This window comes from Sceloporus occidentalis, unplaced genomic scaffold (genome assembly GCF_023333645.1).
Source record: "Sceloporus occidentalis isolate IW3139 unplaced genomic scaffold, rSceOcc1.0.p SCAF_432, whole genome shotgun sequence".
In the NCBI taxonomy this organism is placed as follows: Eukaryota; Metazoa; Chordata; class Lepidosauria; order Squamata; family Phrynosomatidae; genus Sceloporus; species Sceloporus occidentalis.
Genome location: NW_028317412.1, coordinates 38,287 through 326,644, shown reverse-complemented (window position 1 = coordinate 326,644; position 288,358 = coordinate 38,287). Strand labels below are relative to the sequence as shown.

The 288,358-nt window shown below is 40.6% G+C and overlaps 4 protein-coding genes and 1 pseudogene across 5 annotated transcripts; 4 read left to right on the top strand and 1 right to left on the bottom strand.

Moving 5' to 3' along the window:
* The first annotated feature begins 3,096 nt into the window (after nucleotides 1-3,096).
* Nucleotides 3,097-9,981, top strand: LOC149272615 (upstream stimulatory factor 2-like; annotated as a pseudogene).
* A 7,341-nt stretch (nucleotides 9,982-17,322) lies between these two features.
* LOC149272614 (NACHT, LRR and PYD domains-containing protein 12-like) lies at nucleotides 17,323-30,142 on the top strand. Its single transcript, XM_089506900.1, has 9 exons — nucleotides 17,323-17,420; nucleotides 17,491-17,554; nucleotides 21,383-21,451; nucleotides 24,902-25,229; nucleotides 25,592-25,678; nucleotides 26,791-28,591; nucleotides 28,936-29,022; nucleotides 29,292-29,459; nucleotides 29,827-30,142. Exons 1-9 carry the CDS (start codon nucleotides 17,323-17,325, stop codon nucleotides 30,140-30,142), a joined length of 3,018 nt encoding a protein of 1,005 aa, XP_089363026.1.
* A 6,569-nt stretch (nucleotides 30,143-36,711) lies between these two features.
* LOC149272613 (lens fiber membrane intrinsic protein-like) lies at nucleotides 36,712-39,040 on the top strand. 2 transcript variants are annotated; one of them, XM_089506903.1, is made up of 4 exons: nucleotides 36,712-36,886; nucleotides 37,317-37,466; nucleotides 37,928-38,062; nucleotides 38,979-39,040. In XM_089506903.1, the coding sequence occupies exons 1-4, from the start codon at nucleotides 36,712-36,714 to the stop codon at nucleotides 39,038-39,040; spliced, it is 522 nt and encodes a 173-aa protein (XP_089363029.1). The 2 variants fall into 2 exon arrangements, with proteins under 2 accessions (XP_089363029.1, XP_089363028.1); XM_089506902.1 differs by having other exon boundaries at nucleotides 37,233-37,466.
* Nucleotides 39,041-55,307: 16,267 nt separating this feature from the next.
* On the top strand, nucleotides 55,308-67,100 carry LOC149272612 (electron transfer flavoprotein subunit beta-like). Its single transcript, XM_089506901.1, has 7 exons — nucleotides 55,308-55,361; nucleotides 58,370-58,528; nucleotides 63,068-63,226; nucleotides 63,443-63,505; nucleotides 64,062-64,220; nucleotides 64,385-64,563; nucleotides 67,029-67,100. Exons 1-6 carry the CDS (start codon nucleotides 55,308-55,310, stop codon nucleotides 64,553-64,555), a joined length of 765 nt encoding a protein of 254 aa, XP_089363027.1. The 3' UTR covers nucleotides 64,556-64,563; nucleotides 67,029-67,100.
* An 18,009-nt stretch (nucleotides 67,101-85,109) lies between these two features.
* LOC149272611 (igLON family member 5-like) lies at nucleotides 85,110-201,677 on the bottom strand. The gene is made up of 9 exons (XM_089506899.1): nucleotides 201,561-201,677; nucleotides 171,746-171,890; nucleotides 118,925-119,003; nucleotides 98,014-98,246; nucleotides 95,218-95,337; nucleotides 89,428-89,559; nucleotides 88,620-88,740; nucleotides 88,206-88,357; nucleotides 85,110-85,210 (listed from the first exon to the last, which is right to left on the bottom strand). The coding sequence occupies exons 1-9, from the start codon at nucleotides 201,675-201,677 to the stop codon at nucleotides 85,110-85,112; spliced, it is 1,200 nt and encodes a 399-aa protein (XP_089363025.1).
* Nucleotides 201,678-288,358: the final 86,681 nt, after the last annotated feature.

The following is a 288,358-nucleotide window of genomic DNA, read 5'->3' as shown; positions in this document are numbered from 1 at the left end:
ATGATGTGCCATAGGAATGTTTCATCTACTAAATAGATCATTTCAATACAAGGGACAAAAAAGGAGAAAATAAAGCCCCCCACACATTATTATTTATTATTAATGTTTATTATTATGAATTATTTTTTGTGCAAACGGTCAACATCCCGACCAATCCCGTCAAGACTCCAGAAATAACGTCTTGGACTGGTGTATCAAGCTTCTGTTTCTCTTTTCCCCCCTCAAAACACACAAGAAATGGACAATTATTCGTGTAGCTAAAAGACGCAGTTGGTCCAACACCGGCGCTGAGTAATAGAAGTAGATAATGTTGGTTGCCATGGGGGACTGCTTCACTTTTTACCATCTAGCACTAATATTACTCTCTCCCCTCTCTCTCTATTAATATATATGCTGGAACTTAAGTGAATAGACCTGCTTGGATTATATTTTTATTATTATTATTTATTTATTTATTTATTTTTAAATAGCCAAAAAATAAAGAAAATAAACTGGAGAAGAAAAAAAAAAAATGAGAATTTTTATTACTTCCCTATAAACAGAATTTAAATGTAGAAATAAAATATCTACAAAATCCTACTTTTTAAAAAATTCTCAATGAATTTGGTATTTTTATTGAATTTTGGCCGAGAGAGTCAGTAACTCACCTGCCGGTACCAGCCGCGACCACCACAAAATCAGAACGAATCCTGGCATTTGTCCTCTGTGCAGAACCTCACCGAGCAGACACAGGGACAAAACTTTATATCTGCCTCTCGGGGGGGGGGGGGGGGGGGGGGGGGGGGTTAGATTTAGGGAAGGGGGAGGGGCAGTTGATAGACAGAGGCTTTTTGCTGCGTCCGGCAACCTATCTCATCGTGGTTTCAGTGATTTATCCTGCAGCTGATGCTATCGGTTCAAAGCTTGAAACAATGTTACTAATTAGGTTTGTAAACAGAAATGAAATATTCTGGCTGACTTCATTGCTTAATCACCACACTGAGCTGATGCTTTATGGCAATGCTAATGAAGTCCGTTCCTCCGTGGACATTCATTAGTAAGAGAGTCCGACTGGGTGATTAAAGACTGAGTCATTCTATTGTTCCCCACAGGCAGTATGATAAGGAGTCGGGGTGTGTTTGTCTAGTAGATTGGGTTCAGATAACAGAGGCGAATCCATATTCAGCTGCCTGAAAATATTATATTGCAGGGCAAAATGAAATAAAATATTAACGTTCACCCCATAAGTGCTTGGGGGGAGGGGTGCCATGTTTTGCACAAACATTCTCGTTTCCTCTATATGGCCTAAATAAATTAAATGTAAATGTCTCGTTCTCACGGGGAAAGACGCACTTTGTGGTGTGGCACAGATGAGAAGATAAGGGTATAATAACCCCAGTAGTAATGGCCCTTGTGGGCCGGTGAACGTCGTGCTTGTGAATCGAGGGCAAAAACCTGCTGACTGTGAAGATATTCGGGGTTAGCGGCTTCTTTGTGAGACGAAAAACGTAGAAACCTAGACTGTGCCGGCAGATCAGGTCCATGCATGGTGATGACCCCTAGTGGGCAGAATACGTACTACAGGCAAACACACAAAGTGTGAAACATCTTAGAAACATAGAATTTGGCGGCCCCCGTCGGCCCGTCTGGTCTGCCCATCTCTCCTGCTGTAAAGACTCAAACCCTTAATCAGTCGTTGGTCTTGTCTTAGATTCAGGAGCCGTATGTCTATCCCATGCATGTTTAAAATCCCCTTGCTGTATTAACCTCTACCCCTCTGCTGGGAGGGCTGTTCCCCTTATCTACCACTCTAATGGCAAAGTTAAACTTCCTTGATGCACCTAAATATTCCAAAATAGAAGCAAGTAGGAGATCAATAAACATGATTACATGTTATATACTGCCTGTTCCCTGGATCTGCACCATTATTACTCCCCATTGGACGATCTCTCTACTAAGTTGCTGATTGCTGTACAGGCAGTAAGGGGTGGAGAGGATATCAGGGCAGGAAGATGTCCAGCGATCTCAGCCCCTCTACGGCGAAGTCATCCTTTACTTTTAATCATTGCGATTTTAAAGTTAATGGGGTAAATGAGCATAATAAGTCAGTTGTTGGGACTCTACAAGGGAAATCCAGGACTGTTGGCGGTGTCATATACAGATTTTGGCCACTTTTCACACTTCCAGAGCCCTTCAGCAGCCCCTGACATATGGAACATCCTCGGGGCAAGTATGGTAATAAACCAGTTTTTAGGACTGTCTGGGTCAATTCTGGACTGCTGGCAGCTATTTGTGTAAATCCTCCATGAATTCCTTTGTCTGTATGCACCAGGCTTTCTATATATAAAATAAAGGATGCTAAATGTTGAGCAATTGACAGGAGCAGTTCCATGGTTGCCATGACAACTGCCCCACTTTAAGCACAAGTTGGTCTTTATAATCCGGGTCCACATGCTCAGCCCGCCCGCGTCTGCATATAGTAAATGTTTTGTTTAGGGCCGTCCGCCCGCACCAATCCGCGAGGGCTTCCACCTAGTTCGCCCGCCCGCACTCATCTGCAGACGATACCCAGGCTGTGAATGTGGGTTTCGTGCCCGCCCGCGCCTCTCTGCCGAGCGTACACTGCTTGTGAATGTGGGTTTGGCGCCCGCCCGCTCCTGTCTGGACAGTGTACGCTGTGTGTGTCGGGCCCGCCCGCGGTGCGCCAAGTGTGTGTGTCGGGCCCTCCCGCATGTGCGCCAAGTGTGTGTGTCGCGCCCGCCCGCTCCAGGCCCCGCCGCCGCTGTTGTTTGTGTGAGGGATCCGCCCGCCGATGTTTGTCGGGCCCGCCCGCTCGTGTGTCAGCGCTGCGTTCGTTCGGTTGGCGCTCGGTGTGTCGGTGCTGCTGGGCCGCGGTGTGCCAGGTTCTCTTCTCCCCGCCTCCATCCTCCTCACGTGTCCCGGCGGCGGTGCAGGGAGGCAGACAGGGGATCTCCTCACATGACCCGTGTGTTTGTCCCCGTGATCAGCTCCGCCGGGCCTCCCGCCTCCTCCACCCCCCCGGGCCGTCTCGGGCCTCGGCCCCGCACCGCCCTGACCCGGGGGACACGGGCCACCCCGAGTACCGACACATGGACCATGCTGGATCAGGGCCTCGACTCCTCGCCAGGTCAGAACTCCAGCCCGAGGCTGCGGCCTGCACTCTTGGGGCGGACTAAGGGGGTACTTTAATGCGGAGTTACAGCCATACTAACGCAGGGCACTGGGGCAAATAGCCAGGCTGGTGGTTGGGGGTATAAGGGTAAATGGCCTTTCAGATAGAGGGCATTGGGGGTAAACAGCCATAGTAATGGGGTGCACGGGGGGTAACAGGAGTAATTATGGGGTAAATAGTGATACTAACAGCAGCACAGGGGTAAAAAGCCACACTAAGCAAGGGCAATAATATGGGGGGGCGCAGGGCAAAATTGGGATGAATGGCTGTACTAATGGGGGGCACTGGGATAGGAATGGGGTAAATAGCCACATTAAGGGGGGGCACTGGGGTAAGAATGGGATAAATAGCCACATTAAGGGGGGGCACTGGGGTAAGAATGGATAAATAGCCACATTAAGGGGGGGCACTGGGTAAGAATGGGATAAATAGCCACATTAAGGGGGGGCACTGGGGTAAGAATGGGATAAATAGCCACACTAAAGGGGGGCGCACTGGGGTGAGAATGACATGTAATTGGCCCTAATAACTGTAAATGACTTTAGTGTGGCCGGGTATAAATGACCGTAATATACGCTGGTGTAATAATGGGTATTAAGAGCAGTAATGACAGTGTTTGTGGGAGGGCAGGGGCAGAACGGAGGGCTATTAATGACAGTAATAATATAATCCAGTGAGCGGGGGGGGGGGGGTTGGGGTAATAGCATATTGTACGGTGCCACGTGGGGGACAAAAACATCACAATGCAATATTAAACGGCGTGTGCTTTACAAAGAACTTATTACACATTCCAGGTGTTATAGAATAGGCGCTGACCTATGGAATAACGTATAGAATATGCCGGCCCCCTGCGTTTATAATATATACGTAAACATATACATATAGGCCGGGAATAGATATAATAATAACTTACATTGGCCGTTTGTCGAGTAGCTGATGTCACTAGTATGGCAATATAATAATATTTATACAAAATTACATATATTTATATTGTTTTTTTTTATAAACATTATACAAAATTAAAAATAAATTGTATATAATATAATTATGTATATCATTTATAATTTTGTATAAATATATATAAAAAAACATAATATATATATTTTGTATAATTTAAATGTTTTTTTAATAAATATTTATACAAAATTCTGAATACATTGTTGTATGTAATGTTTATATATCATGGTTTTTTAAAAAATAATTATTATTTTGATAAAATATGTCGTAAGCGTGCCTTGTGTTTGAATGGAGGGACTGTGATAAGCGCGGCGGGGATGGTATGACAGGTGCTATGAGGTTATTATACCATCCTGTGATATATCTGCGGGTCGGGCGATATGTCGCGTAACGTTTGCAGTCTGTTGTATAACGATTTCGATTTGTGTGTTTTGGTTATTTTGGAAAGTTTCCTTTTGGCGTGAGAGGAGAGAATGTTCTTCGTTGGGATAGCGCGGGTGACAGCTGATTTGCATAAAGGGCTGTTAGGGTACGCTCGCCCGCTGGGGGGGGGGGGTTAGTGCTGTCGGGGCCGCTGGCTAACTCTTTCCTCCGAAGACGATTCATTGTAATTGTCAGATTGTCGTTAAAAAAAAGTGAAGGTTGCCGCGCGGTCTCCGGGTGCTTTATGTCCGGTCAGATCCCCGCTGCTGGCGCCGACACCTGTAATGCCTGCCGGCACGGAGAGCAGGGCGCTTCATAATGCAAGCTCCCCGCTTAGTGAATAGACTCCTATGTGCGTGACGGTGATGAACGAATAACCATAAACGGGCTTTTCTTTCTGCTCAGGAGATGCGGATAATCGTCAGATATATTGTATAAACGGTAACTATTATCAGGCAGGGGCGGGGTCTGTGCGGCCCCTGGGGGCCACGCTCTGTGCAGCTTGCAGAGAGTGGATTGGGTTAGCTGGAGAGGACGCGACCAGATGTTCAGCTCCCCGCCGGATCTTGGGAGATGCAAAACTTGCAGATATTTGGCTAAAGCGTAACCTTCTGTGCCGGCTTCCGGTATCCAAACGACATCGGGGAGGGAAGGCGGATCGCTTGTTACTGGAAAACAGGACAGCTTTCGGTGGATCCTGCGATACCTGCTTGCTGGGCGAAAGCGTTAAAGCACTATATGCTTAAAACAATGCCTGCTTAAATTCCCCCTACCACTTCTGCTGGGTGGCTGTTCCACTTATTAACTACCCTCTCACTGAAGTGAAACTTTCTTATGTTCCAGCTAAGCCCCTGACTCCTTGGTTTTAGATTATGGCCTCCTGCACTTTGTGGAGCGTGGTGTCGGGCTGGTGGGGGGATCTCTGTGGCACGCGGCTGTGTGTGTCCTGGTTACGGGGGTCCGCGTGGGTGAGGTGAAGCCCCCCGTGCAGTGCTTGGAGTCCCAGGCAGTGTGGTTGAGGCGTGTGATCGGGTTCGTTCTCTCCTGCGCTCACTCTTTGCATTGAGAGAAACCTTTGGAATGCGATCAGCTCATTTCGGAAGAGGAGACGTTTGACAGCGAGAGGTCGCCATCCTAAACTAGAGAGTCAGAGGCATTAGGAAGTTTTACTTTACTGAGAGGGTGGTAGATAAGTGGATCAGCCTCTCGGCAAGAGGTGGTAGAGGGTAATACAGTGTTAAACAACGCATGGGATCGGCATATGGCTCCTGAATCTAAAGACGACTGATTAAGGTTTGAGTCTTTACAGCAGACCAGACGGGGGGCCGACGGGGCCGACCTGCCGTCAGGTTCTATGATTTGATTCGCTAAAAAATGTGCGTTAGTCAGCGGCCCCCGATCGGCCCCGGCTTTGTGAGAGTTTTCCTCCCGCCACGTAGAGCTTCTGCTTATCTATTTATACGGTTTGAGGTTAACAGGAAAGTGCAGCCGGCAGCCGTCTGGAAGCTGCAGCGCGGGGCTTTATTCGCTAAATGCGAGTTGTGGTTTGAACCCCCTCGCTTCACTATTCATTATGAAGGGCAAAGACAGGCAGGTTACTCTGGCGATGGGGCCTGAGCTAGCCCTGTATAATGGATAGTTCAATGAGTAAGGAGACACTCGGAGTGTTGATTATACTTTCTCAGGGCTGGCCAAGCTCTTCTTGCAGCAGAAGCTGGCTTGGCTTGGATTAGTATTGAAGCCAAGGAGCTGAAATGAACTCTGTCTTTAGTGAATAAGCCCCGCTGGGCCTGGTCTGCTGAACGCAGCTTTTTGTAGGAAAGGTTTCGTGGGGGCTGCAGCTTCCCGCCTGTGACGGTTTATCGTTAAAGATAAGAAATGGAAGCCCTGAGTGTTTTAAGTCACAGGATCCGTTTCATAAAAATACTAAACAACGAGCCCCGAGGGGCCTTACGGCAGACACGGCTCACACATAGGGTTAACAGATCCGGGACGGGTCATAAGACCAGATATTAACAGAGACGCCCCGATAATTACTCTGTGAGCGATCCGCAGACTGCTTCATGCTCGTTCGGGGCAGTTTGGGGCGCCCGCGTAGTCGTTACAATGTCCTCAGGGTACTATAGGCGAGCGAGCAGAGGAATCGTCTTCCATTACTTGATGGTATCTGTAGGGTTTTTTGTAGCGGTGTGATGTCTGCCACCGGCGTAATAACAAGACCTCTTCGTCCCACGGGGGCCGTCGTCGTAGACCGTAGGGAGGACGGCTCCGTAGTAGACAGTGAGGGCAGTAAAGCTCTGGAACGCGTTACTCGGGGGGGAGATGTTGGAGACGCTTGGATGAGCATGAGCCGTCCATCCATCTTTCCCACCGCCGGTCACATCGCTGTAGACAGGGTTGTTCTTGATGGTCCTATGTCTTCATTGAGTCCAGTTGACCGTGGAAGGTGACGGAGGTTGACCCGGCAGAGCCGATTCCGTGCAAGTCATTGAGTAGTGCGCGTCGGCAAACGCATAAATTGATGAGGCCTTTTAGCGTTTGCCAGTTCTTGGGTTTTGCTGGCCGGTTGCGACCTTTAATGAAGTCGAGCTGCTGCCCTAAAGCGATCGACTAGAAGCGATCCGTTTCCCTGGATCAGATGTTTCCGGGCCGGGGTCACTTGGTCTCGAGTTGTCGTTTATGTATTCATTTTAATCTTTCTTCTTGTTTTCTTCTTCTTCAGTCACGATAAGGGACAGGACGACGACGTTGTCGAATTACACGAAGGTAAGAGCTTTGAATGTTTTGTTTTCCGAAGTAATTTGCCTGCCAGGATTCTCTTGTTTGATCAGGAGTTATAGTGTGTGTGTGTTAGTGTGCGTGCGTGTGTAAGTAAGTGGGTGGGTGTGTGAGTGTACGTGTGCGTGAATATATATATAGTTATTAACAATCTTGTACTCTTGGCTGTTCCAGGAGAGGAGACGAGTGCCGACGAGCATACAGCGGTGGCCATCGCACTGTCCAACAAGCCGCATTCACAGACCACAATATCCAATACCAGTTCCGCACAGAGAATAATGGAGGACAGGTACTTTACTTTCAATAGAATAAAACCCCAACATTGCCGGTGCTATAAAATACCCCAAACCCTTCCCACAAATAACTCCTTAATCATGTAATATCCTGGCATATTTGTAATTATTTTCCGGAACACTTCATGTGTTGTTGCCATAGAAACTTAGAGTATCTCCAAAGTTTCAGTCCGAGCTTAAACCTTCAGAGGGTTCAATAAAAGATCCGTAAAGGTATTCTCCAAAAGAGGGTGCGTATTGAGCAGGGCTTTAAGATGGAGAGCAGATATGCCCGGGAGAATGGCGGATCTCTTAGCGCACACAGGACCGGTGTAATGGAAGCTGCCCCGCCGTTCCTCACCCTGCGGATCTTAACGCTCCCCTTTTGTGTTTCTCGCCCCGCAGGTGACGTATCGCGTTGTCCAGGTGACAGATAGTCAGTTGGATGGTCAGGGGGACGCGACCGGAGCGGTCAGCGTGGTGTCCACCGCAGCCTTTGGTGGTGCGCAGCAAGCCGTAGCACAGGTACCGGCCGTGGCTTTTTCAGAATGTCTCGCGTTGGGTTCTTATGGTCTGAATCATTGCAGCAGATAGGATTTCTTTCCTAACCCGACTGGCTCTCGATGCGTCTCTCGGCTCCGCGGCTCGTAACGGGGTTAAGAGGAGCTTCTCACACGGAGCATAACGTGATCGCCGCGCTTCAGCGACTAAAGTCGTGTTATCGCTCTGGTTTGTCCGACAGGCCGTCATCCAGAACCCTTTCAGTAATGGCGGAAGTCCTTCTACGGACGCGGTCAGCGGGGAGACGCGCTTCGCCTACTTCCCAGCTTCCACAGTTGGCGACGCGACGCCGGTGTCCGTACAGACGGCTGACCCGTCCTTGGCACAAGCAGGAGGTGAGCGAGGGTGACCAGCCCGTGAGACCTTACAAGCATTTCATGGACTCCTTCTGTGTACTCCTATTGTACGGTCCTGCCCACCATTTAAAAAGTATCTTTTAACCCGCGAATTCTTGTTTCCGCGTGTATTTTCTGTGCTCAATACGATCCCTTCCGTTACTAGGTCAATTTTATGTCATGATGACCCACCAAGACGTGCTTCCTGCGGGAACCCAGAGGACGATCGCCCCGCGGACGCACCCCTACTCACCGTACGTACTCGACGCCTGACAAGTGAAAACATACTTCTAAATACTTGGGATTTACGCAAAGTTCTACGTGACTTTAAAGATGTTTGAGATGATTTGTTTTGTTCTCTGATCCTGTTAGTAAAATGGACGGAAACCGAACTCCGCGGGACGAGAGGCGCAGAGCGCAGCACAACGAAGGTAACTGAGAAATGTTCATGTTTTCTCCGACCCCCATATCGGGGGTCTCCACGCACGTTCTCATTGCCGCTTATTCTTCCGCAGTGGAGAGGAGACGGAGGGATAAGATTAACAACTGGATCGTCCAGCTGTCCAAAATCATTCCAGACTGCAACGCGGAGAGCAGCAAAACCTCCGCGGTAAGAGAGTCCTCTGTCCCCCTCTCTCCACGCCTCTGTCCCCCTCTCTCCACGCCTCTGTCCCCCTCTCCACTCCTCAGATGAGGGGACACTGATCGCCGTGCGAGCCCCTCGAATGTAGACTCTGGGATACACGCAGCTATCATCGTCTTCTATTTTCACATCTTGGGGGTCACAGAAATATCGCTTGTAACAACATCAATAACGGGGGGGGGGGAAACCCAGCTGGACCCTCTTAGTCTTTATTCTTTAGGATAGTTTTATGCACATTCCATTATTTTGTGAATTCGTGGTTTTCTTTAACTACTTCCGCTGAAAGGCTATTCCGCATATCCACTTCCTTTCTGTAGCATAGAGTCTTCTCCCATCTAACTTTCGCCACCGGGTGTCGCTGTGAGACTCGATAACCAGCGTCTGCCTCTGCCACGCGCGGAGCAGAATCCCGGTGGCTTTTTGGGAAGCCCCGTTGAGCACTTTAGCGGTTAGTTATCACTCTGCTCACGCTTGGCTCTTTTAAATCCCTCTAGCAGAGTAAAGGTGGCATCCTCTCTAAAGCCTGCGACTACATACGTGAACTGCGCCAGACCAACCAGCGCATGCAGGAAACCTACAAAGAAGCCGAGCGGCTCAACGTGGACAACGAGGTGCTGCGTCAGCAGGTCAGAGACTCGATAGCGGGGGGCCGAGACTCTCCAGATACTTTCATGGAAACGTTTCTTCGTAAAATGCAAAAAATTTTGTTTTTCTTGATCTGATTGTCCGTTTTCTTCTTCTTTCCTTCAGATTGAGGACCAGAAGAATGAGAACACCCTCCTCCGAGCTCAGCTGCAGCAGCACGGAATTGAAGTTGTAGATGATCCTCCGAGGCAGTAACTTTTTATCTTTTTGGAGTAGGAATATTGTTGTGTCGGGTGAAAGGCGGAAGATGACCCACGGAAATCCTTCTCTATATCATCTGCCTCCCGCCTGCCCCGCGTGCCCGAGCCACTTGCCACATCCTTAACATTTACCCCTCTTCCCTTTTATCTCCTATGATCTCACGGTGTCAAATCCATGTTTATTTTCTTCATGTATAAAGTATATTGCGGATTGCAAGGCACAAACGGGAGTAGAGGACAGCCGGCCCTCCGCCTCGAACACCGGGCGGTCGATATAAAGGCCTTCTCGCCCAAAATTACGTCTCCCCCACCCCGCGAAGAAGGGCTCTGAAGCCAAGGGTTAAAGAGTTGCGTTGCTTTCTTTTTTTTTTTTTTGTTTTCTTCCTTTTATATATATGTATAAATATATAAATATGAACATAACTTAGACTTTTAGAGATGGCGATGTCACTCAAATATTTTTTTTAATTTTTTTTTTTTTTTGCTTTTAATATTTTTAATGCTCGGCGGTGCGAACGAACGGAGGGTTTAGTGTTTTGAATAACCCCGTCGGCTACGTGGCGCTTCGGGTTTCTCTATCTGTAAAGCGTCGTGCGCAGCACACAACGGCATTTCTCAGCGAGGCGCTCCGGCAAAACCACCCCAAAAAACTATTTCTAAATACAGACTTTGGAGGCCGAGCTGCTGCTTTTCTATTCGTTTATCTGGTAGACAAACAAAAACTACATGTAGCGATCGCAATACTTGAGAGGAGCCGTTTTTTCCGGGGGGAACTAGAAGAAGCATTCTTTTCAGAGACCGCTGTGCTACCGGGAAAGACAGGCGTCCTCTTTTGTTCTGCTGTGGTGACCGGCCAAAAAAAAGAGAAATCTCTCTGCCTCGGCAGCTTTCGACCCTGTTACAAAGCGATGGCGCCCGGGACAGTCGGAGAGGAGCGACGGATCAAACAGAACCCGAGAACCCACCGCTTCTCTATGCATACGAGGGTCACGTTAAATCCAATTCTCGTGAGGTGTATCCAATCTATGCACTTTATTATCGTTTGAATAACTCGCTCAGCTTGGGCCCCGGGCTCAGCTGTTATTTCCATGACCCCGGGCCGCGTCCGCCGAGCGCCGGCGTGGGAGTACGTCTGCTCGGCGCATCGCTCTTCTGTAATATCTTGTATATTTCAATACAACGTAGGCATGTTGCAGTAGCAAATAGTGTTTTTTGTTTTTTTTATTTATTAGCTTAGGAATTTAGTTCTTTATATGAAACCAATTCCAGATTACAGCAAACCCCTGCTTCGTATTCCATGAACACGAGCCGAGCTGAATTATCCATAATGGGGGGGGGGGGGGGGTCGCACTTTCGTCGCTAGAAGCTCACCTACCTCTCCCCCAATTGGTTGCCGCCACGGTAAATAGGACGTTGAGCGCAGCGCCGTGAAATAACATGCAGCCCTTCGCACGTTTCCAAGATAAGCCAATTTTTTATATATATATATTTTATTTTCTAACCGTTTCTATCAAGACTTAGAAATAGTTCTTTGTAGCCGGTTTGCCCGCGGACCGCGTGGTGCGATCCCTTTGGATACGGGGCCACGTTGTTACTCGCTTTTTGTTCTCCTTTTTTTTCCCCTTCTGTTAACTTTACCCGAAGTGTTTACGTGCGCCTCGTTCCACGGGGACTTTGGTTCTTTTGCTTCTGCCAAGCAAGCGTCGATTACAAACGATCATCACCTCGCGCCCTCGGCATCTCGCGATATATTCCCTCTATCAGCCGATAGTTAATGACAGATATTCACTCGCGAAAATAAAAACGTTTTGTACCAAGGTTTCCGCTTTGTGCTGATACATTTGTCGTCGCCGCTTGCTAATACCACCCAACTCTCTCGGAAGAATTTGTTCTGAAATAGCAGGGGTCCTGAGCTTAATGCGCATGCGCTGTGCGGCTTCCCTTACATTCAAAGGAACGGCAGCCAATCGGACGTATCCTATCGGAGCGCTGCGATTGGTTCCCGCCGCTCTCGTTGTACAGGAAGTGTACTTAAGTATGCTTCCTGGTTTTAAGAACAGGCCGCCGGGAGGGGATCCTTCTCACTCTCTGAAGTCGTTCAACAAATTTCATGCTGTAAAATGCATAAGGAGCCCCCCAAAAAATGCATTTTACGTTAAACTGGGTCTTCGAGCGTTTCCTTTGAGCTACCAGATCGCTGCATCACTTTTTAAGAGGTATTTTGACACAAAGTAACAAAAAAATTGATGGCAGACTCTTTTTTTTAGGTTGAGATTGCCCTGTAATGCTGGGACCTTTTAATGTAAAAGAGTAACTAGAAAGTGTTATCTAGGCAAACATGCGCGTGCCGTCAGCCGGGAACCGCTGTCCGGTCCTGATCTCCTGCTTCCTTCTGTTAATTATTTCATAGCATATGCAAGACGGGTGAAAATGTAAATAACGCATTCAAGAAGGGAAAAAAAAAAAAAGTTTTATGTAAAACTTATGCTTTTTTTTCGTCTTTTCTTTTTATTCTTAATAAATCGGAATTTTGTGGGGTAACATTCTAACAAATTCTGGAAAAAATCCTAATTTAACTTTAAAAAACATTTTTTCTTCTAAAAATGTAATTAATAGAAGAATAAAGGAGGTCGCTGGAAAACGAAAGCGCCGCTGAACCTGTCGGCGTTCTATAATAGATAAATAATTATTATCATTATAGAAGTTACCTTTCAAAAGGTTTTTGCTATAATGATATTTGGGTTAGGTTTCAGAAAATTGTGCCCCTTAAAGCTCGGATGTTATTTCACCCCCCGCATTATGATGTCATCCCTGCTACAAGAGAGGAGTTGATGTCGGTGAGAGGAGAATCGGATATTCCTTCTCAGTATATCTTCTGTAATAATCAGCGATTTCAGAGGGCAGAGATAATTTATTGGGGAGGAACAATGCAGGCTGAGATACCCAAAAACTGTGTTTTAATAATCTAATTGACCCAATAAAGTCCCTTAGGGATGTTCATTCGCCGCGCCCGCGTGGCGGGAGACGCGGGTTCGTAGACATCTGATGTATAGACAGCTTTTTAGCGGAAACGGCCGCTTGTGCGGTGCCCTGATGTACCGTGAAGGGGATGAACGGTTATGCCCAATCCGACGCCAAGCCTGAAAGGGTTAATCAGTAAATTTTTTTATTTATTTTTTTTGTCTCGCTCGTCCAGCCTGGCGGACGCCGGCCCGAAACAGGCGCCACAACCTGTATTTGCAATGTGTGAACTTTAACTGTGCCCTGTTACGGTGTCACGGATATGTCGAAACCTCCGGGAAGATCTCAGACGCGATCTGCCCGGCAGCCGCTGCCCCTGACGGCTAAAAATTCCTTTACTCTCAGAGAAGGCGATACCCAGAACCCCCGGCGCCATCCTTCATTGACCCCACATTTCCTTATAGAAGTCCATCCATTTCTATTGGGGGGGGGGGAGTTTAACCCCTTCACGACAAAGCCTGTGCATCTACGGGCTCGAAACCCGAATATTGATACATTTTTTGTAAAAGACATTATGTGGCAATGAAATAATGCGCCACTCTTGCTCATACTTGTACACTTAACCCTTATCGGGTTAATGGGTTAATGGTGTTGCCGAGAAGTTACCATTAATGATACATTTTTAATTTTTGCTACCCAAAAAAATGAACTACAACTAAAAATCCAAGTTTCCTCCAATACCGATGCGCCAAATAACTGATCGAAAAACGTAAGATTGTCACAGGAAGGATCATCCGCCCAGCGGAGGATGTCTGGGTGTTTACGGCTCAGCCGGCGCCTAAGGGGCCATCTGATAACTCTCTCTCTCTATATATATATATACAAATATATTCAAGGTTCCGAACAAATAATCCATCGGGTACCAAGTTGATCAAGAAGAATGCAGGAGGGGGGGCGCAAGGTCAACGAGATCTATCCATTCCGACTATTTATTTCGCAAAAAATGCAATATTTCACAAAATAATAATAATGGAAAACGGTTTAGGGGCAGAAGAGGCTTTTTAACGAAAGAATAAAAATTGATTTAAAATATTATTTACTAAAGCGCGAGACTTTGTTACAAGAAGCAGCTGCTTTCAAATTTACAAAAAATCGACGATTCTATTTAAGATTCATGTTAATACCATAAAGTGGGACGGTGAATGCATCGTTATTATTTCACCCCAGCGATCCCACTGCCTGCTAGATCTATGAAACTGTGAAATGCGTCGGTCCCATCCGTCCTTCTCTCTCCTGCTTACAAAGTATAATAAATTCTTACTAAATACAAATTTATAAAACAATTATAGAACCTGCCCCATCCGGCCCCTGTCTAGTCTGTAAAGACTCGAACCTTAATCAGTCGTTGGTCTCGTCTTAGATTCAGGAGCCGTATGTCTATCCCATGCATGTTTAATCCCCTCACTGTATTACCACTTCTCCTGGGAGGCTGTTCCATTTATCTACCCTTTCATTAACCGTCAAAATCTCAAGAATATTATCATTTTAAACAATAGTTTCCATTTTTTTTTGTCTGCAACTCCTATCATTCATGACCAGCCCGCTAGGCACGCGGATACGAGCCGCTGATTGATTTTACAAACCGACCAACATGAAATACCTCTCCCCCCCGGCCCCCGCACCCTGTCTCCTGAGTGAGGTCACTGGCTGTCCTGGACATCTGTGGCGCCCTTGGGTCTGACTCTGCCGGACTCCCGGGAGCCGCGAGCTGCTGGACTTCAGACCAGTGCATACAGAGTGTCTTTTTTTCGCAGAATGCATCCCGTAACGAATGCTTGTGACGTCATTGAGATTTTAACGAGATACGGTCAAAAAAATATGTAGAATTTACCAATTTGATTAATTTTGTTACTTTTAACTCATAAAACAGACTCGGCAACGCTGCGGATAGTAAATGCCTTTAAGCTATTTGTGGCTGGAATAGAACAGGTTAATAACCTATTTTCATATTAATTACTCAGAAAATCTTGACTTGCAAAGAATTAATCTCAGCCTTCTGACAGTAGAGATTATCCAGGCCAGGGGCGTAACTAGAAACCACGGGGCCCTTTTGCAAAAATTGCCCCGGGGTCCCCAACGTCAACAGCTGATCTGTGCCATCATTGCCGCCACACAACTCGTCTGCGCCCCCTTCTAACATACAACATATCTAAACACACACAAATCACACACTCATACTCACTAACACACACAGGTACACATCCATCCATCGATACATTTTTATGGTGTATACAGTAATAACCCCCCAGTGCTGTATACAGTAATAACCCCCCAGCACTGTATACAGTAATATAACCCCCAGCGCTGTATACAGTAATATAACCCCCAGCGCTGTATACAGTAATATACCCCCCAGTGCTGTATACAGTAATAACCCCCCAGTGCTGTTTATAGTAATATAACCCCCCAGCACTGTATACAGTAATATACCCCCCAGTGCTGTATACAGTAATAACCCCCCAGTGCTGTTTATAGTAATATAACCCCCCAGCACTGTATACAGTAATATAACCCCCAGCGCTGTATACAGTAATATACCCCCCAGTGCTGTATACAGTAATAACCCCCCAGTGCTGTTTATAGTAATATAACCCCCCAGCGCTGTATACAGTAATATAACCCCCAGCGCTGTATACAGTAATATACCCCCCAGTGCTGTATACAGTAATATAACCCCCCAGCGCTGTATACAGTAATATAACCCCCAGTGCTGTATACAGTAATATAATCCCCAGCACTGTATACAGTAATATAACCCCCAGTGCTGTATACAGTAATATAACCCCCCAGCGCTGTATACAGTAATATAACCCCCCAGTGCTGTATACAGTAATATAACCCTCCAGCGCTGTATACAGTAATATAACCCCCCAGCGCTGTATACAGTAATATAACCCCCAGTGCTGTATACAGTAATATAACCCCCCAGCGCTGTATACAGTAATATAACCCCCAGTGCTGTATACAGTAATATAACCCCCCCAGCGCTGTATACAGTAATATAACCCCCAGCGCTGTATACAGTAATATAACCGCCAGAGCTGTATACAGTAATATAACCCCCAGCGCTGTATACAGTAATATACCCCCCCAGTGCCGTATACAGTAATATAACCCCCAGCGCTGTATAGTAATGGTGTCACGTTGAGTTTCTTTGTGTTCTCCTTAGCCGTAATTTAAAAGATTTCCAAAAGTAAAGGATAACGGGTATATTACAGAAACCTAGATTGCCGGTAATTTTTTTTTAAAATAAATAAACAAAACGGATAGTGGATGTAGAGATAAGGAGAGATAACAGGTTGGCCCCATGACATTATCAGTTAGGTGACCTTCTGCGCTCGGCTCTCCAGATGGGAGCAGCCCATAAATACGGCTCTGTCAGAGTAGGTGAAACAGCATCGGAGTCTGAACTCTTCCACGGGACGGACAGAAACCATTCCAGAGACACCAGAACCATGAAATCCTTCATCCTCTGTGCGCTGCTTCTTCTCTCTGTCTTCTACAACCGCGGCCTCGGCGCTTCCCTGAAAACGGTATGTCCATGGTTTCATGTTCTACCAAGGAGTAATACAAGTGAAAAAAATGGAGGCCCGAGGGTTTATAAAACGTTAGTAAAGTTTAATTCTTCTTTACATCTTCATGAATCAGAATTTAGGTGTAGCTCAGCTTCACCAAAAATGGCGGGTCAATATTTCTTGGGCAACCAGTTGTCCTCCAAGGCTTACTAAAAGTTAATTTATTGACCACTGATTATGGAGCCTTGGGAGGTCTAAGCAACCAGACTTTTTAACTCAAAAACCTTCTAAAAATCCATATTATATAGAGGAAATCTATCCTAAGTCTTTACCTGATTGTTATTGTTCAAATGGAGGGGAAAATATTTGAGGTCATCATCTAAGCCAACTTGGTTTCTTTTTTTGATACCCCAACGTATCATCAGGAGGTATCTGCAGGCCTTTAACCAAGTCATGTAACACAGCAGGGTTTCTTCTCGTTCATGGTCCTTATATTGAAATATTTTCTAGTTATAGGGCCAACGGTAGGCTTGAGGGCCAGTGTATAGAAAAGTAGTTCGGCAAATAATTATTTTCTTTTCCCAATACAGAATGAAATGATTACTGCGGCAGACCAGAGCTCTGAACCACACATGGAAGACTCAGATATCCTGGTGAGTCCCGTTCTTTTGCTTAGTTTGAGAAGAACATTTTACGCACGTAGATATGACAAAGAGTAAAATTCCGGCATTGTACACAACCTTCTCAACTATATTTACATAGGGGTTTATTCACTAAAGAGTGAGTGGAGTTGCGATAAGATGAGGCATTCCATCTCGCTCTTTAAGGAAGCATTACGTAGGGCCGACATTGTCCTTCTTACAGAAGATTCTCGCTGGTGTTGGCCATTCATGAGGTGGTGAGATTAGAAGCTATCGATGTGTAAGTGAGAAATGGTTTTAACCAACATCTCTTTCTCTTCTCTTTAGGAGCCCCTCCTCAGGACCAAACGCCATTCCCCCATCTCCATCTGTACCTACTGCTGCAAATGCTGTAAAAACAAGGGCTGCGGGTTCTGTTGTCTGACATGAGGAGCTTCCGATCCAAAGTGTGATCATCTTAACCAATTTGCTGCCTACGGGACGAGCAGAGATCCCCTTTGCTCCATAAAATCGATGATCAAACCCAGAAGGGCAGAGAAAGAAAGACTGCTTCATGTTTAACTTTATGGTTAACTTTATTTCCCACTCTGTTCCCGTCACCTTAAGTTATACCTATTTTTTATGTCATTACTAAATGCCTTTTTTTGTAAAATATATTTTTGTACTGTATTTTATTCAAAAATTATATATTTTGTGTCTAATTTTGGCAATATTTCAGGAAACAAGTGCAGTTAAACCGATACATAAAAAAAAATTATAGGCAGATGTTTCTAAATATTGGAAGAAATTAGGTATTGAATTATTTTTTTTTTTTATTTCATTTCTGGGGGGAAGTATTTCACCTCTGCACACTTCACTTCCTGTACAAGCGAGTGATCACAAGCTGCACTTATGAGAATGTGCGACTGGAATACCTTCCCCCTGAACTAAGCTCTTTAATAATATCAAATAATTTAAGCTCTGGCATTGTACAGGAATTTTAATGTAAATTTTATTTAAAAATACATTTTACTAAGTAAAATTTTAGAAAAAAATCATTGTTCCAGGTTATTATTTTGAAGTGTTTTTTTTAATTGTTCAAAAAGTTCTGGACTGATGTGGAGATATATGTTGGAGATTTTTCTCCTAATTAAAACAAAAAATTAACATGAAAAAAGTAGCATTGTTAATTTTCCAGGTTTAAATGTTGCCGATTGTTTCAAGAGACTAAAATTACAAAATCTGTCCTTTTTAACCTACAACTGTACTTGTTTCTGTTGAATAAATTTGAAATTTATAAAACGTACCTCTGTCTCGATTAGTTGTTTTAAAAAGCCACCGGTTTAAATCATTTGATAAGGATGGAGAGTATGTTTCAATATGATGTAATAATCAAAAAAAGGTTGGGTGGGAGGCTTCATGGAACGTGACCACGTCGGTATCAACAAGAAGAATGGAAAATGTTGGGTTTCAGCCCAAAACGAGAGGCTTTTACCCCAGAATGTTAATAAAAATCTGACTTGCACCGGCCACAAGTCGTACTATCATCTTAAAGCACATGTTGTGCATTAGCGGTAACTCCCGGAGCATCATGGGAGATATAGCTCTACTGCAGACGGAGAGCTAAGTCTTGGTGGCCCCTTGTCTATTAAATTGAAAGAGAATGGATTACTGTGCTGGGAGTTGTCCTTCTCTTCATTTTAATCTTCTCTTCCGTGTGGTGTATGGAATCTGTACGTTATGAATTGATGATGTCATTGAACGCCGCCGTAAATGTCACAAAACGGGGATGATGCAGCTTTTTAGAGCTACGTGTTCCGTTATCGATTACGAATGATTTGACTGGTAAACAAAGCATCAGAGCTAAATACACAGACCGGGAGAACGATTGAGCCATCAGAGCGAGAAGAACAGTTTACTCTAATTCATTGTACCCAAAATCAAACGAGCGGCCAAAGCAGCACCCAGAGCCGTCCATGAACCAGCCAGCCATGTAGAGACTACAACTGGCTAAAAAAAGGTCAATAGGTGGGAGTTTCTGCGGAAAACCTCACCGTTTAACACCCTCACTGTATTACCCTCTACCACTTCTGCTGGGAGGCTGTTCCATCAACAATGATGTCAACAAGATGGGAAGTCTAGGAGACGGTTAACATGCCAACATCGAGAGTTTATCATTTCAGCATCTCATGAATTATCTATCCATATTGCAGATAAGCATAGAAACCCTAGAATTTCTGCAAATTTCAATATGATTTGGAAACGTTTTGATTATTTTAAAGATTTATTTGACGAGACGGAGAAATACAGAGAGGGTTAAAAGGGAAAAATAGCTTGAGAACTCTGACCCCTAGTGGCCCAAATAAACACTACATGCAAACACAAGTAATCCATTTTAGAAACATAGAACCCGCCGGCAGATCTGACCCATCCGGCCCCCGTCTAGTCTGCCCGTTTTTCCTGCTGTAAAGACTCAAACCTTAATAAGCCCTTGGTCTCTGTTTAAATTCCATCACTGAATTTCAGTACCACTTCTGCTGGGAGGATGTTTTACTTATCCACCACCCTCTAGTTAAAGTAAAACGAAGGTCTCTGATAAAATGCTTCTCAATCTTTCAGCTTCTGCCATTAACACTTTTCATTATTCCAATGTGTTGGGACGAGAGTATCGGCAGACATCTGACGTGCGGGTCTGTAACTCCGCGCTTCTGGCCAGGAATTCTTCTTATTACTACTGTTGTGGTACTACAAAGCATTTAGATCAGCCATGAATGTGTCACTTTTTTACGGGTCGAAGGTCTTCTTTTTAATTGTCTGTTGTCTCTCGCCAGTCGTCTGGTTACGAGGCAGAAGGACGCTTTTAATTAAAATGTGCTCCTGCAGAAATTCCTGGGGGTTTGCTAGACTGTATTTGACCTTAATACTGCACAATGAGCGTGCAAAGAGATGATATAAGTGAACGGAATGATAGTTTTTGCTACAATTCTAGTATCTCATTTCGTAATTTGGTGTAAAAAAATGGCAAATTCAAGAGGCTCCAGCATCCTTCATTAGATGCATCCCATTCTTTATCATATAGTCATCATACTTTCTGCAGAGACGTCGGTGGGGTCTACTGAGACCAAGCAGGAGATCCATGCCAAGAAATCTATGTTCCTTCCTCCACCGTACCATCAGTGACCCCAAGATTGATAGATCCAGATCAAGGAGCCAAATCTTAGGCTAGACGCCGGAGGAAGACCTTCTTTGAGAGTCATGGTCTTCCCTCGTGATGTCCTTCTTTAGAACCTTTTCTCCGACGCATTCTGCGTTATTAGAAATGTTGTCACCCGAGTGTTCCATCAACCTGCCTGTCAATAACATGACCTTGTATTGGCACCTCTCTGTCTCCCGGGACATACCTTTCTGGTGCCCTTTATTAAACTCTTTAATTGCGATCCATATTACCACATGTTAAAATCCCCCCCCCCCCCCAAAAAAAAACTTTCCAGACTTAGGGGAGGAATATTTATCGGAAACTCGGGACTGCCTGTAACAAAAAAAAAAAAAAGAAAAAGCAAAACAGATAGTTGGTGGAGAGATAAGGAGAGATAAGAGGTTGGCTCATGATACTATCGGGAAGGTAACCTTCTGCGTTTGACCCCAGAGCTGCGAAATAAATACGGCTCTATTAGGGCAGGTGAGACAGCATCAGTCCTCGGAGTCTGACCGCATCTACTGGACGGACAGAAGCCATTCCGAGAAGAACCAGAACCATGAAGTCCTTCATCCTCTGTGCGCTGCTGCTTCTTCTCTCCGTTCTCTGCAGCAGAAGCCGATGCGCCTCACTGAACGTGGTAAGTAAATTTTTTATAAAGCTATTTTAACTTTTTCCCGTTATTATTTATCTTTGAACAAATAGGAGAATTATGAGGTAAAGCCTGGCTCAATTTTGGCTATTTTATTCTTTTTTAGAATTTTTTTTGACATTTTTAAAAAAAATTTATGAGGATTTTGTTATCAAGGCAACCTAATTTAGAAGAGGAATTATGGAAAAGATGTCTATAATGTTTTCAAGGCAACTCCATGATTGGCTCAGTTATTAAAACTTTCTAGCAAAATTGAAAATAGCTACCGCTTTTACTTAATAATTGACACAAATTAAATTTTATAAAAAAGGAACATTTACACAAATCTATCAATTTTTTATGCATGTAACTAATGAAAAAAAATTCATTTTTTTTTTTACTTCTTCAAACAGAATGAAATAACAAATTCCGAAGATCAGATCCAACGCGTTTTTGAACCGCATATGGAATCACATATTCTGGTAAGGTATATCTTTGAATTTAGCCAATATTCCTAAATTATTACAATCTGGAAAACCTTAATTTATCCCTCAAGCTAACTCTCTGGACAATCTTTCTGTCAACATACCAACTTAATGTATTCAGGGATGTGAGATATATAATAAAAAATAAATTATTAGAATTTTATAAAATATTTTCAAAAACTTTTAAATTTTTTTTTTTTAAACTATGTTCATTTTTAGTGCAGCTGGTAAAAGACATAGACACTGAGTAATTTAGATGATATTCACTTATTATTAATTATTTGTAATCCTAATTATTTAGATTTTTCCAAAATCTTTCATATTCCTTTTTTTTAATTTAAAATGTATTTTTATTGGATATTTAGTGCTGGTAAAATATATAGGCACTGAGTATTTTATATTCACTTTTATTATTTGTAATTCTAATTCTAATTTTAGTATCTTAGATTTTTATTTCCCAAAATCTTTCATATTTAAATTTAAAATGTATTTTTTTTTCATATTTTTTTTTTTTTAACTAGGAGCCGCTATTGCGGACCAAGCGACAGTCTCACCTCTCTATCTGTTTATATTGCTGCAAGTGCTGTAAGAGACAAGGCTGTGGGTATTGCTGTCGGACCTAAGAGATCCTCAACTTCCCAGAAGCCATGCATGTTCCTACTACTCGCGGTTAAATTATTCCTCTTCTTCGCAGCCCTCTGCTGCTCTATACTTTCCCTCGTATATTTATATCTAGTTATATATCATTAACGTATTTTTATATACTGTTTGCATAAGACTTTTATATAGACATTTATGTACGAATGATCGTGTATAATAATACTCTCTAACGGAAAATATTTTTTCAAGTATATCTATATATAGATGTTTTTTTATCCAGCGTTATCCTTCCTGATCTTATCACAGTAAAAAAAAAAGCTATGGAAACATTTACTTATATATTTACTATGTAGGGAAACCCTTACATATATATATATATATATATATAAATGTGTGTGTTACTACACAGCTATGCACACACACACACATATATATATATATATATATATATATATGGCCTTTGCCTGGTAGAAGCCAAGAAACCTCAGATTTGTTAAATTTGTCCCAGGAACTGTCAATATGTTTAATAAACCAGATTGTAAGACGTCTCGCCTCTTGTCTTTCCTTATTAAGTCTTGTCTTTACGCGACTTCGTCCTCCCAAATCTAGCAAAGCCGGCGCCAAGCCTGTAAATGCCAAAGGGGCAACTTGTATAGTCTTTATACTTTCCCAACAAGTGGGGTAGATGAAGGGCAGCAATCATAGTTTATGGAGGTCCTGAAATGGTTAAGTGGTGAGGGTAGTATAGGATGCGTTAGTGGTAGCACAACTAGTAATCAATTGATGCTTTTTACTTTACTAAGAGGGTGGTAGATAAGTGCAACAGCCCCCCAGCAGAAGTGGTAATACAGTGCGGGTATTAAACATACATGGGATAGATATATGGCTCCTCAATCTTAGATGAGACCAACGACTGATTAAGGTTTGAGGTCTTTACAGCAGGAGAAACTGGAAAACAGAAAAACAAACGGATATAGCTGTATTAGCCCCAGAGAAAACTGAGAAACCTCATAAGTCTCTTTCTCAGATGGATTTTTGGGTAAAAGCTGCATACATGCAAAGTCATAAAGTAGGCTAAAGGTATAGTCTTAATGAGGGGTGGAGGTGCAGGCAGAGCTAACACGTTAACACGTGTTAACGGCGTGTGAAAAAAACATGGGGGGGGTGAAAAAAACGCGGTGTGTTAGATGACGTGATGCCCGGCAAAAATGTTTTCTCCCAGTTGTGCTGAGCTTAAGCGAGGTAGAATAATGACATCGATAGATATTAACCCTATAGAGTGTAAGCTTTCAAGGACAGCACCCTATTTTCCTTCTCTGTAAGTGCAATGTAAAGAAAACTACTGACCCCTACTGGTGTTACTGAGAACCGCATACTGTCTGTACCACGGTCTCCTGGTTAATTCATTATTATTATCTTTCACCCCAACAATTTACGCAGCACATATATTCAAGGGGTATTATTTTTTTTTATATGGCACCATCATATTCTGTAATGCCATACAATGGGTAAGCAGGACCTATTCTGCTGAGAAGCTGGTCCACTTAGGCACCACCCTCTCAGTAAAGTAAACTTCCTTCTACTACATCTAAGCCTTTTAGATTATGGGCTCTTGCTCTAAACAACTAAAGGCTCGCCAAGATACGCGAGAAGGGAAAATAAAAAGGTGGGGGTGATAAGGAGATAACAAGGATGTTGTTACTCTATGTGATTCGGATCAGTGTTGGAGGAACCGAAGTAGCCATGGGCCGAGAGCCACCCCAGAGAGCCGAGAGCCACCCCTTTTAGAGGCAGAAACGCGGCTGGGTCTGAAGATAAGCCGGGATCAGTCAAAAGATCGCAATCAACATGAACCAAATGGGAATGGCGTTTATTTCTTTATTACGCGCTCGCAGAGGTTAAAGTCACACTGGGTGCAGTCTGATTTTCTTTGTGGGTTTTAAGTTAATAATTAAGTCGTCAAGCACAAGTCTACGTGCGAACTTAAGAAGAAGTCCATATGGAAGTAGAGATGGTATTCGCCCCAGATTAACGGGTGGACAAGGTAGGTTAAACTATTTGGGGAAAGCAGAATGCTATGGAACCCAACTGCAATTAGGGATACCTTGGAAAGTTTGATGGACCTATAGGAGCCGTAGAACTGGCCGGCGTATTGGCCCCATTCGGCCCCCCGTCTAGTCGCCTGTTTCTCCTGCTGTAAAGACTCAAACCTTAATCAGCTGTTGGTCTCGTCTTAGACTCAGGAGCCGTATGCCGATCCCATGTGTGTTTACATCCGCTCGCTGACTTATACTTGTATCTTGCTGTAATTATGTTACAAATCCTTTATCCAAATCTGTTATCCTAAAAGTCCGTGTTTTAGACATTTTGTTGGCCGCAGCTGTTTCCGTTTTTAGCGATTTTAGGCTTTTGGTAGACTTTTTCAATACAATGTACCTTTATTTATAAATATGAATAATAAATAATATATAACATATGCGTCAATTAAAATATATGTACATTTTTTGGCATGGAGGGAGCTTTCCCGCTTTATCGTAACTAATAACTTACCTGTTATTGTTTTAAGGCAGCTCCTGGGCAAATGCTCATGTGATTAAAATATATTGGCCATTGTACAGCGTTACAGAATTTGATGGCGCTATATAAAACAATAAATAATAATATTAATTAGCCAATGGGCTAACGGAAACTGCTTATCCAGAAACCGCTTGTGGCTTTATGTCCAATTACAAGTAAAACACCCAAAACACTATGTATGTGGCCCAAAAACAGGGACAGCCCTGGGGGGCAAGAAGGTAGGATGTGGATTATCTCGAACTTCAACTCATGGATTTGGATTCTTTTTAGATGTCTCAGGATTCAGACCGGTGTCTTGCTCGCGTCCGGTCCCGCAGGTCGGATTTAGCCAAATGGATAGAACAGAACCCGGTGGTTGTACTGAGGTGGCTGTACGAAGCTGGGGCTTTTCCCCAGGAGAAATATCACAGTCTCCTGAAATGCAGCCCGCAGAGCAACCAGGTGATATCCCTTCTGGAGGTGGTCACTCAGGATGAAGAGATATGCAAAACTTTCGTCCATGTCCTACAGCAAGTGCAGGAATATTACAGCTTGGAGTTACAAAAGTGGCTTAGGAATACGTTCCCATCCTACTTCAAACAGCCTCTCGGTTCAATTGGTAAGTTCTTTTATGGCAAGCGAATAGGAGCAGGCTTTATTTATACTTGTGTCACATTTAGCTCCTCCCCCGACTGCCTCTGCTGAAACCAGGAAGCATACTCACGTACACTTCCTGCACATGCTCAGTAGCATAGCCATTGAAACCCAATAGAAGCAGTAGCAGCCTATCAAATGAATGCTAGCAATGCTCTGGAAGCATGATAACAGGGCTGGAGCGGACCTTTAAGGTCATTATATTTGCGAATGGAGATAAACATTTCATATAATGAAACATCGAAACATACTTTCAGAATATTTCCAGATTTCATAGGCTTCCAAAACATAATAACCGTTTTTTGTTTTTTTTTTATATCATTACAGAAAAAGAGAAATGTGATAAAAATGGCTCTTGGAGCTGGACCAAAATCAAATCAAAGTTTACGAAAAAAAGTGGATACAACGTGAAAGGTAACTGTTTTCTATCCTTGTAGTAAATCCCCCGCCGTTTATTTTGTATGTTTTCTTTGTTGGCGGCCCATTCTCAAGCATTGTATGATACTGTAACTATTGTATGGCATACAATATATTCTAGATTTAGCACAAGGACTCACAGTTTTTGGCAAAGAGCTTGTGCCTTCTCCACCCGTCCCGGGTTCTACAGCAAGATGTCCTCTCTAGAACTTAGATGTGATGCAATCCTTGAATATCTCTTATGCGCGTTTAAATGGGGGGTGCCGTTTAACTCCCGTTGGGCTAGAAAAAAAGTAAACCCCCAATTAGTAATTTTAACTAATGTTGAAAATATGCATCATGGCACCGACAAGCTAAAATATACTATTTTTCTCTTAATAGTTCCCCCATAAATACAAAAAATTCCATAAAACCTCCCAATTATGTTACCAATACTTGGCGCACAGCTATAGTCTGTGCTAGGCTTCTAGGCCAGCCACTTCTAGACTTCGTTATCAGTATCTGAAAGCTCTATGCACCTTGGACTTATCCATGCGCGGGGATTTTTATGAACCCTTTGGTTGCCCCGATTGCAGCTCAAACAGATAACCACCAGTATCGCAATGTTAGGTCTCAACAAAAATTCCAACTAATAAAACAGATAAAACGCATAACAAGGTGAAAATACATTGATTAAAAATGTTCTAAAGCTATAAAAATACCATAAACAAGAGGTGTTCTTTTTTCTATGTTGCCCCCCCCCCCCCAATGTACTGAAATTTATTTATTTTTTTTGCAGGCGAAGAAATGATCAAAATATGTCCCCTAAAAGGTAAATTGGTTAAAGGATGTTTAAAGGGGATCTAGAATTCTACAGTTTTGAGGCTGTTCTTGTATCCAAATCTGTGGGAATTATGCCCCAAAAAATATGTTCATATATATATGGTATGTGATGGACCAGAAAAAAAATTTTTTTGAGGAGGGTAACAGTTTCTACTGGTTATAGACCAGAAAAGATCAAAGTGTTAAGTATAATAGGTATGTTGATAGAAGATATGTAAGGACCACAAAGAGAATTCAAGATTTTCTTGGAAAAAGGTTAAATTATTCCTTTTTTTGTTTTTCTTTAGCTTCTTTGCAGAACCACAAGCAATCTCTTCTAAAGCAAACTTCTAAAGTCCAAGGGAACCTGGGAACTTCATATTCCTGCTGCGAGATGCTTGAAATCAGGTACACCGAGCTCTTTATAACTAACGATGAACCATCTGGAACTCCACCACAGCACGAGTACATTGGGCTGGCCAATCGTCGGGCTCGAATCTTCGAACACAACAAGCATCAGAAAATCAGTCTGATGAAGATCGTTTCGCCACTGGAACCAGATCTGCAGCAACCACGTAAGGTTCTGGTAACAGGTATCGCTGGAATCGGAAAAAGCTTGGCCATGAGGAGGTTGATGCATGAATGGGCAATAGGAATGGCATGTAGAAATGTCTCTTGTGTTATACATTTTGCATTCCGCAAACTCAATTTGATAGAGTATCCAATCAGCTTTCTTGATCTCATCAAACAGTACCACGCACATTTGCAGAATGTGGCTGAGGAGCTATGCAAGGACCCAATGGACCTTTTGGTGATACTAGACGGTCTAGATGAATTCAAGCATCAAGTCAACAATGGGAAACATGTGCATAGCATCACAGAACAGGTCTTCATAAAAGACCTTATTCATAGCCTCCTAAAAGGGACTTTATTATCCAGGGCAACTATTGTAGTGACCAGCAGGCCCCATACTTCCATTCCTCTGGAGAACTTTGACCGGAAAGTAGTTATACTTGGGTTTGAAGACAAGCAGGTGAAAGAGTTCTGCTCTAGGTTTTTCAAAGACAAAGTAATATCGGAGGAAGTCTTCCAGTATATCAGACAGAATGATACTCTGTCAGGATTATCCTTTATTCCGCTTTATTGCTTTATCATTTGTACAGCACTCAGTCATTACTTCCCCGGTGGTGAAGCAGACAACTGTAGCGAGCAACCACCTCAAACCATGACTGAAGTCTATCGTTCCTACCTGTGTACCATCATGCATCACCACATGAGGAACATAGAACCCAAGATAGGCAATTCAGAGCAGGAACCCATTGCGTTCTGCAGTCCACCGGTCTTTGCCGAAATGAAAGATGTTTTGTACCAACTAGGGAAAATGGCTTATTATTCATTGTTAAACAATAGGATTCTTTTCTACAGAGAAGACCTCAAAACATATGGGTTTGATCCTTCGCAATTACCAGACTCATTTTTGCACAGGGTATTTGTTCATGTGGACGGTTTGGGGCAGACAGAAATGTTTTCCTTCTTCCACATGACTCTTCAAGAGTACTTTGCAGCTCTGTATTGTGTGATTTCGATGTCCTCTGCGCCTGAGGAGCTGTTGCAGTGCTTGGACCTGTGGTGCTTGGGGGCCCATCCGAGAGAACCGGTGCAAAGTCAACTCCTCTCTTCCACCCTGAAAACCATGACTGCCCATTGGGAGAACTTGCAAATGTTTTCACGATTTTTCGCAGGTCTTCTCTCCTACAGGATAAAAGGGAAATTACGAGGTCTGGTTGAGCCCTTGAGTGAGGACATATTGAATCCTGTAGCCGACTGGTTTAAAGGAAAAATCAGATACGCCGTCAATCAAAGCCTCTTAAATCTCTTGCATTGTCTACGGGAATTAGAGCAACGTACAGTGGTGGAAAAAGTGGCACCTGATATCGATGAGGTCAATTTGTTCAAGGTGACCCTAAACCCTTCGGACTGTGCTACCCTATTTTATGTGCTTCAGCACTCCACCACTAGACTGAAAATCCTCAATCTTGGATATGCCAATATCGGCATGCAAGGACTCAGGCGGCTGCAGCCTTTACTCCACCGCTGTCAAACACTTCAGTGAGTACCACACACAGTGTAGTTAAAAGGACTTATTAATGTGAATCATTGGCATTCGATTGTTGACTTTGTCACAAATTGCTTGTGTTTAGCTCTTCAACCTTGTTTATATACTTAACAAAGCTGACATGTGAATGTAGATGAGCCTCTCAGATTAGTTAAAAAGAAGTATAATAGCTCCAGGCACTTGAAACTCTATAAAGAAAACTCTAAAGAAGACTTGCTGTAAGATGAGACCTTCATCGTTTTCTTTCTACTTTAGAGTAACTCGGAACTCAGAAGTCAACTGCAATAGTTTACAAGTTAATCCTTTTCACTGTTTTTCTTTAATCTCCCTCTTTTAGCCTTCGCTATAACTCTCTGGATAAGGAGGCTGCCATCATGGAGGCCAACGTGCTGAAATCTCCTACTTGCCAAGTCAAATGTTTACTGTGAGTTTTTATATCATACAAAGTCAACATATTAAAATATATTTGTTGATCTCTCCGACATCTGATCGTCCAATGATGCATATTAAGTGCGGTTATTTTTTTTCATAAGCCGAGCGTCTGTCCTTTTTTTTCATTGCTGTTAACTTTACAATAAAACGGAACATTAGAGACCACCTCAAAAGCATTAAGTCCCAATAATTTGGGGGTTGGATACCAGGGTATAATATGAAATAACCCACTGCTTCCTTGTTTTGATTGTGTTTCTGTAGGATGTGCGGTAACAGCATTGGCTCAGAAGGAGCACAACATTTATGGGAAGCGTTGAGTTCCAACCAGACACTGGAAGAGCTTTACGTGGACATCACAGGGATAACGGATAGTGGTCTAGACAACTTACTTCCCTGTCTGACAAACAACACAACGTTAAAAGTAATAACGTAAGTAACTCTGCAGTAAGTAAATAGCAGTAACTCGAGAGTCGAAGAGACAGTCTACAGCACATTCAAGAGAAAAAGAAGCATTATAGGTAATATGATACACCCAAGGGCATTATATAAAGAAGTACATAATGAACAATCAATAGGCAATAGCATAGAAAGGTGCTGAAGCTCAATCACACAAACATGTTTTAAAAAAATATACATCTCCTCATGTTTACACACTTTGGATCATCCTGATGGCCATCTTGAGAGGTTCTGGGCACCTTTGGTGGTCGGCAGACCATAGTTAGCAAACAGTAGCTTTAAGTACACATTATGTTAGCATTTTAGTGTACTCACTGACCTATCCTGTTTAACCCTAAAGGATTGTGGGTAACAACCTGAGCGGACAAGGAAAAAAGATGTTGCGGGAATTGCAGAGGCTCCGACCCACTTTGAAGATCCTCAGCACCTTTTTGGGTGACATGGGCCTTTTACAAGCCTACATAGACTGGGTGCAGGACCTCAAAGAAGACCCCCGGCTCATGGATTCGGCCAAAAACGCAGATGCCCTGCGCAATGTCTTAAAAGAACTCAACAAGGAGGAGAGTGGGGAGACAAATCAGGATCTTGAAGAAAGGAAGGAGAAGTTGAAGGATGAGATAAGCAAGCTCCTGGGAGACCCTTTAATGAGTCCTTGACTCACTGCACCATATCATGGCCATCTCCCTTTTCATAACGCCATAATGAGGTATATTCACAAAGAAGACCCCTGGAGGCAAGATGGAAAGTGTGGTGAAATCGCTATGGCAACTGACGGGATTTAGTCATCCAGATAAGTTGTTGCAGAGACGGCCCATGGACCTTTGAATAATAGCCTCGGTGACCACATGTCTTTTTATGAGAATAATACATTAAATACACTCCCTGGGTAATACTTGTACATACTTATGTGTATCTAAACAAGCAACAATTACTTCTACTGCACTTTGCTTTTGCTGATTCCGCAAAATACAAAAAAATGGTATTTCTCGTTAAATCAGACATCCCAAATATCAGGAAATTCTTTCCACTAGACGCTGTATCTAGCCCTTTCAACACTATATTTTGAATTAAAAAATAAATTAAAATATGTTATCACATTTTGCTGCTGTGTACCCAGTATCTTGAATTGTTTCGTTAAAATTTTAGTGTATTTTTTTTTTTTGGAGTGTTTGCATAAAATCCAATCAATTCATTTTTTAATAGTTCAATAAATGGCCTACAAATTGATTTAGTCCACAAAGTTTAAATACTATATTATGATTATTATTATAGCACTTTATTACGTTGCATTTTTGTAAAATGATGTGGCTTTTCACCATTCGATCCTCAAATCTAATAATATATTATTATAATAATTATTTATGTATTATTTTAATTATTATTCATATTTTTTTCACATTCCCGGAAGGATTTCAAATTTGAATTAGAATTCAAGAAAATGTATCTCTTATTAAATTTAAGTAATCATCTCAGTTTAAGGTAATTGGAATGTTCACCAATCCTTCGTTATGATAAAAAAAATACAATCTTTTTATAATTCCACATACCGGGTATATTATATTTTATATGTTTACAGAAAATATACATTAAATGAAATTGAGATCTGTGTATGATATTTTCCATAGATTACTTTATATAATATTTTTTTTAAAAATGCCATCATGTTTCAGATTTATACGACCTTATTATAAAATAATTAGTAAATTATTAATTATTATAAAATAGTTTTTCATTTTTCCCTGATAAATGGAAAAGATTTGTCAGTAAAGCCCATAAAACAGGAGATCTCTACAGTCTCCATAAGGGCCTGTCATATAGGGCAATATAGGCCCTGACACTTACCTCATTAGGGTGCTGTCATATTCATCTATAGGGGCCCTTGGCAGCTGCCTATGTAAAAAAGGACCTCCTCTTGCTCATATGGGCTCACATAGCACACATAGCTCCAGAACTGGAGGTAATATGGGTCCCACAACACGGGGTCCCAGGGGGGGGTTTCTGTAACTGCCCCTTTGGACTAGCTTTATACAGAGAGTTCCTGGCGCGGAATGATACACTCTCAACAGGTAGGGGATATCAGATGGACCTGAGAGCTTCAACTGGCGGAAGAATATAGATGGCGCGGTACCTGATTGGCGGAAGGATAACAGAGGAAGGCGCGGTACTTAACTGGCGGCAGAGCGCGTGACCTGCAATATGGAGAGCGGCCCGTCTGTAACCGTCGAAGAGAAGTGCGTGGTGTGACATTATACATCATAGAATCTATACATTCACCAAGAGACGATGCATCCCATAATGACCGGCATTTATAAATGCCATATTGAAACAGCACATTTTATACTAATCTATACATGACGTAGTGATATATATATATATCATAATGATATGTAAATACGACGCAGTGACCTATAGAGCATGGGATATGTACATCTTAGATCTATAGAGCATGGGATATGTACATCTTAGATCTATACAGCATGGGTTATGTACAGTTTATAGATCTATAGAATATTTACAGATTATAAATATATACAGTATGGGGTATTTACATTTTATAGATCTATACAGCATAGAATATTGACAGATTATAAATGTATACAGTATGGGGTATTTACAGCTTGTAGATCTATACAGCATGGGATATTATAAATATATACAGCATGGACCCTACTGACTGATACAGCATGGTATCCATAATTCTCATAATGACCTGAATTGCATCTCTAGATCTGATACTGATCTATACAGCATGGTATCAATGCTTTCTACGGTATATAGATCGATTGAAATATAGGTGGATAGATACAGATATATATATATGTATGTATATATATATATGTAAGTATAGATTAATATATGTACACCTGTAATATATACACCTAATAATAAGCTTGTGTGTATTACATTCCCATTTAATGTATATATCGCATACTAGTATATGCAGTACTCGGCTTTAGTGTGAAACACCAAGTAAATAGTTCAATTTGGAGGAATCTACAGCACCGATTTTAATTTTATAAGTGAATTGTTCCTCTGTGGCATCAATATAGTTATGATAAATACTCTTTAAATAAACGGATATTTGAGTGAAAATAAATAATTATATTATCGTTTGCGTTAAAGGATTTCCGAGGTGGAAGAGATGTCTTTATCCCAAGATGGAGCTTACAAGGAAAGCGATTGCGTTGAAACTCGTAATGGCAACGCAGCTCCAGATGCCTCCAGACCTCAAGAAAGAAAAGCGCACCACGTTTCTTCAAGATCAACTACTCCAGGGTCATCTAATGAGAGGTCATCTCACTCTTCGGAGAAGTATAGTCAAGCGTCTCCTACTATCGGGTCTCTGGAGCTCCAGCCTGCTGCTATTGGTCGCTCAGGCTCCGCTCTCTCCGGGGTGACTGTCCCGATTCGCTTGGATGCCTTGTCTTACCTGCTTAATAATGCTCTTATGGGAGCCTATAGGATGCCGCCTCAGGTTCCTGTCTACGGCCCTCAGTATATGCCGAGTATGTGTCAACCGTGTCCTTGTACTCAAATGGGCTGTCCACCTTATGGATCATGCGTGAACCACGGCCCTGTCCCTTGTTCAAATCAGCCTGGTTACCTTACTTGTGCTAACCAACAGGGCATTCAAACATACCTACCCCAAAACACAAGTTACATGCCCTGTATGAGCAATGCCCCTGCAGGCCCTCACAAGAACGCATTTGCAAGCAGCTCACCCCAAGGTGGAGTGGTGTGGAATTCTAGCGGAATGACCTGTGCGCAAGCAGGTGCCCCCAACTTCCAGCCAGATGTTAGCAACTGGCCTAAAAAATCTAATGAAGGATATGCAAACAGCTTCGATTCTTTGGAAAGTGAACAAAGTAGGGCTTCACCGCAGAGTAGTTTTGGGAGGTTTGGAGATAACCAGAAGGAAGACAGCTGGTCTGGGAGACAACAGAGAGATTTTTACCGACCCCCAGGAAGAGGAAGAGGGAACTCTTCTGGTCGTCCCTGGCAAAATAGCTCCAGAAGTCAAGATAGAGAATGGAAATTTGGAGACAGATCACGAAACACTGATTTTTTTCCTGATAAAAGGGGCTTCAGAAGCCCAGAAAGATCCCCCGGCAGAGGGCAGTATTCTAAACGTGGCCGTTGGTCTGGGGGAAGAGACCAAGGAGGAGACAGTGGAGATACTTGGAAACAGAGAAAACAACAGGACAGTTCCTCAGTATGGTCTGGAGCCACAAGTACGCAAACCAGATTTGAAGCAGGCAGCGATATAAAACTAGACAACCAAGCTGATGGGAAAAAAAACGGGGGAGATGAAGATTGGGAGACTGAATATTTGGAAGATAAAACTGCTAACAGCCCTGCCGGGCAACATGCTAGCTCGTCTTTGCATGCTTCACTTGCAAGCGATTGCAAGATGTCTGACGAAAGGGAGTCAACCCAAAATCCCAGTCTATGTGAAACCAATGATCATCAGAAACCTACCCTTGCCGAGGTAAATGAGGAAAAAGAAGATAAGGAAGAACCAGGCAAATCCCAAGACGATGCTTTTGATAAGTTCATGCAAGGTTATGTGTCCGATCTGGTTTCTGGTAAAGACCAAAATATATCGTCCACAGCTGAGCAGGTAGATGTTGAGATCTCTGATGTTACCATTCCTCTTGAAGAAAAAGAGTGTGCTTCATCTTCTTGTGTTCCTTCCGCAGCCATTCTTCCTGAAACACAACCAGTGAATCCCTCGCAGCCGGTTAAATCAAATGAGGATGCTGGAGAAAGGGATCTGTACACGTTGGTCTTCTCAGTTGACGTTGAAGAAAACAAGGCAATTGTACTCGAGTTGGTAGATGACACCAGTGGTTAAATTCACCAAAGAATGTTTTGTAACCCTGCAAAGTTTCCTATGTTTACTGTCTTTGCACAACATTACTGTGCGATTGAATGAGTTACTTAATGCTCCTAATATAAAGCTAAACCTGTTGTAACTATTGGGGTTCCCGTGTTAAGTTTTGTTGAGGTCATATTCCCACATCTACGATTTGATCCATGATTGGCGTGCAAGCTTCATTCTAAACACGTTCTGCCAAATCGCAGTTTCCTAAGAATTCCATTACACATCGTTTGCTGTGATCGTATGGGAACCAGTAGCCAATAGTTACCGTGGCGTATTTATGTGGCTTGTATAATCCGCAATATTAATCCAAGTTAAAATGTAACAAGGAGAACATTAGAAATAACATCTAAGATTTTTCTGAAGCTTTTGTCCTAATGTTTTTTTTCATTCATTCGCATTTCTTTGGAACGTTTAAATTGGTTGAAGTTTGGAAAAAGTTAAAGCAGAGGAAAGCTCTGACAAAAAATCATTGAATTGTGTTTAAAAATATCTTCAAGTGCATCGGCTATTAAAAGCTTCAGTGATGTCACTAACACATCATCCTGGCATAATTTGTTAGCACATATACACTCAAAATAATATGATACTGTACGTGCCGCAGCGTGTAAATGTTTGATTCCTATTAGGAATGGTTTAAATGTTTATTCACCTTTGAGATGTATTTGTTTTTTTTAAGAATATGCCCTGTTGCTATGGTACCTGTTAAAATAAATGTTTAAAAAACACCTTTGACGTGCCGTCTGCTTTTAGTGGCTTCATAGGGGCGGTTTTTTCTTTGCTGTAGGTTATATATGGACTAAGACATACATATATGGTTGAATGTGGGGCAAGATAAGAAGTTAAGTGGAACGGCTTCTCAGCATTGTACATTCACACCTAATCCCTGTTTCAGGCCGTTCCTAGGGACCTCCTCTATATCATGTGCAAACCATGGTTCAAAAAAAGGTTTAGTATAAAAATGGTTAACGCAGGACGTTATTGTTCAAAAGGGCCTTGTTCTATAGAAAAAAAAACAAAAAACTGTCGCCCTCATCAGATCCATTCACAGGCAGAGAGTGCCAGCTAAGCACATAGCTTTATGACAAACCCAACCAGCTCGGAGCTTCTGCTGGTGGTTGGAGAGTGAAAGGGAGATCTATCGGCTGGGGGGGGGGGTGGAGTATGCTGAGCGAAAAAAAGGATTTTACCTGCGTCAACAGAAACCATCCAAATCGAGGAGCGGGGGTATGAGCATCGAATGGGGGTTTTGGAAAGCAGCCTAGTGTGGGTCTTTTTCGGAATTGCTCGGTGTAGAAGGCACATCTGGCAGCTTACCTCTAGCTTGGACAACTAACAACAGGTAACTTACTTCATAAACTAGATAGGACAGGTTTGACTATACATGGTAACCTTTGGTAAAAAATGTCCAGAAAATAAACAGATAATTAAAAAAAAAATGTCCAAAACGATATTAGATTCAATTAGAACCAACAGGAAATGAAAATTCTGTCGCAAATTATTACTCAAATTATTTCATTATAGAAGTATTTTTTATTACGTACAAATATATTGGGAAGCTTCCATAGCTTAAAATTCAAATATACCTAAAAGTAAATTGTGATGTTCTAGGGTCTTCTTTTTTATTTTGCATCATTTTTTTTATATTAAGTTTGGAAACAACTTTTACAGACAATTTAAGATTAAATTAATTTTAAGATTAATGGCATGTAGGCCTGCTTTGAATGTTTTTGGATATAGTTTTAGATCTATAAATAGAAATGCTAAAAATATTTGCCACCTTTTGTCATAATTAAAAAACAATAATTTTTGGTTCAAAAAAGAAAAAAAAGGTCAAATTTTCACCATGTATAATAATAAAAGGATTTCATACAAAAAAAAATACTACATTTAAATCGTAAAATATTTTGCTTATTGATGTATTAAACAGGGAATATTTTTGTAATTCATGGTTTGCAAAATTATGTATTAAATTTGTACTAATTTACTATCTTGAACCCCACTGTCCATTAAAATACTTTTTGGAGAACATATGCGGTGGGTCACCCTCTACCCAGGTCTTAAAAATTAAATATATGCTTGGAGTGACTATAGATGGAGCTGAAACACTCCAGTTTATTGAGCCTTAGGGCTTAGCTGGTCCAGTTCCGCAGTTGGGACTGTGATGTAGAGATTTTGAAACCTCATCCTCAAATAAAGATGGACTCGTCAACAGTCATTTAGTTGACTATGAAGAGTTTTTGGCCAGTTTTTGGTGTATGTGGGCTTAATCTGTCATGCATCGCTCAGGTCTTTTCTCCTCTTCTCTCCAGGCACCATACTTGATCCTCACTTACTGTCGAGATGTACAGTTTCATGGGAGGAGGCCTCTTCTGTGCCTGCGTGGGCAACATATTGTTGGTCGTCTCAACTGCAACCGACTACTGGATGCAGTATCGATTGTCGGGGGCCTTTGCACACCAGGGCCTTTGGAGATACTGCGTGACCGGAAAATGCTACATGCAGACCGAAAGCATTGGTACATGAACCTTCTCAACCAACCCATCTTGGTGTACTGGCCAATATCTTACCCAAGTAGCCAGGTGCTTGTGGACCTCAGAATGTATGAGTCCATACCATTCTTACAAGAAAAGGTTGATGCTGAAATCGGCGGAGAAACATTTTCAGTAATTATTTAAAATAATGTACATTAAGTAATCGACGATGAGGTCTACTCAAAAATACTTTAGTGGTAGCTTCTAAATTTGTTGTCCTGGGGGCAGATGAGGGGAAACTTGGTCTCAGTCTCATGGTTGATCATGGGCCTTTGTCTGCCACTTAAGATATCACAAGTTAACTTACTATTTAATATAGAGACCGGTTAGGCTATTCTCCATGTCATGGTTCCTTCATGAGATTACTTACAGAGTTAGGTGTCTTTACCTATAGCATTTTAAAATATCTTGCAGCTTACTGGAACGCCACGCGGGCCTTCATGATCCTGTCCACCTTATCCTGCTTTGCTGGCATCATCGCTGGAATCCTCTCTTTTGCCCACTTCTCCACTTTCCAACGATTTAACAGATCCTTCGCAGCTGGGATAATGTTCTTTATTTCAAGTATGTATCCTAAACAATAACACAACTCATATAGCAACGCACAACAGCTTCTCAACCTGTCAACGCTTCCCAATGTCCGTCTTCAACAGTACCAGGTGTCACCCCTCTGCAGCGCTTTAAGGCTATTTACTGAAAAATGATGTTTCTTTACAGTAAAAAAAGTTATGCATAAAAATGTCCACCATTTTGGAATACTTGAGGTTTGCTTTCAAAGGTTACCATTGACCACCGACTCTGTCTTACTTTTCCAAGTATCTGTAATGTTGGGTTCCAGAAATTGCAACAGATCACCGCACTAATAGAAGACAAAATATCACCCTATTAGTACAAGACCCTTCTAGCTCATTAGATAACCTGTCCCTTCCAATGGTGGCTCATCTGTTGAAGTCGTTACTTCTTCTACAGGATGCCCCCAATCTACCGTTTCCCTCCCTGTCTTATTTATCTTTTTCCATCCCCAGCCCTGTTCATTCTGCTAGCCATGGCTATCTACACTGGAGTAACGGTCAATTTCTTGGGAAAGCGCTTTGGCGACTGGCGATTCTCCTGGTCCTACATCTTGGGTTGGGTGGCTTTGCTTATGACCTTCTTTGCAGGTAATTATATATGCACATTTCTTTGGAACGCTCAAAAATTCACTTTAATGTGTGTGGGGGGGTAATTTATAAGCCACCGTTTCACTTCCAAGTTAATAATATGGATACAAGCAAATACATATTTGGCCATTTACTAAATCTAGACCAGAAGAGACGGCGTCTTTAGTTAAAGACGATACCACTTATTGGACCAACATAGAAAATATAATTGAATCCATATGAATGGAGGAACCATTGAGGTTCCCAAAGCTTATGGAACGTTACATCTTTTTCTGTGTCAGCCCAATAAAAGATATCACCAGCTACAGACCCCGAAGCTCGGTCCCTGCTGAATTTAGCCTCAGATCTATGGTGAGCTTCATCTGAAACCAGTGAGAAAATGACACCACCGGGCACGCTGCCTGGCTGAAGTTTCTAGAGCTTCGACAAAACAGCGATGGAGGGAATATGTCCAAATCTAGCTAAAAATCCGTCTTTGCCGAGCAAAGTAACGTAAAGGATTTAGCTCTGTAATCCATTCTTTTGGCTTTAAACCAGCAGAGTTCTTGTGAACCAGAGACATTATGTTTTAAGCACAGAACACGGACGTTAAATGCTGGTTGACATAATGGTTACTTTTCTGAGATTAAACCATATATGTTGCATAAAAATATTCTAAAGCCGTGATGTGCTGCATAACTCAGCTAATGACTTTACTTTCTTCCTCTGCCCTCGGAAGTATTCAGATCAATTCGGAAATTAAATATAAATATCTTTTATATTATATAAATATGAATTAAAATACACAGCCGGGCTCATTTAATTTTTTGTATATTTTTTTATGAGGATGAATTGTTGAAAATATTTGTGTTTTATTTCTTTAACCCTTTGCCCTCCCTGTGGTTTTTCTGATCATACCCCGTTCCCGTGTCCGCAGGGATTTTTTACATGTGCGCTTACAGAATGCACGAGTGCCGGCGAGTGTCTGGACCACGTTAATTCACCAAGGTCATGGACAAAGACAAAAAAAACACCCAAAAATGTCTCAATCAAGAAAAAAGAACAGGAAAGTGGCAGCTCGTATCGACCCATTCATTATACTTTTTAGTTTGGACCTTCGGCAGTAAGGTGACCCTTAATCATGAACATTGGATGAAAAGTTTGAACAACCAAGCAACTGATTGAAATCGATTCCTATAAGCCGCTTCACTTTTATTAACAAGGAGCTATCGCTCTGATCCAACACTGCTTCAGTTGTTCCTTGATATAACCCGAGCATGATGTAGCGTTAACGGGCAAGTGTAAATGAATAATTAATAACGAATGCTACTGAATGATGAAATAACACATTCTTGTTTGGAGTCTTGGTGCTGTGTGCTACTTAAAGCTTCTGTTGCTTTAATTTGAGCTCTCAAATATAATTTATTTTTTAAATCAGACAAAATATTAACATTATAATGGTTAAACTCGGCTTGGATTCGGCAACATCATGTAATTTCACTTGAAAACACAGATTACCAGTCCCCATCATAAATGATCCATTGAAAATAAGACAACGTGATAGGTCAACGCCACAGTGGTATAAAGAATATAGAGTAAAAACAGATCACAGTTTATTTATATCATTTTAAGGGGGGTGTTGTGTTTGTTTAAGCTATGGAATCGTAAGACACTCGGTAATATTCTTGTGGCCTGTTTTTCCTTTTGGGTAAAATAATTGCTTTTTTTCTTAGAAGGTGTTAATCGGGAACCGCAGAAGACGTTATTTAGAAATTAGTCTCTGAAACTGGCCATTAAGACTGCTTTCCAAATAGCCGAGACAGGCAGACCGCAATGTATGGGTTAATGTTCTGGGCTCTCGTTAAATTTAACAGCCTATAACCGATCCACTTCTACGTGGTCTTCATACAAAGTTAGAAACAGCTTCATGTTCATGTAAAACCCATACGGAGGCATTTCATCTCACCGTGTTTTTTCCCCCATGGAAGACTCGAGATAACCCTGCTTGATCTGAGCAGTAAGATCTGGGTCAGAAGATTCATAATGGATGGATGGGTCTGCACTCCCTGAGCCGGACACAAATTACGCATCAATAATTAAAAACCTTACAATTTTAAAAAAATATGACAAACAATAAAATTTCTTAATTATTATTGCCGAACAATATTGGTTGTGTAGTCCTTTGCGGTCCGAGATGTTTAGAAATGTTGGGTCTTATAGGAGAAAAGGAGTTTGATCTCCAGGCTGTGAACTTAAGGCATAACCGAGTAGGGTGGAGGGCTTTCCATGGTGGTATCTATTATAGTTGATGGTTCTTCTATTTCTGGTTCAACTGTGGCGTGCCAATAGCTCACAATACCTAAGGAAAGAACAGGAGGGATAGTTAGAAAAGAGCATCAAACCGGGGCTTCTCGAAAAGTGTAGAGGGATATCATCAGTTGGAAGCTGAGCCATGGTGGTGGTGGATCACAGACGTTATACTATAGGTGACAGCCGTACAACAAGTCAGCTGCTGAGCTTATTCCATTTTCATGGGCAGACTAGTTAGATCTGAATTGTATATTCCGTGCTTCCTACTTTAAACATGGTCGGACCTATCCCTTGGCTGACATGCATGGATGTACGGTCCAATAAGCTTTAAAGACCTCGGAGACTTACATTTACGAAAAAGGATTTCTGGGTTCTTGTGACTACATCGTGCTGTATAAATGACTTAAGATTAAAAAAAAATACTTACCGGCAGCGAGTGCCATGGCAACAGCGATCCATCCCATGAAATACGCATAAGCCAAGCTTTCATAAAAGGGGGAGAGAATGAAAAAAATGCTCGCGTTGATCATCCCGGTAGCCTCGAAAAATGCTGCAGAGAGAAAATACAAAAAAAATTATGTTTTAGGACACCAACCTCTTCTCTAGACCTATACACCTCATTGCTAAGTCGCAGCCACTTTACACTTTCCTCCTCACACCATAGCTATTAAATAATCAACCTTGGATGGAGAAGACTACACGTTCCATAGTATCACCGGGTATTTCAGTTCAGTAAAGCTTGAGCAAAAAGTTAAACTCGGCCTCATACTCACCCATGACCAGCATTACTTGGCCGAGACTCTTCTTGAAGTTCGTAATAGTAGAAAAGTCATAGATGAAGTGCAGCACGGCAACCACATTTACCAAGAAGGAGATGATGAAGCAAACAATGAAAACGGCCTTCATGTAGTCTAATCAGAAAACCAAAGTGAGGATTAAAGGATGATCTATAGACAATAGCATACCTCCCATTTGCCCTTGCTAAATTTAACCAGTCCCTCTTAAAGAACCAAACCCTGTTCCATTTTCCATCTCTGATGCACCTCTTTTCTATATATATATATATATATATATATATATATATATATATATATATATATTTAAAGACTACTGTTTAAATGTTTATGATCCGTGTCATGTTATTTAAATGGACCAAATTTCAATTTCTTTCAATAAAATATACATTTCTAAGTGACCCCAAACTTTTGACCTCTAGTGTATTTTTCTTATATATTATAATAGCATATAAATTGCCCCAAAAAATTCTGCAATAGTTGGACAAGATCATTATATGGACCGGGATGAGTCCTAAAGGGTCAAGTGATAGAAGAATGGAACGAGCTCCTGTTCTCTGGTGAAGATTGGTTCTGAATTATCGACTAGGGTTACCACTCACATCCATTTGGCTCTGGTAAACATATCGCAGCACCACAAAATCTCCATATGCCAAGATAAAGGATCCCATTTCTTTTATTTCCAAAGATCCACTGGTCGGACACCAAGGCGATGAGAAGAAACAGGTTGTTGAGGCTTACCAGGGAGGTCAACACCACTCTTAGTCTGAAGGACACTTCTTTACTGTATAGAACCAAAAAGCCCCAAAAGCGTGTTATTCCAAAAAGGTTAGCAAGATTCACTTCTGGAATTTTATCACATCTTACTGTTAATTTATGCTAAACATAGTATGGAAGAAGTTAGTGACATGATACATCACCCTAAGCGTCTGATACATCTTCTCTAGACGTCCTATTACAAGATACCCAAGATTAAGTAAAAAACGAGTTACGATACCTTGGTCGATTCATGTTTAGAGTTCCTTCTGAGCGCTGAGCTTTACACTGATGTGTGTGCTGGTTGTGTAAAGCTTTTATCCCAACCACAAATATTTTTTTATGTGTGTGTGTGCGCAACAGTCTTACGAGAATGGGAAGTTGTTTCTTGTAGTTCATTATTGCGACTTGAGAGAGGATTTGAGAATTAAGGATTATGGTACGCCACGTTCCCGTTTTACTTTGGCCGTAATATGCTTTCAGGAGTCAAACGCTAACAGTGGATAGTGGCTCCCAATCTGGACATTGTCCCCTGTAAACAAGGACGTCTGGGTCAGCTTGCCCTGTCGCAACACCTTCATTTTCCCAATACTCAATGATCTTATGCGTCAGTGTGACAGTGTTACCAGAACAGGGTGTGCAGGGTTCCAAATCCCATGAGGACGATTCTGTACACTCGTAACCCTCTACTGGGGAGATGCGTGACTGTTACTAGCCTATGAAGAATGAGGGGTCCAGGGTATTATGTCTTAAACCCTATGGCCAGTCTGTGCCAACATACGCACCAGCAAGAAAGAGGGAGACCTGACCCGATGGAGATACGAGTCCTCTTCTTGGTAGCCCACTAGATATATAGACACTGGTGCCGAATGAGGATGTGGTATGGATCCTATAAGGAGTTTCCTGATGTATTTGGTCAATCAAATAATGCACCATTTACCTAAAGTCTCTTACAACAAGTCCCTCCTCTTGTAAAACCCTACCATGCTGGTGGCACAGCCGGGGGGGGCCTCTGGTTCTTCACCTAGTCTTGCGTCCCTCTTGCTCTGCATTATACATCCAACCGTCACTCAGTAACAAAAAAAAGGACCTTTTCTACCAATAGGAAATTGCGTAAGACAATGCAGTAAATCTAAAAAAATGTACGAAAGCTCTGACCTTTCAGTGTCTTCTTTACATCATTGTTACAAAAATTTCACCATCAAACCTGCAATCTGTTTCAAAATGTTTTTTTTTTTACTTATTTTTACTAAATCCAGTAAATTTGAGCTTTAAACAGCGATCACCTATAAATATGAACAAATACAGCTAGTGAATAAATATATTTTACTGGAATAAAATCAAGGGATTTAATTCCACACAAATTTTGATAAATGCAAAAATTTCAGTAAATACTACAAAGGTCATATTATGAAGACACGTGTCACGGGTAAATATAAAAATGTATGCTGAAGGACGGGGAACATTGTATTATTTCATATATATATATATATATTGGGCATATATTTTATTTTATTTTTCTCTTTATATATTTTGTGTGCAGTAAAGCATTGTGTGGTTGGACCTGGCCTCACAAACCCTAGGAACCCTTGGAATGTTCTGCAGCTGGTGTGTTTGTTCACTTTATATACAATGTATCTTTTCTTTATTTACATTGAAGTTACTTTATTGCATCAAAGTTTTTTTTTTTACTCCAGAACAACATTTCTTCGTCTTCTGAATCCATGGGAGGACATCAGACAACTCAATGGGAAAATACTTTAGAGATGCGATTGAAATGCATGGCCGTTTGCCCCGTTGGGCGTACGCCGGTCTGGGTTCCAGTTTCATCTCCCCCTTCAGGTGCCGGGGTTGGTGGTTCCACTCTGCTGACGTAAAAACTCAGAGCGGCTGTAAAGAGAGAACCCAGATTGTTTGATGGAGGAGAAGACAATGATGGGCAAACTGGCCATGGTGGGGTGAAGGCCCAGGCACGCATAAGCCAAACGCTTGCTTTACAGAGCTTCCTCGATGAATCTGCCCATTTCCCCTTGAAGTCTTGTTTCTGATTTAGAAGCAAAGAATTCTTACAACGTTTATGCTGAGTGGACATCAAAGCACCTTCATCAATCCCCATAAAATAATTACATGACACATTACATTTGCCTCCAAAATCATGTCTTTTATTTCCGGTTGGTAACAATCGTAAAGGTGATGACAGATAGACATGAGGCTGAACACATTCACTCCGGTAACTTAGTGAATGGTACCTTTAAAAGTTTTCCTGCAAGCTATGGCAATGCTTAGAACAATCAGGAAGACTAAGCCTAAGACGACCCCAATCATCATTTTGTCCATAGGGTTATCAAACAAGGCCTCTGGCTTGTACTGCATCTCATTGAAGATCACATTAAACCTCCCGGCCAGGCGGTGGTCCACGTAACATTTGTAAATTCCGGTATCTGATTGGTTGAGAATTGGAATAAACAAGGATCCGCCGCCGGTGGTGTTATCCAGAATATACGGGATGCTGCCGCGGAGCTGTTGTAGACGCGATATAATGACATTTCCACGTTCCCAGTAAACAGGTCTGCAAAGCAATACAAAGAAAGAGAAATCAAATATCCTTCATTTCATTTTAGTTCCTAGTCAATACAATGCTGGGGGGTTATTACTGTTTACAGCTCTGGGGGGTTATTACTCTATACAGCATTGGGGGACTTCATGATGAGATGTAGATTCTTACCTGTAAATGGAGGCCGTGGGGCATTTGAGTAATGCGTCGGCGTGGAGGTTGGTGTAGTAGTTGTCTACGAGAAGAAGCTCAACCTCATTTTCGGAAGATGTTGGTTCCTTGCAGCTGTCTTCACACATCTCTATCCTGAGCTCAGGTTTGTGAGCGGACGGAAGTTCTTTGAAGACGGCTCTCAGGAGGCCGCACGGCCAAACCTTCTCTTCCAGATCCAAGCTGCTGTTAATCCTGGCGTAACAAAAGCCAAGCTTCTTCCTCTCTCCTTGAACGCCGCACCGGTCACAGGGCTGCCATTCCTCCCAAACCGTGAACATTTCCCCCGAACCCTTATCTCCAAGGTCAAAAGTGGTATTAGGTTGCACCATCTGCCCCAGACTTGCATGAGAAATGTAAATGTCTTCTGCGTTCTGGACATCTAGCGTGTAATGAGCTAGAAGCGCCCCTCGATCTCTGCAGGTGTAGATTCCGGTGTTTTTCACTTCCGGGGAGAGAATCTTCAGATCGCCGGATATCAGCGTCGGGCGTTGCATCAGCTCCAGAAGCTTTGTCGGGATGGTGGAGATGGAACCTTGACTTTGGACGAGGGTAACGGGTTTAGCGCTGGGATTGGAAATATCCCGATACTGCCAAGAAATTGACGCGTCCGTGGGCCTGTTCACACAGGTTAGGGTGATGGGATTACGGGAGGCAACGGCTATTTTACAGGGATTGTAAGCAGCGCAGGCCGCAGTGATCCCTTCCTCACCAAGTGAGATAGTGGCTTGTGCTAGAAGCACCAAGCCCATCACAAACGTGATGAGTGACACCCGAATCATGGCGTCACCCGATAGTTCGTTTTCTTGTTTCTTTCTCGAAAGAAGAACCGCAGAAAAAAATCAGACCAACTCCTAGACTCCTCTCGCTTGTCTGTTAGCCGGTTTGTCAGTTACCTGGGTAGTTATAGACATAGCCAATGATGTCATAAACAACACAAACATTCTAGAATGTTACCCTCGATGATGTCACTCTTCAATGTTACCATCTATCATATCATGAACAATACACATCACTCTACAATATTACCATCGATGATGTCATATAGAATCCAAAGCTTTCTAGAATGTTACCATGTAGAAAGATAGCAAATAAGTACCATCTTAATTTTCCCAAACATATGACATGAAATGACCTGTATTCAAGCAGGGTTTCCAGCTGTGATATCGCAGCGAGAAAATGCAGCAATTGTGATGTTTAAATCTAATTCAATCAGAGGAGCAAATATAGGAATCGGCTCCAGACTGTGTTACCCAGAGAAACTGCCCCTTCACCCCCGACACCCTGAGACTTTCCGTATATGGTTATATATAAAACGTGTTTTGCAAAATAACCAATAGGTGCAATCTCCATAGCAACCAACAGAATGTCAAAACACATCTAAAATGGCATTAATTCTTAATATTCTTAATATTTTATTTTATATTTTTCTCTTTATATATTTTATGTGCAGTAAAGCATTGTGTGGTTGGACCTGGCCTCACAAACCCTAGGAACCCTTGGAATGTTCTGCAGCTGGTGTGTTTGTTCACTTTATATACAATGTATCTTTTCTTTATTTACATTGAAGTTACTTTATTGCATCAAAGGTTTTTTTTTACTCCAGAACAACATTTCTTCGTCTTCTGAATCCATGGGAGGACATCAGACAACTCAATGGGAAAATACTTTAGAGATGCGATTGAAATGGATGGCCATTTGCCCCGTTGGGCGTACGCCGGTCTGGGTTCCAGTTTCATCTCCCCCTTCAGGTGCCGGGGTTGGTGGTTCCACTCTGCTGACGTAAAAACTCAGAGCGGCTGTAAAGAGAGAACCCAGATTGTTTGATGGAGGAGAAGACAATGATGGGCAAATGGTCAATGGTGGGGTGAAGGCCCAGGCACGCATAAGCCAAACGCTTGCTTTGCAGAGACCCTTCATTGAATCATATTTCACCACCAGGTAGACACGGTCTTCAAGTGTGTCCCTGAGAACTCTAAACATAACCCCAAAACACCATGACCATTACTATTAGCTGCCTCAACTCTGTCATGTATCATCCACCATGGACAAAAACAAGGAGACCCTTCCCTAAGTGTTACCACAGTCCTGTTTATTGAGGAGTTATTGAAGATTACCTGAAGCTGCAGCTGCAATAACTGAAATCCACCCCACGGCGTAGGACCAGGAATAACGATACAGGGGGTACGCCTGATTTAAGACCTCCGACAGCAAAATTGGTCCTTGAACCATAGCGGCTATTCCTAGGATTACTGTAGGGAGAAGAGTGTTTAGCTCGTCAGGTCGTCTGACCCAAGAGTCCCGCAATTTATGTTTCTAAATGATCTTACAATCTATTTAATGGCTTCCAGACATTTGGCTGCCTGCTTGTTGAGGGTCACCTACTTTCTTTATTAAGACAAACTTTTTGTTTCAATATAACCTCAAAACACCTTACCCATAAGACACGATAGCGCCCCCATGTACATAAGACATCCATAGGCGCCAGCACGGGCGTAACGGACTTCTAAGATGGAGCACGGCCAAATGAAAAGCAACCCGATGAAGAAAATCGATAGCAGGATGTTTTGAACGTGTTCTGAAGGAAACGAGAGTTTATGAATGAAAGGAATGTGCATTCTCACTCATTAATCAAGATTAAGGCATACACTTCTTCCATACATTCTTCTACCTGGACCAGGTGTTTAGAAGAAAAGATATTCTCAGTACGAAACAATGATACCTGTTATCTGTAAGAAAAGTACCAGTTGGGATGCTCAGATATGAAGGAGCCGGCTAAAGGCTGAGTGACCCTGAGAATCTGCCTACCCCCCACCCAGACCCTTAGACTGGGGTAAAAACCCTGAAAGTAGACAATTTATGCTGAGTAGACAATTCTTTGGAGGGACATCAAAACATCTTCATCAATCCCAGTAAAATAATTACATGACGCATTAACTTTGCCTCCAAAATCATGTCTTTTATTTCCAGATGGTAACAATCGTAAAGGTGATGGCAGATAGACATCAGGCTGAACACATTCACTCCGGTAATTTGTTGATGGCATCTCTGACAGTTTTGCCTGGGTAGTTACAGCATTGTAGCCAATGATGTCATTCTAGAATGTTACTCTCTGATGTCATAAACAATACACGTCACGCTTCAATGTTACCATCTATCATATCATGAATAATACACATCACTGTACAATATTACCATCGATGATGTCATTCAGAATCCAAAGCTTTCTAGAATGTTACCAAGTAGAAAGTTACCAAATTGGGATCATCTTAATGTTTACATCTATGACATCACCTGTAGGCAGAGATTCCAGCTGTGATGTCGCAAGGAGAAAAGCATCAGATATCATTCAATATCCAGACTGAGAATCTACCCTTTTACCCCAAGACCCAGAGTTTCCATATATGGTTATATATAAAAATATAAAAAATATGGTGCAAACAAAAAGGTACTATCGCCATAGCAACAATGGAATGCGGAAACAAAATATCATTAATTGTAAAAGACAGAGTCCCCGTTTTATGGGTGTAAATGTTTGTAGCGGCGTACCTGTGTTGTATAAACTGGAACAACCATCGTTAGTGCATATCCTATAGAGCCCAACATGTGATAATGAAGGGATAGCAAGCCAGTAGTCGGTCACCATGGCCACCAGCGCCAACACGCCGCTAACCAGCAGCAAAATCATAATCGCTGACTTTAAACCACAATACATCTGTAAAAAAAAAGTCAAAAACACATAAACTGAGACACCCATTTATTCCTAAATTCAATGTAAAGTTTACTGAGAGGGTGGTGGATAAGTGGAACAGCCTCCCAGCAGAAGTGGTAGAGGGTAATACATTGAGGGGTTTTACACATACGGCTCCTGAATCTAAGACGAGACCAACGGGCTACTAGAAGGGCGGACAGGGGCCGAACTGGCGGCAGATTCTAGTTAAAGTTTCTACAATACATTTGCCCCATTTTGATGTTAGTCTTATGATGTTCAGCATTTTTGAGGGTCTTTTGGGGTCTAAGGAACCCCCCCCACGTATCCTGCCTGGATTTTAGTAAATTGCTTACCGTTGGTGGGCTTTAGATCTTCTGGCCGTTCCAAGACCCCGTGAGAACGTCTTGAGTCGACCTTCTGTCTCTTAAGCAACAGCAGCTTTTTGCGATGAGCTGACCGTGTCTGTGCCGAGGGTTACGAAACGTACCGGCCGCTTGTCGAAACGATCATGGAGGATGTGACTGCTTCCCAAACACTTGGAAGTTGCAGCTTTAGACATTCTTGACGGTTATTTGAGAGGAACAAAGAAACTTTTACCAAACTCATCTCGTTGAGTAACGACCGATAGGAAGCCTCGATCGTCCGGCGTTCCAAGAGTTAATGTCCAATAAAGTCAATTTTCGGTCACTTTTTAAATACTGTTACAATAAAATAACAAAAATAAAAGACAGAAACAGAAAATGGGGGGGGTCCTGACAGCCCTAATATAGAAAAATGCGTATTAACCGATAGAAGCTTAAGCCCTGCTGCAGCTCCTGTCCTCCTCTATGGCCCGACGATTCCTGCTTGAAGCAGCCAATCAGCAGCAGGGAAGCACTCCCATGGAAATGACTCTATGCAAGCACAGGGGGTATGCTGGGCAAGTTTATCACATGCAGGGAGATTTGCTCGGCAGGCACATTCACAAAATAATGGGGGAGGGGGAGAGGGGCAAATGCATATGTGGCAGTTCTGGGGCAATCCCCCAATTCACTTGCAAAGGGGGACACCATGGAGTATTAAAGGGGGCCGCGCAGCCAGCAAGTGTACGTTGGCTGCAGTGTTCAGCATTATTATATATATTATTAGTATTATTTATTGATATATAGCACCATCATATTCCATAGTGCTGTACATCGGATACATGTATCAAGTTACGAATTATATTATCCTTTTGGGGTATCTGTATTCCATGGGGTGGTTTTTAGTGGGTTTTTGGGGAAGGGGTTTTAAATGAACCTATTTATTTTTATTTAAAAATGGTTGTTATTAAAAATACTCATTATTAGCACCAAAAAAAATAAAATGTAACACCCAACCCCTAAAAAGTTCTTTTTTAAAAAAAAAAATACCAACATAATTTCTCGCACGTCTCAGTTTCACACCAGTTCTAACAGTTTGTCCCAATCTCACCAGTTAGTTGTATATCGCGCGTATCCTGTTTGACTCATCAGCCAGACCACAAGAAAGTAACTGTATCTGTATCTCATTGTGGGGCATTTAGAAAAAAGAATTATGGGTTTTATTTACCCCGTTTGATGTATAAAGCCATTTCCCTGCTGTTTCTATACACATTATCGGGGCTTTTAGGGCTGGAGAACCCTGCGATCCCCTCATACCCAGCAAACATTCTGACCTCCTAGAAAAGAGGGGCATCAGGGGAGGAAAGAGGGGCATCAGGGGTTTGGGGTCCATGGAGGGAGCGATGAAACTATAGAGGGACCCTGGTGGAGGATGCATGGGTATTTCTTCATCCTTTGTAATACTCCATTATATGTTCCTTGATCATCTTGGGCGAAAAGCCATTGGTGGTGCCTTCAGACGGTCACTCGATGAGTGCGTTTATGGAACGTTACAGCACTATTGCTTTTCATATACAGTTTTCTTATTAGTCTGATATTGTAGGACCCCAACATTCTGGGGGCTCGTCTTTGGGGAGAGAGGCGCCATCCGTCGCCCCCGGTGATGCCTTTCACGCTTGGACGTCCAAATGGGCCCTCGGTTGACATCTCTGACCAAACACGAGTCTGATGCTGACGCCATGACCTCCCATCCCCATCCATCCCACCGGTGGATCCGTCTCATGCTTGGACAAGTCGGACCCTCATCAGAAGGGCGTCAGTTAAAGCTTCCCTTCACTCCAGACGGACCCTGGGTTGACATCTCAGAACCAGACACAAGTTCTACCCGCATCCCAGACGCCATAATTAAACCATAATCATATTATCCAAATACAAGGGTCCACGAGTGTGAAGGCAAAACCAGAGCGCTTCTGAAACAAGACCGGGCGCGATCATTAAGAACAATCCGCAGTTGCCCCAAATTCAGAAGTTTGCCCCAAAACGTGTATAAATACGGCCAGATATTTCTTTGTAACCAGGAAACTGTGTTTGCGATATACCACGTTATTGTTTCCATCGAGTCGCTCGAAGGAACTTCTTACTAACACCTTTGAGGGGCAGAGGATGGGGGTGGTGGTGGGGGGGGGCATTTCTTTCCTCTGGAGCCCTTCTGATAATCTCCATTTGAACACAAGCTGGGTGGGGTGGGGGGGACATAGCTTAAAACCGATAGTTTGTGGCTGGTTATGCGCTGGGACTTCTTTAGAAGCTTGTGGTTCTGACACAGAACATTCATCACCCAGACCACACGGGGAACGAGACAGCGTTCATTCATACATCAACCCGTCCGCGCTACCCTTCTTACCACTCTGCGTCTCGTCGCATTAACCTCACCCCCGCTTCTCTGCGCTCTACGTGGGGCTTCGTGACAATAGATAAAAGATCGAAAAATCAGATCCCCTGCCCCGAAATCACGAGGGAACCTCCAACAGATACATTTGATTTTTAGCTGCTGGACGTCGAGGGTTGAAAGCGGTCGGTAAGAAGCATCTTCTGCGCGGTATAAAAAAAGAGATATAAGTAAAAGGATGGATTTTTTTAAATCGCGTTTTTGATTGTTGGCAATTTATAATTTGCTTTTTTTTTTTAGTTTCTTAAAAGAGTGGTAGATAAGTGGAACAGCCTCTCAGCAGATGGCTGGATGGGACTTCTTCATTCTTGCACTTTTCTTTAAACGCTGTTTTATTTTTAGGTATTTGTCGTTTCCGTAAAAATCTAGTAACTGCTTAGACAAAAACATATAAAAATGCCTGTCTGTCCACATACATGACATAAACACATGGGATCATCCCACCTGACATGGTACGTCACCTTTATCTCCTTTATTCACTAAAATAGATGTTCAAAACATGGCAGTTTTATTCTGCATTATTATGGACTGACTCCGTCGAGCTTTTCCTGCAAGGGTCGATCCCTGCACGCTGTATAGTTTATTCAGTTCATATTATTGTTGAATGATGCAAGGTGCCCCACCAACACGTCAGGTGCCCATATTAGACACCTATGTTGGAGGGTGTGGCTTGAGGTGGTTAGGGGAGTGGTAAGGGCCAGGAGGGGGCATGTCCAGGGCCACTGGCTCTACTGCATGGGTGGTCTTTCCTCACACTGCTGTTCTTTCCGCCAGCGACTGACTGTCGGAACATTGTGATCGAAGATGTTCTGTGGCAACGTCGTTGGGACGATCACGTCCTGTCTGGGTTTCGTGCTCGCGCTCACCGGAATCCTGACCGATTTCTGGCTGGTCGATTTCGGTGCAGGATTGTTCCACGAAGGGCTGTGGGAGAGATGTTCCAAGGGAGACTGCGCGAGGCTCTCAGGAAGAGGTAACCGCTCTGTTACTCTAGAGTATTCGGGACTGCTTTTGGTCTTGGAACTGTATTCTGAATAAACGCTCTACAATAGAGCCATCAGTATCGTATATGTGCTTTTGAGGATGTGGCCCATAGGGCCAATATGATTACAGCATCCATGATCTGCAGGTCCAAGACTATGGAGGTCTACATCATCTATAAGGATGGAGCAGAAGATGATCTGGATCTTAATGGATCCCTTAGTGGTCTTCAGCCTTAGCCTTCCCTTTAGTCTCCAAAGTTTCTTAAACCGGTTGGATGGTCTCGTAAACCTCATGGCTTCTTTCCCATGGTTACTTTATCTTTGGGTTTTTCCTCAAGCACAGTAGGCACCTTACCAGTTCCTGCAGAACCAACCGAAAGGGCGCCGTCGGAAATGAGTGAATGGGATTTGCCGGTCACCATTTGTTTTTAATGACATGTTTCTACTCACCTAAACTGTTCCTTGCTTGGGACGGATGCTTTGGGTACCAGCGATAGGTTTTGACTTTTGTTTCTTCTGCAGAATATCTTGATGCCACACGTGGCCTCCTGATTGTCTCGTTGGCCTTCCTCGCCTTCGGGGTGCTGTGTTCCAGTCTTTCGTTCTTTAAAGTCTCGGTGGGAACAATCACAGCCTCCTTGATAGCCGGCATCATGGAATTCGTTTCAGGTATGGGGCAGTCCTCTGGTTTTCATAAGTAGGACTGCAGAAACCCAACATGGCAAAGGAGTAGAGCGGCCAACGGTAGGGCGACAGCATTAGGGCTTTGGTATCAGGGGCAGCTGTTGACAACTGGGGGGCCGATGCCAAAAGGGGGATCTAATGATGCAACCCCAGTAATAATACCACTCCAATCGATTAGACATTGGCTTGATGCTCACCATCACCATAGGCCCTGACAAGGTCTACTCGGTGGAATGTTTTGAGGAGCTTAAGCTGGACGCACGGTCACAAGAGAACATCCTTTGGGTTCCCAAACACCGGTCACTAATTGTAACCATTATGCTGTTCTAGCCATCTTCCTCCTCGTCGGGATGTCGGTCTACACCGGGGAGACGCAGTACGGTGTCAATAACGGCTCCTTAAACTACCAGTGGTCATTTTTCCTCTGTTGGGCTGCAGTCCTGTCTCTGCTCGTAGCAGGTGAGTTGGCTTCCAGCACGGCCTCTGAACATAAGACCTCTGAGATCTCTGAGGTCTTTGAGGTTTACATTTAACCCTATAAAGGTTCATCCACTAAAAGGTGCCACAAACCATTGGTTACTCATATTTACACGTTTTACATATTTTGTAGCTCTCTCTCCAGCACACAGTAGACTTGGGTATGGACTTGTGCTGAAGTACCACTTCTTTCTCTCTTTCTCTCTAGGCACATCCCATACTTTTGCCCACGTATCCTCGCCCACCCCTGGTTATGAATCGGTTTAACCCTTTCTGAAACGTTTCCTCCGAAGTATGATACTCGCTTAAGCCAGAAATCGATACATTAAGTAGCAGCCAAAAGAGGGCCTCATGTTAATGATGTAATAATGATGTAATATCCCAGTACCTAGTTATTCCAGATAGGGGGCCACAATTGGCCTCCTAAACGCCGGACAATGCTCTACATGCTTTTTACTCACACGTAGAAGACGAAGAATGAAAAATGATTTGTTTAAAAAATGATACATTTGTTTCAGATAGAATGCAAAACTTTATAGGAATTCCATCGTTTTGTACTCGTATGTTATGCTGAAAAACACGTTTCAGGCTGATAAAAGCGTCATGGATTCTCGAGGCCGGCCGGTTTCATTATTGTCCCTGAAGAGTTAATACTTCCGTGATCCAGAATTGGAAATTAAATATTAAAAATACTCAAAATAAGGTAATAAAAAAAAATATAGATTTTTTTCTTCGTGAAAATAAAAATTCCTTACAAGCGTGGCTTTAATGTGTTTTTTATTAAAAATAAAACTTTAATACAATCCATAAATCAACGATAATACTCATTAACACGATCGTTACAATCAGGATGCAAATGGAATGTTCGGAAATGACACTAATTGAATGAATGAAAAATCAACTGTCATGGATTTTGGTTACTCTCAGCCACACAAATCACACTTTAGAACACACATCACTCTCAGCCACACAAATCACACTTTAGCACACATATAACTCAGCCACACAAATCACACTTTAGCACACACATCACTCTCAGCCACATAAATCACACTTCAGCACACACACATACATCACTCTCAGCCACACACATCACTCTCAGCCACACAAATCACACTTTAGCACACACATCACTCTCAGCCACACAAATCACACTTTAGCACACACATCACTCTCAGCCACACAAATCACACTTTAGCACACACATTACTCTCAGCCACACAAATCACACTTTAGCACACACATCACTCTCAGCCACACAAATCACACTTTAGCACACACATCACTCAGCCACATAAATCACACTTCAACACACACACATACATCACTCTCAGCCACACTTTAGCACACACATCACTCTCAGCCACACAAATCACACTTTAGCACACACATCACTCTCAGCCACACAAATCACACTTTAGCACACACATTACTCTCAGCCACACAAATCACACTTTAACACACACACACCACTGTCAGCCACACAAATCACACTTTAGAACACATACACACATCACTCTCAGCCACACAAATCACACTTTAGCACACACCACTGTCAGCCACACAAATCACACTTTAGAACACACATCACTCTCAGCTACACAAATCACTCTGTACGTAAAACAAAATGGAAATGAAAGTTTGTTAAAATAAAAGTAGAGTCATTCTAGCGAAGCACGTGCTGAGAGGTGAGGACACTTCCTGAGTATAAAGAGCTCTGGCTGGATAAGCGTACTGTGAGTAGGGCATACTTTGCCCACACTCAAGATGGCGGACTGTACATCCCGCAGGGCACTCTTTATTCGACGCACATGTTCTAGGGGCGGATCTCACTTACGATTGGTTGTTGTAGCTGGGCCGTGTGACCAATTACACGTTTCTATTGGTCGAGCTGACTCTCTCCCTCCCGACGTTTCTGCACTTGTATTGGCTGAAGACATTTGGTATTATCTGATTGGCTGAGGCTGGACGTCACTTGCCTGGGTCAGTCGGAAAGATGGCGCTGAGGGCTCTGGTCGGTGTCAAGCGGGTCATTGACTATGCCGTGAAGGTGAGGCTAGGATAAAGTGACCCCAAACCTGCGGGCTCTGTGTGATCGTAACCCTCCTAATGTCATAGAGAGTAACAGTGGGGTATTATGAGGGGTAGACTAGCCTGCAGGGGGGGTACTTTTAAATCCTTGGCTACATTGCCAAAGCCAGCACTCTTTTACTGAAAGGGTTAACACTGTCTGTGCCAGGATATGTGAGAGTACTCTCGCTCTGAAAGGGTTACTACTCACTCCCAGGAGAGGTTGAGGCTCTGTCACCCAAAGAGTTAACTTTTTGGGGGCGATGTCATAGTTGGGAGCACCTTCTGGCAATAAAATGGTTAATCCTCTTATTAGCAAGCACTGAGCCCCTGTCTGTAGAAGGGTTAACCTGTTTTGGTGTCAGAGGTCAGAGCAACACGTTGTACAACTCGCCTGGCATTGAAGGGGTTATGGTCTGACTAGTGTGTGGGGGTTAATACACATTACTCTGGCATCACACGGGTTAAGCCATTGCCTTCCTGGGTGCGAGTAATACATTGCCTATCTGCTGGTGCTGAATGGGTTAAGACCCTGAACGCTAGGGAGACGAACATCAGGCCTGTCTCTCTGGCGTTGCGGTGGTTAATTGACCGCTGCACCCTTTTTATGAAGCGCTATAAGAATAACCCGTAACCTAGGAGACTGGGGCGTGGGGGTGTAACTGGGAGAACGTCCTCGTATTGGGGGTAAAAGTAATTAACCCTTTGAGTCAAACCCAACACTTCTTATCACTTCCACTAGAGGCAGCACTGAGCCCGACCGGCACCGAATTAAAGGGGCCCTATCGTAATCCAGAGTGTCTGTCATGTGATAACGGCCGCCTATCGGTGGGCATGATGGGGGGGGGGTGCAAATACCATTCCCACCCCAGTGAGGGCAGTCAGTTATATATGCGGGTGGTTTTAGGCTCCGTCTTCCAGTGCCGCGGAGACCCAGATCCCGTAGCGAATGCCGTTGTGTGATTGGCTAATATAACATTAACCTAATCCTAGAAAAAGCACGTTCGATGTTCTTCGTCGCCGCGTCCATCTCCGGGGGGCTGTATCCCCCACTCACTTATTTACCGATGAGTTGAGATGATTCCATGAGACCCCCCATGGATTTTATTAATAAAGAAACCTTTTTTTATTTATTTTTTTTATTTAATGTGCGCCAAAATAGGATTGGTCCATACATTAAAATGGGGCTGCCAATCAAAAACGGCGGCTGATCCGCTTAGAATAATAGAACTAGAATTTTTTTTATAGCCTGGGTTCCGCCCGTTGTGTTGTATTCCGCTATAGAGGAGCATTATTTTTATTTTTAAAGAAAGTGGTGTTATCACCATAGCAACCAACAGGCATGTTCCATCTGTTGCTATGGCGATAAGTCCTCTTTCCAAATAACCCCCCGTGTTAAACGCCTGTCAGTAGGAATGGGTAGAATCCTGTTTCGATGCAATCCTTTTACGAGATGGATTACAGGAGCGCCCTATGTCATGACGCGCGGCGCAAATTGCTTTCTGGGCCCCACACCGTGACTCGTGTTGCTTCATTACGAATGAATGAGTTTCTGAATGGGAAACCAGGGCACGGCTGTCGTTTTCATGTATTCTTAATAAACTGCAGCACGAAAAACACATTAATTCCTAATAAACCGTGAGCTGCAGACTGATTCTTAGTCGCCGGCCGGAATGACGATAGGTGCAGATCACCGTTTGGCCACTAGAGGGCTCCAGCAGCTCAATGGCGGAGAGAGAGAACGGCTCTTATTATTTGATTTCTTCTTTCTTGTCTGAACGCGATTTGAGTTACATTTCCCTTATCTTTATTGTGTCCGTATCCGAGGAGGTTCACGGGAATTTGACAGAAGAGGTGTTTTCCCTCCCCTCCCCTTCTCTTGTCCGAGTGTTCAAATGCCGCATGGCTCTGCAGCAGTGGGGAGGGAGTTAAAGAGCCCCGGCGATCGACGCTGCCTGCCTCCTGGCATCCTTTCAATCGCAAAGCAGCTGTGTCCTTGGGATGCACTTCAGTGTCCAGAGCGAATGAATGTTTAACCTCTGCCGCAAGAGCGAGGCGTGATTTCCCTCCTTTCCGTTAACCCCCGTCGCTGTATGTCGGAGGGTTTGTGAGACCAGTGCGTTAACAAAGGGTTAAAGTAGAATAAGGTTTAGTGATTATTAATAATATATATAGGGTTAAAAATGCAGCATTGGCCCTTTTTTGGCCCCTAATACTATATCAAAGAGAGGAGCTGACCAAGCATTATGGTGGATTGACAGGCTAGCCAATAAAGGGTTAACAATGTAATCGCATAGCCGTGCCAAGCGGCGCCCGCTGTCCGTTCTGGTGTCGGCCGATGCAGCGGCATCCGCGGGCATAAAATCCTTGCGCTCCGGCGTGGACTTCTACTTCGGCCGGATTCTTTATGGGGTGGAATAAAGAGATTTTAAGATTCACGGGGAGGCGGGCGTCAAAGCTCATTCTGTATAATAAAGTACGGCGAGTTCGCGGTCAGGATTGGAGCATTACGAAGACAACGCTAGGCGATCGTTCTGCTGCCAAAAAGGGAGTCCAAAAGAATTAAATAAAAATGGAATTTTCTGGTATAATATAATGAAATCGGTCAACATTGAAAGAGCAGGGGGGGTGATTCTGCCCCAGAAGAAGCAAATTTGGTAAATATGACCCCCCCCCCCCGAAAAAAACCCCCCCAATTTTGTGCTCCCCCTCCTGCGTGATGAATGTGGCCCTCGGATTATATTAATTCCATCTTTATGACACTGCTGCCATCTAGTGGTGGAAGTGTGCAAGTGTGCTTTACACAGACTTAGTCCTAATTCTACTGAATGGGGATGAATATGATTTAATTACGTGGGGGGGGTTGTTGGTTAAGGGGGGGAGGCATCAGAACCTTGATATTTTACAATATCGGCTGAACCGGGAGAGCATGGAGAAACGTCGTGAGCGCTCGCTTTATCCCTCAACCCCCTGCTTCCTTGTCCTCAGGTGCGCGTAAAGCCGGATAAGACCGGCGTGGTGACCGATGGCGTGAAGCATTCGATGAACCCTTTCTGCGAGATTGCGGTGGAAGAGGCCGTCCGGTTAAAGGAGAAGAAGATTGTCGGGGAAATAATTGCCGTAAGCTGCGGACCCCAGCAATGCCAGGTACGGACCCCCCACCTCTTATATCCCTGAATCTGGGTTACCTGTGACCCGAGCGATGCGTCCGTGATAATAGGAGGACTTCTTACCCCGTATTCTCCCCCTCAAGCAGTTCCAGAACCTCCTTCCCCATCCCCTGCCCAAATATATATAATTTTTTGTTTTAATGTCCCAAGTATTTGCCTTTTCTGTCTGGGCATCGATTTCTCTTCCAGTCCTCGCTTTAGAAGAGCGCCTCCCGTTCCTCGCTTTCAATTCACACCTTCCTTCGAATCCAATGTGCGGCAAAGAAATCTGAAAGCGATGGCTCTGCGAAGGGTTAATGTAATCGTCCGCAGTCACAGAACATCAGATAAATAGCGGCACAATTTTCACTCGGTGTCATTCCGGAAATATTTCCATCCCGCCGCGGGTTTGATGAGACGCGTTCTGCATTATTTGGGTGATTTAGACACGGAGGTTATTGTCTCGGCTAAGAGATACTCGGAAGAAAATATAATTAACTAGGAGCAGGTCCCGCTTCTCGTCCGTCTAGTGCTCCTTATCTGTTATTTGTCTTTCTCAGGGTGTAAAATATATATTCAGGCGCTAACGGTCAAAGGTTTGGGGTCACTCGGCTGTTTTCATGGAAACAAAGACATTTCTGGCTCTACCATAATTACAAAAGGGTTTCTGACCATCGATTAGCCTTTTAAACTTAAACTTGGATCAGCGAACACAACGTGCCATTGGGACACAGGAGTGATGGGAGTGATAAAGGGCCATTGGGACACAGGAGTGATGGGAGTGATAAAGGGCCATTGGGACACAGGAGTGATGGGAGTGAGAAAGGGCCATTGGAACACAGGAGTGATGGGAGTGAGAAAGGGCCATTGGGGCACAGGAGTGATGGGAGTGAGAAAGGGCCATTGGAACACAGGAGTGATGGGAGTGAGAAAGGGCCATTGGAACACAGGAGTGATGGGAGTGAGAAAGGGCCATTGGAACACAGGAGTGATGGGAGTGAGAAAGGGCCATTGGAACACAGGAGTGATGGGAGTGAGAAAGGGCCATTGGAACACAGGAGTGATGGGAGTGAGAAAGGGCCATTGGAACACAGGAGTGATGGGAGTGATAAGGGGCCTCTGTACGCCTATGAAGTGATTCCAGTAAAACTCAGTTTCCAGTTTACAACATTAACCTCGTCTGCGCTGGAGAGAGGGAGAAGGAAGGAAAGAGAGACAGACAGAGGGGGAGAGAGAAATAAAGAAAGAGAGGGAGAAGTAAGGGAGAAATAAGGAGTGCCTATGTTAGGGTAAGTGTGAATGTGTGTTGTGTGTGTGTGTGTTGATAGTGTCTGCACATAACCCCCATAGATATCTTATTGCTGCATTCATGACCTCCTCAAGGCCGCCCCGTCCCCAGGTTATCACATGGCGTCACGGCGCTCTTCGTAGAACCCGGTTAAAGGATTTTTGTAAGCGGGTCGCTGCAACCACATTCCCTATCCGTAGGAACCATCGGCTGCGATCGCCTGGGTTTCCTGGGGGAATAAAATAACTGCAGAACAGATACTATGAGAAATGGGCCAGCGCTGCGCACGATAAAAGCTCTCCCCGCTTACAGATATTCCCTCCAAAGAACTGTTTACTTTATCATTCTTTGGAAAGGAGAGAGAGCTTATCTTTCTCAGAGCTTAAGTGGAACAGCCTCCCAGCAGAGGTGGTAGAGGGAAATGCAGTGAGGGTATTAAACATGCATGGGGTAAACACACGGCTCCTGAATCTAAGATGAGACCAATGACTGATTAAGGTTTGAGTCTTTACAGCAGCAGAAACGGGGACTAGACGGGGGGGCGAATGGGGGGCCGATCTTGCATATCCTTGACAACCTGTAATGTGCTGTTGCATCATGGGAGTGGTTCTAGAACCGCTGGTGAGCTACCGATTGTCTACTTGGCAAAAAAAATGGCTGCTCCTGCCTCGTTTGACCATCCGTCTTGGTATGCAAATTATGTATGCTCATTTGCATACCAGGCAACCTGATATAAACATGTTTTAAAAGGCCAGTTAGTCCCGTGATCAGTAAATGTATGGATCAAAAGACAGACAGGTGAAAGGATGCAGCGTTCCGGCTTCAGTCTCTAATGGCCTGTCGGGGCTCAATCTACTTCACGTGCGCTTAGCTGATAAACGGCTATCGAGAGCTACTTTTCTGGATTTCGAGTACATTTGCCCCGGAAAAAAAACATAAAACTGGTCCTGCGGCCGTACAGGAATCCGCAGCATAAAGCAATCGAATGTCCCCTCCGCAGAGCGTTCTTTTAGACATGCTCCGGGGCTCTGTGAATGAACCCCCGGCCGTCGCCTTCCCACTGAGTGAAAGGTGGACGGCGAGGAGGGGGTTGGGGGGCCGCTGTCACATCTCGTTACGGTGAAGGAGCGCATGAGCTTTGGCTGCCGGCTTGGGGCAGTAATTGGCATTATTGATGGATTCGTCTGCAGATCAGTCAGAGAGAGACCGCTGAGTCCTGGGGGCTGGAAACCCCGCATACAGACACGAGACGTATCACACGCGGGCCGGCTACATATCAATCACGGGCTGCGGCCGGGCGATGGTTAAAACCGACACGCATGGCAGCGACGTTCTGTGTTTTATATAAAAAAAAAATTGTAAAGCAGAACTCAAAGCTTCAGATTCAGGAGCCGGATGTCTATTCCATGCATGTTTAATCCCCTCACTGTATTACCCTCTACCACTTCAGCTGGGAGGCTGCTCCACCCTCTCAGCAAAGTAAAAGTTCCTGACGTTCCACCCGAGCACAGAATACCCCGCTGGGATACGTTATCCCCTCCGCAGAAGCAACAGGAAATATAAGAGGCCAATCTTTAAACTATTGCCCCGGCTGGGGGTGAGAAGGATACTTTATGAAATGTAAGCAGTACTCTGTTTGACCACCAGGTGGCTCCGGTGGCTATTCCCGGTATCTACTATGTTACATATGTACATATAAAGCATAATTACCCTTTTTATTTCTCGCAGTGCACTCGCGTGTTCGGTGGGTTCCGCCGCGTCTCCCCTCCTGTCATGCGTGTACGTCGTTGGCGGGCCGCACGTCCCCCGTGTTTTTGTGTCACCGATTCACTCCGGCGCTGTCACGATCGCTCTCGCACGGGAACGCGATTCATTAGCCCGAAAGCTCTGGCGTTTCCGCCTCAGTCGCTCTGCCGCGCCAGACGGCCCCGGATAGGCTGTCTGTCTGTCACTAACCCGTTGTGTTCAGGAGCGCAGATACGCGCGCGCGCGCGGGGGGGGGGGGGGGGGGGTCAGGGGTGTTTAAAGCGGTCTCCCCGCATGGACAGTCTGGTCCCTTTTTAGGGACGACCTGGCAAGGGTGGCCATTGGAGATCGTCAGCGTCGCTCTCCTCTGCCTCTCGCACTCACAGCCAGAGACCCCCGCACCGAATGACAGCCCCAAATCAGGTGGCCCAATTCGCTGAAAAAATAAGCCCGACATGGCTCCCATGTTTAGGTTAACCATTCGGCTTCTCACTGAAGGGTTAACTGACCCCAGACACCCAGCTGCCCGGCACTCAGGGGGTTAAAGGGGATGGTTACGCGTGTTCCGGGATGTACGCCTGTATTCTCAGCATTGCACGCCAGCGCTGCTAAGCAGCCCTGCAGGGCCAGGCTCAAAATCTGGATCCGGCCATAAAGCATTAAGTTCCGGGGCTATCGTCTCCATGTCCTGCCCTCCCCGCAAGGACAAAGCCGCACTGCCCCACCCCCCACCGCTCCCGGCGCATGGCTCCGCCAGCCCGTCCACAGACCTGTCAGTTCTGCTTTTCTGCTCTGGTAATTCTCTCCACACTTTGATTTTGTTTTTTATTTATTCTTGTTTACCAAACCCGGGCAGGATGAAGGCGCTCGCGGCTGCTACGTGCGTTCCTCTCCACCCCTCGCACTTCCTACCCAAGGGGTTCGCGCCCTCCGATCCTCCAACCCCAGATCCCTTTCTATCGTCTTCCACAACATAGTATTTCTAATTGCCCCAAACCAGCCTTTCTCCCTTGATTGTAAGCTCTGCTGATCACAGCGCTCAACCCCAGAGGGAAGAGAGTTTCTATGGCTTCAAAGAAAGAAAATTAACGGGAGTCTGTGTGATGGGGGGGGTAACGGGAGTCTGTGTGATGGGAGGGGTTAACGGGAGTCTGTGTGATGGGGGGGTAACGGGAGTCTGTGTGATGGGGGGGTAACGGGAGTCTGTGTGATGGGGGGGTAACGGGAGTCTGTGTGATGGGAGGGGTTAACGGGAGTCTGTGTGATGGGGGGGTAACGGGAGTCTGTGTGATGGGGGGGTAACGGGAGTCTGTGTGATGGGGGGGTAACGGGAGTCTGTGTGATGGGGGGGTAACGGGAGTCTGTGTGATGGGAGGGGTTAACGGGAGTCTGTGTGATGGGGGGGTAACGGGAGTCTTTGCAAATGTGGTTCGGATTCACAGTCTAATAGACGGGGCCGCCCTGTGTCCGGTGACGTCCTTCTGTCCCGCTCTGTATCACCAGGAGACCATCCGGACGGCGTTGGCTATGGGGGCCGACCGCGGAATTCACGTGGACGTGCCCTCAAAGGACTTCGAATCCCTCGGACCCTTCCAGGTCTCCAAGATCATCGCTGCCTTGGCCAAGAAAGAGAATGCGAACCTCGTGCTGCTGGGGAAGCAGGTGGGTAACTCGGGTAATCTAGCGAAAAGCGGAGGGGGGAATTTAACCTCTGAAATGTTTTTAGAGGACCCCCACGCAGACCACCTTTTGATGTTCTATACATTATATATAATCTCGTTCCTTCTGCCCTCCCGCCGCCTGTCTCTGATAACGTGTCCGGATCGAGCAGACGTGCCCCCGAGCTCACCGCCTTGTACCGCTTCCCTTTTTTTTTAGGCTATTGATGATGATTGTAATCAGACCGGACAGATGACCGCTGCTCTGCTTGACTGGCCTCAGGTAACTGGCTTTCTTTTTCCTCCCCATTGCAAAGTGAGAGAATTAGCTGCGCTGATGAGGTTTAACCCCCTATCCCCCCGTGGAGTAACGTGGAGCACAGCTTAGAAGTCCGTGTTACGCCGCTATGGAGCCGCACATCGCGTTTTACAGGGTTTCGGATACATTGTTGTGTTCGGAGAGAAATGAGTTTTATTGATTCCGCGATCTGACCCATTTTCTTACAAAAATCCCCTCGATAAACAACAGCAAACGTTAGGGCGGGGGGGGGGGGCGGTGGTATATTGGTAGCAACAACAAAAGCAGTGGCTAGCATAGGTGGAACTGCAGCTTTAAACAGAAACAATTCTTGATTTGGGTCAAATTTTGTCCAGTTCGGTTTTTTGGTGTAGAAACCCAGTGTTTATTAGATTTTCCATGGATTGGACTAATACCCCAAACCCCCCCCCATTTGATGTTACATGGACTGTGTAGAAGAATCGGGAGGTTGTCTCTCATTGCGGGGCAACAGTCCGATTATTCATCATTTTGGTAAAGTTTTCTACTTGTTTCCGTTCAGGGGACGTTTGCGTCGGAGTTGAAGGTCGAAGGGGAGAAGCTGACCGTCGTGCGGGAAGTAGACGGAGGGCTGGAGACCGTCAGCTTGAAGCTCCCCGCCGTGGTGACCGCCGACCTGCGGCTGAATGAACCAAGATACGCCACCCTGCCGAACATCATGGTGAGACGGGGCTGCCGAGGAACGAATTGTTTGGTCGTGGCCGGTGAGGCCACCGCCGTTTAGAACCTAAGGGCTTCTCCTGCCTTCGTGAACGGTCACCTTGCTTTATGAACTTGGCTCACGATTTGGGATTTTGGGGGGGTTTCTTTCTCTCGAAACCACAGAAAGCCAAGAAGAAGAAAATCGAAACTGTGAAGCCTTCGGATTTAGGGGTGGACACAACGAGTCGCCTGAAGATCTTGAGCGTCGAAGATCCTCCTCAGAGACAATCCGGCATTAAAGTGGAGACCGTGGAGGGTCTCGTAGCCAAACTTAAGGAGACCGGCCGGATCTAAGCCGCAGGGTGAGTGGCGGGTCCATTGCAAAGAGCCCCAGAGGCTGCATCAGTTATATAGATAAAGTTATATTCATGGCGGTCTATAAAATAATTTATGGAGGGGTCAAACCTGGCTCCAGTCCACCTAGACTGAGGCGTATTGTCACGTAAAACTCTGAGGTCAAAAAGGGGCCTATGTGGTGATTGGTCATCTGGTTCTAGGTTGACCAATGAAAGGTATCATGACCTTATATGGAAGTTTTCTAGTAAATATATAATATGTAATAATAATTATATAGTAATCTGTCTTCTCCCCCCTGTTTAAATTTTTTTTTTATGCTACATATAAAATAATTGTCCGAGCGCGTTGAGTTTTTTTTTCCCCCCCGCTGGTTGGCTTGTTGGCCGCCGTAAATAAAAATCCAACTCTGAACTCCCGGCTCCTACCTCATCCTGCGCAGCTGCACTTCGCCTTCCCAATTAGACAATTAATTAATCTAACTAGGTAATTGGAGTTGTCATCTTCCGACGTGAAGTGTTCCTGCCAAGGGTGGGTGACTCGAGAACACCGTCAATATTTTGGTGCCTAATTTGATAAATGCTTAATTTGATAAATATGCTTTTAATGATGTTTTTTTTGTTTACCGCGCTTTAATGTGTCAAGCGTGTACAACCCGACAATCGGAACGGCGATCAGCGCCGGCGGCGTGCGCGCTCCGCCGCGTCTTTAGGCGCCAGGGACGATAGGCTTACTGTATTCTGCTGAAAACGGGGGGGGGGGGGGGAGTTCTAAATATGTGTATATATTGTCCACAAACTGCAATAATTACTGAAAAATATATATATTTTTTTTAATTCGTTTCAAATTTGGTTATTCTTCTGCTACAAAATTCGAGTCCGTAACAAAATCGTACGAAGTGTCCAAAAAAAAAAATGCAATATTTGATCTGTTATAAATAATTGTTTATATTAAGTTTTCTCGTAATATTTATAGCCTACTCATTGGTTATTTAGCAGATATTCCCCTGGCTCTCTCTTTGTTCGGACAGCCAGCGGGTATAAATGTCCGTCAGCCATTGGCTTCTTCACGCCCGGGCACCATCGGGTCTTCCTTGGGTTAGCCGAGGTTTCCCGTAAGTCATGATCTTGGAGGTGGAACCTCAGATAGCCGAATGTAGCAGCTCCCCCCAAAACTCCTTAATTTTGACCCACAAACATACCATCTCCGTAGCTTTTGGATCTGTCCATACAACATGTTCCTCGGGTTCCTACGTAAGCTCGGCTTGTATCAATGGACCGTTGTGACAGGGGATGTAAGCCCTAGGTTTGTGTTGGCAGAGAGGACTTCCCAAGACCTCCTCTCCTACTCGGCTCCTGTAGGGATGGGAGAGCGAAGGGACACACGGCGCCCTTACTTGTCTCCTGCCGGCCCGACTCGACGATGGGAGAGCGATCTCCGGGGAACCTTCTGTGACAACGTCCTCGTGATCGCTTAGCGTGACCCCTCGGGGCTCGCAGCCCTCTAAACTTGTGCACGGAGAGCGCAACCCCCCCCCCCCAACTGCTTAACCCATCAAAAGTGGGATAATAAGGAAAGCCAGAGACCGCGGGCGCCGGTCTGCGCAGTCATGCAGCGGAGGCGTGGGCTTCCTTTCTGTCTTCCAGCGTCAACCGAGCTTCATAAAGGAACGAAAACAATAAAACATCTGTCGTCTTTTTTGTTTTTTGTTTTTTTTCTCGAAAGCTTAAAAATCACGAGATACGTTTATAAAACAGACTGTAATTAAGACGCGCATTTTTATTTTTCCCTGTCGTTCTTTTTCCTGGGCGCGTTTAAAGGACTCTTTTTAACCCTACAAAGTTATCATAAATCACTATTATTTCCCCCCAAAAAACAATTACAGCCAGATAATTTTTTTTAATTAAAAATATCAATTTTTTTCTTTAATATTTAGATGTAAATTGTCCGTCTTATCGTAACACTTCAAAACAAAACAGCGGGAATGTGTTCATAACTAAATATTTTAATCGCGTGGCACCAACAGGCTCCGTGGCGCTGTACGGTACCGACCCGCTGTGTGTTACAGGTCAGCGGCTGCGCTTCGGCTTTATTTTTTGTGAAATGCTGAAAAGCGGCTCGTCTGTCTTTTTAAATCTCCGTTTTTAATTTTCGCCATGACCCCACCTTGTCACTTTCTGCCTCGCTAATCTCTGAGCTGCCGCGGCGTGTCTGGGCACCGATATCCTTAAATGGGGCGGAATTACAATATTAATGGCTTTCACAGTTCTTGATGGCTTTGTATATTCTGCTTTACATTTATTTTTTTTTTATTTTTTTTAAATAAATAAAATACAGCTGATTTTCTAATGAATTATCCATTTTTATCTTTTTTTTTTTTTTTATTGTTCCTTACATCTCCAAGAACAAAATGTTAAATATTTAACCCCTTCTTGTTCCCGAGTAAAGAAAAAGTCTCTCTGTTTTATTCCAGAACCCGGTTATTTTGCTGCTGGTGGAATGCGGGGTCCGACGCCACCTGTCTGTTCCGTCCCGAACGCCTTTCTCCGCGCGAATTCCGACCGTACAAACGTCTTTGTCTGAGCCCTTTGGAGCAGAGAAAGGACCGGAGGAGAGCGTCGCCGTCTCTCACTGTAATTAAGTCATGCCTTTGAATAAACGTTTCTACTTCTTGTATGTCTGGACTCGAGCTCAACGGTGATTATCTACCGGGAGGACAGGGCGATGGGGCTGCTACTTTGTATTAAAAACACAAAGAGCCTGTGTTGTACGTCTTTATTATCAAAAATAAAGTATGGTGTACCGCTTACTATTACGCTTTAAGAAAGGCTTTTGGATGGAATCTATAGAGAAGCTGGAGAGACGCAAACGCCGGGTGGATATGAAGAAGAGGAACAGGAGATTATTAAATGGGAACCGTCTGCCTCAAATCCTTAAAACATGTTGACCCCCCCAATACTTGTTAGAGCTGACCTTCAGGAAATCCCAATGAATGGGCAACCAGGTGGACGACATTCTAGAACGTTCTAGAACGCTTTTGCTTGGGAACGGTTTGGTTTAGGAGTTCTGGAGGTCCGCAGCTTCTCCATTGTGTCGATCCGCCCTTCTTGGAGCCCGTGTCCGCTAAGGTGTGGAGAATGTAGTAGATGTTAGACTGAAAATAATTCCTGAGCGTCTTATCACTTGGGATCCTACTGTAGAAGTCCTTGATGTAGCCACCAGAATGGACACGAGTCCTTGCATGACGCAGAGTAACAAAAGCTGGTCTTTTTATACCATTTTCTACGTTACCAAGGACAGGAAGAAGCTCAGCCGGGGTGTGCATTTCTGTTATTACTGTTTTCTGTGTATTTTTAAGATTTTTAGCAATAACTATCCATGGTACAAAGCGACATCGTTTCTGGAGGAAGCGATGGCTTGGTGGGTGGCGATGGATCGCGTTCTGAACCCAATAATGATGTCCTATCTTGTAATGCTTATATAGAAATAACTACTGTTGGATTTTTTTGGGTTATGTTCCTAAAAGTAAGTCGAAGCTCCGTCAAGTTTTCCTGTAAAAAAAAACTGGGTAATATTTCCAGCCGGCCGACGTTCCGTGAAACCAAGGGTAGGAAGATAAAATGTAATTAAAATAACACTGCTAGCGCTTTGTCACTGTCATCCTGATGGCTTGTAGACGAAGGAGAGAGGAGGACCATAGGGTCATATTGCCAAAGCTCACTCCTGTACTCGTCTCCGGAATGTGCGATTAGCCCAGACGTTGCTCTCGCTGTCACTCCGTGCTCCGAGCGGGATCACGGACAGATTCATCTGTCATTTCTCAGGGGTGGCGGACTTCACGCGCTCATGGGTGGCATATTTCCATCCCGAGACACGTCCTAGGACGGCGCCCATCAAGCTGCTGTACACACAGAGAGACGGCGGAGAAGAACCCACCGGAATGTCTACTTTAAATCACTTAGACGTTCTTTAAGTGACGCGGCAAAAGGTTTTCGTGGCTCTTACCTGAAATCAGAGAATCTGATCACAGAGGAAACGAACGCGGGGAACCATAAGAACTCTTGAACGCTAAATAAAATCGTTCTGGGACGCTTCCTGTGTGCCTTATATACTAAAACAAAATATAGAACTTACCCCATCTGTGGCTTTTCTTTCCACCAAAAGGGGTGAAATAAGCTGGGTGGAAGTGGTGGCAGGTATTATATTGGCGTCTGTATGTAATCAGAAGTTTAAAGATTTCAAAGTGTCTGGACAATTGCGTACAATCTTTGGTTTATTCTCCATCTTGACTGTGGCCCAAAAGGAGAGAATTTACAGGAGCCGTGTTGTAGCGCTTGTTCTCGGAGCGCTACACCTAGAAGACACCAGTCATGCTCTGTCATGAGGTTATAACGCTAAGGATGTGAGGATTGTGAGTGAGGTAGTAAAACACCTTCACGCCAGCTGCTTGCTCTCCCTATCATTTCTATCAAACTTCTAATTACTTTTCTCGTCTTCCTTTCTTCTCTACATGATTTATTATATTATTGTATTCTCTCTCTTTATCTTTCTTTCTCTCCTTCATTCACTTTCTTTTTCTTTCCTCCATTCTCTTTCTTTCGTTATTCTCTCCTTTCCTCCGTTCCTTCCTTTTTCTTTTTCTTTCTTTTCTTTGTCTTTTCTCTCTATCTTTCTCTCCCGATTTTCCCTCTTTGCTTGCTTCCTTTCTTTTCATTTATTTTCTCCCTCTTCTTTTTCCTTCTTGATCAATGCTGATCTACTCCGAAGAATGTGAATGAATGAGAAAGTAATAGAAAAGAAAAACATTTTCACAAGTGACAGTTGATTGACAGAAATCAAGGCCAGTCTGTGCCAACATATGAGAGGTATAAATGCAACACACCATTCGCAGACCTAGGGAGAAGCTGCAGCTACAGAGCTTCTCCCTAAGACATTCCCTTTCTTTTCTTGCCGGTTAAATGAATGCGTGTTCAAGTGATTTGGCTCTCATACCACGGTGCTGGGTTGAGCCAGGCGCCCAAACAGTTACGACACTGCTTCACAGTCTCCAAGAAGCCTTCTGCCATTATATACCCTCCACCAGCGCATATCCATCCCGGCCAGCGGTCACGTTCCAGTTATCTCGCCACTATCAATGAGATCTCGGATATGATATTTTACTGCTAATGGCAATTTAATTTTACTGCGTAATTAAAATACGGTTCATCTATTTAAATAAAATTTAGTGGTTATCCTTCTTATTACTTCCACTTTCATTGTATCCACTATGATCATCATTATTTTCCTAGGCTGGTTTAATTAACACTTACTGGACAATTACTAAGAACTGTTTGAATAGATTTGCCTTTGAAAATGTGGATGTTTAGATCTATACCCCGTTACCTGGATTATGTATACATTTTTATTATTATTAATTATAATAATTGTTATATAATTATATTAGAATTATATAATTAAATATATATATATTTAATTTTATATATATATATATATATATATAAATATATATTATATTATTATTAATATATATATTTTAAATATATAATAATAATTATTTATTTAATTATTTATTTAATGGGCAGCCACTTAATTCACCCTAATTTTCTATTTTTAATTAAAGTGTGTTAAAAAAAATGTATATAAAATATGTTTTGTTACGGAGTGAGAGATAAGAATGTATAAAAAGCACAATATACAGCCAGATAAGGTTTCCACTGAAAAATTTCCCTAATTGCAATTTGTTTTATGTTAATAGAGGGTATTAGCGGCACCCCCGCTATGCCGCATCAACAAATACTGCTAAATATTCACAGGATAAGGAAACGTTAAGCTTCTCGTTCAAAAACCCGGAAAATGCATGTTAACATTCTGTCGAAGCTGATTTAACACCAACATTCTTAAAAAAAACGTTAAAAAAAAATTAGCTGACCTTGAAACCCCTAATAATTGATAATTTCAAATACATTTAACCATTTAATGGTCCATCACAATGATGCTATTGTACCGAGTTGCTAAGGGTGGCACTATTAAAGGTCCTTGGAAAAAAACATAACTCTGATAAAGTCACCTGTTTTCAAGCAGGAAATTCATTTGTGGTATGGGATGTATCTATATTAAAGCAGGGATTTGTCCCATTCATCATGAGACGGGGGGTAAAAACCCTGAGACTCCGGGGTAAATGCTTCTGTCGTATGTGATGTTCTCAGAACAGGGCAAAGAGGTACGGCCCTTGGAATGTGGGGTATTAATGACAATATACTCCGTCCAGTCCTCTTGGCCTCCATAGACCTTCCAGATTTATTAACCCCAAAACTCCAGAAGAGATGTCATATTCTCTCCTAAAACATTTTTATGGACACAAACCAACAATTATAATCATCTTCTAAAAGGGGGGGGTCTCAACCTGCCCACAACTGACCCTCCCCTCCCCCACCGAGCTCTTCTTTTACTAAGAAAGACTGAGAGAAAGGAGCACGGGTAGCCAACCATAGCGGTGGAACTAGCGACATTTAGAGGCGGAGCTATCCTCAAACTGCCTTAAAAGGGGGTGGGAATGGGTGGAGTTTGGGTTGGGAGTGGGCATGTTCTCCCGCCTGGAGCCGCCATGTGAAATAGAGACATCCCACCCATAGCCCTAAAAAAATAAAAAATTATTATTATTATTATTATTATTAAAAAACAATAATAATAAATATATATTTTTTACATTTTTTATGAGTTTTTTGTTTTTTTAATGTCAGAAACCACTGGGCTCATTCACAATATTTATAAAAACTGCCCCAAAAAATGTACTCTCAGCCTGTTCTACGAGAACATTCCAGGAATAGATTTAAAATGAGTCTCCGGGCTCTCCTGTGGATCTCAGTGAAGTGATGAGAGTTGAGCGGATATTTTTAGGCAAACAATAAATGTCATCAGTTTCTGTATCGGGTTCTGCTGCATTTTTCTAATATTTACATTATTTATTGCCAGAAGGGTTTTGTAATAAAAACATTTTAAAAAAAACAAACAAAAAAACCCCAGTTTTACCCAAAATGTAAGCATTTTTGGCCCTTAACAAGCAAAGCTGCACATATTCCATATTTTCCGGATAATCCTCATCTTTTCTGCAGAATACTCGAGCTTTCTGGATAATAATTCACTTTTTCTGGATAGTATGGAACCAAAATGTCCGGCTCTGACCTCAAGGGCTGACATTCACATTCCTTTAACATAATAATACAATTTGACCTTGAAGTTTGTGTCCTATTGACAGATATTTCTGTACCGGGGGAGGCATTTATAAGGAGAATAATGTATCGTATTTAGGACAAGAGGCCGTAATCTAAAACTAGAGGGTAAGAGACTTAAAGGGAATGGAAGGAGGTTTTACTTTACTGGGAGAGTGCTAGATACGTGGAACAGCCTCCCAGCAGAAGTGGTAGAGGGTAATACAGCGGGGGTATTAAACATGCGCGGGATAGACATACGGCTCCTGAACCTAAGAAGAGACCAACGACTGATTAAGGTTTGAGTCTTTACAGCAGAAGAAACGAGCGACTAGACGGGGGCCGGATGGGGGCCGATCTGCCAGCAAGTTCTGTGTTTCCATTTGAACAGTGTAATTTACAAAGCCGTTTCTTGCTGTTTCTATACACATTATCGGGGCTTTCAGGGCAGTAGAACTCTGCGTTCCCCTCATACCCAGCACACATTTGTCAATTCTTGTCTTGTCATATTCCTTGAATATGTGTATTGTAATAAAGCGCTACGTAAACTGTTGGCGCTATATCAATAAAAGATAATAATAATAATAAAATAATAATAACATTCTGACCTCCTAGAAAAGAGGGGCATCGGGAGTTTTAAGACTAACAAAGGGAATGGCCAGACTGAACAGGGATGGTTGGCAGGTATGAGTAAAGATCTCTCATAATCAGTGGTCATTGGAGCTGCTCCCTTCCCCTGTTGCCTTCTCAGGTTACCTCCAGCCGCTGTGCAGTGTAACCACTACTCCCAGTCAGCAGGAGAGAAAAGCAGAAGCTCTCACCATACATCGAAGGATCAGCAGCCTGCCTGCAATACAATACATTCCTCACGCTCCCTGCCTCCGCTCCCCCCTGTCCTCCTCTCCCCCACCTGCCCTCCTCTCCCCCCCTGTCCTCCTCTCCCCCCCTGTCCTCCTCTCCTGCCCCCCTCCTCTGTCCACTCCCTCCCTTTACCTCTTCCAGGTGTATACAGGAAATGCACCTGTCAGTCCGGTTCGCTTCTCTCTCCATTGCCGTCATTGCTTTTAGGTTCTGATCCTATCCCGGTCTGGCCGTTATTCTGGCTCCCCCCCACCCTAAGAAATGGGAGGCCGCGGACTCGTTGGCTGGGCTCTCCTCCTTCTAACTTTATCCGGTAAGAAAGTCTACACCTTATTCACTATCGGACCTCCCCGCCGCTTCTAGAACCACCAACTAATATATTTACTGATTCTCCGCATATATCTGTATATTTATCATCTGATCCTTTTACATTTAATCGACTCCGTTCTGTATCGGCAGAGTTCTACTAAAAATATTATAAAATATACGAAAAGTAAATACCGAAAGAACACAGAATTCTCGTTCAGTTATACGATTCTCTGCAATCTATATGGGTTTTTTTTAGATTTTATTCTGATGATCATCTCTAAAACGATCCAAGTACAAATATATGTTCGAAAATGTCTCTACAGATTAATGACAATTATTATAGAGGGAGGGGAGAAAAGGGAGAGAGAGGAGAAAAGGGAGAGAGAGAGAGAGAGAGGAGAAAAGGGAGAGAGAGGAGAAAAGGGAGAGAGAGAGAGAGAGAGAGAGAGAGAGGAAAAAAGGGACAGAAAGGCAAGAGATACCCACAGAGGTATACTTAGCAGAAGGGTTCTTCCCCTTTACGGATCTCTGGTTGGACCTCACTTAGAGTATTGGGGGCAATTCTGGAGACCCCCTCCAGAATTAGTGGTGGCAAGATAAGTGGAACAGCCTCCCAGCAGAAGTGGTAGAGGTTAATACAGCGAGGGGATTTAAACATGCATGGGATCGGCATACGGCTATAGCGTAACGACTGATAAGTATTTCTGTGCCCGGGTTCTGAATATCCAGTTGGTCACCAGCTCCATAATTAGAATAATTTGTCCAGTTTTGGTGGCCTCGGGCGTCCTTTCTCTGCTACGGACTTCCTGGACGTGGTAAAGAGGGTCCTGGGATTCTCACACGTAGGGTTGCCAAGTGGCCATTTTTGACCGGCCTTGACCTTTGGCCTGTAAAGGTCAATACAGGTTGCCTGACCGGCTCTACGGAGAGCAGGTTATCGCAGGTACTCAAAAAAGGTATTCTAACTGATAATAATGAAATATCCCGATTATGATGTCATTCCCACAGGTGCGGCAGCAATTACCATATCCAGCCCTGATTCCGGAAACTTCGTGACCGGAGCAAATATATACCTGAGGATCTCACACGATTTTCCAAACTCGACCATCATGTGGAAAAGAGGCGACGTTTTAATACTACAGTTAATTAAAGGCGTTGTTACCGGGAAGTCAACCGACTATAAAGACAGGCTGAACGCTGCCGAAAATGGATCCCTCCTTATAAATAAAACCACCGCAGCGGACGCCGGCACATACACCGTCAGAATCAGTGAATTCGGGGAGGCCGAGGGCATCCTTCCATTCCAAGTAAAATTCTATGGTGAGTATATCGGAAGATGAACGGACTTATGACAAAAAAAGTAAATTAAAAAATCACTCAAAGCTAAAAGTTATTATTCAAATTAATTGGCCGGTTGGGAATTTTATGAGAATTTTAAGTATATTAATAATATAATTGATATATTCGGTAGTATAATACGCTGACATTTTTCCCCCTCCTGATAGACCTGGTAAAGAATGTAACGATGGAATCTTCGCCAGCGTCGGTTGACGAAAGGACCCCCGTCGTTAATTTGTCGTGCAACGCATCTAGATCAGGCGAGACGTTCACGTGGCAGAAGGACGGGGGTCCCCTTCCCGGTAATTATAGTTACAGCCTGTTCGATGGAAACAGAACGTTACAGATCAAAAATCCAAACAGGACCCATAACGGAGATTATGTCTGCAATGTCTCCAACCCGGTGGACTGGGCCAACAGCAACTTCACTCTGAGGGTTTCCGGTAAGTGATGCCGTTTTTTAAAGCCCATTAAAAAAATATATAATATTTTAATAAAAAGCTACGGAAAATACGATGTTCTAAGAGGACTGAGTTGGAGCTCCGGCCTGAGTTGAGCTCCGGTCTGAGTTGGAGCTCCGGTCTGAGTTGGATCTCCGGTCTGAGTTGGAGCTCTGGTCTGAGTTGGAGTTCCGGCCTGAGTTGGACCTCCGGTTTGAGATGGACCTCCGGTCTGAGTTGGAGCTCTGGTCTGAGTTGGAGCTCCGGTCTGAGTTGGAGCTCTGGTCTGAGTTGGAGCTCCTGTCTGAGTTGGAGCTCCTGTCTCCTTTGCTGTCGGAGTCTGAGAATCTTGAGGTTTTTGTAAGAGCATAATTAACATTCCTAGCTTTCATATTGCTGTTTCGTTACACAACCTAAGAAAAATACCAAAGGAAAAAAAACGCTTCAGGGTATAGCCGGTGACTGCACCTTATTAAAACAATCATTTCATAAAGTCAACATCTTGATCTTATTTTTAAATGTATTGTTGGTTGCCGGAAGGAGAACATGGATGTACTCAGCTCTTTCCTCTGCTTTATTCATTGGGTCTCTTTGATACATAGCTTAGGGATGTTCTTAAAGCCCAACTTGACCCTCAAGATACTTTATCTGCCCCAATTGGCTTTTTTTATTATATATTTTTTGAAACATTTGTTTAAAAGGATCATTTCCACCCTGTATGTGAATCCGAGAAGAAAATAAATACCCATGTATAATATTTTTGAATAGAATATCTGTAGAATATTACTATAAAATGCTCAAATACATCTCTTACGGTGAGCCAGCTGCCACCATGGTCTCTGTTTAAGACTTGACACGACTCCTACCTTAAGGTTACCTTTTTTTGTGTTCCTGATTGGGATTAAATGCCGTATTGTTAGACTATTTCCATTTTGAATGGTTTTTTTTGTATATTGTCATCTTTTTTTCCCCAGTTTTTGCAGATTCGTCCCTAAGCCCGGGTGCCATAGCCGGCATCGCGATCGGTTCTGTCCTAGGAGCGTTGTTACTCATTGCTTTGATCATACTGATTATCTTGATGTGTCTGAAACGAAGGAAAGGTAGGTAAAAATGTCCTTTTATAGCACAACTTGACCCAAAAACCCTGGCGCAGCATAGTCTGGGGCATTACAATGTCCACAAGGGCATCTGTTGGTGATTGAATGTGGACAGTCAGACTATTACCTGTCCCTGCCCTAAACCAACAAACGTGTTTTAGTGAATCCCAACTCTAAACCTGCTTTTCTAGACTTGAAGACCAACATTGTTGTTAACCTTCCTAAGGCTTCCAGGAGTTCATCAATGGTTCCTGTCCTCAAGATCAAAGAGCGCCCAAAAACAGTGAAGGTTTTAATGGTATCAAAGCCCCAAACACATTGATCTATGTAATGGCTGGAAACTAATTAGCGGCTGTCTGTTCAGGGTCACGTTCCACGTCAAAGTGAAAACTTCAACATATATTCTCCCTTTGATGTGAAGCTGTGTGTTATAAATATAAAACGGCCCTAGGGCTGTCTGAATGATAGGCTTGGAACAGATCATTGTCATTAAGGAGGCTACAAAATGTGTATGTATTGTGTCACCCATTAGACACAAAGGAGAAGAATCCTGATGGTCCTGCTCATAAGACTGTCCTTCGTACCGTAAGTTCTCTTTTCTTCTTTGGTTGGCGCATTCTACCTCCACTGCTTGCCTATCACCAGACATTTCCAGAGTTCCATCCACATCGTCTTCCTTTTTTCATGTTTTCAGGTATCAGGTTCAACTCTGTCTCCCGATGACCCTGCTTACTTCACCATGAACAACATCATGTACCGCAGCTCCTCAATCTCTATGGGCTCCTATATTTTGGTAGGTTTGGCTGGGGAAGGTACTATGGTTCTGAACCTGAGGAACAAGCCCAGAGAAATGACCAAAGGTGTACGCCATGTAGAAATGTTCCAACAAACTCCAACAACTCTAATTGAAAGCCCAGCCCAATATACAACGGTGTATTCATGTTGGGAGATGTTTCAGACTCAGGTCAAAAAACCCAGCTGCCCCTCAGAAAGACAAGTAGCATTGGGTATGAAAAAGTATGGCGGCTGTGGCGGTTAGCTGTCCACTGGGATGGTTGAAATCAGATAAAATCTACGTATATATCTCCCCAACTGGCCCAGTAAACACAGGAGCACTGGGGAGCCTGCCATCCACCTACCTACTACCCTAGGCAGGTACACTATTTTCCACTAAACTCACTAAAATACTCACTAAAATAGACTTAACAAACTACCTTTCAGCGCAAAACAAACAGAAAACACTTTAAACGCGTTGGCTTTTTATCTTTATGAATTTTGAGTTTCTTAAAAACGAGGATTTTTTTTCCCACAGTTAGATTTATTGTTACAATTTATCATAGCGAATAGCAGATAGCTTAGAGAAGGGACAAGAGGTGAATGTTGCGGAACAGTTAAATACAAAACGAAATTATGCTGAAAAATTAAGAAAAATATTAGAATAAGGATATTCTGTAAACAAAGGCCAGAAGGGTCAGGTGTTTATGCAGAGATATTTATCAGATGAGTCCTACAAAAAAGAATAAGAAAAAAGTTGGTAGAATATTCCGGAATATTCTATGCACCTTGTTGCAGGAACGTAATAAAGAAAATATTATATGTGATTAAGTAGCGTGGCATAATCCTTATTTTCATGATATTTTATACTTAGCCTTCTGGGGAAATTACTACGAATGGTGGAAGAACTTCACTCAACATTCCAAGTGTCCCAACAAAGACAAAACATGCAACTCAAGTTTGAGTCTTCATTAAGCAATGAAGAAGACTTCATTCTATGATGGTTAATGGACAATCCAAGAACTATATAGACCTTACAGCTGTCTATAGGATGAGATTTTGTTCGGTATGGTTTCCTCAATGATGCACTAGGAACTGGTGGTCAAACAAGGTCTTCAACTAGGTCATTTCTGATGGTCTATGAGAACATGGCGGTTCGGGTAGAGAGACATTTCCCTCATAAGCATCTGTTTAGCCTACAGGAAGCCCTTTGTCCCAATGACAATGGATGTATTCTGCCAAGTGATTTAAGAGGTAATGGAGGGCAAGGGTCAGTAACAAAGTATCTTGGGTCTCAGGTAAGACTAGCTCCATGAGGTCTTAATTTCACACCTCATCAAAATCCTAACCATATCTGAAAGAGACAACCAGTAAAAAGACCCCTCTTCAATTTCCCAAAGTTTCCAGGGATCAGTATTGTCTATAAAACATAGTAAAAAAAAATAATATCTTGCACTGAACTCCATGAATCGAGGAGTTCATAATTTGAGTATATTGTCTGGTTCTCTAGATTTCTTCATTTCCTGCCAAGAACTAAAAATACTACTGATTTATCATTTTTTTTTTGTATCCTGTATAACTGTAATTAATGTAAAAATATTTAGAGAGGTCACAATATGTAAAAAGGTCATTTATACAAAATAATATATTTTAATATTTTTGGTATTTTTAATATATATATATATATTTTTATCTGTATGGGTACTAAACATATAACATTTAGCATTCTGGTAGCATGGATGATAATACTTATTCAATTAAATATTTGTGTACGCTTCTAAAATATGTATGTGTGGCTTTGCTTATTACAAGAGGAAAAGGAAATAAATATTAAAAATATAACAAAATAATATTTTTTGCGTTTTTTTTAAATAGAAATTACCAATAACATTACTTGCGTAACAATAATTGAAATTACTTCAAGATTATTTTTTTTTTACTTCCGTTGAATGATGAGGAACTTAGCCAAAAGTGAATTAATTGGCACGTTCTCAGGATGGTCGAAGAGACGCAAAAGTTTGGTTGACCTCAGGGTAATAAGCTTGTTTATCGCACCAGTTAAAATTAAACGTTAAAATTCCACCAAGAAACATTTTCAAATCAAGTGTGAATAATGGATAGCATATTGTAATTTTTATTACGTCGTTGAAAACGCTTGGTAATTTTTTTCTATTTTGTCTAGAAGATGACAACTTGCTGGAAAGGTCTTGAAGACGATGCATGGACCTCCGTCATATCTCATTAAATCAAAATTGTAATTTTTATGGCTTGAGCTTTTTCTCATTCTTCCTTACACACTTAAGAGTTTTACATATAGATTGCTGATTAATTGCGAGGTTAAGTGCCGAGTGATCTCATCCGCTAATGCGCCAGATCTCCGTAGGAACAATACTTTGTCCATTTATCTTGAGACATTTGACCTCTTCGCTTCCAACTCCTCTAGTCTTTTGCATATTCTTATCTCCCTTTAGAACTAAACGTGACTCAGAGTTCTAAAGAAGAATTATTTGGGGCTATTTTGATGAAACATGAATATGAGGGGAGGTCACGCCATTATTTGTAAGGACGATTATGATGGAACGCAAAAACAAGATAATGGAAGGCTTATAACCAATGGGCTTTGATTATTTTTTACATATCTACCCTTAAGTTTCAATGTGTTATCTCCTCGGAGATATTCTACATAATTCTAGACTGTTCTGGACTAACGTTACGCCTGTAGCACCTGGAACACATAGACATCCAAAATGGCGGACCTAGCCATCACTATATCCAGCTCCTTGGCCATCAAGGACGTTGTTGGTTGAAGGATAGTTTATTCCAGCTGGAAGCTAATGAGTCCAAGTAAACCTGTCTATCCCGCGCCAGTTTATTAGTTATTGACGACAGGCAGTAAATAGTAAAGGGATATTTTAACCCCTTAAGGACAATGGGCGGGCCCTAAACCCACTAAAAACAATGCATTTTGAGCCCGTACATGTACGGGCTTTGTCATTAAGGGGTTAACTGTATGTTTGGCTTCCATCTGCTAATTTCTAATAAATAGAGCCGGCTGCGGCATCGGGAGACGAGTGAGCCGTGGCAGTTTAATAGGCAGTCGAAGAAATGTATAGCGTAAATCAGTCCGCTCTTCCAGACGGTTAATAACGTACAGCTTGCAGTCCATAAACCTCCCGGCACCGTTTGAATTATCCCAGGAGTCCATGGGGACAACCAACGCAGGGACATATACCAAAAAAATAGATAAAATAGATAAAAATAATTTTTTTTAAAAACTTTCCCACTTGGACAAAGTCTACAATATTTCATGGCCAGTAAATAAATAACCAAACATACATTTTAGGGAAAAACAAGCTCTTTTGTGATCATTTCCGCATTTTGAATCCACACTTACATTTCTATAAATATACGCAGATGCGCAAATATACGCGGCAGGGAAGTGGCTATTTCTAACTCTAAGAACGAGCCGTTTTGGTTTTATTTTTGTGTACGAGCGCTGTGGATAAAGCTGTCTAAATTAGTTTTCTACTACAGAGAAAGAAGACACCCAAATTGGGATTTTTGGTATAGAAATAAAATATTCAAGAAGGAAATATAAAATAAGTGTCCCTCTTTAGGCTTCGTTCCCATTAACGAAGAGCCCGCTCCCCAATGTTGTGTTCTGGCCTGGGGAGGGCTCCCTCATTGGTCTGGCCCCCCCTCAACTGGCCCATTAACACTATGGAGGTCTGCGCCGAGTCAGCATACCTGGCAACTCTCTGTGCTCTGTCAATCAGTTTACGGGACTGGTGTTTAGCCACGCCCACTTCCTGCCCTATTCCCATTCCCATACAGGTTTAAGCTATTCAGGGCTAGCCCCGCCCCTGTGTGCCTGACTATCTCCGCCCCCTCACTAGGCAGCTGGCCCCCCAAAGAAAAAGGACTTCGCGGCATTCCGCGTATCCAGGATATGACATCATATCCAGCAGCACAGACGGGATGACTGGCGACGCTGCCCTGGCCTAGACACTATTGCCCCCCCTACCTTCTCGTAACCATGGAATACAATCACTTTTCTACATTTTAAAGTAAATATTACCCGTTCCTTCTGTGATGTATCCGGTAATCTATTAACATAACGACCGGGAAAAAAAAGACCATCGGGGAATAAGAATTGATTCAATGTAGCCAAAAGATTTCAGACGCAAAGATCAAAAAAAGCTGATGCCGGCAGACGCCGCTCATTCTATCCAGGTAATTACGCCTTTTTTCCCCCCAGAATAATTGCTCGGTATGGGAACATTACTCGTATTTTCTGATGTTGATGGAGTATATCTCTGCCGAGCTGTTTTGTGTAGTTAAAATAATTTGACTGCTTGTTCCTGTCCTCGGTGGACTGATTCTTTGAACTTTCTATTATTTGTCTTTGTTCTATAGAAGCCGGATTTCCTTTGTTTTAATGACAAGTGTTTATAACCGCGCAATCAATTTTTTTTGTTTCTTTGAAATTAACAATAAACAAAGGAAATAATTAAAAATTAAATTAAAAATAAATAAAAAAAAATAAAAATAAATTAAAACTAATTTTTCTTAGGAAAAACAGCAAAAAAAAAGAAATTCATCTATTTTGAGCAATCCTAATAGATTGCAAGCTCACAGGATCAGGACCCTCCTTCTCCTGCTAGTATGTCTTAACTGATTTCCAGCTTCATGAATTGTTAATTTGTGATGTAATAGCGCTGCTGGCGCTATATAAATAAAATGTAATTCAGGAAATGAAAGTACGGGTAGCAGTAGAGGACAATTTTATAGGGAATTTAAAGAACGAGTTAATATTTGAGGTTTCATCACGGACGCTTACCTTCATAACTTGCATGACTTTAATATTTTCATCCATCCCGAGCTCCGTGAGCTGGAACGTCTTAATTAGTAATAGTTGTGGTTGCCGGCAAAAAAGAAATCAAATTATTTAGCATTTTTGCACCTTTTTTCTCGGCCCCTCACCTTCAAAACACAAAAAATCAAATAAAGAAAAATGCATATAAGCCTGGTTTGTGAAACAGTTTTTAACCATTTGTGTCCCTGATGAAGACTCCTGCGAGGAAACGTCTATGTTTTGATGGCTTATAAATAAAATTAAATTTTAATTAATTTTATTTTAAAATGTCTAATTTTTTTCAGCCATTAAGGGGAATTCTTCAGCTATTGTCCCCAGAAATGAATTATTTAGAAGAATCCGTTTATAGATGTTTAGAAGCACATTATACATTCATACCATGAAAATAGTCAAATTTGGACTATGGTTTTTGTCTCCTGCACTCAAAAAGAATAAAATGACATCCCCCCCCCCTCATATTTTTGTTTCCAATTTTTTTAAATTATTTAACTCTATTTTTTTTTTAATCAACAGCTAACTAAATTCTATGTAAAATGGATTGTTTCAAGAAATAGTGGATGAGCTTTATTTGACATTTATTATTTATAGATGAAAATAAACGATCAATATCATTAAAATTAAGAAATAAACGTGATGGAATTCTGGATCACTATTCAATGCTATTCACACCGTTCCCCAAATAATTGGATTTCACCCCTAAAATGTCCTTTTTTTGATGTCAATCTAGGTTTACTAGATTTTGAAAACCTTTTATATGTTTATTCCAACCTTCTCATAGATAGGAACGTTCCAACCAGTTTTTGATGTCCGTGGTTTGTGGGAATATGAAAGAATTGTGGTGTTTGTTATAAAATTCCGCTATAGATAATATTCGGAAAGTCTAAACTTTTTCGAATATCACTATTACATTTTGATCCTTGTAATCATGAAGGTAATAAGTATTTGTGGATTCGGGACTCATTTTGGCTTTATCTTAAATTTGTGTTATAATGAAAACCCAACTTGTCCTTGACCTTCGAAGACTTAATTGTGACCGTTCGGAATGTTCCTCTATGAACAGTTTGGTACTTTGTATCCAGCGAGGTCTCTTTGGCTGTAGGTGGTGCAGCCATACCAGGTTCCATCAATGGATGTAACGAGGATGCGGACGTGTCTTCAAGGTTTCAGACAGCTCATGTCCAAGCTGTTGGCAGACGCCCTACTGGTCGATCCCGTTGACTTTCTAAAGCGCTAAAAAACTTCTTAGCACTTAAGAAAATGGCTAGATCCTTAATGTCAAATTTTATATAAGTAAGGTTTACATTTTTGGTCAAAAGTTGATGAGGGAGGCCTATAAATGGTAAATGTAGATAATGGATTGGGTAGAACCCTTGGAGAACCAGACATTACAACTTAACCCCTTAAGAACAATGGGCGGTCCCTAAACCTATTGAAAACAATGCATTTTGAGCCCGTACATGTACAGGCTTTGTCACTAAGGGGTTAATTTTGGGTTTGTTGGAAGAGAGGAAAACTTCATATATGCCAAATTTCATATAACACCATGTCCCCTTGCCTTATTGTATTTAATATTTAAATATATTTCATATATATATGTGTGTGTGACTGTTGCAATGTACTGAAATATTAAAGATACACAATAGCTAAAAAAAAATAGGATTTAAATAAAATTCTGATCATCCTTCTCGACCTCCAAAAGTTTAACCAGTTAGCCATTTTAGTGCAAAAATATTGTTTTGCTACTTTTGATTTTCAGATATTACACTCAACAATATATATACAAGCAAAGTGTACACACAAATTAGCACCCACATTCTCGATAGAGTTTTCTCTGTCTTATATTATAACACTTTTTACATTTGTATCGCCAATATTCACAAGTAAGTTTTTAATCTTTTTGCAAAAAATCAAGAAAAAAAAAATGAGAAAAAAAATGTAAATTTTTGATTTTGTTTTTTTTTTTTTCTTTTCTTTGTTGTGAACCATAAAGTGCCCCAACATAAACACTAAATCTCCCACAGGAACGGAGCGTGTGAAATCCCAGAATGCATTGCTTTGACAGACAGCTTGGAAGCTCTTGTTGGGCCACATTTTGCTATTTTTTGGCCCCACACGTATCTATAATGGCGGATGGACAAACAGACGCCAAAGGCAAAGGACACAATCGGAGCAGGCCCGCCATTTTGAAGAAAAAGAGAGAAAAAAAAAGCCAGCTGGAGGGCTGCGGGTGAAGTGGTTCTATTGGGTGTAGACCCTGAAACACTTTGTAGGTTTACAGAAATTTGGGTCAATTTGGATAATTTTAAGACGCCGGAACACAAATATAATAGCCTATGAGGTCAGAATCCATCCTCATGTCAAAATAACACAATTAGTTATGGAGGCCCAGGGCTTGCAATCAGTGATAGGAACCATGCAGACAGACAGCTAACAGTCAGACAATACTGAAGTCCCCGTAACGACCCCTCTTTTCTCATCTACAAAAGGGGAACGGGGGCTCTGCATAATACCCACAGGAATGTCACAGACACTGGTAATGAATTAACAGGCATATGAAACTGTGGCAAATCTTTAGGGACAGCGCGGTATCTTTTATACCTTCCACTTATTTAGAATGTTTCTAATATTTTACAACCCCTTTTAGTCTTTGATATGGTGGCAGAAGATCTCAGAAGTAACTGAATTACCAACATCCATCTTTTTGTTCCAGTCCACAGCGGTAGATTTCTGATGATGAAGTAAGTCCCGTACAGGTTCCAGGTTCTCCAAAAGTCCTCCAAAAAGTCAATGTTTTTTTTTGGAAAAAGGACAGGAGACAAAGTTGAGGACAGGAGAAGACAATATCATCGACGAAGATCTTCTATGACCACCTCCCATTGAATCTGCTGATCTGGAACATTTGATATCAAGATCTTACAATCCAAAAACACTTTTGTGACAACCTGCTCAACCAACATACTCTGTATCCTTTCTCCAATACATTCTCGCTTTGGAACATTGGAATCCCGTAGATGTTGGAGGATGATCCATAGATTTTGAGGGACGGTTGGCAATTCATGGGGCAAATCCACCGTTTTTTAAACTGGAAGAATCTGTGTTTTCTTAGAGACGGAACGGCCTTGTAACACTGAAAGTTATGTTCCTATGGGTAGAAAATCCCTACACGGGTCAGTTTGAGGTATGGTGGGGAACTACACGGAATGCTTAACCCTTCTAGTGCCAAAGGGTGTTTCAAGCTACTTCAGCACTAGAAGGGTTAAAAAAAACCCCAAATATGTTACAGTCTTATATTTCCCAGACACCAATGAGGTTCATCTTCGTTGATACGAGAATTCCTTCTACCGTCTACTTTCCCATGCGATGGATTCGCCTTAATTATTTCTCAATCATTAACTTTCTTTCTGACATTTGATTAAATCCACCTCTCCTTTCTTCTCTCGTAAGAAAGTGCTGGAAATCAACGATGCGGGTTTAAAAATGCATAATTTGTTCCCTCACAGTGTCAGTTTCCCTTTCAAGAATTTTTTTTTTGTAGTTTGTTGAATTATTTGTATTGTGTGATTTTTTGTGGGTTTATTTATTTTTTTTTTTTCCTTTTGTTTTGTTTCTGCCAGTCGTGACATTTCTCTCCGGATTATTATTAATTATTTTCTAGATTGTACGTAAAAGTAAAATGAATACAGAAGAGAACAGACCAAGGAGGAGAGGAGATATTGTGTAAGTCACGCCGCGATTAAGCGGAACGCCAGGTTCTAGAAGAAAGAAAAGAATGGAAAGAGAAATTAGACGAAGGCAACAAGTTGCATCGGTTTCTGCACAATAACTCATAAACACATTTGGTGTAGAGTCTAGCCTCCTAATGTGTACTACCTTCTCAGTGCCACTTTACGGCAATGCTAATGAAGTCCGCCCCCCATAGACTTTCATTAGGCAGAGAGTCCGACTGGGTGATTAAGACTGCTTCATTCCATTGTTCCCCACAGGCAGTATGATAAGGAGTCGGGGTGTTTGTCTAGTAGATTGGGGCTCAGATAACAGAGCGAGAAATCATACAAATGGCTAATGTGCAGCTGCCTAAAAACATTATATTATGGGGCAAAAACTACAACTGGGGTAAAAAAGGAAAAAAGCTAAATTTATTTATAATCTGGTACTGGGATTTAAAAAAAATGGTGAACTCTGTTTAAAACACCAGAATATTGAGTTAGTATACTATTTTGTACATTCAGATGTTCCTTAGTTTTACCTGATGTGTAGTGCCTATAATATGGAGGACATAATATGCCTGGTGCTGTGCACTGGCATGCCTAGGCAATTTCATTTCAGTATAATGACTCTCAACAGCCATAGTCACCCGCAGGTAACTCCTTTCACCCGTCGTGCGGGACAAAAGAAGGAATGTATCTATAATGCTATAAAAAAACCCAAAAGTTCAGCTCCAACTGTGTTATTTTGTGTTCTGTTTCACTTCATGACCTAAAAGTCTGTTTTACTTGTTCCTATTCTTCCAATCTAATCCCTCAAGGCTCCTTGTCTGTCTTTTTTTTTTCAAAGGTATCCTTGTAGGAGGCTTTATTAAATGGCTTGAAGTGGTTGCTTTGAACTGTAGGGTAGGAAGAAGTCGAATTTTCCGAGTTGTGATGGACCCGACTTTCCCTTTCATGTTTATTCTGGAAAGCGAATAAGTGAAATGAGCTGACGGAGTCATTATTTGAAAATAACAAAATGGGACATTAGGAAATACTTACCCAAAAGGAAGACTGGGCCTATCCACTAAAGTAATTCTCATAGTTCGGCACCCAATTTTCCGCTGTAATTTGGCAAATTTTATTATTGCTGAAAGCCATGGAACTATACCCTAGGGTCCTTTAGGGTGAGATTAACTGGCCCTTCATCAAACAAAGTCTCCATAGACTTAACTTTGTACTCTAAGGTCTCTCTGAAGTATGGAGCTCTCAAGAGTTTGTCCACATTTCAGCGAGTTGTAAAAAAAAATGGCTGACTATGAATTTTGGGTGCTACAGAATGGACGTTGGCCAACGTGTAGAATTCAAAGCTATCTAGCTTTAAATGGTTGATGAGAAGATTAAGGTGGCTTCTGATGAATGTCAAGCTTACCAGGCTTAATTCTAATTAATTTAGATCATTGGTCTTCCAAAAAAAAAAATAACTCCCAACAATGAAAACTTACAAAATATTACAATTCGCCTAATATTAGAATGTGTTTTTTTGGGTTATGAACATTTTCACAGATTTGGAAACCCAGTCAAACAACCAACAGCCGGAGAGTTTTTCTTTCCCATTTGGCCGGATGCTTTCAGTGCCTTTTGTTGAGACTCATATGAAATATTTCCGTTAATGGAGAACTCTAACAGTGAGATGGACTTTTATACTTTATTAGACAGATGTAGAGGGTTGTATTGAAAAGAATGGATTATGCTAATGACTTCACACACACAATGATTTATGTCCTTTGTTAATGCTTTATTTTCTTTGTAATTCATCCAGCAATGGCATAATGCGGTATTATAATTGAGGAAACCATCAATAAGTTATACGGGGGACAGCGTTATTGGCTGCTGGATGATTTAATGGTAAATTCTATCTTCCTGAATCCATGATGGATATATATATAGTATATATATTGGTTCTCCGATCCAAGGTGATGGCGCTAAAGAGAACTGCGTGCTATTTCTTTGACTTTCATGGAAGACTGGATTCTCACATTCTGGGTCTCATTACTGTCTATTTGTTTCTAGAAACTCAATGCGACTGATTCTCAGAACGAAGATAAATACAATTAGAATCTAAGGGGAATTCCTTGATCTGCGGCTCAGAATTATAATAAAAGCCGCGACTTAAGATGCGCATACGGAGGGATTAAATTTCTAATTTTTTTTTTTTGTGGAAAAAAAAAAAAGAGAGAAGAAAAATCCCCAGAATGAGATTCCCGGAAACAGCTCGGGGAATTTGTTAGAACGAAAATAGAGAAAAAAAACTGTCCCTGAAATTAAACCTCAATCTGCTAAGGATCTGCTGAGACAGAGTCTAATTATACAGCGGAATGACAACATTTTCTGGGAAACTACTCGTGTCGAAACACTGCTCTGCAGAGCTTATCTCTTCCAAAGAGTGCAAACTCCTTCGGCGTAAAATTTATTTTCCTGGGTAAAAAAAACAAACTCTGCTACATTTCCTGATTTATTGACGGCACAATCTCTTTAGGTTCAATCAAATGGCATCTAGATGGGTTTCAGGCACGGGTTTATCAGCAGGGTCACTCCAGGTTGACAGCCTGATTCTTTGGTGAAGGACATGTTCTCCTCAGCATGAGGAAGACATCATGAGGACATCGTTGACCAAGCAGGGAACTCTATGCCTCTAAGTCATATCTCAAAATCGAGAGACCTGTTGGTCTTTACATTGGAAAATCATCGCTTGCTTAGGTCATTGTGGCAAAAAAACCCAAGTATTCACGTAGCGCATATTTACTAAATAGCGCAAAAAACATTTCTCCGTCATTCGAAAAGCTTCCATCAATCATTTATCCACCTATTGTAGAGAAGAGGAGATGAGAGACGAGCCTTGGCATAGGGGAAATTAGTATGTTTCCTGCCGCTTACGGAAGACATATCAGAACGTCACAGTCTGGTTCCTCTCGTTTATCTCGGCTACAGATGCTCTCACACTCTAGGGCTGAATGGCTAACAAAATGGGTTCAGTAAAAACAAAAATAGCATTACTTACTGAGTAGTCGCAAGCTGGTATTAAATGATCCGAGTTTATTGGAAGCCAGGCAGGTGTAATTCCCATAGTGCCTCGAGGTGACATTTGAAAACAAAAGCACAGACCAAGTTCTTTCGTTCTGAATCTTGATGCCTTCCATACTGGTGTAGAGTCTGAAAAAAGAAGAGAGAGACGGAGGAAAAACAAAAAGAGAAAAAATAGTAAGTATTGAAGCAGGGGCGAGATTATATCACATGCTTGATGTTTCTGCAAATTCCTTAAACCATAATATTTAAACCTAAAATTTAGACAACCATCTGCCTGTAGACCAGTCCCATATGGCCAAGATGTCTCTTTCTTCTCGGGTATAAACTCATGGCCCGATATGTTAATACATTCATTATTTTTGTCTCTTTCTCTGGAACTTGTGCTTACCGCTTATCATCCTTAAACCACTCAAACTCAGCGGGAGGCACCGCCATTGCTTCACAGCGAAGGACCGCCGACTTGCCCACCGGTGACTGAGCATTCTTGACATCCGTGATTGATGGAGGATCTAAGAAAAGAAAAAAGATTACATGAGGATAATATTAGTGTATTCAATAATTATACCAGAATGCATGGTCTCCAATTTTAATTACTCTACTACTTTTTCAAAAATGTTAACCCATTAAGGACAATGAATCGTGAGCCCATTGGGGCTTTGGCTTGATATGACCATTCGTTATTTTTAATCTTTCCAGAGTAATGTAGGTAAATTACAAATTTAAATTCTCCTTCTCCAATCCACCAAAATTCTGCTGGTTTCTTGATGGTTATTGAAGTCATTAAGGAGACCTTAGTCCACATAGGATGCCAAAACATTCTGCTCCGACTCTACAAAAATGTAATATTTTGGTGCTATGTATATAAATTTCAAGAATGCAGCAAACAATATATGCGTTTCATCTTAAAAGGGCAGAAAATGGCGTTCAGGAGTCATCTAGCTCAATGAGCAAGGACCCAAGCGCTCATTTCTTAAATGAAACCTTTAACTTGGGTTATGGTTTGAATTGTATAATTCACTTTATGACAATTTATGTTAAATTCAATTAGCACTTAGGGTGATAAATTCCAGGGGTGGAATTATAGTCTAATTTTGCTAATTAGAGGAACAATATTTATCATTTTGAAAAGAGACTTTGTTGAGTGTTCTAACTGGAGACAACTTTCCAGCCTTTGGCGTCGACAAAGCTGTACTCACAATTGACAGTGATTTTCACCTTCTTGCTGTCAGGAGCGGACACTCCGTTGGATGTGATGCACTCGTAGTCGCCTGCTTGTTGTCGATTTATTTCAGTGATCTCCAAGAGTTCGCCCTCGCTGGAGAAACCCTCTGTAGGGGGAAGGTGGGAGTAAAAAGGTTGGGGGAAGGGGAGGTATGAGGGTTGTTGGGTAGGAATGAGACACAAACACACACTTACAACACAGAAACATAACATGAAAGTTATCAATTCAAATGAAGGGGCAGCCACTTCCCACCGAAGTAAGAAAGAAAAACTGGTTGAACACGAGGATGAGTGGCCTTGTGAGAGAATGAGCCTTGGCGGTAAGCACCCGTGAGTAATTCTGCTGATCTTCATGTTCAATCAGTAACCTTCTGACTGATGATGGACTCCAAATGGACAATGACTAAAGCCCTAAAATGATGGACTGCCATCAAAGCCTAAAAAATTATGGTGCTCTGTGTCACATTGGGCTACAAGTCCCAGCTAAAGTCAGCGATATTTGAGAGTCCACCAACAGCTGCATGATTTATGTTGGACCAAGTTTGGTTAAAAGTGTGGCGATATTTCAGCTCTTTATTAAATTACGGGCAACTTTAATGGCCAAAATTATTTAAAATAATTATATATTTGGTAGGCTGGACGTCTCTGGTGAAGACTGGTGTCATCCACAGCCATATGTTCTTTATGCTTAAAGTAGATTTCTTTGCAGGGAACATTGCAAGCTCCATCTATGATGGGTTCATGGTTTGTAGTTGACTCAAAATATGTCTGGTCAATCAGAAACATCAAATACAGTTTGTCTCACATCCAAACAGGATCCACAAAGCCCCTTTACACCACCTAGAACCCACACATTGTCCATGATAACTGGTCTAGAACATATTGAAGGTAAGTTAAACCTGTACCTGTAGGACAATACCTCAGAGCACGGAGAAACTGCTCTGAGGAATCCACTTTCCAAAAGGAATGTGAGAATTTAAAGTCTAGATTCATGGCTAAGGGATACCCCATCAACTGTTTAAAGAAAGCGTTTAGAAGGGCAAAAAATACCGGCAGAGATCGGGCACTCCATGAGGACAAGGTAGACAATGGTTCCCCACAAGTGATACGGTGCATTGGAACTTATGACGGTTACTCTACTGAGGTGTCAATGATTTTTAAGAGGCACTGGAGACTACTGACCATTGATCCAGACCTAAAAGATGTAATCGGAAATAGACCAATGATTACATATAGACGTGGCCCTAACCTTAAAGACATGCTTGTACAAAAAAGAGAAAGGAACGTGGTTGAAATCCCAACTGGTTGGTTCACATTCATGTGGGAACTGTAGCTTTTGCAAATATCTACCTACTGTAAAAACATTTCGGAATCCCGTGGATGGCAGGAATTATGAAGTCAGACAATTCATAAATTGTAAAAGTAAGGGAATTGTATATGCTGCTAAATGTAGCTGTGATAAATTGTACATAGGGAAAACCATCCAAGAGTTCCGTAGACGTATATCCCAACATCTGGGCACGATTAGGAGGAAAGAAGAAACATCTTTGGCCCGTCATGTTAATTTTTTCCATGGTGGAGATCTAGAGTCTCTGAGGTTTTGGGGTATCTCTCAACTTAAACTTGGTCCACGAAAAGGGAATCTGGATCGATTACTATTAAAAGAGGAAGCCAAGTGGATCTATAGACTCAAAAGTTTGAGTCCTCTAGGTTTAAATGAAGGTTTCTCCTTCTCAGCCTATTTGTAGATTCTAAATAATAGGACTCTGATTTGTAATACTGATTATCTGATAATGATTTACTTATTTTATATGGAGCTATGACCATATTATGGAGACTTACATTGTGATAGGGATATTTGGGAAGGGAATTATTCAATTGTGAAGCGTATAACTATGTATGGTAAATATGCCAAAATGATGTAAATTTGCACTGGTGTTTTTTGGATGTGGTGCCTTGGTGTTTTTTGGTGTCCCTTGTGGGATTTGAACCCTGGACGCCAGTGCTGCAGGGTGGTGGTGTAGGCCACTGAGCCACTGTGCTGCCCAGCAATTTGCATTGGTGAACCGAGTGTAATGTGAATAATAAGAATTACAATGGATAGGAGATCTAGTAATAGGAGTGGTTCTGAGTGGAAAGGAACATCTATGATTGGTGAGAATAACTGTCAGTCAATTCCTTTGACTGCTCACCTTTGGGAATTGGAGAGAACCACTGCCCATCATGTATATGGAATTCTATTGGACTATGTGGGTGATGTCATGCTTAGTCACCTTTAAAGCAATTGGCTGGATCTGGCAACACATCTAATACATCGGTAACCATTGGATATGATTGTTCCCGCCCTGAATCCGTGATGTCACTAACAAAGGAGATATAAGGCCAAACAGTCTCCATTTTTGTAGCCATTAGCCCAGACCTCTGATGAAGCTCTGAGGAGCGAAACATGTCAGGGGGGGGAGTTTTTAATTAGCCTCTGCCACTGGTCATAATTGAATTATTTCTGTTGTTAGGACTGCAGCCATCAACAGTATGTACGACCTAATATTAGTGTTACACAGCTTATGTTACTGTGACGGATACCTTTTATAGTAGGACTGGGGACACTGGTGTTTTTAAAAATATTTTTTTTGGTGATACCTTTTAATAAACATATTAATAAAAGTCATGTTTTAGGGTGGGGTTATAATAAGGGTATTTTTTGATCCCGGGAACGGGATTGGTTTATTTAAACCTGTTACTTAGTCAACACCTTTGTCTTCTTAAAACAAGAAACCAAGAACTTATAGATCTATAAATCTCACTACTGCTAATTTCTGATAAAAAGGTAATAATAAAATGATATAATTTATGCTGTGTGCTGTGGTGATCATATTCTGGCCATAACGTGGCAGTGTAAATGTCTGTTTTACAACGGTTTGCTGAGAAATTCATTTTCTTTCAGGTATCAAACCTGCTTTATCAAACATAGTTTCCCGAAACACACGATCGGTCACTTCCAATATACGACGTATTGCTCTGGGACCCACAGCTCACTTAATGGATCGGCGTCTCGGTCTTAACAATCAACCTGGCAAAGTTTGCTGTTTCGATATTTTGTGGGAATGGCCCTCTCTGGAGAAACAACTTTTATTTTTCGGTGAAAATGAAACGTTTTTGCTCCTGAGGGGACCGCGTATGGGACGGCGTATGGTCAAGGAGAACTTGTAGACAGTAGAATAATGACCATGGGGGGTAACTAAAATTCTTAAAGTGGTGGAAAATGCCATATTCTGCCCCAGGAACTTTGGCAGAAAATTGGTGGCTTGGTGGCCAATACTATAACATGTATCAACGCAATACATCGAGTTTTCCATTGTGTTGTGATGTCAGTGGGCTACTCCTTCAGGCAGCAACATTTTTGAGTTAGATTTTAAAAAAAACATTGAAAAGTCTGGAGATGTTCATGTTGGAAATAAAAATCGCCTTTTATCCAGTTCTCCTAGGAGGACCTAAGACAGGCAGCCCCTCGAGCTAACGGTGGAGATCTGGGGCGTAGGGGAGAGGGATCTCACTTTAGGGATATCCTGCCCAGGGTGCAAGTTTGCTTTACAAGTACTATCCTTTCAGAACGGAGAAAAATATTGAGGATGGGAAATAAAAACACGCTAGAAAAAAAATTATTGATGTGCAAGATAGAGAGCATACCGAACCTCCTCAAAACAGATGCGGTGAAGAACACATTCATTGCTAATAAGAAATCTGGAGGCTTCCTCCAGAGGCAATGGGCCCCAGAGCAGAATTTAATATTTCAACTGTTTAAGGGCCCCTCCAATCTAAGGGCCCCAATAACTGCCAGCTGTAGACGGCCATTCACCATTATGAATAGGAATTAATTGGAACTTGGAATGCCGGAGAGTTTTCTGTCCTTGGGCTCTCGTCTACCTTTCACCTATAAAGACACGGGCTGAAGGGGTTTAGCTCTATATCCGTCACACATATGTCACATTTTCTCAATTCAGAATATTGTGCTTTCTGTGCTCAGGGTAAGATCCATTGCTGGAATAAATGCGATGCTTTAGCGATTGTGGGGATTATATCTCGTGCAACCTCCTATAATCGGTACGGCACGCTGAGCCAACCTACTGTGCGGGACATGGGATATAGCCGCGCGTTTAATCAGATAGGAGGAGACTATTATCCGTAGACTGTGTCAGTCCCGGGGTTAATGCAGGACCCAGCGTGAGAGCAGGAATGGAAATGGAGATTAATGTAGGTAGTTATACACACAGGAGCCGCTATCTCTATGGAATTCTATAGCATCACGCTGGCGTTTAATGCGTATCGTGACTGTGTGTGTAGGGAATGGCAGAGTGTAATATCGTGCATAGAAGAACACATGCGATGGACACTGAATGAAATCCCTGGATGTAGAATTACAGATGTTTATATATATGTGTGTAAGAATGAATACTTCTCTGGCTTGGTAAGAATTGATACTTTGTATCAGAAATGTCTAGTATTCTGCTTAGCCCCTCCAACATTTCAAGTAACCAGAGAAGGACACTTCTGGTTTTAGGGGGTGTGTCTGGAGGCGGAGCTAAGGGTCAAAAGAGCCCATATAAGGTATAATCACTTTCTCGTTCTTAATTTAATATTATGAGGAGATGGGAATGTTTCTAGGTTTAAATGTCATTTGGATTTAAATGAGTTTAGACACAGCTGGATGTGATTTAGCTGATTTCAGAAATCGCATTTTAAAAATTCTTTTTAAATATATTTTTTTTATTCGCCGAGGAAAAAATGCTATTCTTACGTGACAATAGGCAGATATGCGTGTTATATGTGACCTGAGTGTAATAGGTATATGTGCACTTTTACTACATGTATGCATTTGAGTGAAGTGCATGTCGATGGCTAGTGTAGGGCAGAAAGAGTTAATTGAAATACCTGCTTTGTATCCAGATCTAAATGGCAATGTTCTCCCCTTTTCCCCCCGCTCTCTGTGGCTGGCTCTCCTAACTTCCTGGCAATCCTCTCGCCCCATACATCAAAGTCACCGGCCTGTTATGATGTATACGTTTAATGCATTACGCTAATACATCAGCGGAGCGATGGCTCCCAGATAATGTATGGATATCATGCATCACGCCGCTGCTGTCTCATTCCTGATGTATGAGTCTCCCACCCCTCAAATGGGGAATCACTATGTGTGAAGGCCTCCTGCGCGGGGGCCCGGCTCCACGTCTTCACTGCTCTTTCTTCTGCAGGGTCTCATCATAACTAATATACCGTATTAACCTCCGACTTCATATCCCGGGGGCCATTCTACACACTCAGGATCCTTCTTTAATAATCTGGAATGAAACACCGTACCCGCAACTCTCTGTATCAATCTAGAACCACATTTTACACACTCCAACCTCTTCTGCTAGAACTGAACTCAGATACCAATCTAGAACATATTCCAATACACTCGGGATTTGGGTCTTGAAATTTTTTTAGTAATCATTGATGACAAAGAAAAAAAACTGAAGCTATTTCTACGGAAACCTGTTAAGTTAATAAGAATGGAACACACTTGCTCCTTGATACAAATGTAGCACTTGGAATTCCCCAATTAACGTTTTGTATGCTGATCTAGAAGCGAGCGTTGACCGTGGCCACCTTACTCTGGAACCCTTTCCCTTTTTATCGCCCTGGCTTACACCCCAATTCCCATTCTCCTCACACAGCAGCGACCGCCATGTGCAACCCCTAGGACACATTGATGCTGATGTTCTTACCTTTCAGCTGCCTCCAGGTCACCGTCGGCTCCGGCTTCCCCACCGCCAAACACATGAGGTTGACATTACTCCCTTCATTGACAGTGATGTTGGACGAGATGTTGACAATTTGTGCAGGAACTAGGAAAGAGAAACATGGGTTCATATTAACTAAGCAGCGCTATGACACAGGTTAGCTATGGCAGACATGTCCTTCTCTTGCATCTTTCGAGTCCCGCTCATACTCCTTTTTTTAGTATGTAAGATAAATATTTCATATTTAAAATTTAGATGTATTTGAAAAATACTTATTTAACCAATTCAAGCCCATACATGCATTGTCTTTAAAGGGTTAAACCAGCCCTTTGATGAGTAAAGTTCTAAACTGAACCAAACAATGTATCATATTATCTCTCAGCTTGGGTTAAAACATTTTTTTTCTTGATTGAAGAATTTAGAATCGGCATGACAATTAACCCTCTAGTTTCCAAAGATCACGCAGGCCCCCCCCCCCATCACTTTTGGGTGTATCAGTTCTTAACGTCCGACGGTGAATGTGACGGTGATCGGGGACCAAATGCTATTACTGCGATAAACAGCGTTTTAGTGGAACCAACACTTTAACTCTTGGTCCAATAACTTAAGAGTGAACCCAATCTGTAAAAATTGCCTCCTTCAAAATGGATTACAAATTAAATGTTTCTTAATGATCTTGTTACATTAGAGAAAGATCAGAATACGAATCCTCTGGAATTGGCCAAACGCCAAGAAATCGAGACAGTCCTCGTCTCCCTTCAAAACATACAATGTCCCAAAACCCGGAGGGCCGAAAACCAACCCGTAACCTTATTGTAAGGAAACGGAAAACTACAATGTAACAGTTTTGGTAAACGAAGGGTTTTTATTTTTGTGTGCAAATAACGCGTACTTTTTCTTTTCCGTAATTAAGCCCCACGGAACGAAGAAGGACTCCGCGGATTGGAAGCTGAGCTGTTACATCTACGTTAAAAAGGATTTCAAGCGAAGCTGTGAATTTCTGTCGAAAACAAACTGCTGACATCTTTGTAAAGTTTTTCGGGACTGTTTGTTTTATTTATTTATTTTCTTGGCTTTGTTCATTTGTGCTGAATTGGACCCTTCGCGCAGACTTGCGTTTTTTTTTTTCGTTCCAGAAAACACCGTCAGGGCTGTAATTATCCGCCGGCCCACAATAGAACGCCTTTCATGTCCCTGACAATACCGCTGATTGTAAGGGAGAAGGGAGGAGGTATGGGAGCCGGGTGACTGACAGCTTCTCTCCCACAAATCCAGATGGGGCCCCCACGTACACACAATGGGAGCCATTATAGAACTGGCCAAATTACAAGCCGCCTCGCAATTGGCTACAGTATTTCCACTTTGCACGTGCTCCCCGCAGCTCGAGTGAGTGGCATGAGATGGATGCACGGAAAACATTTCCCAGCAGACTACCTGATCCTTAACAATATCATTGTTTAAGGGTTAAAGGCAGACATTTTGGTTTTTCTGCCGTCGGAGCGTGATTAAATCTGAACCGCCGCATTCTAGGTTATGGCCGACCCTAATTCTTACATTTAAGAAGACGATATTCATCATTTCACTTCTGAGGCTGAGAGTGCCGCAAAGCCACCCGATTTGCCGCGTGGATACGCCCGGCAAGAGCATAAAAATACATATGGCCCACACAAATCCAGCCGTCAGCCACACTGTCTTTAGGGCCCGCTGCCTTAAATTTTAAGGTCAGGGGCTTCATCACCCTGACCACCGCTATCCCAGCCATACTTTTAATGGTTCCCTCATCCTAGCCAGTTGAAGAGGAACTTTACGTCTGTAAATAATCTCTATGAAAGAGGCTGATGGGAAATGTACTAAAAATTTTCATAAGAAATCCAGAAAAGGTGTTGGGCTGATAGGAGGATTTACTAAGGGACCCCTAGGAAATGTAGGGAAATTTGCATGAAATGCCACATTTATGCTTGTAGTGGAGGAGGATGTGGAAATTCTTAATTTTAATAATTTCAAATAGAAAAATAAAATATTTAAACATATTTTTTTCTGAGAAAAAAAACATGAAACAAGAAAAAAAAAACTTAATTGCATGCTTTGGATTTTAAGGAAACTTTTCATTAAATTGTCACAGAACGACTTGTGAGGGCAGGACCAAAAATTCAATTTGTTCCCCAGGAATTCCACTTTTAAACTAATCACGTTTACGGTATATGGTTATAGCTACGTGATGTTGAGTAAATAATTATATATCAAGTGAAATTTAAATAACGGAAGAAAATAATTTGTCTTCGTGGTATGTAAAATTACCCTGAGAAAAAAAAAACCTGCTCTGCAGATCGAGGACCTTGATGGTTTCCTTTAGACCAAAAGCATTTTAAGGTTCCATCGCTACGCTGTACTGGTGTACTGGTCACCTACTGTATAAAGCTGGCATCTTCATACGTGTCTCAAGAACATACCCTGGGGCTTCTGAAGATAGACTATCTGGAGCTCTCCCTCGACTCTGAGTTCCTTCATGAAGGGGCAATGCTAGTCACATGTGAATCAGGACTAGTCATGAACAGGTCCAAGGCTAACCACAGATGGACTAGTAAGGGAAGAAGGAAGAGTGGAGAAATGAGTGGAGAGTCGAGGTGGCCAACCCTACTTCCCTGCCCAGAGAAAGAAGAAATTGACCTGGAGACTCTAGGAAGCAGGTCTGTACCAGGAGTCTCCAGGTCAAACTCGGTCCTAGGTATGCATTTCTCTCAGCGCAACGGCCTACTAGAAATGGAAGTGAGACACGGTTACCTTGTACGATGAGATAGACCTGTGAGGTGTGAGGCCTATCTTGGGTTTGGTAGGAGCAGGTGTAGAGTCCTTCGTCTGCCATGTCCACCTTGGTTATCACGATGCTGAACTCTGTTTTGGTGTTGGTCACCAGCTGGACGCGCCGGTCTATGGACCACTTGTCTTTCCCGGTATAGAGGATGTTGGAACGGTTCAGCCAGGCTACTCTTGTCACATTTTCATCAATGAAACAACTGGAAAGAGAAACAAGAATTTTAAGTTTCATTTGCATCTTTCCTTACTTGCAATCTTAAAACTGTCTTTGACTTCCTGTTCTGGACGGTTGTCCCACGGTTATCCCACAACTTGTTTGTCTATCCTTAGAGGATACTCTATGATGTGGACGTATCTGCTAAGTAAAATCTAAATAAAGTGTAATTTAGAATTTTGAACACTAACTGACCACCTAATTAAACAACTTTTAATTGGTCAGTAAGTCCTAAAGTAAGCAACCATCCCAAGCTCTTTACGAGTGAATGAATATACAAGATCATAAATTAGACGTTCTTTTTTAAAATTTCTTTTTAAATAAAGCAAATATACAAAAAATAATCTAAAAAAAGGCGCCCTTTTTTATTTTTTGTTTAGTTCACCTAAAGTCAATTTTCTTGGGTGACAGAACAATGGGAAATAATTTTAGGTGACGTTTGCTCTGTTTGTTGACTGTAAAATCACTTGTCGAGAAAAAGCCGAGCTCTGACACAAGGGATGTAAAAAGAATGTGAAGCTTAATGTCAAGGTCATTCGGCAACTTGAAAGTCACTCGGCGTGTGACAGCTGGTTATAAAGCAACGGGAAATGGGAAAGTTAGACACATGTAGAACTGATATGGTCATTGATATGTATTGTGTTCCTATCCAGCAGAGGTGGCATTGGGGTAACTTAATAAACCTTGTAGCCCCCATGGGGCTTTAAGCAGAAGGGGTGAGACTTTGACATATCAAATCTATCTCCTTATCCATCCAATTAGAAGCCTGGGGTATGGATCCTGTGGCTCCAGACATCTTCCATTATGTTCTGTCTGAGATAGCCAAGAATACAGTAAGAAGTTACAATGAGGCTTTTAATATTTAAGTTATTTTTTTTTAGTCATGTCATTTAGTCAAAGAGGTATAAACAATGTGCTATCTGATGTAGTTAATAACAAAAAAAGGAAAAGTAAAGAAATTTGTAATTTTTGAAACACATTCCGTCAGATAACCATATTCCTGTAGAATTTTAAACATCATAAGAAAAGGTCCCAAATATGTTTTTGTGTTTGTTGCTTTTAGAACCACATATTTCAGCTTTGTTTGCCATGGCATTTGAAGGGCTACTAAAATCACTGAATTGTAATCTCAACAAATTTTTTGACAAACTCATATGAATGTCTGAAAATGAGGATGGGTGCCGAACAACACAAACGAAAGCTCTGAAGTTTTGTTGTAAGTTCATGTTTAAGCTGTGTGTGAATGTATTTGATACAAGAGAGATATAGAGAGAGTCTTCATCCATTTCCGACTAAAAAAACATTCTAGATTTTGTCAGAATACGAAATTGTTGTCCAAAAATGAATGACCCAAAAAAAAATCAGTACGATCTACACATACTTTCGGGGGAGTAGCTTCAACATCAGCTTTTATAAAGATTTGTTGATTGACTGCTCAGCAAACTCCTTAAGGTACAAAAAGTTGGCCATCACACAAAGGGAGAGGTATCAGGACATCTTCCTTCCCAAACATTGGCCATCATACCAAAGGGAGAGGTATCAGGACATCTTACTTCACAAACATTGGCCATCATACCAAAGGGAGAGGTATCAGGACATCTTCCTTCACAAACATTGGCCATCATGTCAAAAAGAGAGGTATCAGGACATCTTCCTTCACAAACATTGGCCATCATGTCAAAAAGAGAGGTATCAGGACATGTTCCTTCCCAAACATTGGCCATCACGCCAAAGGGGGAGGCATCAGGACATCTTCTTTCCCAAAGATTGGCCATCATACCAAAGGGAGAGTTATCAGGACATCTTCCTTCTCGAATGTTGGGCATCATACCAAAAGGAGAAGTATGAGACATGTTCCTTCACTTTCCGAGTCATGCTTAGTATGTGTTGACACAACACAGCTCGCACCCCACCAAGGACGAACAGTGCTTTGTGCTACAATTGAACTCATTATAAAAATCATTAATCTGCCACATAAATCACGGAAACTGTAGCACCGCTAAATAATTACAGCCGGGCGCATTCCGCCTTCCCTTCCATTAACTGCACCCAAGACTTTGCTTTTTTTGATTCCCTATTGAGCTATTTGTTGTTTTTTTTTTCCCTGCAATTTTTCCCCCTTCTTAATTATGATGCTTACACAGATACACAGATGTTAGGAAGCCGCTTAGCATTCATGTTTATGCATTAAAAAGTAAAAAAATAATGTTTCTAGGCATCAAAAATACACATATAAGAGGGGGGGTTGTCATTGTATGACAGTTCTAATTTTATACACAGAATTAAACCTTTAACACCCTTTTGATACCTCTGGCAGGAATTCCAACAAATAAAGGTTAACAATTATCACCTTAGTTAAACGAGCTACGAATCAGAACTAATACAGATGGATCATATATTATAAATTTATTATTATATTTATTATTTATTATATATATATATATATATATATACACCTATAGCTAGGAAAAGCCAATGGAAAACAAGAAGGGTGTAGATTCACCCCCTATTGCCAGCACTTGTACAGCCATGGATAATGGATCATGGGGATTGTAGTCCACGGAAACTACTGAAACCATCATTCCTAGTTTGCAACATAAATACTCAATACATGCCATGTCAACGAAAACCACTTCTTTTGGTATAAAGCTCTACCACGCTATACAACAATTTATACAATAAAGAGATATTTACATAAACTAGTTAAATAAAACAAAATGCCTGGATTTTTTTTTTTTTACAATAATTTCAATATTTTTTTCTTTCACCACAAACAAACGGAAAAATCCAACCTTGGTGGTAATTATAGTGTATAACTAGGAATGCTCAGATATACTAATTATACAATGTATAATAACAGGAAAAATAATGCGTGCCGTTACGGGCAATTTGCTGTCAAAAAGGAGATGGCGTTCTGTGATAGAGAGCAATTAGATAAGTGTACTAAATTATACATGATAGCCACAACGAAGGGGACTGTTTAATAAATATAGGGTGCAGGCAAAGCGGCCTCAAACTCCATATCACCCCACGTTTTGAACGTATGTGAATGCAAAGATGTCATTCAACCTATACATTTCCAAGGGATTTTTCAATCACATTCAAGCTTCATCTAAAGTAGTCATTGGTTTTTTTTTCTCAAATGTGAAAAGGATCGCTTTTGAACACATTTTTAAACGCTGTTGGGTCTGACGCACCCCAACTTGGAGTCCACATTGACGGAGACAAGGATCAGGTCTTGATCAGGTCTTGACCTGGGGAAAGTAAATGTTGCCAAGATTCGTTCCCACGTTGTTAATTAGTGGCAATGATTATGTGAACGGAAAGAACTGTGAATCTTCGATTGGTGGCATCACAATGCCACGTGATTTACTTCCGATGTTATGATAAAGGCACATCGTCCATTTGCTAAGTTGGCAAGACACTTGCGACAGCGGTCAAGTACCATTTGACATTGAATTGGCCGGGGACATCAAAAGTGGTCTCCAGTTTTTCCATAAAGAGTGCTTACTGAATACCTTAAGACATTAAGCCTTAAAAATATGAAGCCTGAGTTATTCTAAGTCAATTCATCCAATGTGAAGGAATAAAATGGCTTCATGTGATCCAGATCTTCTACTCTTGTTGGGTTCCTCAATGCTCCCGATGGCTCTCAGAGGGTTTTCATGATATAAAGTAAAAGGAGAAGGGGGGATTTAGGGAGAAGCTGAAGTAATTTATTTTACAGATAACTTTTTCAATACTAGGGGGATCTGTTTAGTAATTTTTTTTTTTTAATTGCACAGCGAATGCTTCACGTATCAAACCAACGAAAACTCATGCTGCACCAGCTGTGTTTTCTCTGCAAGCCTAAACCCGAATTCTGTAAGCAGAAAAAAAATGTCTGCCGCCAGCAAAGCCCCCAGGGGTATCTGCTCAAGCAAACAGAAATACGCCGCTGAATATGAAGAGGAAGCAAATTCCATCTTACAGGTGCAGTGCCGTTTTACCTCTGAGGACCACAATTACGACCTACATCTTTGTCTACTCAAAAAAACTGGTCTTGGAGACCCCCCCCAAAAAAGCTGATCTGTAACGAGTTGGAATTGAGACACAGACCAGCTCCCTGCGGCAGAGAGAGTCATAAATCTGTAACACATATAAATCTCGACCCCATGGTGCACCAAATAAACCTCTTTCATCATGGTTGGAACGTTAGAAATAGTAGCCATGGGGCAAATACTATTTGAAACCCTTTGAGCTGCAGCCATAAAGCAGTTTATTGAATTTATCACTGGGGCATTGAGCTGGGACTCGAAGGGCACATTTATTAAGCATCGAGAATGGGGAGAGGTTTCTCCTGAGCCCTTTAATTGTGATTTGTATCTTTCATAAATAAAATGAAAGCCCCAACCCAGGGGTTTGGTAATTTAGTGCATCGAGTACAAGAACAAACATTTGAGGATGTAATATGTTCGGAATAAAGAACTGTATCGAACCCCATCGTGAAGAATTACCATTAGACTTTAGAACTGCCGTAACGCGCTTGCGTTACTTAGAGATTCTACAAAAGAGACAGAAGAATCCGTTCTGGTTTTGGTTATTTGTAGATCATTCCTAATGACCTAAATTCTCCAAATCAGAGGAGCCAACGTTGCTGTTGCCCCCGAGGATCCTTTGTCAGTTCTCGTCTTTTCAAATTGCAGTTTAATTTCGCACACAGAGTAAGCTGTAAGAAAAGCGGTTTAAAGTAACGATACGGGTACTTATGAGACTTCCCGGAATCATAGCGTCTTCATAGTTGGCTTCCAGAATTTGGCAGATTTGGGGCAGACTGAATGTCTTATTCTTGGCATGGGATGTGACCAGCACTTAGTTAGAAACTTAGGACATTGTCAGAGGAGGCCGACAATCAGATAAGAGGAACAATCTGGTTCTTGAAGTTGTATTTTTTAATATCTATTCATATTTTTCTCTTCCCTTGGCTGGCTACACTCAAACTAGGAAACATTATTATGTAAACTTCTTGCACATGCTCAGTAGCACTTCCAGTGATATCACTGAAGAAAATAGCCAATTGCATGTACGTAGCAAAACATCAGTGCTCAGATTACATACATGTGATTGGTTGCTGTTTCTCCCATTGACTAGAGTGAGAGGTCTACTGAGCATGTGCAAGAAGCATACTGAGGTATGCCCCATGTTTTCAGTAGAGGCAGCTGAGGGAGGGGTTAAATGAGACAGATGTGTAATTTTTTAAGTCTGATAACTAAAGAACGCCTTCATTGATTGGCATGCAGGACTGAGGTTCATGCAAACTGGACCACAATATGCGTTTAACATGCAAACGGGAATGGAGTGCTCTTTTAGGTGTGAAAGACGTCAGGTATAAGCTGTCTGGCCCTTGAAACAATTTATTGGTTGTACAGACTTACTGCATTTTTGTTCTTGTGGACAGCTTCTATAGTATTGGAAGGTTCTTTGGGCAGAGGACCTCTATAGGAGCTACAAAGGAGTTCAAAGTGCACAGCTCCTTCGTAGATCTCCGGCCCACAGAAGCCAGTTATGGGGACAACCGCCAACATTCCACCAAAACAAGAAGTTGTCCATAAGCTTGGAAGTACCAAAGAAAAGCCAAGAGATCCACAGTGGGTTTCTTTAACATAAGATGACAAATATGATGGGGTGCTTTTATAAATGCCAAGATGCCATCAAATGCTCCCACTCTGCACTTGTAGAACGTCATGTTTCTTGATTAATGACCTCTAGAAGGTTGCTTTAAGCATCTGTCAAGACGAGAAAATGTGTGTTCTGCTCCCGTGAGCTCAGAACTTTCACAAGCAAAGGATTTGTTTTCCAACTGACTGATGCAAATGAATCTGGGAAATAGGGATTTCATTAAAAGAGCAGATGAGGAGCTCAGGAAGGTTGGAGGAGGTGTAAAGGGAAACTGGGGGATCAGAGAACAGATGAGAGAACAGGCAGAAGAAACAGGAGGGGACAGAAAAACAAAAAGCATCACTTAAAATCTTAATTCTGGAAATTCTGTAAACATCTTTCCAAGCTTTATTCCTTATCCTGACTACATGTTACCAGCACTACTGCTTCTGCAGCCCCTGCAATCCTTTTATATTCTAAATACACCCGACACCCCATCTACATATAATCTTCATACTGCCTACCCTCTATCCTTTATGTGGTCTAAGTAAAACCTGGACCTTATTTGTCAGTAGTCTATGTAGAACCAGAACTTTTTGTCGTTTACATAGACTCACCTCCCATTTTAATGCTATTTATACAGACCCACTACCCCATCTTTATGTTGTCTTTATGGACACAACACCCTATCTTTATGTGGTCCATATAAACCCACCACTTCACCTTTATGTTGGCTTTATCGACCCAACACCCCATCTTTATGTCATCTACATAAACCCACCACCCCACGTTTATGTTCACCATATAAACCCACCACCCCACCTGTATGTTGGTTATATAGACCCAACACCCCATCTTTATGTGTTCTATATAAAGCCACCACCCCACCACCCCACCTCTATGTTGGCTATATAAACCCACCGCCCCATCTTTATATGGTCTATGTAAACATACTACCCGGCCTTTATGTGGTCTCTATAGACCCACCACCTCATGTATATGTAGCCTATATACACCCTGTCCCTCATCCTCTCATAACCTACATACTTTACCCATTTTGTGTATTTTTTTCTGAACACATTACTCGTCATCCTGTCGTATCCTATACAGAAAACCCTGTTATAGCCCTGGGGGATATACTTATAGCTCATGACTGAAAGCATATAAATATTCAATGGAAACATAAACACACATAATTTAGCACATAAGAAAACATAAGCACATTTTGGGAAAACAGGATAATAAATTGAGGTATTTTTTTAACTCTTGTATGAGATGCATAAAAATGTGTAATTCATTAGACAATCAGATATCTGAAATAATATTAATAAATAGATCTTTTTCCCCAAAACACAGGAGGGCTGAGCAGGAATGAACATTTTAAAAGATGTGTCATTTGTTACATAAGCTATCACGATATTACTAAATGTAGTATGTATGGAAATCGCTAAAAATACATTAGCCTGGCTGTAAATGCCTAAAATTCTAAATAATGATCAGAAACCCCAGCCACGCCTCTAACCACACCCCTTAAAACAAAGATGTCCCTCATTGGCCATTTCAAATATTGCCGCATTTCTATAAACTGCACAAATTTTCAAAGACACACGAGGTCATTCATGGGTCTGTCTATAACAATTAAGTGGTGCTGTGACATCATGCCACCTTCTGCCCATATTAGATCGTTGTCATTGCGACATCATAGGGAGTTCTGCTTATATAATGTCCCATTTTTTGTTAATGTAGTGCCTGTTTCATTCATTACTCATGCAGAGTTGCCAACAGTCCCGATAACTGAAGCACCTAACGGACAACAGGTTTTGGGAAGCGTCCCACAGATTTAGACGTGTTGGCAGGTATGAACTCTGATCACAACATCTGAGATTTCTTGTTACAAATCCCATTTCCTTTATTTCTTTTGCTAATTGCGCTAAAGCTTCAAATTTTGGTCTAGGGCTGGGGTCAGCCCAACGATCATTCGCAGATACCTCACTCTCCATCTCTAGAAAGTACCCCAGACATCAATTCCACCGTCTGCGGTCTGCAGTGAGGAAACCAAAGCAGCCATCGATATCAGGATTAAGCACGTTCGCTCTGCTAGCACTCGCTACCTTGGAGGACAGAGGGCCGAGGTGTTAAATTAAACCTTCTATGTATGAGAGGTCTAGAACACATTGTTTCTCTGTGTTTTACAGCCCTATTTGGCTCTGTAGGGATTAATTTAGATGAGTGCTTTTCTTATACCCAGCCTGTCAGCCCTGCACATAAAAATTAATTTAAAAACAAATCCTCGCACAACCACAAAAATGCACAAGACAGTTTTAACAAATCAAAGAATTGATCCTTTCCTTAGACCAAGGCTCCGATCAGCCGCGGAAAAAAAAAAGAGCTTCAATAAGATATTAAACATGTAAACGGGCCATAGAAAGCTCATAACCAATGACCTCCGTTTGAGCAATGAGCTGGTACTCGGATGGTCAACCTGGTTTCCAGTCTGATTCCCATAATGGTCTTCATGTACCTCCCAAATGTGTAGACCAAGTTGTTATCATGGTATGTTATATCGTCCCTTGTGAGTTGGAGCTATTGAATCTACTAATTCCCTAGAATGTTTTGGGATCTTCTCTGAAGGTCGTCGATAAAAAGTTCCTAAATTGGTTACTGGGATGGAACCCTTGCTAGATATTGAAATATAATTTTGGCTTCTTTCTAAGAAGATCATGGATATGGAGGACACCTGATCATCTACCATAGCAGTATGGTAGAGCGAGGGGTGGGAATGGGCTACAGATGGATAAACTCGTTGGTGGAACAGGGTTCTGGTCAAGAATTCAGGTGCACAAAGTATGTACGTTGCAAGCCTGCCAGGTGTCTACTAAGGATGGTAATCCATTCACGTCCTACCAGTTGACCTCCAAAAGAACCATGATACCCATCAACAGCAAAATTAATTTGGTGGGACATGTGTTGATATTCTCAGGCATGGACTAGCCATCTGGCGCATCAATATACCGGCTATTAGGAGGCCACCGGCCTTAAAGTGCCAGGTCTTCCTTGTTATCCCCAGCCTTGCTCTGGATATTCCAGTGAAGTTTGTTGTGCTATCTGGAGATATGATTTTCCTAACCTGTAAAGATATATTTATTTGATTACAATATGAATATTAATTTTTTTTTTTAATTTACCACCTGCAAGTTGTTTTCTACGCAAACCTGAATTGTTTATTACCATCTAACGGAACTCTTACTAACGCTGGAGGGCAAACCTTGACTACCTGCCGTCAAGAAAATAAAAATTCTCTTGCCGTAAGAGGCAATTAGCCAGTGTTTTTTTTCACAGTTTTTTTTTTTTCTTACTAACGTGCATTTTCCTGTTCATCCTGATTATATGCGTTCTGCGTTCACGCTAAAAAAAAAAAACATAGCAAATGTTTTCTGTGAAAGAATTCTTATCGTACGTGTGAAAATTATGCCTGCGTACAGCGAGCGCAGAATAAAAAAAAAAAGGTGGGGGGCTCACTTGCCTTTACGTCGCCATTTCCGCTTATTTATTTTCCACGCATTAATGATTAATGCTGTGTATAAGTACGAATGCTCAGAGTTAAATGGGTAATATTTTTACCCATAAGATTTATTTGGGGAGGGTGTTCTCATACCGTCCCATTCTTGCGTGACTTACAACGAGATAATAATTATCCGCGCTACATTCTTTTTAGCTGATACATGCGCCCGAGTTTGATTTTTATGTGATTACATTATGACTTTCTACACAATTTAGATTTCTTTTATGCAATTCTAACCATCTTCGTTTGACTTCTCTTGAAATTTATACCACATTCACCTGACTGTTCACATAAATAAACCGATATAAATGAGAATGCGTTCATTCCTACGTATAATCGTCGTCTACAGGCTCTTGGTTAGGACCTTGGAGGAACACGTCTTTTTAAATGTCATTAATGATAACTTGCTGCACTAAAATATTACCCCTGAGTGTCCTCCTTGAAACCCCAACCCTTGTGTCTTTTTCCTCCTCGAATGCCCCTTTTAGCTCTTTAATATCTCTCCTCTCTCCCCTGATGCCCTCTTTCCTCCCCTAACACCCCTCTTTCCTCCACTGATGCCAATTTTCCTTCCCCTGATGCCCCTGTCTCCCCCGACACCCCTCTTTCCTTCCCTAATGCCCATTTTCCCTTCTTGATGTCTCTATTACCTCCCCTGATGCCCCTGTCCTTTCCCCCAACACCACTCTTTCCTCCCTTGATGTCCTCCTTTACTCCCCTGATGTCCCTCTTTCCTACACTGATGCCCATTTTCCTTCCCCTGATGCCCCTTTCTCCCCTGATGCCCCTGTCCCTTCCACAAACACCACTCTTTCCTCCCTTGATGCCCTCCTTAAATCCCCTGATGTCCCTCCTACCTCCCCTAACACCCTTCTATCTCATCTCTCCCCTGATGCCCTCTTTCCTCCACTGATGCTCATTTTCCTTGTCCTGAAGCCCCTCTTCCCTTTCCTAATGCCCCTCTTGCCTCCTTGATGTCTCTTTTCTACCAGCTTTCAAGAAAAAGCCTACGGAAACAACACGAGCGAAGGAGACAGCCTCTGACACGTCAGAAAACAATATATAATGCGAGGCCGAAAGCGATGGCAGAAACTCAGGCGCGGGGACAAGGCTTTAGCTCTATTAATATATATATATATATAATGAAATACAGCAGGGGTGAGGCCTTACGGGGTTAATTAAATAAGATTTTGAGATATGTTTTGCGTCTTGGAGGAGAAACGAGTCTTAATTCCAAATAGGTAGCCTATGACACCATGTTTTTTAAGGGCGAGGCACAAGAAGGGGGACTCAAGGTGTTGGACGCCTCCCCGGTGCTGAAACGGTTGAAACGGTGAGATCTCACGCAGCATACGGGCTGAAATTGTACAACATTCTTGAGAAAGAACCCTCGAAGGCGATAGAATTTCAGAAACGGGGAGAATTGCTACGCCGAGTTTTGTGGCACTTTTTGACGGTAGCACTACCCGCACCCTGCGGCGTGGAAGAGGTTAATGACGGCAGGGAGCGCTGGGGGAAGTGTTAATAGATCTCACACGTTTCTGCTCTGCAGTCAGTAAAATCAGGCTTTAATAAGAGGGCCGGGATGCTTTGAAATGAAATACAGGCTAAGTATTCCCTGCAGACCTCCAGAATTCATTGCCGGCCTCTGTGCTCCAGCTGTCGGCGGTCAGCATGTCGCGGCGTTACCGCTCTGCTTCCTATACACAAGGACGGGATTGTTCGGAAAGTTTCGGCAGTCCTTCGATTAACCCCTCCCGTGACAGAGTGAAAAAGTCTAGCCAACAGCAAAGTTCTAACGGTTGCTATGGAGACAAGACCACTTTTCCCACTTTGCTACTTTTTATACGTCTATACCTATTTGGCAGCTACCGAAGGGTTAAAGCCATCGAAGAAGTTTATTTTAAGGCGAGAGTAAAGGTGGCCAAAACATTACGCTGTTAGAACTTAAAGCAAATGTAAAGATCAAATCTGGTTCAAATGCACATGCTTTAGGTCCAGCTACTGATGCAGAAGATTTAACCCTTGGTAAGCCACATAAGTTAGCGGAGTTACTATAAAAAAACATCATTACGAAGAAACTTTAACCATAGCTCCAACCATTCAGAATATGACCTCATTTTTCAATATATATAAAAATCTATTTCACTCTCGCCATAATAATTAATTATACATCACCCTTTAACCTCCACCCATTATGGCTCGGATACACTAATAGCCCACTTAGCTAACGTTGCTCCCAGTTGTCTCCATACTGGAAGATCTCCTGTAACCAAGTCTGGGCATTATGCCTCCCTTCCAGCTTTTAGGGAATGATAACTCTCATGACACCAAGCCAGACAAAAGATCACAAAAAACTAAACACCTAAATAGTTGGGCGGCACACAAATTAAGTTAGAAATTATAAAAATGTTAGTGGAACCGGCCAAGTTGGAACGCATCCTAAAAAAGTGGAGCACCAGGATATGATGTCATATCCCGATGATGCAGTATGGATTGCCGCATGGTGGGGTTGGTGGGGGTTGGTGGTGCCGCCACAGATTAGACCTAGGGCAGCACCGAAGACAGCATCAACGGTTAAAGTTTGCATTAAAATCGATGCAATGGGGCCAGAAATCCTTACCTTTTACCTTAATCTGGCCATATGTATATCTACACAGATGACTCGTTTTTTACTTTTTTTTTTTCCAGCTGGAGCTTAAAGCTCCGGGGAAGTCATTCCGCTCGGCGAGCTCCTTCTCAGTCTCCGTTCATTTGCTCGATGCAAATTCAGCTCAAAGAACCCAAGGCTGTATTAGTCTCGGACAAAAGCAGATTGAAAGTATGTTTGCGATGTTGTTTAAAAGATACCATTACAATTCTCCCAAGCTGAAATTATAGAGTATTGCGCACATGATGTAAAAAAAAAAAAAAAAACTTATTAGATTTTGACAGCTTGGAGCCCTATCATTTCATCTATAAATATCAATCCACTAAAAGGTATCACAACGTACAATGAATCTTCAGTGGAAATGAATTTCTTTCCACATCCCGCTAACTGCTCTTCGGTAATCACCAACCTCGGCTGTTCTCTGTGTCTTGGTAATAAAAGTACAAATCCGTCGAAACACGAAGGTCCTGATCCAGCTGTGATTAGCCAGCCCAATTCCCCGTCTTCCTTTATTGACTGTTTGCTGGTGGCTATATTAAATGCCTTGGAGGCATAAGATCCAGTAACCAAGTCAACAGATTCATAGAACATCACATGTCAACAGCTCGTTCTAATACTAGATAGGTTTATTTGTCCAATGTGCTAGACTCACCAACAAGACCATAGCGTCCATATGGAAACAAATCGAAACAAGACCTGCCCAAGCCAACACTGCGTCAACCAGCGATGGTTCTTAACATGTCCAATGTTCTGCCATGTCATGTTCAGAATTCAGGAAACACGGTAATTACACATTTGCGTGAACCAAAGTAGAAATCTACTATAAAACCCATCCATGACCATTAATGATCGTGGTCAAAGAGGGGCTCGGAAAAAGCCTACATACGTCATTCATGCTCTTCTGGGTTGACTCCATCATGGAACCACTCTTGGGAATTTATTGAGTTGCTTTCTGGAAATAGAATTCTCATAACTCTGTGAATTATATAACATGAAGAGCAAATCCTTTACAGTATCCGATCCTAGCATGTCATAATACGGATCCCCCGTAGGTCATACATAATACAAGGAGAAGTGAGGAGTGTTTGTGTATGTGCAATCATACGCTCACTCAACGTCTATTGTTAGTCTCAGCGAGTGACTGCAACATTTCAATCTCAATGGCTTCTTCTCTCGCCGAGACCCGTATGGTTACCCCTTCGATATCTCATTCTGCTCTCCGGATTCCAGCACAGTCGTCTCCCACTGAGCCAATTCCGGTCAACACGACCGTTTCACAATCTACTTTTTTTTGTTTTTTTTACAGACTAGAATTCCATTGCCTTACTACGCATTTCTCTGCGTTATTACATAGGAAGAAAAATCTCCAACCCAAAGCAAAGTGAATAAACCTTCACTTCTTCTTGTCTTCCTATAACTTTCCCCCTGTGGCCATGTTCTACAATAATGCATTTTTTATGAAAGTCTCACTTTGGTATTAAAATTGCACTAATCTGTTAAACGTAGTGCGTTTCGGGGAGAGATTGATGCATTTTTAAAAGCACGGCGTCTTTAATACGAAGATGTATCTCACAGCTGGTACCGAGAGGTGGTGAGGAACAATTGTATCAATATCATTGTCAAAGTATCATCTTCAATATCATCAAACGCTGTCCAGCAGCCAAGACGCATCTTCAACCGAAGACGCAATGGTTAATCCTTAAATTCAGTAGCTCCTTCGAACGGTTTAAGTCTTAAAGACATCTCCAGGAACCGCGGTATCCCCTCGAGCTTCAAACAGAACACATCATAAAATTAAAACATTTTTTATTAATATTTTGGGAATAAAGTTTCTATATCTGCGGAAAAAAAATATATATATCAAAAAAACATCAGTTGATTTCGTTTTACATTTTTTTGGGCATTTCTGTAAATCAGCCTCAAGGAAAAGGTACCGTCATTCCTCCAAAGAAAAAAAAAAAGACATAAAATTATATCTTCCGTCTGAAAACAAAGTCTGTTTCAGTCGGTATCAATAAAAGACATGCTTTTACATTATTTTCTCCTGTAATATTGTCTAGCCTCGTACAAGCATCTGCTTTTATTTATTTTATTTTTTTTTGGTCGCTGAAAAGCCAGCACAGACTCGCAAGAATCCTCTGTTATTAAAGTTGTAGTCTAGTAAAACATCGGTTGCGTTATAGGAGAATCATCTAACCTGTCGCTTTCATTCCAGGCGCCTGTACTGTTCTTCCCGAAATAAGATTGGAACCTTTCAAAGTTGCTTTTTTACTTCAAGAGAAATAATGAATAAAGCATGCTTCTGCCCGAACGCATAAACATATTGTGACTTCTGAAAATGCAGATCCCATGGATCGCTGGTAGGTCAAGGAGAAAAGTCCTATCGGATGCTCTTCCGTGACCTTCGAAGACGACAGCCACCAGAGACAGCCCAGGGGCAAAAATGTATTTACATCTGCACAGAATTTTGTTCTAGAACCGTGGTTTGCTTCACTGCATCATCGTTTTAAGCTCTAAGTATAATTTATATTTCCTTCCCTGTGCTCTCCGGGCGTCACGGTTCACTGAAGGAACAGGTCTTGTAACTCAGTTATGATAACCCCCTTCCTGAATTGGTTAGATTATTTGAGTATAAATGATTCCTTGAGTATTTATCTCTTCATAACTCCTCATTTTCCTTCGTCAGACAAGTTACATTTTCATTGGCTCCCCCTAACCAGCTCATCTGCATTTTTGTTTAATTGTCCTGGTCCATGCTCCTTGAACCCATGAAACATCCATCTAAGCGTCAAAGAGAGTGATGGGGAGGCTGAAGGCAGCACTCCTTGTAGATCATATATTCAACGAGAGCGAGTCTTCTACTCAACTTGTACGTCTACTCGCAGCGTAAATGTCCCGGTGAACATGGCCTTTGCTATTTTTTGGATAAGGCTTCTCTTAAAGCAGACCAGTAGAGGTGAAAGTCCAGAAGGTAGGACATGGAGACCACCTCATACCAGTCCCATCAAAAATTGATATCTGAGCCCGTGCTCCGTTCCTTTTCTCTTTTTCGTTGAATCACTCTTTTCTAGAAACCCCCAGCTTGTTTCACTTTCAAAAATTCCAGAAACACTCTAATTCCTGTGAATTCTACATGAACTAGAAGACCCATCCATGGCCATCAATGATTATGAAGCTCGGCGTACACCTATCTACACCACACCAATTTTATTCCTCCCTCTTCTGGGTTGACTCCATCATCAGGCTAGTCTTGGAGATATAGTAGTTTTCCAGGAAAAAAAAAATATTTATAAATTCTAGAACATAACGAAACTCTCTGTAGTGATGAGCCAACTCCCTGATAGCGTCAAAGCTCTTTGCTTCAAACCCAGGATGTCATAATATGTATCCCCAGTAGACCATACAAAATACCAGGAGAAGTGAGGATTGTTTGTGTATGAGCTATCATACGCTCACTCGACGTCTATTGTTAGCCCCCGCGAGTGACTGTTGCATTTCAGTCTCAATGCCTTCTTCTCCCCTCGCCGAGACTCGTATAGTTACCCACTCCATATCTTATTCTTCTTTCCGGAATCAAGCACAGCTGTCTCCCACCGAGTCAATAATACGAGCTATATTTATCCATAAAAACATGCGTTCTGTTGTTATTACGCATGCAATGTTATTCTCTCTCTTTATTTTACGAACGCTTCGTTTTTCTTTAAAGCCGAATATGAAAATAATATAGAGGTTATATGCGTCTGTATTAAGAATAATGTTATTCACTATAGGTTACTAATGGGAATGTATCCTTGTAAGAGACATTTTATTTCAGCGTATTATGCCGTTGCCAGGGGGGGAGACGGTATCAGCGATGCTGCGAACGTCTCTGTGGAGACCGTAGAGTGTTTTCGAAAATACAAGGGGTAAAAAGCATCAGATGCCAGCGTTCCATTTTTCAGAGTCATTTTCCCTTAATGACATTGATTTCGGTGATAAATGATTGTAATTTTATTTCGGTGCGCTCTATGCGGTTTTGACACCTGCTGATGTTCTACTGTTGTACAACCTAACAGAGGGGCCATTAGGAGATGATGACTTAAGCATGATTATTTGGTTCTCTTGATAAGGGGATCCTTAGACTAAGGGCTAGCTAACTACTTTAAGGCTGAGTCCATGGGCCGTGCAGAGAGATCATAAGAGCGAATGTTCTGACAAATCTTCCCGTGAGTCACAATGGAGCAGTAGGGCAACGAGTAGGAGGTATGGACCTGCACCAACACCAACGCAACGAAAGACAGTGAAACATCAGGGGTGTCTATGCCCCCTAATGGTCTCACCAAACATGAAGAAGTGTTAACGTAAATATTTTGATATACGTTTATTGACTCCAGAGCTGCAGCATAAGGTCCTCTTCTTGAAGCAGGCTGGAAAAGGCTCCCGTCTAGATAAATGGAGGCGCCAAATGTGCCTCTTTAGACCCCCTTGAAAGTCATGCTCAAGCCATTGCTTGGGCTGGCTGGGATGTGGACCTCATGCTCACTGCTGGACAAAGCATATAGAGGATTCCAATGTAACCTCTATACATTGCATGAAAAAAGTGAATTACCAGGTAACATGAATTAAAGCGTGAGTGGTCAGGGAGGGGAAGAAATTGTCTAAGAGAGGGGTTGGGGAGAACGTATTGGGGCTTCTTGATTTTTGCCTGTGCGAAAAGAAATCCTTCCTAAATTCTCTTCTCTCCCAAGAGAAGTGATAATCCTTACAGAAGGAGTTAATCCTGGGCATTTTGTCGTGCCGTTCGCCATGCCGCCTGGCAATGAACGAGTTTTCCGCAGAGCCGTCTAGCTGATCTTTCTCCCCATGGGTATGTGAGCTGGCATTTTCTCTCAAGCCTGACATCTGTTGGACACACAGCAGTGGAATAATTGAGTTAGTCCATTTGCGATGGCTTTGGAGGCTTGAGATATTGGAGGAGGAGAATCCATATCTTCATAGTCTCCGGCTCCCCTGGGACAGCCGGTAATGTGATGGTGTTTGCCGTGATCTGAGCATTTCACTGAAACGCGAGGTCACTATTCTGGCAATTACATGAGAAGGAACCTTGACTTGGGAGTGAATAACTCAGCGCCTGTCTCGCTTCTCAGTCATATTTCATCCCATCAAAAATCATTCCCTGCTTTTTTTTTTTGTCTTTCCGAGGCATTCTGACTGCGGAATGCACAGCTATCTCTTAATCAATCCCCCAATGTCAGTCTGCTCCTGCCTTCTAGTGACATCCAAAGTGTTGCTTTGCAGGGCTGCTCATTCAGTCCCAGGAAAAAAAAAAAAAACACCAATTCTCAAGGCAGAAGATGACATTCAGACATAGCGCACTTAAATTATCCTATGCTATGCGGAATCATTTCCATAAAGCGGGATACCGATGGCACGACTATGGTCAGGGTTCAACCTTTAAAAGTCCGGCGACATCATGTTCAGAAACTATCGACGTGCAGGGCCAGACAGAGCTGTGGAGGGTCCGACAAAATAGGAATTAAGATCACTAAAAAAAGAAAAAGGGATATTCAGGGTTACAAATTGTGTGTATGGAGTTTTGGAAATAATGGAATGAACAGGAACTGAGTCAAGAGAGATTTTCTTTTTTCCTCTTTTGGCCAGAAGATGTCCACCAAGAGGTCTAAGAGTTGGATTTTTTGTTGGTGTAGATACATCAAATGGGTAAATGCAGGACATGTTTAAAGTTCTAAGACATATATATTTTGTTACCCACCTACCTAACACATTCAGCATAAAACAGGCCCTTCCGGACCATCGATTGATTATGGATCTTTGGAGGGTTTCATCAAACATCTGCAGAAAGAGCAGGGTCCTCCTCACCTTTTGTATCTCTAAGTCCAAATTGTTATGTGACGGACTGCTTGTTATGTCCTTTTTACCCATTGGACAGGGCTGTGGATTATGATGGTTCTATAAAATCCAATAAATAATAAATCTGGAGACAAGATTCTGAGGAAAAAGGCCATATTTTAGCCCATTCCATGGACCTACTCCCCACCTGGTGGATCATCTAATTAATGGAACCATGTCTGTGTCATTCATGATACAATAGTTTATCATGAATAATCTCAAATATATGGAAATTTGGAATAACATTTCATCAACAGCTCCATTTATAATGATATCACCCCAAAACAATTCTCTACCATTGTATTCAAAGCACAATAATCAATGGATTATCAAACCAAGATCAACATCCGCGACGCTGCCTTCCCAATCACAAAGCTTTAGGACTCATTAGTAACAATTTCATTCTCATGTCACTCATCTGTATTACTCTTAAGCATGATGCAATATTTGATTTTGAGCTTAGACAGGAAGTTGAACACGATGATCTCATAATTGGGACTGGCAAAATTGACCACAATAAAAAAAAAAATGTGAACAAAAATATTTAGACTAATAGAATAAAACATACCATGTAAAACATATTTCCATATTAAACCATAATTTGCTATTTGACACGTTGTATAGATCACGTAGGGTTTGGCCAGTTGAGTCGCCATTGACTTTGATCCAGAACTCAGCATGGAAGCAGCAGAAAACTAATTACAGGGAAGAACCCCGTAGCTTTCCATAGACTTAATATCAGGCTCTACGTGGCCAGAAATATTGACAGATGCCCCTAGAGTTCAATCGCCGACTTCATTTGTAGCTGAATTTACAGATTTGGCCTTATCTAACCCAGAGATCGACAATTTATTTTATTTTAATGTCTTACTTAGGCTTTCCCTTTCAAGATCAACCGCTATGCGGACTGGATCAGCCGTGAACGTCTTCCTTTTTCTGGCGGTCTTTCATTACTAAGAGATGAATAAATACAATGTATCGCGTTTGAATTTCTGCTAGGAGGGGATTCAGGGCTCTGTCCAGCAGGGGGCAGACTTCTAACACTCTCCCACCAATGATGCGTACAGTTAATGCTAAAGCGGTCCTAGCTTCATAAAGAAGCTGTTAATATATATGGAAATAAGGGAAGGCTGTCGGACGGCTGATTATAACGTCTCGGGAAACCGTGAAGGTGGTCCGATTAACCCCTTTTCATCCAAGGGGAGACCAGTGCACTCTTACGCAGGCTGTGCTGGCACATGAGAGGTTACATGCTCTCCCCCCCATCCAAATGGCTTTTTCAATGTCCCTATCTGTCCTTTAATTCCCGTTTCCGCCGCTGCTTTCCAATCTGCTAAGCAGTTGTGCTGCATCACAATAGAGCCGCAAGCATCCACCGACCATCCGCAGCTCCTTTCTTACTCTCTCTGTATCGTGCCATGCGCCCCGTGGCCCGGTGCTTTGTGGCTTCCCAGCGTGGTCATCCTCAGCTATTTTTAACCACCTGGGCTACTTCTTATAATGGATAAAGAAAAAAAAAATGCATATTGAATTGACCACGGGCTACCTTCCAGCAATGATAAGCCCCCATATTATTCCCCCCTCGCAATCTTTAGCTACTCTCGGGCTCGGGGGTTGGCATGTTTTAAAAACATTTACAAAACATATGCCTCTCGCTATTTGAGCTTCAGAACAGGGGGGGTAGATAGGGATAACCTAACCCTCTCGTTAACCCTTTGGTTATCCCTCTGGTTACTCTGGTTTTATGCTGTTGTTTCCTTTGTATTTATCAATTCATCATGAGCCTTGGTTGGATAATGTGGGGTGATGTATGTAAGGTTTATCTGGACAGTTAACCTATTTAATGTGAAATGCTTTCAAAGGGGTTAACTTCAATGTATTATAAGGTCAGACGTAACCGAGCCCTATCATGTATGATAGATATTGCACCATGCTATAAAATAGAACCGCTGGAGTAGTGTATACATAAGCCGACGCTCCGTGGGATTGCTGTGGATCTTGGACCATAGGGTATGCCTGATGGTCAACAGCTAGGCTGGTAAGTTTATGAATGGTTAACAGCGCAGCGTCCCATAAACTCATTATTTCCCTGCTTCTTCATGCAGCGAAGATGAACACGAATGTAATCCAATTATTTTAAATGGAACTGAATTATGTGTCAAGCACGTGAGGTCATTAGATCCAGTGCGCTGATGTCAACGGACAGGGCCGGATATCACCATCTATACATTCACAGACACTATAGATTCACAGTCAATAGGGCTCTTCATTAATCTTAAATACGGGTCACCGCGCAGGAGTCACATATCACCGCTGCGATAGATGGACCTCCGTGAATAACGACCCATATTGAAGATTTTCCTGTTTTCCGCAAACGACCTGATGGATGCTAGGAAGACAATAGGCCAACGAGCGGAGTTAGAACAAAGTTACTCGACGAACAAAAAATCATTCTCCATCTGTTGCAGCTGCCGCCTCAGATGTGGCACCGGAACCCATGGTACGTTGTGAACAATGGGCAGTAGGAAGAGGAAAAGCGTCCTTTGTCTTGATACATAGAAGCCATTAAATCATAAGAGGGGGTGGTGCCATGCAGCTGTTTGGTGGCGTACATTAGTACTGTATTGTCTATGAAATAAAAGCCTAAGTATGTAGGGTGTTTTTACTTATAGCTCAAGTTGTGCGTTTACTTGGGACAGGGTGGGATGGAGACATCTAGGTGGTGGCAGGACAAGGTGGTCTTCTCTATTGTCTTGTCTGTATAGGTGTTTCATACTCCTGAAACATCTAGTCTGATGGAGCTGTGGATCATAACTGTTATATGGATTCAATGGTGTCTAGCCACCTTGTCGCACATTGCTCCTGGTATTAAGGAGCTATTAAGGAGTGTCTTCCTTCTATTAGAAGAGGTGATGGACACACTTACCTGAGGGTGGCGTTATCCCCTTGACACACGGTGTAGTTATCGGCTGGCGAGGCGATCTCGGTGAATTGAACAAGTAGAACTGGGAAGCCAGATAACAGAGAGCATGATGGGAAAGAAAGCGGGTATGGACAAGGTTCCAGGAGTGATGAGGATAGGGAAATTGGAGAATGTTGAGGGTGGAGGGTGACAACAGATAGAGGAGAGTCGAAAATGGTAGAACATAGAAAGGATGAAGAGGACACGAGGGGGGGGGGTGGAGAATAGAAATGATAGAGAAGAAAAAAGAAAAAAATACTCGTTAGAATCGGAAGGACTCTGACCATTTCGATAAACACAATACCCAATCGATACATTTATTTCTGTTTATTTAGCAACGTGTTTGTAAACAGGATTCCGAGCCGAACAAAGTATAATTAACTCATATGTCTGCACAATCTTAATATTAATAACCCAAAGTAATAAACCACCATATAAATTGCAGCCGATCGTACTGGCTGCTCCAGTAATTCCCAGTTGTACCAGCAAAGACTAGGATAAAATGTTAATTTGGAAATTGATTGCTGTTCATCAATAGAATGTTAACCTGTTTAGTGCCTGTGGGGACTGGGTAACATTTGCAAGGAGAGCGTGTTATTGTAGCTCGGAAGCGATCACAGAAGTCCACATTGTATCAACATAAAAGGGGTTCTTTCGTACCACGTGCTCAACATGCAAAGGGAGGGGTTGCGTGTGCATGTCTTATTTATTAACACGGGGTCAAAGAATGTGTCGATGCAATACCCAATAGGGTACTTAATTTGTGAAATAGAACTGGAATAGCATTTCAGATAAACATGTTTTATGTGAACGCAGTTAAAGGCATTAACCCAGGAGGCCGAGGCCAAGACGAAGAATGACATTTATAAAAAGCAAACCTCATCAAAAGCTCAAAAAGAAAATATATGTTTCGGGGGGAAAAAATAACTCTTTTGGGTTCTATTAACCAAAGGAACAGTTGACAAGAGAATTGTGGGTTTTTAACTCTAATGTCATTGTTTATTTTGAAGGCCCAGCCCTGGTGGGCTTCTGAAGACCACGGTAGGCTGTATAATGTAGTTAAATCAATGGGATTTCCTTAGCTATTGAACTATACATTATACAGGACCGGTTCAGCCGGCGTGGCTGTAGGAACCTGCCAGTGTTGTCCTTTCTTAAAGAACAGTGAAGTATGTAAAAAGAAAAAACAACTCTCCTGAGTTTAGAGAATGAACCCCTTTAACCCCTTAATGACAAAGCCCGTACATGTACGGGCTCAAAATGCATTGTTTTCAATGGGTTTAGGGACCACCCATTGTCCTTAAGGGGTCCTTAAGTGTTCAACTGATCACCTTGAAGGAATCCTGATAATAGGGGTCAGACTTCCAGGAATCTAACAGCCTTGGCCGCTCTGCGGTGCTTTGAGAGGAGAACGTGGAGACCTGCTCTGCATGCGCTGTTCGGAATATAAACAAGTCCTAATAAAAGTCTGCATCTCTTTCAATCTATGTAACGTGGCCCATCTTTATTTGATATTTTTCACGAGTGGTATATTGTGTCTGGTATAAGTACATTCTTATCCCGGCGCCCCGTAATAAATACTCGGCTTGAAAACGTAAGCAAAAAAAAAATCATTTTTCCCTTGTACCGGGCTTTGTTGTTTATGACCATTAAATGATATATCTTCGCAGAGGGCCCTTGTGCCAGCACGCGGGAGGCGCCGTTATCTCGTTGATAAATGTCCTGCAAATTGCTGCATTTCCCACAACGTGGAGGACTCTGAAATTCCCTCCGCTAACGAAGGCTGCAGGACCATTAAAAAATGACGTGTCTCAGTATCTCAGGTTGTAGTTCAAAGTTGAAGACCCTCAAGAAGGTCCTCAGTTAAGAAGGTTATCCTATATTTATTTCTTAAATTTGGTCTCTTATGAATTCTGCATGGAATCTTGCCTTGTTTTGAATATATATACCCTTCCTTTGAATACATATACCCCTCCTTCAATCCATTCGTCTTCTATATGTCTCTTATAACCATCCGTCATATCCTACATACACCTGGCATCCCATCATTTCATTTTTTGCTCCGTTCGGCTTCTATTTCAATACCCCTGGAATAATATAGTCCTAAAGTTTGCGGAGCGCATCATCTAGACATAGCAGAAAAACCTGAAATTGAATAATTTTACTCCGGTTGAGTCTGAACGACAACATAAATATGATACGTAGTCAGCGCGACTCTTGCGTGATATGTCAATTAGCGGCACAGTAGGCAACCGCAGAGCAAAACATCATGGAACCTCCTCTTGGAGGACACTTTTAAAAAACGCTTCTAGGAACAACACTGTTAGCTTTTGAGCCTAAGTGCTGTTTTATTTACTGCTGTTACTGTTAATTTTATGAACACTATTACTTTGTATTATTAAACTGTTCTGTTTAATCGTTTTCTTGCATTGACTGACAAGGGAGCGGGGAATTTTATAGACTGTGTTTGTAGGATCCGAGGCACCTTGATAGTTCCGCTGTCCTCGGAATCGAGAAGAATTATGGACTGTTGCGAGAGGAGCACAAGGAAACGGATTAGGAGATGGTTTATTGTTAAATGTAATTAGAATTCGGTGTTGAGATGGTGCTTTAGCAGGTAGAAGGATAACTAGAGTTTAGGGACGGGTAGCCTGGTTAACTGTTGGCCCCCTACGGTACATTGAGCCTTTAAGGCAAGACTAATGGGTTAGTAACTTACAGAAAAGGGATGACGATTGGGTTTCGCTGAAGAAAGACTCATGGAGTGGAATAAATTCCCCTTATTCTTACTCCTCACGTTCTCCTCAAGATAATAATGCACTGACCCTACCCCTAATGCCTCCTCCATGGTCAGATGCAACGCAAGCAGAAATTATTATCGATGGCAGATACATCGGAAGTACTTAAGTGTAGGCAGGTAATGGGAGATTCTAAAGATGGACAAGAAGTGGCAGATGTTCAATAGACAGAGTTCTCCAAAGAATTCCAGATAGATTGACAATCCTTAATCGGAATACTGAGAGATTCCATAACGGGCATAACTGGCACGAGTAACTAATAAGGGTTTAAGGTCTTTTGATTGAAGACCACGAAGAATCATTGGTGATCATTGCGAGGAACCGAGAATTCAAGAGTTAAAAAAGAACACGACATGGAATGAAAAACAGGTCAATAGAAGTAGGCTCGAGAGATTATAACGAGGTCAGGTGTAGGCACATAAACGTTAAGACGATAAATAGTCATCCTGGAAGATATTATTGAAGGCTCTTCTGAGACTGCGACTGAACTCTGTCTGTAAATGCCAACGGGAAAAATATACCCGTGTGATGTCAGGAGGGGGCTGATGTACAAAGTAATAGAGTTAATGAGGTCAACAGTTTAAATGCTAGAGAAAAAAAAAGCAAGAAGAACCAGAATCTTGAACCGCAAACACCAACCAACAGCACAAGAAAAAGGGGTCAAGCAAAAACCAGCAGGGGGACCAGAAGAAAATCGGAACAAACGTTTTGTCTGAATACTAAGTGCATATAAAATGAATTCAAGGAGAGATGGATACGATATTATATGTGAAGACTTTCAAAGTCTACCAAGCTGTATTGACCTTGTAGTTTCAGAAGGGAAGTACAAGTTCTGTGTAGACTGGTTGGCGGTAGACGACATTCATCTCTTTATGTATATATTCATGGTGTCTCATGGGTTGGAGAATTTTCTACCCAATGACAATTGAGCCAGAACCGTACGATTTATAGGGGATCTCCCACCATGCTTTTATCGATAATGACATATAAATATACAGTATATGTCACAAAAAGTCACATCAATATAACTTGAGTGAGTGCTCACCTGCCCACAATCCTCAAATGTCTTCATGACCAAGAACATCGACAGTATCACACGTGACGCACCGTCCATCATATTCAGATAAATAGTTATGCTACAAAAGCTTTCTGCAAGCCATGTATTGTCACAAACTGGCTGGCCACCCGATCGGTGATAAAGCTCATCAGAGACAAATCACACATAATATAATCCCTTCTCAGATTCAAGACTTCCATGCATTATTACCCACGTCAAGTATACATTTCAAGCGCTTCAATCACTGCCCCTATTACTTGAAAACATATGTTTTACTTTACAAAAACAAGCAAAATGTAAATAAATTACGACGATAATGAAATGAAAATTAAACAAAAAAAAGGGATTTAATTACAGTTAAAAAATGTTTTATTGTTGGCTGCTACAATTCTGTTTGTTGTGTGTGTCTGTAGTCTTTTCATATATCACAAGATAATGCTACCGCCAACAGTGAGCTTGCTTTTGCTGGCAGACCTCCTATAAGGAAGTTTTTGTAAGAATAATGTTTGTAATGGGATAGTATCAAGTGTAAGAAAAAGAAAAGTCACAATATGTATTTACAGTACAATTTACACATATAACATGGCTGAAGTCTGGTGTAACAACACGAAAACTGCTTCTGGTAACCTTTTTTAAACCTATTCACATATATTTTACCCAAGCTGATGATATAGGTTATGGATTCTGTTTAACCTATCTATCCATTCCTCAATGATTTAACAAGTTTGGGAGACGGGTTAAAAAATTATGATGAAGTTCAACATTGATAAATATAAAGAAATGCATTTGGGTAGTAAAAAAATTATTTAATAGATATTTAAAATATTGTGATATTTAAATATTTGGAAATTAAAAAAAAAAGCATTAACTAATTGGTTTCATGAGCTGCCTGGTGAGGATCAGTCATTGCACAACGGCTGCTTTGTTGATTGCATTTTGTGGCATCGTATCGCTAAAACAAACATTTTTTTTTAAGGCTCTGTGGCTCGTGGTTAAAAGTTAAAAGACATAATTACGGTTAAATAATGAAACAATTACCTTTTCTTTGCAAGACAAGGAGTTGTCAATGACACTATAAACATGGCATGCTCCGGAAAGAAAGGATTCCATATTAAGAATCCAAGTGTGTTCATTTTTGCGAGACGTAGAGCATGTTCCTCTGAACAAGTTAAGCTCGTTTAATCACAAATGACTTTGAGGCTATACCTTAACTAAGGTCGACCTTATCTTTGTGAGATCGCAGCGTGCTTGTGACTGAGTGGCAATCAATCCTTTGACCTTGCATATGCATCAAGTCATCAGCCTAACCACCGTACCACAAATGCTGGTGCATTAAAAGAGCGAAGGAAACCGGGGGATGCAACTTTCATAGAAGAACAAAGGAAATAGATCATGCAATTTTCATAGGATCAAAAAAAATTTAATCTTGGATCATTGCCCTCGGATGATTCTTTTCAGGCGAGCCTTTGGTTACTATCACACATAAACAAATTTCACATGTATTTATAACCTTCTCTTTCCTATCTATCCTTGTTCTTTTTTGTTTCTTGTTTGTACCTGTACCTCTTCCTATCTTTTTATGCCAATTTTTCTCTTTTCTCCTTATAGATTACAGTCTTTTGTTTCACTTTATTACTTTTCCTTACCTGCTCCTTCTTTCTTATTCCTTACAACCCACCCCAACTACTTTTACTACCTACCTTATATGCTCTTCTTTTTTCTATTGCTTTCCTAGCTGCTTTTCTGTTTTTTCCTTTCCCTCTTTTTTCCTTTTTTCTTGCTCCTAGTTCCTATCATACCCATCTTTCTCTTCTTCCCTTAGGTTATTAGTATTTCTTTGAATGTCTTCCAACTGTACTGTTTCTCTCTCCCCCTTCCTTCTCCTTTTACCCCTTTCCCTTAGTCAATGTCCTATATTTCTCCTTCATTGCCTCTTCGTTTATTTTTACCCCATTCTTCTAAATCTACCCTAAATGCTCCATTTTCATTCAACCAAATATATATTTTATACGGTACTTTATATCCTTTCCTGGGGTGTTCATTCAGCACACTCGTTCCTTCATTCCTTCTTTTTTATGCTACTTTTGTTTAGTTTTAGCCAAAAAAAGTTTCTTTCACAGAAGTTAACAGCAACTGAGACCTTTTTGAACACGAAAAAGGTCTATTTGTTCATAAAGATGAAAGGTTTTGTCAAATGGTTGAAAATGTCACTAAGGCTTTTGCAAAGAAGAAAAATGAACTTTTCGCACATTTCTTCCCATGAGGAACACATTGGTTCTGCAATATCCCCACGGTATATGATTTCGAATGAGGTTATATCATAAAATGGGAGCGGGATCACAGGTAGTTGTGCGTGGCACGAGCAGATGGTGGGGCTGGTGATATCTATTGTTTTGTCAGGGTGAAAGGGAAGCCGAGTGTGGTTTATAATAGTTTGTGAGAGAGGAGGAGGAGGAATGATTGATGGACATGTATTAAATTAGAATATGGGAGATAGCAGACCATGTCTCTTACTTTACAGTTTGTTTTGCATTCATAGGTTAAGATGGGCAAAGAATGGGAAAAAAGCATTATTATCAAGCTCCATTGAGAAGTTGTCCACATGCGTCTACGTTTCACCTTTAGGGGATTGGCAAGCTGGTCATTCAACCTTTTTCCGCCAGCTGTGGTGGTATGGGAATCATGAATCGTGCAATCATCAAACCTTTAAATCTGGTGCCATCTGGAGGGGGCCTAATGGGCCGAGGCACAAGAAGACCCAAGATGACCAGAGACTTCACTTACAGTGAGTACCGGAATGCACAGGTTTTCTAATGTCTCTGTAATGAACCTGTATTCTGCTTACAGCGTCTACACTATTAATGACCCTTATTACTGCTTATTGTCCTCAGGCTTACGCTTCCAGGATGAAGCGTTTGGGAAAAATGCTCCATGAGGACCAAAAGCTGAGATGAAGAGAAGCGTTCTGACTAAGGACCTGCCTATTTTGAGCTATACAAACGCTGTACATGTAATGACATAGTTCCTGAAACTTGGAAATCAAACAGCATATGTTATATATAGTATGATACTTAATTCATGGAACTGTTTTCCAAGAACTTTTGAGTTTTTCAAGCTGAATGATTCACTACTAGTCTGATACGCCAGGGAGGAAGGTCAACATAGAGTCATCTTCTAGAAGACTTCTCCATCATCCCTTTCATAGGACCGGGCAGAGGAAATCGGTGAAACTGGATGGTGAGTGAGAAGGTCCAAATAGGGCTCAAAGGACTGTCCAAAATAGGGGGGCATTATTAAATTAGGATGGTACCTACTGGATATAAATGGAAAACAAACAGCAATTTACAATTACTGAGAACTGAACTGCATTGTAACACGGCCTCTGAATATGAAACAAGAGTTTGTCACCGCAGCTTGTTGGAGATAATTAGCTCCTGAAAATAGTCACCCTGTCATGTAGCATTAGATTTGACACAACTGGCTGTACCCTTTGACCCCATAACAACTTGTCATGTCGGCCCAAGCTGTCGGACCTTTTTAGTTCTTAAAACCTCGGTCCACAAGCCCCGCCAAGCCCGGCCGAGCCGCGGCATATTAATAGCTGGTCACCGGGGCCTGGTTAACAGACAATTCACAACACATGTTTAGGTGATGGACTGTGAAATGAAGCAACACTCTCACACTTAGCGGGAACACAGTACGAGGATTCTACTAGGGTTACAAAGTAACACCAAGTCTTCTCTTAATTAGAGCCCTGATAATCCCAGCAAAGTGAAAAGCGAGACATCTCATTATTTTTCTGAGCTGATGCACGTGGATTGGTAACCACCGGTGGCTACGGCTCCCAGTCTTTGGCTGGCTGAGCTTACTGGTAGCTGTAACCCATAGTGGTTGAACTGTGGAAACACACCCAACCCTGTTTCAACCACTATCAGCAGAGAGATAATGACTTAGGAGGATCGGTGACCTATTATTATAAAGCGAACGAATCAGTTAGGACTCATTCCTTCCCGACATACCTACGCCTCGACAAAATGAAAAATACGGACCATTAATTCTATCTTTCCCCCTGCCAGTGACAAATTGACACGCACGAAAAACGGATCTATGACCCTTGAAGTCTTTTCACCTTCACACTAAAGGATCTCATTGTACGTAGGCAGAGAAAAAGACTTCTAGATCAGAGAATAAGAATTCCTTCATTCGACAGATAACATACGTTTCAATTTCTATTAAGCACTATAAGCCACGATGTACTTAAGAGACCTTTTTGTCTGTAGACACAGCTCCTTCTGCTCCTCCAATGTTTTGGGTCGAGGAGATTTTTAAAAAAACACCCATCACTTTGTCAAAAGTTTTCAAAAAACTCTCTTTGGGGAATAAACCCCAAAAGTAGAAAAAGAGCCACTTTTAAAGGGACCCTTCAACCTAAAACAGGGTTTAAACCAGAACTACCAAGCATAGAGTTACTGGATCAATGTGTGGGGCCAAATACGAATGAACTATCATCCATTGGAGAAGTTCATTAGCATATGGAGCCTTGTGATGATGTCATTAATAAGACAGTAGAAACAAATTCTAAATTCTGGTATATATTCCATTCTGACTTTTTTTTTTGGTCTCCTTTTGGTCCATTATTTTAAACATGGTAGACAATCGAGCTCCACTTTTATTTTTCTATGGAACATAAAAATAATTTTATGTTTCAAGCAGATGCTTACGAAATAATTTTGTGGATTTACTGGGTGAAAACATTAAAGGGAAAAAAAAAAATCAATCAATTTAAATTGCACGGTGAATTTCGGTTGAACGGGAGCGGACCGCGGAAATTCCGCTGACTTCAGATCTGCAGTAGATTGCGTTGATTCAAAACTTTATGGGATTACAGTCCTCTGCGGGGGGAAATTTGCTGTACAATTTAATATAATCAATTTCTCCATCAGCAAAAATTTGCTGACAAAAAGTATTCTGCGTATTTTCCAAAACTGTATGAGTGAATAAGAATTCCGTCTATCGGAATAGGTGGGGGTGAAAAAGTGGTAGAGTTGGTAGCCTGGACTTTTGTTGTGCCTTCAGGATAGGGTTAAACATCATTAATCTACTTATCTTAATCCAGTCCGTGGAACTCGATACATCGGAAATCACCCCAGTTTAAAGTGGATCTGTCACTTTCAAAAATCATCACTTCGGTGGTAAATTCCATCAAGAGCGGATTCAGACGTCCATTAATTAATTTGACGCCTTTCACGAAAGTTCTTTATCTTCTAGAATAACCCAATGACCCTAATATATTTTTTAATTATTGCATTGTTTTTAATACCAAGCATAAAAAGCTTCTAAGAAAAATAATCAAATTAACGTCCACTTAGTTACATTATAGAATTTTAGATACAAATGAAATAACCATCTTAGATAACCACAAATAGTTAAAAATAAATTGTCAAAAATTTCAGGTTTCTCTTTAATTAGGGGAACTATGAATGCTGTATAAAAAACTGAAATATTTAGGTCAAACATGGAAGAATGAATTTCAGATAAAAATAAGAAATGTTTTAAAAAGAATTGTTAACCAATTTTATTAATATTTATATATATATATATATATATATATATATATATATATATTTATGCTGATTTTAACCAAAAATGGATTTTGGATTTGGTTAAATGCCTTTGCGCTATTCCGTCAATACCTCTAATCTTTTGTATTCTTTTATAGATTCATAATTCAAATGTTCTGTTTGTACCGAGAAGGCAATATGGCTGCCAAGATGGTGCTAACTTCTTCCTCTCGATATCTTTTGCCAGCTCTCTACATAACATATCTCACGACCCTAAAACAAGACGGATTATATGATATAAACTAAGACTGTTCAAAAAGCCAAGGGGCACACGGGACAAACATACCACTTACTTAGAAAACACTGCTTATCCCACCAGCTGCTTTCCTGAAACTGGAGAATACCCAACTAAATTTCCTTGGAGGAACTGCCAAATTTTGATATGGATGAGGCATCCAACTGGCTTTACAGGAGAAACATGCGTTCTTTCTTACCACCTCCACATACACTGAAATCCCAAGTGGCCATCGCCAACCTCTACTCAAGTCCCACAGTGAACCCAAACCCAACTCAACTTTAATTTATGTGTCTATTGTTTTTCTGGTTTTGTTTTGTTCTCCTTTTGTCATTTTATGTTAATTATCATTTATGGAAGGTTGTAATTTTTTGTAAATTTTGTTCCAAAGTTACTTCCAACCATTGTTGTTATGGTCCATTATGTCATTTATCGATGACAATAAAAAAGAATGTCTGGCAAATTCCACTCGCTCTCGATCCAACCAGCTCCATAACATAATCTTTTCCAGAGAATAGTTCTCAGTTTTTACTGCATTCAATTCTACTGGCAGATACAATGATTCCACTTTGTGTGGGGCTCTGTACTTGTCAATTGTCCCAAATTGCGCGCACACATCCTGCCAGTGGGACCGAGTCCAGCTGGCCAACTGTCCACCTCATAGTCTTGTTTTTTTCTTAATTCCTGTTATGTTTGTAATGGGAACAGAGCAATGGCTGCTAATAGTCGTGTGGTCATGGAGCGTGGGCAATGTGGAGAAAGCTGAAGGGAAATGAAGACAAAGGTTGGATATTTTGGTTGGTAAGTGGCTCTTGACCTTAGAACCTTCAACTCAGCTCTCCAAAACCACAATATAGTCGCTAAACCGTAGAATTGTACCAACTAGAACCATACAAAACTGGGATATCCATGTAGCATTTTAGAATACAACCACTATCCTTAAGCATGTGATAACATGGGGCGATAAAGCAATTAGGGCTACTGACTTGGATGTAGGTATGTGAGGGACCATTCATGGTCACCGTGGGCCACCTATTCTTTGAGTTATGCACTGGGGGTTCTAATTTGGAACCCTTCCTCGAAGCACCTGGAAGCTTCGTCTATTGTAATGCTGCATGACTGCAATATAATGAAATAATGTACTTGAAAAGATTTTGACTATAATGCTGCGTTAATATATATCCTCCCCGCGATGCCACAAGATCCTGTGGTTGTAAATTGTATGCAGATAAAGGACTCCCGAGGGATTGCTTATAGCTGCAGTTTACCATCACCACCCTTATGATCTTGTTAGTTTTTTTCATTTTTCTTTTCTTAAAATAGACCACTTTGCTGTTAAAAAATTGCAACAGAAGGACAGCCAAGATTCTGCACGGAAAACATACAGGTGCGATAATTGGGAATACAAAGGCATATACGCGGTGACATCACCCTAACAGGCGAGCGGCTGGATTCATTTTCTAGATGTGACAGCGAGTCTGCAGAGAGGTGCTGCAGTGAACGTGCCCATATTTCTCACTGTGGACGGGCAAAGAAATTAACTGCATCTTCTTGCCCTCCCTCCCTCCTCTTCCTCCTCCTCCTTCTCCTTCTCCTTCTCCTTCCACCCTTCTCCACGCAGGGAGAGAAAGAGGGAATGAATTAATAACAATAAAAGGATGAAACAAAGGAGAGGAACGGGGCTATCGGACTGTGAAATGAAAACCATGACTGCAGCCGACATTTAAAACCCTTTCGCTTCCACCAGGGGAGAGGCGCGGGGAACGGCTGCACCAGTGTGCAGAGGTGGAGCTGAGGGCTGAGATTGTATGTAAGGGTACTGTGAGGCAGGGAGGGGGCATTAGTTGGGGGATTTAACCCCTAAAGTTCTACCAAGGTTGGATTTTAGGGTGTTTGACAAACTAAGTTACCCTACAAGCTTAGCTGCATGGCGTCCATGTGTGTTTGACTATCTTCTAGCCTATATGGACGTATGTGGACGTATATATATATATATATATATTGTAGATGCTAGAGAAGGCTGTGACTGCTTATGATGTTACACACGGGGTAGGTAAATGGACACCATAAAACATAAACCTAGGAACCACAATGAATATCAAAAACTAAGACCCCATGTAGAAGAAGAGGACATCTTTGGCCTGCCTTAATGCACTGAAAAATGTCCTGGCTGTCTTTTCAAGAAGCAAAATGGCAAGGGTTCTGCCTATTTATTGTCTAAGGAGGGAGAACAATGTTAGTCTTGCCAACAAGGAGTTGTTAAATCAAGGCAAACTATTTAAAAGGGTAGAAGCTTAAGCCAGAGCCCTTGGCTCATTCCCGACTCAAGAAGGACTCAACACCAAAGTCCGGCTCGACTCTGCTTTTGAATGATTTGGCGAGCCAGTCATGGTGGGTTTGGTCCCTTTCATCTTTTTGTTTTCCATGGCCAGTGCTAACTTTTGATCACACAATTTACAGTAGAGGAAGTATAGCTTGTATCTATAGGGATTTCCAGAAGATGTTTGCCAACAGAATTATTTGGACCTGGAGAAAAGTTCTGACTTATCTACAGGATCTTCTTCCCATTGACAACCTTTCGATCCTTGTTGTCCTAATGACTAATTTCATAAGCTGGACACACGTAATTACACAAACCTTTCTATCTGGGTAATTTCCAGCTACTGTGTGTGATGTCATTGGGTTCTGATACGAGAGGGAGAGATGGAGGACTTGTTAGCGAAATAAGGAAATTATGGGGGAGAAGAGTGATAAAGTCAGGAAAAAAAGATAGAGACAGAGAAGGAAATGACAGTCTGATAGAGAAAACGGTGGCTTTGTTTTAAGGAAGCTTTGTTCAGTGTGGAGCAATAATGGGATATGGAAACACATGGGTATGGGGTATCTGTAGTAATACTGTCACAGCAATGTTATGGATAAATCTTAGAAAACAACCAGCTAGGAGAAATATACCAGCGATAATCCAGTAATGGGCCTAAGAGTATATTAGAGAGATCAGATGGAAGGGTGACTTCACAACATGGTATAAGGTATTAAGGACTTGGGCCATAATGGCGCACTGGCTGTTGGATTGGGTGTTTTTAGGGGATAAAGTGTGGTTAGATGCAATCACTATTTGGATACAGAGTAGGATTATCAGCAGACGTTATTTTGGGGCAGAATTAGATTAAGGGAAAGCTAGGAATGGAAATATTGATAGGATGGGGTAATCTCCAGTGTTAATCAGATGTTTAAACATGTGTAATACAACGTTCTAGCACCCAGGGTGTTAATACGTGATACCAGTGATTGGGTTTGCAGAAAGCGAAAGAGAGTGGTGTCGTGTACTGGGTGGGTACAGTATGAGAGGTGCACGGCCGCTGTGACAGGAGACTTAATTAAGGCAAAGGTTCCTGTAGGGCAAAGATGGGGGTATGTGAGTGGGGGGTCTGCCGGATGGACTGGGATACAGAGCTTGGTGCAGTGCAGATAGGATACCATTTCAGAGCTCTGTACAGAGCACATTGTATAGTGCTGCAGACCTGTTTGCAGTGCAGATAGGATAGTGTTGCCATGTGCTATGCAGTGCGGATGCGATGGGGCTGTAGAGATCTATGCAGTGCAGATGGGATGCGGGTGCAGAGCTCTAGGCAGTGCAGATGTGATGGTGCTGCAGAGATCTATGCAGTGCAGATGTGATGGGGCTGTAGAGATCTATGAAGTGCAGATGTGATGGTGCTGCAGAGCTCTGTGCAGTGCAGATGGGATGGCGCTGCAGAGCTCTATGCAGTGCAGATGGGATGCGGGTGCAGAGCTCTAGGCAGTGCAGATGGGGTGGTGCCGCAGAGATCTATGCAGTTCAGATGTGATGGGGCTGTAGAGATCTATGCAGTGCAGATGGGATGGTGCTGCAGAGCTCCGTGCAGTGCACTTAGGATAGTATTGCAGAGCTCTGTGGAGCATGGGTTCTGCGGGGGGGATTGAGGCACAGATCTGAGTATTTTCAGACTGGGTTCTGCAGGAATAGCAGGGGTTCTGCAGGGCAGGATTAAAGGACTCTAGCAGTAACAGATTTTCCTGCTGCCGGCTTCCCGCCTCGTTAACTAAACAGTTTAAGCTCCTGATGGGATGGACACTGAATACAGAATAAGTGGTGTACGTGCCCAAATCTGGGTCACCTCCAGCTCACCACTCCAGCTTTCCTCCTATTTACTCCTTCCCTTCCAAAAGCCTCTGCCAACGCAAAGAGGGACTTCAAAACACTCTTAGAAGGAATAGCCCTGGGTTTGCATATGTATAAATGTATATGGAAACATTATACATTTAAACGTTTTGAAAGATAAAACATCGTGGAGGGGGGGGATAAATGAACAGGAGAAGGCTATTATAAAATGGAGCTGGAGATCTCTTCTTGTTTTCTTATCTACAGCCAGAAAAGGGTTAAAAGGAGAGGATGAAGGATAGAACAGTCAAGAACATTCTGTGTTCCAAACCAGCCGAAGGATCTATAAGGTTGTCCAGATGCTCGCTTGGTGAAAACTAATGACGATTTTGGACAAAAGAATCAAAATAAACTTTAAGTTAAATCTTCAGCTCCGTTTTCCTAGAAGAGGAAGATGGGGAGTCGGGTTTAGAAAGACATTCCTGTTAGCAGAATGTTTCATTACAGACATTAGAGCAATATTTCACCCGCGGGCTCCCGTGAAAACGCAAGATTTACACCCTAAATAATTAACGCTCCCTGTTTTAGATGGAAATTTTCTAGATATCTCGACTTTATCCTCTGCTTTTCTGCATTCACGGCTTAATGTTGTTCTATATATAAACCCAGCACGTCATCCTGTCAGCGACAGTATACATCATCCACTTTATATTACACGTTCCTCCTGCACCTCGTGCTTATTCTGTACCCCCTAAGCAATAGTCTACAGCCATCATGCTTTAGTCTATTTTTGACTTAGATTATAATTATTTTACATCATCTTGGATGACTTGCTTTACAAAAGCTGGTGTAAAAAAACCCATTTTATTCCTAAATACCCAGTTGGGTTTTCTTTGTCCATTGTGCAAGGACCTTTCTTTATGTCGATAAACTTGCCCCGTCGATACAATCCAGCTTCTCCTAGACTCCAGCTCCTCACTTTAAATATAAAAGGTCAGAGCCGATGCAGATTTGTCTCCACAGGAGCTCCGTCTGCTGGATGCCACTGGAGGAAGCCAAACTCTGCGTGTGCTTCCTTTATTACACATTCACATGGTACGTTTTTACAGAGTCCTCACCCCTCCTGGCATTGGAAGCAGAGCCTCTTCCAAGCTCGTTCTCGGTTATAGCTGCTCGTATTGGTGGAAACCATTCGAAATGTGATACTGTTTCTCAAAGGATAACTAAGGCAAACATTCTTGTCTATTTCCAGCATCACATGGAGGTGGCAGATAATTCAGTAATTTAACACAACGGCAATGGCAACCATACCTGATCATGGCTATCTCCTGAAACCCAAGCATGAGCTCAGGGGGAAAGTCTTGTAGATAAATAGAACAGCCTCAGAAGTGGTAGAGGGTAATACAGTGAGGGTATTAAACAGTCATGGGATAGGCATTTGGCTCCTGAATCAAAGACGAGACCAAAGACTGAATAAGGTTTTGAGTCTTTATAACAGGAAAAACAGGTGACTAAACAGAGGTGAAGAAGGCCGATCTGCCGGCACATTATAGGTTTTTATGTTTTCCCATTGCCTAAATTACCAAATTTCTCCATAATTGGATTTTAATCTCATTTTCATTTAGTTTATCTCTATTGTCCTAAATATATCTTCTTGGTCCCCAGGTCCAAACATGAACAACCAACCTTTTACCTCTCCCTCACAGAACCTTCTAATATTTCCTCCATATCTGCTCCAAGGGTCAATGCTGGTTTCCCTCAAGGTATTGCATGTTCACCAGAAGAATGGAAGTCCATACATTGGTCCTTCTCGATCTTTGTAACTTAACTTACTGTTCCCAGTTTGATACATTTTACTATAGTTACGCTGTTCCTCCAGCATTCTATCTTAGGCTAAGAGCGACTTTTTTTTCTTGTTTATAAAGATCACTGGAAGGTGCGTCTTTTTTTCTCTTAATCGCTTCTAGGAACAGAATCTTCTCACTCATCGCCTCACCTTTACAACTGCAACTCCCTCCTATCTTACATTTCCTTATTCCATCTGTCGTCAATCCCATCCATGCTAAACCCTACGGTCATAATCATCGGGTTAAATCACTGCCTCTCACCTGCCAGGATACTATGCAAATCCCTCAACTGGATTCTTATTACTCCCCGAATCAAACTCCCAGTCCCCACTCTCACATTCAAATCCTCTGTTAAAAGTCAGTCCTTAAATCCAAACGATTCCTTCAACTGTCAACACTTCCTCTGCTCTGCCGGTGACTTATGCCTTATAGCTTTTTATGTTTTGAACTGTCACTTCTACGCATAACATTTCTTCTTCTCCTTATTCTCCTGGACAATTCTAAAAAAAGAACATTAGATACTCTCCAGCTATATGACTATTGAACCTGTTTGAGATAATTATTGAAGTTGGATTTTGATTTTTGGGATTGTCTACTCGTTGACATGTATTTGTATTATTAAACGTTCATATTGTTGTATTAGAATATGTTTTGCAAGTAAATATAAGGTAATGGGAGAGGAAGGAGATGCAGAAAGTGATGATTTTGAAGCCATTGAATGGGAAGAAGAAGAAGAAGTTATAGCCTGGCGGGTTGGAGGGCATAGGAGACATTCATAGTCAGGATGTGTGAGGAAGAGAGAAGGCCATGTACATTGTGTGCGGGGAGAGAGAGAGGCATGGGTAGGACATGTGGAAGGGTAAAGAAGGGCATAGTAAGAGAAGAAAGAGGACGGAATATTCAAGTAGGCAGCACCAATATGTGGAAGAATAAGGACGTCATGGTTAGAGGGTGCATAGAAAGGAGAAAAAGGCATAACTTCGCTGTGTGGGGAGGAGAAAGAAGTTGGGATGAGTAGGGAAGGTTCTTGAAGGGAGAAGGGCACTGTTACAAAATGTGGAAAGGAGAGATGGAGACAGAGGAAAGTTCCTGAAAGAGAAGGGCACAGTTAGGAAGGGAGAGAATAGCTTGACACATAGAGGAAGGGAGAAAAGGGTCAACATCAGTGGAAGACATAAGTAAAAAGTCAGAGAGTATTTGAGAGAAAATAGTACGTTACATTTTTATCTCTTCTCCTACACACTAAGCTCATCACTCTGTAATACATAGTAATTTCATTATCTCCATATTGCACGTTTTCAGTAATAAGGGCATCTTTATCCTTTATAAATCCATACATAGCATTTAGGCATGTCAAAAAACGAATGGTGATAGTGATAATGATTCTCGGTCAGGTTCAACATTCCATCTTATCCCTTTATAACCCCTGCATTTTGCCGTTTGTTATTCATTAAGTGTCCCAAATTCTGTGTATTTCACTCTCTTTTTGACTCTTAGATAAACGTTCAACATGGGATTTTGACAGGGGACAGACAAGCCCCCAACCCCATTGTTGAATCTGTTCTCACCGCGTGTTAAAGTATGAGGATTTCGACAAGTCATTTCCCGGAGTCTGTTTGCTCGAAATGATTTCATTCTCCCTGTGTTTGCCCAGATTATGGTGCCTGGTTTTTGCAGGAGTCCCGACAACTCAACTCAAACAATTAACGCTTTCCTCATTTTATTTTGTTTTTTTAATCTAAAAAATATTCTAGCTCTGTTCTGAGGGACATAGGCTACTGAAGAAATGGGCATGAGAAAGGGGTATCTGCCCCCTCTTGGTATTTTACGCGATTAAAATGCTGAGCAATTTGAAAATGCTGTAAGGATGGATTTTTAAGAAATTAGGAAAGGAGAGACAAAGTTTGTAGGAGTTATAATTAAATTAGAGACAAAAAAAACAATAAAAAGAAAGAAGGGCTTCGCCATGGCAGAAAGTGGGGTATTTTGGCTCTGATTTTGCCTTTGACACCTTAAAAATGTATGCAATTTAAATGCAATGGCCGGTATTTTTTGCAGGGCAGCGCTCCCCTCCGGTCGCTCTGTTTTTAGCGCAGCGCTACGTGCCGCCACGGTGTGATTGGCGGAGGCTGAGCGCTGGGGGGAAGTGATGTTTAATTTCATGACGTCACTTCCTCCAGCGCTCTGAAGTCTGGCAGCATCAGCAGACTGGCCGGCCTGTGCATGCTCGCTGTCTGTGTACTTGGAGGAAAAAGCCTTATGTCCCAACTCCTGCCTGCACTGATAAAAGTGAACTGAGGTAGGTGCACATTATGCTTCTGTGACAGGAAATATTGGGGGGTAGGTGCACATTATGCTTCTGTGACAGGAAATATTGGGGGGGTAGGTGCACATTATTTTTCTGTGACAGGAAATATTGGGGAAGGTAGGTGCACATTATGTTTCTGTGACAGGAAATATTGGGGGGGGAGGTAGGTGCACATTATGTTTCTGTGACAGGAAATATTGGAGGGGTAGGTGCACATTATTTTTCTGTGACAGGAAATATTGGGGAAGGTAGGTGCACATTATGTCTCTGTGACAGGAAATATTGGGGGGGGCCGGGGGGAGGTAGGTGCACATTATTTTTCTGTGACAGGAAATATTGGGGAAGGTAGGTGCACATTATGTTTCTGTGACAGGAAATATTGGGGGGGAGGTAGGTGCACATTATGTTTCTGTGACAGGAAATATTGGAGGGGTAGGTGCACATTATTTTTCTGTGACAGGAAATATTGGGGAAGGTAGGTGCACATTATGCTTCTGTGACAGGAAATATTGGGGGGAAGGTGCACATTATGTCTCTGTGACAGGAAATATTGGGGGGGGGCCGGGGGGAGGTAGGTGCACATTATGTTTCTGTGACAGGAAATATTTGGGGGAGGTAGGTGCACATTATGTTTCTGTGACAGGAAATATTGGTGGGGGAGGTAGGTGCACATTATGTTTCTGTGACAGGAAATATTGGGGAAGGTAGGTGCGCATTATGTTTCTGTGACAGGAAATATTGGGGGAGGAAGGTAGGTGCACATTATGTTTCTGTGACAGGAAATATTGGGGGGGTAGGTGCACATTATGTTTCTGTGACAGGAAATATTGGGGGGGAGGTAGGTGCACATTATGTTTCTGTGACAGGAAATATTGGGGGGTAGGTGCACATTATGTCTCTGTGACAGGAAATATTGGGGGGGAGGTAGGTGCACATTATGCTTCTGTGACAGGAAATATTGGGGGGAAGGTGCACATTATGTCTCTGTGACAGGAAATATTGGGGGGGGGCCGGGGGGAGGTAGGTGCACATTATGTTTCTGTGACAGGAAATATTTGGGGGAGGTAGGTGCACATTATGTTTCTGTGACAGGAAATATTGGTGGGGGAGGTAGGTGCACATTATGTTTCTGTGACAGGAAATATTGGGGAAGGTAGGTGCGCATTATGTTTCTGTGACAGGAAATATTGGGGGAGGAAGGTAGGTGCACATTATGTTTCTGTGACAGGAAATATTGGGGGGGTAGGTGCACATTATGTTTCTGTGACAGGAAATATTGGGGGGGAGGTAGGTGCACATTATGTTTCTGTGACAGGAAATATTGGGGGGTAGGTGCACATTATGTCTCTGTGACAGGAAATATTGGGGGGGAGGTAGGTGCACATTATGTTTCTGTGACAGGAAATATTGGGGGAAGGTGCACATTATGTCTCTGTGACAGGAAATATTGGGGGGGGCCGGGGGGAGGTAGGTGCACATTATGTTTCTGTGACAGGAAATATTTGGGGGAGGTAGGTGCACATTATGTCTCTGTGACAGGAAATATTGGGGGGGAGGTAGGTGCACATTATGTTTCTGTGACAGGAAATATTGGGGGAAAGGTGCACATTATGTCTCTGTGACAGAAAATATGGGGGGGCAGGGGGAGGTAGGTGCACATTATGTTTCTGTGATGTCATGCATATATAATGAATTAGGCAAATTAGCATGGCCGGTATTTTTTGGGTGGTGTCAACCCTAGGTATGTATAGAGTGCATATGGTATCTACAATATGTTCTTTACTATATGGTTCTTTTTTCATTAGGGCATTAGCTGCCATTCTAATATTTAAGAAGGGTAATTATGAAAAATAAACCAGTTTTAGGCCAAAGAGTCCTCAATATGGATAAGCCGTCTTCAAAGTATAGCTCACAATGCACAACCCCCCCATTAATAATCTTTATGCTTTTTAATATATGTATTATTTTGGCAGGAGGGGGTAACTTACCAGACTGGTAAACATCCAAAGTTTTTGTTTTGAAGTGTACTTGCAAATACATTTTCCAAACACCAATGTTTTAACGTTAATAAATAGCAGTATACGCATCGAGATTGCAAACTCCTTAAAACCAGCAAAAAAAAAATGCGGAAATTGCTAAAAAAATAAGTAACTATTTTATATATCCAAACTACTTTTATTTACAAGTTTAACAAATATCCAACAGTCATCCCTTATCTTATTTGATTACATATGAGCAATTTAGGCTTTCAAATACTTATCTTTCGATTGAAAAAGAAAACATTACTTTTTGTACTTTTCCCCGTTGCTGTAATGTCTTTATTTTTTCCGTCCCAAATCATAAAAACGATGAAATGGGCCAAAAAACAGAGACAAAAAAACCCAAATATATTTACTGTAAAATCAAGCTGAAAGGGGAGGAAATTGCACAGCGTTAAAGAAAAGGAAATTATCTTGGAAGACACAGTGTGAGAGTTCTCGGGGGAGGTGTGAACAGGTTCAGGTGGTTAAACGGCAGGTTGCGACTTAACCATTTTTTTCGTTCAGTTGGGTTCTAATTGAAGAAGCAATGTTCCTCTACATTCTCATAAGCCAAAGGGTTAACAAGTCAAGTTGGCGGTGTAACTTTAGGGGGCGAGGAAGCCATTTAAAGGCTTTAACGATAAACAACCAACATCTGTGACTAATAGAACGGTAGGGATCCCCTACCTATACGCAAGGCAACAGCAGGGAAAGCTCTATCTAGAGGAGTTTATAACCCATCTTGTGAGCCTGGGGGACGAGAACACAACATCTGTTGCTTTTCTACCTCCTGCGTGCCGTCTGGGGGTATCTGCGCAGGTGCACATACGCTCCCTGAAAGGTTCAGCAGAGGGGGCAAGGCACGGAAACCCAAAAGCAGCACGATCTCCAGAGGCCGAGGTCATGAAACCTGTCGTTTTATCAGATATGCAGAACTTTAAGGAACGCTTTAGGGAAATCTCTTGCACTTGATTAATCCTAAGGGTACCCGCAGCATAACGGAAATGAGCGAAATGTACTTTGTAACAAGGATGAGTATATCCATAGTCCATATGCTTGTCCTCCAGTCATCTGCAAATATAATTGGGGTTTATCCACTAGAGGACTGTTTTTTTAGGAAATGCTGTCAACTTAATATATGTGTTAACAAATAATAGAACTTAAAATAACATCACTCTCACTGATCTCACACACAGCCTCATATGCAAATGAATTGTTGCTCGTGCATATAGTTATTTTGCATAGATGGTCTCTGTTTATTGATATTTCTTCTTAGATTATTAGAATGTGAGATGGATGAAGTCAAAAGCTGAATTATTTCCCCAAATTCCTGAAAAAGTGTGATGTGTCATTAACCTTGAATAATGCTGAGGAGTGAGGATTGTAGGACATTTATGGACCAAACAGAACCAGATTTATCCCAAGATCTAGACTTTAATGAACTTTTCTTGGTCCCCTAGGTTGAGGGACACACATTTGGGTATAGAATGACTAATAAAAACATACAAATTTCAAAAATGATTTGAGGTTCTTGGGGTCACTAAAGGATCCTAAATGAAGCCTTAAAGTGTCCATTGCTGCTTTTGATGTACCCTTTATCATGATGGAGCTCACGCATTTATTAACACACTGGGATTGTATTAGAATAGACTATCTTCTACCATCTTTTCACTATGTAGCAGCGTGCTACTAGCCACAAGCTCCCAGTACAACCATAAGGGTTCCACCAGTGTTGATCCCTCCTGTTGAGTTTTTATCCACACATTGACCATTTATTAAGAAGCCTCGCCATCTGGTTTTTCCAGCCTCCGTTACATAGTTCCACCTCATAGTATCAGTCGTTACTTGCAAGTTGCACCAGCAGGTTTTGTAGAAGCCTCGTTGGAGAACCGCGTCAGGGTTCTGTACTTTATTATTGTGCCTCTGTATTATGTACTAAAATGTATTTGTTTTTAATGTTAGCTGTCCATATCTATATCGGATAGCGCTCACACCAATCTTCTTTATCTGTATCTTGAGGTCACTGTTGAGGTGTTTGTGAGCAGTTTTAGACTAAAGAGCCTAAAAAAAATTTGTTAGTATATGGAGCATGCAGGTCTAGAGCAAAAAATGAAATATGCCCTTCGATGTGTAATAGAAATATTCTAAATCATTGATACATTGTATATGAAGGATATTTATTGTTACACAGGTGGAACCTGTTTTAACCACATCAACGTTAATGCATATTTATTGGATAAGATCATTTAAAATTCAGATCCAGTGAGCCCTCTGACCTCTCCCTGAAAGCATTGCGTTTAGAATCAAAGTCTGTGTTAGAAAACTACGTCTAATGTTTATTGGTAGTTGGTTAAAAAAAAAATACTTGTTTGGGTGGATCGATACATATTAACAATTCATATATCAGCACATCATTTGCAGAGGTATCCATAATTCATCAGTAGTGAGGTACTCTCTGAAAAAGCTTGTGTCTCCGTGCTTTAGTCTCTTTGTCATCAATTTATTAGCCTGTTCAACATCCTGTGATGTACCTTGTTGCATCAAAGTAGCAAAGTCTGTACACAGAGCAGATCAGGATGTGTTCAGTTATTTATATGCCTGCCAAGTCCTTTAAATTTTGCTATTCTAAGAACATACTGACGTGTTTGTTATCTCCGAAAGAATGGCCTCTTGGCTAGATCCAAAAGTTTCCTCAGACTCTAGAATTTGGCAGATAATAGGACCTTCCTTTCCATGGAAAACCCAATGGAAACCATCATGTTTCCATTGCTGAGTTTCAGAGTTTTTCAAGCGTTGACATCACATAACAGTTTGAGATGTCACGATGCATAATGTTTGGGGAAACCACCACTTTGACATTCATCTATGCATGAATGGGAGTGCCACTAACAAAAGTGGGTTTCTGTACAAAAACTTTGTCATTCAGATATGTCAATTGTCTCTTAAAAGTTTTGAAAGGGGACCATTCAAATTTTGACAGGCCTACTCCCATAGAAGCCACTTCAGTAGAGAGCTTGAAGAACAAGGCTTATCCATTGTTGGACCCATTTATGATGACGTGTCTTGACACTGCCATTCTACTGGACCCATCATTAATTGACCTATGCCATATTATTCATTTCCACAGTAAAGAGATTTTAAGTCCTATCTCGATGTCACCTTGACATTGGCCAATTGACCATCTATTTTCAGTCCCTAGATTACTCAGTCTTTAAAAACCATACATCATAGAGGAAAAAACACACTATTTTTGTTTTAAGGAGTAAGTCTTGGCAACTGAAAAAGATAAATCATTAAGTGGCCAGTGGAAAAAAAATCAAGACGTGACAAATAGCCGACAAGTTTGACATCTTCAAGAGGTTCAGCCATCTTTAAAATTAAAAAATTCAATTTTCTTTTTAACTTATTCTGATATATCTCTTTTATTCATCCATCTAGCTCTGATGAAATCCAGTAAATGCAAATCTCTTGTTTTTATTTCTTCAAAAATATTATACCGTAACCTAAGCTTACAGCAAACAGGAAATAAGTTCAGGCCGACGGTAGAAAAACTGTTTTATAATAAAAGAGATTAAGTAAAGGATGTAAAAATGTGTTTACTGTGTTCAGGAGTAGTTTACAAATACGTAAAGTTGGCCATATAGAATTAGGCAAAATTTCATCTTTCTAGAGGAACACGACTCTAAAATCAGTTCCCTCTCTTTCAATCAACGCTGTTTATGGCTACATTGTTAACTGTGCGTAAAAACATTCTCCTCGTACAGAAAAAGGTGAAAAATATATTGTAAATTTTCTTCTGCGGCTGAATTTCTATAATCTGCATTGTCAGGGACGCTTAATGAATCATTGGTGAGGACATGCGAGAGTCCTTAAAAACTCACCTCCTGAAATCTAATTTCTCCTGATATTTAAATCCCTTTTACAGAGGATAAAAAAGAAAAAAGTAGCAGATTTATAGAGCTACACATCAAAACAGTGATGATCCTTCCAAGCTAGACAGAGATAAATTTAAAGCTGAGTATTGATGTTATAAACACCTATTTCATATTAATGGGGATAAACTAGAGGAAAAGAAAAAAAGTTATCTTTTCTTAATAGCTTTGGTAAACAATATGGTTCTAAAAATGAACTAATGGAATGGCTGTATTGTCCCTTTAGCTTTTTCTGAACTCAATAAAACGTTGTGATGACCATAGGGCGATAATAACTGCAGCTGTTATGGGAATATCCCCTTTAAGATATGGTTATATGGCCCTCCTGGTGTAGGAGTTTAGATATATCGAGTATAAGGGTAAGGACTCACGTTCTTGAAGATACAAAGGTAACAAGGGCAAGGTCAAGGTAGACAGACGGATTCCACAATCTGCAGGAGCTATAACATACAATCTTTTTTCTTTGAGGTAACATGACTTCCCAGAGACCTCAACAATTTAAAAATACTTAATGCAGTGTCGGCCAAGTTTTTCTAGGCGTCCATGAAGACCCTTTGCCAGTCCATGATCATCAAAGTTTACAGCCACCAAAGGTTGACGTTCGCTGTTTGTATAATCTAGAACCATCCTGAACATTTGAGGTCCATTATATTTGTGACAAACTCCAATTACCAAAGCTATGCACACATACCATAGGATTTAATTTAAATATTCCACCTGAGGCTCAGTGGCCACCAAGGTTAGTTGATTGATTACATGTTAATCAGATATATCCTAAGACTTATGGTTCTTGAGTTAAAGAAAAGTGGTGAATGAGAGTGAAAGAGGAAGAAACACGAAGAACCCGATTGAAGAATAGGATGCTGTGGCCAGAACACAGGTGTGAAAATCGTATCCAATTCAAACTTTACTGGCTGCGCATGAACTTGCGGCAAAATGTTTACATACAATGCCCAGAGTGAATATTTTTTTCGTTACCAAGTTGAATGGAGACGAAGGAGATGAAAGAAAGAACAAGGAGTGGAGAACAGGTCGAGGTGAGAGAGCTTAGTATTGACGATAATGAGAGTTATAGCCAAAAAAACAGCAAAAGGAACATTGGGGATCTGACCTCGCTCTACAGAGTCAAAGGTTTCCATTATAAAAGAAGCAAGGGACCAACGCATTCTCTCGCACTGACAAAAATAGGCACATTAGAGGAACTCGGACTTGATGAGCTCTGAGACTGAGAAGCGATCTACTGTTTTCTGCAAAGCAATTTGTGTTACAATATTCAGGGAGGAATAAGGAGCATTTGAGGTTAACCTCTTTTTGGTGACATAGATAGCGTGAGCCATCTTCATTAAGGTCCCAAACAAACCCCTCGATGTAGCAAGCTCTAACGCTGGATCTAAAATAGATTGTAAGCTCTGTTTCAGTGTCCCACTGCACAAAAGCCCGTTTTGCATCGACATTATGCCTTATGTATGACACAGCACTTGGACGCCAGTAGGATAGGGGTAGTTAAACTCAGGTTAGGTGTTTTTGCCCTATGGAAATGACACTATGTGAAGCTTTTCCGTGACCTCCGCTCGCTAGCTGGCAGTGCCTGCTACCTCTAGGACTGAACGACTCTTTACATGCACTCAGGAGTACAGAGCTAGGCTGTCACCTGCGTGATTTGTTAGCCCAAGGGATAGTCGCGGGAATATACAATAACTCTTTTTAGCTGTGTATAGGGCAAAGTCATGACTTTATTTGACAGTATATCTCTATTGAGAGCAATTTTAATCCTCATTGAACGGTGATCACTTTGTGTATGATGTAGTGTTTATCAGCAGTAATTGCCTAGTCGGTCTTTCAGATGTCTGTGTATTGATCCCTCTCCTCACATTCTGGCTGCATTATTCCTGCAATGTCCCTGCCTCCCTTGTCACCCGATTATTGACTTTACTGCATTTCCAACCCTACCCTGAACTACAGGGGAAATCTCAGAGCTCGTTTTGTTGTGTCCTTTGCCTACGGGACAGCAGCTGTTCCTTCGCTGTATGGACTGATATGTCAATTGCAGGTGGCTATTCTAGAACTGCATGATCTTGGTGGCCATCTTGTAATCACCACCTGCTTATGGATCAGAGGTTCATCCTTGTGTTCCTTCCGGAATATATCAATATATTAGTTCCCACCTTGGCCTGTAGGTTCTGCAGAGATGGTTTTGGGACTGAGGTGGGGTCCATTATACTGGTCTAGAACCATGACAGCGATTAAACATGGATGAGTTTACAAAATGTGCATTTCATAAGACTTAATTGATAAAGACATCCAACACCTCTCCTGTTGCCCCATTATGGTTCCATTAGGGCTCGCTTAGGACATTTCTTTTCTTAGTCCAATATAACGTGATTATGTTTCAACTCTTCTAGAAATCCATCCCTCTAGTTAAAGCCCTATTGAAAACCCTTAGCTGTTGGGACATTGGCCAAAGCTCTGTCATAGCATGACCCATTTGCCTCTGGGAGCCAATTGACCCCATCAAGAGTCTCAAGCCCAGGTAGATGACTTAAAGTAAAGGCTTAAGGAGCCCTGTTGTCTCTTGAGCGCCAGGGTAACATATGGATTATGTTTGTGGACTTCTTTTTTTTTTCTCCAACTTTAAAACTTCATCTGATGGAAAATACAGTCAGTAAGGTCTACAGGTGACTATAAATTTTGTTAGAACTGCACTTCTATTGCCTTATTTCAGATTCTTAGCTATGAATTATATATTGTGGTAGCAATAACCAACCATGCTGTATATTGTAGGTATATTACATTAATCTGCAGTTTTTCTTAGGGTATATTGGGAAGTAAATATGGTCGCGGCTCACATCTGGCCCTATAGTCTTGTCATTTGGCTCTTCCACATGTCTGTAGAATATTATTGCAATTCATATTACATTGGAATGATCGTGGTACAGAATTGTGTGTAATAACTTGTATAGGACCATTTTGATGCAACACAGACATTAATAAATCATATAAATGAATCAGCCAGTTATTCAGGACATATGTGGGGTTCTCGATAGTAGGTAGGCCATGAAAATTTTACTGTGATATTGTGTGTTTATCTGCTTATGTATTTTTGAGGTCCAGTGGCCTTCTCGAAGTTGGTTATCTGCAGTATTTCTTGGATGGGGGCTGTTGGTTATTTGGGATATTTCTTGGATGGGGGCTGTTGGTTATTTGCCATATTTCTTGGATGAGGGCGGTTGGTTATTTGGGATATTTCTGGGTTGAGGGCGGTTGGGTATTTACGATTTTTCTTGGATGAGGGCGGTTGGGTATTTACAATATTCCTTGGATGCCAGTCTGTATTTTTGAGGGTGCCTTGCTCGGACATCAGGTTCCCATTGACTCCTTGTTGCTTGCTAGCCTCACACTCAGACGCTCAGTGAAATTCCTCAATCCGCAGGAAGCAGCAGATAAAGTCTCTATATTGATTTGCTGCTCAGCGGAGCAGATAAGTTTTTTTTTTTTTTTTTTAAAGCCAATCACGGTGGAAATGAAATCGTTTTCTCTCAGCTCCAGGCTCATGGCTCTTTTTGTCATCCTTCCTCTCAACCTCTCTCCCCTCTTCCCCCTTTTTTTAAATTCCTTCTCCTTAAAGCTCTACCATTCCCTGCGTCTTCTGTAGACACAATGTTTCTTTCCTCTTGTTCATGGCCTCCAAAATCTTCCCTCTCTTCCTTCTCTTATTAATCTATATCTACAAACACTTCTTAATCATTTAGAGCTACAGGGTAATACACGGTTAACAACATATTCCGTGCACTTCAGTAAATGTTCCTGGATCATTAGCAGTGTGATGTAGACTTCTCGTTATTGTAGAACGTCTTGGGTTCCTGATTCTGACAATGCTGCACTTTCTACAATTAAACTGCCAAAATAGGCTGGGTTTAGCATAGTGAAACAATGCGTCGATTCACAGAGAACCTCAGCCTTAAACGGAATCCGATTCAACCATTTAATCTCCCGAGTTTCGAGGACAGCCTGCAACCTCAATGGCCATTTAACAAGAGGGCCACCTGAATATATATCGCCTTGCCCTCCCTCTCTGTGCCGCTCCTGGATGATTCTCGTATAATATATTTGTTTCTTCTCCCTAAAACAATTTTGGAAAACCATCAGCCCTTATAATCCCTTTAAAAACGGGGCCTGTATCTCATTGTATTATAATTATACCAATTTCTATGCACATCTGATTCATGTAAAAGCTTGTAAGAAATGTATTAAAAACAAAGCAGAGAGCACTGAAGCTTTATACAGCGGTATGAATACAAAAAGTTCTTTTTTTCCAAAACAACGTTAAAAATTTTTTTTCTCTCTGTTCATGACATAAAAGTTTCCAAAACTTTGTGAAGTTTCAAAATAAAAATACAGGTTTTTTACATACAAAATATAGTCGTGGCACTGTAATGTTATTCAGACTATGTTTACCATCTGGTTTTACCAGGACAGTCATGGAATTAATAGGTAAGAGTCCTGGATTTGGCTCTTTATGTCCTTTCTCTCTTTTTTCTCATTTCATTTTTCTTTCTTGTCTCCTCTCTCTATATCCTTTCTCTCTCTTAAAACAAATTATTTCAGCTATCACCTGTGAAACCTTGCTCAAGGAGTGTCCATCAAAAGGTGAGAACCCTAATCCGTACGTACCAGTTGACCAGAGGCTAGTAGTAGCAATTAGGGCACGCAAGACGAGATGGAAAACAGACATCTTGGAGCATAGTTTTAAAAAAAGTTTTAGTCTTTACTATATTCCAGGAGAAAGCCCCTTACCCCTGAGAGTTTATATTTCTTATATAAAAGGAAGAATAGCTCTCTTGATTTTTTTTATTGACAAGCAGGGACGCCTATGGGGTATCTGATGTCTACTCTGTGGACCGAACGCTACTTTGTCTGGAATTTAAGTCAGGCGAATGCATCTACAGACGTCAACTTGTGTCGATAATATTGGGTTCAACCCCCGGTCATAACATCGGTCAAAATTTAGTGCTCAAGTCAGCAATTGATATAAGAACGGTCGAGATTCAACGGGGCGATTGGAACTCAGTTGACTGAGGGATAATAGCAATTAAGCATTGATTGTAAAAAATAACATTTTCAAACCCGGTTACGTTTTCCAATCAGGATCTTATCGGAGAATCTCGACCCTCGCTCGGAAAACACATTACTTATTAAGGAGTTAGAGTATGATTTGCTTTTATTGGTCCTTCTAGAGTCACATCCTTGCATCTGTAAGCACAGATAGCATATCTCGGGCAATTTCGTACATATCCGTCTTGTGTTTGTCAAGTGCAAATATCCTTGTCGGTTTTTACAGGACGCTGGAGGCCTCCTGACTTCTGTATAAGATAGAACAAGGTGGAGGGGAGCCCCGCAGAAGCTCCCCTAGGCCAGTAAAACATACTTAAACCATGGGAAATAATAATATCAAAGGCAATGTATGTTTATACTGCACTGAAATATTCTCTTTAGAAATAATAATTAGGCTTATTAGTTTTGTTGCATGTTTTTAAAATTCAAAAAAAATGGAATGTTTCATAAAATTATGAATTCAATTCAATTATTAAAAAGTGTTTATTTTTACTCTGCTAAATAAACCAACCAACACATTATCTTTCTACACAATGAGGGAAATGCTTGCCTCTTTTGATACTAGGGTTCTAAATGCATGGACAACGCAAGTGGAATTAAGGGCTAGCATTGTTGAGTTCTTTGAACCCAAATTTCCTAGCCGTTCCTCCCAGAGCTGAAGTTTCTGGGCTATAACTAGTAAATCATTAAATAAGCTCCCCCCCCCCCCAAGTTCCATATAACATATTGCCTTGACAATCATTCTTGTATTTTTTTTTTTTATTAAAGAAATCATGAAAATCAAAGAAAGCATCTGGATTCTGGTGAACAAAACTGGGGCAATTAGGGCTGGAACAGAACTTTGTTTATTAAAGGAAAACGTTTCATTGATATAAAAGAAGAATGGGAACACGTGTTGTGTCACCTTTGAAGTCGGAATACTTTGATACGCAGCCCACTTACAAATTTCCAAGACACAGACACGGCCAAAAGACAAAGGGAAAAATACTTTATCAACGTGCATGCGGGTTTTGAAGTCAGTAAGTCCTATTTACTAATGTTTCATAGAAAAATACATTAAAATATATATTATATTGGAAGGATCCTGTATAACGTGAGAAATATATTTGGCTAAAGTTATGCTGAAAACAGTATATATAACATTTTAAGTCAACATTTGCTGTTTTGAGGCATGTATGGTCCTAGTTACATTTATTCTATGATGGGAGAGAAACTTCCTCCTAAATACTTCCGGCTTTCAGAAAATGTCAATGGAGTTGGTTTGTTGAGTTGTTGGTTGAGTTGGAAGTTGAGTTGTTCACTCTTATTAAGCATTTGACCAGTTCTGGGACAACCCACCTTATCTCGAGGAGTCAAGCTGATTTTACCAAGTTGGCCAACTGTCAACTTGAGTTATCTCAACTTTCAAGGAATAGTTTCAACACCTTCTAAAGCACCCAAAAGGAACCCGGCAAAGGGATTAAACTGGCCTGAGATGTGGTCAAGTAGACCTCCAATTTTTTATTTATTTAAAAGGAAATTGCCCTCAGCTTGTCTTCCAAACTCAACATTAGTGAATAGATCCCTCACTTGTTTGTAGCTCTGCTCAAGGATCAGTTCTAGCATGCCAATTCACCTTTGACTTCAGCTAAACTTAGTAAAACCTCAGACACTCGGATAATTTTCCAAGTTCCAACTCAAAATCCAACAATAGGCTGAAATTAAAAGGGTTTGATGAAATTCACGTGGATTCCTTGAGTATGAGGATCCTTTAAGCCAATGTCTTCATATGATATGTCTTATTTATTATAAGAAAAATGTAGAATTTTTTAATATATATTTTAAAAATGATCATTACGAAAACCTCATGGCAAATAAATAAATATTTACATTCCGCTCAATATGACGGTATTATAGTCTATTAAGTTCTAAATATATGAAAGTGCTCTTCCTCTGCATTAACTTTTTTTTAGACCACAGATCCTGTCATCTGTCTGTTTCTTCTTAAGCAGCATATCAAACGTATCCAGAAGCAAAGAGTATTAGAAAATGTTAACCACTTAAGACTATTAGCCATGAAACGCCGTTGAACGTCGAATTTACAACATATACAAAGCACTCGGCTAAGCAACAAAATGTTCTAGTTTTTTTTTTATTTAAAGAATTTTCATAACCGTAAATCGTATTAAGCGCACAATTTAGTCAGCTGCGACACATATGGAAAATTTATGCAAAAATAATACTAGTTGGTAATGGGTGGAATTCTACAAAAAAAAAAAAAGTTACGTATTTTTGGTCAAGAGAAATAATATATTTTTACTTGTCCGTACTTATGGTTCAAAAACGGAAGAAAGGATGATATAGGGGTTAACCCTTTAAGTACCAAAGGGAATTGTTATTCATTTGACCACCGACCCTCAGGCGGTTTTGCCCTTTGGTTGTTAAAAATGTCAGCGTTATTGAGAAGCAAAGGGAGTTAAAAGATTAATATGTGGTCTTAATGCTTTGATCGGAGGGACTTCTGTCCCGGTCCCTGGCGATTCTGGACGCTTAATTCCTCTCCTCGCAGAGCCTCCACCTCTTGCCCCTCGGGTATGTGCTGTGCCAAGTGCACAGAGATGCAGGCTAACGTCATCACTTCAATTACTGCTTAATGGAGCGTTCCGTGTGCTCTCAATGCTGGCGGAAAAGAGGCCTGGGGGGAGAAAGGACGAGGGGCTTGGGGAGGGTGATTGAGGGAAAATAGAGGAGGAGAGCCGTCTGTTGGGCTATCAAGACGGGAGGGAAAGGTGAGGGAGGCTGGAAGAGAAGAAACAAAAAGGTCCTTATTGTGAATCAGGAAAAAGAAAGAGAACGGGGAAAACAAAGCGACGGATAGGATAGAAGAACGATTAAGGGAAAGGAGAAAAAAAATTGTAATGTCCTTTTTTAAAGGAGCAAACATGAGGACGAGGCCTTCGCCTATTAAGTTCTCGTTTGTAAGCCATTATCGCTTTCTAAATCCTTGTACAGTTGGGTTTCTTTCTTGGGCATGAACTCATTAATCTTCCACTTCCTCCTCGCCCCTCTCTCCTTCCTGTTTACATGCGTCGTTCAGGCTTCCGCACCTTGGCTCCTGATGCCTCGTCTTTTCTCTGATCATTGTCATTTTCAATAGATTTCAGCCTTTGCCTCAAGGGATCTTTTACAAAGTACTTCAATCTGCAAACCTCATCCGAAACCAGTAATCAAAGAAATGATATTATTTGTCAAATGGACTTCGAAAATCATTTCATGACTTGGAAATGCCTAGGGTAATCTTGTGTTGGTTCGCTCTAGAATTAACCCTTAAAGGACACTCCCGTAATACACCTGCAGTAAGTTAATATAAAACAGGGAAAATATTAACTCTTAAAATGATCATGTTTTCAAGCTAACTGGTTGGCACAGCCGGTTAAATGTCATGGAAACATGGAACTTGCCAACAGATCGGCCCCATTCGGCCCCCGTCTAGTCTGCCCATTTGTCCTGCTGTAAAGACTCAAACCTTAACCAGTCATTGGTCTCGTCTTAGATTCAGGAGCCGTATGTCTATGCCATTATTATTATTATTATTATTATCCTTTATTTATATAGCGCCAACAGTTTACGCAGCGCTTAATACAATACATAAATTCAATGCATATGACAAGACAAAAATTGACAGACTAAGACAAACCGATACATTTGGTGGAGAGAGCCCTGCTCGCAAGCTTACAATCTAGAGGGAAATGGGGTGACAAACATAAGGCATAGCGAAAGGGTGAGAGGTATTGTGGGGGTTGTATCGATGACAAGGAAGTTCTAGCAGCTAAGATGGTATGCTTCTCTGAAGAAGTGGGTTTTTAGATGTTTCTTGAAAGTTGGGAGGGAGGGAGAATGCTGAAGGTTCCTTGGGAGAAGATTCCAGAGATATGGGGCAGCTCGAGTGAAATCTTGTAGACAGGAAAAGGAAGAGGTGATGAGTGAGGAGGAGAGCCTTAGCCCATGGGAGGAACGTAGGGATCGAGTAGGAGAGTATTTGCTAATGAGGTCAGAAATGTACGGAGGAGCAGTATTATGGATGGCCTTATATGTCAGTGCCAGGATCTTAAATTTAATTCTAAAGGTAATTGGGAGCCAGTGGAGGGTTTCACAGAGGGGGGAAGCAGAAGAGGAGCGACGTGCAAGGAAGATGAGCCTAGCAGCGGCATTTAGGATAGACTGTAAAGGAGAGAGTCGAGACAGTGGAGTGCCAACCAGAAGAGTGTTGCAGTAGTCAAGACGGGAAATGATATGGGAATGAACCAGGGTTTTTGTGGATTCTTGGGTGAGGAATGGGCGGATATGAGAGATGTTTTTTAGGTGCAGGCGCCAGGATCTGGCGAGGGACTGAATGTGAGGATGAAGGAGAGGTTTGAGTCAAGGATGACACCAAGGCATCGGGCCTGGTTAGTAGGAGAGATAGTCGTGTTCTTAATGGTGATAGAGAATTCAGGTAGTGGAGTGGAGATGGAGGGAGGGAAGATAATGAGTTCAGTTTTAGAAAGATTAAGTTTCAGGTAGTGTTGTGACCTCCATGAAGAAATAGCAGACAAGCAATTGGTAATACGGGACAGGAGAGATGGAGAGAGATCAGGAGAAGACAGGTAGATTTGGGTATCATCTGCATATAGGTGATACTGGAGGCCAAATGAGTTGATTAGTTTGCCAAGAGAGGAAGTATAAAGAGAGAACAGCAGAGGGCCAAGGACTGAACCTTGGGGGACACCAACCGAAAGTGGAAGGGGCGATGATGTCTTGCCAGAGAAGTTGACAGAGAAGGAACGGTTAGACAGATATGAGGAGATCCAGGAGAGAGCTGTATCTCATGCATGTTTAAACTCCCTTACTGTATTACCCTCTACCACTCCTGCTGGGAGACTGTTCCACTTATCCACCACCCTCTCAGGAAACCCATACTTCCTTACATTAGATCGGTCCACTCAGCAAAAAAACCTTAATGGGTCTGTTTTATAGTTATTCTTTCCTTTGAAAGATTTCTTTATTCAGATTTTTAAAAAGCCCTTTAAATATGGAAACAAACCAGTGACTAGTTTTGTGTCACATGACAATAAAGTATTCCCTTTAAGAAAACAAGAATTGACCAAATTTTACATGTTAAAATAAATATTGATTTGAAAGGTTGGAACAGAAAGGGTTAAACTCTGCAGAGAAGATGAAAAGGGTAGACCTCTTTGGTCCATACAGCTGACACTCTAAATATTCATAACTGTTTGAGGTAACATCATGTAAGCATGGAGAATTGATACCATAACTATGTTGTAGGCTCCCTAGCCCAAGGAGCTTACGATCTAATAAAAGGACATTTAATCCAAGCACTCCTCTTTTTTCTCGCTCGCCCATCGTCTCTCCCTTCTCCCTCCTCCCTCTCATCTCCGTGCTTTCTCCATCTCTCTTCTCTCTGTCTTGGATTCCTTTTTCCCCTAATCTCAGCTAATTACTTTGAGACTTTTCCTTAATGCGCAATTAGCCCAGACCCCTTTGTCAGTCATATCCCGTCTCCGAGTTTGTCTTTTTAGGACGGAGTTATTTCTAATTGAATTAATTCCATCACGAATCGTCAATCAGGCTTTTCTTCATTAAAGACTTTCAAGTTTAGTTAATTTTTTTTTCCTTTTTTTAATTTATTTGCGTTAAGGAGGCAGCAGGTGGGGAGGAAAGAGATGCCGGGGTAATTGTTTGTGTTTTAACGCTACCTACAGATTTATTTAATTAAGTAAGAAAAAAATAAAAAAAATAAAAATAAAAAAAAGTCCTTAAAGAGCAGAGGAAGAATTTCCAAAAGATAACTAAACTCTCGGTAACGTTCCAAAAACATTAACAAAAACCTAATATTTTATTAAACGCGTTACTAATCTTTTAACGCCTTCTCTCTCGCAGTAATGGCGGCTTAAGTACTATTATATATTCAAAATTCTATTCTACTACAATGAACTTATTGCTTGCTTTGTACAATTTACAGATCCTTATCGTTTCATTTATTGTTACACCGCGGGAAGGACGGCAATTTCCGCTTTGGCTCAAGGTACCGGTTCTTAACGCTGAATGCAATTGGATTTCCGGTGATTAGGTTCTCGTTAAGATAAAAAAAAAAAAAAAAAGCCGAAAATTTGAAGTCATCAAAAGATTAGTTCGTATGAATCTTAATATTTGTGGCCCTCGATATTTCGGGGCAAAGCTATAGTCTTAAGTCAACGGTGACGTTGTCTGGTCTAGGGCGGCAGGTCTTGGGAGACCCCCTGCTGTAAAACCAAGAGGGGGGCTGATCGCGCTCTCCAGCGATCAGGTTCCCCCTGTGTTCCGCTGCTTAATGGAGAGATCTATGATGTCATATCCCGGTGCTCCACTTCTTAAAGGCACAGCGCGCCTTTTAATCTAGTGAAGAAGACGGCCGCAGAGGGGGACGGTTGGGAGGGGCCAAAAGGCAAGAGCACCCTATATTAGGAGCAACGCTGGTAAAAAAATAATTTTTTATAGACTTTTCATCTTCGCCGAATATATATCTGTTAATATGAATTGCTTTCATATATTTTGTAATAGAATCTGCTGAAAGAGTTAAATTTGGAATAATGAGCACGTTTCAACTTTTGGAAACACTAGTGGCCCCGTCCCATTCTCATAGCCGTTCCTACCATGCATGTTTAAATCCCCTCACTGTATTACCCTCTACCACTTCTGCCTGGGGGGTCAGTTCCACTTATCTACCCCCCTCTCAGTAAAGTAAAAGTTTTAATTTAATCTTCCGGCCTCTGCGAAAGTATCGTTTTTTTTTTTCTTTTCAACCGGTTATGTTTCTTTCCCGTCGGTATCTGACTCAGGGATATTATTGTATAAAAGCCCCTAAGCCTCCCGCAAACGTGCCGTTTAGATTGTAAGCTCTCCAGGGGAAAATAAGAAGTGATTTTGTGTACTCATGGAGTCTTTCCTCTCTCCCCCAGTTTTTTGTTATGTAAACCCGGCTGTGTGACGGCGAAGCACTAAATCAACACATTAATATACATTCATATTGGAAAATTATCCATGGACATAAATATTTAATCAGCTGGAATTAGCATCAGTATATCAAGCTTGTGCTGTTATCGCATTACTGGTGTGTGAAATCGCAATGCCACGGTGGGAAAACGCGTTTAACCCCTTAAATGCCATCGTACTTCCTAACCAGCTAACCCAAGACTGACTAAGACTATTAATGTGTCCTTCGGACCTGTTTATGTAGCTGAATAATGAAGACGAATACACTTTATTAACAGCATTTAAGATATAAAGCCATGAACTGCTGTTTCTATTATTGGGGCTTTTAGGGCTGTAGAACCCTGCGATACCCTAATACCCAGCAAACATTCTGACCTCTTAGGAAAGAGGGGCATCAGGGGAGGAAAAAGTGGGGGTTCAGAGATGAAGAAGGACTGGACAGGCTAAAACAGGGACACTATATATGAGATTTATAAGCAAAATTATTCCTACTGATGGGTTAGAAGGATAAACGTTATCATTTTTCTCCAGTTTTTACCCTCATTTTCTATTTTATCTCCATTTCTGCTCTCTTTCATCCTTGAGACCCTACACCACATCTCCTGTATTTTTTTCACCTCTTACTTCCTTTGCTTCTCTCTATCACACTTGTGATTGCAGTCCGGCAAGTCTGACAATGCATTAGGAACATCCAGCAAGCATTTCATTCAAAACTCCACGTAGCTCATGTTAAAATATACGCATACGGAGAACTTTACCCTTAAAGAAAACACTTAATTGTCCTCAAAATACTAATATTTCCCAGCATACATCAGACCACCTCATTTCGATTGGCTGTTGGATTTGTATCTTTAAGAAATATATAGGTAACTTGATATATAACAGCCGGAGTATTTAGGAACATATGGCCAGGTGAACGATACATCCATATTGATTGAATTCTATTTGTACCACATCTTTTAGAGAAAAAAAATGAAAATGAAAATAATATTTGGTTATTTTTTTTCATTTTTTCTTCTTTTTTTATAATTATAATAAATTATAATTATTGTTAAAAATCCGCTCTAAGGTGACTCCCCAACCCAGTTTCCATTGGGAGATCGTGCATGGACGGCAGCGATGCCTCCATCCCTATAGACGGTCTCCAGTATTTTTATTTTCAAAAGGTCGTTCGTATTAACAGGAATGGGTTAAATTAGCTGATCTTTAATACAAGATATACAAAAAAAAATTCATTTTACACCAAAGAGAGCTTTGTTTAAATGTGACTTTATTAAAAAATGAGACCACTTTATTATTTTCTGCAACGAGTACCGTATTTGTTAAAAACCTATTTATTCTTCAAGCGACAATGAATAATGAGAAAACTTAGACCTAAAAGTGCTTCCGATAAACAAAACTAAAACGGATTAAATAAGTGTTGATCGCGACTGGAGATGGAGAAAACCAAGTGGGGATATAAAAAATGTAATTTGACAAAAGAAAGCATCTTAAAAATTATTATTAGAATTTATATAAAGTGGGGAGATACATTGTATGGAGTCGTCACAAAGCGGAGACAAGAGGACAGGTGGTGTCGATATTCTTAGTTATAAATTAATGTTGGGCGACTCAAGGAGTGGACTTGGGCACCTTGGCTGCCACCAGGGGGTGGCACTGCAAAGGGTTGGGGCAATTATATAAGGTATCCGCCTATATTGGCATTCTAAATGGAACACGTGAATTTATTGGGGGGCAACTGAGAGGCTATTTGCCCCGGTTGGTATTAGGGTTTAGCACCTTTATCTTATGGAACGTTGCTTCGCTAGAGGACACAATTGCCTTGAGGCTTCTTAAGACCTACTGATTGGGATAGTTCTTCCCAGCAATACACTCCATGCGGAAACCAATATATATAGAGACAAAGAATTTGTCGGCAGATCGGCCCCCATTTGGCCCCTTGTGGTCTGCTCGGTTCTCCTGCTGTAAAGACTCAAACCTTAATCAGTCGTTGGTCTCGTCTTAGATACAAGAGCCATATGTTTATCCCATGCACTTGTTTGTATTAGCCCTTTAAAAGAGAGCTATGTTGGGATATATGATTGTTCGGAGACATAACTTCCATTTATTGGACTAAATGCCTCAAATTGCTCTGAATCGAGAGTATCAAATATACCAAACAATATAGTTTTCACTGATCCACCGAATTTTCTTTACACAAAATAAAACTGTCACACTCGAGCGGTAACGTGCCGTGTATTTTCTATTTAATGGTTTGTTACCCTAAAATCAATAAAAATAAAAAAAACAAGAAATATTACTCTATGACAGAATGACACAACCGGTTAGACGTAGGATCCTCCATTTGTCCATTTACTCTCGGTACACGAATCTACCCCCAAATCTCGTTATGCGCGTACCGAGAACTCCCAAGAGGTTTTCAACTGGAATGAAGAAAATCGCAAAGACGTCTTTAATAGTTTCAGGCTTGGACGCACTGAAACTATTAAATCTAACGTCTGAATGTATTTAATACAGGCATATCGCGGCTCGGAATGCGGCAATATGATTGATATTGATGCCAGTGAATGCCTGTGTCAAGGAACGGTGTGCTGATTGGGCATCAGCGCGGCGTTCTGTTCCGTCGAGCCAGCAAGATCTGATATTGGTCAGGTAGAGCGTACGTTGCTTAAGGAGCTGGTTTCTTGATGGAATTAAATATCAACCTCTAGCCAGTGCCGGTTGTTTTAACACACATCACAAAAGCACTTCTCCGCCGCTTAAATAAATATATGTGCAGAAAGCCATCGCTTGACTGGATTTGTTGTGGACAGATTGGTGGGCGACGGTGGCTTTTTGGCAGGGACAACCGAGCAGTGGCTTTCTAGATGACTTACAATTCCAAAATAACCTCACAAAGTCTTCTTCTGACCAAAAATGTCAATAAGGCTACATATAATGTACAGGAACATCAGAGAGTGGGTTTTGTGGACTTTCAGAACCTGTAGCATCCATGAGATGTAGAACCCATAGTGACCATGGGCTACATTGTGTTCTAATTTGGAACGTTAGCATCAAAACATTAGCTTTCACGAACACTCAGTTAATTTGACCCATTTGTCCCACCAAACCCTTAGAGGAATTGTCCCTCTTTGTCCATTGGGTTTGTTGAAAGGGCTTCCCAAAAACAGAAGAAGAAGAAGAAGAAGAAGAAGAAGAAGAAGAAGAAGAAGAGACCTTAACACAAAAATAGACATCTTTATTTTGATTGTGATCTCTAAAAAATTCCTTTTAATGGAATTGTAAACCATAAATGCCATTTGCGATGCTCTAAAACCATCCCACCATGTGATCCACAAAGGCATCGAGACACCGTGCTACGTACGTGTGTTACCGAACACTGATTTGTCTTAATATACTTTTCCTAATACAAGTTCTACGGTAGATTATACACAAATTTGATTGCAGAGTGGTAGAGGACGCAATGTAAATTAGACACAAATTAACTCTTGTTTGCCTCCACGGCATTCAGAGCCATCTTCATTGATGTTCTTAGATTACATGTTTAAGTACAGCTGAAACGTTGCTCGTTCTGGGTTTTTGAGGCAGGGGGGGGGGGAAGATAAGAATACTTAAATTCCCCATATCTCCATACGCCTCATTCTACCACTCGGCTAACACTGAGCGCAGCGTAAAATTATGAAGCAATAATAAACACTAATACTTTTAAAGGCCTTTAAGCTTACTTACGCCTCTTTATTGTAATAAAAATGTTCCCTGGGCTGAAATAGGATTCTAAGCCACATTCGGAGATTATAAGGCAAAGTTTATGCTTATTATATTACCTTCTGTTTTAATATACTCAAAAATTAATGAGGATACTAGACTTTAAAAGGGTCTAGAAAATCACACTTTTAATTTAAGTAACTGGGGGAACGGAGGATTTCCGCTAAGGCGTTTTTTTTGGGTTTTTTTTGAGATAACTCCATGAAATGCAATAGAATATCTTAAACTCTCATTAAAGTGGATTGTTCTTGTGAATACATCTACTTTCATTCCAAGTCTTTCTCATGAGGCCATGGATTTGGCCGAACCTTTTACCAGAACTTGGTCCTGCATGGATTTGGCTGAACCTTGTACCAGAACTTGGTCCTGAGGGCCACAGCACCTAATTGAAGGATCAGAGAAGGGTAAAGGTTCTTCTAGAGGGGCATAAGGGTCTTGATGTGTAAAAGGAAATCTGAGGCAATTTTATTGGCAGATATTGCTTAACATCAGCATTTAGATATCATAGTTGGGTACGTCCAACATCCGTCGACCAGGTGGATGAACCTCCAACGGGAATGTCTTTATCCCATGATTATCATTAAAAATAATAATCACTGTGCACTCAAAAACAATGATTAATCTCAACATTCATTATGAACGAATCCTTTATTTCCCCAGGTTCCCCCCACCTCCTCCATAGACCTCGTCCTTCAACCCATCAGAAAATGGCATTCCAATGAAAACGCGTGGTCCTTCAGCCCTTATAGAGTTTTACATCCCAATGCGAGGCGCTGTAGTTGCTAGGAGACGGGCTGCATTACGTGATGCCGTATACATACATAAAGCATCATGAAGAATGATCACACCATGCTGCAGGCTTGGTCACGTACACCGAGGGAGGGGAGGGAAAGGAAAGCATAATACCGGCTAAGAACGTAGAAGGGTCCAGGGTAAGGAATTGGAAAATAGGGGATATAAAATTATATTTATGTAAATGAGAAACATTAAAACATGTATTTCTCAGAAGGAAAATAAATTATGTGAATTCATATCTTAACAGTCTAACAACTCCATATGTACCTCCTAAGTGTCCTTTGCTTAGACCCAAATCCATGTACCCCTCTTTCCTTCCTTACAAATGCCCACAAACTTCACCCCCTAAAACAAAAGTGCTTCTCTTTCACAATTTAATTATCTATAAGTTTTTTAAGTGACTTACTTGTTAAATGAGATTAATAGAGTAGGACGATTATACATTTCACCAGCATAACTGGATAAAATGGATCGATTACAATATATTTTCCATACAGGGTTCTTGAATTCGACCATCAGGAAAAGGACATATAAAGGTTTGGAAAAATAACTTAAAAAAACATACGTCCATAAGGCAGAGAATGATAGGGACTTGGACCCCACTCCTGGAGGTTCTCGACTAACTGTGTTTTGGTGGTGATGGTGGTGAGGTCATTATTCGTAGAGAAGTGTTCCTGGTCTTAGATAACCTTTCTCAGATGAAGTCGATACCAGGGGTAGGCACCAACATTGCTCATGGTGGACATTTACTGGGGTCTGCGGTGGACAATTTAACGATATTCTATGGATCTTCACAACACTTGCCATGGACACCTCGCATGGACACTTTACCTGCCCCTGCACATCATTTTTATTATGAAACAAGAAGATCCTTCACCGTTAAACAAAAAAGTGAAAAGAGGGAAGATATGACTCAGAATACTTCTCTGTGCTCCATGGACTAAAATTAATGTTACCGAGGCTCTCAGCTACATTAGGGACAGATGCGTTCAAAAAAACCTGACAATTTAGAACAAAAAAAAAAGAAAAGAATCTGACTCCAAAAAATTCTTTTTTTTTTTTTTTGCCAGAGGAAAGCCTCAAATCAAACCCAGGATAACAGACCCAATGCAACCTCACACGAGTCTGTTTCTCCGAGATAAGTCCTTGTGAGAATGTGATTGCCTTCATTTTAAAATCTAAATCACCACTAGGCTGGCAGCGCTCGCCAATCGCCGTTACAAAGTATCTGCCTGGAATTAAATGAATTAGAGATATGGACCTTTCCGTAGGGGGTACCCGTTGTAAAGTTCTGTATCGCGAGACAACCTGTATAATTCCTGATGTACCGAAATTAAATTGGAGCCGTCACCCGAAATGACTTCACATTAATCAGTAGAAAGTAAATAGTAGGCTACGGATTTTTTCTTAAATTGTTTAGTTGGTTTTAGGTTGGTTTTTTTTTTTCACCGAAGAGAATAATCTACCGAGAAATGAAGTGAATACAATTACCCATCTTTTCCTTGAAGGTCATCATAGTTTCGAAACAAAAAGAAAAAAATGAGAAAAAAAACCCACTATGAATAATGAAATTAATCAGAGGAGAGGAAATCAGGTGCTTACATGAAATATATAACTGCCGACTGTCTCGATCTGGTTGACAAGAGGGTCTTCTGTCTTAATAGCCTGGAGAATGGCACTTGCGCATGTGCTACTGTGGGCATTATGCAAGCAGAGTTGTGTTATGATGTCATCAAAGAAACATAGAATTTGCCGTGGGATCTGACCCGTCTAGTCTGCCCATTTCTCCTCAAACCTTAATCAGTCGTTGGTCTCAGATTCAGGAGCCGTATGTCTATCCCATGCATGTTTAAATCCCCTCACTGTATTACCCTCTACCACTTCTGCCGGGAGGCTGTTCCAGTTATCTACCACCCTCTCAGTATATAGAAATAGTATATAAATATTGAGGGTTAACTACAAAGTGTTAAAAATGGAGAAGTAAACAGAACTTTAGTTCTTTATATTGTTCTTCATATTTTTCTTTTAAACAAAGAACCGTTATCAAAATATCGGGAAAAATTCTCAGCATACAGATTTTTTTATATATATATTAATACAAATTATTTTTAAATGACAAGTTTGTTTTAAGGAGAAACTATATTTAAAAAACAAGTTTTCCCTACTTGCCTTTAAATTTGTAGACATCGTCCTGCCACCGTTCGCTTTGGCGGGAACAGCTGCAATCATCTCATATTTATTAGCAAAATTAGCATACTGAGACCGCGGTTAGCAGACATTTTGCATTTTTTAGCGCTCTTCCGACGAAAACCATAATCTCAAGTGAAAAATAAATAAGCAGCTGTCCTTTGTGATAATATTACAGACAAAGTGTTATGTTTACATGGATCCGATTGTTGCGATACCAGAGTGACCAATTTCCCTTCCAAACGGGAACACATATGGAAAATGTACATTGCTGCGTTGCATTGAAATCATCGTAGGCCGCATGGTGCATTCTTGTATATGCCCCCCGTTCAGAGGAACCATCTGGTCACCCTACTGTTCAAACACGAGCGAACAATGAAGACCATTACAATCATCGTTGATTCTGAATTCTGAAACTCATTGTTTGAGATACATTTTTCACATTGATCGTTAATTATAATTTTCCAAAATTGTTGTTTATTTGGGAAGAACTTATATTAATAACTGTCCTTGTCCTCGTCCAAGCATTAAGTGAGTCGGAGGACCGGAGAAGTTGTCCAAGGATCGGGGAAAGGGGACAGTTCTTGAAGTTCTAATGGCCAGCGTTGGGGTTGAGCGGAGAACGCTGGAGATCCATGTGTTCAGTGGAACATACTCGGAAAAACATTGTTTCTGAAGGTCCAGCCGTGAACTTCAGGAGAAACAATAGAGTTCCTTCATGTGTTCACAGTATTCTAGGTGAGATATCACCACTAATACATAACTTGGATTTATAGGGTTACCAGATTTTCTTTTGACTTCACTTCATAGGTCAAAAAAAGACCTATAGTTTATTTGACCAGGACCATCTCAAGGTGAAGATTATCCCGTTCCTCACCTCTTGGCTAACTGTTAATCCCTTCAACTATAAACCCAACGCTACCACTAGTTGCCCAATGTCTCTGATGAGGTTCTACAGAAAATCTCAAATCTATTTTCCAATTCTCTATTTTTGTGCCAACTTTGGAAAAAAAATATTGATTTCAGGACATTAGGACAACTACCTAGAAGGACACGAGAATATACTGTGCTCAGCGGTCCGCCAGAAAGCATCTCTACGGTCGATGATAAACTCCATGATAAATTCCGTTTAAATTATAATGTAAGCAGATAAGAAACGGATTGAGGGGAATTCTACCATCGAGCCAGTCTTCTCAGTGTCTTAAATCTCTGGAATCGGGCAGATAATTCAGACATATCTACATCTGCTTTAATCCTCACTCCAAAGTATGTTCCAAAGAACATACAAGTTAAATTTGGGTTCTTCAAGCTCGGGGGAAGTAATACAACTCGCCCAGAGTGACAATGAGATCTAAGAATAGATTAACACCAGTTTCACAAACATCAAAGGCAGAAATGCCTGAGAACTCCATGGCCTAGATTCTTCACATTCACCAAACGAGAGCTAACATCTTTCAGGCCGGCTTTACAGAATTTCCACGAAACTTAAAACAAAATAGGTTTTGGAACTGAGCGTAATATGACTAACGTAATAATGAAAACGTTGAATTTTGGGGAAAGATTATTTTATAGTCTTGTTAATATTAGTAGGCTGCTAGCCAACCATTACAGCACAATAAGATATCTTTTGATGCTTCTTTGCTTAAGGAAACCTTAAAGTTCTAGATCTACATAAAGAGTTGAATATTAAAAGGTGCTGTTCCATCTACTCTTCTCAACACTCTCTTCCCTGGAAGTACTTCTTTACACCTGTAAACATTTTGCTTTGTTTATTTGTTCAGGGAATGCTTAATTGTCATGTGAAACAAGGGCAGGCCCTGATAGGCTGTCACCATAGTAAAAAACAAAACAAACAAAAAAAAAGGTTCTGTGTTATTTTAGTATTTTAGAATTATTATTTTAGAATAATAATAGCAATTATTAGTTTGTGGAAGCGGAACATCAACATAAACTGTGTCAATCACTAACAGTGTCATTTGATGGTTTGTGTCATGTTCCTGATCCTCTCGGAATTCAAATGGTTAATTGCTCATGAATTTGCAAGCCTTATGGTATACAAATGGTTAAAACAGCTCAGTAGAAATATCATGGGAAAAGATGTTAATGGCTTATAAGAAAGTCAATAAAAATTGACATAAAATTCCAAGTCCACTTTTTGAAATATTACGTATTGATTGCAGGTGAATCTGGGGTTATGTATCATGGCAAATAGTGGGGGAGGGGGCTTTGACGGGGTACTAATTCAACCACATCAAACTAAATACTCCGGAATGATCAATATTTCTGAGCTAAGGCTTGGTTTATTGGAAAGACGCAGAGCATCTGCTTCTAAACTGCTTCTAAGACGCATGCCCAAGGTGCCCATATTTAACACGTAAAATGCCTACATGAAAGACAAAGACGCCATTTTAATCAACTGTTCACGATATCCATTGACCAGCATGTCAACAAGACCACCACTCTCTAACAGGAGGTCCGTGGGACATCAGGATTTCTTTATAGAGCTTAAGCCATTTCTGTGTCATCACACGATGAATCCAATAAAGTGTCGCTCTAGTATGTGCTACATAATGGTATACCCCCCTCAATACTAAGAATTGTCGGATGATTCTGGTATAGAATGTTAGCTCCAGGGATCACAATGTTGGGCAGTAAGTTCAAAGGTCCCCGGCGTAGAAAGATGACTAGAAACATTACATTTATAAGCATATATAGAAAGGGCCATTTTATGCCGCTATGTACAGTGGACAGACGTGACATGGAATAAGTTGGACATGTGTCCGGTTGAAGCAGAAGGTGACAAGGTCCTCGCTCCACCAGGTCTACAGACCAACAAATAGATGTTCAGCAATCCACTAAACGTCTGCTCCGAGCTGAAAGGGTTAGTTGCAGCTCTATCTGCACTGCAGCAGAGGCATGTTGGGCCATGTAAACACATGGGTGATTAGCAAGAATAAGGCCATCAGAGGGCTGTCAAGATAAAAACACAAGGTGGAAGGAAGAGGGGAAGATAAGTAGAGGAGACACAGCTGAGGGTGGGGAGGGAGTGGAAGAGAAGCAAGCGGAAGGGGGCAGAGATAAAAGAAACTGAGAAAGGAAGACAAATTATATTACTCAAAGTGATAGAGAGAGGAGAGTGAATTTAGGGGAGACGGTGAGGGCAATTCGGACATTGTTCAAGAACCTCTAGTTACAGGAGGATGCGTCGGGGCAGCTGTGTAGGTAATTGGATCCTTCTTTCGTTAATAATATCATTTTCCCTAAATATATGTAGGATAACAGCAACTTCCTGGGCTCTTGCAGGGGCCATAGGCATTAAGTGTGAGCTAAATCCTTGCTCACCGATTCACTCGTCTCACGATAAGGAGAAACAGATGGAGAGACATGGGGAGGAGGACGGATGAGACACGAGCATTTCTCGTCAATCTGGCCATGAGCACAACAGTCAGACCGGAATATATAAAAGTCAGCGTTATCGCCCATAAAAAACGTTAACCGTTTCCAACATATTTTTAATAAACGAAGCTGCGTCATTGTTGCCGGGTTAAAAACCCCAAATTTTACTAAAATAACTTTTTCGCAAGTTTATATGGACTAGCAGCTCCATTATAAATCAATATCTCAATGAGTTTTCTGTGGGGTAGAAACCTAGTTACATTGTCAAGATTCCAACAGTACTTAAGAAATTAAAATAAAAAAACAAAACAAGAAAAATAAATAGGAATAAAATGGTTTTTTTTTCGGGATAAATATTTAAAAAAAAACTAATTTTTTTTAAATAGACGAAATGAACCAATTGATATAAAACCTTATCTTCTGCATCTGTAGAAAAAAAAACTATAGTTCAAATGTCTAGAAATACTCAAAAAGGATTCTAAGGAAGATTTCAAAGGGTAGTTGACGTATTTCTAGGGGGATCAACTAAGCACCGTACGGATTAAACTGAAAAAAAGAAAAAAAATTCTCCCTGCCGTTAATAAACTAAATTCTTCGACACGCGGAGTAATTTATATAGACAGATTAGAACCTGCTTTCATGTGTCGACACTTAAGACGCTCTGCAGGTCTACCTTTCGGTGGGAAGCGTGGAGCTCTGCAGCGCATTAGCATGTAAAGCAGCGCTCATTCCGTGGACCTGAGAAACAATTAATCATTGTTTTCCGTAGAAGTTCCACCAAAATAATTAGTTAACCCCTCTGACCTCCGTTGACTACGACTAATTGCATCTTTTTTTTGGGAGAAAGGGTTTTTTCGGGATAGAAATTGCTCGTTTACTAATTTAGCACAAAATTGAGGAAGCTCCTCTAGCAGAAAATTGGTTAAAAGGCCTTTAACGGAAAAAAAGGTGCATATACAAGGAAACAATCGCTTAAAGACCTCGCCATTTGTCTGGGAAGGCAAAATATCTGATAACCGAAGAGATTAACATTAGCCTGCTGTACAATTTCCCGCTTGGCTTCTCCTGCCCACGCCATAATGTACTGATAGCATATAGGGGATTAAGGAAGATGCCCCAATCCGTATCACAGCACGGAGGTTAAGTGATATATTGGGATGAGACCCATTATTTTACTGTCCCTGCAAATGCGATTACACAGTCGGATTCCATCACTTAATTTGTACCAGGATAGAATACTGATAGCCAAACCTACAGAAATTGTCATCCTATAAAGCAATTATAGAAACGTTGGAGTCCGGAAACTCCTAAGAGTTCTAAAGTACGGTAGGTAAAATAAAACAAAAGAATAGGTGGATAGATACAGAACACCGTCGACAAATGATAACGTAGACCCTCGACCCAGTAGTAGACTGGACGTTGCCGAGAAGCAGGGATCATAGTCTTTCCTGTATTGCATTAAGCGCCATCAACTGTAAAAGTTGTGACCGGTTTGTGACCCGAATTTACCACAGAAGACAATAATGAGAAACATTTAGATCTTTGGACTAATAGGGGTAGAGCTGTAAGAATGGACCATACCACTGTCTTTCGTGGAGCTTGTAAAATAAAATGTTGTCTTTTGTGGATACGCCTTATGTGGGAATTACAGCAAAGACTCGGCGAAGAAAGATTTGTTGGTGTTTTTGCAAAATTTAGAATTTTCCGTTCAAGTGTGAAAAAGAACAAAGAAAAATCTGGTTTCTGGGAAGTTTTTGTAGGACTTTTGTCAATATTCATCCTCAATAAACATAAAATTCAAAATAAAATTAGGTTTTATAGAGTAGAAGGTGGTCATTGGCCATGGAAGCCCCTGTTGGAAACACTGTTTTTTAGCAAAAGTGTCTACGTTGGTTGGAAGATCTTACATTTTGCCCAATTTTTTTTTACTAGTAGAGTCAAACCATCATATATCTGAAATAACATGGTCGATATGGTTCACGGTTCCCCTCATTTGCCTCATCCTAGCATAGCTGGTGACATTTGTTTCTAACAAGACTCGGTTTCGGCCGTTGTGATTTTATCAATTAAAATTTTGTTAAAAAGACATACAACATTGGGACAGACGAGAGCCCGAGAGTAACTTCTGGTACTGCTAGATCTTGATGGACCTTAATTTTTTTTGTTATTTCATCACTTCCCATTTTGACAGTTATTATTCTACGGCGTTGACATTTCTCGGCGTCACAAAATGGATGTGCGTCTTTCAGATTAATTTTTTTTCTTTTTGCTAGACATGCAAGAAATCGGTTCTTAAATCAATCTCCTGAAATGGTTCACAGATCAGGATAAAAATCTATATTTCTGCTAATGAGTTTGCAGATTGAAAGGATGTGAGATTTCTAATATTCTTTTGATCCACTCAATTTTTTTCTGTACTACAATTAATCCAGCTACAGAGGACAATGACGTTTGGAGATCTCCAATCTAGTAACTAATCTTTTATAATTAGGAATGTAGACATTTGTATTTTTCAACCAATTTATAACAGCGGAAAAAAAATGAAATTGTCAGGTTTACCTAGATTCAATTATGGAACACGGTTGTGATTGTTGTGTGAAGGATTAAGCTCGATTTGTAAGATCTGTGGTGGTTAGTTTTTTAATTTCTAGTGACTTTTCTAGAGCATCATGTTGTCTACATGTGACAATCTGTGACATGACTGCCTGAAGAAACCTTAGGGATAGTTTCTATGGGGTAGGAATTCCATCCCAATTCCCAACTAAGCTGGTGTGATGTTCTAGGTCATTCAACGGAAGCCTTATTCTGCTCGATCATAAAACCAGAGTTTTTATGAGAAGAAGACATGTATATCATAAGGATCAGTTCTATTATCTCTCTTTTCTTCTCCTTTGTTGTTTTTTTTTTTACTTAATTTTTAAGCTCCTACTGGTAATATTTCTTAACCTGGTAAACGTCAGATGGTCTACTCTTTGGTGAAAGGCAGGTCAAGTGTAGCCAGAAGGTCATATTTTGTGTGCTTCTCTTCTAGGACAACTTTATGTCATCAGAAGCATTATCAGAAATGGATTGACTTCCCATAGATCCCCAAGCACACTCTCCAGCGTGATATCTAAGAATTCTTGGGTTCTTTCTCGAAGGCGTTAGGGTATGAAATCTAAAATCCAAGCCTTCAAGACAGTTTGTTTTATGGATATGCATCGGAGAAAGTACTTCCATCTATCTACTTCTCACCAATTGCCACCTATGTCATGTTTTGGTCAGCTCGTTCTCCTGTCCTAAACTGGCCCATCAGGTTTCCCTGACGTTCCTGGCTTTGATACAAAATAGATAAGGGATGGCTGATTAGAAACATCCTCGGAATAATAATGTAAGACAAACAAAATATTTTTGGAAAGGGCCCATGCAGGGCAGACCCGACCCATAGGTAATATACAAACTGTGGATAAGAAAATTAAATATGGGGGGGGCAAACTTCTCTTCTTCTTCAAAATGGGTCTACCTAGTCTACTATTACAATAGACAATATAAAGGGATAGACGAGAATACCAGCCTCATTTATAGTTTGGAATCATTTTGCTTTATTCTATACTCCCAGAGACTTATAATTATAAGTACAGTGTCTGCGAATTTGTAAAGTTTATGGAAACTGCTGACATGTAGGAATTAAAATGTCTTAAACAGAACCCAGGGACCTTGTAAAACCCCCCTAACACAATATCTTTTACATTACGCGGTTTTGTTTTCATGGCTTCTAACCAAGACACAGAACATATCGATTCCCTGTAAATAAGAGAATATGCCGTGCTCCTCCCAGTCGCTAAATATCATACGTCTGGCTTTAGAGTGCCTTATTGCTTTAATCATTTCTCAGCTTGCATCTGTTCAGAGGTCTTAGTAACATGTGGCTGGATAAACAAAACACGGCGGAGGTTCGCCCAAGGTCAAAAGACGTTGAGGTTGATCACCTGGTTGATGGTCACGTCACACCAATAATGGGACGGCGGAGGATTTGATGTTTATCCTAAAATGTTGAGATGCTCTTGCTGGTGCCAGTTACAGATTGTAGGACCTGCCCACCAAGCTGTCCTAAAGAGAGACGGGGAATACAATCCAATTATATGAAAACCTTTGATTTTGACCCTTTAATGCCGGAGGTCCATGCTACGTCGTCATTTAATTTTTACGAACTTACATTGTTCTGGTTATAGCCAGGTTCTAAATATTAGCAGTTTGTATCCTCTTTCATATCAAGTGTACAAAAGATGTATAATAAGCTAGTCTTCACGTTCCATGATAGGAATTTGGAATAATGCAGCAACGTGTGCTATAGATGAGGTTTCCCCAATATTATTACGAGCTTGCATATGGTAGAAAACAGGCCGAGCTGGTAGAAGCTGCCATGCCATGATAAACCCGGCATTGTAACAGTTACCTTGTGCCTTCCTTTCCCAAATTGGCCCAACTTAGAAATGTCACATAACCATTCAAAACCTCAGATGGTCTAATAGAAGCAAACATGTACATGTAAGGCACTTTAATGAGGCAGAATTAACAGCATACAGCAGATGTTGTCATTATGAAAAGATAAAATAGCACACGTGCTCTAAAATAAGAGAAAAACAGGTACATTTGAGGGTTATTTACCTTCTGCACCTCCCTAGGCCGAACCAGGACATTGTCACCAGAACCCCCCCCCTCTGCACCAGCATCCTTATGACTATGACATCATATCCCAACGCACTACCTTTTAAGGGCACAAAATGTCATGAGAAAAGAACTATGCAAGGTCCTCCTAGTGTTAATGGGCCGGTTTGGGAGATCTTGCCATTGGACAGTGCTGCTACAGCGATCCTACTGGGAGCCCCCCAGTTATGCAGCAGAGGGGTCAGAATACCCCACTGGGTCCCGTCATACACAGAACACAACAGAACTCGCTTTTCTCTCTGTGATACATTCAAAATGTATCGTTGTGACATGAAGATCGCTTCGTAAGCAGTCACAGCAACAGATCTAATGAGAAAAGCGAAGTGCGACATAATGTATTATACAGCAGAAGTAACAGTGTACAACACGCAGCCTAATTGTCACCCTCACCTTTAAATCCCCAGCCATCTATCCCTTGTACCGACACTCAGCGGCTAACGTTCTCACAAAGGAAGGTGGAATTCTTCAAATCAATTATTACAAAGCGACAACAAACACAACTATCTGTGTCGTGTTCTCCGAAAAAGTTCTAAACCAGTATAACCAGTACTAGTGGGGAGAATGAAATACTTTGTAGGCCATTTTGGAGTTGCGATGTTACCAAAGCAATGTTTAGAGTGATTTGGGCGGGTTTAGCCAACCACAGGGTTAAATATGTGCCCAATAAACGTTGACCCCCCCCATCTTTAGGGCGCAAGAAAGAGGATTTAACAAAACCATGAACAGATCTTCTTAAATAGTGTTGAGCAATAATTACAAACATTTAAATTTACTTTTATATTTTATGTGCTAATTTTTGGTTAATTTTTTTTATTTTATATTTTTTTAATATATATATATATATATATATATATTTTTATTTTTTTTCATATATATTTTTTGTTCCCCTTTTTCGGTAGCTCTCTAGCATGTTAAGCAAATAAACCTAAGCACATCTGCCATATTATTTATCCTCTAAATCCTCAGAATGTTTTAGGGCGATGACCTGTGACAGCCTACGTCTGCATCACATGACACACATTCCCTGAAATAATGTAAATGAGAGAAAAAAATGCTAAAAATTATTTCTCAGAAATTATGTTTCTAATGCTGGTTTTTCTTGCAAAAAAAGTGTTGAATTTCCGCAGAGTTGGTGGAACAGCACCGTATATATCACACGCATAAACCAATGAGCATATTATAGGAAGAGGTATTTGCTTATAAGCCACCAGAGGGGGGAAAAAGCCATAGCTAATTTCGCTAGGAAAGTAAAAAAAAAAGAAAAAAACCCAAAACACAGCATTTGTAGAGCCTGAGGGTACTTGGCAATATTCCCACTAATTCTTTTATTTCCCGTGAGTGGTGTGATTTTAGCCATATGTGTCGCTTTGAAGCCTATGGGTATACCGCTGAGTACACTAAGGGTGCGTGCCTCAGGTCCTGCACCTCCTAAATTACAAGAGTCGTGTTCGGAATGGGAAGTTGGATTCAAAAGCGAGGCCTGGGCACCGGCTTCTGCGTAGGCAATAAAATACATCAAAGTCATTTTGGCTGCACAAAATAATACAAGCTTCGCTCGGGGAGCCACAAATGTTAAGCTACCCAGGGCTGTACTTTAAAAAAAAGTAAAGTCGGAGTAAAGAGGTAAATATAAAGAAATGGTCCATTGGTTGTCATGGAGTTTGCTCCACATAGAAAGAATTCGCTCTTTATAAATGTAGAGGTAAGTAGTCATAGAGCGACGGGATCGTAGGTCTGAGGGAGTCTGCTTAGTAGTAGGGTCTTTGGACAAATGAAAGTCCTATGAGTCTACTAATAGATGCTTGGTGATTGATGGCGTGTCAACTCTAGTACTCCTGATGAAGACACCTACGGCAATAGTGAATATAGTAGGCTGGTTCACCGACAGCCATTACGATGACTATAATCAATATTACAAAATGGCTGCCTTTTTCACCATCTTCTGTTATGGTTTTTGAAAGAGTTTGGCGAGCACAGAAAACACTGGATTTCTCAATCTACACAAGTACATGAAGGGTAAATTCAGCTAGAGATCATCGAGGAGAGAAAGTCCTAAATTTTGCACATTTCCAAAATTTCAGACATTTTTAATTTTATATCCGATTACCCCCTCGACGACCTGACAGTTGGTTAACGCAAAGTTATCCATTCTTTACTATTCTGACGGATGATGTTACATGGACAACATACTACGGACTCTGTTCGGAAAACGTTTTAAGTTCTCGGAAAGTTCTAGAGGAATTCTTGCCACGATGGATCATTCTGCTATTTAGTTGACACACGCACTCTGAGTTCGTGACCTCATTATGCAAAATCCAAGCGACTTAAAATAATTCTGTAGAATAGGAAGGGAATTTAAATTTTAATAAAGGCGTCATAAATCATTTAAACGTCGTCACAATGGGTAGGAAAAATTTAATGAAATCAAGTCAAATACAACATCTTCATCTCTTGGAGTCGCATTCCCCACACATTCCTCACCAGTGTTTGAAGGGTTAAAGTGTCACTTAAGAGAGGTAGCAATCCTAGAACCAATCAATTTTTTTTTTTTTTTAAAAAAGCATTTTTTGGTAAATTTGATTCCTTAAACCCTGGTAACATTTGCTCGTTTCAGTAAGAAGAAAATGTTCCAATAACAAGTGGTAGGAGTCCTGCCGAATATTTAAAGATAGACAAGGTTTTGGGGGAAAATGATTGAATAATGCTTGCTTTAAGTTTATTTTTTTCCATCTGGGGTTAGTTGGTTCTCCTAATCCATCCATTTTCTACTTAATAAAGAAAACAGGTTTTTTTTTTCCACCTCCTCTGGTTTCTGTTGTGGAAATAACAGGCGAAAAACAGCCCATTTTTTGACCCGGAGGTTCCCGTCACACAGTAAGTCTGTGTTTGTACCATATTGTAAGTCTGTCTGTGCATCTGCTGCCGCTCTTTTCATCTATAAGAATCAAGTGTTTCTAAAGAACTGTAGAATAATTGGGAAGATAGAACAGAGAGGTAGAGTTACATATTTCCGAGTGACTCAACTAGGTCTTTATTTGCGATGCCACCGAAAATAAGTCAAGGCTATCCAAATAGAGGCAAGGAGTCAAATATGTTGACCTCTCTCACCATTATGCTGTTATACCCCAATATAATGTAAACACAAGACATACAATTGTATAACTGATACAAAATAAATCACTAGTAAGTTAATTTACAAAAAAATGGAAGGGGTTTAATGATGAGCTTAAAGTAGTGAATAATCTATTTCAGACAGTTAGTTATGAAGCTATCAAAAGATCTCTGCTGTCAAGAATTATTAGGTTCTATAGCAGTAATGGAAAACAGCTGTCCTCCTCTCGTGTTAATGAATTAATAAAGATAAGGAGAACTTTGGCAGGGTCCTTCACCCTTCAGACTCAAAACCCAAGGTGCTTCATTGAAATCTGGAAAGTTCCTCCAAGGAGGAACTCATAAACTTTTTCAGAAGACCACAAGAGTCTTCATGGTCTTCATGGCCCAAGGCTGGACTCCAGCAGTTTAATAATCCAAGAAGAGTTGAACTCACCCTTTATACTCCATAAAAACTAAGAAAATTGTGATTAGAGGTTTTTTTGGTCTTGTTGCCACTTCAGCTTCAATAAATTTACTCACACGAGTTAAAGAGATCTACATCTACTGATAATTCTGTCAGGTTTTTTGGGCTCAGCAATGATATGCACTAAAACATTGATTAATCTCTCCCCTTCTCTCCTAAAATAAACAATTTTACACAGCATGAAAGTGTACAGCGCTCTTAATTTTTCACAACATTAAGCACAATGCAGTCTAAAATTATCATAATGTATTGCTGACCAATGTTAAAACTGTTAACTTTTCAGATGAAATATCTGGAATTCTACAGGGTTTTTTGGAAGCAATCGGCAAAGAAAAGTCTTAAAAATTACTATAGTAACCTCTTTTGTGCAACCTTTACCTGCAAGGGATTGGTTATAGATGACATCACTAGGAAAGACGGGGATTAAGGTGAGCAAGACCAGTTTCCGCAGAAGAAGAAGGTGGCAAGAAAGAGAGTCAAAGTATACATTGAGGGGCAGTCCTGAAGTTGGCTGAATAAGGCTTTCAGAAAGCGGAAGATGCTATGTTGCAATGATGACATCATAGGCACCACTAGGCCTGCAAGTAGCTGCTTGCTACCAATACTATCCCATTCTCCCATTCTCATAAATGCAAATTAACCAGCTTCATTCATAATCAACGTAGTGGAATACTGTGTAGAGGTAGTGGAATCCAAACCCTACGACCCATGTCCTCATCACAACAACCATTGACCGTTGGACCTCAGGTTTTACCATATCTTCACTGACCATTTTTGTGTTGAAGGTCTATCCTATTATATTAGAGTATAAATATAACAGAGTATTTTACCAGGGAAGACATTTACTTGCTGACGTATGAATTTCACCTTGTCAAAGAGTTTAGAACATCTGTCACTAAAGCATTTATGTCAAGATATTGTTAGGCCCACCTCCAATCGGATACAAGGTGAATGCAATATATAGATTTATGTTGACTTAACAAAGTTTTATGGGCGCTGAGTGGATTTTGATACTCTGCCTAATGGATATGACACATCGACAAAAGCACAACGTGATAGGCATTAACACCTGTTCTAAGACCGGTTTAAGAGATCCAAAAAACACAGAAGCTATTCAAGGAGTGCACTGTTCACCTTTTTTTGATGAGCAAGATGTCAATCTTAAAAAATGATTGGGCTAGTCTCAATTCAAATACATATGTTACAGAAAAAAATACATTGAAATTTCAGATACATACTGAAGAACTGAAAAGCACTAATAGATCTAGATGGACATTCCATAAAACTCTCTCTTGAAAGGGTGAAGATTTACTCATTAGAATATGAATTGGCAGAAGGAACCAAGAATGGATGAACTAAAGAGTTGACTGAAGATCAACAATTTCAGAAAGGTTTGACCTTGCCAGCTTGAACTGTCCTGAACTCTTCTTTCCTTGAAGTCTAGAAGAACCTACCATCCCTTGGTGATGCCACATTTGACCCAAGTTCTGCTCTGGAAGGTCATTACCACTGTGGTCAGTGAAGACGCCATGTTATAAGTGGTCATGAAATAGTAAATTTGCCAAGCAATTTTTCATCTATAGAACTAATATTAGCATGTACTGAAAAAGCCTTGTAGGTATCTAGGGGATATGGCCACGTAAAACCCCCCATGCAGTTCTACCTGCATTGTAGCATTCATTTAGATTTGTTAAATTTATTGTGATACATGTAAATTACCCGTGTACTAGCAGAGTTGAAATATACTTTTAACATGATTGTTTGATAGAACTTTGGGTCACGCAAACACTTTTCTAACGCAATATCAGTAAAAAAAGATCAAAACACTGAATACAAAATAAGCTAACTCAGAAAGAGACATTACTAGCACTTAGAGATCAGGCTGTGATCCTTCTGAATATATTTTCAGATAATCCGTAACTCTTCCATTCCCAGTTTTCGTGAAGAAGGTGACCAGCTTTACGTGAATGTACCTAACAGCCATATTTCCACAAAAAAAAAAACAGGCAAAGTATGATGTGACCTCTCTTTCTGGGGCAAGATCCATCAATGGGCCAGAAGTGGATTAGATATCTTGGGTTCCAAGATGTCGTGGAGTGGCTACCAGTTTATTCAAGGTAATGGTCATCTATCATGATCACATAATTTCCTATAGTAGCCAAATCACTAATATGACACTAAATTGGGGGCTGTGAAGTCTAAGACCCTAAAGGGCCCGGGGGTCATTTGATCTCCTGCTGGTGGCTCCTGACATCGCTGCTATAAAAGCCATCCGTGATCGTCAGCCCCCGGCTCTCTTTCTCTGGCTTAATGTACTGAAAAAAAACTAATTTTGAAGCTGGAAATGATGGGTCCATATTGCAGTTTCTGCATATTTTTTTTTCAAGTGGCTGATAAATGGAACGCAATTTCCATTATAATTCCGCTTCTTTTAATGAAACTCTTAAATTCTGAAACTTTGATGGTGATATTTCTATATTCATAATCAATCTCAGAGGGGGTGGAAAAAAAAAAGAACAAAGTTGATTTCCTTTTTTACCCAGACCATCGGAGGTCTACGAGAAGAGGGCATTATAAATATCACATGTGTTTGAATTTAAAACTCATCGATATGAGTTATGATAGCCTGCAATCTTGGTCGCGAAGTCGGTAAATCATAATAATTAACCGGTCCAGAGAACTATTATTAAGATCTATAACTCACTCCCGACCCTTTTTTGCCTTCTTTTAACACAAAAAACGTTTTACCCAACACATATCTGAACCATGAAATTTAATTTTCAATAGTCATAGAGGTTGGCACATAACAAAAAGAACAATTAGTAATTTTTACCAAGCCCATCAGGATTTAGATGAATACATTTTTATTTTAATTACCGTCAAGAGATACAACGTAGCTGTATAGCTTACGTGTTACATTTTACTTTTGTTTACAATTCAATGTTTTTCTATATGATCAAGAAAAAAATAACTTCAATATTTTTCTATATGATCAAGAAAAAAATAATAACTTTTCTATATGATCACGACATATCAAGAAATAAAATAAATCATATAGAAAAATATTGAAATAATTTTTTTCTTGATTTCTTTTGAATATTCTATATGATCAAGAAAAATAAAATTGAAAACATCAATATTTTTCTATATGATTAAGGAGAAAAAAAATAATTCAACCATTTTTGTTACTGAAGGGAAATTTAGTATTCAAGGAGGAGCGCAGTTACTTAATTTGGTTGTGGGAATAATGCTGTTTGTATACTGTTTTTTTCATGAGTGCGTTTGCAATTTTCTGATAAATATCAGTCGCCAATAAAATGCTACAGGGAGCAGCCATCTTAATTTTCTAAGGCGCCTCCCGCGAGGCGGCTTTTGTGATAAGACTGTGTGTCACTGATGTATCCGATAGAAGGTTATTAAGTGGGCGGTGAAGCAACATAAATAAATCTTCTATTTTCTTATTACCATTTATTAGTAGGCATCGCTTTTCATATGCCTGCTATAATTATTGGTTTTAATAAGAAATCTGGTTTCTGTGATATAGATACTTTCGCAACATTAAAGTCAAATATCTCATAGTCATGATTTTTGCAAAATCTAAGCGTTCTTCCAAAAGTTAGAAGAAAAATGGCAAAAATAAAATATGGATATCAATATCTAGAAGAGTTTGGATTTACAGGGTTTATTTCTCGGAGGAGCTAATTCTCAGCAATGCATGTAGACTTATTTTTAGAGACTTGATCATTTAATACAGCCCTAATTTGGTTTTTACTGAGAGGGTGGTAGATAAGTGGAACAGCCTCCCAGCAGAGGTGGTAGAGGGTAATACAGTGAGGGTATTAAACATGCATGGGATAGACATACGGCTCCTGAATCTAAGACGAGACCAACGACTGATTAAGGTTTGAGTCTTTATGGCAGGAAGAATGAGGAGACTAGATGGACCCACATGACAGCACCCGGTTTTTGTTATTAGTTAACAAAACCAAAAAGCAAAAAAACAAAAAAAGAAGTAAGAAAAAAAGTATACATTCCATGTTAAGTTACAAAGTAAAGGACACATAACAAAATTAGATTTTTGCATTTAGTGTCCCCAAAGAAATGGACGAGGGAAATTGTTACAAGAAAAAGGTTTTAGAATGTAAATGTTTGTTTTGATGGATGAGTGTAAAAACCCCTTAAAAGTTTTACAAAATTAAGTAAAAAAGAATCCTAGGGGTGACCTAAATGTGAAAGCTGAAAGGACGTGTATGGAAACATTTAGTGATCCCCATGTGAGATCCACTAAACAAACCGCGTCCGACTCTGGCTGCCACATCTCCCGAGGGTGTTAGAAAATATAAAGACTCAAACCTTAATCAGTCGTTGGTCTTGTCTTAGATTCAGGACCCATATATCTATCCTATGTATGTTTAAATACCCTCGCTGTATTACCCTCTACCACTTCTTCTGGGAGGCTGTTCCACTTATCTACTACCCTCAAAGCCTCTGACCCTCTTGTTTTAGATGATGGCTTCTTGTTCTAATACTTCTCCTCCTTCTTTGAAACAAACTTTCCTCCTCTACTTTGTTAAAACCCTTAAGCCTACTCCGTTGCATATACAACCCTTATCCGAAATATGAAATATAATGGATTTGTTAATAAAAGCTTGAAATGTCCGAGTGAATAAAAGAAAAATATATCTCCAATAAAGACAATTCTCTGATTTTTTTTGTCTGTATGGGGATTAGTTATCTAAGGAATCTCTGTATTTGGTGAATAAGCTCTGAGGAAGAGTGAAGAGTTGATTACCTGCTTTATCACTGGGTTATCTCCGTGTTAAGTCCTACCAAATCTCACTGAAGCAAATGTGGTCTAATCGGCTCATTATTATTCATGTGCACGAGCAGCATACATAATTATTATTCAAACGAGCCATGTGAATGACTTGACATTGCTTCTATTGATAGTCAGACGGACAGAGCTCCACTTTGGGGATGTTCAGAAGGGTGACTTGGACGTAAAACTTCTTATGTAGGCCAAATCAGTACAGTTTGAGATAGTTCTGCCCACTTCTTCCCGTGTTTCAACCATTTTGCTCAGATTTCTTGGTCCCAAAACCAAGTGGGCAAGGAGTCGTGACTTCCTGTTAAAGGAGGAGCCATGACCTGATTACCAACATGATGACAAATTATTAAACCAAATGGGCGATCAATTGGCAAGGTTCTACAGTTGAGGGTCCCACCATCATTCCATGAATGTCAGTTGGCAACCACTTGGCAAGGTTCCAGAGTTGAGGACCCCAATCATCAATCCCTCAAAGTCAGGTGGCAACCACTTGGCAAGGTTCCACGGTTGAGGGTCCCCATCATCAATCCCTGAAAGTCAGTTGGCGAACACTCGGCAAGGTTCTTTAATTAAGGGCCACCGCCATTGTTCCCTATCCCCATACTTTGGGGTTAAAAACTAAGATCATTCCTACACGGATTTGGAGATGTCTAACTGTATGGTTTAGTATTACAAGCTACAAACCCACTTCTTTAAAATGGATATATTTCCTCCCCAAAAAATAAAATTGATACATTCCTGGAGTATATTAATGTAATGTTTCATTCAAGCTTCTCTCCACCAAGAATTCAATAATGAATAACCTTACAGCCAGTACGTGCCTCGTACAGATACATTTGATAGTTTTGATTTAATGAAACGTATCAGTGTCTCCTTTTATTCGAATCAATTTTTTCTCTTTTGTTAACATCATTTAAAATGCTGGCTTGGAGTTGATGACTTGAAGTTAACCTTGTCCGACAAAGAAACTCACTTAAAATGTAAAGAACATGAAAAAAGCATTTATTAAATATGATTATTTTATGAAGAATTGAATTATTAACTGATGGGATTGCATTACAAACAGCATGAATTGGCGTTTTCATTGTCATGTTTTAATTTAAATAAAGAGGGGTGGGTTATTGGGTGTAGAATGGGTGACGATGGGAAGCTAGCAAAGTCGTAGCGAATGAGATGTTTGACTATATAACTGGCTGAAATTGGATTGTTAAAAACCTTTGATAACATAAGAAAACCATCCTGCAACCAGTTCTAACCCACTAAGCCATACAGGAGAAAGGAAGAATGGATTAATTGTGGAGGCACCAGTAAGGTGGGTCATGGTCTTGGTGGATCATGGTCTTGGTGGATCATGGTCTTGGTGGGTCATGGTCTTGGTGGATCATGGTCTTGGTGGATGATGGTCTCATCAATGAATGACTTACAAGTTGGTGTCATGCAAAATGTGTGAAATAGCCAAGGTGGCAGCCCCACCGTGATACTACCAAAGTGGTTGAGACTTGGCAACCATATACATAGATTTTCCCTCAAAAACATCCATTGAGAGAGATTTCTATACATCCCGAGAAGATGTCACTTTTTTCAACCTACCCTCTTCACCTTCGGCTGAAAGCAATTACAGTGTTTGTGATGCATTCACAGTTCGACGAGGTTCGAAACAAGCTATTACATGGAAAACATATAACAGTCGAGGATTTTTGTTTTTGGTTGCCGTGTAAACAGGCCGGGTCTGGTATCCATGGCAACTGTCACATGATGCACAACAACCACTTGTGCTTTATAAAAGAAGGGTTTGTTTAAAAAAAACAAAAAAACCTTCGCTACCGAGAGACGGAGCGGCGTAGGACACTTCAAGGATAAACTCTAAGGCATTAAGATGACAATTAGAGGGTCCTTAAAGCCGGACAGGGAAAAGTATATCAATAATAATAATAATAATAATAATAATAATAATATAAAAAATTAATACTAAAATAAAAAATATAATAAATAAGAATAAAATAAAAATGTATTAATAATAATAATAAGAAAAAAATATAATAAATAATAAGAATAATACAATTGCACATTCATGCCAAGAAAACCCTAGGGGTAACTGTATATGCCATGGTTGAAAGGGAAAAGAGAAGGGGCTGTTAGGTCAAGTGCAGACGTGGTAAAACAATGACATACATCATATAAATATTTATATTTTTTATATATTACATATTTATGAGATGCACATCATTTTATCAACCGCTTTCATAGAAGCCAAAGAAAATAAGATTTTTTTTCTTAAAAAACGAATTTTTAAGCATTTTTATAGTGTGTTATTTCAACTCGACGAAACATTGAGGACAGAAGGAGCTTTGTGTTCTCCTATTTTGTCTTTTATTTATATGCCCCTCTGTCGTACTTTGATTACAGAAACAGGAAAAACAGTTCATTGCGAAACCGTTTGCACCGCAGGGATCCTTCCAGGGATAAATTCTACCAGTTACTGGATCTTTTTGCATTTTAAGTTTCCAGTTCTGAAAACAAAACACTATAAAACATTATGGGTTTTGTGTTTTTTTAGCGAGGATTTCGTGTTTACTGGTGTATTAATTATTTTTGGTAAATTAGTCTAGCTACTCTTGTTACATTGATTTACTAAGGCATTTTACGTATTTTAATATGGCGGAGAACACAAAGGGTTCCTGTGGAGACTTAAAAAAGGGAATGGGCCTAGAAAAGGGGTGCAAGGAGGAAAACTAAACATGCATGGAATAGGTATATGGCTCCTGAATCTAAGATGAGACCAACGACTGATTAAGGTTTGAGTCTTTACAGCAGGAGAAATGGGTAACTAGATGGGGCCGAATGGGGGCCGATCTGTTGGAAGGTTCTAGGTTTCTCTAAGTTGATTTGCTTGTAAGATTATGGGGGCTACCCATTTTATTCAGAAGACGTTGGGGTCTCCTGGCTTTGATGGTCAAGGACCCCTTGTGTTTCCTCCTAAACCACCCGTGTGAATATCACGGATCGGGTATCATTTTAAACATTTTCAACATCTGTGCCGTTCATGTTCTACATGCGTGTGATACATTTTTAATAGTATCGCTCGGCTCATATGAAGTTAAGTATTAATGTAAGATGTCAGGCTTTCTTATTGCCTCTCTCTGTCTTAATACTCATAATGCTGGGAACGACAGTGAGAGTGAGTGTTCACTCGCTAAAACATCCCTTAGTCAATGTTTATACACGTATGAGCTCAGTAAGAATGGGGCAATTAAATGGACATTATGTAGTGGAAGCAGTGCGGGGTACTTCAGCTACTGTAACCGGAGTAATGCAGCGTAATCAGATGGATAAAAATGGAACATTGTGGGGTATTTAGAGCTGGAACGGCCCCAAGTAATTAGATACACAGAGCTGGAGCAGGGCAGGGTATTTAGAGACATAGAACTCCAGCACCGTGGGGTAATTAGAGACGTTCAGCAGGAGCATTGCGGAGTAATTATATGCCTGCATTGATTAGGAAGTGGTTACTGGGGTAAGTGTCAGATTATAGCACAATCATCCTCTAGTAATAGTTGGTTTTTGGCTGGCCTCGATGGTCCTGTATAAAAGGTTTGGAGAGTTTGCAGAATGCAGCAGCCCCCCCTCCTTCCCCGGAGGACGGAGCGTCTTTTTTTTTCCTCCTCATCGGTATTCTCGGCACATGTTCTCGGCTCTGCCGCGCTGCTCCCACCCCCTGCCACTGCTCCCGGCCCGTCTCCTGTCTGAGGCTCACAGCCCTTCACACTGCCAAATACTAATCTCTGCCTGTCTGTCTCATGCCTCCTTTTATACCCCCTGGAGCACTTGCGCAGAAATCAAACACCCCCTCACCCTTACCCCCCCTCCTCCCCAACCTTCCTATTTCTTATCTAGATTGCCTGTCCTTCCCTCAAGCCCTCCGGCATCATCATTCCAGCGCACAGGGATGGCTGACCTCTAGCAGCCCGTATGTTGTAGATGCATATTATACGAGCCCCAGTCCATAGCGGGTTCATTCCAACAAAAAAGTTGCTCCTCTCTCTCTCTGCTTTGATTCTCATTCTTTGGCCGATCTCACATGCCCCATGCCAAAAATCTACATTTCATTTTTCCAGCAACATGTTCAGCTCTTACAATCTGTTCAAGATCCCCGCACTGTCCTCTCTTCTCAGCTACATCGATGTTTCAACCAGAGGTCCCCTTCACAGCATCATCATCTAAATCTGTTTACCCAAACTGCTTTCCGATATGGCAACTACAGAGGTAGCCAGGGATGTACCGGGCTCCGTAGTCGGAATGTGCCCGGGGGCTATTAATTCCACTGCTGAGTCCTGTTATTTATGTCTACTAGGATGGGGCAGGTAGATCTTCACAAAGGTCTCCTGAGTTCCAGCTGTTTGATGCCTGTTAGCGCTGGGGTATGATGTCATACGCCATCACTAATGAAATTAGACTTATGTCAAGGAGCAAACGCCATGGATGTATCCCACACATTCTTCATCTCTCTTTGTACTGAACGTAGAAGATCCCTGAAATATTCTAGAATAAAATCTATCTCCTTGATGCTCACTGGAGATGCCCCATTTGCCCAAATGGCACCCAATGAGTTGGCTTTGAACGTACTGGCTTTGTTTGATGTGTTAGTAACTGGTCACTTCAAAGTAAAATAAACTGGGACTTATTTTCAATACAATTTTTTTTAAGAGAAACCATTAAATAAGACAAGAAAAAGAATTATTCAATGTATTTTTTGTTGAAACACAAAGACATTTCTCAAGAAGCATACAAGGTAAACGTTGGTAGAATCAGCAGTTTTAATCTTGTTTGGTGTTTAGTTTGGTGATTCTATCTTCAACTTTTAATCTTGCGGTGTCTGCCTTCCGACTTCTCTTTTTTTCATTCTAAATAAATACATTCTTCTGTATCAAATACCCTTCCCTAGAAGTATAGAATTGAGTTAAATTGCCAGATTTAATTATGTTTTTCTTTGAGAAGCAGATTTTTGTTTTAAGCAAACTTGACCTACTTTATCAGTTAATAAAGATGAATTAATAAAGACAGTTTTTATTAGTTGAATGATCTCTGTTACTGTAAGAAGCTTCTATTAAAACAAAAAAAGTGATTTTTTTCCCCCCAGACTGGTGCACTTTAAGGCCAGCGGCCACCTGATGACAGCCGTTGAGCTACTAGGATGCCCACTTGTTGGTCAGTATGACAAAAGAACCTTAAACTGGCAAATATCGGTCCACATTTTTATAATGGTGTTGACATTTTAATGGTCATTTCTCATATTCATGCTCATCCCTTTTCATATGGGGTTTATTGTCTAAATCCATTTCAACTGGGAAACCCTTTGTTTTAAACAAAAGTGATAATTCATTAGCATAGCGCTCAACAACGACCTTGGATCTCAAAAGAATTTCAAGGTTAATTTCCTACTCATAATCCTTCCGAACGTTCTAATGCAGATACAATGTAACAGTTGACAATGGTGCCAACCACAATGGAGGATATAGATTGAAAGGTTGAGAGAGAAAGGCATAAGTTGCCCGTATTTCTTTTCTTACATTTAGGGAAAGGTTTTTCATGAGTATATGAACAAAAATTTAGTTTATGAGTGGGAGAGCATTATCTGGAAATGTACTTTTATAGCTGTGCTTTTGACGATTTCCACCAAATGCTTAAATGATCTTGGCTGGTTACATCGAGCTAAATTTCCTAATATCTATGATTCAGTAGAATTAAGAATATTCTTGAAGCTACGTTTAAGAGCTCCATGTATCTCTGGATTCTTATAGGACATAAACTTACGTCAGAGCTTTTTTTCACCCATGGGGACTTTCTATAGCAGCTACTTGAGACAAGTACAAGCCCCTATAATACCAGAACATCAAGGTTATCTGCTGTAACGTTACCAGTCCAAATGGTTCCAATGGCAGGTCTGGACTGGCTATTTGGCACACCGGAGGACTGCTGACCCCCCCCCCCACCCCATACTAACTGAATCTACCTCTCCAGCAGCAGATTGGGTGCTGCAATGTGTGTCATTAGGCAGCCATTGGCCGTAAAGTGACATGACCACCTTGTTATCCCCAGTCAGGCCCAGACTGTAAGCCCTACGGGTTAGAGACCTCCTTTCTTAATGTTCTCATGTACCCCAATTACAATATTTGTATGACTCGTGTACTGTGCTCATTCTACCTCCCCATACTATAGGTACATCAATTTATGGTAAATAAAAATATTCACATACATCACATGCTAATAATAAAAGACGAGAGTTTAGGTAGCATTAACATGGCAATGAAGATGTAAAGAGAAGAGAAGAGGTGATAAAGGAGACGGAGAAACTCACAAACTTTCTTTAAATGACAAAATCCAAGATTGTTTTTTGTTTTCTCGGCGTAGCGCGGGTGAAGCCATTATCTATAAATACACAGCTGTGTATGGATATTGTATACGCAAACAGACAACACGCACAGCGGCATGTACAAGGAAGATCGTCAGCGTACACCTAGCTCGGGGCTGTTTCTGTAGTACTCATTTTCCGTCTGGCTGGCTTTCTTTACCCCAGAGATATGGAGATGCATCCCAGCGCTGAGTACCTTCAGAGCTGATAATCTGTGTGTGTCGCCAGGTATCATCATGTGCGCGTGTCAGCGTGTGTCAGCGTGTGTCGGCGTGCGTGTGCGGATTTACTGGCCCGTACGGACGTAACAAATTATTCATACCGCTTCCGAATACATACACTTCCACCCCAATCACTGTCACATTCATTCGCTCATATGCTTTTAACTGCTGAACCAGAAATAGGATGACATTGAACTTTAGCGGATTTGGCAAAGACATCGGTAAGGTTTTATATTCTGTGATTGAGGTGAATCAGAGTGCAGAGATTTCACAATGAAGGACAGAAGATAAACAAAATAAATGGCAAAGAGTCAATGATCTTCTCCTTACTCCGTTGATTAACCCTTTGCAGATACTTTACGCTCGAGGCGTATGATGAGATTTTTCAAAGCCCTAGAAATGTGACCTTATTTAACTGTTATACTACAGACGATAATGTTCCTTAAATTAAAACTCAGCTTAAAAAGAGTATACATTTGAAAATATTTTAAGGCTTTACCAGTCAGCAGATTTTAATCTTCCATCAGCCAATAGGTAACACTGAAACATAGAATCTGCTGGCAGTTCGGCCCATCTAGGTTGCTTCATAGATACCATTAATCAGTCGTTGGTTTTTATGTTAGATTTAGGAGCCGTATGTCTATCCCATGCATGTTTAAATCCCCTCACTGTATTACCCTCTACCACTTCTTCTGGGAAGCTGTTCCACTACCACACTTTCAATAAACTAAAACTTCCTTACATTCCATCTAAGGCTTTGACCCAGTCTAGATGGCCTCTACTTCTAACATTTCCCACCATCGCCTCTCTCTTCTCACCTCCAAGCTTTCCTATAAACTAGAACTATCAATATGATGAACAGGAGAAGAGCAGACTTAAAAACAGCTCTCAGTTTCCTGGCCAAATCCCCTCCAAAAGCTGGAGACTTTTAAAAATGTGAGTAATGTAGGTAAAAATGCAGTTCTATCAAATTTAAGTTCACTAATTAGGGAGCTTTAGCACATATATGAGCTAAAAATGCAAATGTGGGTGCTAGAGAGATATCTCATGGTTATCATTTTATGGAGAAGATGGCCAAACCTTAGTCTTTTTTTATGACATCAAGAACATCAATGCCACCATTGACCAACCACGTCGGCATGGAGTGTGCCTAAGAGTGGACGTACCTACACATTTTTGAAATACGTTGGAGCTAAGGTAACAAATACTAGGTCAACATGAAGATTCCATGCAGGAACATATGGACTTTGTATCCATTGTACATCTGGACTAAGCAATAGTGTAGCCGTATGATACTAAAATGTTGAGTGCTAACTTTTTGGTCTTAGAGATGTCCATATTGGACCGCGTGAATTTTAGCGATAATAGTAATTAGTAATAACAGCATTGGGCGTCAAAAGTATCTTCACATCAGTGTAGGATATGAATCTTCCCAGTAGGAAGAGTAAATCGTGAATGCGTAACAATCATCCCGGGTTCCATGAGTTGTTTAACTGTATATGTCTTGCGAAAGCCTAGAAAAATAGCCATTATAAGGTTAATTTAGTGCGAATTAGAGGATACCATGAATTACCCCCAACGTTAAACAAGAGACAGACTCCGGGATTGATGATTTGACCAGTGAGAATTAAGTAGAAGATGTTGTGGCTGCTTCATGTTTGTTGATAATTAAGGATCTACAATTCTAAGTTTTGTATGAAAAAAGTTACATTGACATTTGTCTTGGTCAATCGGCTTTATTTTCTAGAGGGTATGCGGGAGGAAATTGCGCTTGACATGTAATTTAGTCCTGAATGCCATTAGTAAATGTCTCATATTAATGCGCACTGGAGGAAAAAGGTCGTCTAAGGTTAGTTGGTAGTTTGGGATTGATAAACATGCATCGGTTTTGATATGCGTAAATAACACTTGCTTTTCATCTCCGAGCACGGCTCTGGAATTCATGAATGTTCCTTTGTCTAACTCTAGAGAACCAGGAGCTGCTGTCACATATGCCTTCTTCATAAATTGGGCCAACGCTGTCCTTTCCCACAAGCGTTAAACCAAAATAAAATGGGAAGGGCTGCCTTAGGAAAGATTGGGGACAATGGGGAAAAAGGGGTCAGCTGGCCTGGGTGGCATGGAGCCATCTTCTCTCAAGTTGGCCTTCAATAGATGATCAGATCATCAATCATAGAGACCATTGTGGTATGTAAAGTACAGTGTTACTGAAGATCATGGCTACCAACTAGGAACCAAACCAATGTTTTCAATATAGAGGATGACAAACCACAAGCAAGCCTGGAGGGAGAAGTGGACCTTATTAATGTTGTGTTGGACCATAAGAGAACCTTATGGAGGAAGCACAAGAACCCTTATGGACTGTTTGGCCAGAGAGTATGGCCAGTCTTGATGCTTTAATTGCTATATCTGATGAAGACCCCTCTGTATCTCTGGGTCAAAACGATGAGTATTTCAGCAATTATAGGTAAGTGTACTTTGTGATTCATACAAGATCCAACTCATGAGATACTCCTATGATGTTCCATAATATGGAAAGATCTTTATGGTCAGCATCATGGCCTGGTGGACCTGGAGATCATCTGTACGCCTATGTTTGTTTATAAGATGGCGGTGTTAGATTAATTTCCGGATCAGCCTACAAAGCCTCCCCGTTTAACCTTCGAGGGTTCTTGCGGAAGCGCAGGTGTGTAGACACCGATACAATGTTTCACCGACAGTAGGTTTCTCCTCTCTTCTCCTCGTTTCTCGCACACTGCAGAGAGAATTCACAGCTGTCACCTCAATGCAGCTCGTTGTGTGTTTCCCTACAAATCTCTCCCTCTCCCCTCTGCCCTATTGATTTCTCTGCCGTGTAGTTAAAGCACAAACCCAGTATTCCTTCTAGAGAATTATAGGCGTCAGCACCTTAGCAGCTTCCAGAGAAAAGGAAAAAAACGAGCGAGCGACACTTCAAGAGCTTCATTGCTTGCGACAAGCTGGGTGCTGAGCTTGGGAAGCTGAACGCTAAGGCGACTACATCTTCCCTTCAGCAAAAGACACTTGGATAAAAAATAAAAATTGCAGTTTGCTGAGTTTTAATGATTTTAGCATAACCCTTGAGTTTTTGTAAAGATATATTTTTTTTTTTGGTAAAAGCCCCCAGGTGTGAAAGGAACGTTCCAGACAACCTTCTGCATGTCATTTTCTTGGTTTGGGTAAAAGGTTTTTGGGGGGAATTTTGTTTTTAGGTTGGCGAATTTCTAGTGGATTGTTAGTTAGTGGATGATCATGGGAATTATAGTCAATTTATGGAGGAAGAATCCAAACACCTTTGTTCAAGATTGAATAGTTTTTTTGTGTGTGTTTCTATGGAATTCACTCACATGATCCAAAATGTTCATATTTTTACTGATAGTATAATTGGAAAGTATTAGTTATTATTATTAAATAATAATAATAATAATAAATAGTATATAATAGTAATAATAATTATAATATATAATAGTAATAATAATATAAAATAATATATAATAATAATAATAACAGTACAATCTAAAATATATCACAAAAGATCACAGAAGATTTCACAAGGTGTGTTATTTCTTTAAAACATTTAGAAAATAAAGTCTTTGTTGACCATGTAGGGCTTACATTGGATGAAAAAGTACCTTCTGTCATTTCTATAGTGCAGAAAACTGGAAAGTTCCGTTAGATGTTATTAATTATTGATGCATGTTTCAATTCCCTCATTGTATTACCCTCTACCACTTCTGCTGGGAGACCATTCCACTTATCCATCTAACATTGACCCTCTAGTGTTAGATTCTGCTCTCTTGTTGTAAGTTTTCTCCTCTATTAAAGTACCGTAAACTTTCCTCCTGTACTTTGTTTAATCCCTTTAAGAGGAGCCAGTAATGCCAACATGGGCCACGGTCAAAGCTTTTAAAAAAGCGCCCCCCCCTACTCTAACCCAATGGAATTAAGGAAGATATTGAGTTTTTTTAGATATACATTAGCTAATTACCCAAAAAAGGTCAAATATATATTCATCATCCATGACACCGGGTCATCCGAAAAGATGACCTTGTGCAACCTACAGATACACAGAAATGGAAGTGGATACATGGAACATTCATCCATCAGAAGAGGCAGCGGAGACTGAAGAAGAAATCAATAGCAAGAACTATGCTTTTCAGGCATACAATGGGGGTGCGAGGGGTTTCTCTCTCTCTGCGGCCAGGTTCTACGTTTGTAAGTAAAACAATGTTAATTCTGTAGCGGAACAATTAAAGTGACATCTGACACTTCAAGGACAATGCAGCTCAGGAGACATCAAGTCAACAGACAATGAGGCCTCTGGCAAAAGGGACGTTTCAGGGACTATGGAAATCGCATGATTAAGCAAAACGCTCCCCTCCGAGATGCAAAAAAGAAAAGGCCTGATCTCCTAAGGGCAACAGAGCTGGTAAACAGACCGGGATTTTTAACCCTTTCAATCCCAGGAGAACTCCACCTTATTCCATCCTCAGAGGCCAACGGAACAATTATTGAAAAAACAAAAACAGATTTTAAAAAATAAATGCGATTACAAACAAAACAAAAGATTTGCCTGAATAATTTTCAGGATAAATGCAAGTTTTAATATATTTCGAATAAAGTGAGATTGCCTCCATATGGGAAATTGTCCTTAGCAAGCTGTCCTGTTGATATGATCCAAAAATCTTATCCCCCCCCCATTCATTTTAGCCAATTTTCTGCCCCCTCTCTCTACAGTAAACCACTTCAATTGGAAAAAAAATCAATAAAGCATAAAATTCTCACAGTATGAACTGATTTGTGATATTTCCCCTTACTTTGCATGTGCACCAATTATTTTCCCAGTTGGTAATATTGTGCATTCTGGAAAAAAATATATAAATATTTTCTGGAAAAAATGTGTATTGTGTCTGACGATTGTGCCAGTTCATAGCAAGAGCAGAAAAATACCAATTATTAATTAATTATTATTAATAATCTTAATAATAATAAATAATACAGCAAATATTTATAAAATGACTGGAAATTACATGGACATATATATATATATATATATATATATATATATATAATGTATAAAAGATCCTGAATTTCAAACAAACAATCTAGAGTGTACATAATTAATTTTAATGAAATTGCAAGACGTTAAAATCTATTATGATTTCGGTATTAGACACACTGACACTTTTAGCTACAAAGAGTTAAAATGTTAATGACATCCTTAATACCTCTCAAGGGTTTTTTTCTTCTTTCCATCCCACGGGCTGTCTGAATAATCCATGGGTTCTGCGGCATTAGATCATCAGTTTAATGGGTTCCTGGCCCCAAGCGTGCAACGGAATACAGCCCGGTCTATCATAGAATGTTTGGGCATAACAGCCTCCTTGAATACTCTCTAACCTGCCCTATTACCTCACTCCTTCGCTCCGTCTCCCTGTTTTTCTTTTTTGGAAGGGGCTGGAATATACATTTTGGAAAGGAGAAAATGGTCTAAGGCTGCTTGAAATGGTAGGCCCGCTCTAGGCGGCATCTAACTTTTTCGACTATCCCATGGATGACCAGTAGGTTGGGTAAGTATGGAATCCTTTAACTGTAGTGGAACATTAGAGGTAACTTGTTTCATCTACGTGACTCCTGCTCCAGTTGGCAGGGATATACATGTATCGCTATGTGGTAAGAGTAAAAGTATGACATCATAAGATACTTCCAGATACCCTAGAAATGTGGCGACCTGCTGAGAGTGGTCTTCATTGAGGAGGCATGTACCTATCTTGTCTACTGCTAGACGACCAAGGGCAACCATCAGAGTGTACGGGTCATGGTGTAAAATCAGCAATGGGGGCCCCAAACTATAATTCAAATGCTGTCCCTAATGTATCACGTCCCACAGTAGGTCCAGGGAAAAAAGGAGGTTGTTGAGATCAGTGGAGCCGGAGAATCAAACTCCAGAGAGGATGTCGGATAATTAGTGGGAGATGACAGCTCCGTGAGTCACCTGCCTCCCCGCTGTTCCCTGCTTCTTCAACTGGCAAAGTGCTCAGCTGACTTGTTATCTCTTTACCATGGCTAGTGGTTCCTACTCGCGGTTCCATCAGCAAAGTGCAATAAAAACGACAGGTTGCCAGGTTTTGATATGTGAGGCAGCTCTGAGTTATATGTAAGAGAAACAGGGGGGATATCCACAAGAGTGTAAATTGAACTAAATGACACGCTCGGGAAGCTAGCAAGCCAGAGATATATATATATTGGGTCAGTGCTAGAATCAGAAAAATACCTAATATGAGCTAAGAGCCACACTAAAACAGCTCATAATTTGGCAATAACAACAAAACACGTCTGTCTGAGAAATCATATCCCCTAAACAGCGCACATCAACAAATAAAGTAACTAATCGAGCCTGTCCTGATCTCCACTATCTTAATGATTTACCTCTCTTTTTACCACCTTAAGTGTTTCTCCTTAACTATTGTCTACCATTTCCCAGACTCCCTTATAAATGGTATCTTCTAGTCTTTATCCCAAATTACCCACTGTCCCTACTACTGTCCTGCTTTTCCTCATAAGACTCTCCATTTCTCCCGACCTCCCTATGGTTCCAAATCTTTTCTGTATTCCAAAAGTGTTTTCCTTTTGGACCCCTTAGTTTTCAATGACCCCTGATACTCTACCCATCTTGGCAATACTTCTAACCCATTGTTGTTCTTCTATCTTTCCACACCTCTCTGTCTTCCTCCTAATCCATCTGGCTTTCATCATGGCACCACTCCGGGTTGTTTTATTCCATCATTCCACCAACTTTCACAACAGTTGTCCCACATCTTGTCCCTGTTCTACCCCTCTGTCCTCCTAATTGTCCATCTGCCTCTATTACTCTGCCATCCAACCCCAGTTGGCCTTGTCCACCTCTTCCATCATGGCACCACTCCTGGCCGTTTTGCTCGTCCAACATTCCACCACGTTTCACAAGAGTTTTCATATCTTGTCCCCAGTTCTACCTCTTTGTCCTCCTCCTTGTCCACTTGCCTTTCTTCTCCCCCCCATTCAACCCCAGTTGGCCATGTGCACCCTTCCTCCATCATAACAAGACACTTGGCCTTTTAATGGTCTCTACTCTTCCCTCCATCCATCAAAAACCAGAATTGGCCAGGAGATCAGACCCATTGGTCCATCTTGTCTGCCCGTTTGATGATGTAAAGACTCAAACATCTACTGCCATTATTCAGCGTTCGATGACCAACGTTCATGAAGAAAGTTCCATGATGATGTTATCACAAAATATTAATGCGATTTTGTCTGTTCATTAGAACAATACAAAACCTGCATCAAGCGTGAAAAAGGTTATTGAAACACAACCCCGTTTTAACAGGCATTTAAATAAACAGCAGTTTATGCGGGATTGCAGCATGATACCAATATTATACCTTCAAATTCCTTTCCCGGGATAAATGGATGTAGTAATCCGCACATGAACTGCGGCTTAACGACAGATCAACACGGAACACTGGCACATTCTGGGCGCCAACCACCCTCTATATCACACTGTAATTGTTATGATTATTTTTATTATTTCTGTACATTATTTAGAAAGCACCAAAATAATATAAAATGCAGCATTACGATCTTAATTCCTCTACTACCGCAAACCAGCTTGAGTTGAATTTTTTTTTTCCTTCCTACTTAAGATAATTTTTTAATGAATGCAGGGGCGTAGAAAATATTAAAGACTGGGATACCAAATAAACAGAAACTGCAAAAAGAAAATAACATAAAAAAATGGGGTTTTCGGGATAGAAATGGGGGGGGATTTTATTATAAAAAATAAAAAGAATTAAATTCATTGGGTATTTCTTACACTACATTTACCTAAAGGAACCCTGTTGAATATTTAAGTGAATATATTCAATGCCAAGATTCCATCCATCTTATAGGTATAGGACCAAATTTGATCTTTACAATATACAAATTTAGGACTTTTCCTTTTTTACTTTTTAAGGATAAGTAAACATATTTCCACTAAATGCTTCCACTCTTCCAAGAATGCTAATTCTTCATATTATAGTCTGTACAATCATGATGAACCCAATTGCCCCAGTGGAAAGGTGGTAGGAGACCCTTTTCGAACATTTGCTATAGTAGGGGGCAAAGTTTTAAGAGCCATACAGATAATTAATATGTAATTAATTAGTATGTAGAAGATATGTAAGTTAAATATAACATTTCTTGTTTAAGAATTGCCTTTATTATCGAGCTTTACCATTGCACAATAACGTAGTCCATAGCGTTTATGGACATTCTATTGGCCTTCAAAGCAATGGACTAAGTTACTTTATAGTTATACTTTTTTGGTGACCATGGATCACGTGTGGTCAAGTGTTCCTTGTGGGTTTGCACCCCTTAGGATCTTTATCACTAGTGCTTGGTAGAGAAACGCAGATGGTCTGTGCCTCATTTTGGAGCCAGGATATGAAGTCATTATCAATTTGTGTCAATAACCAACAGAATTCTTTAATAAGAGATCTCCTGCATCTCCGATAGACAGCAATAGATGATTTTCACCACTGAAGCACGTCGACACTGCTTGTAGGGTTTTATAGTAAAAGCAGCGGCATTCTAATAACTCGTCACAAACATTCTACATTCTTATCAATACTAAGTTACTGTGCCTTTCAAACAAATCCCACCAGAAACATCAATTTCGGAGCGTATGGGGATACCTGGGTTGTAGTAGAAAAGGGGGTTGCTGGACGACGCATGGGCCATGAAATCAGGGAAGAACATGAAAGTTAAAGGGTTTTAGACCCTGAAAATATAACGGAGTATGGATCCGAGAGTGCGGGTCAAACTCCTAGGACTGAACTCGCTACAAGTACAAGGCGGATTAAAAGAAAATACTGAAACCCGTCAAACGTTACATAGGCCTCCACAGTTTCATATTTACCATGACCCTGTCGTAATTAGTGATGTATACCTGATGTTGTATTAGAATGTATCACAATTCCCTAATACACAGAGGAGTCTATTCACTAAAGGGAGGGTTGTGGATTCAACTTCACTATTCGTTATAAAGGGTCAACACTGGTTTCTCCAGCAAGAAGCTTTGAGCTGGCCCTGGATGATGTAGAGTGATGTTAAAGAGTTAAAACCACTGTTCACCTGTCAATGCTCCGTCTAGTGAATAGGTTCCATAGAATTTCATGAACAAGACAGGAAGATAATGGTTACATTTTATCTTGATAGACTCCTCTTAGGACATATTGAAATAAAATTAACCATTTCATAACCAAAAAACTGAAAAGATTGTGAGTCGATGGTACAGAATAATAGGATATTACAGGCTTAAGCGTTGAGTAATGATGTGTCTGTCATCTCGCGCATGCCACCTCCATCACTCTCAGCCTGACAGTTTTCAAAGCTTCCGTGATCACAGATGTTGACTATTCCTGATGAAGGATGATACGTCTTCCCTATATGTCTTCTCAAAGATAATATTACAGGGTTAAAAAGTCTCCACTTTCAAAACTGGAAGCTACCGCGCGCTCCGTGTGCCCAGGCGAAAGGGCAAATGGGTTAATTTTTGCAGGAAAGACATTGCAGTAAACAAGGAGTTAAAACGAAATCAGATTTCTGACTTTTGCAGCAAAAAAAAAGCCGAAAAGAAACAAAAAAGTGCAGTGAGCATGCAAAACTGCCCCCCCCCTCGCTGGGGCATATTATTATTATTTATTGTTTTATATAGTGCCATCAAATTCAGGACATAACAAGTAGTATGTAAAATAACAATTTGACTAACCAGTTGAGGAGGGCCCTGCTCAAAATAGCTTACAATCTAGAGCATAGAGTGAGAAGGTCAATCTAGTGATTTAATTTCCACACAATACTGGTTAGCAGCAAGGAAGGGGTTAAACAATATTTCTCATTTCAAATTCATTGGATTTTGGGGGGAAAAAACGTCCATCATCTGCATTCCGACTGAGGATGATGACGGTGGCAGCCGTCAGATGCCGGGGGGAGGGGGGGGGGGGGTCGGTAGAGAGAAAGGAGGCAAGCTAGATTTTACAACTCACCAGAAAAATATTAAAATTATAATGTATATTAAAAAATACTTAAAAATAAATGATTATGTATTAATTGTTCAATTTATATTTAAAAATATTTAAAATTATTTATATTTTTGCCAAAAATATAGAATGCACGTGTTTTAAAAACAATAAATACAGTTTGTTATGTCCTTAATAGATAAATAATTCTTTATTTAAAGGCTATAAAGGTATATACGTTTATAAAGGTGTATGTATGATGGAATAACGCTGGGACATTATATATCTTTATATATATATATATGTATAGTGTGTGTGTGTGGGGGGGTGCCAAGTACATATATGTGGAGGGTAAAGCATACATTAAAGATTCCAGCTTTTAAACAGCTTTGTCTGGAACAGATGTTCTACCCAGCAGGTTCTGCACACAGCTGCAGGAGCACAGACCAGGAGAATTCTGATACAGTGAGCCAGGGTCCTGGTGCGGGATCAAAGGTCATCACCAGGCTCTCTGAGTAGACCCCCCCCTATTGATTCAACAACCTAATTTCCTGGGAGATCCATTCCGCTTCGTAAATTAACTCATACATTCCCAGTGACAGCTCTGCAGTGCATAGAAACAGTAGGAGAGGGGTAATGAAAATGTCACCGGAGGGGGGGGGGTGAGTTTTGTCACTAATTGTAAAGCCTACCCCCCCTACCCCTCCGCCCCCCCCCCCATATCCTTTATACATGTATTTGCATTAACCTCTCACACCCGGCAATCTTTTTCCAACTCCTACAGGATTGAAGGGAGCTGTCCAAAAAACCTTAGAGCATCAATCAAAAAACCTCATAAAGAAATCACATAACTGGAGGAACTACGACGGAATCATGAAAATCATTATGATTGATTCGTAAAGAACTTTAGTGCGTTCTCCCATTTGAAGTATGTTCTTCATTTGCTAGAAGCCTTAAAAGTGTCTTATTAACCCCTCTCTTCCCTAACACCCCCCCATAACCCCCCAAAAACTCTAACACAGAGGACACCCTTGGACAGGTGCGCTTAAACTTACATAAAAACCCATGCAATCCCATAGAGGTAAGTATGTCTGGGTTTGTGTCCCTCCTCGCACTTTTTAACTTCCACCATAAAACAACAAGATAAATAACAAAAAATCCAAAAATTTCCACCTCTCCCGAAGCGGACCTTTTCATGAATGGAAATGGTGGCTTCTTTGGTTTTTTTTTTACATATTCAACCCCCTCTCTGATAGCTGGGGGGTATTTAACACTCTGCGCACACTATTAGCCTTGTAAGGGTTAAATGGCGTTCACCTCCACCTCCATAGACCCTTTACGGACTTGAGAATGCCACCAAGTACCATCGCACGCAGGCAGGCTACAGCAAAAGACTGGCCCTTCGTCGATAGGCTTGCTCATCTAATACATTGTATCGATAGCGTTAAGAAACATTCCGGTACCTTGTGTCAGCATCACGATGACCATACTGGCCAGGCTCACCCGCTGAAGTGGCACGTTCATTTTTAAAAATTATTTCCTTTTCCGTCTCCCCGGACGATCTTCTGATCCTTGATTGTTTTTTTTCTCTTTTCTTTTTTTTCCCTCTTCTTATCCTTTTTTTTTTTTTTTAAAATCTCTTTACTAGTTAACCCTTTCCCCCCTCCCTCCCGCCTTCCTGTATTTTCTCCGTACACTCTTCTTTCTCAGCGATGGGAAAACGAGAGAGATGATGATGAGTGAAGAGGCACCGTGTCGGAATGGATGGAAAATAGAAGGAATTCTGGATGGGAATCTATCAAGCTCCCCCTCTCCTTCTCCTTCTCCTCCTCCTCTATCTCTCTCTTTTTTTCCCCACGTCTCTGCCTCTGCTATTTTTTTTTTTGGTACCTTCTTAATACCCCCCTCCTTCTCTTCTTCCCCTTTCACCCCCCTTTAACACACACATACAAACAGACGCACACACACACTTTCCTCTCCTTCTGCAAACCATATGGGGCTTCTGACAGATGGGATATGATAGGCAGCAGTTTGAGACCAATCAGGACTGCCATTGGGCAGGGGCCTGTCTTTCAAATGACAGGCCAGGGAGCCAATGAAAGGGTGTTGAGGTTTTCGGTTGGTGGGGGGCGTATGGGTTGGTGGGTTTTCTGATGCTCATGGTTGATTTATCCAGAAGGCTTTTGTTACTGCAGCATTTCTGTATAGATGCTGCCCCCCCTACAGCTCTCTCTCTCTCGCCCTTTTCTCATTTGCTCACTTGATATCTACCTCCGGCTCCCTCCTGTGCTTGCGACAGAAAAGAAGAAGCTATTTTTTTTTTTTGGACCCCATCAATTCTGGATACGCCATGTGTTTAAAGATCATTCTGCATATAGAATGTGACATTTCCATAACTTCATGTTTTCGCTACAGTGCTTGAAGGAACGTCAGCTTTTGTTTTAATCCGAAAAAAATAAAACTACTGCAGAAGTGACCCATCGCATTTTTGTGTGTGTAAATTTTACCTATAATATATAAAACGTCCCATAAGCACAGTTTAAGATTTTCAAATATATTACCAGAATTTAAAATGATTTCATTATTTAAGAAAAAAAACTTTACACTAGTGAAACTTTACACTAGTAAAACTTTACACTAGTGAAACTTTACACTAATAAAACTTTACACTAGTAAAACTTTACACTAGTGAATCTTTACACTAGTAAAACTTTACACTAATTAAACTTTACGTATAGCTGGCACAATGTGTTAATATTTACATTTTTAGTATTAAAAAATAAATTGTGAAAAAAAATATTTTCTATTTTCCTTTTTTTGGGGGTTGTTACAATGGTTTTATCTTATCAGCCATACAAGTGATTATGCTAAAGTAGATATTTCTCACCCATTCTCTCTTCTGCACCAATTATTAAACCGGTTTTAAGAGCGATGGCTATGCGAATACATTACACAAATTTTTATCATATTAAATACCCTAGGTCAGGGTCGTCCAACATGCGGTGCGGCCCGCGTGAGATCGGCAGCCAGGATCACAAGAGCCCTGCTGCTGCTTACTTGTGGGAGGTCTTATTGTCCTGCACAGAGGAAGCGGGAGGCCACGCCCCCTGCTGAAGTCTGTGAGCGGCATCGAGAGCTGTGGTGCAGGTAAGGGGGTGAGGGTGGGTGTTTGAATGAGTATGCCTGATTGAGGGAATGAATCTGTGAATGAATGAATTTGTGTGTGTGATAGCATGGATGTGTAAGTGCTGGAATCTAGGCATGATGGGACTGTGATTGCCGTTAGCAATCACACTCCTATCATACCAAGTCAGCTAGTACATGCTGAAACCTGGCTAGCTGCCCCCTTGTGTATTGATGCTGCCGGCAGTATGGGGTCTGCACATCACTTACAGCCACCCTGTACCAGCATGTACTGGCTGATTTGGGATGATAGGAGGCTGATTTGGGATGATAGGAGTCTGATTGCTAACAGCTAACAGGAATCTGCTAACAGCAGTCACAGTCCCATCATGCCTAGGTTCCAGCATTTACTGGTTGCCTGGGTATAAAAAGAGTGTGTTTGCTGTTAGCAATCACACTCCTATCATGCCAGGTCAGCCAGTACATGCTAAAACCTGGCTAGCTGCCCCCCTTGTGTATTGATGCTGCCAGCGGTATGGGTTCTGCACTTACAGCCACCATGTACTGGCTGATTTGGGATGATAGGAGTGTGATTGCTAATAGCTAACAGCAATCTGCTAACAGCAGTCACAGTCCCATCATGCCTAGGTTCCAGCATTTACTGGTCGCCTGGTATAAAAAGAGTTGTTAGCAATCACACTCCTATCATGCCAAGTCATATTGTTGATTTTTTTTGTCCAATTGTGGTGTTACTTTTAAGAAAAGTGTGGTTAACGCACTAAAATTGGACAAAAAAATACAATAACCATTAATTTCTATATGATTGTTGACAGCAATCACACTCCTATCATGCCCAGCCAACCAGGTTTTGTGTTGTTTACTTTATTTTAATCTGCATATTTTATTAAAGGCTATATTTTCTCACAGTGAAAAATAAGTGCGGCCCGCGCACGTATACAATTCTGATGAAGTGGCCCACTGTAGAAAAAACTTGGACACCCCTGCCCTAGGTGATAGTTTTCCTGTTATTAGCAGATTATTATTCCTGGGATCTTTCCAGGAAAATGGTCCAAGAGATCTCCTCTGATCATAGATTCCGGAGGCATATGCCTATCCCATGCATGTTTGAATTCCTTCACTGTAGCAGCCACTACCGCATCTGCTGGGAGGCTGTTCCACCCATCTACCACCCTCTCAGTAAAGTAAAACTTTCTTACATAACCTCTAAGCCTCTGACCTTTTATTTTGTCTAAATAATGTTATATTTAATGTTAAATGCAATGTATACTTTTAATAATAAGTACATTGATGTTTGCATAAAAACTATTCAAATTAATTAATAATTATGCAAGTATTTTTTTATAGTGGATATTTTTATGATGGCCAATCCGGGTGAAGACAGAGCAGTTTTTTTTTTTAGGGTGAAATCACAAGTTCCATTATCAGTTTACGAGTTTCCGTTCAAGCTTAAAGAAATCCACAAAGAAAGTCAATATGCTTCTAGTAACCTGATAAAAATGGGATTTAAACCATTGATGTTACAAATAGTTTTCTACTCTATTAAATGTTTAGCGTGTTTTTTTTCCCTTTTTCAAATATTTAAAACAAATTAGTCTCTCTTAAAAATGTTCTCTAGAATGTTTGGGAAGGAACTCGCTGCTAAATGTAAATAAGATTATATTGAATGAGTCCTAATATAATACAATCAATGGAATGAAATATTCAGAAGATAAAGCGTTCCATCTTGAACGCCAAGGGAAAAGTGACCAACAGTGAAAAAGATCATAATTTGCCTATTGTTACAAAATAAGTAGATTTTTATTGCCTATATTTAAAACGGGTGGGGGCCGAGACAAAATAACCACTTAAATTCAACTCTGTAGTTTATTTACAGATATCTTTCCACCATATTACTTTTTATGTTTGACCATCTTATTGGACATGGATTTGTGGTTGGTTGACCAACATGGTTATCTTCTCCAGGACATATAATAAGAATGCTCATTGACGTTGACCCACTTGGTCAAGCTGACCAATGATATGGTGTTGACTTGAATAATTTTATTGAGTACAAAGAAGTTGTCTGCTATGGGTGGAAGGGTCTCCAGTTTCCGCTCACTTACTGTACATTGCGTTTTGTGCTCGATATTCTGAAACATAGAGCGGCCATGAGATCTCTAGTGTTCACACTCCCGATGCGTACGTCGGCTAGTTAGACCAGGGCTACTTTCTGTCCCGTTTTGTAAAAGTGGAAATGGTTTTCACTCTACTCAACTTTTAGACATTAACCCAAAAAGTTGCCCAGCCTGTTGGGTAGGTTTCCACGGACAAAATTATATAATCAAGAATTCAAAATGTAGGAGATTCTCTTAGACCTTTAACCTCCAACTGGTAACCCCCATGTCGGATGCGTTCCTCAAAGTGGTTTGTGGCCTTGTGTGCGTTCATATCCACAATTACCCTTGTGCTCCTATGCTTTCGAAATATTAGCAGAATAAAGAAGAGTCTGGGGATCTAGTAATTAGATCTTCACCAGCGTCCCCTTCTGACTTTAAAATCAGAATAACTAAGTCACTATTTTGATGACCTCACAGATTAAAAAGAGATTTCCTTCATTCATCACGTCACCGTTGGAAGAACAACGTGAGTTTTTTTTCTCTCCCTAGGCCTCGTCTCGTAATTAGGTTTTACTGATCGCATGGACTATAGAGCTCCTCTCACATCTAGCATTACTCCAGCCCTCTCCGTGATGATTTTCCATAAAGAAAACGCTGTATATCATGTAAGACAACATTAGAGGCGTTCTGGAGAGTTGTCTGAGTGCCGATATGGGCCTTAAATGTTCCGTGATAAACATCTTGTTGGCTTTTCTCAACTCTGGCTTTTAAATACGTAGTAAATTATTAAGCAGGAGTTAAACATGCCGGACAGGTGGTTACATGGCTCGACACTATCTCTTGATGGAAAATCCAATATGTACTGCTAGAAAAAAGGTGGTCTTTTAACCCTTTTCATTTTCGTGGTTCAAATTTTCCCACAAGGGGCATAAAGCAGGTGTTGGATTTAAATCAAACTTGCCCCGAGTGGCAAATGGGAGTGGCTAAAATGGACATCCTACCTAAGCCCCTCCCATAATGCCTCTAATATTTAGATCATATGGCTACTAGGTTTAGGTAGCAGAAATAAAAGGGATACGTACAATTATTAAGATTGCGCGCCAGGCCCTCTGTATCACTTCATCTTAGGCCGTCAGACCCTTTGAATGTAGGGACTGTGAGAAATTCCGCAGGGATCGTTGGTACAATGTAAAAAAAAGATGATAACATTATGCTCCAGTTTTGTAACGCTTCATTGGACGCCAATATTGGGCGATCATTGCTACATTGGCCGGTTGAGGAGATCAAAGATCCCTCTTGTAACTGGCCCATATACAAAATGGCGGACTGTGTCTTACTAGCACAGCTGCCACAGCTAAGGCATAGATATGACGGCGCTCAGTATAATGGACGGAGGCCGCAGAGGTCTGGGTGGCTGGGTCACTGCTCAGGGCCTCTCGGCCAAAGTACTCCATTGTATTCAAGGCATTTTTTTTCATCTACCATAGGTATTTAATAACTTTTTTTTCCTCCTTTTCTTTCTGAACGTAAAAAAGCACAATGTGTAGGCCGGTCTGACAGTAAAGATCTCTCTTATTCCAAGGACAGGGACAAACCACAATCACACAGCTTTGAACGCTGATTTCTGGAGCTGATGCCGCAAATATATACACGGCTCGGAAAAATAACACTGAGCTGACGTATATTTTTCAGCCGTTTAGCGGAGGGACAGAGTTCATTTTTGTGTGACAGTTTCTCGCCTAATATACGATGTTTCTGTCACTCTAGTTTATGGTCTGTTTGGGTAATTTGCTGTTCTTTTGCAATTTACACCCGAGGAGTAACAAGCTCATTTTTTAATGCACTTTAAAATGCATTTGATTAGAAGGATCAGACCGCGTTCTATTTATTTATTGACTGTGCTAGAAAAAGTAAGCTAATAAGAATTTTTTTTTTGTTGGCCGTGTCTTGAAGGCATCAGGGAGGTATTTTGAGTTAACATTTAAGGATAAGCCCTGGGTATGAATGTGTTTATTTAAGTTTAAGTTACTGATGTACTTAAATTTGAGAAAAGGGTGAGCATGCAGTAACAGTTCTTGGATCTAGAAGGACATGCCAAGGACTGTTAGCGGGAGGAGAAAGCTTCTTGGGTTTGTGGTTGATGCCAAGTGGTCGATGCCAGAGGAGGCCCCTGCAGGCGACCAATCGCTCACACGGCCCTTTATCTCCTGGCGGCGAACCTACGGATTTCCGCTCCCGATAACCCCTGCGATGTTGCGTAGATAAGGTAGGCTGGATGGGCAAGGGACCAGGGAGATTAGTAGACGAAGACGAACACGAAGATTCTTCATCTTGTGTGTCTTCGTCTTGCCGCCGCCATGTTCGTATGTTAGGTATTTAGGCTGAACAACAGAAACACACCCTTCGTGTTCGTTTTCATGTTCGCCCGAATACGAATGCAATGAAAGTTGACATAAGGTCTAATAGGCTGGCATAATAACAAAGAGCTTGTCTACAGCAACCACCACTTCCACCCTTTGGGCTATTGAATTCAAGAATATACGCCAACACTCAAACGATAAAAACCTTTTATGCCATCAACAACCTAATAGTGAGCTGACCATGATAAACCCTGTAGTTCAGCTTCCATCCATCTCTACTGCTCATGCCCCAGGTCGATTGGCTTGTCAACTTGGAACTACATTCTGCCCTATTTGCCCTCATGCTCACCCAACGTTTATCCATCTAGCTAAGTTAGTAACAAAAGAGGTAATGCCCAAAATATGAACATCTCTACACAATGGTCGCTCTAAATAGGCACAGCGGAGATGTCCGAGGGCTTGATCCTATCCAACGGAGAGGGTAAATGAGGTAAAATGGGTTTCTTCCGAGAATATTTATTAGAATGGTAAAAAAAAACATGATTAAAGTCTAAAACAGAACATTTTATTTTACAGTTTGAGAATCACAAATTATACTGATCAAGTCTGCATAATGCAGATGTGACAGGCATGCAAATATCGTCATTTAGAAAAGCTTACTAAAGTTACCTTTTATGGTGTATTTAAGCAGGACTCTTGAATACGATATTAAGATTAACCAGATTCAATAAAATGGTTACATATAACAGCTGTCTGAGGCTCACTTAGTGACCTTACTTACTAATCCAGGCATATGTCTTTACAGAGACATGGATGCAGCAATCTATGTATGTTGGGAGCTGCCCCATGTCTTGGGGTCGCCATCCTTGAGGTTGAGCACTTGGATATGACATCATATCCCAAAAAGAATAGTTGGACAGAGCATACCAAAAAGTACATAAAATAACAGAAGAATTCCATGACATTGAGGTGCATCAGGTAATCGCATCGATTCCTTGACTGTCCCAAAGGATATAATAGAACAAAAATACTAGCACACACACTCTGAAAAATCACATTTTAATGAGTCTAAAACCAATGTTTTTGCCACAAATGGTCTTAAATTAAGAATAAAGAATAATAGCTTGCTTGCTTACTCTTGTTTCGTCGCCCTGATGAAGGCCATTCATGGCCAAAACGTTGGTTTATGGCTTCTTAAAATGTAATTTTTCTTCTGTTAGAATGTGCGTGTGTGCGAGCATGTTTGCTCTATAATATCCTTTGAAACAGTCAGGAAATCGATCCGATTATCCGATTAATTCCTTGACTGTCCCAAAGGACCACCCTTATGCCTAGTCTGACAGAATACACCACACCAAGCTAGGAAACCATCCCAGGATATTGGAGTTAGCGTGTATTAGTGAAGGAACTAGTTGTGTGTTAACATGCAGTACACATCTTTACGGGACTTGATTTTAATTACACTTTAACCCTTCAAGATCTATTACTTTTACAAATGAATGCTACCCTAGATGTATTGTTCCTCATACCTGGTATTAACCTATTTCTTTGTTGACGGAGCCGCGTCTCGGTCCTCTTTGTGAATACTTCTTGGTTCCTCGAAACGTCTCATTGCTTTTCTTAAAAATCCCTTTTGTTCCAGCACGAGCACCTCACCCCAATCGTTTACAGCTCAATCCCGACCGGTGACAAGATGGACTTTCTCTGGACGCATCTGTCTTGTGCATAATTAAACTATATGACAGAATAGCTTAAGTGAATCACCGGGGAAGTGAGATATGGGCATTTTGCTGTCCAGGAACGGAGTAATGATGTTGGACAGTGACCAATTGCTTCTTTGAGGTCAATCCGAAGGTCAACGGGTTGTTCTGTAGATAATTTGCATGGCATAATATGGCTAATTCACATTAATTGCTTGAACTTTATTTGTTGAAATATATTAACCCTTGGCGGGGGTGTACAACGAGCAATTCATTTCAGATAAATGTTTACGTAGAAATCAAAGTCTGAGAGCAAGGGCGAGATGTCGATTTACTAAAAGTTGGGTTAAGAAGGAACTCAAGTGGGTAGAACCTGCCAACTATTAGTAGCATCAACGCGAGTCCCAAATTCACCATCATTTAGACCAACCAACTTGGGATTGTTACCCTTTAACCCTGAATGGCCAGATGGGGTTACTCAATGCGTCCTTTTAACTCTGACAAAGAAAATAGTGAAAGATATTCTGCAGAATGCCCTCATACATTGTAAACGGGGACCACCAAAAAATCTAAAGGGACAACTTATCTATCATGTTGCATAGATACCCACTTTATTGCATGAGTCTGAAAAATCCATGCTTTAAGACAGATCAGTTGGATACTTAAAATATTATATAATATTAATAATATAATTATAATAATAAAATATTATTTATTATTATTATTAATTCAATAATAATTGTATAACATACTTTTGCTAAAAGAGATCAATAGTTATCTAGAGATCAAGGATTCTATAGACTGCTTAGGGTAAATTTAGGCTTTATTCTTACATAATAGCTCTGTATGAGGTCATAGTGTTTAAGGCACTTTTTTTCTAATGGCTCTTCCATCAGGAGCTTTGCCCACATCTTGTTTCTCATCCCTGCGTCATGGAAGGCTGTTGGTTTTCATTTCCAATGGTCGGTAGAATTAATTCCTGGCAGGAGACGCCAACGAGAAACCAAAGAAATGAACTGTCAGTTTCAATGAGACATAATGCATTTCTTTGGTATCTATCTGTGGTATTTTATGTTAGAAATTAGTTTCTTCCACCAGGGACGGCGAGATCTCCAGCTCTCCGTGATGCATTATATACAAGCACAGGCAGCTGTGAAAACTCTCATAAACCTAAAGACACATAAAAAAAAATGCCTTCCCGTTAAATAAGTACAAGAATATACCCGTTAGTCTCATGTTTGTCTGTTCCACGGGGCTTTCAAGCAGAAGCTGAATGTCAGTGCCGATGGTCATCCAACATGGAGGAGATTCGAGGGTGCGTGGACTAAGAAGGGCAGCAGTCCAGCTGATGTTTAGTTAAAGATTATACATACTGTAAATTGCTCTTATATCATAGGAACATAGAATCTGCTGGCAGATCGGCCCCATTCGGCCCCCGTCAAGTCTCCCGTTTCTCCTGCTGTAAAGACTCAAACCTTAATCAGTCGTTGGTCTCATCTTAGATTCAGGAGCCGTATGCCTATCCCATGCGTGTTTAAATACCCTCACTGTATTACCCTCTACCACTTCTGCTGGGAGGCTGTTCCACTTATCTATCACCCTCTCAGTAAAATATCACGGTACCGACTTCACCAGGTTTAAAATATCAGACGGCAGTGACGGCAAATATACATATGGATCATATTGAGTGCATAAACCAGTAAAAGTAATATGAAAAGCGCCCTCTAAGATCTAATACGACCCATTGACTTAATATCCGTGACTCAGGATCATTCCAGGCTCATGATTTTGTGATTAAAGATACATGCCTTTTAAATGCTTTCACCTCTATTTCCTTTTTATTGCATCTATTGTTATTTGTGTAGTTAATTACAGTCCTCTACTCCATGATTAATCTTAATCTCAATTAGCTTTTTTTTGTGTGGCTACCAGCAGTACAAGAACAATAAATACATTCTCCTGTTTCTGCGATGTAATACGTAGAACTGTCCAAAGTGCTGAATTCAAGACGCTTCCACCAACATTTTTTTTTTCCAGTATCAGATAAAAATAGGTTTTCAAAAATATTGCCGTTTTCTTTTTTTTACCCCAGTTGTAGTTTTTGCCTTGTAATATAATGTTTTCAGGCAGCTGCATATTAGCCATTTGTATGATTTCTCGCTTTGTTATCTGATCACCAATCTACTAAACAAACACCCCGACTCCTTATCATACTGCCTGTGGGAAACAATAGAATGGCTCAGTCTTAACTACCAAGTCAGACTCTCTGACTAATGGAAGTCTATGGAGGAACGGACTTCATTAGCATTGCCATAAAGCATCAGCCTTCTTACATATATATGTATAATTTATTTATTTTGAAATAATAAACCCTGAGACATTTTAAATCTTTCTGTATCTTAAAAATTTCTTGGAAAACAAAAAAAAAAAATACTATCTGTAACATTACCTGTTCACTAAAGCAGAATCGCAATCGGAATGAAACGTTATAATTTTCAGCTCTTCTCTAGAAGTGAACTGACTTTTTATCACATAGAATACCCCATTGTTAATAATGCATTATTACACGCTTGACAGCCATAATTTCTTGCACTGATAATATTGTAAATTCAATCGGTTTCATGAAAAGGTTTAATATATTTTAATTATTTGAACCCAGGATCGTCTGTGGCGACATTAAAGTCTGCTTCTTGATCCCTTCTGTAGCTTATTAGTCATCAGAGACTTTAGCCTTTTCAAATAATCAATAACTTCGTGTGACAAGATTGCTACAGAAATAGCGCGCCACGAACTGAAGTATTTAGCATTAAAATCTAAAAAAAATATTTTTATGTATTTTTGTATAATAATAATAATCATCATCATCATCATTATACTACAAAAAAAAAAAAAAAGTTTCCACCAAAGATCCTTGATTAGGACGTTTTAAACTAAACATCAACCCAGTCCATTTGGAAAACACAATTTTTTCTCTAACTTAATTACTGTAATTAATATTAATTAATGTTAATTATTTGGATCAGTATACAGAACCATCAGGATCTTGCCTTTTCTTATTATGACGTTGATTTAAAAGCCAGACTTTAAACCGAAGTTTGACCTTGTTGAGCTTGACATGAATATCTAAGCTTAGTAAACTTGGCTTACGCTTAAGGCTCTCGTAAAGCAAGTTTAATGCGCTGCTACTATGTATAACCTACACGTGAACGTAAACTGTCAGTAGATAGTGTCTCGGAGACCATTTTATAGAATATAATTTGGTGAAATATAAAAGACCCTAATAAAAACCTTTTCATATTTGTAAATATGAAGTGGCAGATTTGGTAACAAACAATGAAACATTAGACTTTTCTTTACGTATTCCTTACATTTTCTTTTACATTATCATTATTTTTTTTCCATCAAGTTTTAATCTTTTTGTATGTCTGCATTTATTTTTCTACATTGATTTATTTTTACTTAAATTATATATATATATATTTTTTTTTTCTTTTTTTTTTTCTTTTACAAAGTGTAGATTTTATTTTTTCTGGTTCCGCTATTTTAAATTTTATTTTATACAAAATATTTATTAACTACAATTAAGAAAAGAACGATGCTGGTCTTTTCAAAATAAAGGAGGTCTCTGGGTTTTTAAAAACTATACTGTAAAATAAAAAAAAATGTATTAGTAGCTAAATCTTTAATTAGTTCATTAGATAATTAGTAAAAGCTAATTTATTAATCAGACTAAGATGATTAATGTTAGAACTCCTAAATTTATATTTTAGTATTCCTCATAGGAAATGTAAAAATAGCTTTTAATCCAGTATTTCCCTGGTAGACTGCAGAGTGTTGACGAGTGTATAAACATTCTACTCCAGGGTGGCTTATGTCAGATAACACATTTTGTTAAAAATAAAATAAATTAGCATATTATCTTTTTTTATAATAAATTCCTTTTGTAACTTTTGAAGAACTAGAAGAATTATTCTGCTTATCTAAGAGACCAAGGCATAATATTGAGTCCTTGTAGTTTGACTCCGGAGTAGACCTGGACTGGCACACCAGGCAAATGCTCCAACGACAGAGCGGGTGCTAGAGTATGGCCAGCGACTGGAGAAACCAAGCCGCAAGTTACGTGACCAGAAAAAAAAAAAGATGGCCGTCAACTATGGTAGTGAAAAACTGCATCTTCACCAATCAATAGGTCCTACCGCCAACCATACCAGATTGGATGACGTGTATGGTTTGGGGGGTAATGGAAGGCATTAGCATTTTGAGTGGTGAATCATAATAAGGAAGGCCTAGGAGAAGACATGTCACAGCCCTAAGACATTGAGCAAGAATGTTCCAAAATATCAAATGTGCTTATTTGAGTCTTAAGTCCTTCCATTGAGTGTTGCGACATATCAACATTTGACTTGATTTTTAGTAGACCCATCAGGCTTCACTTTTCTACGCTTCTTATACCCGTTATATGTAATCCACTGGGGAAAATGGCACCATGGTGTAGGGTATGTGGGTATGCTGATCATGCGAGACTAGCAGAAATAGAGGGACAAATAATAATGGAGGTCTAAGGTGAGACATAGTATGCCCCTTAGAGGTTTTATTTTATGAGCATGTACAAAAATACCTTGCCCTCCTTCCACTGAGTCCCAGGACACGTTCTTCAACACAACTTTTAGTAGACCCAGCAGGCTTCTTACATTTCTTATATTTGTTATATATCACCCACAGGGAAAACATGGTGATGTTGTCCAACTGCATTGGGTACACTTCATCATGTGATGTTACCGGTATAGGGCAGAAATTGGATTGTATCAAGGGACAGTTGAAGATGGGATTTTGAATTGATAAAAAGAACATTATTTTATGGTGTCATTTATACGCTCGGCACATTTGTTTCTTTTTACCTTCATCAATAATCTTAGCCAGGATGTACTGACATAAAGCGTCGCAGATAAAACAAGACCTACATCAATCCAACAGTCCCTTTTGAACACATCTCTTGCATTTTTGTTATGAGAACAGAATAGAAAACAAATCTTTGAAGGGCTAGTTGTCTTTTTCTCGGGCTCGTGGCACAACCCCATGAATACGTTCTTTTTTATGCATGGTGTTTATTTTTCTTTATGGTTTTGTCATTGTCTATCGGTGTTCTTGATTTTTTATTTTTTTTATGCTTGTCATTTGCTTCACGTGTGTCACGGGAAGATAACGCGGCTGATTGGCAGGGGGAAAAAAATGAAAGAGATGGAAGAAGAGTAGAATAAAGGGTAGAGTTGCGCTTGTGATCGCCTTGAGTGGTACAAGGAGATAGCGTGATTGTTAGAGTGAGAGCGACGCTATAGATCACGGTAGGTGAATGGCAGATGCAGGGACAGATGCAACTGCAGGAAACAAGAGGACAACCAGAGATAGTTGCGCATGTCAAACTAAAGATAACTTGGTATAGGTGAGTCACAGCAAGAAAAAAAATCTCGGATAACGCTGCATGTCAGACCATAACAGAGAATCAGAGGGAGAAGATAATTGAACGTAGAAAGAAGACAGAAGAAGAGTGCAATGCGGAGATCTTAAGTATCAAGATGAGATATGGCTGTGTTTATCAGCCGGGACGCGCGTTCAGCATGGTATATATGTGCTCGGGACATTGTCTGCTCACTTCAGAGAGCAATATCTGTGTATCAGTGTCAGGGTCAATGACGCTCTAGTTAGCGATTCCTTGGACGTTGGCCTTGGCTGCAGACTCATCTGTGCAACCACCTCTGCCATTACTATTGGAAATCAATGAGCCAATTTATAATGCCATCGATTCCACGCAGCCTGAAAGTTTTCTGTCTTAAGATGAACGGTCGTTTTGAGAATCTGATCAATCCTCGGCCAGACTGCTTAACCTGCTGGCTTGAACTTTTGGGCTCGGAGACAGGGGTACAAGTTGATGATCTCTGTATCTTTTTTTTACCCTTTGTGTGCAGTAGGAAAGTACAACGTAACGGGGAATTCGCCATTACACAGAGAAGTTATTCGGGACTCGGCGGATCTAAACAGCGAGGAAATAATTCATTATTGTCATGAATTACTATGATTTTTTGCTACCAAAGCTAGAATTGTTAAATATTGAACTATAATGTTATTCTTGGATTCAAGACCGCAAATAATGTGGAATTCCGCATAGAAATCTAATTTACTTTTTTCTCTCTCACTCTTTTTCTCTTTCTATATCTTGTTTATCTATTCTATAGGATTGTCTACTCCTGTTCTATACGCGTATCTATCTGTATGTTAATATAAAAAAACAGATTGTATCAAAAAAATGTCCTGCGTTTCTCCATTCCCCCCCCCCCCCCAATATATGTTCTAGAAGCTCAGCATGGTGACATTACCAGAAACGACTTCTTAAAAATAGTCAACTATTACTATTAACCAGCTCGGCGGGGCTCCTGTCTTATACCGTATAATGCTTTCATATTAATTACCAGGCTGGAGAGGATTGGAAAATCTGCATAAATCCCTCCTTTTCTGTGTCGTTCAAACATGATTAAAGACTCTCCGATACCAGCCGCCGCACACAACGGCATCGGAAGATAGAACCGCAGTTGGTTCTCCGAACGCAAGCATAATTTCCCATCGCACTGCCCTACTTTTGATACTTGGAGTTGCAGGTTGATGAATAGCTCCCCACATACATAGGAGAATTATGTTTCAAATAATCCCAGAGACAACAAAATACTCGGTTTATAAAATCCCATCGAAAATAACTCCCTGATTTCGGTTAGTTGGGCTTTTTCTCAGTTTTCCAGGTCTGGAAAAGTTTGACTCATGCCAAAAAATGGGAAAAACACAGGTAATGTAACAAAGATATATTTTTTTTACATTACCTCGTTCCTTGGGTATTCTTCGGGATCTTTGATATTTTGGACAAAACGAGCAGGGTTAATATAAAAGCTTGAATCAAAATGTATCCCCTAAGATCTCGATAGGTCAAGGCAGCCAGATAACCTTATGGGAAGAAAAACATTTACAAAGATGAAAGAATGGAGGGGGAAAAAAAAAAAAAAAAAAAAAAAGCGTGCAAATTATTAAAACAGATCTTGGGGGAAAAAAAATTCAGGACTTTAATTTAATGATTTAAAATAAAACTTTTTAAAATGAAATTTGTAGTCTATCACCAGTGTTTTTTTCTAAATTAGAACAATCTTCACAATGGTCTTTAAGGTTTAAGGAGTTCATTTGGAGCCGAGGTTACTCTTTGTTGTAGATAGACCGCTCACTGTCAAGGTCCTTTTGACAAAACACCAGGCTCTATGCTTTGTGCATTTTTAAAATTATCCATTATGTTCATTGTTTCTCTTTCATTTACAACATTTTCATAATATGCAAGTGGACGATGGGACTCTGGAGGGAAAAATCTGAAAAAAATACAGCAAGAGAGCTGCCTGGTATTTATTTATAGGTTGTACAGGAAACAACAATAACAAAAATAATTAGAATTGGAAAAAAAAAACAGACGAGAAGGAAATTAAATCTAGCCTATCCTTGGGGACAGGTTTATAGAGGACAAAAATACGACATGTACCTGGTGCTGGCAGATTTGCTAACAAAAGCATAAATCTAAAAAGCATCTTGGGAGGATCTTCTATCTCCTTTGGACTGGTATCTCGACCTGGTGGGCCAGCAGGTCTCTCTGACCAGGATCCTCCACCAAACCCTGGTGTGATGTTTGGGTATCAAGTGTCTCTTCCTGTGAATTGAGGTTCAAAGTTCTTCTTCCACCTTTAGACCTTGATAGGATTGAAATGACATCATGCCATAACTTGGAGACAGAAATGTTGAAGTTTGTAGGTCTATGCCATGAAAATAGGGTTCAGACCCTGGATTCCATAATTTTTTTTTATAAAATATGTATTTTCTGGGTGGAACCCCCCCCCAAAATGTCCATTGGTCTAAGTATATTGGGTTTTATGAGAGTCCATAAGAGTGGAAACTAATACTTGGTAAAAAGTAGTCCATGTACGATGAGCAGAGCAGATCAATAGATAGAAACATTACATATAAATTGAGCTTTTTCCCTAAACTACTTGAGATTCTCACACATTTCGCAGTATGAGACCCAAAAATTATTTTTTCAGATACTTTTTCCTGTAAACCCACTCGTGTAGGTGAAAATCATTTGGTTGCTCATTAGAACACTTACTCAGAAGGTGCTATGTTTTATGAAAGGCCTGAAAGTCTACTAGTAGCCCTTAATAAGACCTAATGTGAGACGGTAACGAGTCTTCTATTCCCCTCCGCCACCTAAAATCGATTGCGATATCCACAACAGGAATGGAATAGGAAGTTAGACTGATCATTATAACGTGACTAGAGATTTAGAGATAGCCTCATCGGTCTGCTGGTAGACCACCATCCATTTATAATACAAATCTCTTCCAGACTACGGAACATCTGAGCTGCACGTATCAGGTTTTGAAAAAAGGCTTTTCTAGAATTTAACAAATCTGATTCCTGAGTCACTGATGCAGCTTTACAGCTATTAGATCCCACTGAATCGGAAAATACAATTCTATTTTTTTGTGTTTTGGCACAAGCATAACCTTAATTGTATTGAATATTAGTTGTTACTGGAAGACAGCTCTATGGGAAAAAAGACGTATTTTTGTATTAACTTGTACAGGTATTTTTATGTACGTGGAAGGGTTTCTGGGTTACAAAAAAGAGTATTTTAGCGTTATTGTGTGTTTGCTATTTATTTTGAGGGTATAGTAAGAAATACTTTTTTTGTGGAATCTCCTTGAATGGCAATTGTGAAAGGGGGAACAAATAAAGGGAGTAATTTGGGCAGTGGAAAAGACAACAGAAAGACCAACGAGTTGTTTTTTTTTTTTGCTTTAAATACTTTTTTCCAAAAAAAATTATGAAACTAATTTTAAAATTTCCAATATAGCAAAAAAAAAAACAAAAAAAACCACAAAACAGGTATATCGCTTCTAATATAAACCATTATGAAGCCACTTATGTATATAATAAAGTCTCAAAGATTCCAATGAGTAGTTTCCCCAAATAGTTGGTCTCAAAGACCAAAAAATATAAAAAATATGCAGAATATAGCAAATATTGAGCATAATAAATGGAATATATAGCCCATTTAGCTTTTTATTTCAGATCTGTTTAAACACTGACCGCAATGCATGTTTTCTCTGATCAATTTCAGAAAAATACATAATTTCTCTCCACCGCCCTGACCATTTTTCGTTCGATTTCTACATCTTAAGCCTGACGTTAAATAAATTATAAATTTTTTTGGCTAATATCCATTGGCATTATGTTCTGTTTGTGCCATTAGCTCTATTTTTTTTTGTTTTTGGAGTCGTACAACACAGACAAATTATTCTGTCTTGCGTTCGGTTGAGTAGATTAGATGCTAACTTAAAAGGATGGCGTCGCTCTAGCTGGCGAAAATGAATGGTGGAGATTGTGGACAGGATATTAAAAATTATATTTTCATAGTTTAGAAGACGTATGAGAAACACTGGGCTAGCTTGGAAGTCCTTGCTGGAATTTCCGACTTCTTCTATGTGTTGGGGGAACAGGGATGATTTTTTTAATAAAAAAAATAGCAGGTCACCTAAATTCGAGCCATAGAGTTGCGTTCATTTAGTTTACGATGCTCATGCTCAAGTCTACAGCATGGATAGGACCACACAATAATCTCTTTTATGGCTGGCAACTCTTGATGCAGGTCAAATGCTACTTTTCCCAGATTGCCTTGGAAAAAGGAATTGGGGTAATCATGACACGGTCTTACTCAAGATACGATCATCACGTAACGGGAGATATAAGCAGGTGAAAGCTATCGTTCCAAGCATGGTCAGTGACAACATGGTCAGCAGATCTTAGTCAAAAAATCCAGATGTATTATTTCAGATGAGATAAAAATGTCTTGGAGTCTCAAGATGGTGTTCATGAAGGAACCTATCACTGGTGCCCTCAAATTTATAGTAATGTCAATCTACGTAGCACCTGGTAGGGTCGGAATTGGATGACTAAGTAACCCTGGTGCTCTAAGGCCAGAAGCCACCAAATAACGTACGTGGATCCACTCGTTATGTTTTTATACTCATGCAGGGTCCGTCTATGTATATCCAGCCATGAGTATGGGCCTCTATCGACCAGTGGCCCATTGGGGATTTGGCCACCATGCCAGATGGCCTGACCATGCCTGGCATGAAGCTTCAGTTGCCTATGTGACCCGACAGGAAGTACATATTAGAAGTGATTCTGAAGTGATTCTGTTTGTGACCCAAACAGGAAGTAGGTGCGACTCTTACAGATACGTTTAGAAAGTTCTAGTCTTGTTCACCTCATGAGGTCTCTCCTCTTTGTCGTTTGTTAACTACACATTATCCACCCACTGCCACTATTTCCACATGATAGTTTTGTCATTGTGTACGAGAAGAAATTGACAGCATTAGTGCAGAGGAAAGGGGATGCCATTATTATTTGTGTACTGTGCTTTTATCAAAGCCTCCAAGCTGTTTTAATTGATACTTTTTGCTCGAGACGGCATTTCTTTATTTCAAATTGAATAACATCCTCCTATCCAGTTCAATTATTTATGTATGGGGTCCCGCGAGGCCTTCATTGTTAGTCTCTGGCTTGGAAAACCTCCGTGTTTTTAGAAAGGGCAAAGCATAATTTAACTCTATGAATGCACAAAGCAGCGTAGCGAGAATTATTGGCAAACATATCTTTTTTTTTTTCAGACTTGGCTGAAACGAGGCAGGCGTCAAGGATCTTAATTATAGCAAGAAGAAAAAGTATGTAGAACCTATTTATTACGAATACTGGTAAATAAGTATCCTGATAAGGAGTGAGTATGTACCCAATGCTCATCATAAGTATTAGTCCTTTTAACAAAAAGGAAATCTGGTAGAGGGTGGTAGATAAGTGGAACAGCCTGCCAACAGAAGTGGTAGGGGGTAATACAGTGGGGGGATTATAACATGCATGGGATAGACATACGACTCCTGAATCTAAGACGAGACCAATGGCTGATTAAGGTTTGAGTCTTTACAGCAGGAGAAACGGGCGACTACATGGGCTGAATTGGGGGCCAATCTGCCGGCAAACTCTATGTTTCCATGATAACTAGTAATACACATCACAGAAATGGCCACGTTTTTGCACAAAGGCTTACCAAATGTTTTATTTTATAGAATTTCTGTGATTCTGTAATAACATAAGCACATTACTGAAGTACCAGATCATCTTTTTGTCATGCCAGTTACTCTATTGTCTCTCTTCATCATCCAGGTTAATTTCTATCGTAATTGTAACAATAGATCCCCATCCCAAACATCCAGAACCATGAAGACTGAGTCGACGGAGTGTTCCTTTGATGCTTAATGGCATTATGGTGTTGAGTCGAGGTTCCATTGCTATAAGAGTTGGCCTTAAGAAATGTAGAAATGTCCTCTTAGTTGAGGTGGACTTTCAGGATTCGGCCCCAGCCCTGCAAACTGCCTGGAGTTGAACAGCTTGCTGTTTGATATTCTGGTATGACTGAACCCTGCCTCCCTCACCTGACGCCTATGTCATTAACACGCCTGACCTAATCAACAGGCTTTATATCCCTGCCTCTCAGTAACGGAGGTGTGAGTTCATTAAGTTACTTTGTCTGGACCTATAGTTTATGCCTGACTCTGACTCTCGGATTTACCCTTTTGCCTGCCTGTTACCTTTTTGGACCTGGACTGCTTATTGGATTTACCCCTTTTGTTTGCTTCCAGCCCAAACCCTTTTGGAGTGTTACCTGGACTATTCTAGCTTCGTACTCCCCAGCAGTCTGTATACTTGACATACATCCGACCATAGCAGAGTAGGAGGCATCTACTTTGTTTAATATATCTATATTCAAACATTCAGCTTTTGTCTCATTTGTGAAGTGTGTTTCTATCACTGTGAGTGTTCTTACACTCCTGTGCTCTGGACGCCAACATCTAGTAAAGGCTGAGATATGATGAGCCTGACATGGACGATCTGTATCTATGGACACTTGGATGTATTTAAAGGACATTGTACGATATATAGGTCTATTCCAACTCAATCATCTTGTATACAATTAAGCATCGGCTCAGAAGAACGCAACCCAAAGTTTCAAAATGGTCAAATGTTGGTGTCTCCACCAGCTGAAGCTTGACTGATTGTCCATGCTTTGGCATTATTTGAATACTCTTCTTATCAACCATAGCCATGCCATCTTCTTCTGAGTAGTAACCGCTTTGTCCTACAGATATGGAATCTCTCATCTAAATTCAAACCCTCTTCCAAGCTAATTTTCTTGTAGAACATAGTCCTATTATGTTTCTCCAAGAAAATAAAAGGACTTGAGCCGAGATACCGGAGAGATAACTAAACGACCCTAGGGAACCGCAGATAAAGGAACGTTAAATAGTAGACAAGCTCATTGTCATTAAATTTAATTGCAAGAACACTGCTAGGATGCTAAAAAGGAAAAAAACAGGTGGACCTGCCATAAATTTATCTATCTCGATATTTTATTTGCTCTTGGGAGGTTCTTCTCCCTAAAGGAACACCGACGGAGCGGTCAGTTCTTCTGATGCAGTGATTTATTATTATAAGTCACAATAGCCCTCCATTCTTCTACCTTGCTCTCTATGGAATATGAGATTAATGATTATGGAATATTCACGGAGGAAAGCTATTAGTATTTATTTGGAAGGCAAAAACCAAAAAAAGTTTTATAAAAAAATTAACTTTACAAAACTCTTGAAACACCCAGCAAAAAATGAGTAAATCAGCGTTCCCTTCTGTAAAAAAAAAAAAAAAAGAGAATTGAAATAAAGTCATGGAAATTGAAAGCCTGCCGGTTCATTCATAATTGTCTTTTTTCTTAGATTTTAGCACCGAGAAGGATTTAGATGTTGATATATAAGCTTAGCAAATAATCTATGATATCTTATTCTCATTAAGTAAAGCAAGCATATCATTCTTCAAACACAGGAAAAAAAGAAGATCTTGGAAAGGGCATAGCTTAACTGCGTATATTTCTACTTATAAACCAACCGGCAGACAAAATGTCTCCATAGATAATAAGCACCATAATCGGGGGGGAAACATAGATCTGCAAATTCAAAAATTCATAAGATTCAAGGGAGCCTAAAACTAGCTATAAATTGAGAAACAGTTAATTAATTAAGCTCGTTAGCGTGCTACTGATGGACTGGGATCGAGGGGTAAGCAATTTTTAATGCTAACGAAGGCTATCGGAGTGATCCATTATTTATGGGTATTCCTAGAGGAGAGAAAGTTTTACGAGTGTCTCTCTCCCCGACCCTTAAAAGGGAAATAAAAAAAAAGGCAGGGTGGGTGAGTAATCACCCAGAATCAATAATAGAAAATATTTCTACTACGAAAATTACCATATTCTGGACAGAATAGTTTCATGGTCCCCATGGTGATATACTTTTTAATCTTATTGGAGTATTTCGGGCAAATATTTTTCTTTTGGAAAAAAAATATAATTTTTCTATATGTTTTTCTTTTTTTACATTTTTTTAAATATATTAGGACCTACTACTGATTAAATTTTGAGTCTTTACAGCAGGAAAAAAAAAAAAACGGGCGACTAGACTTAGGGTTCTAAGTTTCGATGAATGGGACTTGGTCAAAAAGGATAAATCAAAATTCCCAAATCTGGACATCTTTGGCGAACAACGACTGGATCTTCGTAGGGGGCAACATTGCCAACAATGAGCAGGCTTTATGCCCCCATGACCTGTGATGAAGCAAAATTAAGTCCCCAAGGCTCCTTCTACATTATCAGCACATCCCACATTATGTAAAGTATCTATAGATACTTAATGCGCGCCTGAGGAAGGAGCCAGGTGTCCTTCCAAACTCACAGAGGTTAAGGTCCTTTTATTTTTTATAAAAAAAAAAAAAAGAAGATTCTATATTCTCAATGTCGCCGTAAAGTCAGTCACTAATCATCCTAATCAGAAGGCCATAATAAGAACTGAGATGGATACTGTTCAGTCGCCACTTAAGCTCCGTACAGCACATTGCGGTGGCCTCTGTCCCGATGCTGTAGATATGATTACAGACAGATAGCCTCGCTAGGGATAATTGATGCTCGGAATGACAATTACAAGCACTTGCTGCCTGTGAATGGTTTTGTCTTAGGCAGCTCGATAGAGTCTAATTCATATCCATAGCTACCTAACCACCTCGCCACAGTATCACTCATCGCTAACCACTACCACACCGAGCTACAGGGAACGACAAAGGCCCACATTTACGGACTAAATAGACAACGAAGTATCGTGAATAAAAGCGTATTTTATAACTGAATTATAGTTCTTTTTGAGTTAAGCCAACATTAACTGACCCAGAATGAGAAGAGCAGGGCAGATGGGGGCTACTCGTCTAGATACGCGACTCCACCGTGCTAATCCATGCATTGACGTTCAAAATAAATGCAGAAGGGTATGAAGTAATTCAACATTCTACATTACATATAACACAGGTCTAAGGTGCCTATTAAAATCCAAAATAAAAAAATGATTTTTTAAAAAAAGGAACATTTTCAATCCAAACAACACGTAAAATATACAACAATTAAATATACAATGAAACCAAGATATGTAATGAAAATACAAAAAAATCTAGAGAATTTGGACAAAAGTCCAGAACTTAGCACCCTACGAGTAGCTTCTTTAGAAAAGATCCATAAAAAGTAGATGCACCTAGAATCCGTCCACAACGAGGTTATGACCCAAGCTAGGACATGATCTAGAATCGGATACAGACACAGGTTTATAAAACCAAGGCTTAAATTACTACAAAATGTAACAAGGAACACAAGAGCCGAGGTGGAAATATAACAATATATGAGGAATCTTCTAGTTCACTTATCCACCTAGTACGGTATCCTTGCCTTCACACCTCTCCTTGCTTATCAACATGGCTGAATAGTCAATACAGCAAAGCGAGGTACATAGAACCTTTATTATGAGTTCCGCCATGGTGGAAAATCTAAGAGAATTTGATTTAACGTGACAGGGTACAATTACAATTGGTTTTCTGGAGAACCAAGACTCATGAAATGTATCTGCTATGAATCATCTCCTAACTTATCTGGATCCCTGTTTCTACAGATGAGTCCTGGCTGTTTAAAAAAGGTCCATTATCCTTCAAATTCAACATTTACCTTCATCAACCTGCAACCCATACGTTTTTCTAATCAATAGAAACGAAAATAATTCAAGAATATTTCAGAAAATAGAGTTAAAACATTTCTGGACTATATCATATCTCCGAAGGCTAAAAGTTTGTTGGCAAATATGCTGAGGTGAGATCTTATGCACTTCCCCAAGCAATGCCTAGCATGAAAGAAACATAAAATCAATATTCATTTTCTCCGTCCGGCTGAAATACGGTGGCTGGCAGCCTGTCAGGTCTGCAGAGACCACTCCTAGGCCGCGAGGGGTGGAAAGAACAGAGAGGGAGAATGAGAAGTCAGCTTGGTAAGTGATAGAAGGAAGACTCAATGTTACTATACTTCAACGTGACGAGAGAGGACGGTACATTTTGCATTGCAAGAGAAGAGTCGAGAAACAATAAATAGGAAAGTCAGTAAAGAAAGTCACCGCCAAGGTGACAGACATATAAATTAAAAGCTCAATGCGTGAAGCACGTTAGGTGTTATACCCCCCCCCCCCCACGTCCTTGGCGTCAAGATTTCCTCTTCTACTTAGTAAAGGATCAGGTTAATTCACCTGCTGGAGTCTGTACCGATTATTCCTTTTGCTTGTGTTTTTTTTAGCAATTATGTAATAAATCTAATATCTACAGATCTATATCTAAACTTTGGCCAAAGTCTCAAAATGGAGATTTGACCAACTTAAAATCCTTCACCGTAAAAGGCACGGGATACAGTCTTGTCGTACAGCGGACGGAATTATTCCTGCAGTCATTTGGAATTTCCGTGGAAAGTTTCATTGCAGACAGGGCTTTGTAGAGAATATCTCATTGTAAAATACCTTCCAAGCTCGAGATAATTCCCGGAATACAGTAAGTCGGAAGGAAAACCCAACTAAGTTCGGTGGCTATTTCATCTAAGACTTTCACGGTTACATATTATCAAATATATAGCGAGTTACGTGATCAAAGTCACACTTTGTACTTCAAAGGCAAGATGTTTCGATGACAAAAATAACCCAGACACGCACCCTTGGGGCATTATACCGTCTCCGTTTGGCCAAAGCGGATGGAGAATGGTTTGGACTTTCTGAGACTATATAAGCAAATGTCAAAAGCTATTGTTGATAAGCTCTTCTCTTGAATGTAATGGGAATTATAGTCCAGCCTCTAATGGCGGTCCAACAGGTGGTCCTTTTTTAAAATGATTGTATCTTGAAGGGTCCTGGTCAGGACAGAGTCATTTTCCTATGACTTTCTTTTCAATGTTAGGGAAGAACGTGGAACCTGGTTTCAGATTTAGAGCTTGAGACATCTATAATGTGTAGGCACCGTGCTCTCTCTTCTTCAATTCATTTTAATTGAATTATTACAGAACACTGATTCCATTCTTTGCATGTCACCCATGACTTACTAAACCCTGCTCGTGAGTCCTGCATACCAATAATTGAAAAGTCCCTCTTTCAACTGGTTTCCTGTTGCACTTGGAATTCTCCGCATAACACATAGTCCTTCATCCGCCCCGAAGAATATGGAACCGAAGTTAATAGCAGGTATACGGCCACGAATCGCATTCAATAGAATACGCCTGAAAAAATCCAATCAATATTGAGTTCTGCTTATGTATAAAAGAAAACCTAGAGCCATATCACGGGAAAATTCTGGAATAATCCTAGCCGCGGTCTTCACATTATTTTCTTTTGATGTCAGCGCCTATACGAGCTTAACTCTGTATGTCCACATTTTTTGTCTCAAACCCATGTGGGGCGGTATACCCTTTTTGGCTTAAGAATGTTTGATAATTGAGAGTTAATTGTAGTTTCATTTTTAAGTTGAAGTTCCTTCTTTTACCTATTATTTTGGGGTTCCATGAAGACAACTCTAACGCAATTGACTTAATGATACATAAAATAATGAGCGTTAATGACCTTGTATATTCATTTTAAGCTAAAGCAATGTAACATTATTCAATGTTTTAAGAATCTCTCCTGCTTCCTCCGATCAACACCAAGTAGATCAGCAGGGCCACCGAGCCTACCTATGGATTTATTGCACGTTAGGGATACACATACATTTTTTGACCTCTTTGTGCTTAAAAAGGATTTCAAAAGAGCGTCGGGGTCTAAAGGTGGGAAGTAGGTGGAGAAACCTATAAAATGTTCACGTAGATGATTATATCTGCCCCTTCGGGAGCTTACCCTGTGGCACCATATGCAAACTCTGCAAAAATGGCATTTGTATACCTGGCCTTCTCCCGAGAAAGAAAAGTAACAATTTTGCACTTGATTTATTCTTTTGATTTCCATTTAATGTTATATATGATAAAAGGATATTCTAGAACAATTGTTTAGCTTACAGAGTCCCTCCGAGTCTCGTCCGCTGTCGATTACTCCCCAGTGACATTTTCACACTCTCTGATCATGTCCCGTGCTTGACACTGGAAATACAGTTCAACACAAAAGCATTTGCCGCATTCTATTCGGAACGCCATTCCGACAGGGACACATTTCATTTCGATAAGTAATTTGTATTTCTGATACTTAATGAGGCCTTAGAAGATACGCGGGTGGGTAGGGGCGCTAATGTGGAACGTTCAGATACATCACAAACGGTTGTAAAATGAAGACCTGTCTGAGGAACAGGGTTCTGTGTTTGTCCGATTCCGAGCTGCTTTCAGATTAGAATACGAGGATATTTGGCCTTGAGATGTACGGCCCAACATCACACGGTTTTCTGGATCCCTAGATCCAAAAATCACCAGGTTAATAGAACGCCGACTAACTGCTGGATTGAAACAAAAAAAAATTAAATGTACAATACACCTAAAATACGTGACCTACCTAATTATATATAAAAGGCTAAGGCTGACAGTAAAAATAGGGTGGGATTTGGGTTAATGGAGACCAAAGGTTGAATTTGGGTTTAATGATTAAAAAAGAACCTAATCTGATGCAGAAGTGATGGTTATTCTTTTGCCCCTACAAGCCCAATATAAAATGATTACTCTTGAATGGGTAAACATAAACATTATGGTGGCTTCCAGGGGTCTACTTAATTTGTCACATGGCTTCTTCATCCAATCAAGAATGGTTTTTCCAAATTTAATACTGGAACAGGCCATGGATCATTCAACATTCATCTTCCAAATCGTAACTTCAAAAGATTCTCCAGCCTCGGGGACAACAATTCCAAAAGCCTTGGACCGAGAATCCAAGTGTTCTGGAGCATCACCACTGGTAGGGATTGGACGACGGTTCTACTAATGCTTCTGTCCACCCACTAAGCTAATCAATGTTTAGAAAAATAATATCAGACTGTGGCAAAATCCATTTATCCATAAAATAAAAACATAAAAAAACATTATGACTTGGCCTTGGGCAATCTCTGTCCTCGTCCTCGGATAACCTGGTCTAGATCTGATTCCTCATGTTGGGTTCCTTGTACAAGGCTTCATACCTTTGCTTTTTTATTATTTTATTTTTTTTACGTTGTTTTTCATACCACGTCAGACCCGAAAATTCTTTTACAGAATGTAAGCTTTTAAAGCAGCTTGAGTCTTTACACACACCGCATCCTGTCATGATTACCCTCGTCGAAAGATTTATGATCCAAGATCTGCTTTGTTATAAATATGCATTCTGCCACTTCCTCCCCGTTATACTCCGCGAGCTTTTAGACCTGACACAAGAAGAAAAAAAAAACAACAAAAAAAAATTACACGATTTCATGAAATACACATTCGCTGCTCCGAATCCTGCCGTTTGCGGATATGTAAGAAATCCAATTGATGTTTAAGTACATTGCGGAGGATAAAAGTTTACCGAAAAAATCCTTCCACGTCAGAATAATCCAAATTGCTTTGATATCCATCTCTATTAAGAAATAATTACTATGTAACAAAACCTCCAATCCATACTTGAAACTCTGCACTAAGTATATAAATCCCGCATTCAAAAGGACAGGACATCATTGTGATTGTAAAAGGGACTAGATTAGCAGAGTCGAGGTGCTTCGTATCAACAGTGGGTTTTCTATTCATAAAAGGACCTGAAATAATGTCCATTGTCCTGGACCTTCCAGCACGATAAAGCTTTAGAAAGCTTACATAGAAACACAATTTGCCGGCACATCGGCCCCATTCGGCCCCGTCTAGTCGTCCTTTCTCCTGCTTATTCAGTCGTTGGTCTCGTCTTGGATTCAGGAGCCGTATGTCTATCCCATGCATGTTTAACGCCCTCACTGTATTACCCTCTATCACTGCTGAGAGGCTGTTCCACTTATCTACCACCTCCTTCCATTCCATCTAAGCCGCGTGACCCTCTACGGTTCTAACATTATTAAACCCATTTATGTATTTAAACGTTTCCATCATAGCCTCTCTCTCTTTGCTCTCCTCCATATTGAGGTCCCCGAGAAGCTCCCTGCGCCATTGTGCCGATCCTTCGTACATGCGCGCCTCGGCGCTGAGCAAATCCAGCATTGTTAGGACATGATATGAAAGTAAATGTAACATTGTCAGAGCCAAATTAAAACCTTATAAATCACACACACAGCAGCCCCTTCAGGACAATTTCCAATCTGTCAGCATCCAGAGAGGGTAATATATATTTGTACCATACTGCTGTACAGAACTCCTTGGTGTAATACAGAGGTATCGTCATGGTAACTCATTATTAAAGTAGATGCTTTGAAAGGTAATTATTGACAATGTACGCACATGTGGAATCAGGTATAAAAATAATATTCAGGGGTTTTTTTTTCTTGGAGAAATAATTAGAAGGGTTTATAAACCTACAGCATTCAATATTTTTTTTAGTATTTTTTAATATCTACATAATATATAAATGATTATGTTATGAACATTATATATATATATAAGTTTATTTGCTCAATCATTAAAGATATGGCTATTTTTTAATAGTAATTTTATATTGGAAAATTCCTCTGCCACCAAGGAAGCTCATCCTAAAAAATATATATTTGGATGTAAGATTATTTGGAGATATTTTAACAAAGTATGGAGTTAACTAATCATTTTTATGTTTGGTTTCTTATATATGGTTACAGTCACTTGGCACACACTTCATTCTTTCATTTCAGGAGGTTATAACGGGCAGCTTTTAGGATTCCTTGGTCCATCCAAATACAGTTTGCATTAATCTGGTACAACAACCTCTGTTATAGTTGGGCGTTCAAGATAACCACCTTCATTAGAATCACATATCTGCCCCCCATGCATTTCACTTAAATGGGTGCTGCCACCTATTTGTTGTTAGTATAACATTTTCCAAAAATATTTGTTTTTTAAACCAGTTGTAGTTTTTGTACCCCACAATATAATGTTTTCAGGCAGCTGCATATCAGCCATTTCTATAAGTTTTTGCTCTGTTATCTGATCCCCGATCTACTAAACCCCCCGACTCCTTATCATACTGCCTGTGGGGGACAATAGAATGGCTCAGTCTTAATGGCCCAGTCTAATTAAAGTCTATAGAGGAACAAACATTAGCATTTCCATAAGGGATCAGCTCAGTGTGGTGTTTAATCAGGGAAAGTCACCCACAATATCACATGACTGATAACTCCTTCAGTGCTGGAGGCCGCCATTGTTATTACTGTGTACAGCGCTGGGGGGGTTATATTACTGTATACAGCACTGGGGGTTATATTACTGTATACAGCGCTGGGGGTTATATTACTGTATACAGTGCTGGGGGGGTTATATTACTGTATACAGCACTGGGGGTTATATTACTGTATACAGCGCTGGGGGTTATATTACTGTATACAGCACTGGGGGTTATATTACTGTATACAGTGCTGGGGGTTATATTACTGTATACAGCGCTGGGGGTTATATTACTGTATACAGTGCTGGGGGTTATATTACTGTATACAGCGCTGGGGGTTATATTACTGTATACAGTGCTGGGGGTTATATTACTGTATACAGCACTGGGGGTTATATTACTGTATACAGTGCTGGGGTAATATTACTGTATACAGCGCTGGGGGTTATATTACTGTATACAGCGCTGGGGGTTATATTACTGTATACAGCGCTGGGGGTTATATTACTGTATACAGTGCTGGGGGTTATATTACTGTATACAGCGCTGGGGGTTATATTACTGTATACAGCGCTGGGGGTTATATTACTGTATACAGAGCTGGGGGTTATATTACTGTATACAGCGCTGGGGGTTATTACTGTATACAGCGCTGGGGGGTTATATTACTGTATACAGTGCTGGGGGTTATATTACTCTATACAGCGCTGGGGGTTATATTACTGTATACAGTGCTGGGGGTTATATTACTGTATACAGCGCTGGGGGTTATATTACTGTATACAGTGCTGGGGGTAATATTACTGTATACAGCGCTGGGGGTTATATTACTGTATACAGCGCTGGGGGTTATATTACTGTATACAGCGCTGGGGGTTATTACTGTATACAGCGCTGGGGGGTTATATTACTGTATACAGTGCTGGGGGTTATATTACTCTATACAGCGCTGGGGGTTATATTACTGTATACAGTGCTGGGGGTTATATTACTGTATACAGCGCTGGGGGTTATATTACTGTATACAGTGCTGGGGGTTATATTACTGTATACAGCGCTGGGGGGTTATATTACTGTATACAGCGCTGGGGGTTATATTACTGTATACAGCGCTGGGGGTTATATTACTGTATACAGTGCTGGGGGTTATATTACTCTATACAGCGCTGGGGGTTATATTACTGTATACAGCGCTGGGGGGGTTATATTACTGTATGCTGGGGGATTATGCTAACGGAGAATATATTTCTTTTGAATATCCTGCAGGAAGGGTTTAAATGGATGCCGGGATTTTCCTCCCTCTGGGTAACTAAATACACTTTACTTTAACACCTGTTAGAAGCGTTATCACAATACGGACAATGACTTATCAGCCCTTTTTGTACCTCAAAAGCCTTAATTAATTGCTTGGTAGGCTTATACGTTAAACAGTAAGCAATAAAATTATTTATGATATATCAAATGGTTCAGCGACCCGATCTCAAGAAGGTATTAACTTACACGAGGATCAGAGAGGGGAGAGTAACTTCAATGGTCGGTGAAGGACGTCCGTGTGATACGGAGAGAGAGAGAGAGAGAGAGAGAGAGAAAAAATCAAATACCCCTTAGCAAGCTTTTAACTAAGGCGTGTGTCAGAGAGAGTACGGACGCTGTTGTCCTGAGTGCTCAGGATGAAGACATTGCATTGAACGCTGTGTACGACCTTGAAAAAGTCACCTCGTTGAAAGCGTCTCGTTGAAATGATGCCGTGGCATCTGACAGTTGTATCGGTGGATGCAGCTGGCTCCATCTTGGATTATTTTTCCAAACCCAATAAAAAGAAAATTTAAAAAAAAATCTGAATGCAAGATAAACATAACATTAATTTGAAACCCTTTTCTGTGTGTTCCATAACAACTAGGTTCCGTGCAGTGTGTAGAAATCTAGAACCAGGTAGGATGGATTTTTACATGGGTGACATAGCAAGATGGTCCAAATTCTAGAACAATGGGTGGTTTTTAACCTTTCACCAAATTTTCTACCTGTTGCCTACAGGCCATCAAAAATGTTCCTGTTTTGCTTGCTAGCCCTAGAACAATTTAGTTTCCAAGTCCTTATTTACAGAGATAAATCTGGAACATTGTTGAAACAATGCGTAAGGAAGGCTCTTGCTTTATTCTAGAGAAGATGTGTTCTAGACCTCACAAACTTTAGTACTTGAGTTCTACTTAGTCCCAGACTGGGGGTCACCAGGTGGCCCCATCGTATCCAGCTGAAGTGTCAGATTGTATATGTAGGAGGTGGCTGTTGGTCATCGGCCAACTGGGCATTTGCCCAATGGCCAGTCCAGATCTGGTTCTACTTAATATAAACAGAACAGGTTTTTTTTGGTCTCTAATTTTCTTTTTTTTCTACTTATTGCCACACCAAAGGCTCCTTTGAATAACAATCGACTGTAGAAGACATCAACGAGGTCACCATCTTCAGACAAATCCGTTGCTGCCCTCAACTTGAATTCCAGTTCTAGATCAATAGTATTCCCTTTGAGTCCAGATAGGAACTGGAGTAGAATTTCAACATAATATTCGGTTAGCAGAAAAACAAACAAACCCCCAAAAAACATTGATTTGACAATTTTTGGAGAAAAACAAAACACATTCTTTAGATTCTTTGGCTGTATAGAATCCAATATGTTTTTAGATTTGATGTTCTGCATTCCATAACGGTATCCTTGTTGGCATCTCAAACCAGAATTTAATCATAAGAAACCTCACAGGTTTTCTGTTAAATATGATTTCACTTGATCCTGTAGGTCGGGGGGCCTTGAATTTCCTACTTCAAAACCCCAAGGCGTCAAGATTGTATGGATAATACCAACCCTTTTCTCTTCGCTCCCCTGCCTGGATATCCAATCCTCGTTCTCCAGGTTCATAAATGTGTTTTTTGTTTTTTTTTAATGTTCCTTTCTCTCTTTTTTTAAGCCTTTTAAGTTAATAGCCACAGAGCTTTGTTTGGAGATCTGGACTCTGATGATAACCCTGCATCCAAATTCTTGTACCCCTATTATCTTCATACCATAACATTTCTCCGCTGTGTTTTTTTTTCTTTTTACATGCAGGCTTCAGATCACCCAGGCAGGCACAGCTGCGGCGGAATTTTAAATTAGGCAGGGAAAGGAGATTAAAAAACATGAACTGGTTGTAGCTGTCACCTCATCCCTCCCTACACATTAAATGACCTCAGCTACTCTGTGCTTTCAAATCTACATTCTCAATTTAAAACGAGAACCGGTCTGACTTATTAAGTGCCCCGGGGCAAATCATTGGTGGGGGGGTTTTTTTTTTTTTTTTTTTATAAAATATTTGCCTTTTTTTTGTAGCTTTGGAATCATTCACTACTTCCAACCCCGGCTTAACAACGTTCTAGCATGTCAAAAACCTAGACTTCACATCTGATCCAGAGTCAAGGGGCAGCTCCACGCTGGTCTTTTAACAAAATAGCGCTGGTTGTGTTAATGGGACAGTAAAGGGGGCTACAAATAAGCCTTCGACATTTAACGGCAATTAATGCCTAGTATACCTTTAAGGCTTAAAATAACTCCGGGTCTTCTGCTATTCTTAATGAGCTTCTACGTGTAGGGTATTGAGAGACTCAGCACCAGATGAAATGTGGCGGGATAATAAAACTGTTATTATGTAGCAAACACGCCATAGAATGTAACTCCTTAATTACCCTCATAAACACAAGGACTGCCAACGCTAAAGAGAGGGTTGGTAGAAGAGTTGGGCTTTTAATGCCTTTTACTTCACTTATGAAGGACCAACACTGGCAGGCTCCTCCAGCAAGAAGGGCTACACCAGCCCTGTATAATGTACAATTAAATGGGTGAGGATACTTGGAATAAATCACTGGTTTAACCATACGTTGCGTAGGGCCAGCCAAGCTCGTGCTGCTTCAGAAACTCCCTGCGGTTGGACCTTCATAATGTGTAAGGAAGTCAAGGAGCTGAAACCACAGCCCTCCTTTTGGTGAACAGACTTCTAGGACTTAACTATACATTAAGGGGCAACCTCGGTGAGTTTTACCTATAAGAAGGGCTGATTCGACCCTGCATAATGGATACTCCATTTGAGGTGGTTATATACATTATGGAGGGCCACCTAATGGCTTCTTCCAGGAGAAGCTTGATGGAGTCGGTCTCCGAGGTAAAAAAGGCATCATGAATGTGCCCCACGTTCCTGCCCTTACAACCAGCTTTGGAGACCACTAACAAACCCACAGCATATCCCAATGCTTAATGGGAGGCTCCCAGTATGAAAAGGGGAAATTTAAAGGGTTCTAATCCCCAAATATATGGAAAGGATATAGCCATCATTATTTATGTTTCAAGCAAAGGTTTTAAGTTTTTACTTATTACATCTGTTCCCCAATATGGATTCACTACTGACTAATGGTTAAATTCTCTCACTATTAACCTCTACTATTTCTGCTGGGAGACTGTTCCACTTATTTACCACCCTCTATGGGAAGTACAAAGAAAAGCAGATTAAGATACTTTTTGGAAACATTTTACCTATTTTGGTTGTAAAATCCTTCACTCCGATCCCTGCCATTTGACATATTGTCGCTATAGAATGGGAATCAATTTGGCATCAAACAGATTGTTTCATATCAATAAAGGGCTAGAAGTTCCCAGTAGTTGCAGAACTTTATGGATAATTTTATGATTGGTGCGTTATAATGCCGATTGCCGGCTGTCACCCGTAGAAAACCTATCAACATTAACCGGGGCAGAAAAAAGAAAACCTACATATGGTAACTTCAGCGGAACTCTGCATTAACTCTGTGAGCACTGGAATGAAAGCGTATCAGAATGCCTGTATGGCTAGAGTTAACTCATTTAAAGAAGAGGGACATGGATAGGTGGAAGAGCGTCCCAGCAAAAGTGCTAGTGGTATTACTCCATGGGGGGGTATTTAAACCTGTGTCGGATAGGCAAACGCCTATATTGGATATTTGGCAATGGCAAGGACCAAGTAGAGTTTGATGGCCTAAAGCACAGGTTAGATGGCCAATGGCTCATACCTAACGCTTTTTATTATGTTTATCAATCAATTTCAGAAGGAAAAATGAAACCACCCACATTGAGGCTATTAACCCCTACTGGTCCGGGACTGGGCATCTGGCACACAGAGCAAATGCCCATTGGCCTAGTTGTTGATAGTTACAATCTGCTGCTCCAGTGGCAGATTGGGCCATACAGTGCCCAGCCGTCAACTGGATATGACGATGCTGACGGCCACTGGCCTTAAAGGGCCAGACCCATCAGACCATCTGATGTAGCAAAACACCGTGATTGGAGGGAAAGTGGGCGGGGAGTAGGGCGTGCCTCAATGTAGTGACCCAGAAAATTCCTAGGTATGCTCATGCAGGGGCTGCACACTGCTGGGCCTGACCTGCCACAGGAACAAGTATGGGATACAACAGGTATACCTCGAGCCCTCCTTCCCCCGGGGGAATGGCTTTACGAAGGAGTGGGTCTGACCACGTCAGGGGCAGGGCTAGCTGCCGCTAAAGGCAGGGCTAACCCTAAATAGAAGAAAAATGTATGGCAGTGAGAGGGGAAAGGGGCGTGGAGTGGGCATGACTAAATGCTGCTCCTTCTCCATGGAGATGGAGATTTCCAGGCATGGCTCTTCAGATATGACTACTGGCCAGCAGCCCACCTGGCCAATCTCCGGTGGTTCATGCGCCGTCAATGCGCTTCGCGGACGAACAAAGTAAAATTTCCTTGACAGGTCCTTGCTCTGGCTGAGACAGACGTCAGAAGTAGAAGATAAAAAATCCATATAACACGGAAATAATAAAAATAAAACAATGATTTTGAATATTGTCCTGTGTCCCATTATTCGCGACACATAGTCATACAGAAGCATTATATTAACGCGCAGCCTTTTAAAAATTTGATGGGCGCCATAACGACCTCAGAAATAGTACCTGCCACTCTCTGCTATGATTTGGATTGAAAAGATTGAGCAGGGACATTGAATTATCAATAGATCAAGCGGCTACGGGTGCAGAGCGCTGATGCATTGAATTATTAGCTTTTTCTCCGATGTTTTTTCTCCAATGAGCGCATGCATGGGCCCCTGAGGATATAATAAGGCATCTGATCCCATAAAAATCTCTTAATACAATTAATTCTTCAATTAACAGTAAAATAAAGTGAATTTCCCTGTTTAATGGCAATCTCCCGTTGCAATAAATCTAATGGTGACATTGATTCCTGCTTCTGAGAAAAAATGTTAGGAGGCTTAGCAGAGATGGATGGGAAATGCTTAGGAGATGGAGAGGTTCTATGCGGGAGATTGACGATAGTGTAATAAACTGGTGAGAAATGGGGAAAACCCCTCTGTTTGCTCATTTTATAAGTTATTCGCATGACCACGGTGATAACAGTTGGGGTTTTGGGTAAAATGTGGTGGTTTTCTAATTCCAGTTTGGAAACGCATCCAGCTTTAGAACGACAGGACCTTGGACCCTACAGGTTCCGCATCAAGAATGAAGAGATCTTCTCAGATTTCGTACATTCAGAAGGAAATCTCTAAACAATAGCAGCTCATATCATCTTGACAGTATAGATAAAGGAGCATCATGGAAGCTTCACTCCAACTTGAGGGTTGGATTTAGATGACCCCGTATTTTAGAGGAAGTCTCCAGCGAAAGATGGTGGTTCAGCAAGGATGGAAATGAGAATTAAAGATGACTTCTGCACCCTGACCAAAGAGTGATCTTCCTGACATGCATTTCTATCCCCGTCTCCGGCATGTCTCCTCCTCTGTGTGTCACACTGTAACCTGCGGGAATTACATACTGCTTCCATCGGTCCGTTACTTTGTCATCTGCCTAATTATTATTTAAATGATGTATATTCCACAATCACTATAATCTCATTATCTAATCACTTTAATTAGTCTCCAATTAGAGAGACTGACACTCACAGGACTGTGTGTTCACTGCCGAGCTGACGGAGCGCTGGGCAACAGCGTGGGTGTCTGACGGAGGAAATCTGTGCTTTTTATGGATGGGGATAGCCTCGCACAGTATGGTTTAAGAAAGCTGGATGTCTTACCAACAGAGAGAGCTCTAAAATTCCAAATAACAGAGACAACTTCTAGCCCACCATTACTACTCACAAAAAATGATGAAAAACCAACTCTTCTCTTCACAAGATAGAAATGCCGAGAGGGGTAGGGAAGCCCCGGAGGGCAAAATGAGCCAAATAGCCCAGTGATATAGCAGTCAAAAGCTCATTTGGCCCCCCACACCCTCAGCACGTAAAAGGACAGCACAGAAAACCATATTAGGGGTACCGAAAGGATCCAGTAGGAATGAAAATGCTCAGTAGTACGCCAGGTGGCTAAATGTGGTATTGCAAGTAAATCAAACACAAAAAGATGAATGGTTTCCAGTAGTGGACCACAATCTAAAAAGCAGAGCAGCACATGGAGGAATTGCCCTTGTGTCACATTGATACCCCTTCCCTGCAGGGAGCCCTTTCTAGCTCAGACCCCGACAAGCCCCATTAACACATGCTTCCAGTAAACCTTTCTTGCAAGGTGTCATTCTATACTCACCTTTAGGTGCCCAGGGCAAAAAAGCATATATATATATATATATATATATATATATATATATATATAAGAGAGAGAATTTATAGCAAAATAAATAACTCTATCATGCGAGATGTGAATGAGTTAATTTACCAGCAAGATGCCTGTATCAATGCAGCAACAAGCCTCACAAAATCACAAGGCCCGGGAGGATCAGGTAGTCTAGAACGTTATGAGAAAATCAGAACTGTAAAACATACAATTTAACAAGCAGCCTGGTAATAAAGTATTAGGCAGCGTTATCCCACAGCTCAGCAGCTTAATAACTTGCCTCTGGGTTAACCCTTCTATTCTTGTTGATTTGTCAAGAAATGTACAAAAAAAAAAAAGAGACATTTCCATTGAAAAAAATGATTTTTTTCCAATGTATCCATCATTAAAAGAAGAAGTGAGAAATTTGAGCAAAAGAATATATAAGATTAACAATACAAATATTAATGCTTTTTTAAAAAAAAAAATTTAATTAATTAATTTATTTATTTATTGCAAACGGGAAAAATTTGCCAGGTTATTTTTGCTGATTTTTGGAAATAAATATTTACCTGTACCCGACCCACGGTCAGCAGAACCTGGAGATAAATTAGCGCCTACCAATGTATATGCATGTGCGTGATGCATGTGGGTGCCACTTTGAGAACGAACATTGAACTATTGGAGCATGCGGCAAAATATTGCATCTGTGAAAAACTGGGAATTAAATGCGATCAATGAGAGCTCGTGACAGCTTGCGACGCAAAGATCACACTTATATGAACGCACAAAGCTTCTTAACATTCTACGTTCATGAGCTCCTTTTGAGCAACATCGTCATAATCCCTGGAATGGAAGGAGTCCATGTAAGAAAGACGAGTGTTATCGTATATACTGTGGTGCCAACACAGTACTTACCAGTTCAATCGATTTCATGCTCAAGAGTCTACTCAATTACTCCAGAGTTAAGACACTTGAAGGTCAGGATGACCATGGTGGATCCAGACAAGACAGACTCAGATGTCCTCGGGGTGATCTTTGTGAAGTTTGGATGTGCCTATTACAAGATTTAGGATAAAAAAAAACAGGGCATAAGATATCTTTCAAGACAACTGGTATTGTGACTTTTAGAATAGTTCCCAAGGACGTCCATTTATATATTTTCCTCTGGCTTCAAAGTAAGAGCGTTGGGTCATCTTCAAGAATGTTATCTGTGGAGCCACCAGACGTAGAAGATACCATACCAAGAAAGGCATGCTTTCCATTACTAACGTTATGAATCAAAAAGCCAGCATGCATGGAACCTACTGATGTTGGATGTCCTTCTACGCTACCTTTTGCTCCTCCAGAACTCTATTACGTTATAGACGTTCCTTCCTCTTTTGATACATTTTCCTTTCTTCGGAAAAAACCTGGGGAACTTTAGAAATTTTACATCAGCGGAGAGTTGGATTGGCAAAGTAAAATCTGCAATATCTCTAAAACGAGAAGCTTTGGAAGGAGACATCAGAGGGAGGATGACATTTAAAAGCTTTTCTTGCATTTAAAGAAAAAGTTGAGAGTTCTTTTAGGTAAATGAGTCTATGTTAGGAGGTGCCCAGGTGATAGATTAATATCTTGAGGATAATGGCTTAAAAGATAGTGATGCAAGAAAAGGACACATAGAAATATATCCCCATTTTAGTGACAGCTAGTATAGCTCATTAACAACCATTCATGTGAATAACCGTTAATACATAATAATGGTTAGCACACCTCAGTGATATCCCTTAAGTGAGAGATAGCTGTGCATGTCACTCCGAGAGAAAAGAGCAAAATTAGATATATCTGTGAGGTTCACAATGAGAGAGGCGCCAAGAGTATATTAGATGAGGATGGATAGGCCAACAAACTTCTTTTTATATAGAGAATTGACCTTTAAAAGCTGAAATTTGTTGTTTTTTTGAATTCTTCTTACAGGGAATGGAGGTATGATCAAATTCCTGTCCTGCTTGGCAACCACGATTAGATTTGCAATCAAATTTTACAAATTAGGCCCCCGGAAGGTAGCCTGTTTCTCCATTTAGCCGCTAAGTACAACCTCTTGTTTTCCTCCATTCCTAGATTCTCGGATTAAAAATAATAATATTGATATTGGAGGGAATTACCCCATATTCACTCAAACGTAAGCCTGAGATCTCCCCTGTAACCGGCCTATTGAGTAGCAGTACACCAGGGGGCCTGATCACCCAAGAGGCCCCCCACCCCGGTTTTTCAGTAGGAAGTCTGCCACCACCATTGACTGCCACCCTAAGCTTAGTCACTTTGGCCATGAATATATCATTGTAACCTATTGGGTTTTTTATTCCTTAAAAAATTATTAAAAAAGAGACTCTGGGCAACCCATTAAATTATAATTTTTGTCCCCTTAAAGGTCCACGAAGGAATTCAGTAGAAGCTCTCCCCATACATTTGCACTTTTTCCTTGCCTCCTAGCTCCTTGGTGCCCAACCAACCACACATTCTGTCTGCCACCGCGGCACACTCACCGGCAGCTTGCTGTTTTAGTATAAATAACTGTTGAAAGGCAAGGCTTCTTATCTAATCTAATTGAGCCATCCTTGTTCAAGAAGGTCTGAGCAGAGCCTAGTCTAGAAACAGTATGGAGGTTGCCAAACGAACTCCAAAAGATGCAGATTAATAATGTGTATATTTCCAAATAAAGATATTAAAGAACAGAATTATATTATAGAAATAAACTAAATGTGGATTATACTGTGCTTCCATGTGCTGCAGATAGAAACGGCATTTTTATTGGGATGGATAGATTAGTCGAAAAGCTCCAGTGGAGAATTTCATTTTCCATTTATTTGAATGTTATCATAAAATCTTAATTACATGTTTTATTTCATGGGTTTGCAATAAATCTACAGTTGCAAAGAGGACCTTGATATTTTGAACCATTTTGGTCTCTACTAAATGCCAGCTGTATCATATAAAGTAGACCCTCTCCTTGACTCCGACATCAACAATGCGAGACGGAGACCACTGAGTTCCGAAATGTAATGTGTTGCTTCCTTATCTGATTCTCAATGTCCGCTTGTCATCAAAATTAAACTTAAGGCATAAAAAAACAGTAATTTTGTATCAGGACAGTCTACATACATTATGAGAGTGATATTGGATGAAGAAAGGCTGACCAGATGGTGGTCTGCAGGATAGACAAGGTCTTTCTCGGCTTCTCTTGGACCCAGAAAAGTTCAGAAGCTCTACTGCTAATTAATAATTATCTTAATCGTGTTAGACTCCAAATGGACAGGAATGGAACCGGACGCTATCGTTAGATGGACACATATGTAGCAGGTCATGTGATGAGGTCACGTGGTGAGAGATATTATTGGTGGTCTGGAAAGTCAGAAGGTATTAGATGCTCCAGCATTGGGACATGTGGTGACAAAACGGTCATCATAATTGGGAAAAAAAGTATCTTCATGTTTTGAGCGACAACTTCAACAACGAATTGAAAGAACAAGTGTTTCATTGGAATCGGGTGGACTTCATCACTTTTTTGGCAGAGTAAATACTAAAATGTGGAAGGTCCTGACATATTGCAAGATGGTTGACTTAAGTTTCCGAGGGACACCTTACGTTCGACAGCACATCCCACAACCTTTCATCTTCCTGCAACATCCGCAACAGAAATAGCAAAGGCCGAGCACTGACCTCCTGGCTCGGAGAAGCTGCAAGCCCTGAGGAGAGAGGAACACAGACGTTAGACATTCTGGGAACTGATGAGAAACAGCACAGAAAGACATAAAGACTTCTTCAATCTCCACATTCTGTTTCTCCATTCAGATTGTGCTGTGGCTTTATAATCACAGCTATAAAAGATCTCTGAACTCCCCAATTATAACTCGGCCAACATTCAATCAGATCCTGAATGTCATCTGAATTACGGCGACTACTTGAAACGTTCATGAGCATTGTGTTCTATTCAGTCACAAATCAATGCGCAGAATATTTAAGAATATTAAAATGTTCTACTCTGTGGAGTTCTTTGATACTTTGTGTCAATATCGCTCCAGTGCATAGCTTTTTTTTAATCTTGAAATGTGTATCTGTGTGGTAATACTTAGTAAGCTATTGTTGCCTTCGTATTTTGTTATGTGTAGGCTACATTGTGTAGCTTTTGCTGGCTTCTGTGTCATTCTATTGTCCGCTCAAGCTGTCTCGGGAAGAGGAACATTCTACGTTCTATGACAGAATCCTGTGTATCCCTTGAGGTCTGGAATTGCATACCCCTAGTTTAATGCGCCAATGGGATCTATTAGTTGCAATACAGTTGTGCTGCTGTTGGGTCCCTTTGGGTTAGACGTAAGCAGTAAAGCGTATCATCGTTGTATTAGTTTGTCGTACGTTACGATTGTGTGCCATTTTCTATTTCTCTGAGTTATTGTTCTGTGCCTTTGTTGTAGGCGTGTGTTACAATGGCGATATTGTTCCATCTCTGTGTGCTCTATAATACCCACAGTCATTTGGGTTTCATTGTTCCGGTGTTGTGTTGCTCCGCTGTATTCCTTCTTTCTGCGGTCCGTTTGGATGGTAATACGTGGCGTTGCGAACCGCGTTGTGTGTTCCGGTTGTGTTCCTGTTCCATCTCTCTCTGTGTTCTCTTCCCACAGTAATCCGTGTGTCACAGTGTTGTGTTCCAGTTGTGATAGAGTTCCGTCTCTCCGTATTCCGTCGGTAATGGGAATCGGTCTCTCTGGGCGGCTCTTCTTCCTTATGTCCGCGTGTGATATACACTGGCTGCTTTTCAATGGAGCAGATGGTCCCAGGATGGCTTTCTTGATTACATTTCCCACGACAGAGAAAGGATAATACTTAAATCTTGAAACAATGGGCTGTCTATTGGTCAGAGTATATTTCTGCTCCCAATTCTTGTCCTGATTTCAGGTTTATACCGTCAACAGTAAAAATATATATTTTTTTCTCACATTGCCTCTTTAGACAGTGGCGGCGCAGTCTCTGGGGGCTCAGTTCACTAAGCAGAACCCTTCGCAGTCTTTACTTTTCTTACTGCAGGAAAAATGCTTTATCGATGGCCGGAATACTTTGGGGCATAGGGGAGTTTTGTAACAAGGTAGAAATGTAACAATTTCAAGTCACGCGCTGTAGTTACTGTCCGCTAATAAATGCTCCTACTAACCTGAATTGAGAATATAAAACAAAGTGCTGCTGCGTGGTCGCGGCCCCGCCGCCCTTAGCCAGCTGATAGACCTAACGCATCAGGAAGGGGTTCGACGAGTCCCATTTCGAGGAACAAAATTTAGATTCAGGTCATTGTGGGATGCTTTCGTTGGGAAGGATTTCAGGACCCTGTTGCTCATCCATAAAGTGTTTGGGATTCAGACTTCTCTATGAAACAAGTCCTAGGGGAACCCTCCAAAAAAGGCCTTTGACAATAATCATAATAATACATCCTTTTTATGATTACTATAGAGCTGACGATGAATAATGATGTCATATACACCAATGTTCTTTTATGTTACCAGCTGTAAAAGGACCCCCTAACCATCTGATATATATAATAACTGAGTGGTCCCTTTAAACTTATATAATGACCCTCGCAAACTCATTGGGGGGTATCTGCAAAAGTGTCCCAAATACGTTTGCCCCTTTTTCCTAGCCCCCCAACCGAATCTGTTTGGCCGAGATGCCTCCTGCCACCAGTTATCTCCAATCCTGGCTCGGCATACATAACAGGGGGTCTAACAAGTCTGAATTTCAGTGGTAGCTCTTCCTTGCCACTGATTGGCTATTTCAAGTAGCCAATCAGTGGCAAGAACTATTAGAGCATGGAGAAGACCGGGAGCTGCAGCTTCTCTTCGCGGTAAGATTTGTTTAGTTAACTTTTATAGAATGCATATTAAAGAACACACGACGTACTTCTGTTAATAAATAAGGCATACCATGGGCCCCAAATTATGTTTTTAATCGCATAATATTTTCAATAGGCTAAGGCTGATACGATTTGACTACAGCAAAGGAGATTGTTAACTTGATACACTGTTTCAATATTGATTCAAATGTGACTTAGAAATCCTTGTAAAATTCTACAACCTAGAAGATTGCAATTTATATTTATAGGGGAAAAATATACATTCCATGTAAAAAAAAAAAAAAATAAATACTGTAAATATATGTTTTTTTGTGCATCCCAGACGTAATATACTTTGGCTTCTCATCTTTTTTTGTCATTTTTTTTCAATCTTTTTTTTTTTAAATACATAAATATTTCAGGGATAAAATGCAAATTTTTGGCATTTAGTAACAGGCTAATAGTACGTTCTTGAGATAGAATTTCTAGAGAACGAATCCCTTCTTCCTGCATCCAAAGTTTAATATTGCTTTGTTACTGAATGGGAGGTATTTGCATTCCCGTGTACGTAAAATATTCATGTGTTTTAAGGATATTGAATAAAAATGATGAATAGTTTTATACGGTAGGGTACCCTGGGCGTTGCGTTGGAATCACATGCTGTTGCAGACTGCCACCATGAAACAGGTCTTGTGGTGAGGAATTAACATGTTTACGACCCTATAATGTAGTCATCTAGCTTGTGGGATTTAAAATATTTCGGAGGCGCGTATGTGTGAAGATGTATTGCTACGGTAACCCAAAAAAAATTATTTCTAAGAGTACAGACACAATTTAAAGACGCTGCTGGGGAAACCGGAAAAACAGGGATGAAAAATAGCAAATTCTGTTTATTAATGGCCGTGTTTGCATGTATACAAAGATTACATGCATTTTTAGCTTGATCGGGGGAATTTGTGGCGCTCTTGGCCAGATGGCCAGTCTGAGCCTGAATGAGGGTCATCTATATGACCACTTTCTGATCACCGGTCTCCGGTAGCCCCTAAGGGTTCTTTGTGGGGGTCAACTTCCCAATTTGGGTACTGAAGGTACCTGATAGATCGGTGTTCTTGGTCATTATTATTTACTAACAAGAACTATGGTTCAATCAGGCCAGCTCGAAGCTAAACTCACTAAAGTCCTTAAGCTTGATGGACTTCATTAGAAGACCCAAAAAAGGCTAGTAAGAGAAGCTGAACTTGTGACACCTTAAACTTCAGAAATTTTGGCCCTCAGGTTTCCTACTTAGTATGTTCTCGGGTCTTTGACACTGATGTAAAACCTTTAGAAAGAGGGACATTGCTTTGGATTTGGTGGAGCGGTGGCAATGTGGATGCGTTTCCTTATGTCCCCACCTAAGTTAGAAACTCAGAATATAGCAGAACCTGGGTTCTGTTAACCAAGATAACAATTAGGACTTTCAATGCCATGTTGAATTTTAGGGGAGAATTTTCATTTATTCCGCGGAAGTAAACTTATCTTGACTAATAGAACTCTGAAGAACTAATTTGGATAAGTCCAACAGGTAGTCAGAAGAACTAATACAGTTGTCTCCTCTGGAGAACCCAATAGGCAAGTATTTATCTATCTATCTACTAATATTGATTTATGTATCTATTGAAGTTAAGGAATCACAACCAAGAGTCGTCGAGTCAACTTGAAACACAGAAGGGTCCATTAGGGTTGGTTCAAATGTCAATGGATACGAGTCAAACTCTTCTATATCTTTGAATGTGAATGGCTTCGCTTGGGTTCCATGCTCGTAGAGGGTTGAAGCAGTTAATCCCTCGCTTGGTGTCTCATGATTGAGGCATCAGAATAAAATTGGAAGGCCCGGCAGGCCAGCGTGTGCATGGGAGGGTGCAAAAAGTGTCACAGCCCACACTTCATCTGTCGCATTTCGGAGCCTAAGCCTTGGCAGGACCGACGGAGGCTTGCTCAGCCATTACCCACAATGCTCCGGTGCTGTGTATAAATAGAGTGGGTGATGTATCAGCTCATTTTGTTGTTGAGCAGATGTTTAAAGGAGTATTTGAAAGCGTGTGGTTCAGCAATGAATGTATGTCTTTATAATAAACGTATGACTGACGGTAATAAGATCGTAATGTGAGAGGAGTAATGAAGTCTGTTTTTCGATACGCGTAATTGTGGGATACTTCAAGCATCGTCAACAAAGTCTTGCTTAAGCTTAAAGGGTTAAAATTTTCCATTTTATACAGGAAGTCGTTATAAAAAAAATAATATAGAAATTTAAGATAGAAAATATGTTTTCTTGATTACTTTCTTAATTTAAATAATGATTATTTATCTTTTGCTCAGCAGGCCTCTACTACACATAATTCATGGAAAATACATAATTTAGGGCATTTTGATATGATATTATTAGTGATTAGTGATGTATTGACCTTGGGCCCTGCGCTAGGCCTGACCCGGGGCAACCTCCCATCATGTGAAGGTTATGTTGGCTCGGCACAGCCTCCGTAGCCTAAATGGTCTCCTTTTTAACCAGCCGGTTGAGTAGCGGCTCACCAGGGGGCCTGATCACCCAAAAGAGTGACCTGCCCCATTTTTTTCTGCCCCCCCTGGACCTGCCGCCCTACGCCTAGTCCAGAATATGTCGCTGATTTTATATTATATCCCACTTAGGGGAGGAGACTGATAGTTTCTGCCCAATGGCATCACCACGCATCACATGACAACATTTGACATTGCATGCGTTGCGACACCACGAGTGACCATGTGATGTAAAGGGTGGAAAGTGCCATTTTGCTCCTTTGTGCCCCGATTTTACTTCTCCCTTAAACGGAAGGAATGTTATCTTCACTTAAGAATTTAATCAGACTTTCAGCTGGATTTTCCGTCGCTGCGGTTCCAGTCTGTGTAGCTTTACCCTCACATCTGACTTGCTAAACATACACCCACTGTGCGTACCTGTTCTCCGCATCCTCTCTGCCAGCAGGACTTGGCTACAAGTCACTGCACAACAGATGCTAACCAAGAACTGTAGGTTTCGTCGACATTTAGTTAATACCAGATTTAAATGCATTCTACCTGCTCCCAGATAGAGCAGCGAGACCGCGTTAATATATAAACGAGGTTTGGACGCTCAGCGCCAGGAAATCGAACCTTCATTTGAATATCATATGGAAGCCAAATCATCCCTTCTGTATTTTTCTTTTGATAAACAAAATTTAAGTGCCGGATTGTCTTAAATGCTGCTTGTTGGGGAGGCTGCTGTAGAAGCCCCTCTATCTCCCCTTTTTGGTTTCATTTGGAATGATAATGATTTATGGAATAATGACAGGAATATTTAGAATCTACAAGCACGGCTAGTTACATTTATGTTACACACGTGTTCCAAAGATCACGTGGTCTTTTCTGATTATAAAAACACAGAATTTGCTGACAGATCAGACCCAAGACGCAAACGTTTATGTGATATAGGGGGTGTGTGTATGTATAAGTGTGTGTTAGCATGAGTGGATATGTTAGTATGAGTGCTTTAGTGTGTGTTAGTGCAGGAATGTGTAGCACAAATGTGTATGTGTGAGAGTGAGTGTAAACATGTATGCCAGTGTGTATTAGTTACCTAGGGGTGTTCAAGGGGCCGATATGGAGCCAACTTGACTTTACCTGCTCTCCGGGCCAGAAGATGCCAGCCCTCCCTTGATCACCATTCACTAAAATAGTTAGTGTATAGGACTATGTTACACTTTCGTATAAATGCCGTACCCCAGATACTGTCATATTTCTATTCTATTTAGATATAAAGTAATTCAATCTTTGTACTTTTTCTCCCTTCCACCTTCTCAGGATAAATCATTTAATGTAGGCCAATGATCCACATCGCAAATTGATGCCCTGTATTCTAGTAGTTAACAGAGTTATAAAATATTATGTTTTCCCGAACGTCCCGCACTTACCTCTGAGATGCCACTTCGAGGATCCAATGTATTATCAGAAGCTGTTTTATTTTCGGCCTCCTGTACAAGATTAAAATAAATAAGGAAACATTAAGATGGAAATGGCCCTTGTGGTTAACCGAGCTTCTGCATTATGCATGAATGGCCATTCTGGCTGCAAAAGAGTTAATATTGGGTAGATTGGTTTTATTCTTTTGACCCATGCGACTTTATGACTCCCTACATGTTTGTCTGTGTGCCCTTCCTTGTATCAGACTGTCAGCTCTTGGGATCAGTACCAACTGTCTGTAACAGACTTTGCATGCTGTTGTGAAAATCAGAAGCATCTATTTATTCCTCCTCACTGTATAAACTATATATGTCTGGATATCAGACTGTCTGCTCTTGGGATCAGAGCCGTTATATATATATATATAGATAGATACATAGATAGCGATGGCAAAAGATAACCAATTGCCCCTTTCTATATCACTTTTATTAAGTCTTTAGCACAGCTTTCTGAAATCCATTTACTATGTTTGGCTGTTCTGCTTCCACCGGAAGTCCAGTCCGGGTATTTACTACCTTTTTAAGCAAGGAACCCTACCCCTCAGTCCTCTACCCTCTTATTGAAATTGGGACCTCTAATTCTGTAACGTTCTACCAAAGAAGATAATAATAAATTATAATACTCATAATAATAACGATAATAATAAAAATTATAATAATAATAATCATAAGAAATTTTGGAAGATCAGAATTATTCAGAATGTTTCTGGAATTTCAAACCCATTAATTATTGGTTTTAAAGAGTAAAATGTATTTTCCCAATGAGAAGCCAATCATTACCATACATCACCTGTCCATTAAACAATAACACACACACACATGCCATGTAATATAATTGAACCTGCCTGGCCGTGAATTACATTAGAACTCTATTATCTCAATTAATAATAATTATCTCCGAGCTCGACGCGTTTCTCTGCGCTAAGAAGTCCTCACCTCCCGACGTGAAGCCACCAGGCCGATCACAGCAACAAACAGTAAAACCGCAAGCCGTTTACAAGCCATGTCTTGCATCGAGAGCGAAGTTATTTTTGGACAGCTTTAGATCCTGCATCTTATAGTACTTTCTCTGTTGACCTCCTGTGCCCCCTTCCACCTTTTCCCTGCAGTGAGAACAGTAGGGTGTCTCAAAACTTTCCCGGACTGGGAAATTCCAACAATGACCTCATAATCCACGTCCGAGCCTCTCTCCCCAGGAAAACCTCACAACAGTAATGGGAGAGGTGTTACTTCCCAGCTTGCCTGCGTGTCGATTCTCTTAAGCTTTAGTCTTCTTCGGGGAAATGATTCCAGTGTTCCAGTTTGTGTTTCGCAACTCATGAAAGCACATGCAAATATCTTAAAAATATCAAAGATGATTGTCCTTTTTTCCCCCACAGTTCCCCCATCATTCTAATTTCCCGAGACGTATTTTTAGAATTATTTTCAGGGGAATTATGGGGAAATTCAGTATGATGCAATAAAAATACAACATAAAATCCATTATGATAAAGCCTCCTTAATAACAAATAACCCAAGGTAAGTGGGGACCTCGTTCCTTCCCAGCTAACGAAGAACTGGAAGCTGATGTCCCTCAACTATCTGTATACCTGCAGATGACAAGGGTTCTCCTTTGTCAACAGGCACACGCTTAGGGGAGGGATAATCATATGTCCCAAGTGCCCCAGGATTCTGGGTATGGGGATAATATCTCACCACCCTGGGTTTTCCTTCTCATTACCCAAAACTTGAAAGACTCAATCATTCATTGGGACTCTCTTGGTCAACTTGGTGGGTTGAACACAAGACATTTTTTGTTCAAGATGGTTTGGAGTAAAAATAAAAAGACTCTACAATTAGGGAATTTTACTGAATTCATCATCCTTTCGCTTGCTAACTGTTCCTTTTTTCCTTTCTCGATGATTCACCACAATATTTGTTTGTTCAAATGTCTCAAAAGCAACTTATGAGAATGTTTTTTTTCCCAGTCTCAACTAATCAACAGCTATAGATTTGAAACTTGATTTCTTCTGACCTGAGTCTTAAATATTGGTATGTTTAAAGTAGTTTGTTTTCTTTTTTTTTTTCCTTCTGGAAACCCCAACAAGTCTAGGCAGAGCCAACTTATGTTTGATGAAGATTGAGTTCCACTCTGCACTTGAATTCCGATGAACGTTGATTGTCTACATTAAGTGAAAGCTGCATCATCTGCTTGAATGTAAATGAGCAAATCTTCCATGAAGAATTCCACTAGGAGTGAATACCTGCCTCGTCAGTTCTTAGTCTGTAACGGGGGGCAACCAGAAGTTTGGGTCAGATAAGACCCTTCATCGCCTAAGAACCACTTGTCTGACTATGGGCCCCTTGTGGCTCCATTCTGCTTTCCTTCTGCTTGGCCCTAATGAAAGCCTTACTGAATAAGCACAATTTTTGGCTTTTTATGGAATCCTTCACTGAAGGATTATTCATTAATATTCAAATGAAGGACCCAGGGTAATGATAGGCTCGTGGCTTGTAGTATGTCACATCAATGCTGTCGGAGTCTTACGGAGAAAACAGGGCTACCACGATGGCTACAGAGAAAAGGGATGAATTTGTGAGGTCCACTTGGTCCACTTTTAAATTAAAAAAACATGTACAATGGATAATTATCGAATTTCCTAATAAAGTTTACTCAACAACAACAAAACTGTAACAATTAGCCCCATATTTCTTTAATAAAAATTATTTTATTGGTATTTATTAGGCATGGACACGGGGTCTGCTTTTCTGATCTTATTCTTCTGCTTTCGTCGGAGGTTCCAGTTATTCTAATCTTTGTAAAAAAGAAAGTCAATGGCCTCAATAAAACATGTTAGGCATATCTTTCTGTATGCGCACCTTTGTGCATGGACCTGTGAAACGTTTCGCGGCTGGCCCCGGAACGTACGTGTGTTGTATGCCTGCGTATAACTCATGCAGCATAAGGAGAATAATCATCACTTTTCTCTCATCCAAGGAAACATTTTCTATAATTTGTTGGTATAATAATCGTAATTTCTAATTGGCTCCCGTTAACTCATGCTAATGCCTTTCAATTGGCCACGTTAACTCATTAACTAGTCACACGGAACAATGTTACTGTATCTCAGCGGAGAATCTCTCAAGATCATCCATAGTGACTCTCCCCAGGGGTAACTTTACCTTCCTACTCTAAAACAGGTCTGGATCTAAATTTCCAAAACCTCTTGCTTTATAGGATGGAACCTATGGACATAGGACACATTTTCTTTATATTTCCCTCATCTCTAAAGGTTAGCAGCTATCAGCTCTTCGGATAGTTGGCATGTGGAAAGATGATGCTCTCAAGGCTGTCGAGGGATTTTCCATTAAGCGCGGCCAATGTGAGCGCAAAGCTTAATAAGCAGAATCCCTTGACGTTGTTTCTAAAATGTATCATCTTGTTACAACGTATTTGAAACTAGCTTTCGGAGGTGTAACATAGCAGATGTCTGAAGGGTGATTTGTGTGTCTCTATGAAGGAGCTTAATGATGGCCAAGAGCTCCGGGATAAGTCACGTAGAAAGTCAGAAGGTGTGATGACGCTTCACTTCTGTTGAAAATGTTCAGGGCTGTGAACTGCCTCCTGCGGAGAAGTTGTTCCTCAATAAGTACAAGTAAAATGGATCTCGAAATTATCATTTCCAGTGCTATCGCTGAAGAGCCTCACACAACCTTGAAGTCATCGGCTGAAGCCTTCCATGGAATGCTCCAAACGTATCACTTTTCCCCCCCCGCAACTTCTACAGTTTTGCTTTGATGGATACAACTAATTACATAATGGTTTTTAAGCGTAATTTAGATGTTATTGCCAGTCTTTAAGAAAATTAACTTCTGGTCGATAATAACCCGGAGAGAGAGCGGTAACATGGATGGAATTCTTTTTAAAACACATCGGGTGTTGGACTACATCCTATAAAACAGCGTTATTTATCAATTAGAATGTAAAAAAAAAGATTTCTTGTCCTAAACGATGGTGGAATTGTAGTTTATTCACGACATTGCTTCACAGGCGTCTAACTTTGTCCTTTCCAATCTAGTTCCTTATTCCCTAATAGTGACAATGGATGTATGAATCTGTCCTTCCTGCCAGACAGAGCTATTGTGAAAGAAATAAATGAACGACCCGTATCCGGCCCTCTCTGTTCTGTCTACCGTGGACTGATTTAGACGCAGTAGCACAGAGGACAGTAAAAGCCCTTTATCCTATTGATACCGTATCTACCGCGACACAATGACACAGTTATTCAGAGACACCGAGCTCTCCGAGCTTTAGTACATAGCGATCGATGTCAACGAGGGGCCGGGCGTGTGGCAATCCATTATAGAACTGATTCATTTGGTTAATTGATTAGAAACATGTACAGGGTCGAACTGGGATAACGGACAGACAAGGCGCCATCAACTAGATACGTGGTCTACAGTAAAGCGGGAGCAGCCATTGGGCCCTGGGCCACTAGGCATTTGCCAATTGACCAGGCATGGACGTCAGTGATGCTCAGAGCTATAAAAGTAGATTGTAGCGGCCCATATGAGATAAAATGTTAAAAAAAAAGATATTTTAAAAGGACAAAAAAATTAAGTGAAGTTGAAGACAAGGAAGGAAGACATTCATTAATTTATCTTTGTTCTTCTTGCTACAGAAAATCTATAGGGGCCTACTGAGGCTTGGCGCCCACCATGGGTTTCCTTGGTAACCAAGCCGACCAATCCAAGGCGCCGCGTCTCATACCTCCGTTAAATTGAGACACAATTGGTTGTAACTACCGATGATAGCTTTTACGAGCCAAGGTCATCATTTTTCACGGGCAGAACTCGGAGCTTTTAAAACTACATTAGTCTTCTTCATATGAGGCTGGGAAAAAAAAATAACATTTGAACTCGTTGAGACAAGGCCTGCGGGGAGGGGGGGGGTTAAAGCCTAGTGATTTGCGAAGAACTATGAAGGAGTCAATTACTAATAATCCGCCAGTCCTAAAAGGGTGAAAAAATGATCTTTAGTGGGATAATACGGCAAAATGGGACCTGTTACCTAAAAAAAACGCGACTTCTGAAGGACCCTAACTTATAAAATATGGTTTATTTTTCTCATTGGGCAGATCGAGAAGAAACTCTACGTTTCTGGTTCCACTAACCCGAGTAGCAGCATGTGGGAAGTGGCTGGATACACCGGACCCTAAAAACGTTGCATGCTGCCGTACATATCCTGCCGTCGACCACACTTGCGTCATCAGGCTGCCACTGGCCTTAAAGTGCCAGGGCCACCTTGTGATCGCCTGATAGTGCCTTTCCCTCCCCGTTATTCCACCATCTGGAATAACGGACAGAGGGGCTGCCAAGATGTCCCGCAGAACCTTTATGCTTATGTCTCTCTTATACAAAACAAAAAAAAAATGAAAAAAAGAAAAATACTACATTTCATGAAAGTTCGCTCTTTTCAACAGAAACACAAATCCATAACATCACTAAAAAGTTGGATGAGATTTGTGCGCTCAGCAAGATTCTGATTTACCCCGCAGCTCTTTTTGCAGGAAACGGTTAATGAAGTGTTGCCGTATAGATCCATCGCAGTTAAGTTTTAAATGAAGCAAAGGGCCGCAGTCTCTAGCAATGAAAAATTAATCAAGCAATGCTCTGTTGGGCTGTATCGTCCTTTGAATGGGCCATAATAAAATAATGCCCCGCAGGTTTCTGCAACTACAGGGTATGAAGTTAAACATTGCTCTGCAGGTATTAACCACATCAAATTTATATCTCGGCATGGGGGGAAAAGGAGTACCTTGCGGGATGGTTACAAAGGTTTCAAGATGAAAGACAATGCTGTTTTCTGGCTGCAAAGGGGTTAAACTCAAGCCACCCGTGACAATAAAGAGTTTATCACAAACCAGCACGTAGAAGAAGCCTCCGGGTCTCAGTTGATTAGAATCAGCGATGGGTATAAACTTAGCTCTGGATACAGAAGAACGATGCTCTGATCTGCAGGCCAGCAACTTCCTACATACAGAGGCCACATTGCCCCAAAAACAACTAAAGGGACTGTCCACAATTCATAATTCCACAATTCATTGAAATCACGCAGTCGCCCAGAGGCCAGTGATCTATTTTGAAAGCCCAGCTGTTGACCGGTTGAGATGAGAACCAACGTTTTTCTAAATGTTGAGATGTGTTGAGTTGCACGTGAAGTTGGACATTGATGATATAGGCCATGGGCCACTAGGCACTTGCCAGATGACCATGATTCATGAGCAGGTTACCTGCAATAGAGGTGGCTTCTTGAATTGGTAACTATGCCGGCCAACTGGGTTTTCTCGGACTTCCCCAGTTCTTTTTTGAGATTTCTGGGCAAACTTGTCACCTCTTTTGGAGTCCAGTTGACTTAGATCCCTTTTAACCTCAATGAAAAGTGACTTTCTCTTGCAAATAGATCCAAGCTGGGAGTTGAGCGAAGCTCAGTCATCTTGAAATCTGGTCAAATCGTCAATCGAGGTGATCTTGGGGAAGATCTTCGATGTCTCGCTCCTTTAACGTACAAAAAGTGATAGGAAATGTGAGTAACCAGAAATTTCAAAAAGCGGACAGAAGAAAGCAGACAGAAGAAAGAAGAATGGAAGAAAGTGCTAAGTTTGGTGTTTGATGTTATTGCTGCCGGTTGCCGTTTCTTACGCCCTGTCAAGTAAGAATTATAGCGTCTCGTTTAACTTCATTCAAAACTCCCAAGTGTTCCAGGATTTGTTCTTTTGGACGGTCGGGATTTAAAATCCAGAAAAAAAAATAGCTGTAATGGCCGATAATTATTATGGTGCATGCGCTGTGTGATTAACTAACGACCAACCCAAGGGGCACGTCTTTAGGCAGCCGGTGCTGGCCGCATGTTATTTAAGAGCTGTGCTATAACTCACATTGTCCTCAGGCTGTGAACGTCTGGCTAAGTATCCTGGGAGATCTTTTACCGAATCATCCGCAGCGTCACTAGTTGCATTTTCGTGTTCTGAGCTGAACAAACCCAAGAAAGACTTCAATAATAATAATAAAAAAAAGCTACACTGCAGGTCTTGGAAGAGAAGCATTTTCTCCAATGTCATTCCTTCGCTTTGTAATTGCTTAAGGGGGAGGAGGGGGGGTTTCAAATAAAGAGAGGGGGGGGGGAATCCTAATATAAACCAATTAAAATAACAAAGACATAATAAGAAGGTGACTTTGTCTTAGATCAACCACAGTGAAATTTCTTTGCATGAAAGGCAGGAAGGTTTCAAAGGCTCGGGGAGGCAGAGGGAATGGGGCAGAGACCAGAAAGGGAGGCTGGAGCTTGTATGGAGAACCTTTGCGGTGATCATTTAGACGAAGGGCAACATATGTTGCAGGGAATTGCCAAGAAGCAAGACTTGTAGCGCTGGTCGGCGGAGCATGTTCTTGAATAGTTATTAAGTAACTATTGAAATGTAGAAGTTCGTGGACGGAGCCTTGGGAATGTATTAAGGACGATGATGAGCTCTGCTTGGATTGTATATAGAATATCATCTTAGCGATATATACGGAAGGGTAATATATTTATTCCGCGTGGAACTGAAGCGCTGTTGATGTGAAAAGGCAGATGCTTAGTCCACGATCTATGGAAATGAGGATGAAGGGCGTGCGAGGGAATACGCCACCTTAAAAAAATCTTAGGTTACCAACGTAGAGCTAGAAGATGACCTCACATTCATTCTGCAATTCATAATAAATGTGTAAATCCACAATATGTGTCTCGTTATTTACAGAAAATACAAATAAAAACAGGAGGATATAACCTTCAGCCCAGGTGGCTTCTCTGGCCTCTCCCACACAAAGACCCAAAGCTTTATTCCCCGCTATGCCCTCTGGTAAAAATAATAACGCTTGACTTGGACCTTCCCCAGGGGGCATCTCACTAATCATCTTCTAAAGGGAAAGGATTTAACGGGGTTTCTTCTCGCATAAAGCAATGGGATTTATGAATAGCGGGGGCCATCCCACTGTCACGTTTACATACAATGACAACCCCCTGGTCTGAAATTATTGAAATTATGGTACTAAATGGTTGAAAAAAGAGCTCAAATATGGGGGGGGGGGAATTCTAAATATATCTATCATAAAGACATTTTAATAACATATAATTATTATTAAAATATATATTTAATAACATAATAATAACAGTAATACAATAAATAATAATAATAACAAAAATACAATTACTAATAATAGCCCTCGAGAGCTCTGCTTCTTGTTGGATTATTTTGGGGAAATATTGGAAATATTGAAACATTTAAGCGTTTTCCAGGATTGTCGTCCAACCCCATGCACCTCCCGCATCCCAACCCCCCCCTCGTCGGTTTTAATTAGCATATCATAAGGAGTGGGTTCCGTTCTTTAATGTAACAGGTAATCCTTCTTCGGGGGCCATGGAATGAACCGGCGGAGAACGAATTCCAAGTCGAGAGCACGGAGGAAGATTTGTAATAAACTCCCATCGTCTGCTTCTTTTATTTTGCGCTGAAACAATGTAACATTTCAAGTCTTATTGGAAGACATGGTACATAACGCGTACACTAATCTTTAAGACCACTAGAAAGGCTGTTTAGAAATTAACAAATACATTTGCACATACATTGGCTCTAATTTACATAGAGATTAGTTATTCATTGGTAATAAAAGAGAATTGGGTTAAATGCCTTAAGGAGGTTTAGAAACGTCTCTGTTTCAAGGCCTTTTGCTCATAAAGCAGCCGGAGTCATGAATTGTTTTTCTTTTATTAGTATGCGGTAATAATAATAACGGAGATAAGGGGGTGGCTAATACAAAGCCCTCCGATAGTTTGGCTGCAAGCCCCATGTGCAATTAGGGCATGGTGGGAATTGTTGTCTGGTAACGGCTGGTGATCCAGAGGTTAATAAGCCCCCTCTACACGTAGGTGGGGGGGGCAGGTGGGGGGATTGTCGCATGCATTGGTCTGTGAATCGGTGGCCCTCCGGAGGGAGGGAAGGAGGGGACAAAGAACCAGCGTGTTAATTATTCAACGCCTCCATCACTTGAGGGATGAAAAAGCTCAGATCGGTTTAAAGCTTCAATCCATTATTTATTTCTTTAACCTCTTGTTCACCAGAGCCGATTAAACCACGCTTAACCCTTTCAGATTCGCATGTGCGAAACGTTGACGCATACAGCACATGATCGCCCGAACACGCTAGGCATCCACAGATTAGTCTCATTTACGTGTGCCCGTAATTAAATTAGAATTATGCGCGGAAAAGTCCCTGGTGGTTGCACATTTTGACGCCGCGGTAAACCTACTTTGGCGTTTCTGGTTTCTGCAAACAACACTTGGAAATTCTAAGGATTCTGGTGGCCCTTAGAATATTTTTACACCCCCTAAGGGTGTAAAATTCCGCCCCCCCCAGACCTTTTCCAACTAAATTTACAATTTTGGAGGAATTCTGCATAACCTCATAAGCGGCAGTAACTCCGACAACTCAATAATTCCACCTGCTTTTGCTTTAAAGTATATCGCCGAAGCGCTACGGGGGATAAAGCGAGTTTTAACTTTGTAATAAAGTGATTTCTCCCCTTCTAGTCGTTTGAAGAATGAGTTTATCCTCCAGAATGTTTCACACTTACTGAGCTTTATTCTTACCTCTTTCTCTAAAGGCCTTGGGGCATTAGTTTTTTTGTTTTTTGGGTGGATTTTTTTTTCCCGACCACTTTTGGCATTTTGCAATCAACAAAAGAATCACAACCTTGCCAAAGATTGGAAGAAAAATTATACCCTTCAGGAACATTGTATCAGAGAGTCTAATCAGGGAGTGCTTGTACTGAGTGAGAAAATCAGCGTTAACGTTCTTCCGTGGATGAGAGAGCATTCTCTCGCATAAAAACTCAACCAGATGCCTTATTCCCCATTTATGTAACTTTCTTTCTTTCTTATAAAAAAAAAAACAACGAACGTCGACTACTGTGTGGGCAACCAAATGTAACATCGCCAGCGGTATTTTCATTATTCTGAATAAAAATAATTTTTGGAGGGCTTAGTTAATTAAACCTTTTCTTCGTTAGAAGGGGGGGGGATTCATTCACGTACGTACAATCTGTTCTCGAATTGTGTTCTTCAATTTTTAATCCACTTAAAGTTCTTAGAAGCCAAGCTGTCTGATGGAAGGGGTGCCACCATTCTTCCAATAATTACGTATATTATGGTCATCAGTGTTGGTCTTCAGAATCAGAAGGGAATGGGGTGGGGGGGGGGGGTTTCAACAAGCCATGCAAACTTTTAGAATCCGTTATAGGTGATGGAGATTTCATTCCTGAATGGATCAGCAGATACGAGATACATTTTATATATATCATGGAGGATTCACTGAGCCTTATGTGAAAGATATCGATAGGCACCTAAAACTTGGAAATGTTAGTAACAAGTCCAATGCAAGCGAAGTGACCTCCTTACTGGGGTGAAAGCAACTTTGCTTCCCCTAAGTTGACCCAAGTCAAGAAACCATCGAAGACATCAAGAAGAGCATTTGGAGTCTTCAAGTTAGACATAGTTAAGCAACCGGAACCCTGCAATGACATCCCCAATATCCATTCCGACGTGGGGCGAGCCTGAAACATTAATGTAACTTTTACAACAACCATGTTACGTATTAAGAATGAAGGTCGGGATGGGATTCAGTCTGGTGTGTAGAAATGCTCCAAGTGTTCCACGTCTGTAAATCTCAATGATTAAGGCTGTTTCTCATACATTCACATGGAAACACAGATTTGCCAATAGATAAAGACCCATTCATCCTGTCTAGTTGCCCATTTTTTCAGCTGCAATGGCCTTGGTCTTAATTCAGGAGCCATATGTCTATCCCATACATGTTTAAGTTCCCTCACTGGATTACCCTCTACCACTTCTGCTGGGAGGCTCTTCCACGTATCTACTTCTACATCTCAGTAAAGTAAACCTTAATATTCCACTTTAGCCTCTGACCATCTAGTTTTAGATTATGGCCTCTTGTTAAAAAAAAAAAAAAAAAAAAAAGTTCTAATGTGTTACTTTGGGAACTGTGGCTATACAACATTATACCAAACTTAAACCTTGTTATCCTGATATTGTCTGTGTATAATACATAGTTCAGCTACGTGCTCTGGAGTATTGCCAATAAACGTATACGTTTGTACTCCTGGCATGATAATTTTATATATTTTGTTCAGAATCACATTTATAAGAAATAATATTTAAATATTCCTTCTTATGTAAAGCACTACAGTCTATAACTATCTATATTAATCTAAATAAAAGGAGCTCATCTCTCTATGCAAAAAGAAAAGCCGTGTGATAGGGGTCACCTTTTCCTGCGACCATAACACATTTTGTTCGTATTTATTTAAGAGGCTGAAGAATACAGTTTAAGTAGAAGAATTAGCAAATCCTTAAGAATTTCCAGTATTTCTGTTTACTTTGTACTTAAATTCCTTTTTTTTCCATGTATTTATGATTGCCTTCTAACTGTACAGGCAAGGGTATGTTAGGGCTTCATAAATAAATGATAGTACCGAGAGAAATTGCTCATAGAAAAAACATATATATATGTATCTACAGGTCCTCATTTATATTTAATAGAGCAACTTAAAGATTGGTTCCAATGAAAAATGCCCCTGAAAGCAAAGGAAACCTTATGGGAGGCATTTGAATGAAGCAAATGTCCAGGTTAATATCATCCTATAATTTATGAGATAGAACGATCAGTGGGATGCTTCACAGAATGATCGGTTTGAAAAAACATTACATTTCTGATTCTCTCGCCCCCCCCCCTTTTCACATCTGTTTTCCTGCTCTGACCTAACAGTCAGACTTTATTTTTATTCAATTTATTTTTAATGAAGTAGGATATGTCAGGCTTGATTATTTCCTATGTACCGGAATGAAAAATAGCAATGAACGCAGGGTATCCGTCACATATAAAATACAAAAAAAATATATAATGATAACAAATTATAAATATAGAAATAATGTTTGTGTCAATAAAAATAATTAAAAATTGGACACAACTTTGGCTTAAATGGAGACTTGGGCAGACATTAGGGTGTCCCATTATGTGACGAGAGGCTAGAGGCTTTGGATATGCGTATGTGTTGGGTGCGCGATGTCCAATGCCATTGGGGCCATGCTCTAAAGAGGAGTTTTGTAGAACATTTCAACTCCCTGACTTTGAGGGCAAACTTCAGTGAGCTTCTCCTGAAAGGAGGTCTGAGTTGGCCATTCGTAAAGCAAAATTCATGGAGATTTCTTAAAACTTTCCTCAACGTTGTACCTATATACCCTACACCCTATAACTTAGTTCTTCTTCCAGGAGAAGGTCTTTGGAGTTTGCTCTTTATAAGACATGTCAGGGAGCTGCAAACTCCTACAATCTCCCTCTTTGATGACCAGACCCCAGTGACTTCAGATATATTTTTGGCCGCCATGACAAATATCATTAAATAGTAAAACCTATAAGTTCCCCTAAAGCCCAAAGACAGCCTTTAACCTCTAGACGCCAAGGATTGTGGAATATCCAGCTAGAATCTCTACAATTTTCATCTAGAGGGTTGTGATGACAAAGGATCAAGGTCTAGTGGAAACGCTGTCTTTTCGATGGGGTGGAAAATGGCTTTTTCTGCCATTATTAGAGCATGGGTGTTCCTACTTCACTTCTGCCTCTACCTGAAGATATCGATCAGATCTTGTTCTAATTATTTTTTTATTATTATTTATTGATCTGTATATAGGAGAATAACATCTCGTGTCAAAACGCATTACAAAGCAAATCCCTACATGGAAAGCAGCTAATACGCATTAACCCGGGGATAATCGTTTCATGATATGATGATATGAAATATGGATTGCTACTCTTTGGCGCCGATCCCGTTGGACTTCAACTCTTAGTACTCTCAGTAAAGATAAGAAAAATGCTTAAAATCAATGGAACCATAAATATTAATCCTGAAAGGGGCTCTTTGCCATCCAAGTGTTGTAGTAATACTTTCTGGTTTTTTTGTTTGTTTTTGTTTATTTTTCTTTTATTTTGTTTGTTTTTGCTAACCGTTGACACCTGTCCCTGATAAGATTACCCAAACAGATCACGCGTTTGTCAAGGTAAATTTTCGGTTCTAGAACACCCTACATTCTTCTACTCTAGAACCTTTGCAGGCGCTCCGTTCTCCTCCTCCTTCTCCTTTCTTTCCAGTTATATTTAGGGGATGCTGAACTCGAAGTCTGAGAGCAGTCGCTCTTCCAAAAAAAGCCCTGCTTGCCCTCGATGTAAATATTTATACGTGTACTTCGCTTGATGTTTCTTGTAGAAATATTCGCGTTTCGGTTTCTGCGGGTCTCTATCTCCGTCTGAGTGCCTGTCTCGATTTTGATTTAAAATGGGCTTTATGCACCCACTTAGAGAAATATGTCTGGGTTTGGCATCGCTCCATGCCCCAGGCTCTCCCTCCGGAGAACGGGTTCTGAGCAGAGGTGAGTCACGCAGACGTTGGAGCTCTACAAGCTGCCGATAAGTCAGGCTGGAGTGATGTATGGGGAGAGCATTGATCGCACATCTTTGCGGCGTGCTCTGAAAGCATTGTTTTAGGCTGGTGTTTATTTATGGACAGAGGAGAAACATTAAAAGCTCAGAGGTTAAAGGGGATCTATAACCTCTCCTAAAAATATTAACGCTCTCGTTTCCATACGAAGAGACTCTAGAATATAGATTAATATATAGATTTAATATGGAATTTCAAATCTGCGCAGCATTTAGCAATCTTGTTATAGTTCTGATTATTATTTTCTTCATTCAGGGATTAAGTGGTTAATACCATTATGCTTCTCTAGGGACTAGTCTTAAATTACCCAAGCACGGGAGTTCCTTAAAATATACGTTTGCGTTATTCAAAATGGCTCCTCTCATCATAGATGTGACATCTCGGTAGTTATAAGAAGAGCTTTTATTATATCTATAATATCAAATCTAAATATATACACATTCGTTATCTTTCCTACATACAGACAGAGAATTTAGAATAAGAACCTCTTGGCCCATCTCATTTGCCCATTGTTTTCTTGCGTAGCTGATATACAAAGTGTTACCAAAGGGCAACCCAGGATTTTGGAGGAAAACTGTTGTTTGTTGTTATCCTGGGTTTCAAAATCAAAAAAGTAATATTTCCAAATTTTTAGGATCTCTTTAGTTAACATCGGACTTACCAAATAAAGTTACTTAACACGAAATAACTGGAGAACGGATATGCATGAGTCTACGAGTAGAAGGTAGCACCGAGATTGTGCAGCTCCACATGGTAAAGCTGAAAGATACGCATTTGGGATGGAGGAACCCAAGTGTTTTAATGTTCCTTAAGGAGTCTTAAATGCAGACTTACTGGTTGCACTTCTCTTCAGTTTTCCAGGAGATATCAGGATTCCTTGTGATTAACGGGAATTCTGATTATATGTTTTTTGGGAAAATTACCATGTTTTTTGCTGGTGAACCAAGCTGTCTATATAGTTATCTATAAATATGAATAATCCCGGTATTCTAACAACCCTAAAAATAAGTGTTCTTGGACCACTGGATGAAGCAGCTTTGAGGTCCTACCAGAATAGCGGAATCTGATAATGCTATATAAAACAATAATAAAATGTAAAAATATATAAAAATAATAATAATAATAATAATTTATAATCATAATAATAATAAAAGAAATTTTAAGTAAGTGGCTTTTAAGACAGTTAAGTAAGATATCCAAGAAATCAGAATGATGCCTTAGAGCATAAAATGACCCATAAAATATTATTTTCTAAAATAAATATTATCGTTTCCGTCACAGGTCTCGTTTAATTACCTATTTAAAATAAACACCGGTTTAAATTGTATAACTTACATTAAAATAAAATGGCTGATTATAACCGTCAAGGCAAGATGGGGAATTGTACAGCATATGTTTAAATATCAGGATACAAGACTCCAGGGAAATTTGAGGAAAAACTATTTGTGGATCGATAATACAGTTGATGCATTGAACAGTGTCTCAACGGAGTTACCGGAGGCTAATGCATTAAAATATGTTAAAAATTGCCTGCGCAGGCACAAGGTTACCTGAAAAACATGGATTAGAGAGTCAAGGGGATCATATGGACGGAATTCTAACGGCAACCTGTAATTTACTGGATTCCGTCCACAAAACGAACATTTTAGAATGTTATTATTCCTTCGACGTCACTTTGCAATATTGTTTCCAATGAGAGGTATTAGAATTTGGGGCGTTTGATGACTTTGGGCAATGTCGGCTGTTTCTTAACAGCGTCCTATCACGATACGGTGTAATTAAAGGGCCGGCCAAGGTTTGTGACACGTGTGGGGAATGCTGGACCTAAAGGCCTTCAGGAAATCCCCACTTAACACAAATGCCTAATTCAATTACCTGTGTCTTTAATTGTTGGCTTTGGGTTATCGATTACATCTATGTCATTATTTAAAGTGACAGTAGCTATGGATTCGGAAGATTTCCCCCCCCAAAAAATCATTTTTACAATCATGCCAGCATTAATTGACAAAACTAGAATTATTTTTTTCCATTTTAAAGGTTTTAGAATTGGTGGTACCAGTGGGATCCTGGAAATGCTTAACGTATATATATACAAAAAATGCAAAGGATTATGGGTTGTAAGCAAATTGTTTATTTTTTTCCAAATTTCATCTCATTTGCATAAAAGACGGTGTCTCCTAGAGGCTTAAATCTAAATATTTGATCTATACATTAGCAAACCTCTGACAATGGTAGCTGTTCCTTATACGCGATGTTCAAGTGTCAGCGTTCCTTTAATTATTCCCGCATCCGACCTGCATCATCCAGAAGTTTACTCAAGGAACATGAGTATAACCTTTTCCTGAAGGGGTTGTAGTCGCCTGGAACTTCCTTTCAGAGGAGAAGCTAAACGTGTCAATGATGAGAAAAAAAAAAACCCATTCACGCTCGTTCAACAATTCACGCTTATCTGCTGTCATGATTTATTTCTCCCCATCTTGTTAATTTTCTCATATTTTAGCTCGAACGGTTGATGAATTTTCATGGTAGACCCTTGATCCAATGAAATTCTCTTCGCTATTCAAATCAAGTAAATTAGTCATGGATCGGAGGATGTGTAAATCTTTTTTCTACGGGATCGCATGCTTTTCCCTACACAGTCTGACGATATGAGAATTTTTAAAGATTAGGTAAAGACCAAGGACCGAACAAGGCTTAAAAAGATAGGCAGACCAGATGGGCCGAATGGTTCTTATCCTACGTCAAGTAAAACTCGATAAAAAAAATAATAAAACGTATGAAAAAAATAGCCCATGACTTATTTCATTGACCACGGCTCCATTTTTTTAGCTTAGAGTGCAGGGCTAGAGGGGTATTTAGGAGAACAGAGGGAACGACAATGCTCTGTATGGAAACAAGTCATTCTTAATAAGCTGATGTCTCTGTTCCGCTGTTCTGATGAATGCGCTCGCAGCGCTCCCTGCTGGTAAATGAAGCACTAGCGGATGCTGTCTCTTCTCACTTCAATGGGCATCTCAAATTCTATTCGTCCCAGAAGGAATTATTCTCAGGAACACAAAAAAAAATTGCTCCCAAAGAAAAAAATCTTGGTTGCTGTGTAACAAGACGTGTTCACAATATAAACGTTGCTTTGCAATAGAAACCTTGAATCTGCCGGCAGATTGGCCCCCATTCGGCCCCCGTCTCGTCCTCCCATTTCTCCGAAACTGACTCTTAAAGCTACCAACCTTCTAAAGAGTTTGTCCCCTAGATGAATATTTTTTGGTCTTCTATTTTAATCGGGGATAAGGATGTAGGAATCTCGAACATATAATTTTTGGGAGTTAAGTAATCTTAATAAAAGAACAATGTTGATGAGCGTAAAAGGGTTCATGTTTATTTAACAATGGAGAAAAACACCGCAGAGTGTGGCTCCATCTGTATTTTTGTAGTTTTATGTAGTATGGAAGCAATGTTGTACACACATGGCGGAGCATATGGCCGTTCGGGAGCGATTATGTCCCGTGGCCATTATCAATGATAAGTGGATTAGCAGCCGCCTTTTGAGTTAAAAAGATCTTTTTTTGTGTCCAAGCTGAATGAGAATGGATATATGAGTTTTCATAATACGCTATGGCTCACTCCAACTTCTTTATTTTAGGATTTATAGGATAAGGGCATGTGCTCAAATACGCTCAATGAAAGAGACGTTCTAGGGTTCTAGGTTCATCAAAGAGTCTCGATTTAGAACCAAGCTTCTATTAGAATGTAAAAAGATTTTCGTAGGTATTGCATAATCTCCTTAAGGGCAGGGCCCCGACATGGATTAGGACAAAGTAACACTTAACCCTAATTATGCTAAATTAATGTTTGAGTCGTTACAGCAGGAAAAACGCCAAATGGCGCAAATACCACCCAAATATATGGAACCCTTTAGGAATTTCATAGACCCTTTGTCTATGCTAACAAAAATATTTAATTTACCTTTTTTTAAATAAAACAGGTTACATTATGTTTTTTATTAATTATTTTATATTTTACAGTATCGTTACCCCTAAAGTTTTTAAATCAATGAAATTCATTTTTTTTAAAAAAAACAGGGCTAAAGTAATTGTCATATTTTGACCAGTGAAATAACACAATTACTGCTGATGGATTCGAGCGCAATTGTATCTAGGAAAACCCGTCGGCAGCTGGTTTCATTTCTTCGCATTGTTTGAATGGAGACTTTGGGTAAAATAATCAATTTGTTCCATTATCTCCTTTTTCGTAATAAAGCGACTCAAAGCTTTATTCTCGTGCCGTAACTGATACGGTTTCAAGCCAGAAGGGTTTGTAGGAGAACTTAAGTGGAACTGCAATGCTTTGTATGAAAACAAGTCATCCTTAATAAGACGATCTGTCTGTTCTGTGCCACGGCGAATATGCTCGGAGCGCCCCCTACTGGTAGATAATATTCTAGAGTTCCTGTGTAAATAACCTCCAATAAAATCATCTTTTTTATTAAATACCACTTATTTATATTAATCCAAAGTAGAAAAAGGAATCTTCTAGCTCTACAACCTAACACAAGAAAGTGATCGCTAGTAACCTGTATTTTATTATATTGTATTTAATTTTTTTTAATGCTTTTAGCTTTTTCATCCATTTTTAATTTCTGTAATGCTCCACTAAACTCTTCTCCGCATATGCAGTCCTTGATCTGGTGGCAATTTGGATAAAATCCACAAAGGGTAGCTAGAAAAGGCCAGTTGCAGAGACTGTTCCAGCCAATTCAGGGCTGTTGGCATATACACAGATGGAAAGCATTTGTTCTGATTAATGTGATTTTTTTTCGGGGGGGGGACGCTACAGGGAAGGTAAGAATTGCTTGCATCGTTGGCATGGCTGATTTATGAGTCTTTTTGAGACATATCCACCCCTTAATTTATCATCGAGCTGTAACTTGTGCATCAGCCAGGTAGGAAAGTTAGGAAAGTAGTGGGCTTTCTAAATAATTTACGAAGATTTTGTGTGTGTGCCTAGACAATTAACTGGTTGCTAAGCAACAGCACTTAAAAGGCATTGGTGCCCATGATCTTGGTAGCCAATCCACCTTGCTTTGCTGTTCCTTGTTGGCAGAAGTCATTGTTTCCATGATGAGAGCTACATTGTTACCTCCCTATCAGCACCTTTCCGACTGGCTTTGGTGAGGACTGGTAATGTGTCCATGCGCTAGGAGTCAGGAAAACCATTTGTCCGTGTTTAAAATGTAACAAAGTAGCAAGTTCTTCTCTATGGAATCTTGTTTCTGATGTTGAGTTTCTTCAGGTATTTGGGTCACGTACATCTTAACTTTTAAGGTCAAAAAACACACTCGACGTTTCAGAAGTATCCTTGCTTCCATGTGAGATGACATTTTGATGGTTTCACAGGAACACATTTTCACTCTTCACCCATCTCTAGCTGGGGATGTCCTCAAACATGGTCCAATTTCCCACCCAGTTTAAGGGGTGCAGGATTGTTCTAGTTTTTTTTATGGAATGGAAGCCTTCTGCATAAGCCAGGGTGAAGGCACTTTGGGCACAAGTTGGTTGGGGCAACCTCAAATATATTTTAAGAACCTTGAATAAAACAATGAAGATGAGCAGGAAGAAAGAAGATTTCATCTCTAAGATATCTAGTACCAAAATGTTGAGGAACATACACTTAGCTCTAGATAAGGTCATATTAAACATGGAGCCCATATCCTCACCAGGTCTTGGCTAACTTTCTTAATCCATCTGTTGAGACCAATTAAGGAGAAGTGCGCAGAGCTCAGCGACCAAATTATGCCACAGACATTGACCTCCAATTGTCATTTTCAGCCTCAAATAACACAGCTTCATCCTTCTACGCAGCTATACGTTCGTTTACCTGGCTCTGGTCCAATTCTTCTCAGAAAGGGGGAAATGGCAAGCGAATTACCGCTAATAACTCTTACTTGTCACAATTCTGCAACCCTAGCAATTTGATCCATACTAGTGCTTATGTAAATGTGAAATCTAGAGGGCCATAGAAGTTAATAAGCAGGCATTGTTAATGCCGAGGCACCTCAGCTGTAACCCGACATAAGACTGAAAGCTTAATAGCTTGCATTTCTTCATCTCGTGAACCGGGTTTCCTTTGTCGACTGTTTACTAATTACACCCCATTTATCTTCCCCTTCTGCAATACCCCGGAGTATCATATTATATCATATCGATATAATTTGCATCTAGCATCTCAGGCTGCCATTTTCCCCAGACTTGGTCCTTTCTGTGCTCACATCAAGATGTTCTTTGATGAGTGCTGCCATCTTCTGGTCAAGATCAGCTACTTCACGTTAAACTCTGTGAATTCTGACTTTTAGCCACAGGGCACAGACAGACACATTCCTCTTGGTAATTTGAAGTTTTGTATCGATGGAGCATTTGGCAGTCGTTGCACGTTGGCTAAAAGTTATCATGCTGCCATTCGTCGGCTTCTCGGCTCGCAAAAGGCTTTCCAACTGCTTTTATCAAATATGTGCTGGGTAAGGCCTTTCAGTTACTTTCGCTGTCGTTCTCTCTCTCTCTCTCTCTCTCTCACTGTTCCTGCTGACTGTTTTGTTTCTTCGGTCCTTTCCTGCAGTTAAGCCGAGTCGATGGTCGGTCACGCAAGAGTAACGTTTCTCTACTTAAAGCGGAAATATCTATGTATTTTTGGCCAAGCTACTGGATGAGGACAACTAAAGGAGACATTTCTTGCAAATAGTCCGTCGCCATGTCCTTATTGTCCATTTATTGCCCCTCCATGTTCCTTATGAAAAACAGAACTCATTTTACCCTCAAAGGCATCATGTTTAGGATTATCGTCCTTTGTTATGATGAGCTGCCCGTGAACCGCCTATCGACAAAAGCGTTGTTACAATTTTGCTACATTAACAAAGCTAAACAAAATATATTTCAATAAAAGGGCATTTTTTTCCTTATCATGTTCCTGAAATCTTAGCAAAGAAGAAGAAAAAAAATTCGCCATTTTGAAGAACATAAAAAAGATTAGACCTCTGCGCCATCCCCGAAATACATTTTTGACCCCACTAAAGTAATTCCCTGTGATGTGGCTTCCACGATAACTCCTGTAAACGCCGTCTTTTATTATAAAAACTCAAGGGCCGTCCCGCTTTTCTCATACCTATCATCCGAATCCTTTCCCTATTTCTGACAGTTCACCTTTGGTAGCCTTTTCATGCATCTACTGTCATTTAAATCATTCTACTCCCAGTAATGAGAAGTCACATTTTTTCCCCTGTTCGGCCGCTATTTTACATTTGTAACAGTAAAATCTTTCAGGCTGACAGAATCTTTTAATATTAGTATTTTCCTTTCCCTGCCCCAGGAGGATTAAACCTTTTGCGTGTACCAGGACTGAATATAAATATGTCTTCCTGCCCCAGCCTCGGACCGGGTGTATCTACCTCTTATAAATTAGGTGTGAAAAAAAAAAAAGAAAAAAGAATGGCCCTCAGGGGCCCGAGAAAATCCTGGGGAACTGGCAGGGGTTAGTCGCTTGCAGAGTTTTGAGAAAAATGACTCCTTTAGAATGCTCGGCTCCTGTCCGACCCCTGCTGGTGGACCGTCCAATCAGATGGCATTTTCCAGCTAATGGTTTGAATACCGACGAGAGAACGCAGAGAAAAAAAAACAACAAACTAATAAAAAATTCACAGCATGAGGAATAATATAGTGGCTGCTACGTATGTGGTGGGGAGAAGTAAAATTTACAATATATGGGCCAACAATAGCAAATGCTTATGTATTTCCTCCCTATTAGAGTTATTTACAAATAGGCTTTTAATTTTTTTACCAGTATTTGTATAAAATGTGTAGTAAATATTTTATTTTAGATTTGAAATAATTCACTGTTCAGTCTCTAAAAAATTCTACCTCTTACCCTAAAAGGTGCCACTAGGGGGAGCTACCCCATCTGAAGACTTTAGCCCTGAGTCTTGAATGATGCACATTTTATTTTTTTACCCCCCTCACATGCAGAGCTTTACCTCTTCTGGCAGAGAGCCGCCTGCGGCAGCTTCATCATCCGGCTCGCTGACCCCTCTGCGCCACTCATTCTGTTTGAGTGCAGCAGGCAGTCCCCCCCATGGACCGGCCTTCCTGCAGCTCTTCAAGGCTTTGCAAGTCCCCAAGGATGTGGTAAGTTCTTACAGGAAAGCCATTTGGGGCAAAGATGGCACAGGCAGGCTGTTTGGGCGCAGTGACAAGCTGTTTGGTGGTAAAGATGGCACAGGCAGGCTGTTTCGGGTAAAAGATGGTTCATTTGCATAAAATACAAAGTTTATGTATTTACTGCTCATTGGCATCATATATATATACCCTCTATATTGATGTATTGCTCATTGACATCGTAGATATATGCCTACCCAGGTCTGTTTATGGATTCCTTCAAATAATAGATCATCATCTTGAAACAGCTCTTAAAAATACTTTCTTACTGTAAATAATTATTCGAGGTCATGCAATACAGTATAAAAGAATCCAGAATGGTATCTTGAGCAAAGAGCACACCCAGCAGAGCGTAACACTCATTATTTGTAAGAAGCCAAGATAAGACATATAGGCAAGATAAGAAGGGCCACACGAATCGTAGGAATAGTTCCGGGTTATGTCGCCATCCCTGACACATATGCAGCTAAGTTATTTATTCCTGTTCTCTCTTGAATTGGCATTTATTAAAAAACTGCATTTGTCCTAAAAAATACTTTAGTTTCAATTCTTCTGTTTGAAAATAGCCAAGAGGCATGGAGATGTCTTTACTAGAGTTTACGGTCTGTCATTGATTCTGATAGATAAAGTTTGCTGAATAAAATACTCAAGTCTGATACATGATTTATCACGGGATGGATCAATTTATTGTTCTAATATCTGGCACAAAGTCCACATTGTCATATTATATTAGCTGAATTTCCACAGCCTGTCAAAGGGAATTTGGCACAATAAAATAAAAACCAGGATAAATTCCAGTAAGATTTTATCACAGGCAAAATAATAAATTATTCTATTCTGATAAATCTTTCAACAGAAAAATCCATTTTCATTATACTGACATCTAGTGGTCACCTATAGTTATTACACAATGTCCAATACTTTTATTATTATCAATTTATTTTATTTATATATTATTATTATTTATATAGCGGCAACAATTTCCGCAGCGCTTCTCACAGTCCTTACATTCAAGGGGTCTGACAGACTAAGACAAATCGATACATTAGGTAAAGAGGGTCTGGCTCGCAGTTCTACGGTTCTATCTTATAGCAGCCCTATACTGCTGCCTAGTGGTCAGAGCTGGAAAAGCCTTGTCTCTTTCCTATGTTGAAAGTATGCTTTGTTTAAGTTGTGTGCAGTCTGTTCCTTAACTATAAGACAAATCTATTGTTTAATGTTTAAAGAATGTATACATATATATATATATATATATATATATATATATACTTGGTGGACCAAAATGTATAGAACCTTGAAGAAGAAATGCTACACAAACCCTGCCTGTAACATAATTTTTGAAATGTGTACGAAATGATGTAAGAGTTCCAGAACGTAAGGATATATATACTCCAGATGCAGTCTTCAAAAGTCACCATAAGAATCAGAAATTATATATGTAGAGATAATTATCTTTAAAATATAAAGAATTCAAACTGTTTCTTCTGCTTTGACTAAGACCTTTGGCCAAAAGATCTCGAAACACATTACTTGTTGATAATTCTTAGAGAGTCAACAGAAAGTAATCACAGGTGAGATGGATTCTTCATAAGGCTTTTCCTTTTATCTCCGAATACAGAGTCTCTGGGGTGTTCTGTCTGGGACGTGGTTCTTGGTTGGAGAAATTTACCGAGGCGTAGTGCAGGTCTGCATCTCTGCTTACACCGGTCGGCTCATCTACCGCTATATTTCTGACACTTGTGCTCTGATTCTGCCAAAGTAGTAAAAAAAAAGTAAAAAATACTTACAAATCACTAAACGCGTGCATTTGGATTCCTACCAACTTCATTTTGTCTTAAAACAAGTAAACCTGTGAATATTTGTTGGTTTGTTTTTATGAGTTTTGGAAACGAGAATGAGCCCCTCCTTTCAAGTATTTCAGTGAATTTAGTTTTCCGGTTAAAAAAAAACCCAACAAAAAACATCCAAATTTCATTCAAAATATTTGTTGTCCAAAAAGCAAATGCGCAAAAAAAAAAAAAAAAAAAAGTTCTTCCGAATTAGCTTTGCTCACCATGCAAATTACCCCCCAAACACATCCCCAAGAACTCAACATTTTGTGGAATTCCCTTTCCTCTTAACTGAAAGGTGATGGGTAAATTTTTGTGATTCTAAGATATATGTATTTATACATTATAATTGTGTTACTATTGTTGATATATTCATTATATTTTATATGTATTTTCCTAAAGGAACCCCTAGATGATATCTGATTATACTAAATGAGTATCTTATTCTGAGTAATATTTACGTGCTTTTTGTTATCTTTTATTTACTTTTTAGGGGTTTTTTAGTATTTTTTTTAACTTTTTTTGTCTTTTTTACGTTCCATATATGAAAACCTATCCCACACTAGCTTAAGTAGGAAGAATATTTATTATACACTACCCAAAAGACAGGTGCACCTACCTGATGTACCGAACTGATATTCATGTATAAATCATTAGAATTTTCTCCTGTGTGTGCTGGTGCGTCTTCCTTCTTCATTTTACTTATTCTTTTAAGAAAAAAAGTTAATACATGAGATGGAGACTTTTTTTTAAGTAAAAAGTTTTTGCAAACCCCCTGTAGCTTGTCAAATTCTGCCCTTGTAATCAATGTGTTCCAATAGCATTATTTGCTGTAATCCAAATGCATAACATTGTATTTATGAATGTCTAACTGCCAATGTCATCTTCGTCTGTCAACTATGTCAAATGTTATGGTGCCGTTTAATGTAAAGCCATACCATATATGCATAAACCGGATTGTATGACATAGACAGGGTCGCTGACATTAGGTCTGGGGACCTAGCGACTAACAGAGTCCGGACGATCTTTCTTACTTTGCAATGAGGTTTGCTTTAAAAGTAATACACAGTGCAATGCTCAATCCACACAAGAATCCACAGAAAGCACTGATGATAATATCACGGATTTGATTGCGGACAACTTGATCTGTAAATAGAAAAGAGACACTTTGTTAGGCTGTAGGCTTCCTGTTGCACTTAATGAATAAGCTAAAAAGCTTGCTTTCCTGTTAAATGAAGTAGACAGTGGAAACGTTGCATACATTTTGAAATAACTGCCCGGTTAATTACAAAAAAAATCTAATTTTAATCAGAGATTTAAAAAATGATAAATTATTACATCAGACCGGCCACAAGATGATGTCACTCCAAGTTCTTGTATGTCATTGAAGCCACGCAAATGAAAGAAGACATTAAAATGTAACTTACCATGAGGATCATTGTCTTCCAAGCGAGTCTGGAATGAAGTGATAGCACTGAAATAATCACATTCTTTGTAACAAAAATATTATTTCCTATATTATATTATAATTTCAATTCCAGGTAGAGTTGAAACAAATATGTTATGGAGATTTCTGGACTGTATATCGAGTGTATATCGAGTGGGTCTATACACAATGGTGAAATCAGTAAACAGAAAACAAATACAGAACAGTCACAAATATCGTAGGTTTATATGACCTAGAAGAAGACTTACCATGCCACCCCTCCCCTAGGGTTTTACCAGCTGATCTTGGTCCTACCCACATCTAAGGAACATGTGAGTAGACTATGAGAATGTTGATCCAGGAAGGGATATATGCTATTTAATGTATTTTATATTGTATTAAATGACAATTACTGCATTTAAACTCCTTCAAGCTCCTCAAGCTCCCTTATTACTTCTAGAGTTGGGTAAAAAGTAAAATCTTCCTCCTGCGGGAGTCCTTATAAACACTACAGGCCTACAGAGGCTTTGCGTATCTCCACTCTGATGTCATGACCCAGACAACGACTGTTCTGACTTAAGCGCAATGTCATGTATTGAACATATCATGTTGCATTATATAATTCTTATGGTATATAAGAAATTACTAACGGTAGAAACTTTAAATAAATACACAGTTATTCTACATAACCTTCTGCAGGGTAGAAAGTAGCCATTTTTTTGTCCTTGTTAGGAGCAAGAAAAATTGTCTTCCTCTACTTTCCCACAAACATGTCATTATTATTAGGTACATAACTGAAAAGGCTTGAATTGTCATCTTATCTGGTTGTTGATGGGGGCTGTGTGAAAGTGTTCTGTGTTACGATATATTGATGACATTTCTGTAGAATGTGATATGAATGGCACATCACAGATACAATATACCACTGAAAACTATAAAAATAGAGACAAGTACTTTGAAATGACCATTTTTCCTTATTGGCAACCTGTACTTACGTTGAACACTGATGTTTATAGATTTGTTGATACTTCCAAGGATATTTGATGCTGAGAAATTAAACGTGCCAGCCATCTTGAGAGTTATATTTATCAAACGTAGGACCAGGTAGTTCTCAGTCATGTTGAGATCTAATCCATCAGTTCCCCCCATCCAGGTCCAGGACACTTTCGAAGTCGGATTACTGTCCACTCTACATACCAGAGTCAGGGACTCTCCTTCCTTCACACTTAGAGATTCCAAAGTTTGATTTTGGTTTTCTGTTTAAGGTAAGAAGGGTATTTGGTAAGAACTGTTTGGTGGCTGTTCTCCAAGGACATGTTTAGACTGCATGATATTCAAGGCACAAAAGGGAAATTAATGATGATACCTGAAGTTGTGATGGAGATGGTTGGTGGATCTAGAACATAAACAAAAAGTGGTTCTCACGTAAAGAATACAGGATGACATCACTAGATTAAGCTAAAACATGCATCTTTTTGGGTAAACATTCCAGAAAACCACAAGCTTTGCTACATTTTCACTCTTTATATATACGATGATCAAATATATTTGAAGTACCATTACATGACAATAATTATTATTTTTATATATATAGATATATAATTATTTTTTTGGCTGCTTTTGACCTTAAAATAACTTTTGTCCTATACATATGGTTCCTTGCAAAGGTGCTTGAGTATGCTGGATTTCACCTTGGTGGACGGCGGTGGCCGGTGGACATGCCTTCCAACCAAATCCGCACCATTACAGCCGCGGTTAGCTGGCAGTGAAACATGATCTTTAGAGACATATGTTGTTGCAATTCTGCTAGAAATTCTGATGGACCAATCTGACGAGAAGGAACCGTCAATAATATAATCATTTGAAATTGAATAGATAAAAGTTTCGGTAAATACTCACAACGCACACTGACGGTAACGGCTCTGCTTATGTTTCCATGTTGATTCCGTGCTGAGCAAATATATGTACCGGCATCCGTGCCTTTTATTTTATGAATTTGCAATATCACCCCGTCTATGGAAACATTTCCATCCGTTTTCTCCCATGTCATATCGGAAGGTGGGTTACTTTTTGCCGTGCAGTCCAGGGTAACGTTATCGTCTTTCTCCACAATCACAAACTCGCAGTTTTCAGTATAATTTCCTAGGGTGGCGTGGAAAGCGGACAGTTAACCATTACAGGCTATCAAGAAACGTGGAAGTTATTTCTATGCAGAAAGTGGGAATGATTATTCTTATATTTTCTAATATTTTCTATTACATGTTCTTACATGTTGGTCCATATTTGCCCTTGTACTGTTCAGTCTTGGCTTGTGCAGGTGGTTTGCATGCTTTGGTTCTTAGATCTTAACTTGCTTCCTGTCCGCCACCTGCCCTCATATACTGTCTTTTTCCGTGTGGTCATGTCAGCCTGTCCCTGAGGTCAAATGAAGCTCCTACCTTACATTACCTCTGCTTCTCGTCAGAGCAACCAAGACGGATCAATGAGGTCCACCAGCCATTCAACTGCTACATCTCTGGGAAGGGGCTGTCATAAAAACCCATAGGCATTTTATGACTTCATAGGTTTCATCAGCCCTAATACTACCTCTTATTTGCCTCTTGTCATTGTCGGTTTTCTGAACTTGGTTATTCAAAAGGTCCAAGAGTCTTACAAGGATTACAAATTACAAGCATTATGTGTTGAGTATTGTACCCATGATGTAGAGCGTCAGAATCAGCAAATGGGTTGGGTAAGAGTCTGTATATTCCTTTTTTTTTTTTTGCTAATTTCTAAGACTTTTCTTTTCTTGTCCTGAGTCTACATACCTGTAGATTTTCCTGCAATAGTAATACTGGATGGAGGGTCTGGAATGTAAGCAAATAATAAATTACAAGAAGTAAGGTATATGTAGATGTCCATTACAAAGGTCCATAGATAGTTCATGAATACCTACAAAGAACAAGCAAACACTTTGTATGTTTAAGAATTCTAAAATATTTGTGGGTTTCGAAGGTTTACATAGCTTTAAGGAGTTTTAAAAAATTGTAGTTTTAGAAGGTAAGAACCAGGAGAGCCAATGAATGGAAATTCCCTACTCTGTAAAATAAAGAGTTGGGTGTTAGAGGTACTTACACTGAACATTTAGGGTAACAGATTGTTGGGTAGATTTACCCAAAGCAGGAAATGTTGTAATGCAGATTATAGATGTCCCATGGTCACTCTGAGACAGGGTAAAGGTGATGTTTGATGAATTGCACTTAGAGATTTTGCTTTTCATCATTCCGCAAGTGATATCTGGAACCGATGCACCTTTGCCTCTCCCTGCTTTTCTCTCCCATGTGATTACCGGAGCCGTCCCGGGGCAGTTCTCAATCCCAGGAGGCTCACAAGTCACTGTTACCTCTTTGCCAGCAACTAAAACCTCAGGGAGGGAGAGCTTGGGTCTCTCTGTGAAATCTAAGAAGAAGAGAGTTTTTGAAGGACTGGGTATAAGGGGGTAGTTTGATAAGCCGGGGTAGGGCATTTCAAAGGATGGGGTAATCATAGAAAGGTCTTGTATAAGTACACGAGTAGTAGAGACTAGAGCAGATGAAGGACGCATGGTGAGCGGTAGGAGCAGGTAGCTGTGTTTCGGTGGAGATAAGAGAGGAGATGTAGGTACAGGAAACACTATGAAGAGCTTTGGAGAGGAGAAGTAGGGTTTTAGCTTGAAACCTCAACCCTTAAGTGTTAGTAGAGCGAAAGGTAAGCAAGATAAGCCTGGCAGCAGCAAAAGACGGGTAAGATGAAGACCAACTTAGATGTAGTATCATGAGCCAAGACACAAGATAATTAGGGTATAATCAGAGCCCCTATGTCAAAACCTTAGGTCGGAAAGGAAACCTATTGTCCCTTTATTGGTTTTTATTTAATAAAATTTAAATGTAATTCAATATTTTTTCTCATCAAAGATAGTATCTTTCTTTAACGTTGACCTGTTTTTTTAGCCATAGTTAATTAAACAAACCAGAAACTCACCTGTTACATTTAGATAAAGGTATTTGTTCCTATAAGACCATTTTAATGTCCGCTGCTCAAACCTGAATTGATACAGTCCGGCATTTTCTTTAGATATGTTTTTTATAGTTAGGGAACAATTTCCTTGGCTTGGGTTTCCGATCAGTTGAAAGTTATTATCGACCGAGACATCTGATTGACTATTAGTAGCTACGGTGTCATAGCAGCCATTAGGGTTTATACTCAACTTCCTCCAGTATCCAACGGATGATGATGATGATGAAAGGGTCCCGTCTATGGTGAACGTGCAGGGGATGAAGGCGCACAGACCCTCCGGCACAGTGACCTGTTGTCAGGGTCCTACCTCACTCCCCCGTCGGCAGCACAGGTCTCCACCCGATGGTGGAGTCGCGGGACGCCCGGGACTTCGTCCGCGCACCACGCGGTCGCGGCCTACTGCGGCCTACGGTAGGCCGCATCCCCGGACTCCAGTGCAGCAAATGCCGCACGGGAGAAACGCCACACGTGGAGTGATGGCGGGGAGGCGTGGCCGGCGTCTCCAATAATGAATTACTCCTGGTCAGGGGCGGGACGAGTAGTGATGGACAGTCACTACTCCATTGTACATACTGAGGAGGGGGGGAGCTGATTTCTAGAGGGCTATTTAAACCCACAGCTTCTAGGCCTCATTACTTGATTGTTCAAGTCTCTACCTACCCGTTTTGCTGATACCTGTGTTGAAACCTGTATGCTGTTACCTCTTTACTGGATTTACTGGACTTTTGACCTCGGCTTGTTATTGGACTTTGATATACCTCTCCTACCCTTGATCTCGGCTTGCTTAATGGACTTTGCTACACTTCACCTACCCTTGACCTCAGGATTGCTACACGGTACAGTTTATGCCTTTTTCTATTCTGTGGAATAAACTTGCTGTTATTCCTGATATTGCCTGTTTTGACTCTATCACATATCTGGTGTCTCACTGCGCTACGCTCCAAACCCTGCATACCCTACACCTGTTCTTGTACATTGAGATTAAATTTGTTTTCATCCCCGTAAAACGCACCTAAAGAGACAGCAAAGCTTCAGATACATGTAAGTGTGAGGAGAGATACATCTTGAGATACGGTTCTATTTCACTTCCATCGGAATAAAGCGTTATGATAGTTCATTAGGTCCACGGACGTTTCTGGAGCTGTTCTTGACCATCTCCAAATCTTACCTGCTTTTTAAAATTCTTTTTTTTTTAAAAAGCGGAAAATAGGAACATAGCATTTTTATTTTGTCTTGAAACAGATTGCCAGCTCATGTAATTTCTGTATTTCAGGAAACTGACGCAGGAGGAAGGAAATGCTGTTTAAATATTTCACATAATAGAGGAAGAGGTCAAAGTTTTTGATACATTTTAGTGGACGATATATCTGCGGAATAAAGGTTAGCGTCACACAAGATTCCGGAACCTCTGAGATCTCCACCTGAAGAAGGATTCTCCGGGGTCTTCAAAGCTTGTGTGACTCTACATTGCTTTACATTTAAACACGCATGGGATAGACATACGGCTCCTGAATCTAAGACGAGACCAACGACTGATTAAAGTCGGAGTTCGTGCATCAGCCTGGACGGGAGGAATCATCTGGCGGCAAACATTATGTTTCTATATAAATTCTCTACATTTATTTTATGGGATTGGTTTAGATTTTTTTTCCATATTCCCTCTAAATATTGTGTTAGTTCTGATTATTTATCTACAAAAAAACGTACTCACCCGTGACAGTAACTTGCAGGTATTCGGAATTACCGGTATATGTCCATTTAAAGTAACCATCTTCCAATCTGAACGCATAATACCCAGTATCTTTTTTAGATGCATCGTTTATTCTCAGGGAGCAGTTTCTGTCTCTCGGGTTCCCGATCAGGTGGATGCGATGCCATTTCTCTGAGCAAAAACTATAACTATCAGAGACTGCAGTGGCAGAACAATAACTTTGAGACCAGTCTTTCCTGAATAGCCAGTATCCAACTACATTTGGTGAAAGTTTCTGTGTCCTGTCAATGGTAAAGGTACAAGGGATGACCACGCAAGCACCTTCATTCACAATGACATATCTTTGGTGAGAAATGGTGTAGTCGCTATTATCTCCATCACACCCGGTATCTGTGGATAGAGTGAGCGTTGAGTTACAACCAAGAAGAATCCGATGAATATTGTGATCTTAATACAGAGTATTACAGAGTAAAACAAACCCTCTTGTGATCGAGATACACCGAGACTCAATTCCAGTGCACAATTTACACCAACGCTCACTAATATCAGATACTCAACAGATTCATCTTTAACACGTTATAACTATCACAAAGTGCATTATGCGTATATATATATATATGTGTTCATTTCATCTGAATATAGAATCTACATAGAATTTCACAAAAGTGGAAATACAGAAACATGGATCTTGTCGGCAGATCGGCCCTATTTGGCTCAATCCAGTCTGCCCATTTTTCCTGCTGTAAAGATTCAAACCTTAATCGTCGATCTTGTCTTAGATTCAGAAACCATTCCTCCCCTGATGCCTCTCTTTCCTCCCCTGATGCCCCTCTTTCCTCCCCTTATGCCCCTCTTTCCTCCCCGATGCCTCTCTTTCCTCCCCTGATGCCCTTCTTTCCTCCCCTTATGCCCCCTCTTTTCTAGGAGGTCAGAATGTTTGCTGGGTATGAGGGTATCGCAGGGTTCTACAGCCCTAAAAGCCCAGATAATGTGTATAGTAACAGGAATTGAGGTATGTAGTATGGTCCTTAATGCAAACATGAAGATGGCTGAAAGTTATTGTTTACGTGGCGTAACAGCTCTCTTTTATCTAAAATGATGAACAGTCCAACCAGACATCTGAATGAGGTTCTCATTCACACGCAACCCCCGGCCCATTCCTCGAGCCCATTCCTATAAGCATTACATACCCTTCCAGAATACAGAGAGAAATATCTTTGCTATCCAGTAGCCATAATAAACTCTCTGCAGCCGCATCGCGCCGCACAGCTGTGTCTTTGAGTCCGAGAATCTCTGTGGACCAATCGTGAAAAGAACAGAAATAACAATACATCTGAGTTTATCCATATCTTATGAGCCTCATTATCTTAAATCAGGACTATCCATACATACATACTATTTTTGGCGGTGAAGGTGGGTGGACTGGTTAATGGGGCCCCTGACACGTCGTCTGTGCCCAGTACTCCCCGTCCTAGACACGGGGGTTTCGCTCCGCGTCCCTCCTATGTGTCTCGCTGTCTGATGAATTTGCTGCGTTTCTCACCAGTTTCTCTTTTTTTTCTGTTGGGGATGCGACTTCTCTTTTTTACTTTCTTTCAAACATCTTGCGACACTCTTCTTCCTACATCTTAAATTGTAATTTTTTTTTCTGAGAACTTCCTATTTCTAAGTTTTCTGTCAGGATTTATGTTCTGGTTACTCCTCATCAGCCCAGGCTATGATTTCATTCAAATCATCTCCTTTAAACTCTGATGATTTGGGTAAAAAAACAAAGCATTGGATGATGAGGAGAACCCAGGATCTATTTCTAGTAATATACTTTTATAATTCCTTCTTTATATAAAGGAAACATTGGACATTGGATCATAGCGTTACTATCCATTCTCTGCACAATACTTTAATACAGCCAGATTCTAATGGGCGTTCGGAAGTTCTATGTTGGGATATAAAGGAATATCATCTTACTCGTGCCACCTCAGTGACGCCAACAAAGGCAAGATGAAGCTTGGAGGTTCCACCAGGAGTTCCGTAGAAATGGCCGTCTCTCTTTCTCTCTACCTCTCTCACTCTTCATCATGTCTTGAATATCAGTTACGACCAGGATCCCTGACGCGGCTTCATTGCTGCCAGGTCTTCGACTCTCTTTCAACGCCTCGCTTTTTCTGGGTACTTTCCTTACCATGGTTTAAGTCTCCGATTGCTCCATGTTTATGTTTCGCTACAACATGTATATGACACGTACTTGACCTGGTTTTTTTGTGTGTGAACATTTTGGACCTGTGCTGTTTAGTACTCTGATGTTCTGATCTCTCAGGTTTACATTTGCGGCTACTGTTTTTATCGTTGTGCCTTGTACCTATTTCACCTGTGCCTTACTATTGCTATGGTATTGTGTACTGTCATGTTCTACTTTCAATAAACGGAGAATTTAAAAGAATATCAGTTACATCAAAAAATCCAGAAAACCAGACATCTATGTTGTGTAAAAGATAATCTTTACTCACCACTTCCCTGACTATGCGTCTTGCAAAGATCACCATATGTCTAAATTCCTCTATTATCATTTCGAAAGCATAATAAATTGGCTACAATGCAACTCAGTTGGCTCTACAGCCATGTCTTATTCTTGAGGGATAGTCAACATGGTGTCCAATGATGAAGGTGCTACCTGGTGCGTTACTCTATGTACAGATGGGTTATGAGGACCTTATAGAATGAATTGGAGATACTATTAGTAAAGATCTGATGTCACCATTTTCCGGGTCAGCTGCTGTTATTTTATTATTATGTATTATTATTTTATTATTTTATTATTATTTATTATTATTTTATTATTATTTGTTATTATTTTATTATTATGCTGTGGCGTAAGGCTGCTCACCTTTTTATCACATTATTCAAATGACGGGCACTGTGGCTATTGTTGCCTTAACGGTCATATTACTGAACAGAATCAATACTTTTTCTCCATTTTTTCCAGTTTATAAAATATTATGTTCTTTTTCATCTACCCAATGCTGAGTAATGGAGTAATTCGGGGATTTGAAAATCCTTGGCACGATGTGCAGTGACAAAAATAACTTGCGACAAAGAAGGAAAGACGTTTTTGGAGGAGCTTTATTAATTCCGACACGTTTTATCAACTTAAATCTTGTTTTATAAATTAAACTAATTCATGTTAAATATTTTTGTTTATAGGGCTCCAACAGTAATTCTTTAATAATAATGAAACTAAAACACAACATACATTGCTATTTGTTTAGAGACACATGGATATCCAATAGATCAATAGAAAGATGAGCTGCTCACAGAAATTCTCCTATTTCGACGGTTTTATCGTGCTATAGACATCTTGATTCTGTTGCTTGAGAGTCTTAAAAGAAAATAGTAAAGAAAGTCAATGCAGACAATTGAATTGACAATTTGACACTTTAAAACCCTGTAAGAACGTAGTTTAAAGTGAAATAGAGAAGATATGTATGATACGTCGACGACATATTTCAAGTGACAAGGCTATTGTTTCCATTTAAAAATGAGAAAAGACGTCAAGTAAAACACAAGGCAATAAAGGAATAACTAGGAATGTGATGCTGGTAGGGAACATGGGTAAGATTTTGGGGTGAATCAGATATTTGCTATATTTTCATACCTCGTATGTAGATTCGGCTCTGTCATTATTCAACTCCAAATCTTTGTGCGTGTTTCCTTTTTTATAAATAAAAAAAAAATATGTGGTGAAAAATAAAAACCTGGATGAAAAAAATATACATTTACAGCCATTGGTATAAAATGATAATATACCTATCGGTTTATTTTTTTCTCTGCTCTTCAGCATTTTCTTGATGCAGCAAAGGCATCCTGTGCAGATCAGGATATTGATAAATACACTACCAGCGGCTATTCCAGCTATAAGGTTGGAACTTATACCGCAATCTGAAAGAAAATAATATAGAGTTAATTATACAAAACTTTCTTTTATTTCTTTCTATTTATTTTACAAAGGATGGCTTGGATCGCACTATAATCCCGTGAAAGGAATACTGCATCTATCAATGCATCTGCACATACTCGCCATCCTCTTTGATTCCCATTCATAGTTAGGTTCATACCTTCAACACCTCAGCCCCATTTGTAACTTTTGTGACCTGATATGTCTTGTCTAACCAAATTCTTGTCTTGTACTTCCCTCTCTAGCCCCTAGTGAGGGTGCTAAAGCTTCAGAATCCACTATATGAAGAGATGATGGTGGATACACTAGATTTATTCAAGGGTAGAATGAAGTACTTTTTTCTCAAACTAGTTGTTGGTCAAGTAGTTGGTCAACGGCACTTGTTTTCATGCATTATTTCTTCTTTTTTTTGGCTAAATTTGCAAAATAAGGGTTTTGATTGTCTTCGTCTGGGTCAGCGCAAACTATTGTTGAGTTGTGTGGTGGTAGTGGGCTCCAGGCTGGGTTTAGTTGAAGATTTTATATACACAAGGTGAACCGTTAAACTTCCATGAAAGGAGTAACTTAACTGACTCAATTAAGCATTGATCCAGACCTTTCTTCCCTTAGCCTAAAATAATACCCCAAGATAATTTAAATAACTCAGTTCTGAAATTCGGTTTAACGAGCCATGTTTTACCAAATCATAAATATGAAATTAAATGATGTGTCACCGAACAGAAATAAATAAATCTACAAACCACAGCCAGTTGGGCCGTTATCGTCGATCTGTTGATTTCCTGAGGCACCTGGAATAACAAAAAGTAAATAAAACAAGTATCTGAGACACCTAGTTAATTTTTAGGTAAGCCTTAGTATGAAATTTCAGTCGGTTGACTTGTTGTCCTACACTTACAATACTCAGTGTATGTGTAACCCTGTATGTCACAAGGCAAAGCTAACAGGTTTACCACCCGCCTTTATAATGTAAAAGCCGCCAACTTACACTCAACGTTTAATCTGGTTTGGCTGTTGGTTGAAGGTCCATTTCTGAAGCTCACTCTACATGTTAGCAGACTGTCGTTGCTTTTCCTGGTCGGGGTGAACGTGATGTTTGAGTAGAACGTCTTGTTGCCTTCTCCATAATCCACAGATCCTGGCTGAAATGCTACATTATTTAACAGCTCTGTTCCTTCCCATGTGATGTCTGGAGAAGACCCAGCGCATCTGCCGGGACTGAAACAGGTCAGGGTGACCTCTCTGTCGGCCATCAGTCCCCCCTCAGGAGAGATTTCAGGTTTATCTGTAAGTTCTGGTGGTGGAAGTAAAATACATGTTAACAAGAGAAGATCCTCTGATAATATCTCCTTCTACATACAGATGGACAGAGGACGGTTACTTGGCTTTTGTACCCACTCATATCGAACATTCCGGGAGTTACCACCATAAGCCTTGTGGGAATTTCTGGGAAACCCCGATGAGTGACACCCACAGTGGACACCTCCTATGTATGCCACTGTATAGAGTCTTATGCTCTGAAGCTGCCATGCTGGTTACACAGTTACCCAAATTGATATATATTTTAGATAGATTTTTTAGAAAATCCATGTGCAGGTATCATGGAATCAAAAGATCTTTTTCATATACAGACAAATTTAAACACTTCAAATCTCACTCACCTGTCACTTTAACTTGGACCGTTTTCCCGTAGTTAAATCTCAAAGATGAATCTTGTATCCTGAACTGGTAGGTTCCCTCATCTTGGGGTTGAAGGTCGTTGATGCTGAGGGAGCAGTCTCCTTTACTCACATCCCCCGTCAGGAGGAACCGGGTATTGGTGTTGGGACCGTTGCCGGTTTTAGAAGCGATGGCATTGGTTGCAGAGCAGGGGGTATCTTTACACCAGTATCCTGTAGCCCCTGAAGTTAGCTGTACATTGGCCGTTACGGTGAAAGAGCACGGAATGTGGACACACAGCCCCCTCTGGGCTTCAACCGGTGATTGCGGTAACAAAATGTCGTATCCTGCAAACTGACTGTCAACATCTGTGAAATGAAATAATAATAATAATAATTCTTAAAGTGCTACAAAGAAGTAACAGGTGGGAAAGTGAACCCTAAATGTAAACAAAAAACATTATAGTAACATGGGAAGCTTGTAAGTAACAGAATATTCACTAATTTTATAATTTGATAACATTAAGATGTCACAATAATTTTAAATGACTGGAGTTTTAATAATGACATCAGCAGGCCTTTACATTTTTCCAAACTAGTTGACCTTGAATGAAGTCATCTGTATTCAAGCAGGGATTTCAGCTGTGATTTAGCCAACATCATATTGTGTGTCCCAGAGAATCTGCTCTTAACCTTAATACCCTGAGGCAGGGGTAAAAGCCTTGAGACCCCAGGGCAAACCCTTCAGGTTCTAATAACAATAATAATAACAATAATAATAATAATAATTTTATTTAAAGACATTGCTTTCTAGACAATTACATAGAATGTAATAAATAATTATAATAAATGCTGGTGAATCATAGGACTTGTCCAGCCTGTTCTCCTGAAAGTGTAGATAGGTAAAGGGTTCAAAGAGTGAGACCTGTGACATCATTGACTCAATATGATGTCATATCCTTACACCTTTATTTACTGATGCTTATTCTCTCTGGCCACCCATGATTACAGCCCCAAATGATACATACTACATGTATGAATACAGCTAGGTTAGGGGACCAGAAACCGTGGCAATGAGTATGAGGCAAAATCATCCTTCTGTTTGGTCCTGATTTATTATTATTATTATTATTATTATTATTATTGAGTTTATTATTTTATATCTTGAAAAATTCCCACAGTTCTAAAATCTCATCTGATATATTGATATTGGTTCAAGACTTCTGAAGATATCAGTTGAAGACCTTAATGATGCTCACACCAAAACAGCAGGGCCAGGAGGTGCAAAATGATGATCCACGGCATGGAGCATGGCCGGTGACCCCAATATCCTGTAACTGGCATCATTGCGTTTGCTGAGTGGTCTTCAGGTGCAGGACCTCTTTGTACTCTGAAACAGAGCAAACCAATACGTTCAAGAATGTTCTTTATAAACTCTGAGTGCTGGGACATCTCGTAACCCTGCTGGAGAGATTTCAGAGACCGCATGCCTAGGTAAACGGTTAGACAAGACTGCATCCACTGACAAAAGGGGTAAACTCTTGCGAGAGGAAGAATTTGTTCTTGTTCGACTATATACTAAGACGTGAAGTTTAGAAGAAGATCTTGAGAGTTGCAACCATGTCTGGGGTCTTCCTGAAGTTACAGCTCACAGAGATAGAATAACCTAAAGGTTAATCTGATAGAAGATAAGGAGGAGAGCCTAGATACAGTTTGGGTCTCTAGAATTTGGAAATAAAATGATAGCTGGGATGGGTTGATGATTTTAGAAAGGCTGATTTTTCCAAAATGGGAACATATTTAGGTGAGTCTTTGTCGGGGGGGGGGGGCATATTGGAATTATTTCAAAAATGTTCTACTAAATTCAGCGGAACTTTGCATGAAACGTGTAAATAAGGCTAAAAGAAAAAGGAAAGCATTGTGGCACTCTGCAAAATTGGCACGTATATTGATGGAAGCGAAGATAGCATTTAGGAACTACAAGCCGACTCAGAATGAGGAAGATGGGCGCAAAGCAAGGACGATAAAACATTTTGTTAGATATATATTGAAAATATAGTGAAAAACAAGGAATAATTTACCTAAAAACAAATGGAGTTACATCAATGGGTATAAAGAGCTGATGGCTTCAATAAATACCTCTATTCACTTTTTACAGAGGAAATAATGTAAGTTCTACCTGAAGTCTCCCAAGTGAAAACTATTAAATCGATGAGACCTGATGGAAAAACCTACTAAAAAGAGAAAACCTATGAGTGTTCTGGCAAAGCCATTTACAGAATCATTTAAAAAAATTATTTAGGTAAATAAGATGAATGCTCGAGAGTGTTAAAGCTGCAGTTTAACGTTGATAAATGTAAAATAATGCATTTGGGAAGTAAAAATCCCAAGGCAGAACATATCATGTCTGTTAGCGACTACAGAAGAGAGGAACTTGGGATCAGAAAAGGCAAGCAGAGTGCTGCGTTGTATAGTGAGAAGCATTAGATATTTTTTATTAACCAATGTACCCCTTTCCCCTTTAATTACATGATAGGTATTGTTGTGAAAACCAAAAGGTGCCATCATGTCTTGAGGAATTTGACAACTGATGAAAAATGTTTGCAGAGAAATGTTTTAAAAGACTCACTACATGTCAGTGATTTCCAACCCCTCAAAACGTAAGAACATTTGTCATATATAATCTGTTTATCACTAGTATTATTATGTTGTTGTTACCTTAATACTGTATGTTCTGTGTCTCCTCTTACTGATGTCCAGCTCTTGTCTCTTCCCTTTTGTTCTTCTTCTTCTTAACGTTATTAATTCCCTTTTTCTTTGAATTCCCCTCTCAAACCTTGTGTGATCCTTAGGCTCTCCGACACTTGTTTTTTTTTTCCGGTTTGTCTCTAGTTTCCACTCGCCCTTTCTCTCTCTGTTCAATTCCTCTCTCCTTGACTGTATGTTTAGAATAAGAGCTCCTTTGGGTACATCAGATAGAGAAAACGCTGAAAAAGCAGAAGTGTAGCTGATGAACGGAAAGTTAGATCCTTCAACAAAATCTATTGAGACTTCCCCAATCGACGAAAAAAGGCTCTTTGTTGTTTTTGGCACCAATATTTTTCTCAACTCAAAGTGCAACTCAAAGTGGCCCTTATTTATATTGTCCTGTACCGAGGCCTGGATTTTCATCTTGTAGAAAAAGTGAGCCAACGTTCCATTAAAGGAAGTAGGTAGAGGTTGGGAGAGAAGGGAATATCAATTGAGCACACTTTAGCTCCCTGTGCCTCGTCTGCTTTATGGAATCTCTTGCTCGAGACACTGGAGGCATAGGTTAATCCATTAACCTAATCTCAAGGAAGAATTTAAGTGAAAACCTTGGTTTTTTATTAAAACAGTAGTTGGTGTAGTATAGTAGATGAATTTAAGATGAGACCAATGACTGACGTAACATAGGCTTTCTGGACTTCGGACCATACATGGTAACCTCGCCACTTCCTCCTTTTTTGTCTGTGTTGGACATGTGACTTCTCCTTTCTACTCTTTTGTTAACATGTTTTAATACCCTTTGTATTTTTAAATCAGATGTATTTTTACTTAATTTTCCTATTATTATTAAATTTCCTATATTCCTACGCACAAATATCACCAGACCGCTAGACTTCTTTTATCATTTTTACATATACTTTATTGACAATTTAACGTAATTGAGTTGCTCGTGTAGTCAGGTCTTATTGTTGAGGGGTAGTTAGAGGAAAGCATGATGGTGTCCAGTGATTAAAGAGGGTTGTAGAATAAAAGCAGTCATGATTCCAGAATTTCAGATTGGGGTATGGCAGGTATGGATATATTAGGAAAGGAGGCATCAGCCCCATAGGGCCCACAGTGTAAATGGTCTAAGAAAAAGATAGATAGATAGATAGATAGAGCTCTTCATTTCCACGATTCCATTGTGTTATAGATATCTTGATTCTGGTGCTTGAGATTCTTAAAACAAAATAGTAAAGAAAGTCAAACAATCCAACAATTCCAATTTAACATTTTTGTGCCACATAACTATTGTTTGCTACGTAAGAGAGAAAACAGGTACGTCGACGACATATATCAAGAAGAGGATATTACTTCTATAACTGTTAATCTGAAAATGAGAGAAGATTTCAGTAAGAAACTGTAAAGCACAAGAAAATAAAGGAATGATTGGGAATGCGATAGAGGATATCACTTATACATTCATACCTCGTATGTAGATTCTGTTCTGTCGCTATTTAACTCAAAGCCGGGGCGTGTGTTTTCTTATTAATACAAGAAAAAAATAATATGGTCGAGACAATATTCATGTGAATGTATTTAATGCATTCATGAAGAATTCTAAACTTTTCCATCCCACCATTAATTGGTTAATTCCATTTACCCAAGCAAACAAAAACATTTCCTTTTCTTTATTGGCTAAGTAACAAAACAAAAGAAAACATATTAAAAACGAATAAACAGATGGGTTTTTTTACTCCGAGAGTCACCTATATAACCAAAAAGCCTCCAATAGTGTTTGGTAGCTCCTCTGTGGAATAAGGGGCGGGGCTTATAGAGACAAGATGGATTCCTACATGTGATTTCTTCATATGAACTTAAAGTTCTAGGACACTGATTAAAGAATACACCTAGAGGTTTATCGTTATTTTTACCTTCTTTGGTTTTCTTGATGTAGTAGAGGAGACCTAGACCCATCAGGATTAGAATAAAAACGTTACCCGCCACGATCCCAATTATCAGTCTAATATCCACCCTGCAATCTGAAAAGGAATATAGTTTAATTATACAGAAGTTTAGACTGTTGTTTAAGCCATTTCATTCAAAAATGTCATCTTAAAGATAAACCATCTCCAATCATTATTACCAGGCGGGCTGTTGTTGCCGATCTGCTGATTTCTGGGGTCATCTGAAATTAGAATGAAATTAAAACAAATTGTGGGAAAGTGTAAACTATTTTTCTACTTTCAGGAATTTTTAAGTACGATTAGTATATTGGGGTAGGAACCTTAGGTTTCAGATAGATCATAGTGATATGAGATTTCAATTAGGTTACTTTTTCCCTTCTTTTCAAGAACATTTGCAAAAACAATAATTAACTTATGTTCTTGTAGGGTGCGTGAACCCTAAAACAAGTCTCTTCTAGCTATATCAGAGTTATATCATTGCATCAAAATAATATAATTCCCTGTAGACATTTTCCATCTCGGAATATATATCGATACATTTCATTTTCATTCGGATGAGAAATTATTTTGGGTGACGCTAATGTTGGTCGTACTAATTGGTTGCTGACTCTACAAGTCAACAAAGTCTCTTCACTTTTCCGGGTTGGAGTAAATGCGATTACTAAATGACTAGCCAGTCCACAACCGTGCAGGAAAATAATGGTGTAACGATTGGATGAGGAGGACCCCGGATGGCGGAGTGAGCCAGGCAAACAGGAACCAGGAGTAGCCAGGAGAGCTGGAACCGAGAATCAGGTCTGGTAACCAGTAAAGCAGGAAGCCGAATCAAATCCAGAAGAGTAGTCAAACAAGCCGAGTCAATACCAACGATCAGAGAACAGAGATCAGAAAACAGGAGAGAAGTCAGCAAGCCGGGTCAAACGAAGAAATAGTCACAGCAAGTCACACAGGAAAACCGCAGAATACACCAACCAAGGGTGACCCAGAAGAGGAAGTCCAGGTTTAAATAGGGACAGGTGGAGGTGTGTCCTGCATTAAGGAGGTCACCCGAGGTTATAAGAACACGTTACAACTGTAACGTATTATGTTTTGACCACACGGTGGCGCTGTGCTACCTGTTTGCCTATTTAATAAATTAAGGAAAATAGATTTATGGGAACTTACAAGTAACATTTAATGTGATGCTTGCATTGATTGTAGAGCCATTTTTTGGGTAACTGACTCTACAGGTGAGCAGTAACCCATGACTTTTCCTGGTCGGAGAGAATGTGATGTTTGAATAGTACGTCTCGTTTGGATTTTGATGATCCACAGATCCTTGCTGAATTGTTACGTTATGCAGTAGCTCTATTCCTTCCCACGCGAAAATTGGAGGAGACCCAGGACATGTTCTGGGACTGGTACAGGTCAGGGTGACCTCTCTGTCGGCCATCAGACACTCCACAGGAGAGATTTCAGGCTTATCGGTAAGTTCTAAGGAATGATAAAGCATAATGTGATCAAGATGGAAGTATAGGATCTGTGAATGCCTCCCGACAAAGCTACGAGCAACAAGGATTTGTCCAGGATTTGTGCATTGATCAGGAGCAATGCAAGCAATTTCCACAAATGTATGTGTACACATGTACACGTGCACATTTTATGTAGGATCTGCTGTTTCTGTCTAAATACAAGATATCATTACTAAACTATACGATTAACATCTTAACAGTAATATCTACACACTTACTAAGAAGAGAGCCTGCCGCCCCTACTTACCTTTCACGTTAACTTTAGGCAAGGTATTCAAGTAGTTAAATTTAAACGCTCCATCTTCTACCCTGAATAGATACGTTGACTGGTCACTCCATTGTACATTATCGATGGTCGGAAACTTTATTCAATAAATATCACGGAAAATAGATTTAGTAAGACTTACAATGCACATTTAGAGTGATGCTTGTATTGGTTGTAGATCCACTTTTTTGGGAAGCTCACTCTACAGGTGAGCAGTGACCCATCGCTTTTCCTGGTTGGAGTGAATGTGATGTTTGAGTAGTAAGTCTTGCCGCCATCTTGATAATCCACTGATCCATCCTTAACCACTACAGAATTGAATCCTTCTGTTCCTTCCCACGTGATGATTGGAGGAGACCCAGCGCATCTGCCGGGACTAGTACAGGTCAGGGTGACCTTTCTGTCGGCCATTAGACTGCCCAAGGGAGAGAGCTGAGGCTTATCCGTAAGTTCTACAGAAGGATGAATCATCAATGTTTAACAAACCGGTGGTTTACAATATTCCCAAACTCTATCATATAAAAAGGACAACAAGGTCCAATTTCATATCAGTGCCCCTTCTCCCTTGTATCGCTTTCTGGGTTTTTTTCAAGATGCTCCCCATCCTCTTGTTCCTCTTTCTGAAGGGTTGTGGTTTGGTGGAAAGAGGCTCTGATCTTTTTGATTCAAACAAACTGCTAAAACTTTAGAATTGCAGTTAGGTTACTCTCTACATTTACAATGCAGATATGATGTATAATGGTCTGAGGACCTATATGGCAGTGCAAGCCAACTGCCCAACATAGTGTAAAAAAACATGGTTTTGACAAAACTATATATACCTAAAGGATGGTTTACACTTGGTGTTATACTATTAAAACAGAATGTTCTGCGCCAAAGGTCTCTAATAGAAACAGACCAGTTCCACTCACCTTTCACATTAACGGTTGGCATGCGTCATGGATGTTGAGGGTGCAGTTACCTTTAGGCACATCTCCAGTAATCTTAAACCTTCCTCCAAACTGAGACTGAGAACCATATGTCGAAGAAACAAGATAACTTGATTCAAAAGAAGTTCCTTTATACCAGAGTCCTTGGGCGCTTTCAGATAGTCTTATACTGTCTGGAACCATGAAGGTGCAAGGAATGTTCACACAAAGACCTCTCTGTACCATGACTTCACGTTCGACCTGTATACTATAACCCCCGACCTGCTGACCTTGATTACCTATGGAATAATCATTATTTCACTTATTTATCAGATCCTTGACATTTCAAAAGATGTCCTCTATGAAAAATGTAGGCACAAACATACCATCGGATCCATGTCAATCAATGTGACAAATTTCCCAAGATCCACCGTGAATGGGGACCACCATTGATAGTCTTTTTTTTTTTTTGATACTGTTCCGTGCCTTTGTGTGCCATGTAGGAAGTAAAATCATTGCACTATATTATATAATTATACTCACATTTCCAGAGTAAGGACTGAATGAAGATCAAATTAAACAGGTGGAGCTCTCGGAGAAAACAGGATCCATCATACCACATCCTTTTGGTCAATGGTACGGGAGATACCTTCATGGAATGTCTGCAATGAATGTTATGAAAGATGCAATGTTAAGATTTAAGTAGCCCAGTAAACCACATAGAACTCCATATATTTTGTCTCCTATTGTCTATTTCCACATCTACTACTTCTACACCATGACAGGGATATCAGCCTATCCAACAGTGGAGCCTGGAGCGCCATATGTAGGTGGACACGTCGAGAGTCTTTACAAACATTCTTTTGTAGAATCCATTTCCTAGCTCTGGTTACACCTTCCACAGACAATTATCCTTTTTTGTCAAAGTCTTACTAACTACAATCTAATTATAATCTGGGAAATAATATTTTTAATTAACAAAAAAACATTTTGACCTTCTATGGAGGATTCTGATAATACCGGTATAAACTAAAACTTGTCCCCAGTAACAAAAGAACTCTTTACAGATGGAAGTGCTCTGAGAAAGCAGCATCTAGCTTTATTCTACAAGTTTTATTGCTATGTTTTTGGTTAGTTTATTAGCCTTTGGCTCAAAATACCTGGATGTGTTCTGCATTTGTCTCTAAAGTCTTCTCTTCCTCTCGCTTCAGGACCTAGCTGGTCATGCTGTTTCTACCGATCTGAGAAGCACTTTGGTTTTTCAGGTAGTCTGTAATAATTTATTTCCTTTTTTTCTTCTGACATTAAGTCGTTTACTTGCTCTGTCCAGTTTTCTCTTGTCCTCTGTTCCTTTTCCCCTTCCTGTTTTATTGACGTGGTATGGATTTTGAAACAACCCCAAAAGCAGAAGTCGAAATTACCATTAAGTACATGGCGGAGTTTCAGTAAATTCTCTGACGCAAATATATTGGGAAAATGACTCATTTAACATTATTTTGTTCTTAGAAAGACACAATATGTTAGAATCCTCACAGTTGTCTGCCTGTATTTGGAATGTAAGACTTTTAAGAACAAATTGAACTTCCCATGTGGGCTACCTGGAGCTCTCCTATTCCTGGAGGGAGTGGTTTTGCTTGGGGCACATCTGTGCGTGGAGGTGGGGTCATACATATGTGGGGTGGGACTAGCTTTGTAGAGGGGCAGGGCTAGCCATACACATCTTTAAGTGGGCTGTGAATAGGAGGGGAAGTGGGCAGGGAGTGGGCATGGTCAAACTCAGCTCTTCTCTGACCCCGAGATCCGGGGAAGCATCACTTCACTCTGAGACTCTGGGTCAGACCTGGAGTGTTCTTACTCAGGCAACGAAATAATAAATACTGAGACCAGTGCTACCTAAGGCACACTAAGCATTTTCTTAAAATGTCTCAGGGGTGCCGTGGATGGACATTTCTTAGTTTATAGGTAACGTCTTGGACAAGCAGCTGAGATGTTTTAGCCAAGGTGGAAGAAACAGCTCTCTCTACCCGACTCATTCATT

Excerpts from the sequence above, each read along its gene's own strand:
- LOC149272613 (XM_089506902.1), top strand. The coding sequence starts at position 36,712 with ATGTACAGTTTCATGGGAGGAGGCCTCTTCTGTGCCTGCGTGGGCAAC. Across the intron at positions 36,887-37,232 it reads CATGCAGACCGAAAGCATTG|GCTATTCTCCATGTCATGGT; the intron begins GTACATGAACCT and ends GAGACCGGTTAG. Across the intron at positions 37,467-37,927 it reads GATAATGTTCTTTATTTCAA|CCCTGTTCATTCTGCTAGCC; the intron begins GTATGTATCCTA and ends TTCCATCCCCAG.
- LOC149272611 (XM_089506899.1), bottom strand. The coding sequence starts at position 201,677 with ATGGAGTACTTTGGCCGAGAGGCCCTGAGCAGTGACCCAGCCACCCAG. Across the intron at positions 89,560-95,217 it reads GACCTGGAGGCAGCTGAAAG|AGGGTTTCTCCAGCGAGGGC; the intron begins GTAAGAACATCA and ends TTCCCCCTACAG. Across the intron at positions 88,358-88,619 it reads TGGTTTAAGGATGATAAGCG|ACTCTACACCAGTATGGAAG; the intron begins GTAAGCACAAGT and ends TTCTTTTTTCAG.
- LOC149272612 (XM_089506901.1), top strand. The coding sequence starts at position 55,308 with ATGGCGCTGAGGGCTCTGGTCGGTGTCAAGCGGGTCATTGACTATGCC. Across the intron at positions 63,227-63,442 it reads TCGTGCTGCTGGGGAAGCAG|GCTATTGATGATGATTGTAA; the intron begins GTGGGTAACTCG and ends CTTTTTTTTTAG. Across the intron at positions 64,221-64,384 it reads CCACCCTGCCGAACATCATG|AAAGCCAAGAAGAAGAAAAT; the intron begins GTGAGACGGGGC and ends TCGAAACCACAG.
- LOC149272614 (XM_089506900.1), top strand. The coding sequence starts at position 17,323 with ATGAGGCATTCCATCTCGCTCTTTAAGGAAGCATTACGTAGGGCCGAC. Across the intron at positions 21,452-24,901 it reads ATATGGAATCACATATTCTG|ATGTCTCAGGATTCAGACCG; the intron begins GTAAGGTATATC and ends GATTCTTTTTAG. Across the intron at positions 28,592-28,935 it reads CACCGCTGTCAAACACTTCA|CCTTCGCTATAACTCTCTGG; the intron begins GTGAGTACCACA and ends TCCCTCTTTTAG.